The 288358-nt window shown below is 36.6% G+C and overlaps 2 protein-coding genes across 2 annotated transcripts; both read left to right on the forward strand.

Annotated features, from left to right (window-relative positions):
- Positions 1-18987: 18987 nt before the first annotated feature.
- SNTG2 (syntrophin gamma 2) lies at positions 18988-213144 on the forward strand. The gene is made up of 18 exons (XM_085056753.1): positions 18988-19229; positions 51840-52026; positions 80516-80653; positions 96645-96701; positions 96789-96846; positions 109573-109616; positions 109727-109768; positions 127092-127179; positions 134138-134229; positions 148484-148611; positions 158877-159006; positions 166787-166825; positions 175367-175483; positions 182776-182847; positions 186131-186340; positions 201293-201385; positions 205139-205249; positions 212962-213144. Exons 1-18 carry the CDS (start codon positions 18988-18990, stop codon positions 213091-213093), a joined length of 1980 nt encoding a protein of 659 aa, XP_084912879.1. The 3' UTR covers positions 213094-213144.
- A 10753-nt stretch (positions 213145-223897) lies between these two features.
- TPO (thyroid peroxidase) lies at positions 223898-280113 on the forward strand. Its single transcript, XM_085056755.1, has 13 exons — positions 223898-223970; positions 245507-245591; positions 247252-247421; positions 249979-250111; positions 254802-254931; positions 257632-257838; positions 263385-263900; positions 269369-269627; positions 270152-270322; positions 271120-271357; positions 275345-275553; positions 276363-276533; positions 279826-280113. The coding sequence occupies exons 1-13, from the start codon at positions 223898-223900 to the stop codon at positions 279984-279986; spliced, it is 2523 nt and encodes an 840-aa protein (XP_084912881.1). The 3' UTR covers positions 279987-280113.
- Positions 280114-288358: the final 8245 nt, after the last annotated feature.

Below are 288358 nucleotides of genomic sequence, written 5' to 3' on the forward strand. Positions count from 1 at the left end.
TGAACTTTTTAAAAAGCAGATGGCTAGTATAAGTGCCTCATCTTGTTCTCCTTTAGTTGAGAGTGAATGCATAACACCAGGAGAATTTGGCAGATTATTGCCTTGCTTTTTGGTGTGCTGCTATTGCTGACATTTTTTTGATTTTTTCGCCACTAAAAGCAAGAAAAAGCTCATGCTGACTTTCATATGAAGTTAAGATTCATTTACTATAAAAACTGCATGTTAAAGTAGTTGGAACAATTTAGTGGACTTACTGATCCTTCATATTACAGATGAAGTTGACAGTTAAAGCCAGCTGAGGCCCAAGGTTGTGTTTCCCTCCACACACTCTTTGTCAGTAACACTGTTACTGCAAATATGATATAAATTTTATTGGTCTGTTTTCTTTAAGAAAGGGAAACTGATTCTGCTGTTTTGTGCTCCTCTGTACCTGCTTGTCTGAACTTTCTGTCTGAAGAACAGCGTGACTCCAGTGGGAGCTGTCATGCTGGAACCCTTCTGCCAATTTTTATTTGTGTATATCAACAGGCAGATTTCTGAAATGAGATTTACAAACTCTCTAAAGGATATAACCTTGAAGAACTGGAACTCTTTAGCACAATCTAATCAATATTATCTCATTTATCATCTCCTTGTGAAGTTCAGATTGTTATGGGGACAAAATGCATTTGTAGTATTTAGAGAAATTCTGGGCAGGAAAATCAATGCAACATCAGGGCTTTTTATACTGTGTTTAAAGAGGCATTGTATATGTTCATGCTGTATGATACTCTAAGACCATTAACCTTGTAATGCTTTCCTCCACCTTACCAAACTTGCATGACTGTTTCGTGTGTGTTGTTTTGGGATTTTTACCTTTGGAGAGTTTATCTGAGAATTTGAAGTCACTGAATGATTAAAAACAGGAGAAACTTTTTCCCTAAAAAGGCAAGTTCTGTGTAATGCCATCTGCTGTGCAAAGTGCATCTGGAGTAGCTTCTTTCCATGTGTGTTTAATATCCACACTGTAAACTCACTTCCCAGAGTCTGAGTGGCTGAATTCCATAGCACTTCCTTGATTGAAATCAGTACCGAATTCTGCACTTACAGCAAGGTGCAGCAGAGAGGCTTAATAGATCTGTTGAGGACCATAGAAGCAGTCTTATCCAAAGCTGGAATCAAAACCTTTTGGTGTCAAATCTTTGTTGTCAGCTCTTGGTGATTTTTCCTTGCCACAAAATGGTACTTTGTTGGCTTTACCTTCTGATGGGAATTTTCTTTTATGCCCAGGTTTTGCAGGAGGCCTGCCTACAATGGAATGAGTTCAAATGGGCTCAGAGTAGCTCAGCCTCTATTTTTTGATGGTTTGTTCTCACATAGCCAGTGAAAAAAACAGTGTGTTGGCTGTACTGTGCATGCTGGTGGACAGCATTTCCGCAGTGATACACTGGTTCCTACTAACCGATGTTAACATCTATCCGTACACAGAGAAACTGTAAATAGTAACATGACATGTTTCAGAATACACTGTGAGGTGGGTGAACGTTATTGTTCCAGCTTTTACTGGTGGAAAAACTGAACGAAAGAGATTTCAGTTAACGTTTTGGTTTTGGGGTTTTCTTAGTATTTCCTCAATTTGGATTGAGTAAATTGTCTTTCAGTACTTTGCATTTTGTGAATACCTGACGAAACTTCTCCGTATATTATGTAGATCATGTTTTTCAAAGATTTCGTTCATATCTCAATTAGATTTATTTTTTCCCCCACTATTTCATGCACTATCCTGTCCCATGCAGTAATGGATATGGATTTTGGAAAAATCTCATCATTTAACTTACTGGCTTCTGCTGTTTTTCTAAGGACTATTATGTTTAGCATTATCATGAATGTGAATATGTTATGTAGCTTATTTAGTGCTAATATGTAACATGAAAAATACAGAAGAACAAGGATACACTTTCAAAACAGTGCTAAATGATATGGGAAATAGTAATGAATGTTATTTTGTTTCCTCTATAGAAGCTGTGTTCTTCGTCTAGGTGTATGTAAAAATACTAAGTTTATTGGAGGAAAGTGTCAGAAGAATTGATCTCATGTGGGATAGCACAGCAACATATGCATATTTGAAAGCTGTTTTTCACAACTGCATTGCCATCTCCTTCTCCAGCAAACCTGTTAAATCAACAGGCAAAGAGATAGATTTTTCATTTGTTTCACTGGCTGCAGCTAAGACATAGATACTGCAATAAAATTCATGGGCACATCTTTCCATACTAATCCGATCTTAACAGTATTAAGTCACATTTTTAGAAGGGCTTTAGGAATTACTCATAGATGTTGTGTTAATAAAATGCTAGTGTCTTCTATACTAGTAAAATACTCTTTTCAAGCAGGCATTGCAATCTAATTTTGTCATGTGTCTTTTCCTCTCTTTCTCAACCTATCCTGCTATCTTAGGCATTCTTGTAAATGCAGCATTTAGACGTTCTTTTTCCACCCTTCACGAGCCCTGATGAACAGCTATATAAGGATATGCAGTAATCTGTGCTGTATGCTCATTTCCAAAGAAGAGTTGAACCGTAATTAAGCATATGTTGCCAGTTCAGTCTGACAGTATTGTTTTGTGATATAGCTATTGCTCTTTATAAAATCTCCTCTTTTTCTAGTTTTGAAAGGGTAGTTATCAGTTGCATCGTCACACAGTTTTATGCAACTATTTATTGTACTTTTCATTAAGAGATGAATTATTTACTAAGGCATCTGGTGCATCATATGGTGCATATGCAGGGTGTGCTAAACAGAATGCTTCTTTTTGAATAATAAGAGAAAAATTACACTACATAAAAGGATTAGACTTCCTAGTGTGCTTTAAAAAGTAACTTTACTGTTCTAAAATCTCCAAGCCTGTTATTCAGGATTTTGTGATCATTAAAGGAATCTTTGATTCTAGTGGAACATGTGTGCATACCTGTATGTGTCTGTATTCGTAATATCTGAAAAGTAGAGGGGTGAAAAAGATATTATTCTCTGGCAAAAACTGTAATATACATGAGCTAGCTGTATGATACTACTTCCACTTCTGTGACTGATAATCACAGAATAAATTATGGTAGCACCATTTATAATTCATAAGGCAAGAAATTTTTATTCCTACTGTCTATAGAAATTATATATCCTCCAAGGTTATCAAACATTAAACAAAGACCTTAGTCTCTAGATAACCTGTAGGGAATAGATATACTTCAGCCCAGTATATCTAACTCTACACAAACCTACAATTTCCTTCATACATTTAAGACAAACTTCGCACTCATTATACATTAGAAAATTACTGAAATGTACTGTAGATTAAATCATTGACTGACATTAGTTTAAGGTTGATTTACCACTTCATTCAATAGTGTCATTTCCATCGTGGCAAGGGGAGGATGGCAGAAATTGTATTTGGGCTAATTTATTCACTGCTTAGAGTAACACATCTTTGCTCCCAATCGAATGAAATTTGATATGTATCAAACTTTCTACTAATAAAATTTCAGAAGATGAGACTAAAATCTATTCAGTGTAACCTCCATAAAAAAAATAATTTCTTCATTGAAATTAGACATTCAGAAATTTTAACAACTATAGGTATTTTGTTGTACAGGATGTTAAGAAAAGCATGTCGTTGTCACAACTCTGTTTAAACAATCAAAGTTGGGGATGTAGCAGGATGTGTTGGTCTCAAAGGACTTTGAAAAGCAACATGGTCTTTTCAGATAATATGCTTAATCCAATAAGAAAGCTGTCTGCTTTAAGCAGATTTAGCTTTGAAATGTGTGGGTACTCCTAAAGGTAGATGGTCTGGGAAGATGGTCCAGGAAGCAAGTATGAAGTCTGAGTTGTCAAAATCACAAAATGACAGAATTAACTGGGTTGGAAAAGCCTTTGAGATAATGGAGTCCAACCTATGAAGTAACACCACCTTGTAAACTAGACCATGGCACTGAGTACCACATCTAGTCTTAAACATCTCCAGGGACTATGACTCCACTGCCTCTCTAGGCTGCCCATTCCAGTGCCCAGTCACCCTTTCTGTGAAGAACTTCTTAATATCTATCATAAAACGCCCCTGATGCAGCTTAAGACTGTGTCTTCTTGTCTTTAAAATGCTACCACAGCAATCTACTGGAGAGAGCTAATACTCTGAAACAGTTTAAATCTGATTTGCATGCACAATCCCAAAGAGCTCTCTATTATATATGACAGTCAGATAATATAAACTGTAGATTGGAAGAATGCTTCATTCCTCTTACTTTTACTACCTGTAATTGAATCTTTTGAGTAAGAAAGCAAAAATTATATTTGTAATTCTTACTGAGGGCAACCTTGCAGCAGTCAGAACCATCTGTGACTAAATCTTCAAGAATATTCCTTTCAAATGTCAGGAAAGAGTTAAAATGGGTAATATTTTATTGACAGTGAGTAAAAAACCCACAGCTGACAAGCTGACTTGATTTAGGGATTTTTTGTCATCTCCTCAATGTTTAGTGTATTGTGACTAATCACGCTTATGTGCTATTGTGCTTAATTATTCCTCTATTTATGTACTTCACTAGCTTCTGCTCTTTCTTCATAATCTTTGCTTTAGATCTATTAAAAATAAATCAGTCTTTCTCATTAGCTGAACATGTATTCTTGTAGGTGCTCCATTTCAGTTAGCAAAAAAATGAAGAGAGGATTTTTTTTCCTACAACCAGAAACATTATAGGGTAGTTATAAAAAGAGAATGAATATGAAAGGAGTGAGTAGGCAGACAGGTGTTACCTAGACCTCAGGGAGTACTGGGTTGTTTTTAATGGATTACTTGTGTCTTCATGTAGTCGGGAAAGTCCATATTAAGTCTCTGCTCTCTGTTTCTTCTTTCCATCTTTTAGCAGTTTGACAGTCTTTTATGAATGTCACTAACCTTAACTTAGTGTCAACTGGCTGTAGTTTTCAAGGCAAAAAAAAATCTAAACCTGCTTGAGTTGACTCTCTAATTCTCATACCAGTGTTATTTTACTCTGACCAGGGATATCTAGCTCTGTTTCATAAAAACCTCTTGCGTCATCAATTTATGGAATAAAATGAAGACTTCATCTTCTAAAATTTATAAAATTTCCCCTCTATTAGTCCAATATGTGATTCATTGCCAAGTACCACAAAACAAGTACAAAGAATGCTTCATGTGTAATTTTAAGCAATTAGTGTTAGGGTTGTGTGCTCTGGGAGAGCTATAAGGACTTTTTTTTTGTATGGCAGACTATTTTATCTTAAAAAAAATATGACTTAGCCCAGCATATTTAGCAGAACTAAGAAAAAACTAAAACAAATCCACCAACCTGTTGCCATAATTTATGGCACTGAGGTATGAGAGTAACATAATGATGTTCTATGAATTCCTTTTGAATGGAATTTATAAGTGGTAATAAGTAGCTTGTTTTGCAGATCATCATTATTTTTCAAGTATTTCTGTGCAACTTTGGCAAATAGAGGCCAAGAGGGTGTTATCAATATAAATTGAAATACTCTTGTCCTAGGGAGAAAAGATCTTTTCCATTTAAATTAAGTAATCAAAACATTCCCCAAAATGAAAGATGAAGAAACATTATTTAGGTCTAAGAATAACATTTCTCTGTAACTGGCTAGTATGACTGTAATCTCTGCTGTTATTTGTGGTGTTGATATTTCTTTAGGAGAGCTTCTGCTCACTGAGAATTAATTCTCTATCTTACATTTAATTGGATGTGACTTAAAAGAAAAATCAAAGCAGTATTCTATGTACTCTATATATAATCGGCAAGAAATACTGAAAAGTATTTTCTTGTTTAAGTATAATGGAAAATTGTAATCTTGAACATTATTGCACAGAATAAAAAATTAGATACACTAGTTATAAATTGCAGACTGTTTAGTCTTTCATCAGCTTGCTTGATATTTACAGATCAGATGTCTTGTGGAACTAATTCATGTTCTTATGTGAAATTGAGGTGCTTTCACTAATGAGTTCTACAGATACTTTTTATGACTGTTTCAATTAACTGGAACATAACACCTTGCCTTAGTTTTTCAAGACTTAATAGTTTCCAACTTTTCCACTGGTGTTACAGGGTAACATATGATTTAAAGATATTGCCCTTCTTTGGGATCTGGGATTTTTGTTGAATGTTGAATAACTGCTGTATAATAGCAGTTATTATTAATAGAATAATACGCTATTCCTACTGTACCCTTCTGAAGATAATTTTTGGTATACTCTCCCTTCTATGGGTGGGAATTACTACTGCCTGCACTACAGAGATGCAGCCAGTAAGAGTACACTGAGGTGGCCATGGCAGACACTCTAAAATGCATTTGATCTTAACTGCTGAAATGTTAGCATTTTCCTTTTCACAATTTTGTCCTATGGTAATTAGCAGTCTTCCAGATCATATCCAAAATGTGACTTGGTACCAACCAATTCTGCGGGCAGCATGATTGTGGTCCATGTCTTCATCAAGGGCTAAAGCATTTATATTCACTCATACAAGTTGTGCCAGCTGACCTTCAGGTCCTCAGCTGCTTGCTGTAGCTGCCTGTTTGTCATTGTACCAACGTGATGTGCTCAGAAGTGTTTGAGACTTCCTGACTCTTTTACTCAGGGGAATTTATCACTAGTGAGCTGAGTAAAGAACTTTTTTTTTTTTTCCAAACAAGTATTTAAACCATCTGTGATTTGGAGAACAAAGCATAAAATGGTGATGGAAAATAATTCATTCCAAAATGTCTATTTCATCCTAAGACATGTGCATTAATGTTTTACTTTGGATCAGGGCATGGCTTTGGTGAGCATTAGCATTATATCCTATGTTGGCAAATAGCGCATCTGAATACAGGTAGATTTGTGGAATAAGGCAGAAGGACTGAACATTCCCAATCCAGTTTGATTCAGATTAGCTCTAGCCCGATCCTGTGGACTGTTAGTGGTTGGTCTGTCAAGGTTTGCCCCTGGAGCACCTCCAGCTCGTGTTTTCTGAGACCGTGCTATGATAGAGACCACAGCATGAGAAGTAGGAATGACTGAGGGAGACTTGCTTCAAAAATCTTCTAGTGCAAACTGAAATGCTGATACAGAAGCATCCAGGCTTTCAGATGGAACTAAATTGAAAGGTGTTTCCTAGATACACCTGATTAATTGCAGACTCTAATGAGGGTTCAGTCTGTAGGACCATGCTGTAACAAGTTCAAATTTAAATCTCTGCAAAATGCCCATAGTAGGAGTTTTGCATCTCTGACAGAAGCAGTTCTACTCTGCAGATCAACTTCTTTTATACCACATTACTAGTTTGTGTAGATACAGCTCAGTAAATTTGATCCTGTTTTTATATTCCTAGTGTGATTAAAAGATGCAGTCCCCTTACTATTCACTTTCTCTCTCTTCTCCCTCTCCTAAGAAATGAGACACAGCAGATTAGTGAATATTTCAGATGGTAGATTTGGGTAATCTTTGATCAATGATCACATCCATGATTCTCCTCCGGACTCATTCCAGCAGGTCCATGTCCTTCTTATGTTGGGTGCCTCAGAAGCGAATGCAGCTCTCCAGGTGGGATCTCACCAGGGCAGAGCAGGGGCAGAATCCCCTCCCTTGACCTGCTTTGGGTGCAGCCCAGGATTGGTTGGATTTCTGGATTTTTTGGGCTGTAAGCACACATGGATGGATCATGTTGAGCTTCTCCAACACCTTCAAGTATTTCTCCTTGGGGCTGCTCTCAATCCATTCTCTGCCCAGTCTGTATTTGTGCTTGGAATTGGCCCAACCCAGGTGCAGGACCTTGCACTTAGCCCTGTTGAACTTGGTGAGGTCTGCACTGGCCCACCCCTCAAGTCTGTCAGGGTCCCTCTGGATGACATCCCTCCTCTCAAGCTTATTGACTGCACCACACAGCTTGGTGTTGCTGGCAAATGATGGCAAATTACCAATTTAAAGTAGGGAAATCTTACTGAAGATGTATTACTGGGTCAGACACAACTGCATTTCAAATTAAAATTTAGCTTTGCAGTTACAGATTTTAATTACGTAATATCAGATCTTTCAAAATAGTAGCTGAGACTAAATGAATAGTAGCTGATAAAAATGTGTTGTGCTGTTCAGGATTTTCATTATAATAGAAGTACTCAGATCATGAACCAGCTGTACAGAAATTGGAATTTCAGCCAGGACAGAGAATCAGCAAACCTAGTTTGTAACCATGGAGAAAAATTATATGTATTTAAAAAGATTAAATACTAACTAACTAAAACATGCAGAGATATAAAAAGAAAGAAGTGTAATGAGAAATATGTGAGGTGAAATATCAGAAAAAACCCAGAAAGTGAAACATGCTACTTATTTTCAGTAAAACCTTTTTTGTCTTCTGGAGCTGTGGTTGTCACCATTTTCTAGATGTAACTGAAATACTTGATTTATCCCAAACACTAAAACAGTAAGCAGATAGCTTTTCTATATGAAATTCTGCATCGAAATTCAAATAAATTACATCTGCACTTATTTCACTACTTATATTAGCACTGTAGTTTAATTTTTTTTTTTATCCCTATAAACACTCCACCTTAGTTGTTACACTTTTGTGGCAGTAAATTTAGATCCCCTGTATCTCAATAATACAAATGCCATTTTTATGGGCTGTGTTAACTTGAGTGAGGGTGCACAGTTTATAAATCAGTATGAATTTCCATGATTAATTTGTCAGAGTTGGGTTTGAATCTTATTTTACCTTGTGCTTGACTGTGTATATTCATATTTCGTTTTTTTTCCTGCCTGCATTACTCCTCAGTAGTTCTGGAAATTTACAGAGCCAGACTGTGCTTTGCACTTACAAAGAATATCAGAGAACAGGCTTTCATCTTCCATGAAACAGCGATTTCATTTGTGATGCACATGAAGGCTAAATACCTTAAAGAATTGTACAGGAACAGTTGCTCTGGCTGTTTAGTTCAGAGAATAGAAGAAAACAAGATCCAACAACTTCTGAAAAGTTACTTTTTAAAAAAACATTGTATAATTCAGATTTTTGCCTGATATTTTTCATAATTTCAAAAAGAAAAAGACATTTTTCTTTTTACTGCTGTAGATGATAATTAATGCTTAGTTTCTTTGGATGTTTTCTTTTATTGGATATGGATTTTACAAAACTCATTAGTAACATACAGTGAAATATGTAGTGAAAAGTTTTTTGTGTGATCATTATGTTCCAGTTATCTGGAAAATAATACCCCCATGCTTTCTGTTTCACAGGACTGTTTAAAATGTTCTGTAAAATGTTTCTCTACTGTAAATCCAAACCAAGAAGGAAACTGGGAATGGTCTTAACTTTTTTAGGATAATTACAATACTTTTTTCTGTATCATGAAGAAAGATAGTGCTGTGTAGCTTTGGGTGGGGACACTGGGTTGTATTGACTGCAGCTGTAGATGTGAGCCATCAGACCACAGACCCCAGCTGGCTGTGGGCAGCAGTGACTCTAGGTTTCCATCAGGCTTGGTGACCTCCTCATTTGAATGTTGCATCCTCGTAACCTGGAGTGCAAAACTCAGGATAAATACAAATGTTATTTCTTACCATTTAGCATTTCTCTAACTTTACGTAACAGCTGATGATTTTTCTAAACTCGCTGTTTGTGAGGTGGGCTCGTACTCCAAAGCAGCATATTCACTAGCTAGTTTTGTGGGGTTCTTGATATAATTTACATTTAACATTTTGATTGGAAATGGTTGGAAAATAAAGCAGTTTTGATTTACTCTCCATTCACCCTTTCAGTCAAACATTTTGCAACCTTGTACTCTTCAGAGTGTATCATCTTTTCTGCCTTAACATGTGTGTTTTGGCTTTGATTCCTGAGGTGACACTGAAATGCTAGATTTTTATCAGACATTTGGGCAGGACTCTAGCCAAAATAAATTATTCCTTGAGTTTATAAACTTAAGATAAATATTTGTTAGTGTTAAAAAGCTCTGAACTGAAAACAAATTCTGAACCAGTGGAAGTAGATGATGAATACCAGGATTTATTAAATATCCCTTCTTCTGGGAACTTTTTCCTTGCATGCAAATCTTGACTTTCAGTGGCTCCATACTTGTGAGGATTAGATGAAGTCCTTCTGTGTTGGGCAACATTAAATGGAGCTTTACACAGATGAGTATGTTGTTCCTGTATTTAGGGTGTTTGTTTGGTCAGCATCCAAGAGTGGTTATTTACTGATGTCAAACAGCACCTTCCAAACTACATTAAAAGCCAATTTTAACATTAAATTCTAGATTTAATGAACAGTTTGACTCTTGCATTTGAAAATGTATATATGTTCCTAGAGTGTTCTGCAGCAAGACTTTCAGACATATATTGTGGGAAGTTAGAGCAAATTTTGTTTTTTTCAGTTTACTTTACCTAATAAGTTTCTTTAGATCAATTAATGTTGTGCTGCAGACAATGTCAGAAGTCTTTTCTATTTTGGCTATTGCATAGACTTACTTCTGCAATGTAATTTATAGTAATTGGATTATTGAATGACTATAATAGTTATCAAGAATTGAAGTAATAGATATAGGCAGACCAATTTCATGCTTTTCAGATGAGATTATATTACATTTAGGATAAGTCACAAATGACTTGATGACTTCACCAATTTTAATTAACTTTAATATCTAAGAGGAAAAAAGAAGCTTGCTAAATTGTCAATCATTGTAACTTTGGTTGCTATTTTACAGCTAGCATTTTTCTATGCTCAAGATTCTATCTTTTAGTTTTTTTGACGTATTTCCTTTTCACGATCTTTACAAAATGTTATTCTGGGCTGTTCTTGAAGTGATGTGTGTGATATTCTGGACCAAGATCAATTCTTTGTCAGCATGCCAATGACTTTTCTGTTTGGGAGAGGACTTGTGTTGAAGCTTCAGTGAATGTTTTGTCTGTGAAAGCCATTTAATGTGTGGTTTGAAATGTCTGTAAGAAAATTTGAGTGTTAGGGTTAAATATCGAGCCTCATAATCCCTCTCCTAATCCATGGAAATCTCCTCAAAGACAGTGCTTGCCAAGCAGGCAGTGTGGTGTTTGTCACTGCTCTAGTGCTTTTTTACTGTCCTTGCTAATTTCATTCCATCTGAGTTAATGAATGCGTGCTACTGAACTTAATTTTGTTACATTTCTAACTTTTAGACTTCTGTGTCATTTACTTAAGTCAATAAAGGCAGGAAGCCTCCTCCCAGTGTGGCAGATGTCTGTGGAGATGCTCGTTTCAAGCACGGCCCATTTCTGTACAGTAATAGCTGTACAATGCAGTCGTACTTATCTGTACTGAAATGGTTTTTCACACTTAGCTGTTTGTTGTAAATAAAACTTGCTACAAAGCTGAGAAAAAAACCAGAATGTAGAATCTAAACTACAGTGTGGCATTTCACAAAACCCTCGTGGCCTTCAAAACCCCAAGCAATGTGTTTTGATGGTGGGGGTAGATTGTGTGAACCCCGAGAGCACCACTGGGCTGCAGCGTCCCTACTCAAGGCCCAGGAGCCCCTTTTTAGCCCAGCCTGACACCCTTTCCCCCCCACCTGAGGGAAAACAACAACTTCTTGTTTGGGTTTCCTAGCTTGGCTTTGTCTTGCAGCTTTTCCTGGCGCTCAGTGTGTGTTGCCCGAACCACCCTTGCTGGCAGCTGAGCTCCTCCTCCGGAGCACCCGTTGCTCCTGCTGCCCCTGGACACTGAGTGCCCTTTCTGCAGACCTGCCAGTGGCAGCTGCATCCCTGCCACTGCCCAGTGGCTGCCAAGGCTCTGTTTAGTCCCAGACATGATGGTTTTCCTCACATAATATATGGAGGAATGGGGTATGTATGGGAATATATGGTGTGAATGACAACCAGGTGGTATTGGTTTTGTGTGTATAGAAAACATATGCGAAAAACCACGACTAAAGGAATTTTATTTTTTGCTCTAAACTGCATTATGTTCTCCAAAATTATGAATTTTGAAACAGTAAGAAAAGACGTGAAGGTTTATAACAAAAAGCTAATTAAATACACTGCCAGTCAAGTAATGTTTCAGGAGGCTGTTTGCTATAGCACTTTTCGTGTTCTTTCTTACTGACTAAACAAAATAATGCAGACTGTAATAACATGTAATTTTTGTAATGTAATCAAGCCATTTTAGATTTGAAATGTGTTTCTTCTGGAATTTATGGACAACCTATTACCATTTTGGCAAGGCAAATTTATTATTTCAGGCTTCTGTGATAGGTGTCATGTTTCAAGTGATAATGAGTCTGTAACTTCACTTAGCAGTTTGTTTAATGATCTGGTGAGTGTAATTTTTTCCTCTGGTAGGGTGGCTAATGTACCCTACTGCAGCTTGAAGTTTTACCTCTTGTTCTGTCATTAAGAACAAATAAAATTAATTGATTCTGATTTTCTTTCAAATCTGAAATGGTACATTACAAAAATATTTGTCATCTCTACCACCAGAATTTTCTTTCTAATGTGTCTGTGCTGTCCAGTAAAGGGTCTGATAAAATGACAACAGTAGTTGGAGATAAAGAGTCAAATGAGGAGTATTTAATCTATGTGTTTCAATGAAGAAGTGATTTTTGATTGCCAATTTTCTGTGTTCTGGAGGAAGCTGGACAAAAATCCAACAGAAAGCAACACGTATGGGGGTTTAATAGCAGAAACTGGTATTCATTGAAATTTGCAAATAATACAGCATATCTCTTTTGATAATTTCAAGTTTTTTCCATACACAGTAACACTTTAAAGCGAAAATTCATAGGTTAATTATGAAATGGGTTCTGAGGGGGAAAATGCAGATGAGAAAGTTTTGGGCAAATATAGGGCAGTATTTGGTTCTCATTGGTGCCCAGAGTTAACTGAAGACAACACTAGAATGTGTAATCCCACTATTTTTAGCAGAAAATAAATTCTGAAATGTAGTAATGTCTGTGGCCATATCGTCTTACCAATTCCTCTCCCACCAAGATGAACAGTGATTACAGTACATGCTTCTATGTTATTTTCAAACTTCTTTTTTAAGACAATCTGTGACCCGGGGAACATCCATATTTGTGCTGGACTGACAGATGTTCCTTACTACAGTGAGATGTAGCACAGACATCTTGAATATGAGGCCACAATTGATTGCATTGCTTGTCTAGAGGTCACAAAAAAGTATCACTGGATAATAAATTAATTAGTTATTGTATTCTGTGGGGAGAAGCTATATAGTTTTCACTTTTAAGTTAATTAGTATTTTGAAATCAGTTATGTGTAAGTATGAATAATGTTTCCTGTAACTCATAATACAGCTTTATTTTATGCTGTCCATGCAAATGTTTTTCATAACCTCCTGTGGTCAGTGGAATTTGGTTGAATACTTAGATATTGGAATTGGAGTATTTATTGTATTTTCTTCTATCGGACTCATAAGCCTTTATTAATAAAATAAAGGGAAGAAAGTAGGAAACTAGCTAAACCAGGAAAACTTGAAGCAACTCCTCAAGTCTTTTGCAATAAATGACAAATGAAGGGATTATATCTCATTTTGAAGGCTACACTTTCTATTAGCATGGCTCTCCAGTCATGGTATGATTAAAAGCTGAAGACTATAGCCAGTGCTGAGCATGTAAGGCATCTGTAGAGCACATGTCAGCTGCTGGCTCTGTGCTGACAGTAAGTTGAGGATTTCAGGATTACTGTCCCATGTTGCATGTAAAAATAAGCAGCATTCTCACAGCAAGCAATATGGTTAAGTAGGTGGAGCTTTCTTAAATGCATCTGAGAGAAGTCCTCTGACATTTCTCCAAGTGAAGATGAAAGACTCAGAAAGCATTCCCAGCTGGATGTTTACATAGACCCCTACTCCCCCTTCTCCCAAACTATTTAATTGTTCTTACAGCATCATAGTATCCTAGTATCTATATTAAGATGAATGTTTTTGTAATGTTGCTGTTGTTCAGTGTAAGGCAGTAGACATGATCTTCTCATTTGGTGGAGTAGAGAGAATTTGCTTGAGTTCTGAGCTCTGGGAGAGAGCCAGCAGCTCTGCAGTTTCAGCTGGGTGGATATGGGGGCTGTGTTTCTGTACTCGGTTTGCAGCTGCCTGGCAAAGTCTAACATACTTTCCTCCTTATACTGTAAGAGACTGTGGGACCCCTAACATTCAAGTGTTGAGTCATAGCAGGACATTTTTAGGCTCACCTTTCTTGTGCTTCATTTTTTTTCAGACTTAACCACAGTCTCTTTGTAAATCCAGGTGTCTCTGTATCCTTTTTTGAGACTACCAAGCATAATTTTAACTAGACTAGGACATCTGTTCTAAGTGTGTTGTCCTTTTGAAGCAACAGTGTTATGTGATGTTACTGAAACATTAGGAATTATTGTACTAGTGTTCATCTTTTTTCAAACCTAGATGTGTCTGATTTAATAATTTGAAAAAGGTGTGTGTGTCTGCATGTTTGTGCTGGAAGTGCTGCTGGGACATAATTAGGGAAGTGGAAGGGGGAAGATGTGAACAAAACCCTCTCCTTTTGGAAACAATGTAGAAAAAATCAAACCACCATTATGCTAAGGAAAAAATCACTTAGTACTACATTTCACTCTTCAGTTATTGTGGAATTTTCTACACTGATGTAAAATGCAGTGGTGAAATAGTGCCTTCTTTTAGTTGTGTTCTGAGAGCAAAACTGGAATTTTTAAAATTTTCTGTCATGTGAACAGTACAGTGTCTATTGGCTCCAAGAAGAATTGAAATTGCTTCTCTTTAAGTGTGTTACACACTGAGGTCTTCATGTCAGAATGTTACCAAAAAAAAAAAAAATTACAAGGTAAATGTTTCTTAGGATTTATTTCTGTATAAGAATGACATATTTCGAGCACTAATCAGTTAGCCACTGTCATCTTAAGATGCCTGATTAATTTGAAATGTGAATCAGTCCCTCATTTTGGGTCTTAATTCAGATTAACTGCAAGTTTGGGGATATACACTTGAGTGTCTCACTTAAGATTTTAAAGATCAAAGAGTTGCTGTCTAGCTTCAAAGTGTGTTACTAAAACTCTACATAAACAATTAAAACTGACTCAGTGTCTTTGGAGAGACATTTCTTACCATATGTACTACATAATATTAACACAAAATCAGAACTATAAGGCATGTTTGTGTGCTTATGTTTTGTAGTTATTTGGAGAATACTTGCAAGTAGTACTAACACAATTAGGTGACAACTACGGAAAGAGACAAAAGTTGATACGTAAAAATAATTTCTTAGGAAAAAAGTATTTCTTAGGGAACTGAAGTACGAACTTTGTGAACATTTTTCTATTTTTTTTCTGTCTCCAGTGAGTTGCTGGGTAATTTCATGTGCTGAAGGCTATCTGAAAGAAGCAGGGCATGTTTTTAAGCTCTGTTTCCTGGGAGCCATTTTCTTTCCATAATACACATCTTTGCAGAATTCAACTAGTTTTAACTGAGTAAATTTACATCCATAGATTAATTTTATTATTCATGTAGTGAAATAAGAAATGGTTGATACTCGTATAGTCATTTGGGAACTGTATTTTTGTGGGGGACAGGGCCAGTAAGGCAGTTAAAAGAGAGTAATTTTGATGAAAATGATAACATCTGATAAAGTAATATTACACAAGCCCTACATATACTTCCAATTTAAATGTCTTGAGGCACAATTATGACATTTCATTATTTTCTGTCTTAGTCATATAATCCCAATAACAGTACAATTATAGCTGATTTAAGGTGATATACAAGGAGCTTCTTTTATTTCACTGTCATCTACTCCTCTTTTAACAGTGCTTGTTGAAAATATCCCTGGCCAGTTATGTCTTCATATCTTTGCAAGACTCCTCACATGCAATCAAAACTTTCGTCAAGGATACCTCCCACCTTGACCACGTACAGCTGCAGATTTTTCACCTGTTGTTCAAGAAATGACCTTTAGACTGTGGTGGCAATAAGTGTCTGAGGGTGCTTCTGTGAGATACAGAAGTTCATTGCCACCATCACAGGGAGCGATGTTCATGTTCATTCATGGCTGTATGAGCAGCCTGCATTCTCATTGTCTTCCTGTTGTGCATAGACGTTCATGGGCAACTACATCCCTAGGCACTGTTGACATCTTTTAGGATTAGTGTCTCAGCAGTGCTATTGTGATAAATTACAATCAGTTTAGTTCACGAACTATTTGAAAAGGGTGATAGGCCTTAGGTTGCCTTTCCATTTATTTTTCTTTTTGCTGTTATGAAAACGATTCTTGCTTTAAACCAATGTACTCGGGCAGGCTGATGGCAACCCCCACAGGATGTTTGCAAGCGGCATTTGCCCAACCCCCACGGGTCAGATACAAAAGGAATTTGACTCAGGGGCCATAAAACCTCCCCCCTACCAAGAGTCCTGTGCGACCCCCACGGTGAGACCATCCCAGGAGGCCCAGTAACAACCACTCAACGCAGAGCACGACAGCCTAGACGACTCAGCAGCCAATCAAGGATTCATGAAGGGACGCCAATCAAGGCATACGGAGAGAGTGAGTTACAAAGGATTATAAAAGTTCGCTCTCTGCAAACCGCGGCGCGGTGCATAGAGATATGCTTGAACCTCTGCCCGTCCAGCGCTGACTTGACTGATATCCGCTTGCTTTTAATTAATAAATTTTTTTAATTGGATCTACGTCTCTGATTGGGTAATGAGGCTCAATTTATAACACTATTACCATAAAAGACTTCAAATGAATTTTTGTTTTGAAGAAAATTAAAGACAAAATAAACCTAAAGTCATCTCTTTTACTTAAGAAATCTCTGCTGGTAAAATTGGATTTATAGCCCACTGGAACTTGCAATCAGAATTAATGTGGAAAATAAATTTTTTGCTGCCATTGCAGACATTAAAAAAAAAATTGTGTGGTTAACTATTGGTGCCTTCCTCAAGCATTTTGTATGTCTTACCAGAACATGTGACTGAGATACAGTAGCCATGAACATCTGATTGGCAGAGATGAACAGTGGGAAAAATGTTTGCGCAGTTTTAATTAAAGAGCAATTGAGTGAACTGATTTTGTAAAAGAAGCATCAAAACCTGCAAGTATTGTCTTCCATACAGCTGAAAACTCCAGTATTCCTTGCATATTATTTCTGTCAAATTATTTGGGGTAACACACATTCAGTTTTTCACACTGAACAGTTATATCAGTCTTGCCAGTCTTATGTGTCTGAAAATCACTGAAAACAGCTTTACAAATCAAATCTGGTAATAGCTGTGCAGGAGTCATGAGTCTTCCCACTTAAAAGGAAGTGAGAGTGTTGCCCCCTTGGTGAAGGTATAGTCTGGGTACTTCATAGACTCTAATCTAAACCTACCATCTTTCAGCTTAAAGCCATTCCCCCCTGTCCTATCACTGCATACCTGAGTGAAAGTCCCTCTCTGGCTTTTCATCCCCTCAGGATGCAGTTAGGTTTTCCTGGAGCCTTTGCTTCTGCAGGCTGAACAATCACAGCTTGCTCAATGTGTCTTCAGAGAACTGTGAGTTAACTGCTTTATTCATCACAGGTTTTTTCCTTAACAAAAATTTTTATGTAGAGCCGTGTTAGTGCTTGTACTAAAACCATGGTTATTTTGAATTTTGGGAATGGCTCCAAAGTTAATCATATCTGTACCATCTTGTGCTTGGGACTTGCTTGCGGTAGGTCCTTGTGGAGCTTGTGAAAGCTCCTTGTGAAAGCTCCTGTCTGACCACTTGGTAGCTTGCAGTCGTGGCCCTTCCTTGCTTTCCTTGTCTAGGTAAAAGCTAGCAAACAGTGCTCTGCCTCATGAGCAGCATGAGTATATAATGCTGTCAAGACTCTAAAACAATTAGATGTTGTGTGAAAGGGGATTATAAAGGACTTTACATGAGGGTTTGCTGACATGTATGGCGTTTGGACTTTTTTCACCTACTTGGACAGTATCTTTCTTACCGACTTTTCTGTCTTCTTTGTCCTTTTAATTAGAATTTTTTTTGATTAGTGAACTGTCCTTCTGATATTGCATAGACAGAAAAATAACTGACTGTTCCAGGTGTGAGTCTTAATCAGCTTAAAATAGAATAAATTAATTTTTGATGGGTCAGTTTTACTTTTCCAAGAAGATGAAAAATATGAATGTATCAGGTTCTGTAATGCTGTTCTATTGTGGCTGTCACTCAGGCTTTCCCTGCTAATCCAATGAAAGACTAATTTGTTATGATTAAGTACAATACTTCTGGCAATCCTTTAAGGCCATATTATGACCAAAAGTAAATGAGTTATGAAAATATTCTTTTTTTGTATTAATAAAAAGCATTCTGTTTCATTTAGAAACAAATACCAAATCTCTCTAGTGAAGAATGCTTTAAAGATACTTTGTTTTATATTTAAGCTACTTTTCAAAAGAGAACATAATAATATTTTTGGGGAGAACAGAGGAATAAAGTCATGGTGAAATGTGTTAATATGCATCTCCAGGCTCATAAGTTATACTTCAGACGCTTGTAAATAAGCAGCATTTTTGTATTGTTTAATAGTGATAAGGTAGTTAAATGTACATGTTATACAAGAAAATATGTATTCATGCTATTAATATTTTTCATAAAGAAATACTTTGGAAAATTTTACTAACAGTTTGCTTTTCACAAAATAATCCAATAAAAAGATGCATAGCCTAATTCATTACTTTTCTCATCTTCACTTCAACACAGTTATTGCAGGATGGAAGAAGAGTACAGTGTATGAAATAATTTGCCATTCCTAATTGGCAGAGGTTGTTGCACAGTTTTAATTCCAGCCAGAGAAGAGTGGAGTGAGAACATGGGAGGAGAACAACTCTGCAGACACCAAGGTCAGTGCAGAAGGAGAAGCAGGAGGTGCTCCAGGTGCCAGAGCTGAGGTTCCCCTGCAGCCCATGGTGCAGCCCATGGTGAGGCAGCTGTGCCCCATGGAGGGCCATGGGGAGGCAGAGATCCACCTACAGCTCGTGGAGAATACCCATGCTGGAGCAGGTGGATAGCTGGGGGGAAGCTTTGATCCTGTGGGAAACCTTTGGAGGGAGGGGTCCTGCTCCCAGGCTGGAGCAGCCTGGCCTTGAAGGACTGCACCTCGTGGAAGAGTGGTATGTGCTACAGCAGTTTGAGGGCAACTGTCGCCCATGGGATAAACTCACATTGCAGCAGTTCACAGAGAGCTGCTCGTGAGATGGACTCACGCTGGAGAAGTTCATGGAGAGCTGTTTTCACTCAAAGCTGGGCTGGATGCTCTTGGAGGTTTTTTCCAGCCTTAGTGATTTCATAGTTCTATGATTAATACATAATTAATACTGCCATATAACATATTCTGAATGTCAGGAATAACTTCTCATGGTATTTTTGGTGTAGAAACCAGTACTTTTACATTTATTTCACACTCTGTTTCTAAACCTACTTTAGTTTGTGGCAGCAAGAAGGTTTTAAAGTTTTTTAGAAGCTTTCAAAAACTAAGCTTTTTCTTTAAAAATGACTTGTTTTTCTGTCATGGGGAATGACATGACAAACAACAGCATTCTGTCACTTCTTGTCAGTTTTGTTTCTTTTCTTCCTGGAAAGGAAAGCTTTTGTCAGTTCAGGCAGGGTTGTTGTCAATTTTTCTTTCTTTAATGGTGAATTAAAATTAGCCAATGTAGCTCCTGTGTTAAGCTGGATGAAAATATTAAACTGTAAGCTAAAAAGAGAAGACATGGAGGGATTTTTGTTTGTTCTGTTCTGTATGATGAGTCTCTAACTTTGAGAACTCAGTATCTCTAATGAAAAGAAATTTCAGAAGTATGTTTTCTTCACACAAGGCAGGTTTTTGGATTGGTTTTCTTTCAGGTTGGACAACTCCAAAAGCACTTATGTTAAATTGTATCTAAATATTAGAGTTCTGGTTTTTTTGTATAGTTTCTATTAAACTTTCATTTTTGTAGAAAAAAGAGAAAGCATGATTAGCAACATTTTGCAACTTATATAGTTGCTTAAGACTACAGTCTTACAAGAAAACCAATTTTAATTAAGGTGCTCACAAACACCGCTGAATGTGATTTCAGAATGGAAGTTTGGATGTTCTGAGTTGTATTTAAAACAACTTAAACATGCAAAATGATATTGCTTGATGAACGTGGGACAAACATTTTATTATTCAGCCTGTTTTAAAATAAAATGCTCCTTTTATAAGAATTTTAAGTCAATTAAAACAGCATTGGTGCACATTCTAGACTATTTTATATTGCATTGCAAAGTTTAAACGTGAGGTACTGAGATATATACACATTACACAAATTGTTCTAAAAATGAAAGTAGGTCAGATTTCTGGAAACTCCATGCTTGAGTTAGAGTGACTTCTGATTAAAAGGCTTTCTGCATCCAGATACATAATAAATGTTTATTCCTGGCTGTTTATTTGCTTGTATTACTTGAGTTATACAGCAACATTTTCATGTTGCTTGTTCAGCACTATTTTTGTTTACATTTTATGGTGTTACTTTTTTAATTTTTTACATGTTGTTTCTTTATATGTAAAACACATAAACATCTGATCTTCACTACCAAGGGATACATTCACAGATTTTAAATTCTGGTATGGAAAGGAAAATTGCTCATAATACAGTCTTGGAAGTAGTTATTTTTTTATTGTTAGTGGCCTGTAAACAAACTTTTTAAGAAGACAAAGGAGAAGAGGATGGTATAAAGATTCAGGATGTAGAAGTGTTGTAGAAAAAAAAGAGCTATTTCAGGAGCTCATTGTAGACATTTGATGAAGACCATTGGAAGCCACTGGGGAGACATTCCAGTGACGTCTTTGAGGCAGGCTGTGCCAATTCTTGGAGTCACAGAATGACTGGGCTGGGAAGGTACTTATGGAGATTCTCCAGTCCAACCCCTTCTTCAGAGTGGACTCACCAGGAGGAAGTTGTTCAGGGTCATGTCCAGTCTGGTCTCAAATATCTGCAAGGCTGGACACTCCACAGCTTGTTAACCTTTCCTAGTGCTTGAGCCACCCTCACAGTAAATCTCTTGATGGTACATCTCAGTATGACCAAAGTAGAGTCAAAGCAATTTGTGGCTGTACTTACCACTCCCCTTGATTAAGGATAAGCCTTTCCCTTAGTATATTCAGTTGTAGATTAAGTGGAGGGCTAAGGTGTGGCTTGTCGTACTCTCCATACTTTTTGTCTTTTTCTCCTTCGTAAAATTATGATTTCTCATCCATGTGTTCTTTGAATCATTTGGTCTGAGTGCAGTGCTTTTTAAATCCACATGGGGGTTACATTGTTTTTTAGATTAGCTTAGGGTCTCATGCTTAATTTAATGTCCACAGAGTGAATTCAGTAATGTGAAACTATCCACAGAGAAGAACAGCTTTGCTCAGAAAACCTTGTTGTGAATAAGATAGGAAAATACATGATACTGCTTTATGCTCATAGATGCAGACAGTGTCTTGTTGCTACTGTTCTGCCAGAGCAGACCAAGGGGAGGCTGAACAGAAGTCCAAGTGTCTGGGTTTGTGGAGGAAAAAGAATAGGACTGTAAAGAATAAGGACAAAATGTTTATTCCTCTCCAAGGAAAAAGGAGTTTGGAAAGCTTTAATGTTACTTGGAAGTCAGAATGAAAAGAAAGCAAAAAGCTTTAAATAAAATGTTTCCAACATGCTTGGGGGAAGAAATTGGGGTGCCAAGAACCTCGAAAAGAAAGAGGGCTGCAACAATCAAAATATATAATTACAGTGGTGCATATGGAAGAGGAAAAGACAGAAACTTGCATGCTATTTTTGTATGTTTTCAACTATTCTTCATATCTATGGGGCTTTCTATAGAACCTTACCCTTCTCTTTAAAAAGAGGAAAGATAGTGGAAAGTGTCTGACAGGATGGTGTTTCTTTATATTTTGTTTCACAACTTTCACACTGTAAGAAACGTTCCAAAAATATCAGTGTTCAAAGTTCCATTATTTTTAAAGAGCAGCTAATCGCAAAGGCAAGTTGTGTCAGAAAAAGCATACCTGTAGTGTACCTACTTGTAAACCTGCAGCCTGAACAATCAGGAGGCTGAAATACAGCTTAGAGTGAAACTCAACTAATCTTGCTCATACAGCTATTCTGTCTGTGTTCAGAGTTTCAGGTATACAGGGTTTTTTTGAAAACCAGAATAAGCAAACCACTTTTACGGGTTTGGTTTTTTTTTTCCATTTCAGCATGAGACAATATTTGTGTTAAAAGGGTTGCAGTGGAGGTGGGCAAACCTGGATGTTGCCTTTTCACTGTCAGTATCATGGGGGAGAGTTGTGAGTGAATGCAGTATTGAAGCATCTCAAAGAGCAGCCTCAAAGTGATACTGAGCATGACCACAGGACAAGTACATTTTTGATCTGTTCTTGAGATTTCAATATGAATCTCCGAGTATTGTCTGTCAGTGTTAAAAATGTAATTTCAGCATGACTTGAAAAGAACGAGATCACTGAAATTTAGACATTTTTGGGTTGGTTGTTGAATGATATTGCCCAAAATAATTACAGTGTAATGTAAAATATGTTTTCACCAAGAAAGTCTGGTATTTTCTCTCATTACTTTTATCCCAGATGAAAATTCCATTGTATGTTTATGCTTAGGATTCTTGAGTCTGTGTCCGGTCTTTTCAAACAATCCTAATGAAAAATGCCTTATTCAATGTATAAATTTTATTTTTATCTGCATTTCTCTTCTGAAAACAGTCAAACTTGCCAAGGGAAAAGAAAATTAGTCTATTAATTGCCTAGGCTTTCTAAATGTAATAATGAGATAGAGCAGTGTGTTATTCCTTCAACTGTTCTTGGCTGCAAAATAAGGCTGGGAGTACTTAATAGGGTAGGTTTAACTCTGTATTATATTACCTAAAAGAAAGCTAGGGCTAATAAAAGAGAGAGTATACAGAGAGCAATAGTACCAATAAATACATAGAACAAGAAGAATGTTATCAAAAGAGAAAAAACAATTAAGCTGTTATGCTGTACTTTTCATTTCTAAACAACGTATTCTTAATCTCTTTCACTGCACAGAACCCCTTTAAAGATGCTGAAGAAGATACTTAAGAAGAGTAATACACATCTGAAAATCAATTCTAAATGAGAACTTAAATATGTGAAAGTATCAAATTATCTACCACACTAAAACAACAGAATATTTAATACTGCTGATTCCCTAGAATTCTCAAAATTATCTCAATCATACACAAAACTGAAAACAAAAAGGATGACTGTGCCAGATGCATCATTTTGTAATGACTGAGTAAAGTCTTTATTGAGTATGGCAGTTCTAAACAAGTACAAAATATGCCTGCTGGTGTATGACATGGTTTGGAGTAGATACAGTAAAAAAATTGGTGGCTTCAGGTAATGTTTCTTTCCATTTGGAATATATTATGATAGATTAGTCCTAATTAAGTAGCTGGATTTTTTTCGGGTACACCTGATTTCAGCCAACTGGGTTAAGTGAAAAGATTTTCTCTAGTTTGAATTGATTTGTTTGAACAAATGATTAAAAGTCACTGCACTGCAAAGTGATTGTTAACACACACTACACACAGAAGGAGAATAGAAAAAATCTTGTCAGTAAGCAAAAAAACACTAATTCAGTGAATAAGATGTTATCACTGATTTTGCAAAAAGTAGTTATTTCTGATAAAAATTTGAAGATAAGCATGGTGGAAAGAAAGCAAAATGGTAGGGAAAAGTGATAAGAGGAGTGACTGGGTTGAGATAGAACTATCAGTTATTAAGTAAAAAGATGTGTACAAAAATTGTTTAGGCTAAATAAGTTTTAGTGTGATGATACTTTCCACATCTGTGTATTTGAGGTTCAGACTCTTATTTCCAACCAATTTAGAAATGTGTGTTCAATATACTATAGACAAAAGGCTTTCTACTGTTTCTTTTGGAAACAAAATAGTTAGTGTACCTGAAGGTAGAAAAAGGAATTTTGAAGGTTGAAAACTATCAGGCTTTAGGGGTAATTATTTGTAAATGTTGAAACACCAATAGTTTCCAGCATCTTGGTATAGCTCAGAAAAGCCAGTCTGGATTCCACTTCTGAAGAACTTTTGATGAAAGGGAAGGCAATTTGCTGAAGAGATAGTTGGCGTAGCTGAATTTGGTATTTTAGTCCCCAGAGCAACAGAGATATATTAGTGTCCTTTAACCAATCACCCACTGAGAAATGAAGTAGTCTCCAGCAATTTTGGAGACACTCTAATATTATGCTGCTTCTCAGAGCCAACATACTTCATGTAGCTCTCTCCTGTTTCACTGAGAACACAAGCATTGGCTTCTGCTCATTCCAAGGCAGCATTTTTTTACTAGAATACCAAATACCTGTTTTGAAGGGGCTTATATGCAAAATTGTGCCCTGAATGCTGAAAATATATATTTTGGAAATATTTTCTCTGTTAAGCACTTACGTTATTCTCTGTAATTATGAAATTAAAATTATTCCCTGGGATATATTCCACCAGAACAGTTGTTAAAATCAAACAAATCCAACTGGACTGGCATGTATGGTTTTGACTGTTTTCTGATCTTGATAAAGATGCTCAGCAGAGTTTGATTTTTGAGCAAGTTTGTAGTAATACCTTATCCTGCAGAGCTTTAAGTGGGCTTTGCTGTCACTGCAGCTCAGTGATTTCTATATATAGCAGGATTAGATACAAAGTATTTTTCTCAGTTGATTTCAAAGCCGAAAAAATAAGAAATACAAAATGTCAAGAAAAACACATTTATTGAATTATTTGATTTATCACCTGCTCCTTACATTGCAACACTAGTGTGAGCTGTTTCTTTGTTTTCATGTAGACCTCCAAATCCCTTGTCTGTGTCAGATGGACACATTTTTTGTTGAGTTCACACTTTGGTGGGATTTACTGATGGCTTTAAAAGGGATGAAGAATGCATGTCTGTTTGGGTGCTGATGAAAGTATGGCCATATTTGTTTTCATGGTATGTTTTAATTTGTAGAATGTGTCACTATGTAAGTCTGTCAATGGGTGTATATTTTCTTTTATGCTGGAGTTTGCACTTTTTAACATGACTAGTCACTATGATTTTGGCTTTTAAAAAATGCTCTATACAACTTTCTTATTATTTGTAGCTGAAATATGACCAAATTATTCCATATAATATTTTGGAGTTGTTCCCCAGTTTTGCTTATTCCAAAGCAGTGGAGATATTCAAGGTCATTACACCATTTCTGTGTCTGCATTTGTGACATTATCCCTGCCTGGAGAGCCAGGCTGGTGAACTCCCTTGGGAATGGCCCCATCAATGTGTTCACCCACCTGCTCCAGGGCTGGCCATTGCCAAGACCAATTCTGTTGTTTGTTAGATCTTGGCTGTTAACACCCATTCCAAGTTAACCAGGGAGTGTAGCAGTATTCACCTGAATGGTGGATGACAGTAAGCACAGTTAAAACAAATTCAAATCCTTAGACAAACAGAAACTAAGCACCATCAGTTAGTGCAGACCCTGTGACCTTTTAAAGGAAAGACAAAAGCCTGTTTACTGGGCTGTCTCAGAAAACTGCAGCATTTTGAAAATTTTCTAGATCCAAAAGACTGAAGGCTGGTTGATGGGTCTCAGTGAGTGTCTCTCATTTTGTCTTTTTACACCGTACGAGCTCTCAGTGCAGAGGGTTGGGGCCAAAGTTGTTCAGCTGGTGATGCCACTATACCTGGGTGTAGAGTATTCTCCTTTTGAAAGCCCCGTGACTTTCAAGCCTTACATATGGCCTTGAAAAGTGCTGCCTTTTTACGTATTTGCTTTTATTTTTAACACTGGCTCAGTAATAAAAGTGTCCTAAAAAAAGCACCAAACAGAATGATAGTCAAGGTGAAAGCTGTAAGTTAGCAACATTTTCAGGCAAGGTCCATTTAGTTTTTTGCTTTGTTTAGTATAATAGTGAGTGCAGAGGCAATGTCTTGATATCTTGCCAAGTCATACACATCTTTCTCCTTGCTTGGGTGCAAGGTACAGCATCTTGCTACAGTGATAATTATTCCAGGGCATTGCACCCTGATAGTCCACACTGGGATGTTGTCACCATGAAGCCTAGCATTGTCTGACCCAAAAGAACTAGGACTGACTCAAAACCTCCTCTGGCAGAACCACAGGTTAGCAAGAGCCAGGGGAGTTGAGTGAGGCCTCTGTGACTAGGATGGAGAGGGATAGGTTAACAGTAAGGACTCAGGCTGTCAGGAGGGCTTCAGGCCAGAGAAAGTTCTGGCACATTTAATTCATGAGTCTAGACATAGTTTTTGGACTGAAGCTGTACTCAGCACAGCAACCAGAAAAGTGGATATCTTATGCACAGACCACAGACTTCTGTAGTGTCACTCCAGCTTTGAATGAGAGCTGACTGCACTCTTCACCTTGCAAAGTACTTGGCTGGGAAACGGGAGCAAGTGAGCTCCTACTTGCTGAACAGAATCTGTTTGCTGGGCAGTGGTGTGCCACAGTCAGAAAGCTGGGAAGCCAAACATCATCTTTTTTGGCACAGCAAATTTCTCTGTAATGTGTCCTGAGGGTGTGCTCATCACTGATTAAAATCTCCTGCTTCCTCCCAGGAGGGGGGTACAGGTGCCCAGGCACTGCCCACCTCACCTCTGTTTGATGGCAACCCTGTGAAGAAACAGGGCTGCTGACAGTGTGAGCTGCTAATTTAATGTCAGCCGTTGCTTATTCCAGCTAAAGAATGAAAAGCATTGGGAAAGATAAATAGATATGGTATGAATATGGAAGGGCTAAGTTTTTAATCTCTAGGTGGTGGATTTTATTTTTTTTTTTGCAGGTTGGGGCTGCAGGCCTTGTGAGAAAATATTGCTGGTGATATAGTGAAGTAAGGAAGGATGATGGAGCAAAACTTAAGCTGGGACCAGGATGGACTGGGAGGAGAGCCTAGAAGAGATGGCTCCAAGATGATCAGCTCTGACTGTGCTGGATCATTCTTCAGGTCCCTTGGCCCAGCCACCCTTGATAGATGTCATGCTAACAGGGAGTGCTCTGTCTTGAGATATTCATATTTCTCTTGTACTTTAGTCACTTTTATCCACTCACAATAAAACTACACTCTATCTAGCTTGCTTCTTGACTAATTAGTTATTTGGGTAACACATTCTTTTCTTTAAGATCATGTAGACCAAAGGTATTTGTAGGACACTCTGAAAAGTCCTTATGAATGTGCTTGCAAACTATTTTCTGAGCCTTGTACTAGCAATAAAAAGACCATATTTCTGGATTTCATAATCTCTGCAGCAATATGATAAGACTTTTTCTATCTTCTGGACTTACAGTAAGGCTTAAGAAATTCAAAGGGCTATTTGAAGTGCCTTTCTGTTCACAGTGCTCATAATTAAAGCAGATGATAATAGGAAAGGGAGAAGTCCTATAGAATTAGAGAACAGTCTATAGTTAGGTGGTATAACATTGTGATGGGAGAATCACATGTTAGGATGTCACTTGCAATAGAGGTAAACGTGGTGCTAATTAGGAGTGGCATTATATTAAATTAAAAAGATTGAATATATATTGTTGTAGTGGATATTTCATTGTATTCATTGGTTTTCAGTGGGCATCATCTGTTCCTTTAATCTTGAAATGATAATGCTCATGCCATATGTTGTTCTGTTTTGGTCAGCTAGTAAGTAGACAAAGAAGGCTTCTATACTGTGCTTCAGAATGCAAGTTTCACTATTGGTTTGGGTTTTTGGGGGGTTTTTGATTTGTTTGTTTTTTTTAAATTATTTGAAGGGGCAGGTTTGGAAACCTAAGATTGATCGGGGAATTTGTATTGTACTTTGTGTTATTCAGTGTATAGGAGTGGAATTTTTAATTTCTTTGAATTAAACAACTTTAAAAGAAATGTATGGGCTTAATTAAGAGATATTAATAAATATTTTGTAAGGACTGCCTGAAAATGTCCACACTGAGACAAAAAGATGAGAGTATCTTGGCCTTAATTGGCAAAGGGACATTGCAGATGAACTTCTGCACAGCTGTTTGGCAAACTGAATTCCCTTCTTGTCAAAAAATGCACACCTTGTTTTATTTGAGAACTAAAAAGTAATCCTTTCTTGCAAACTCCTCTTAACATGAAGAGGAACATAGAGGTTGGAGTCTTCCTCCATAAAACATTAATTGCAAATGAAGCCGATATAAGCCATTGCATTCTTCGTGCCTGATTCTTAGTTGCAGTTTTGAGGAATGCTAAATTTGCTAAATGGGTATGTAAAATCTGTCCAGATCTCTAGTGACTTTGGAACATTTGGCATGCATTCATTAATAGGGACTGGGCTTTTGAAGAAAACTCTGTGAGATGTTAAAAATGCAAGTGGATGTTAAAAATGCAAGTGGATTCTGTTTTGACTAACATTATGTGTTTGTTGTATTCGGGGTTTTTTTTACCTTTGGGTCCTGCTATATTTATTCAGAGTAAATTGTCATAGTGACACTTGGAAATTGGTAAAAGCATTATGTTCATTTTTGTAATCTTTAAGTATGATATACTTTCTTAATATGTTGAAATTACATTTTATATTCTGTGATGTGATTTTTTTCTAACAAGACCTTTTTATAAATAAGGAGCATAATGTTGGTTAACATTTCATGTAAATGATAACATGCAAACATTAATTGAAATATACACCATATTAGAGATTATAATTTTAAGTTGTTACCATTATTGCTTCACAGAAGGCCAGTGTTACTAACATTTCATAGATGGTTGTTTTCTGGTGGGTTTTGGTTTTGCTTTTGTCTTGTTTTTTTTTTAAATAGCAGTTACTTAATAAAAATTTGGTAAAAGTGGTAATTAACTGCAGTTTATTAAATGGTTAGTGCACACTTTTGATTCAACATTTCTACTAAAAATGACAGATACCACATTCAGTATTTCCTGTCTTATGCTTGGGGCTGATGGAACTGTGTGTGTGGTGGAACTTTCTGTGGTTATGAGGTGAAAGTATTGAGCAGGGCAGAAGAGATGCAAAGGGAATTTTGTGAGGATGCTACCCAAACACAAGTGACAGCTCAGTTAAAAGCAACTTGTCAGTTTTCTGCTCCATCTGTACCTCCTGTCAGACACAGTCTTTGGTCACTGCTGTCTCCTGACCTGTTCTGCTGCATTTGCTGTGAATGCTGTAAGTACAAGCCAAACTGTGCCAAGGAATAAACTAACATTTAATCAGTATGGATGACTTCTGTCAATGTCCCAGCCCAGCTTGTTTGTTAGAATGAATATGCTTTGGGAAAAGTCACAGGCTTTCCTTAGAATTTGTCATCGCTTTTAGCATGTACCTGACTCGGATCATTTCAGCCTGTCATTACTGTTCATGCTAGACCTTTGTTCTTTAAGATAATAGGCCTTCTGTAACTTTCTGCATTCTTGTCATTTTAAATATGCTTGTTTTTATTTGATTGCATGCTGAGAACATACATGCTCTCGAATGGCAACCAAATCTGTAGTAATTGTTCGGGGAGGGGTTTTCTTTGGTCTTGTTCTCTGAAGCTCAGATTATGTTTCTCTAATGGTGAACAAAATAAATACTCTTCAACATGAGAAAAATCTGAAAGCTATAAACAGTAAGGAAATAACTAGAGTAATAGGGGCTGTTCATTATAAAATGGATATTTATTCACTACATTGGTTTATAGGTCTATGTCCTTATATTTTTGCCAGTGGATTTATATTTAAAAATGCTGGTATGCAAAAGAGCAAACGTTCCCTGCAGATTTAACACTCCAACATCGTTTAAGGTCAATATAACAGAGGATTTCAAAAGCAGTAACTGTAGAGTTCTTTTCAGGCATTATGATTTTTTCACAAAGGCTTAGATTGAAAATCCCAGCAAAAAAAACTTTTAAATGAATAATTTATATAAAAGATACATTAAATATTCGTAGATAGTATAGAAAGAATGTGTTCAACTTCAAAATACCATAGGTACTATAGTAAAAATGCTTCCAGATTCAAAGAAACTACTGTTCTAGCCTAAGCATAATTAAGTGGTAACAGACAGAATAAACACCTACATAATGGAAAGGATCACAGAACTTTTCAGTTTGGAAGGGCACCTCTGAAGATCATGTAGTCAAACCCCTCTACTCCAAAAAGGATCAACTGCAGCAAGTTGTTCAGGGCTGTGTCTGGTTGAGTTTTGAGGATCTCCCAGAGTGGAGAATCCACAGTCTTCCAGGGCAATCTGTTCTAGTGTTCAACTATGCTGTCAATAAAATAATTTCTTTGATGTTTTAATGCAGTTTTCTGTGTTCAGTTTGACTCTTGCCTGTTCTGGATCTCTGTGGAGCATTGTTCTTTACTGTGTCCTTCAGGTACTTACATACATCGAGCAGATGTCCCCAGAGCTTTACCTTCTCTGGGCTGAACAGTCCCAGCTGTCTTTGTCTCCTTCTGCAGTTCTCTGCACTTGCTCCAATATTTCCATGTCACACCCATGCTGTGGGGAGGGAAAGCATCACCTCCCTTGACCTGCAGGGAACAATCTCTCTCATGCAGCCCAGGCTACTGCCAGCCTTCTTTACTACTATGGTGTATTGCTGGCTCACAGTCCTTGATCAGCTCAACATGATGTCCACCCAGATCTTTTTCTGCAAAGTTGTTTTCCAGTAGCAGTTGCCCAAGCCTGCATTGATGTATGAGATTATTCCTTCCCAGGACTGAGCACTTTTGTTTGGACTTCATTACATTATTATTGACCTGTTTCTCCAGCCTCTCAAGGTTCATCTGAATGAAACACAAACATCTTGTGTATCACCCTTCCTGCCTGCTTTATGTAGTTCGAAAACTTAAAGATGTTGTCTGTCCCATTACCAGGTCATAAAGTGCAATGTTAAACAGTACTAGTCCCAGTATATACTTCCTGGTTATTCCACTAGTGACTGGCCTCCATCTGGAAATCTTTCTGCTTGCTCATCACTACCTTTTGAGCTCAGCCTCTGCTTTCCAGTCCACCTCACAGTCCACTGATCTAATCAGTGTTCTTATCAAATCTTTTTGCTGGTGGTATTTCAATATTTCAGCTTGTGCTTTTTGCCTCTTGCCTGTTCTGGATCTGTCTGAGTCAGTCTTCCTTGCTATTTCCATCTTACAAAGGTTTGTCTGAATTTAGCTTATGGCTCTGTACAACTGGTGATCCTCAGATAAAGCATCAGTAACTAAATAAGATGTTCCTACATTAGAAAATTTGAGATCAGTTAAGATGTCTTATCTAGCATCTCTGACGCTACATTTTGAAACTTGGCATCATCTAATTTGTGTCTTTATAACTGTGAGGAGCTTGGGGCAACAACTGAACTCATTCCAAAGTGAGTTCAGTGTATATAAGCATCTTCATAAAATCTTCTCTTGCTTCAAACATCCTTTTGAAACATATGCTTCAATGAAGTCAGATGTAAGATCTGCTTTAGAAAACCCTAGATCATTTCCAAGGAGAGACTTTTTCAAAATATCACAATTCAGTGTTTATCTCCAATGTTTTAGCATTCAAATGTACTTATGAAAGTCAGAAAACAGTTGGAAGTATCCTGGAAATACAGATTAAGTTCTTGTACCACCTGGCATATTTTCTAAACAGCTTTCCTCTCAACAGATTAAAACATTGGGCAATTTCCACCCAAAATGTAATAGATAGGATTCATCCAAGAATACTCAAAGATCTGCCTGACGTCATTGTGAGGCCTCTCTCAATAATTTTTGAATGGTCTTGGGAATCTGGAGAGGCCCCAGCTGGAAGCTGGCCAACATTGTCCTAGTTTTTAGGAAAGGCAAGAAATATGGCCCTGGAAACTACAGGCCTGGTCAGTCTCACTTCAGCAGCTGGTGAAATTATGAAGATTATTCTGGGAGATACTGAAACATTGGCAGGCAATGTAGTCAGTGGTCACAGCCAGCATGGCTTCATGAGTGGAAAGTGTTGCTTGTCAAAGCTGTTGTTACATGAAAGGTAACCCACGCGGTTGATCAAGGGAAGCCAGCTGATGTAATATCAATGCCTGATGATTTTTGCCTTTTCTTTTAATATACCCTTTTATATATTCCCTGTATCCTTAGCCTACATGTAATTTTTTTAGTCTGATATTCTAGCTTAGTTCCAGGGTTCTGCTAGACAGGGAGTCCAAACATCCTCTGTAGGACGCCAGTGAGCCCTGTGCTATCTTAAGGAAACAAGGTTTCAACCTTGATTGAAACCTTTTCCCTGGAACATATTTTGTGAACTGGGCTTAAGCCTCATCTGGGGAGAAATTCTTTAGAGTAGGGGCCTATCACACCATTTTATTAAGCTTTTTATTGGGGCACCTTTGTCAGATATGCTAATTTGCAAGGTCTATAAAAATTATATGCATATTATACGGTGTGTGCATCTCAGCATGTTCCACCTTGAAGAGCTGTGCACCTAGGATCTTATTAAAATACTGAGGTATAAAAGCCTTTTATCCCTTTACTGTGTCTGGCTCATAATTCTAGGACCAGGGAAAAGGCAACATATAGATTGAAAATTCCCATCCTCAGGAGTTGCATGTGGGTTATATAAAATGGTAGGAAAAACATGGATTGACAAATTGAAAAGGAGCTATTACTGTGTTAAAGGAAAAAGATATAGATTATGGCAGTTGTTTGTAACAACTGCCAAACAAAATGCTTGGATGCCATGTGGTTTCTGCCAGCCTGTGACCTCTCTGTGCTGTTGACAATATAGGCTGCAGGAAGGTGAGATGGCCCAGGGAATGTTTCCGGTCAGATGGGTCACCCCTCTGCTCTCCAGGGTTTCTGTAGGGTTCTTGGGCTTGGTTTTGGTGTGGCATATGCAACTTTCTCCATCCATCATCCTGTGGAAGTTCACTGGGACAGAGGCCATTCCCAATACATAACAGGTGTATTTGCCTCCTCTTCTGAGGAGTAAAATATATTATCAGGACCTGAGCTGTTCCTGCGTTGGCCTCAGAGATGGAGGATGGTTATGGCTCCATTGAATTCATTTAGGTTTTATCTTGTGTCTGTTAGCTTGTTGTGGGAATATTGGAGAGGTCTCTGACAGCTTTTGCTCTTTATGCTCTCATGTAGCATTGTAGTATTTATATTTAACCTGATTTAGGGTTTGTATGATACCACTAATGAGTATAACAAATCTTATTAGTATAGGAGAAATAGAATTTTCCCATCGTTACATTGTTTGTGTTCCTGAACAGAAGAGGTGTGTGATATTAAAGGGTATGTGAGAGTAATACAAATGCACATTATTGGCTTCTGACAACCTTTGTATTCAACTGAAAAATTTGATTACACTGTTAAAATAATATTTATTTTCCCAGTAGGTTCTGAATTGATCTTTAGTAATACTGTTTATCGAAAATATTTGCAGAATGTTAAAGGCCTATTTCTGTGCTAAGCTGATTTTGTTGGTACACAAGGGTGATGTGTTTCTGATCATATTAAAATTTTCAATTTAATAGCCAGAAACCTAGGAAGTTAATTTGAAGTTTGGATGCATTTGTTTTCAGAAGAAAACAATTAGTAAAAATATTGTATCCCACCCTCAGAGTGCTGCTGGCTATTTGACATTAGCCTTTCTCTCTGGGATAGTTTAGTTGTTCAAAGTGTTTAGATGATTATATTAACTGGTAGAAGACTATTGGGTTCAAATAGAAAATACTCAGATGCCTTAATTTCCTCCAGTCTTATTGCCACAGCATCCCACAGCACAGCAGCAGGGGAAAAAAGTGGGTCTCTTTTGTCTTTAGAGGCACACACTTGGTGCTTGCAGGTGGTTCTGCATTTATGCCTTGTCCTGGAGCTGCCTCATAGTTCTGGAGAAGGAGTAACATCTCTTGGACTTGAGTTATTTTTCTGTTTCCACAAAACATACCGTGGAATAGAAATCACAGAATTACACTATTCAGGAAGTAGTAGTATTGGAATCTTGTATATTCTTAACTCAATATAAACATCTCATATTCTGAATTTCATAAGTGACTGAATGCATTTAAAAATCTAAAGAAGCTAAATTCAGGTACACAGAACATGCTTGTTACGTGGTTTTTTCAATCTTAAGGAAGAGTGATGTTTGGTTCGAGAGGTTTTGACTGAATAACTGCATCAGTTAATTACTGTGATTAATGCAGTAATTGGTGTTGTTGATCTTTGTAAGCTTTATGTAAAACTTTGTAGTAAAGTAGACAATGCTAAAAACCCCCTTGAAATAGTTCTTCCTAGAGGGGAAGGGTAGTACCTCTCCTCTACAACAATTGTTTTGCCTACCCAGTGTCCCTTATGATGCTCTAAAATCTCATGACATGAATGTTGTTCTGTTTGGCAAGAAGAATCAGGCAGTGAATTAAAATGAGTAATCTGTTTGAGGATTTATCCAATTTATTTTTTCTGATAAATGTAATTTCATGTCTCTTTACTTTTTCTCAGAGACACCACATCTTACAATATTAGTGACCCCAAATTTTATTTCTGCATTTCAGTGGAGTCAGTAAAAATACACTAATACCAAAGAACAAAAATTATCTTTACTATATTTCTAATTATATACTAAAAGTAATGTATTGTGATTATGTCAACTGTTAATCTATATTGTTCTTTTCAAATGAATTGGGATTAGTTTCAGTAGAATATCTGAATCTTACTACTTATGAATTTCAGCTAAGTTGCTATAATTTTAAAATGTCTGGTCAGCAAGAAGGATGCAAAAGAATACTAATTTAATAAATCTGTTTTAATTCTGTGTAGGGAAATTGACTGGTGCAGATGCAAAAGATAAGAACAAGTAGAACTAATTTCCAGCTAACCTTTATTCCTCACTCCTCCAGAAAGTTTCTTACCATAGAAGAAATGGTTGTAGGATTACCTCCCTCCAACTAGGAGCGACAAAATGTCCTAGAATAACAAATATTGGAGTCCGTGCTGTACAGATTCCACTTTTATCTCATGTTTCTAGATTTAGCTACAAACTATTCTTTGCCATGTAAACAGCCTTCACATGAAAAAGAGAACATCAAATAAAACTTGAAAATACTATTCTCAGACTTGTTTGTACATGCTACATTGTTAATCCTATATAAATTTGAATTACATACAGTCAGCTCAGATTTGGAATTTTTATCTCTAATTAAATAGTGTTTTCAGCAGAAATCACAATTTGGTCCTGAGTTTATAGGGTGATAATTATATTACAGTAATTAATTTTACCTCACTTTATGGCAAAGACCCTGAAGTATGTGCCGGCATTACAACACATGTGCTGAGTCTTTTGTTTATGCCTTGGCAGAAGTGTCCTCTCCCTCCCAAAAAGAGAAATTACAGCTGTGCTTTAGACATCTGCTACAGCTACCAGCTAAACATTGTGCTTTTATGCTCTTTGGTAAACTTTTCTATGAAGTTTATAGTTAGATTTTTTTAATGTAAAGTTTGTTTATTTCAAACAATGATTTTATTTTTTTATTTACTCATTTTTTTACTTCAGAAAGTCTACCAGTGGCTCCAGTGGAAAAGACAGCTTGAAGGCTTTGGATTTTCTGTTAGGTACAACCTTACTCTAGCTGCAGTGCAGAGCTGCATCTCTGCAGGGGATCTCAGGGGAGACTTTGCGAGGTATCAGAAATTGGCAAAAGCTTCTGCAGTGTGGAGAAGGGTGATCACCAAGGAGACACAGCCTATGTGTGTGGAGAAAATTGTTGTGGGAATTTGTTCAACTGTCCAGTAATTAAAACCATCTGCTATCATGGTTCACATAAAGCCTCCAGTTACTCTGCTATTTGCCCTCATGTTTTCACATTGCTCTGCTGTGAATGTCTTCCAAGACTGCAGCCTTACTGTGAGAGATACACACCTTCCTTTTTTTGGTAACTCAGGCTACTTGACTTGGTGTAGAAGTTTCCAAACCTATTTAAATAACTTGCATGTTCCTAGGTTCTGTAGCAGGCTGATATACACTTAAGGTTCTGAAGGGCCTAAATTCAGGTTCCTGAAAAACATTGGCTGTTGCTGTCATACTTCTAAACACTGGTGAAGGTGAAACAGAAAGGTTAACTAGCAACTGCATTCAAGTATTTGAGGGGCAATTACAAAACCGATAGAGAGAAAATCACCTTAGTACTACCAGATATTATAACAAAGCTCCAAAATGCAGCTTGGGTTGTTTGGCTTAGGGGTAAGGAAGAAAATTTCCTCTGGAGGATGGGGTACTGCAGCATGAGAGCATGTTGTTTAAAGACTGTAAAACCCCTTTCCAGGGACAATTTTCAAGACTTAGCTAGACAAGGCAACACCTGAATTGGTGACTTGATGCTCAGTTTCTCTCACTTAAAGCTCAACATCTTACAGGGCACACCAGCGGTTTTAGGTGACGCAGTCCTGTGTCTTAACTCTGGAGTGGATCAGCCAGGCTCCAACCATGTGGTCACTCACTTCAGCCTATTGCTCAAGGGCCTCCCATGGGCAGGAGTGGGCCCAACATGGTCATTCTCCTTCTGACCCATGTATTCCCAGGTGCTCCCATATCAGGCCTGACTTACAGAGATTTACAATGTTTCCAGTGGAAAATAAGTTCATTTCACTATTTTTCACAATTTGCTAGTGACCTGATCTAACTTTCCCTTAGTTGCTACTGCCTGAGCAGTAACAGGAATTTATGGGTAAGGCAATATTGGGCTTTTAGTTTCAGAACTGCCACCTGTGGAGACATGATGCAATTAGATGTGAGGAGGGGTGAATAAATACCATTCTTAAATATAATTTGCTTTGTCTCTTGGTTGCTGGTAATTTATATTTTGAGCAAAATATCTTCTACTGGCATAGAAAACTGCAAATACTGAAGAATCCGTTTACCAAACCAGTTTCATGTAGACATAAAGAGCAGACAGATAAAGAGAAGGCATCAGGGAGAGGCTCAAGTTTATTTTATGGTTGAGTGTGTATGGACAGGGCAGTCAAGTTATGGCTCCTGTTTACATCAGCAAAATCCCTGAATTAGAAGAGAAAATGATGAAAAAGTGAATCTAATTGGGTGGGGGGAAAAAGTCTTTTAATAGGAAATTCGTTTTGGGGCACAGCAAGTTTTAAATCATCTTGAAAGCTCAAAGAACTATCTATATGTGCTTGTGTGGAATCCATTCGGTGGTGTGCAGTACTTCATTCTAATGTCGGTCAGGGGAACTGAGAGCAAGAAGAGCACCTGTGCTACTGCAGAGGGTTATGAGGTCATTTGATCATCTGGTGGAATGAATTTCTAACAGTGAAAACATTTGCTTCTCAAAAGAATGTAACTTTTTTCAGACATTAATCCATTTCTTATCCAAATTCATGGACTGTACACCATCTCTGAGCCCACTTTTGACTTACATACGGTGTATACCACTGACTACTGAGCAATAACTCCTCTGAATAACAGATAAATATAGAAAGGCTTCAGGCGTTCAGTAAAATACATTTCATTTTATGCTGAAGGAAAAACTTAATCCTTGGCAACTTGCATGGTTCTAATAGATAAAATTAAATTACTGAAACATGAAAACCTGCTGTATTAAGAGCAGCCTTTAATATTATTTTCTTGAACAGTATTTTCATGTGGAAATATGATTCATTTAGCAGCTGCTTATTCAGTGTGTGATTGCTGACCTAGTAATTGATTGCTTGAATTATAAGTTTATAAATATATATATAGTTTTAGTTTCACAAGTATATTAACTGGCTCTTTTGAGAATTAAAAAAATTATTCAGGTATATGGAACTAGATATTTTTGTTACTTTGATTTTCTTTGAAGACAAAACATAACTGCTTTAAAAGTTAAATATTAATATTTAGATGATTGAGAACAATAATCTCTTTTAAAAAGATGATTTTCCTTTCCTTGCAGACCTACCTCTCAGTGAATTAATGAGATTTTGGCAGATTTCCTATGTGTAGTACTAAGTTTCTGATGAATCCCTTATTCCTAATTCAAATGAGTACCTATTTTTTTTTTAATAGGAAGGTACATTGCTCCTTTAACTGAATGATTGAAAAAAAATTAGAGGGCCAAAATCCATAGAGGAAACACTTATTTATGTTCACCAGAGACAGTGTAGAGAAAATAAATTCTGAATACTTCTGAATTTAGAGGAATACATAGGTGTCCATCTTCACTTGAAATTTGCCATTCTACTTCTCAACTTTTGGTTACAAAAGACGTGTTTAATAATTTTTCCCACATAAGTGGTTGAAGGCAAAAAAGAGTATTTTATATGACTTTCTTCCAAAAAAATAGTAGAGATGTTCATCTTGCATTACTGATATTTTTTCCCAGGAGTCTTTCCTGTTGTCAGACTTTTCCAATAGGATTTTGGAATGAATTAGTGCTATTAGTAAGGAAATGGGATGTCCTGTCTCTTTGGCAAGAAATATTTTATCACACTTGATGTGGCTGATTTGCTCACAAACAGATACCTGGCTAAAAGGTGAATGAGTTCAGAAGATACAGGTGGTAAAGAGGGTGTAGGAAAAGAACCTTGAGTAGCAACGTATTCCCACTTTAGGCAATAAAACCGAAAAGTGAACCTGATGTATAAATGTGGTTGTTACTGGAGATTCAAGTTGGAAGTAATTGCTGAAGTGCTCTGGGGTTTATGTTGTAGGCAGAGTAGCTGCCAAGCTTTGAACATCGGCTGAAAAAATAGATCTGCACCCAATGGCCAGGGGTTGGTGTGCATCCAGCTAAGTACAGCTATGGGACATCTGACAGGACTCTGGTGTTAAAAGTGGATAGGACTGATTTTGGCCCAGTAGGACTGCTGAAAGTCTGTGATGTCATTTTTTGTGCTTACACTGCTACAGACTGCTGGTCTGTAGACCAGCTATTTGCAGTACCACAGCTGCTGGTTCCAAACTTGGAGTCCAGGTAGCAGACTCACATCTATATCACGAGAAATATTTTCACTGTCTGTCACTGAATACAGGCCTGGCTTACCTTACTTGGCTTCCTGACAGGTCCCGTCAGGCATACTTTGCACTTTTCTTAGGCTTGCCTGGAAAAGCTTCTGTTCTGCTGTTACAGCTTCTTCAACTGTAATAGCAATTGCTATTACAGCAATTGCTAATAGTGACCAGGAAATTGTTTCCTTATCTGTTTTGATTTTAGTTCAGTACTGTAGGATTGTGTACTGAAAAGCCATTTTTTCCCCAGAATCTCATGCACTTCTATGACTAATAGTGTAATAAGTTGCAAACTCCATGCAGGATGAGCTATGACCATAGAAGAAAGGTATAACTCAGAGGACCAGAGGCGCGGAGTTACAGCAAAGGAATTAAGTTGCAAGCACAGAAGATGACACACATATCCCAGAGCTATAAACAGCTCAAAACTGTTTGGTTACTGATTGTGGAGGGATTGAATTCTTTGGCATGAAGTAAAATTGGTTTTAGGAATTCAAAAAAGAAAAACATCCAAGATATAAAATATAATAAAGCATACCATTATATTAAAGTGAAATGGTATGTGGAATTGCAGACCAAGGAAGAAAAAAGGACTTTTTTCCCCCTGTCACTAAGTGCTTCATGATCTCAGTTTTCTTCTGTTTGGGTTGGTTGTAGTTAATTTCTTTGCCTGTGGGAAAAGACAGCAGGAAAGTTGGCTGTGCAATGAGATGCTTGTAAAAATTCCAAGGCAGCAGCTCAGTCTTGGCTTAAATTCAGCAAAAGTGTGGAGGAATGTGCCTAGACATAAAAATTAAGGAGAATATGAGCATGAGAGTGGAATTTCTCATTGTTTTATTTGGAAGTAAGATGAAATTAACTTTTGATGACCAGTTCCTTTAATTAAGCTAATTTACAGCCTGGCTCCATGGAGAGTTGCATTGAAATAACTGAAGAGGATGCAAATTGAGGAACTAGCGAGCTGGTTTGGATTCTTACATTGCCTTTGCCACCAAACAAGGTGTAATTAAACCTTCAAGTCTTGTTTACCTAAGTGTCCCCTTGTAGTGCTTGAAAAGAGTGGTTTTAAAATGGGTTTATATTCATGTTACTTTTTCACCATCTTGCATTTGCATAGGGCACAACACTACCATGTTTTTTCTAAGTCTTTTTCATTAATATATCAGTTTTAATTTTGTCTGCCTTGTGTGGTAACATTAAAATACTTGTAAAAGTCAGTGTGCTGCAGAAGTCCAAATATTTGTGCAGCAGTTATTTAGACTTACCTTTAATATTTGCATGGCAAATCATTTTTAAGCATCATGTGCTTTCTGCCATAGAGCAACTGACTTAAAAGTAGTGTTGGTTTTGTGTCCTATTATATGGTCTAAACAGATTTCAAGTTGGATATAGTCATAGTCTATTTTTTCTAAAAAATCAAATGTTGGAGTACTAGAAAATATTCTGATAAACAGTTGAGTTTGATGTTGTGAAGTCACATTTGTCTTCACTAAATTCACTAAATTACAGGTATGTATTTATATATGGCCATGGGTTTATGCAATTCTGAATGGCTGGCAAGACTAGCCAGCATGGTCTTAATTTACCAGCATCTTCTCTCTTGCTAAAAAAATATATTAAGAACAAGGCACACGTTTGTGATAATTCCTCCATAAGGCAGCTGAACCTGGACTCAGATAGAAGGACTGTGCAGTGAGACAATATGTAACAAGTAGTCAAAGACATTGAAAAGGTATGCAGAGGAGACAGTGAGAGCTTGTCAGGGCATGGGGGAGAAATTGAAAACACAGTAAGTAGGGAGAGAATTTGTGAAAAACAGACAAAATGGTAATCAGATATTTGAAAAAGTGGGATTTCAACTAAATCTGCTAGTTTAGAACAGGGGTTATATGTACAGACTTGTATGCCTTAGATCCTGGATACTTGTTTTGCATGCAGGGAGAGCTGTGTACTAAAAAATAAGAAGCAGTTTGTGTGAGATTATGTAGGTTTTGTTTTGTAGCATTCTGTAGTTGAAGGATAGCTTATCTGTACTCACACCTATGATCCACGTATCTTCTAACAGCTACATGGTGTATTGTTGGGATGTTAGTTACTGCAGGATGGTTTGTACCATGAACGGCATGTAGGGGTTTTTTAACTTTTTTGCAGTTTTGATCATGTCTGAGTATTTTTGGTTGATATTGTGTAAGGACTGGAAGAGGTACAGTCACGTAAGTTTCAAGTGAAGATGGATCAAGTAGCAATGGTTTGCTTACCAATAGCTAAGTAGCAAAAGGGATGGAAATCCTTGCAGGCAATTTCTACATGGTATAATTAGTATTTTTTACGATGTCAAATGTTGTGGAAAATGTTTGCTATGGAGTATTATACAAGGATCTTTCTTATGGGCATGCTAGTATCATCTGGTATATTTATTATGAAATTGCAGTATTGAGCCAGAATAGGTATCTGCAGAAACATCTCTGGAACATTGTTGAGTTTTGCATTAAGTTATGAGGGGAGCTTGGCAATCAGTTTTCTGCCCAAATTATTTGCTTCATCTTGAGGTTTAATCTCTTTAATCTCTGCTTCACTGTTAGTGGCCTTTATCATAGCTGTTAGTTCAGTGAGGGAATATAGTATCGCTTCTTGGTAACACAGATTGAATGCTAGTGTGAGTAAAACTTCTTGTACTGAAAGTATTTTATAGCTACATTTATTATACATGTTGCACACAGTGTGCTTTATAGTAATCAGAAAAGAGTAATGGATTTGTTGTGTTATTCAGAGTTAATGATACCATAAATATGCTTTCAGGAGGATAATACACGTAATACATGGGGCACATAGTATGCAACTTGTCAACGCAAGCTTTGGGGAGAATAAAATAACTGTGTAAAATGTTTATTGTTTCAATGAAACAAGTGGAAATGCGAACAGTATCCTCCAGGGCTGGAATATTTGCTTAGGAAGGAATGTAATCTGTGCTCTGAATATTCTCAGAATTCCTATTTTCTGAGAAAAAGAAGAAATAATCAATCTTCACAATGACTATTGGATTTACTGTGAAGACTTTGTGAATTTTACTGCAAATGGGAACAAAAATTATATAATCATCTTACCTCTAGCTGAAAAACATTACATGGTATGCCATAAGCACAAACTGAAATAATAAAAATTAATTTTAGAGAAGGGATGGACAATTGAAAGGTAGTGAATTCTTATTCATTGGCTCTGTCACACAGCAGTCCTAAATCAGTAATACACTAGCAAAACTACCTTTAATAAACGTCTTTGTTATTGATTCTGTTCTGTTTCTGATGTTGTCATGCAGAAGTTCAGAATCCTTTCATGTAGAAAGTCATCTTCGATCTGCAGAGATCTTTCTTCCACAAAGGGACTATTGTAGAAAATTGAATACCTCACAAATTTTATATAGCACACTAATAATGGCTTGAAAAATTATGTTCTTCACTGTGGAGGACACTTTTGAATGTTTTTATTTCTCTATTTCTCTTGCATAATGTGTTGGGGTTGGTTTTTGTTTTTTTTCTTTTTTTTTTTTGGTTGGGTTTTTCTGTTTCCCCTCAAAAGAGTCATTGAAACTTTTTTAGTTTAGTTAGTTTTCATGGAGATGTATTTGGCATTTCCAGAATAATAATCATCAATATGGAGTCAAATGTTTTTAATGGAAATATTTTCCATACTGAATAATTGGGAGCACAGGGAGTAATTTTTATAATTTCTTTCAAATATTTTACTTTCTTGCTTTATCTTTGTTGTGTTGATCCCATCAACATTTAATTCTGTCCATCCCACAGCAATTAAACTGGCACTTTTTGCACTTTCCCACTGTCAGAAGGATTTTGGATGTCATAAGCTTATATTTTGTTTGAAGGAATTAGGAGTGTAATGACTACAGGAGCTTTCTCAAGCCTTCATCTTTGCAGAGTTTTCAATGAGAAGCAGACTTCCTGTTTTCTTTTGCAGTAATGCCCTAAGATAAAACCCTAGATGGAACATTTTCCTGAGACTAAAAACTAATCTGATGAAACAGCCCGGAGAACAGATTGAGGATCAAGATTTGATACACAGGTCTCCGTGTGAGGTAACATAAGCAGTAGATGATATGAACGTGTGCACAAGGAGATCTGTTTCTTACAGGCTTTAACCTCTGCTACACAGAGTTGCCACACGGTTGAATGAATCCTGTGAAAATTGTTTGTAGGACTTGACATAACAATACTAACAATTGAAGTTAGCTGCACCTAAATTCAAGTTAGAAAATCATTTGTCTGGATGTCTTCAGTGCTGGGGTGATGTTTCTAGGCTCAGCCAAGGTTGATGCAGATAAGCTGCCAGCTTCTTTGTTGTGAGCTGCATGATTGAATGAAGCCCTTCATATAGTGCTGCTCAATTCTTAGTATTGTAATATTGTAATTTCTTAAATCTGTCAGGATTTTCTAGCAGTCTTCCTGCAAAGAAGGCCAGAAGTCAAGGATGAAAAAACTGATCTTTGTGTGGTCATGACTTGCAATACCTCTAAGTACACTTCAAATGCAAGATAAGAAAACAGAAGCAGGTTCTTACTGAGGTCAGAGCTGCAGTCTGACCCCACCAGTCTGTTTCTGGTAGTGACAGTGCAAGATGCTAAACCATATTCTAACTTTGAAAATTGTTTTCCTTTATTGTATCTAATTTCTCTTTTCCATGATAATACTGATAATTTAGATAATGCTGTCAGCCTGGAGAACCTTGTGATAACAGATTTCCCAAGTTCACTACCTGCTGTCTAAACGAGGTATTTTTGTTTGGTTTAAAACTTGTTAAGTTGATGCTGTGTTTTGTTGTTGCATAGAGCATGGGGAAAAGCACTTTGGTATTCACCTTACCCACGGCTGTTACAATCTTCTAAAACTTGTTCATATTCTCTGCAGACTTTTACTTTTGAGAGTTCCAAATTCCTTTGTTTCCGTAAAGGGCAGCTGCTCCACTCCTTGGCTGTACACTTTTAACTCTGCTGTGTCTTCCCTGAGATACAGAGACAGGAAATACATGTAGAAATTGGATGTTCTGAATGGATGCTCTGAATTTTATCATTAGAAGATGGAGAGAGATTCCAGAATAAGACTGGTGTAGATGGTTGTGTGTGCTGTTTGGTATGGATGATCTTAACTTTGGTATTCGGACATATTGTTTCTGTAATTGAGTAATACTACTCTTCAGCTTAAGGAGTAGAGACTATTCTCACATGCATTAATTTCATAACAAGCCCAGAATTGGAGAAGATGGTGCATCAGTTCATGACCACCTCAATAGCCATGACCTCATGAAGGAGTAATTGCAGAACTTAATACATTTTTTGGCAAAACCAACTTCATTAATTTCTGTTCAGAACTGATCCAGGAACTTCTTATAAGTCAGTCATACAAGTATGGGAGTTCTGTATCTGTTACTTTCAATATTTTTTGTAGAGAAAAATCAATGTAAATACTAATACATTTTTCATTGTTACAGTGTGGAATTATAACACTATAAATTAAAAGTTTGTTTCAATGACAGTTTATGTGTTAAAGGTTTTGAGGCAGTATACATGTAAGGATTCGTTAAATTATTTTGGAGTGATGTGTAGTTGAAAACACTTCTTCAGAAAACTGATATATTCAAGAAAGATATCAATGCTAAATATATTAAGTAAGCATATGGGTTGTCTGTATTCATTACATTTACCAGACTAAATGTGTTTTGAAACTGTCAGGTAAACTGTTTCTATTTTTAATTACAATTGCAGCCTAATATATATTGAACGTTATTTGTCATAGAATAATAGAATGGTTTGGATTGGAAAGGACTTTAAAGATCATTTAGTTACAACCCCCTCTACCATGGCCAGGGGCTCCTTCCAGTACATGAGGTTATTCATCCAGTCTGGCCTTGAGCACTTCCAGGGATGGGGCAACCACAGCTTCTCTGGGTAACCTCCTCCAGTGCCTCCTCACCCTCACAGTAAAGCATTTCTTCCCAGTATCTAATATAAGCTTGACCCCTTTCAGTTTAAAGCCATTCCCCCCTCTCCAGTCACTTCATGCCCTTGTAAAATGTCCCTTTCCAACTCTCCTGTATGCCCCATTTGGGTAATGGAAGGCTGCTATAAGGTCTTCCTGGAGCCTTTTCTTCTCCAGGCTGAACAACTCCCTTTCTCAGCTTGTCTTCATAGGAGAGGTGCTCCAGCACTCTGATCTTATTTTGGATTTATTATGGAACTTCTTTGTTTGGCTTTTTTTTGTCTTTTTAGAGACTCTGATACCTTATATTAAATTAATCTGACTTCATATGAAGCTACAGTTTGGATTTTGGGGAATTTCCCTTTTTGTCTTCAAAATATAACAGCAAGAGAAACGTACTGTGTATTGGGGAATTTCCCCTTTTCTCTCAAAGTATCCTAACAAGGGAAACTTGTAATGGCTGTTTTCATATCCATTTATTAACTTGAAGAGCTGAGGCTTTGTCTTGTACAGAGAAGTGATGTAGGCTCAACAGACAGCAGCTCCCAATGAAAGCATAGCAATTTCAGTGTATTTATACCTCTGCATACTATCTCCTTTCGTATCTTTGAGAAGCTATTTCATTTGCACATCTCTCTGCCAGCATCCCTGTAATTTCATTATGCATATTCATATGTCATAAACAGATGTGCTGTGAATACTTAAAATGCGTGTATATCTATATGTATGAATGCCTACAGATATTTCTGCTTATGGCTGAGCAGAAGAGGAAAATATATACTAAATTGTGTCTTTTATGTACCTGTTGCAATCATTTAAGTAACCAGATTTTTGATAATTAGTCCTTAAAGTACTTAGAAATGTTCCTCCTTATTCTATCTTGTTAAAAAATAGTCTGAATTTATATCTTGCCTTCCAAGTTAGCAAAGATTTTTACACTTAGTGTCTTGTAGTATTATATCCTATGCAGACAGAAATAGAGATTTTATGTTCAAGTTGTACAACATGTCACACACCACAGAATCGCAGAATGATTGGAAGGGCCACAGTGGGGTCATCTGGCAATCTGTTCCAGTGCTCAGTCACCTGCACAGTGAAGATGTTCTTCCTCATGTACAGGTGGAACTTCCTGTGTGTCAGTTTCTGCCCATTGCTTCTTGTCCTACTGCTTGGCACCACCAAGAAGAGCCTGGAAACATCATCTGACACTCTCCCTTCATTGGGAGGTTTCTATGAGGTCCCCTCTCAGTCGTGTTTTCTCAAGTCTTAACAGGTCCAACTCAGCCTTTCCTTGTTAAAGATGTCCTTTTAATTCAGTTTTTTTGTCATCGGTTTTTGGTGAGAATGATTTAATCTGTAAATAAACTTTTGTCAATAATCAGTTTCAGTGAATGAATTTTAATTTTCCCAGAAAAAATGGGAGTTGAAATTTGAAGAGTTTGAATTACTATGATGCAAAATTTCCAAACAGAAGTTCTGAGTCTGTAAGCTCTCTTTGTCATTAAACAAAGTGAGACTTTGATGCTACAGGGAAATTTGCCATTTTGCAAAATTTTCTTAATGTTTTTTTATTATCTTTGACTTCTCTGGACAATGCTTTGACACAAGTTTTTACAAGAAAAGTCTTCTACCCTTGTTTTTATCTCCACTCGATAAGCCACTTTCTGTCACTTCTTTCTGTTCTGCTTAAGGGGGTTCTGGAATCAGTGCCTAGATTAAATCTGGATGAGATCTGGAACATAATAAAATTTTCACTGGGTTAGTGAAGGAGGGAGAATAAAGTTAATCATCTCTTGCTGGGAATGTAGGAATACTTTACAACTTTTTGTCATACAGCTTCAGAGAAGCTGACAGTAATTACGTATTTTTTTCAAACTATCTCTTCTCTTGAGTAGACTGATAGATGGTGAAATCAAGGTGAGAAGTGGTAAGGTAAAGAAGAAGAATCTGAGTTTATGGGAAGGAAGTAATAAAGTGAGGCATTGAAGAAGGATCTGGTCTACTTTTGTGAAGATCAAATCCTTTTTCATGTTTGGGAACCTGTTGCTTAGGTCAGGGATCAACATGAACTGATTCATCCCATGGGATACAGTTCCTGGAGGGAAGAGGGATCTAGGACAGCTGTTGTCTTTTCAGAGATCACCAACAGCACGTATAGAATTAGCAGATGGTATTTCAGGTGTTATATCTACAAATGAGAAGACTTCTTGTTACCAGCACATCAGAAGTGCGTGTGGTGTGACATACGATCTGTACAAAAACTGCATCAAGGTTCTGGAAGAACACTGGAGAAATGTTTGTGAGCCAGTTTGGACAGAGTGGTGTTATCAAAGACTTTTGTCAAAAAGTGACTGACAAATGCACTACAGATGAGTGAATATCATCCCTTCTGTTTGCCAGCCTCTCAACATTGCAACCAAAAGAGAAGACTGTACTGCATTCATGGTTCAGAGGAAATCTGTGCAACATTTCTTCTCTTTCAGTTGTGGAGATGCTAATATTTCTAGTCTTGACATTTATAATCTTTAACATAGTACCAAAACTTAATTATTTTATTGAGCAAGTACAGTTCTTGCTCTTTATATTTTAAGCTTTTATTTTTGTACTGATGCTGTCTCCTATCCCGGTGCCACTATCAATTTTCTTTGAAAATAACCTTATAATAAATTATAAATGCAGTCTTAGGTACATTTGGAGAGAAGAGTATCCTTTGGGGAATTCCCTGTAGTTCCGTACCTTTTCCCTTGGGTAAACTGTGTCATTGTTTATAATATTTGTCTCCTGCTTTCTATTTTCTTGTTTTACTGGCATCTAGGAACGTTAGTTCTATCAAATACTTCCCATCTATAATGACAGAGCAGATACCAAACTAAGTAGTATAAGGCAATTGTTGTTGTAACAATAATGGCTTTTATCATATTTTGTTTTTACACTGTCCTTTAATTACTGCTTTTATAAATTGTGGTCTCTCCTTGCATGATCAGTAAAGTCAGAGTAGGAGATCATCCTTGCCAATTGCCTTCCTCTGGAAGGTAATACAGGTGCTTTACATACACAATAGTGTCTCCAAATCTTTATAAAGAAAATAATTAATTGTGTGCAACAACTATGATGTGTTTGTACAAGAAGAAAGGAGTACAAAAGATTATATGTGGGGTAGCATAATTTTTCTTGCTTGTAATTATTTTTTTAGTTTTGATAACTGAAACTTCCCATAGCAATGAAAGCATGTCAAAAGAGCTGTTATCAGTTATACAGCTTTGCAAATGTGCAGGTGGAGTACAGTTTAATAGACTTAGATACTCATTTCAAATTTCTTAACATGGCACTCATCACAGTAAACTGACTGAGTAAATATACTAGAAAAATCTTAGCTCTTCTGTCTTATTAGCTTGCTATATACATATATACATATATATATATATGTATATAGGCACTCACACACACACGTGCATGTGTAAATACAGGTATAGACATGTATAGAAACATGAGTACAATTATCTGAATGCAACTGCCTTATTTTATTTTTTTTATTTACCTTACTCTGTCTTAAAGTTACTAGGAAACAAAAAATAGGCCTTATACTGATCTGGAGAAAAATACTCTCTAGAATCATGTCTTTAGTATGTTAAAGAGATGTGTAAAGATGAACTGCAAGACTCTGAAAGCCACATTCTGTTACACTGAATAGAAACAAAAATCTTGTTGGTCAGCATTGCCCAACTGTTTGATCCACTGCCAGTTCATCATCCTTAAGGGTCAGACTCTCACTGGAGTATTGAATAGGAAGATGAAGCTCATGTTGGCAGAGAATTGAGTAAACTTGATAGGAAACAAGCTTTTATCTATGAGTACAAGGCAAGAAGCATTAACATAAAAGCAGTCAGATTTGTGTCTAAAGTGGTTTTATTCTTACTGTTTCTGCCTTGATGATGAATAGGTACTGTGAAAGTTAAAGTATTGGAAAAAGAATTATTAATGCCTTTTTAAATCAACTCTTTGTGTAGCTACTTCAGCAGGTTATGATATTGAACTAAGTTGTGAGTTTTGTTTACTATCTGCTCAATATCTGATTGTTCTTCCTTGTTCAGAACATTGGTATCAAAGATGGAGCTAGGAAGGAGTTTGCCTATTAGGATCAATTAGAGTGCAGGAAAAATACAAAAACAAAATTGAAAAGCGACACCAGTTAAAATTGAGGTCTCCAAATCACTTTGTGAAGGCAGGTCAATGATTTTTTGAAGTTACATTTAGCAAACAGGTATAAATATGTTAAATATCTATAGTCTGTGCCAGCAAGAGAGTCCAGCTTCATTGTGCAAGCAGTATAATTTTGTTAGCAAAGAACAGTTTGCTGAAAGGTTTTGAGTACAATACTTTAGTAAAAGCAGCCAAATGCCCCCTTCAGTCAAGGTGGGTTGCTGTCTGGCAGTCTTGGCAAATAAGCAGAAAAATAACCCTTTGTGCATTTAGATCCTAATTGTGTTGAGCATAATTAGAGAGAACATTAAGTTTGGAAGAATAAGTGCTTCATCAATTATGAGGATGTTCCTGTAACGAAGGCCATTTCTTTCATCATTTCTGTAGCAATAGGATAGTAATTTACATTGATTCAGGAGCACAGGTAATGAGTCCTTAATGTGAAATACTAGATTCCTCTAAAAGAAGTTTGATTTTCATTCAGTGGCAGGAGATAGCCAAGACTTTGCTGAACGGCCAGCCATTAAAGTTCCTGTGCCCAAGCCAAGTAATTCAGAGGTATATCATGTATTGATTTACTGAGTGACTCTTGCCTAAGAACATGATATGGCTGATGTATAATCAGGATTATTAGTGATCAAATAGTAGGTGGATATCCTTACAATAATATTTAAGAACTATGTTGTAAATTATTATGACAATATGAGTGAAAGGTGAATTTGGTAATTCACATAAGAAAATCTGTAAAATGGAGTAGGAGTATTATAGAAAAAATAAGAAATACATAAGAACACTTAGAAACAACATGATATTTATATTAAATAAACTGCAAATAAAAGTAAAGGTCAATGCAGATAGAAGATGTGAATTGACTATGGTCATCTGCTTCAATTTTATTAGTAATCTGTAACTGAACTAAGTTTTGAGCAGAATTTGAGTCTTGAAATACCTAAGGTGTTTTAGGTGAAGGAATAAGTGATATTTCTGTTCAGGTCTAACTGCATATGGTGTTAATAAGAACCTAATTTATAAAACATGTTTAGTATGACTCATGGTTAGGACTTTCGTCACTTGACTGGCGCTTCTTTGTTGCACTGTGGCTCTTGTGTCTGCCTCAGAAGCATTTGAAAATTTGGAGACTTTAGCATAAGTGGAAATTACACAAAAACATACTTTGTATCAAGTTAAATAGTTCTTTATTCGTCATATATTTTAAAGCAAAATTATAAGCTGTATGCAATTTGAATATTTATAGTTCATGGTCTTGCCTCTTTTGCCATAGTTGAGCAGTTGCCATGGTTCCCATTATACTGTCTGCTTTAGAGGCAAACTTCATAACCATGCTAAATGGAGCTGGTTTTCTGAAGTGTACTACACTTGTAGTGCCCTCAGCTGCATCTTGAATTGATCTGTATTTTCCACTGTCTTCCCTTAATAGCATGGAACCAGAGATCGGGGCTCACAAGAAATACAAATAATAATACACAGAATTAATTCTCTTTGTCTGTCTTACCAATAAAGAACAACAAATTAAGAGTATTAAGAGTATAAAGAAGTAACAATTTTTTTAAAAATGAGACTCAGTTAAATGTGGGTGACAACATGCTCTGTAGGCATAATAGTTCAGCTTTGCTTTGTGCAGGGCCTACTCTTTCTGAAGGGATGTAAATTGGGGATAGAGAATTAATATAATTATGTTTTGCAAGGATGAAAAGACTGGCAATTTGTAAGATACCAACTTCAGGGAGAGATGTTGAAAACTTTTTTTTGATGCTTTTAGCATCACAACTTCCAGAAGATTTAGCTTGCTTAAACCTAGGGTTTCTGTTTCACTATTCTGGTGTATTTTTATTGGGGTTCAACATGGTCCGGACCTCAAAAGAAAAAGAGGTTTCCTGCACCTAAGAATTTTAAAAAAATTTAAAGCATTTAAAATTAAAATTCAAGTATTTAAAGTGCTTTCTGGTCTAAAATTTTTGTCTAATCCACTTTGGTTTCTTCAGGAAATATATTCTGTTGGAGTTATGCATCCATATACCCATAAATATATGTAATTATATATATGTAATTATATATATATATGTTATTATATATAAAAATCACTAGGTGATCTTGTAAAAATTCAAGTACTTTCTAGTTCATTCAGAAATACCTTAGCAGACGTCTGCCATCCAGAATCAGCTTTTTTTTTTTTTTTTAATTGAATATAGCCTGTGACTTTACAAGTGCTTACATATTCACATTTGCAAAACCTTCAGTTTTTATTTTCATGTGATAGGAGTTTGCAATTTACTTAAAATCAGAGCCTAACTGAGCAGGGGCATATGACACACACAACTCAAGACGGAATTTTTAGATGTCACCTGTAAAATGAGCATCAAAACAAACTGATCTGTTTACAGCAAATAAACCTAAAACCAAACAGCTCCCCCCCTCCCCCATGCAACGGCAAAATCTTGAGTCCAGCAAAGTTCCTACTAAAAGCAAGATGGTGATTCAGTAAGTATATTGCTTTTTACAGTAGTGGCAACAATATTACACAGCAAAAATGAAATAAAAATTCAAAATCTAACATTTCTATTAATTTAACCAGATAAACTACTTTTCACATGCAGGATCCTTACCCCTCAGTGTGCACTCAACTTTTGTAGAAGAGACACAGGCGGGGGGGCAGGGAGGCGCGGCGGCAAAAGGACACACAGCCAGCAGTCTGCGGTTCTCCAGAGGTTTATTATGAGGCGCATCGGGGAAGGTCCAGGGAAGGAGAGACGGGGCGGAGAAGCGGGGACGGGCATGGGGTCTGGAGCTCTGGAGGCGGCAAGCCGTCAGCAGCAGTTGGTCTCAAAAAGGCCCTGAGCACCCAGTGGCATTGGGTTTTAAGGGGAGGGAAAGAGGGAGTGGTTTGGCATGCAGGCCAACCGGGAAAGCCATAGGGAAGAGGGACAGGGGTATCAACCAATGATTACAAACAAGGGGAGGATACATAATTCAAACCAACCAATGCTGTACAACTTAAGAGGGGAACAAAGAGGAACAGTCTAGAAACAACCTATATATGGGAAAGGGGTGGGGGAGGTGTCTGGGCCAATGATCTTCTTAGCTGGTGCATACATTGCCTCAGGGGCTCGTGGGCTGATCTTCCTGTCACCATGAGCGCAACAGCACAGGCTGTCCCTGCCCCCACGGCCAGCCCTCTGGCTGGCAACTTGGAGGCATAAACCTCCAGACTCAACAAAATATCTACATGTTATATCTTTCAAAGATTGTGAAGATGTATTGACTGGCTGGTGAAGTGAAAGGCTTTTTGAGATTGTTCTTTGAAGTGGAACTTCACATTTGTATTATGGGCTTGTTTTTTAGGTTTTTTTTTTAGGAGGCTCTGCAATACTCAGTTACCAGAAATAAAATTAAAGCTGCTTCTTAATTCATTTAAGCATGCAAAGGAAGAGTTATTGAGAAAAACCTCTGCCTGTTGTATACTGCTATTGTGAAACCAAAAATAATTTTTAAAGCTTTTCAGTTAGGCATGCTTTTTATAAATTACTTGTGCAGAACCTCTTCACAATATCATTGTGTGTAGGAGATGCTCCCATACAAGCTTGAGCTGCTCTCTTGACCTTGAAACCATGCTCATTTCCCCCGTCCATCAGGCTGGTCTGCTTCTGCTTTCATTTTCTTCTGTCAATCAGCTTCTCACTGATGCTAATCATGGTGTTAGAGCCTCACATTATTAGGTCTAAATTAGATAACTTGTTGGTGAATCCAGCAAATGCTGAATAATGCATTTCTGTCTGGGTTATGTAGGTTTTTGGAGGATGTATGAACATATATTGTGGGAGAGGCACTTCATGGAGCATATACACCTGCATTCACACCTATGTCAAAAATAGGGCTGTTAAATGTGGTTTGTGGAGATGCCAAATATAAACAAAGAGCTGTTTTGTAAAGAAATTATTTTTAAACATTGCCTAGTAGGGCATTGTGTCTTTTCCAAGGGGCAGCACCATCTGGAATGATAAAAGTATGAAATAATATTTGAGAAGAACAGCATTGGTTGTTTCTGATGTGTAACAGTAAATATCTGAATATTGCTTACACTATTATTTGCTAGTGGTAGTATTAACTGTTATTATTCAACCAGCTGTTAACTGCTGAATACAATTTATTTTTTTATCTCAAAGGTGCAAAGAGCATGTGTATTTAAAATGGGTCATTTATTCCAGGGTAACTCTGTCTCATCATCAGTCTGCAGTGAGATGAATGTCTGTTACCTTATCTCTTTCCATAATATAACTCTGTTTACTTGAGGATAATAGTAGACCACAGTGAGCAAACTGCTGTGGAGGAAGTGTTAAACTGCACACTCCTATCTAGACTTATGTTTTCACATGCTGGGAACAGCAGCATTCAAGTTGTGACTGGGAAGGGACAATTTTAAAGTAATTTTTTACTACTGTAATAAAGTCAGTAAAGATTAAGGCGGTATCTAATGCAGTAGTACAGTGGGAGACATTACAGTGATTTTTAATGTTAATCCTTTGTTCCTGTGGAACATGACATTTAAAGAATATGGCTGAACTTTCTCTGTTGCTTCCCAGGCTCTCTGTGGCCATTTTCACCACTATTGTTTTGGTAGGAGTGTAGTGTGTTTAAATCGTACTTTCTGATTCATTGAGTTTTAATTTGGTGATATGAATTAATAAATTAAAGGCTTTCCATGTCCTCATTCCAGTAATGACAAAGTTGATGTGGGAGAGGTAGTATAATTTAGGAGATGTTCTTGATAATAATTTATTCATTATTTTTTGATATTTTTCTTTCTTCCAGCTTTAATGGTGTTGCAGTAGTATGTTTTCCAGAACAGAAACTGTTATGTTTGCATTTTTATGAACTGTAATGCAGTAGAATCCTGAAATTTCTTCAGGCATTACTGTAAAACACAAACACAGAATGATCTTACTTTTTGGCAGGGCGTACAGTGAGTACACTATACTGGTTTTTCTGTATGTGCAGCATTATATTACTGTGTTTATGTATTACTAGTGCTAGTGCTAAATTTTTAACCTCGGATGGTAAAACACTTTAAAAATGCAAAGTTTGTGTTACAATTTAATATAATTAGTGTTTCTCGCCTTAACTGGAAGAATGCAGCATTAATTACACATTAGACCATTGAAAATACTGGTACTTACAGTTAGCAAGAAAAAAAATGTGGTGTAGAGGGTCTGCTGATATGACATTCAGTCTGTCTACTGTTTTGTGACATAGCACATAACTCTGTATTTCAGATTTAAGGGTTTTTTTTCATTATAGACTTATATCAAATACTGAATATGATCTCTTAGATCCTTAGTGATGTCTTTTTGTAGAAGAGTGATTTGGTTGGATTTAATACACTTTAAAAAGAACTACACTATGCTCATTTCAGTGTATATGTAACTTTTTCAGCGTTAAACACATGATCTCGATGATGGTATGGCGAAGATCATTTATTGCAAAAATCCAGGGTTCTTAAACTGTTAGTTCCTAATGATTTTGTGTACTTGTGAGGCACAGCAAATGTGCTTAACCAACCACCATAGACCACGGTAGGAACAGGCAGCAGGTGTAACCAGCCACGAGCCCCACAGTGTGAGCACTTACTGGTTCTAATAATTGTTTTACAATTACATAACTTGTTTTTCACCTCTAATTTAGCTTAGTCATTCCCAGAATACTTTTTTAGTTAGTCAAAGTAACAAAAGTGAACAAGGATTTTACAAGTGTAGCAAGGCCCTCACTTTGCAAGGCCTTTCTGCTCCGCAACAACTTTTTCTTATAATTCCTTTCTATATTGATAATAAAATTACTTCTATGAAAATACGTTTCTTTGTCTTTGAATCTGTTTGTTTATTTACTAATGGAGGCTCAATCGGTTTGTTTATTTACTAATGAGGCTATACTATCAAGCTCAGTATATTTGACCAATATAGTGAGTTTTTCCATATGTATGACAAAATAATTCCATTTCAATATAGAATGTAATTTTAAAACATAGATAATACCATCTAGTTGGGCTATCGCTGTAGTGTAATTTGTGCAGAGTGGTGTCCTGCTGCAGAACGGCACTGAAAGGGAAGCCCAGACTGTGGTGCTTGCACCAGTAGTTTCCAGACTTTGATCTCTGATCAGATGGGGGATCGTGAAAGGGTATTGCCCTTTAAAGTGCTTTCAATTGAAAGTTGGATTATGCAAATGCCATGAAGCCAATTAATGTTGATCCAAATAAAATCTTAACGGGTAAGAGCTTCCTTTGGTGTCAGTCTGTTCTCTTCCTGGGAACATTCCTAGAATCTCAACCGGGGATTTACAGTATGAAAAGTCAGTAAAATAAGCACAGAAGGATGAGATGACAATGCCATGTGTCCAAATTATGTGACTACGAGTTTATAATAATATTTTATTGAATAAGTCCATTACAAATCTCTAATACAGCTTTTTAAACAAAATGCAAATGGCTGTGCACATACAAGTGCTTTACAGAGCTGTCACCATGCATGGATGTAAAATAGGGGAATCCAAGTGTTTTGTTGTAGAAGGAGGAAGATTAATGAAGAGTGAGAGTGCTGATAATGATACTGCTGCAACAGTGTCAGTAAAATACTGACAGTTCTCTTTTTTCTTGCTCTAATATCTTCGTTATATTTTGTGGATGGCTTTTTGATTCAGTTGGATCTTTTACAAATTGATCAAGTGACAGAAATATGAAATCCAATTATGTTCCACTGCATTATATACCAACAGTTCTTCCTGGACCATGTTGTTATTAATCTCTAATTATTCTCATACTTAGATATTATACTATGTCTTATGTGCATAAAGGCAGAGCACAGCTGAAAACTGCCACAATGTTCATTGGATTAGTGTCCTTTTTTTTTAAATGGTTCATTATAAATTTGGGAAACTACTTCTTGAAAACGCAGTTTTAAATGAAGCCATAATGCAAGTTCTTCCAAACTAAATGCATTCTATGCAATAAACCACTCACTATTTTTTTAGTAACAGCTATATTTATCTAATCTTTCTCTTCTGAATGTGTTTATCATACTTACTAGGCTAACCCAGCATATATCATGTAAATTTAAAAAACAAAAACAAAAGGTGAATGTAGAAAGACAAATTATAAGAAAGTAGTCCAAAGCACTTGGCTCCTTTTTCCTTTTTTTTTTTTTCCCCTACATTTTACTGACCAGTGATGGATTTCAGATTATGCTTGACTATGATGTTTGTTGAAGAAACTTTTTCACTAAAGCTATTCAGGGGCTGAAGCCTCCTGAAGGTAATGGATTTGATCTGGAAACATCTGCACATAAACCCAGGTTGCTGTGCCTTCTCTCCTTGTGCAGACTCTAAAAGCTGTAAATGGAGTGGTGATACATTTCCTTGGCATAGCTGCTGTTGCTGCTTCTGCAATTTGAGGATTCCTATGCCCATGAGAAAAGCCAGGCTTTTTTAAGGCTAATGACTGCAGTAGCAGTCAGAAGCCAATTGAAGCACAGACAAGTTAGAACTTCCCTTGGTATTGCAGACAAATGAGAGTTTCATATGAGTTTTCAGGGGATTTGAGGAATGATTAAAGGGGCTCATTCCTTGCTTTTGTTCTTTCATAGCAAATTGGTGCTTTTGGCTTCAGGTAAATGGACTCTTGCAAACTCCTCGAGGACATTCTGGAGATCTTGAGTGGTGAATTTCAATGTTTTATAAGCAGAATAGAAAATTATTAGTTAAAGGAGTTTTCTTTTTCCTGCAGTCATAGAATAATAGTGTTCATATAATTGAAATTATGAAGAAGAGTGACATTAGCCATTCTTCCACTGGGACATATTTTGTCTGCCCTGGTAAGAGAGGCAGTAAGGCAATGGTCACAGCTCACACAAATGCCTAACTTTTTTCATTTGACTGCCCTGCTCAGTTCCAGGTTTTTTTAATCTGTGTACACCACACTGCAGCTTTCAGGACAAACAACTGTATAAAATGTACAGGATTGCCTATTCAGTGTGATATTTGAGGAACATTTTTTCCTGTTTGCATCTTCTACTTTGTGCAGCTCTGCAAATTTTTCTCTTTTTCTAGCTATCCAAAACTGAATCAAGAAATTAAATGTTTTTTTAATAAAGGCTTTATGTCAGCACTTTTTAGATGACTGGACGTGTAATGATACAATTCTGGGAAACCATACTGATTAGCATTAAATGAAAAGGATGCCAAAGTCTAAAAAAACTCAGACAACAAACCCAAACATTCAAGATCTCAGGAATATCCATTAATAGAAAATTTGAAAACATAGACTATCAATATTTTGGCAATAATTTAATAAAGATCCCAATCAAATAATTTATCATCATTGATCAATACATTGAAATCTTTTAAAATCACATTTTTCTTATAATTGAGTTCTAGAAGGCAATTTTTATAGGTTTTAATTCAGTTTTCTAATTTTAATTTTTTAAACACATAACACCATAAATTAATGGAGTGTTTTAGGCTTTACCTGTGCTGTGCAGAGACACTATGTAGTTATCAGCTATCACTCATATTAAAGGTTTCTTGTAAGTATGTTGCATTGGATTGCAATGTTGGGCTGTACAACCATTTTAAGTTGCTTCTTCATAAAGTATCTTCTGAATTCTGCTATACATGCTCTTTGAAATATATCAAATCTCTTTATATCCTTTATTAAAAATCACACTATTGAATTATATCCCCCCCAATGAAGGTTTTTTCTTCATTAATCATTCAATAAATTATTTTTCTTTCTTACAAGCCCTCTTGGTAACCTTTATTTTTAACCTAAATATTAACTGTGTGTGCCAATTTTGAGTCCATTGATCTAATTGTCCCTTAGTGTGCCTTCCTCTTTCCTTTGGTTTGCTTTCATGACTGTTTAATTGTTAATGTGAAACAAGTGAAGCCTGTGTGAAAATTTAGCCTGTTAGAGAAAGCTGACTTTACTAGGGGCTTTTCTTGTAAAGTGCCTTTACAAGAGTCCTGTGGCTGATGGTGTGGCTGGTAGCACTTCCTCTCATGTAAACCCTCATGCATGTACTTGTTCCAGCTGCTTGCCCAATCCCATGGAAGGAGTAGAACCCAAGAAATACTGGGAGACACTTAGACAGGGATAACAGGGTGAACTGGGGACATAAAAAAGGCTGTTTATGAGGATATTGGATGGAAATCTTCGTAAAATCAAGTAAGATCAGTTTTGCTGGTCATGGAACCACTTGATTCACCAGGTCACTGGAGATTTTTCAAATTTATCAACATTTATTGAGTAAAGAAATTCCATTATGCACTCACTTTATCGAACTGACTTCTGAATTTCTCCAGGAAAGGAAGGCCATTTTGAGAAGTTGGTTTTCCTTTAACTTCGGTGACTTTGTTTCTAATGTGTTAATATCAGAGGATGATGATTATTTTACTTGTATATAATATCTACTCATCTGTATGTAGTTACCTAGGATGTCCTATTTTCTAATCTAAGGACAACAATGTGCTTTTAATAGTCATTTGGAATTTTCTTGCTATTTCATGATTTGTTAATAATTGACATCAATGGCCTGAGCGGCTTTGATAGCACTCTGTTGCTGTCTGATGGTGACTGTCAAAATTTTAAAAGCCTATCTTCAATCTGGTTTTATTTTACTTTCTCAGATTTTTGCAGTTTATAAAGTCAGATTTTTGTTGATTTCTAATGCCTTTCCTATTTTTTAGGATTTTTTTTCTATCTTTGATAGCTACTTTGCCAAGACATGCTTTAATCTCACTTTCTTCTTATGCTCTTATTTTTGAGTGCTTTTGGTCTCTTGACCTCTCACATCTGTGCTTGTTAGGCCAGTGATCAGCCATTTATTTGCATTTTGTCATTGCTGTTCCTTTTAGCATCCTTTCCCATTTCTATTCATCTGTTCTTGTCTCTTCTGGACTTCAGCTTTATGAACAATCCATCAAGTCGGGTGCCAAATTAAAAAAAAAACCAGGAGCTCTGAACACCCTGATGTAGTTTACTGCCAGCTAATTTGCTCATGTATGTTTAGAGGGTATATTTGCTAGAATAAAGCTTGTTCTTTCATAAGTGTGGTTTGCTTCTGTCATGGGTTTCAGACATGACATTGCCAGGAGGACGCACAGAAAAAGGGCAACCAGGCTCCAAGCTTAGAGTTGCGAAAAGCGTTTTAATTACCTAACAGAGTTGGAGGATAAATGCAGGCAAAAATAAACTTTTCACACAGTTTTTGTTCACTCCCCCCTCCCTCTTACGACCCCATAGTATTCACCCCCTTTCCTCCTTTACAATCAACAAGCCGGGTGGGGGGGGCAGGGTGTGGGGTCTCTTTTCAGTTCACAGAGCAGATTCTCAAATTTACTCATCACCACAATTCTTCTACTACAAATACTCTTTATCTCTACTTGTTTCTCTCTCTCTCCAGACAGTTTTCTGCTCTCAACCCCACCCTCTTAGGAAGCAGTCTCTGCACTCACCCCCCCTTCCCTCTTTCCAAACCAGCAACACAGACAGGGGGCAGGTTGAGAGGGGTTCTCTGGTCAGTCCAGTCAGGAAAAGAGGTTCTCTACTTAGCCAGGGGTCCTTCCCACAAGAGACAGTCCTCTGAGAACTTCTTTGGCGTGGGTCCAATCTCACAAGCAACATCCCGCCCGAATTCTGCTGCAACGTGAGTCTTTTTGTCCATAAGGTTCTGTGCAGATTCTCCTGACTCGAGGCCAGGCTGCTTCCATTCCAGGAGCAAGGCCTTTCTCTCCCAGTCAAGGCCTTTTGCAGTTTTAACTCTTAGATGAAACTCCCACTGGTTCACAGTCTTTTCCAGGCATCTACCTGCTCCTCTGGAGTGGGCTGTGGGTGAATTTCTGCATCCTTATGGACTCCATGGGCTGCAGGAGAAACCTCTTGCTCCCCCCTTAGCATTCACTGTGGCTAGCAGAGAGTTTTCAGCTCCGGCGCCTGGAGCACTGGAGCACCCCTTCCTCCCCCTTCTTCACTGACCTTGGCAATCTCCATGCTGTTCTCCCTAACATATTTTCACCTCCACCTCCTCCTCCTCCAACTACAAAGAAGTGAAAGAAGTGCATACCTGCTTTGTTTTCAATTTTTCTTAAATATGTTTTCACAGAGGCATAACCAGCACCTTCAATTGGCCCAAACTTGGCCGGCAGCATGTCCATCACCTTTAGAGTTATCAGAGATGGGGTCTGCTGGACTTGATGTAAAAACTTCCAGAACTTGCACTCAGGACACACAGGAGCCATCTTTGTGCCACACCCCACCCCTCAGACAGCTCCCCAGGCCTACCACAACAGCTTCTGAGGGGTCCAAATTTCTCCTAGATGTTAAAAATACTTTCCTGATGTTTGGGCCAATCAAAACCACCACAGCTTCTGAGGTTTGCTCATTTTTGTCTGTCCTTTTCCTTTCAGTATTGGTATGACTTACAACCTTCTAAACAATCTCTATTGACACACAGCACTTTTCCATCCCTGGCTGGAGATGTGGTTTCTCAGATCTGCATGTGCCCCTGCCACTCCCCACAGTCTGCTGGGGCTTGTCATGGTCCAAAAGCCCACTGAGGTCCTGCAGGCAGAGTGAGGTGGAGGTCCCCATGCGTGGCACACCTGGCTGGGTGCTGATGGCCTGTGCTAAGATGTTGATTTCAGGAGTAGGACTGTATTTCAGTAGTGCTCTTGTTAAATCCTAGGTATGTACTAAAGTGGTTTGCTGAGTTCAGTCATGAGTGAGTTTTGAGTCACTGAGAGGTCAACTATTTTGTTAGATCACCTATTTTTTATGGGTGGCCTTATTTTCACATTTGATGTAAATACACTTACATTGTTGTATTTTTTTAGGACAGTGACAGCTTTTCATTTTAGCCGTTATGTGTATCCCCATATGAGCTGAAGTAATTATGGTGATTTTACAAATTTGCCTATGTGTGAGTATGGAAAGATTTCTACTTGACTATAAAACCTGACCTTACTAAGGTTAGTGTTATTTAAAATTTATGATGCTCACTTTTAATATTCTAAAACAGTGTAAAATACATTTGTCAACACATACTCAATCTGACCTCCAGTCTGACTCACCCCAGTAAGCTACTGTTATGTTATAATTAAGCTACTGCAATAAATCCGTAAGACTGCTTTGCAAAATTCAGATATTCATGCAACATTTATGCCATGTCTGTCTATTTTTTTGTGGGATGATGACCAAGGACTTGTGCAAGGATTAAGGCTTTCTGTCTGCACCATACACTGCATTTTACATTATCTTTGTGGATGGAGATGTGCATAGTTGATGTTAAGAAAGGCTGACTTGGCTGGAGGATGAGGTCCTTTGGAGACAGGATGGACCTTGAGATAGGGTGAAAAGGACATGGGTCAACAGTGTGCACTTGCAGCCCAGAAAGCTAACTGCAGCCTGGGCTGCATCCAAAGCAGCATGGCCAGGAGGGTGAGGGAGGGGATTCTGGCCCTCTGCTCCACTCTGGTGAGTCCCCACCTGGAGTGATGCATCAAACTCTGGGCTCCCCAGCACAAGAAAGATGTGGACCTATTAGATAGAGGACGTCCAGAGTAGTGCCACAGAAATGATCAGAGGGCTGCAGTACCTCTCCTGTGAAGACACGCTGAGAGAGCTTGGGTTGTTCAGCAGGGAGAACGCTCTAGGCTCTGGGGAAAGTTTCATTTTGCCTTCCACTACCTAAAGGAGGCTTACAAAAAAGAGGGAGAATCATTTTTATATGGACATGTAGTTACAAGACAAGGGTCGATCGTTTTAGACAGGTTTCCTAGAGATGCTGTGGATGCTCCATCACTGGAAGTGTTTAAGGGCCAGGCTGATGGGGCTTGGACCAGCTTGATCTAGTATGGTGGCATCCTTGCCTGTGGCAGGGATGTTGGAACCTTTAATGTCTCTCTACAAAGCAAAATTTCAGGAGGGTACAAGAATGACTCAAAACTTACTTCTTTATTCACCAGTGAATAATTTGGCCCTACTACCGTATTTTGGCATAGGATACTGATGTTTTAAGAGCTCAGGAATGTGCAATGCATTTTAGTAATAAAATAATTTCTTAATAATTTTTAGAATAATTTAAAATACAGTAAATTCTCCATTGGTGATTGAGAGCATTTTGTAATGGAAAGCAATGTTAGCCTAGAAAATAACAGAAATGTAGAGGGCCACATCCAATTCCTGGTCTTCCATGATCTTATTTCATTTGAGAGCAGGTTGCAGAGCACTGAATATTTTCAGTATTCTCAATCTGTATTTTTTCCAGATGTAAGAATTGTTTTGGCACTATTTAAATTCACTATGGAAATCATGTAGTGTAGGAGAACACAATTAATGTCTGTGGATATATTGTTTACTGCAATCTTATTTTCTGACTCACAAAACCTTCTTTAAAATAATCATCTTAAACTCACCAATTCCATTTAGATATGATTTGTACTACCCTTTGGATATGTTACAAGGGTGGATTTGCCAGCTTAAAGAAGGTTACTATTCCTTAAGTGGGAATTCCCATTGCAGTGTCCGTCAGTCTCTTCCAGAAAGAATTCTGTCAGTTTCTTCTCTGTGAAGAAGTGAGTCTCCCCTGGTTGTAGGCTATGTTGTTGTTTCAATAGGGATGATGTTCTTTCCTTTGTCTTGTTTTGCTCATTTTTTTCTCTACAAACTACTCCTATCTCAAGATGTATGAAAACAAGCCAATAGAAAGATATCAAACAGGCACACAGAAACATTGTTTTCTCAGCAAGAAACAAACAAAACCTGTGTGAAGATATCCATTTGAGGCCATCTGAGTAGTGCAGAGTAAAAGCTCAGCATTATAGTGGGGGGAAAAATAATTAGAAGTATGTCTGTTTGTATTGTGAATTGGCACTCCTTTTTTGGAATTCTGTACCAATTATATGAATAAAAATACTATAATAGGAATGCTTATTTCTGTATTCATGTGGGACAAATTTAAATATTCAGAAGAATGCTCACACTTTTATTTCTGCCTACATAATAATTTGGGATGCTTTTCACATGTAAACCTGACACAATTCCCCAAAATAATGTTCCAATTAAAAAAAAAAAACAAACAAACAAAAAAAAAAAACCCTGCACCTTTTGTACATGAAATATTAATTATCTCTAATTTAACATGGAGAGGACTGAGTCAGAAGTACCAGCATATTGAAAGGCCTTTCTTAAGGGTATGCCAATAAAAGAAAATCTACCTTTTGCAATACAGACAGTGACATTTTGTGATAATTAAAAAGAAAAATAAGCAAGCAAACAAGACCAGAGTCAACTTACGTTGGAGTAGGTGTAGGTAACTATGCAGACACCTGCAGAAATGCTTTGGTAGAGAAAAGTTAGGAAAAACAGAAGAGAAGATATTATTGGTGATTGTTAAGGTGGAAACTTTCTGCATTTCTGAGCCTTAAACAGACAGTTTCATTTAAGAGATAATTTATCTTTTGAAGAATGCTCATTTTTCTTTAGGACATCTGACTCCATCATTTTTACATCTTTAGATATCATTAAGTTGGGAAGTTTTACATGTAAATTCAGGATTAAAATTTGAATTATACAATACTATAATTTGCAGTTCTTGAAAGTCTCTGCAAACAGGCATTGTAAATGTACCTTTACAGCTAAAAATGTAAGCTACACTTATGGTAGCCACTGGCTTTTTATATGTATGGGTAACAGTTACATACACATTAGGTATGTAACTTGCTAATATTGATCGTTTTTAAAATTAGATATTTGTGCATGCTAGTATTGTATGTTTATGATGCTGGTGATGGCATGGATGACACAGCTGCAACAGCACTGAGTCTGCAAGTTTTCACTTGCATTTCGCTGCCTCCAGCTGAAATTTTTCAGGGATATTTTTCTGAATGATGAGAGGGTTATCACTGAATCCATATGCTTGGTGAAAAAGCACTGCTTGTGGAATAAGTGTAGTTCTAGTGGTTTAACTGGGATTAATGACAGGGTTCACAGCTCATCTTCTACCCTGGGAAGATGTCTTTACAAAGTAAATGTGCCTTGAACATGTCTGAAGGAAGTGAAAACTGTTGGCCTCTTTACCTGATCTTCTCAATTAGGAATGTTCTCCTATGACAAACCAAAGTTGGATACTAGGTGGAGAGAACATAAAGTAATTGATCTAAGGAGGCTTGTGATTTATGAACAGGCTGTGAGACGTTGTTCTCTTCCATTCATCACTCTTTCTGCCCTTTTGTACTGTTTCAAACACACACTACTTTCCCCTTTGTTCAGTGCCTCTGTCTTACTCATTTCCTCTTTTATAGTAGTGAGGCTGGCCTTTGCCTATCATCAGATCATCATGCCAACTTCTGATTTCCTCAAAACTTATATATTTTCAAATTATGTTTTCTGAAGTTTTATTTTTGAACGGGTTAATTTAAAAAAAGTTTCCCTATAGTTCAGCTCTAATATATAGGAAGTGTTTACCCAAAATTGCCATTGCAGCATTTCTCTTTCTCTTTTGTGTTAGTGCTTTAGGGCATATCTTGCATGAGAGACACTTTCAAAGGGTGGTTAATCTCTGAGTTCTTTGGGGGTCACTATCTTTGTTCACTGAAACCTCAGGAAGTTCATATAAACATGTTCGTATCTTAGCGATTTCAGTAAAATACCTAGAACTTGCTGTGATGAATTTGGGCTGTTATTCTCTAATGTATACACTGTCTTCCTGTAATACCATAGAAAGTGAAATCTAATGCCTAAAAAACTCCATAGGAGTCCACAGGACTGACTTCAAATGTGGAGTTCCAATCTTCACATGCACTTAGAGGTCCTTACACAAAGAGCTGAATTGGCTGACGTGGTGTAATCATAGCAGTATGATGCTCTCACTGGACAAAATTTTCAGTGTGAGAAACTGGTCTTTGCAACTCACTAATCTTTTTTCACTATTGTAACAAGATTATATAGGGCTTAGCTACTTTACCTTATTTATGTTCCATATATGTGTATTTTTCTGGGGGAAAAAAGTAGATATACACCTCTCTCTCTCTCTCTCTGTGTGTGTGTGTGTGTGTATTGGAAATGTTACAATCTTTTACTGAAATGGTGGAACTAGTCATTCAATATGTTCATTTCCTATTTTCTGGAATGGCAGGAATTGGTGCTTACTTTGACTGTGTAGATACTGATATTTCAAAATTATATTGTAACCTAACCAAACTAGTTAGGAGCTACTTCGAGGCTTTAGTGGTGAAAGGAATTCTATGAGTGATATAAATAACTTTAAGTCAAAATTGGAACTTTAAAATGTTTAAAAAATCATATTTCTTCCAAATTCAGGAGCTTCCTTCAGTTCTTCATCAAATTCCTATTTTCAGATAAGAACATGTATTTACCTATAAGTTTTAAGATACGTTTGTAGTTTCTCCAGATCTAATGACAATTTTCTTTCCCTTACTTAATCACGTGATAATGGGTGTTCAAGCCCCTTGGAGGAGAGAAGGTAAAAAGCAGGATCCCGACTTCAGGGTCCTGGCATGCAGACTTTGGGCTGTTCAGAGATCAGCTTGAAAGAATCCCGTAGGATACATATAGTCCTGGAGAGAAAAGGCAGCTAGAGGAAAAGGCTGAGGTGCTCAGTGCCTTCTTCACGTGTAAAGGTCTAATGCATCTGCAGACCCAGATGCCCTATAGCAGTGGGAAAACCTGGAGCAAGCAAGACTTTGACTTGGTGGAGGAAGATCAGGTTATGGAACACTTAAACAGACCAGACATACACAAGTGAGCAGGAGCTCATAGATGTATTCACAAGTGATGAGGGAGCTATGATGTTATTGCAAGGCCTTTCCTGATAATTTTGGAAACACCATGGCAGTTGGGACTGGAGGAAACCTGTATTTGAGAAGGGCAATCAAGTTGGATCCTTGGCGAGATCATTGGAGAGGTATAGAGCAGATTCACCTGGAATCCACTTCCAAACATGTGATAGACAAGAAGGTGTTTGGAAGTACTCTGCATGTAGGGGAAATTTCACCTGACCAACATCATAGTCATCCATAATGAAGTCATTGGGTTGGTGGATGTGGGGCTAAGAGTGGATGTTTATTGTGCATGTAGCAAACTTTTTTACACTGGCTCCCATCCTATTCTCATAGACAAGTAGATGGAATATGGACTAGATGAAAGTGGAATTTAAAAATGGCCAGAATCAGAAGAGTTGTGATCTGTGGCATGAAATCCAAGTTGAGGATGGTCACTAGTGCTATAGTGCAGAAATTATGAATGGATGCAGTGCTGTTTACCCTCTGATGATGTGGGTGATGGGACAGAGAAAACCCTCAGCAAGTTTTCAGATGATACAAAACTGGGAGGACTGGCTGATAATATCAGATGGCTATGCTGCCTTTCAGAGGGACTGGCACTGGCTGGAGAATGGGCTGATGTGAAGTTCAAGAAAGGGTAGTGCAAAGTCCTGCAGCTGGGTAGGAATAACACCAGGCACCAGTAGAGGCTGGAGGTTGACAGGGTGGAAAGCAGCTTCACAGCAAAGTACCTACAGATCCTGGTGGACACCAAACTGAACTGAGCCAGCCATGCAGCCTTGTGGCTACTCTCTTAGCTGCATTAGCCAGGGCCTTGCCAGCAGGTGGAGGGAGGGGATCCTGCCCCTCTGCTCGTCACTGCATAGTGAGGCAGTGTCTGGAGTCCTGTGTTCAGTCCTGTGCTCCCCATCACAGGTGAGATATGGGCATGCTGGAGTAAGTCCAGCAAAGGGCCAAAGAGATCAAGGAGTTGGATTATCTGGCTTATGAGAAGAAGCTGAGAGAGCTGTGACTGTAGGGCTAAAGAAGAGAAGGCTCAGAGCAGTCTTATCAATGTGGAAAAATTCCCAGCTGGCAAGTGACAATGAAGACTGAGCCAGACTCTTCTCAGAAGTGCCCAGTGAGAAAGGCAATGAACACAAATTGGAACACAGGAAATTCTGTTGACCAATGGTTATTTTTTATTTGTCAGTGAGAGTGGTGAAACACTGGAAGAGGCCCCATATTGGTTCATGCAAGTTTTTTGTCACTGGCAGTACTCAAAACCTGATTGCACATGATCTTGAGGAGAGCAATGTGGTGTAGTGGGAGGTGTTCCTGCCCATGGAGGAAAGAATTGGGGTTAGATGATCTTTAAGGTCCATTCCAACCCCTTAACATTCTATGATTTGCATGGGGATTTGAATTAGATGATCTCCAGAAGCCCCTTCCATCTTTAGCCCTTCAGTGGTTCTGTGCTAGTGTTTTCCTGTAAGTTTGAGAATTTTTTATTAAGTGTGCAGGCTCAAACAAACAAAAAACCCTTACTTTGTGAGAGCAGAAAAATAATATGATTAACATTTCCATGCTTATAATAATAATCAGATTTCAGAAAAAAGATCTGCATTGCTTTTGTTTTATTAATTGATAATTCTGAAAAAAAACAAACGAAAAAAACAAACAAAAAAACCAACCAACCAAAAAAAAACCAAACATAAAACCTAGCACAATCAGGAAAACAAACAATAAAGAGGGCTACTAATATGGATTCTCTGCATATCTTTAAGTAGATTATTCAGTATAATTGTGATTGGGTTTTTTGTTGGGTTTTTTTTCCTTGTTTCTCTTTCATAATTTTGTTTGAAACATCGCCATAGGAAACTATTCTGTAGTTCAACTATAATTTTTTCAAAGGTAGGTTCCTGTACTGTCTGATTAGATTTTTCTTTTTATGTTCAGTTGTCACAGTCTTTTTTTTTTTTTACACAATTACAACAGCTTCATTTGTGTGTCATTGTTTCTTCATTCTTTATTAGCAAATATATTCATTTTATTAACCTGAAGTATTTAGTAAACAATTTGGTCCTTGGTATTCTGAGATTATCTTGGAAAAAGTCAAATTTAAAATTATACCACTTAGATATTTTTTTAATGTCATTTTAATTTTCTAAATTATGAGGTTGCATATGTTTATAATTTGATAATGTACCCTTTGCTTGTTCAGAAACTTGAAGGAATTTTAAAAAGAGGTATGAAAACAAGCATAGTTTGGGGGGTCTTGATAGCAGTTGACAAAATGGTTCAGGTGGATTTTATCTAAGAAAACTAAGCAGAATCCTGAAATATGTCCTTCTGCATGAATTTTTATAGTTATGGTAATAACTATGCTATGAATGTTACAACTTGAAAAACTGTCAACATTTGTGACAAAATTTAAACTAATTATTTTCACAATGAAAGACTGACTTGACTGAGAATTTTCAATTGACTTCAGCTTCACTGGGACTAAAATTAAATCCCTAGGATTTTTTGAGTATTTGTGCTAGAATACTGTTTCTCTTTTATAAGAAAAAAGTAATTGCTGAGTTTCAGGTTCAAGCAATGGAGAGAGATTATCTAAGATTACTCCTAGGATTTTTAATGGCCCATTAACACCAGCGAGAACCATCTGAATACAGAAAATATGTATCCCTGTAGTACAGAAATCAAAGGAGGGTAACAAAGCCTTAAGTAAGCCTTTGACACTCATGTAATGAAGAGAACCTAAGCAGGAGCAGGGGAAGTGTCCTGTACTGCACCTTCTAATAAAAAAATCCTTATGTGCAAAACAGAATATCTTGACTTGTAATGCATTATGTGCTATGACATTGAAAAAAAAAAAAAAGCACAGTAAATTTTCAGCTGGAGGAATAGTTAAGCCTTGAACCAGTATGTCAAAGAGACTGAAACAGTAATATTCTCACTGTTTCTTCTCTTAACACTTCCATGGAAAAGCACATTGTTTTCTACTGTGCAGAATAAGGGTAATAGAAAGTATGGCAGCATGTAAAAGGGATATAAAACACACATAAGTATAGGTGTGGCAGGGAAAATGGGATTAGGTAAGCAATGATCAGTGATCCTTATGTTGGCTCATCCATCTATGTGCTGGCGCAGGTTGAGAAGGAAGCTGTAGACTGCAAAAGCACATTTTCTGTTGGGTCATCCCAGAGAGCCATGCGACATTGGGAAAAGCAGTGGTAAACCTCAGGCAGGATGCTGTTTACCACCACCTATGTTTTATGGCTTGTTGTTTGGCTGCACTTTCAGATGTTGGATAGCACTTTTCCTGCATGCAGATTCTGTAAATTCTATTTCAATTTTTCACACAGATTTTTAATACTCTGAGTAGAGTTAATATGTCAGATTCTTTTACGGATTAGTATCCTAAGATGATCATTCCTACAAAAGATAGATGTGTTTGTCAGTGGGCAGCTACTCTTTCTCTTAAGCATACATTTTCTAAAAATTACTTTTTTTCTTTTTTTCAATATTCATTTTGTTTCATTTTTATCTTTTTCCCTGTTATTACCATTAATTCCTCTTACTGTTTTCTGTTCTTATTTTAAGTCTTCTCTTCCTCTTCTCTAGTTAAGTTGTGTTATACCAAGAGCTATTCTCCTGTCTTCTCACATCCACACCTCTTCTCCTGCTTTCCTTCACAAAGTACAATCATGTATCTTACCTTGCAAATTTGACTTTTATGCTTGCATAAAACTGTGAAACTGTTGGTAGTGTGTTTAAGATCATGTACCTTTTCTGAACACAAGACTTCCATAAATATGCTTCAAATATACATAACAAAGGACTTTGTATTCTCAATGTCTCATCACCAAAACACTTGTGCACTCATGGATGTCGCTCCCTTTGGCCTTTCCGCTGTGAAATACCACTAGGATAACCTGACAGTAGTTCTGCCATAGTACTCGTATGACTTCATGATACGGTTGAAGTTGTCTGAAAAAGAACAATATCTGCTTTCTTTTTCTTTAACTGTTGGGTTTTTTTTTCCATTTCTGAATCTGTTTTAGTTCTTTGGTTCCATGTTCTGAACTTCAAATAAATTCCCTCAGTCCCATCCTTTTCTCCTGCCGTTTCTTAGTGATAGGAGTTTGCTTGTATTGTTCTGATGAATACCTTTCTAAGACAGGAAGGTTATCGTAAGATTTCCTGAAGTACTTGAGTTAAAAATTCTGGTGTCACTTCGCTGGCTGACTTCTGTTTAATGCTCTTCCCTGCTAAGCACTGATTCCTGCTTAACTTTATGCAGGAACTATCTTTTCCTTTTTTTTCTTAGTAGTGATCTTCTTGTTTGTCTTGATGCTTGTCTTGATACAGCCTAGACTGTATGTGCTTTAAAAATAGGAGTTTCTTTGAATTCTGGAAAAACATTCATTCATCCTAGACCATGTATTTTCTTTTAAATGAGAATTGAATCTGAATCTCCCCTTGCTATTTCTGATTACATTTTTTCTTGCCTTTGAATAGTTTAGAATATATATTCTTTATCTTAAGACAACTTTGTCTGAAGTCTGAATTCAAATAAATCACTGAATTGTCAATAGTTAAATTACCTGCAGTTTTCTTCAATTACTGGATATTGTAAAAAACCTTCAGTTGTTCCTAGATTTCCTGTTTCTTCTATGCTATTTTCTTTATATACTCTAGTGTGTGAAGGATAACTGCTTAAGATCTTGAAACTGGTTATTTATTATTCTTTTTTTCTTGGGGGTTTTTTTTGTTTGGTTTGTTTTTGTCTTCTGCTTGTTTTTTGAAGTTGGGCTTGTTTACTTTTCCACCTTGCTCAGAAATTAAGCAGTTAGATGTGGCTTTCCTCTTGGTTTTAGAACAACAACACAACAGTTTAATAGGATGGAATAAAAGCCCAACAATTCTATGCAAAAGCTTGAAAAAGAATTAATGTGGTAGACATGTATCTGTCTAAAGGGGAAGGATAGCAAGAGCAGGAAGAGTCAAAATCCACTATTCCATTACAAATAAAAGTGCTGCTTTTATATTTGTCTTGCTTGATTATTCTGTGTTAAGAAAATTGCTTAGGTTTTTTTAGTTATACTCTTAATTTTTTTTTTCTTTTGATATACCAACTTGAATATTTATTAATCAGCTGAAGCCCTACCAAGGTAAGCTGCATCATATCAGCACTAGAAATAATCATATTAATTTTCTGATAATTTGTTTCTTAAATAACTTCCAAAGAGAACATTGTGGGTTTTTCTGACTATTGCTAAGTGGTTTTAGTTTGAAGTGTGAAATTTATGCTTTCTTGTTTGACTGGTAGAAAACTGATGTAAGTATAAGAGCAGCTTTATATTCTGAGCTTTTATATTCTTAAGCCATTTACTTAAGGATATTGTCTAAATCAAAATAAAACTTGGCAATTCTTCTATTAGTTTGAGCCTTGGCAGTTTTCTGGGATAGAAGTTGTATCTGAACATATTTAGCCATGTGTCTCTAGTAGTATTCATTAGAGTTTTTAAGAAGGCAATTTTTATTCTGATGTGACATTCGGAAAGTTTATTCTTCACATGTGCAATACAGAATTCAAATATTTGTGTCTGATGTTTTGAGAGGGGCATGAGAATGACAACAATCAATCATATCTAATTAGCTCATGACATACTGAGCTTGCAGTAATTAAACAAGGCATTAGTGCTTACTGATTAAGATCACAGATATTGTGAGCCAGCTGTTAATCACTTTTCTTGCAAGGCTAATGTCATTAACAGATATCTATCCCTAAGGCTATTTTTGACTGCTGGATAGGCTGTGATGAAAGCAACAAAATAGACTTTTAAATTTTGTATGTTGAGAGCATCTTTTCAAACTTCTGTTCATTTGAGTATGCCACTTGAAAATTTAGGAAAAACTCTGTTTTGAGTTGTTAGAAAGTGGTATTGTCATGCTGCAGTTAAAATCTTCTAAAAACTTGTTATGCTAATACATCTTTTACATCTGTGTGTATTGAAATCTCAATCCATACTATTGTTATTCATAAATGCAGATATAAAAAAAAGAACAGTCTTTATGATACTAATAATATTGAAGGTGCATATTTCAGATGTGGTCAGTGCTTTTGGGAAAAATTCACTCAAACATTTCTTAAATACCTGGTTTTGACCATCTTTATTTCTGATGCTGATTCTGATCAAAGAGTGAATTTAAATTTACAGTACTGTAATAAAATATTGTAATGCAGTATCTTTAGTCTTAATTGTCTTACACTAGACTCAGTGGTGTCCATCAGATAATATTCCACTGGCTTTGTTGTTAATGTGAATCACCTTTTTGAAAGGAGTTATCAGAAATTTGTGATTTTCTTCACTAAGAACTATTGTGAACATTGTGAAACTTGAAATGGAGTTACAGCTCTAATAAAAATGCATAATCTAATATCAGTCTTGAAAAATGGCATGACAACCGTAAGTACTCTTACTAGCTTCTTATTGAGGCTATAAAGCAGCTGTGGGTTTTTTCTGTAATTTTCTGTACCTTTGACTTGGGGGTGTGGTTTTTTTGAATAGGAGCTAAAAGAAGCTGTGTATGTTCCAAGTACATAAAAAAAAGATAGGTAGGTTTTAAGTCAGTTTGATTGTACATTGTTCCAGCTTAAAAGGATTTTTTTGTTGTTGTTGTTGATTTTGTGATACTGGAAATAATTCAGTGTTAAAAATGAACATTGGCAGTTTCTTTCTAAGCGGAATGAAATTCAGACTTGTTTTTATCTTAATTTGAAATATTTCCCTTCAAACTACTTTAAAAGATTTCCCTTCAGACATAAGCAGTTGTGTAAGGGCTGCACCACTGGGGCAGCCACGTTTTGTCATCTGCAGCGGTGCTGGTGTTGGTGCTGTGTCCCCTGGTGAGACACTGGTGAGAGTGGGCAGTAGTCCTTTAGAGCACAAAGGTGCCTGATCCAAACCACTGCTCTCATCTAGCTATTTTCTATATCATCTTCTGACATTTGTACCTATAGTGGCATTAAGCATGATGATTTTTTCTCCTGATTTTTTAAAAATTAACACATTCTTTATGCACTTATGTCTTAAAACAAATGAAGATGTCAGTTTTGTTATTAACATTGTTATTAGTTTTATTAGGATTTCAGTGTAAGGAAACAAATATGTTTATTTGCTACTTGGGTGCCATAGCCTGGATCTAGATGGACGGATGGACAATTGCTTGATGCTCAGACTGGGGGTAGTGGTTAATGGGGTGTCCTCTGTCTGAATTCCTATGTCAAGTGGTGTTCTTCACATGTCTGTCCTGTGACCCATCTTCTTTAACATCTTTGTCAGTGACCTGGAAGAGAGCACAGAGAGTTTATTTTTCAGGTTTGCTGATGACACCAAACTGGAGGGTGGAGTCAGTATACCATTGACAGACATCTAGGCAGACTAACAGACTGCCAGGAAATTCACAAAATTAATGAACTAAACGCATAAAATCCAACAAGTGCCACATCCTGCACCTGGGAAGGAAGAGCCCCTCACAGTGATACGGACTGGGGCCTGCCTGCCTGGGGAGCAGCTCTTATGAAGAGTCTCAGGGGGGTCCTGATGGGTAGAGAGTTGTCCCTGGGTATGTGATGGGTACTGAGTTGTTCCTGAGCCAGCAGTGACCCCGACAGCAGAGGAGTGAACATTATCCTGAGCTGTATTAGGAGCATAACCAGGAGGTCAAGGGAAGGGATTATCCCTCTCTACCCAGAGGTCATTTGACTGTATCTAGAATACTGTATGCAGTTTGGATTCCTCCAGTGCAAAGAAGACATTGATAACCTAGAGAAAGTTCAATGAGGAGCCACCAAGCTGACTAGGGCTGGAAGCCCTTTCCCTCTGGGGGAGCAGGGCTTGTTCAACCTGGAGACAGCTCCATCAGGACCTAAACACAGCCTTTCCATGTCAGCATGGAGGAGATCAAGAAGATGGAACCACAGGCTCTTTGTAATGGTGTCTGGGTGGACAGGAGAAAATGAGCAGGACTTGAAATGGGACAGAGTGAAGAGCCTTTCCTCATGAGGGCAGTCAAGCAGTGGAGTTGGTTACCCAGCAATGTGGAGCAGCCTCCATCATTAGAGGCTTTCAGCCAGGCTGGTCAAAGAACTGCCTTGCTTTGAGGTAGGGCTTCAAACCTTTCTGGATCCCTTCTTACATGTGATGGTAAAATGGTGTTTTCTCTCCTAATACAGGAGTCTTGAGCTACTCTGAGATATGGGACAAATCCATACCGTCTTATTTCCCACATAATTTTTTGTAGATGCTTCTTCTGACTTGTTCACAGAAACCCTCACCCTCATAGCACCAGAGAACCATAACCTATCCTCCAAATAGTCTGTTTAAGGGCTTCATTATTGTTATAGTTAGAATTTCTTGAAGGAAGGAGTATTGAGGTTAAATATTTTTGTCTCTGTATTTGTAAAACATTATCATTAGATGTCAAAGTTGTAGTATGTTAAAGCTGAGAATAAGGACAACTCCATGTGTAATTACAGGAAAAAACATACTCTGTAAGGGAGCTCTGTATAACTGATTTCAGCAAGTTGTAATTGATTTCTGTCTTCTATATGCTTTTAGTTTTACTGAATGGTTCTTTGAGTGTTTGTGTTGCTAATGGAATCATTGATTTTCTGTGTTCTACAGATGTGTTTCCACTCTCACTATCTACTGCCTTTGTCCCTTTGTTCCATGTTGGTCCATTGAAAAGTATTTGTGTTCTTACTCAAGGCCCCTCAAGCCTGGAATTATATTTTCATCATGAAAGACATGGGCACATTTGTTCTTGGGCAGGGTCATCTTTCATATTAAGTGACGTAAAAATTATGATAATCTACAAAGGTTTTTGTAAATGTCACTCACCCATTATCAAGACCCCTAAGTTCTTCAGGCTTTAATAGTTATTTTTCACCCATCCTTTGGCAGTTGCAAGTTGTTCAGTCCAGGTGTCCTTGTAAAGCCACTCAGGCTTTTTCCTGGATGCAGAAGTTCAGTAATATGCAAGAAGTCACATAATTTTGAACATTAGTATGAAATAGATCTAAAGGAAATTTTCTTTCCTGGGATTTTGCCCTGTGAGAGGATTAATATCTATACCATTTGGGCAGATGTTTTTTCAGTTTTCTCTCAGAATCCCTTAGCAACAGATGTCCATAATGTATCCAAGCAATCTGTTCAAGGGCTTCTGTTTCCTTGTAACCAGAATATGTTCAGAGGAGATTTCTAAATTATTTTCTTACCTGATTGCTCTATTTGTATTTGTAATAGATTTTGAAGTACTTAAAACTGTCACCATGTTCTCATATATGTTGTCCTTAGACTAAACAAGATGAATTTGTCTTGAATTACTTATACATCCTATTTTACAGATCTCTGACCACTTCTAATTTTTTTTGTATTTCTCATGACCCTTTTCAGCTCATTACCTCTTTGATGTAGTGTAGCCGTGAAACAACACTGACAGAATAGTGTATAAATTAAAACAGTATACTAAGATGTATTAAATGCAACACTGGTGATGCATTATTTCATGGGCATGAAATTATTGCTCCCTCACACTCAGCAGTGTTTACTACCCAGCTAAAGAACTGTACTTTTGTTTATACTTTTAGGTACTGTCTTGTAAGATTGAGAAAAAAACAAATCAGTGGGAAAGAATGTGAACAAAGGCACAGTGTTTGCCTTAATTGCAACAGCAAAATATTGATGCCCATATTTTTCTACCAATCCTCACTGCTACATACCTATTTCCATTCTTTAGGAAATGGTGAAGAAAAGCTTTTCTTCTTCTGTAAAGATGTCTCTTCTGCCTATAGCATAACACCTTGGATTTGTTTTTTCCTTTATATTTCATCCCATTTTTAATCTTTTTATGTTAGTCAAGAATATTTTAAATTTTAATTCTGTCATTCTCTGAGAAAGCATCTTTTGATCCTGATTGGAAATGTGGTGTAGAAAACATCAAACCAGTTGTGAGGGAGTAGATTTGAGTCTGCTGTAACTTAGTGCTCAGGGCACTACGTGGGACTGCCTGAAGTTCTCTTTCTTCTTCATATTAAGTGATGAAGGATAACAATCAGTGACCCCAGTTCTCATGTGTCCTCAGCAAGTGTTCCAACCATGAGTATACCACGGATATGTAATTCCAAAAGAGTTAATTTCATTTTAAAAAATGAAATCGGATCAGAGAATTTTATCACTAGACCTGTGAGATGTAAATGTTGCTGATAAAATGCTAGTCTGGAAATATAATGCGGCATTTCAGTGGGGAAAATTGTTCAAATAGAGTACTTGAATAATTTTATTTACAAATAATGAAAGGTCATTTATGAATGAATTTTAGCAGACAAAAATTGAACTGCAGTGCCTTTGAACCTATGGATATATTTATTAAAGTCAAAGATCAGCAAATGGTTTTCTGCTGGAGAACCGATGTAACTCAATGTAGAAAAAAATTTTTGCAAGCTATTTCAAAACAAAATTTACAGCAGTGATAACAAGTATTTTATGTCAGTAAGACTAAAATTTGTTGTAGAGGTGCCTACTTTGAAACAGAATTTGAAGCTGTGAGCTTTAGACTGCAGACACAGCACATTGACAGAGTCATGGTACTTTGAGTAGGGTCCCAAAATATTATGCTGAACAGGGAGTGCTTTAAAGCAAGTACACTGGCTAGGGACCTTCTTAAGTAGTCAACAATAAAAATGATAAAAGGATTAATCTGCCATTCAAGCTCCCTCTAGGGAGGAATGTTTTCTTTTTTGTGGTATTGACAGGTTTTGAGCTAGTTTGGGAAAGTAGGTTTCAGTGTTTTGTTTTTTTTCAAAAACAGAGCAGTGTCTATGCTTTCAAATCTCAGCTGCAGTGATGCTTGTACTACTGATCACCTTTTCTCTTCCTCCCACCGTGTAGTGAACATGCACATGCACACCCACACACTCCTCTTTCTGAAGCCAGCGTCTAGAAAACTGTCAGAGATATGAAAATCAACATTTAATTCCCTCTTCTGCCCAAGTGAATTTAAATTTGTATTCCCCTACCTTTCAATGTAAGCACTGAAATCCTATTGAGATGCAACTCCCTATGCACTTTCTGCATGATTTGTATTGCAAAACTTATGATCTCTAATAGTACTATGTCATCTTGGGGAGTTATTTTCTCTTTTCAGTCCTCAGTTTTTGATACCAGTTACCTAGAATGGCTACTGTATAGACAGTTTTTAAATGAGAAAAGATGAACATAGCATAGTTAAAATGTGGGATATACAAAAACATGCAAAGACAAAGTTCTCATTTAAAGATACTTGTTTGAAGAAACCCTTTGTCTGGACTGGGATTTGCCTGCTAGAGTTATGTATGCCATCTCTTTAGCACAAAGAGAGAACAAGGGAATGTGCTGAACTTTGATTCAAAGCCATTTATAATGGTCTAAAAAAAAAGCTGACTTGAAAGGCTGAGAGAAATCCAGATTAATCTTATTGATTCTGAAAGCAAATAAGGTATTGCTGTGCGTCATCTTGGATCATGTCAGGAGTTAGATGAAGTGTAAGGTCAGTATTGGATTTTAATACTAATAGATGAGCTTCAGTGGGACTTTCAGTTGAAATAGCGTGATGGAAAACGCTAAACTATTTAATAGATCACTCTGCATATTTCATTTGTTACCTGATCATCTGTTAAAAATGAAACTTCAGAGTTTTTTCATTGTGTTTCTTCTAAACATATGTAACAATTACTAGCCAGAGAAGTGTTTTGGGTGTAGGCTGTATAGAGAGAGTTCCAGAGCACTGTTCTTCCAGTGTTTGTGCAAAGGATGCTCTGGTACACAGCAAAAGTAACAGTGGTCACTAGTCCAGGTGGAACACAGATGCACAACATCTGAACAGCAGAAAAATTCAGGGACAGTGATTTTTCAAGGCTGTAGGTCTACTGTTTGAAAATACTTCCTGCTGGCAGCATGGCTTTTAGGCAGATGGTACTGGCATGGCTCTCATATGTTGACATTCACAGAAATGTATTTATAAGACATTCACACATGCTGAAAATTTGAAAAGATTCAAATCTTGGAAAAACAAAGAAATGTTTGATTCCAAACAAGTGAGAACGATTAAGGCTGTAACTGTCACTAAACTTTCCCTTAGACATATGCAGCAAACACTGAATAGACTTGTCTGCTCACAATTAGACACTTGTATTTGAGTTGTTATTTATAATCACCTTATAACTCAAAGTAGAGAGCTATGACTCACTTGTTCCCTTTTATACATCTATGTGATGTATAAAAGAGATCAGACGGAATCATGCTTTTGGAGGTGTCTTGCTCACCACTGCCTTGGCAGAATCTGAACAGCTGTCTTAGATATGGGTTTCTCTTACAAATGAATGCTGAGAGAATTGAGGTTTTCCAGTCTGGGAAAGAGAAGACTTCAGGAAGACCATAGAGCAGCCTGCCAGTATCTATATGGAGCCTTCAAGAAACCTGTAGAGGGACTTTTTTCAAGGGTGTGTAGTGATGGGACAGGTCAGAATAGCTTTAAACTGAAAGAATGTAGGTTTAAGTTACATATTAGAAAGAAATTCCTCACTATGAGGGTAGTGAGGCACAATCAAAGGTTGCTCAGAGAAGTTGTGGATGTCCTATTCCTGGAAGTGCTCAAGGCCAGGTTGGATGGGGCTTTGACCAGCCTAGTGTAGTGGAAGGTGCCCCTGCCCATGGCAGAGGTGTTGCAAGTAAATGATTTTTAAGGTCCCTTCCAACCCAAGCTGTTCAATAATTTCTGCACTGTAAACCTTTTGCGGGATCCATTACAAGCTGAAGATACCTACATGTGGATGTCTGCTGACATGACCAATGTTTGTATCTCATTATAAACATGGAAATCTGGCCTTGCCTCCAGCTAGAAAAGGACCTGGATATCCTAAAAGCTTGTGTCAGCTTCATGGGCTCAGAGGTCTTAGGAAATCTCATTGCCTTAAATGGCAGCCATGACCTACATGGGGACAATTTCTTTGAGCCCAGGGATAGCCAAACTACATGAACAATTCACCTGAGCGACTGCTGTGTATACAGCTCAGAATAAGTTTAATTGCTGTCCAGGCTGCATTTTCTATTTCTGCTATAAGGGAGGTTTTGACACTCGGTTGCTACATAGAGCTGCAACAAATTTAAATGCCTTAAGCTTAAGCTGATCCTGCTTTTAAACACCAAAAAGTTTTATTGACAATCTCCACAGACGTTGCTCCCTAATTTTATAGAAATGGGAATATTATGAGGCTAATGTTTCATGTTTAATTTTATTTTAAAATCCTTCAAGCTTTCATTCAGTACACAGGACATGTTTCATCTTTAATTCCATTACTCTGTTCGTTATACAGTCGACTATTTCAGAAAACATAGATGAGCAACTTGATTTTAAATCTTTAAATAACAAATATTTCAGCTAAAAAATCATGCTTGATTTTTCTTCACTTGCATGAAGTGCAATGTTATGATGATGCTGTTATATACATCATAAATTAATAAACAAACACTACTTTTAAATATGATCACTCATTTCAGAATAGGTGTTTTTGTCTTCTGTGCAGTGAATGTAAAGTTCTGAAATTTTATTAGTCTGCATATTTTAACAAATAGCTGTAAGCAGTCCTAATACCAATTTTTGTCTAAGGAAATATCTGACTGAATATTAGTGGGAAATTTAAGTACATAAACCAGAAATTAAAATAAATTTTCTTCTCTACTACTCATGGAGAAAATATTGTGGATACCGAATACTTGATGATCCTTGACTATCCTATGGAGTTTAATAGTTATTAGTCCAGTGGTGATGTAACTTAAGAAATGTATGTCCATCTTGACCTAAACAAAATAAATTCTGTAACAAGGGTGTTTAATTATGTGTTTTACAATGTGAAAACATAGTTTTCTGCTGTAACAGAACTCTGTGTCTTAATGGCAATTTTTCTGAAGGGTACTGTTCTTTTTCTGACAGAGGAGAAGGAGTATCTTTAAGACAGGAATATTTCCCTTCCCCACTTCAAGCCAAAAGTTGAAAATATTTTCACATACATTTATACATACCTATCTATTTCTGATATAGTTTCATAAATCTTTGTATCATTAAAATCAAGTAGGACATCATTAATTGGCAGCACTCCTTTGTGAAAGAGTACAATAGAGAATTTTTTGTAATTTTTTTTACTCTTTGCATATTAATATCTACTTCAAAGACCACTTAGCCTGTATTTTCCAGTACAAAAGAGGCTTTTTATGTTCTAATCCATTTGAAGACTGAAAAGCAGACCGGTTTTCTGCTTTCTGTAAATAATGCTCATTTGTATGCTTTTCATGTATTGAATGGGATAGAGCTTGTTATTCACCATTAAGAAATGTTCATATTCTTACATTTTTGTCTATGTCTTGCTTTTTTGCAGACTAAAACTGGTATTGCATTGTTGTATGATGAAGTATCTGAAAATGCTTATGACATCCGACTGAAGCTTACAAAAGAGGTATTAACAATTCAAAAACAAGATGTCATCTGTGTTAGTGGAAGTGATCACAGTGCAAATGTAAGTGCTTCTATATCTCTGTGCTTTTGACTGCACACTTTAATGTCTTCTGCAGAGGTCACCATATTGTATTGGAGTGCAAGAGACTTTATTGGGTAGTAGAAATACATGTAATTATCAGTTGTTGGGTCTTCTGTGCATACCTACATTCCTGAGTGTAAAAACTGCATTTTTCCTATACATTGTTTATTATGACATTTATAATCTTAACAAGAGCACAAATGTCTATAAATGCCAAAATTAAAGCATTCTTCCACCAAATATTGCTGGGCCATTAAATTAAGAGAGAAAAAGTATTTCCCAGTGAGGAAGAGTAAACTAATACACCAAAGTTTTCTTCATTTGTGTATCAGACTGGATGTCTGTTCAAGGGCATTGAGCTGACTGAGAGAACACTTGACAGGCACTTATTTCACTGTAATTCTCTTTCAGGAACAGATGGAGCTTAATCAGCACCAGCATATATGTGGTGCTTTTTTTCCCCAAAATTCAGTTATGCTGCTTTTTCAAAGTCTTCTCTAAGCTATGGAGGAATCATCTGTGTGACCATTTGGTAATGTCACTACAAAACTGGTGGCATCTTGCACAAGCAGTACAGCAAAGGTGTCTAGGTTATCAGCATCCCTAAGTACTGTATTTCATTTCCTCATATAAATGGTGTTCTTGAATTTGGAATACCTATACTTAATTGTACTGAGTAAAATCAATTTCATGAACTTAGTTAGTATTTCTTAGAGTGCACAAGTTATGGCAGCCTCCTCAGAGGGGGCCAAGGGAGAGTGTTTCTGTCTCCTTGCTGTATTGCATGTGTCATATAAACTTAAAATCTGACACTTGAGGACATCAAGTGAGTTTGTGATACTCTGGTAAGAATTAGAAGCCAAAAAGTATATAGTGGGTATCTGTATATGTGAGTATGTTAGAGAGAGTCTGCCTACATTACATGAACATTTCATTCCTGCCACAGTAAATATTTATATAAATCATTTAATGTGACACATAAAATAATTTGAAATAGCTTTTAGCAGTTAGAAACATTATGTACTTTTTCCATGGAATTCTGTGGCACATGACTTGCTCTTTAAAATGTTCAGAAAGGTTGATTGGTGGAAGGCATGTCCATTTCTGGTTGGTTTGCTGAGATAAGTATAAGCCTATTCATCAGCTTTGCATATACTTTCTGTTTCACTGAGAAGCATGAAAAAACACAGCTTTTTTTTTTTACCAAGCATTGCTGGTAATGCTGATAAGTTGTATGCAAACTAGTTACAAGAGTCCATACTAAAATATCAGGGGAGTTCAGTATATAGTGTCTGTGCATATAATTCTACATGATTGCTATGGGCCCAGTGGTGTTTAAGTGCCCTGTGTATGAACCTCATAGCAAAAGAATCCAAATTCTATCCTGCATAGTCCTAGGTTACTTCTTGATTGAATCAACACAAGCTAGTTGCATACATCCGTGTATGTATTGATCAACACCCAAAATATAGAAAAAAATCACCAAACTCCAAACTAAAGCAGTACAAAAAAACACCCCAAATAAACCAAGTCTGCCTCATCCTTTTAGTGTCATGATTTGGGTTGATTTTGATGCATTTTACTCCTACATTTTATGGGTACCCTAAATAGTATTTCCTGGTGGAAGACAGAGCAGGAAGACGAGATTTGATAATACTTAAGGAACTGGATTTTGAAATAAATTCTGGAAAGTAATAGACCCTGCAGAGGAGGCATAGCTGGGATATGCAGCCACTGCATATAAATTGAGTCCAAGCTCCTTGGTTGTATTTCATCACCAGTAATGATCACAGTAATGGGTAGAGCCTGGAAAGAAGTGATTCCCAGGACTATGGCAAAGAGAGACAGTTTTTCTTGGTTGTAGGTGTGGTGTTAATGTGTAAATTAAGTGAATTTCAAGTATCATTCAGATGTTTTTTTAGGTTGGAGTTGCAAAGTATTATGTGTCTCTAGGTATGACAGACATTCAGAAGGGGTTTCTCCCACCTCGTACTATTGAGAAATAAGAGTGGGCAGTCCTGCCAAGCTGCCTTTTACTGGAGAACATTGTTTATGTTATCTCCTTATTTTCCCAAAATGTTGTCACTGAAGACTCTGAAAACTAATTTTAAGGGTCTGATCTGTTGTTTTTCTGTGTCCCTTACAAGATCTCCACAAGGTCATGTTCTGAAAGTGCTATCTGCAATCCTCACAGGATTCTGTTGTCAAATTCTAATGGGAAAAATGGATTAGACTGCCTTCATGGCCATAATCACTTTTTCTGTATTATACTTTGAACCAAATAAAAACCTCTGGACAACTAGCATTTAATATGAAGGCAAATTGAGTGTAACATGAGGATGAACACTGTCTTTTTACCATTTATGAATTTCTAGTAGATAGGAGCTCAAAAGCAGAATTTGAAATCAGGCTGAAATAGCTGGTAGTTCTCTAGCATTGATCTTGCTAAGTTTTACAGTTACATTTACATGACATAAATTCCAGAGATAAATGCTTTATATTTCAAGTGGTTCAAGAAAATAGTTTTCATCCCTGTTCTGTATGATTCAAAATATTAATAGAAAATTGTAACGTGACAGTCAATGCTACAGCAGTCATAAAGGATCATATTGTCTTACTGATTTATTCTCCTTTCTCTGTACTTTTTCATTCTCAGGTACTCATAGTTAATCTTTATTTTACACATGGCCATTCATCAAACTAGTTCATTTGCAACAAAAATAGAAATTACTTTTGCCTTCTTTTTGTACTCACCTCAAATGCATGGGAGGGGAAAAAACACTAAGTTTAGAGTAACTTTTCCTTTTAGGCAGGATATGTGAATGGAAAATTATTGAAAAAGAAAGTTCTGTTTCTACTTGTGGTAATACTTTTTTCTCCAGTCACTTACCTGGGACAGCATTTGTGGGATGCATTTGCTTCCAGCCTCCCTTTTACTGACAGGCTTATTAATCCTGAGGAATACTGAGGACAGGATTTGCAGCTGTGCATATTTAGCTCTGCTAGTTTGGTGTAGTTCTGAATGCTACACTGAGGATTGGGAAAAACATCAGTGATCGCTAGAACTGTGGTGAGTTGGATTTTCAGCAAAAGAGGTTATTCCCAAGGATAAAAGATTCTAACCATAAAATACCTTTTACTACCATCATCTAGGTCTATTCCTGTTTCATATTTTGTCATCTGCCATTCATTTAAGTGCTACTTTTAAGCATTGAGAAAGCTTCACCTTTGATGTGAAATTTTATATCTATCTTTCTGTAATTTAATGCCAGTTCAGCCCATTTCACTACTTCTTGCAAACTTGGACTTGGATGTACAACAATGAAAGAAAAACATAGTCTTTGAAATTCAATGTATATATAGTAAAAATAATGTAGAAACAGCTGCTTCTGCTTTTTAGTATTCAATTTTTTTCACAGTAAACAAGCTGCTTTTACATATCTGCAAAAATCCTTCTGGATGTGACGCCAATGAAGGAAGTATTTCACAGTGCTTTTTATACAGTATTAAAATTATAAAAATATTTTTCTATATAACTATTTATAAATATTTATATAATTTACATTTATGGGATTAAACATGCAATCTTTCCATCAAGGCACATTTCAGATCTTCAGACTTGGCAAATTCTAGTGTTCTGAGCAAGTCAACATGACTTGGTGTTATGTTTGGGGTGTTCAGATTTTTAGGATAAAGGAGAATGTATGGGTGAATCAGAATCACAGTGGTGGAGTTGCCCTCTATGTAAGAAAGCACTTGGAGTGTATCAGGCTCTCTCCTGAGGTGGATGACGAGCAAATTGAGAGTTTATGAGTTAAGATAAAAGGGCAGAGCAGCAAGGGTGTTGTGTGTGTTTGCTACAGGCTCCTGGCTGGGAGGAGGGAGCAGATGAGGCTCTGCACAGGCAGCTTGGAGCAGCCTCACAGCCTCTGGGGGACTCCAACCACCTGACATCACTGGAGAAGCAACACAGTGAAGCACAAACATCCCAGGAGGATCCTGGAAAGCAGTCATGGCAACTACCTGACACAGACAATGGAGGTTCCCATGAGGAATGGTGTGCTCCTCAACCTTGCACTGAAAAACAGGAAAGGCTTTGTTGGAGGTATGAAAGTTGGGGGCAACTTTGGCTGCAGTGACCATGAGATTGTGAAGTTCAGTATAGAACAGGAGAAGCAGGGCAGGAAGCAAAATTGTAACCTTCAGCCTCTTCAGGGCTAATGAGCTACCTTTAGCCTCTCCAGGGGACATTCTTGGAAGAATCCCATGGGAGCAGGTCTTTCAAGGAAGAGGAGTCCAAGAGAGTTGGTTAATATTGAAGGATCACTTTCTCCAAACTCAAGAACAAACCATCCAAGTGAGCACAAAATTGGGGAAAAGGGGCAAGAGATCTGCATGTATAAAAAAGAACTCCTGTTATTACTCAAGTGTAAGCAGGAAATGTAAAGGAGATGGAAGCAGAATCAGCCCACTTGGAATTAATATAGTAAGGTTATCAGCATAGGTAGAAATGAAATAAAGGCCAAGGTCCACCTGGAATTAAATGTGCCAAGGATGTCAAGGACAACAAGAAGAGCTTTTTCAAATAGATCAGTAGCAAAAGGAAAACTGAGGATAGTGTGGGCTTGTTACTAAGTGGATAGGGGACACTCATAACAGAGGATGCAGAATTGAGAAGGCAGAATTGCTGAATGCCACCTTTGCACTGGTCTTCACTGGTAAGACCAGACTTCTGGAATCTCTGACCCAGGAGACTGGGATAAAGGACTGTTAGAAGGCAGACTTCTCTCGGTCAAGGAAACTTGGGATAGAGAACACCTAGGCAAACCTGATACCCACAAGTCCAGGGGCCCTGATGGGATGCACCCATGAGTGCTGAGAAGGCTGCTGGACACCACAGTGAGGCTGGTCATGATCATCCCTGAAAGGTTGTGGCAGTCAGGAGGAGTGCCTGAGGACTGGAAAAAAACAAATGTCACCCCAATCTTCAAAAAGAGAAAGAAGGAGGATCCAGGGAACTACCAGCCAGTCAGCCTCACCTCAATCCCTGGAGAGGTGATGAAGTGCCTCATTCTGGAGGCCATCTCTATCCATGTGGGTGACAATCAGGCAACCAAGAACAGTCAGCATGGATTCACTAAAACTAAATCATGAGTGACCAAACTGATTGCCCTCTATGAAGAAACAGCTACCTGGATGGATAACAGCTGAGCCTCAGATTTGGCAAGGCTTTTGACACTGTCTCTCACAGCATCCTCAGGTAAGGTGGGCAGGTAACCGAGCACTGGAACAGATAGCCCAGAGAAAATGTGGAGTCTCCTTCATTGGAGATATTAAAGAACTGCCTGGACACAATCCTGTGCCATGTGCTCTAAGATGGCCCTGCTTGAGCAGAGGTTGGACCTGATGACCCACTGTGGTCCCTTCCATCCTGACCCACTCTGTGATTCTCTGAATTGGTGCATGCTCATAGAAGCCAAGCGCAAAAGTATTGACAGAAATGGTGTATTGAAAATAGACAGTTTTCACTAACTGCCAAGTATTTTTAATGGGAGATATTCTTACCCCCTCATTTAAAGTTTAACAATGCTTACAGAAATAAACTTTTATGACAGACAGGGAGACATCAATTTTAGTTAAAGGAGAAACAGGAAGGCATTAATTTTTAAATTTTACACTTCATTAAGGTGCTATTTTACTTTAACTCTTCATCACTTTGCATGCTAAAATTAATTTCTTGCATACCGTACCTCATCCTTAATATTCTTTGGTTTTCATCCATGTGTATTGCTTCATTCTTCTCCTGTTATCCGTCCATGGTTTTATGCCTCTCCTCTCTTCATAAGCATTTTCTTTCTTTTATTTTGTATTTTATTTTTGTAGGAAAAAGACGAGAAATGCATCTGGCTTTTTATCAAAAACGGTCCTTCTCACAGAGCTGTATTGTCTCTGAATTGGTCAGGGGTCAGGCAAAGAAGTTTCTAATGCAGGCTGATGGCATCTTGATTGGAAGAGGACTCCTCAGAGGCTTATTGGAGTCTAATAGAATTAGTATAACAAAAACCTTTGAATGCTGGATACTCAATTGCCCAGCTTCAGAAGCTGTGTCTTGGAGTGAAGCAAGGTAGTTGAATAAGAAAGAAAAATAGCAAGATCAGTTGTTTTGTTGATTAAAAAAATAGAAATGGTGCCTGAAAATACTGTTAAAGTCCCTGATGAGATTGCTCTGGCTTTTTCTTTTTAACTCAGACTCTAATAAGGACACAGAAGAATGTTATTTTAGCAAAACTCTTGGGAACCGATCTGCAATAAAATCTAATTTTTTTTTTAACCAAAGGAAATTTCTGTCTCAAGAACTGCTAATATTGCAGTTTTCCCAGTGCCTGTTCAGTCATTGCTGGTATAGTATCTTAGTCAATTTTTTTTTTTTTTCAAAAAGCTAATAATTAACAATTTCTATCCTTTTTTCTATATTTTTTGAAGCATCAAGTGAATGACTAAGAGTCTTCCTTTTGAAACTAAGATCACTTGTATGTAGAAAATACATTATTTAACCATTTGTTATTTGTTTTCCATGCTCTGGAAAGCTGACCTAGATATTTAGAAGATAACTTTCAAGTAATTCCTTAGGATCTTTATTATGACAGATCATATGCTTGTGTTGCTGTCACTCTGAGAACAGTTAGGAGTTTGCATTGCAAAACAAATATGAGTATTTCCCAGCATGACAAAAAGACTTTATTATTAAAGATAAAAAGAGTAAGTAGCTTAAATAAAAAGGCTGATATATAGAACAGAATAATGCAAAGGACACCATAGATATCCCTGAAAAAATATCTCTTCCTGAAAAGTGGAAAGAGTTCAGCTGAGGGTAAGCACTCATACCAAAATAAAAGAAAGGCAGCACAACTTCGATAAGCCACACATATGCATAAATATATGTGTCCTTTAATTGAAATTTCAATAAATCTATTACACTTGAAGCTATGACAGAGTGTTAGGACTGGTAAATTGTAACTCATACATTGTGAAAGGTCTTTTATTTATGTAGTATCTGTAGTTAATTTGAGATCTTACTTTCAACAAGTAAGGAGAACTTCTGGGATTACTCCTTCCAGTAAAAATTACCAATTAAGACAAAAATCACTGGTCTTGACTCAAGGAGTTGGTCACCTTTACTTAACCCAGAAAAAGAATGCGTATAAATTACTATGTATAAATTAATGTGTTACTAAATAGTCATGACCAAACACACCTTGGTACCTGAGCCTATCTAGTACCCATGCTCAAATCACAACAGACTCCTGAAATCCCCATAGTATGCTATTCACTTAGATGGATAGATAAATAGATATAATATTTTTTCCTAATGAGACATCCTTTACCATAAGTGCCAGTCCTGGGTGTTCACATCCTGGTAACAATGACATATTGGGTAGGCATTAGCAGGTGCATATAAAAGCTTCCTGGAACACAAAAACAGAAATTAGCACTGTGATTGCCTTCTCATGTTGCTCATTAAGCTCCAGTCATGTCACTTCATATGAAAAAATACCAAGACATAAAATACCATTCCAGAGATAAACTCTTCTATTGAGTCATTGTTTTTTAACAGAATCTAGTAAGTTTTTTGTCAAGAGTTATACCTAAAAGATGGATATTTGACCATATAATTCTCCCAATTATGTTTGAAAGTATCATTCAATTTGTAATTAATAAAAATATAGATTTTTTTTCAGCTATATTATTCTTTGTAGCTGTTATAAGTAGCACTGTACCTGTTACCAAGTAGTCTCTTCTCTTTACAGTTGTTGTTGTGTTCTTTTGAATGGTGTTTGCATCTTATATGGTTAAAATTTTATGTTGTATCTGTTTTTGAATATATTCCCTGTCTGGCAACATCCTTGGAGTTCCTGAAATTTTCTGCCTCACCAGTTGACAGCTTGAAACAATAAAAGGTCTCAGAAAGATAGGAATATTTCATATTGGTATCCTGCCAATTACAGTTTTATTAGTTACATTCTGTCTGTTCAAATGCATCCTGAAGTTTTACGCAGGGTACTACTTTGTCCTCTAACCTCCTAGAAACAGGAAACAAAACAGGCCATGTGTGGCATGGGGGGTACAGAATTGCTTCTGCTTGGTAGCGCATCTGTTATGAGTGATTGTTGTAGTATACTCATCGAGAACCCATGAGAATAAAGAGTTTTAAGAAACTGCAGATCCTATTAAACAAAAAAACAAAAAAACCCACCAGAAAAACATAAAAAGCCCAAATGCTAGGTAAAAAGCAAAAAAGGTTAATTTTAAAAAAATTAATTTCAACGTTGCTGTTCAGATTGATAATTAGTAAGACTGCCTAAGGAGGTTTCCTTGCCCATAATGAAATAAAATTACACAGTCAACTATAGCACTGTATTTTTATTTTTTTAAGACTCCTCTGGGATCTATAGCACACCCAGCAATGAGCTGGAATTCCAGGTTCCAGCAAGGAAAAGATGATCCTGCCCTTCAAGGCAAAGCTCTGAAGGGGCCAAAAGCCAAGGGGAGCACCCAAGATCTTACAATGACATTTCACTGCCAGCCCCCATAACTTCATCCAGGGTTGTTTTAGCTCATGGGTAGGGAAAAAAGTCATGGGAGGGTCTTTGGCTGGGAGCTGGGAGCCCTGGGTAAAGAGAGACACTGTGAGAGAAACACAGAAGGCAAAAGAAGGCAGGAGAGAAGGCAGGACCAGATGGCAATCAGCTGAGAAGGTGACACTCTGAACACCAAACCAGAACTTATGGAAAAGGAATGGGACATAAATAAAGAATTCTGAAACTTCATTTACTGTGTCCTTCTCTGGGCAACCTGCACCAGGACCTCACCACCCTCACAAGGAACAATTATTTTCTATATCAAACCTGAATTTCCTCTCTTTTGGTTTGAACCCAGCTAAATGCAATGAACTCATTTGTGATCATTCTCATAAACTGCTCAGCTCTTTGTTCCAGTGCATCCAGCAAGCAGCAGGAAGGACAGTTTCACCAGGATGGGAACCCAACTCACAGCTGAGGGATTCAGAAAATCTAAAAACCAGCAAAACACCAACAGGGCACAGTGATCATTTTTGCTACAAAAGGCAAAGAGAGTGATGCTTTTCTTAACACTTTTCCAGCTCCAAATTGTACAGTGTATCCCTAATCAAAATACAATTTTGTACTAGCTCTTAACAGATTTATTTTTGCTCTAGTTGTCCAGTATCCCCTTGAAACCACATAGACTTATGGACGTGGAATTTTTCACTGCAGTCTGCTATACATTGCTCAAAGAATTATCTATTTTTGTTTGTTCCTATCCTAGTTCATAATAGGAACTAGATATCCTAATAGTGTCATTTGATGCATCATAATTTTTGTATTTGACAAGGCTCTAAAAACTGACTCCCATTCACTGTCCTCTGTGCTACTTACTGTAGCCTCCTGATCCCCATTCTGTCTTCTCTCCTAAATGAAGAGTTACAGCCTATTCTATTATTCCTTGTACAGGAGGAATTTTTTTGCTTCCATTATCCTGATTGTCCTTTTTTGAAACATTTTTAGCAGTTTCAGGTATCAAGGGACCAAAATGGTATATAATTTTCAAGGTGAGCTGAACTTCGGATTTCTACAAGATACAATTATGTTCTTTGGTTGGTCGCTGTTCTTTTATAATCATAAAGTCATTTATGTTGGAAAAGACCTCCAAGATCACTGAATTCAACCTTTGACCAAACACCATCATCAAGTAAAGCATAGCACCGAGTGCCATGTCCAGGCATTTCTTGAACACTTCCAGAGATGGTAACCCCGGCAGCCCATTCCAATGCTTAACCACACTTTCAGTGAAGAAATTCTTCCTGATGTCCAACCTGAACTTCCCCTGGCACAACTTGAGGCCAGTTGTTCTTGTCCTGTCACTAGTTGCTTGGGAGAAGAGGCTGACCCCCACCTGGCTACAGCCTCCTTTCTGGCAGTAGTAGAGATAAGGACGCCCCTGCGCCTTCTTTTCTCCAGGCTAAGAACCCCCAGCTCCCTCAATTGCTCCTCATATGATTTTACTGTCCTGACCCTTCGCCAGCTCTTTTTCCCTTCTCTGGACACTCTCCAGCTCCTCTATGTCTTTCTTGTAATGAGTGACACAGAAATGGACACAGCACTCAAGGTGTGGCCTCACCAATGCTGAGTACAGAGGGACAATAATTGTCCTGGTCTGGCTGGCCACACTATTGCTGATACAGGCCAGGATGTCATTGGCTTGCTTGGCCACCTGGGCACACTGCTGACTCATGTTCAGCTGCTGTCAACCAGCACCCACTTCTCCACTGGGCAGCTTTCCAGGCACTCTCTCCCCAGACTGTAGTGCTTTGTGGGGATCCAGCCAATGGATCCAGCCGATCCAGATCCCTCCCCAAGGTCATACGACCCTCCAGCAGATCAACACTCCCATCTTTTGCAAAGACTCACAAAAATTGTATTTGTGGTTTTGACCACTACTGAACAGTGCACTGATGATGTTATGGAACCATCTACTTCAACTGGAAGATCTTACTCTGTAATAGAAGTGACTTATTTAAAATTAATCCTAATTCCTTATGTAAATAATGCTCATGGGAAAAATAATCTTTCGCTAGCTTTGATCTGCTGTTGTATTTTGTTTGGTATTTTGTTGCCCAGTTAGTATTAAGATGTTCTGCAAATAGTTTAATTATGTTTCCTGTTGCAATAAACAGCAAAGCTGATATCATTGCTCATCCTTTTTATTTAATTATCTGTGAGTATTTTAAATAATGCAGGTTGCAATGTAGGCAACAGTGGAACGTCACTAGTGATCTTCCTATACTGACAGAATTGCAGATTTTGTCCATCACCTTGTTTTCTATGTAATTTCTAACTAAGTTTAATTAGCAATATATCTGTGAAATGCTGTTCCCTCATGGCTCTTATGTTTTCCTAACTCACCTTTAAAAAAATATATTGTCTTTTCCAAGAGAGATCATCAACATGTCTGCCAATTCTGTTCTTTGTTATAATTTCTCTCACTGTCGATAGATTTAGGTTTTTTCCTATAGTTCTAGCTTGTTTAGCACAGGCCTTACATTTCCTAAGCATTCATTTGAACCTCTTATAACAAAATCAAATTTTATTTTCAATGTTTTAGTCTTCATGTATCAAAGGTTTATGGAGGAGTATACAACTCCAGAGTTCCTGGTTTGTTTCATCCATCTGCTCAAGACTAGGGTAAATGCCACCTGACCTTGGTGATTTGCTACTCTTATGAAGTCAATTTGCTTCTAAAGTAGTTTCAGATTCAGACAGACCCATATATCGTTTGTGCTCCAGAGACAGTTGGAGGAACATGTCTAGTTTTTTTCACACTAATGAAAAGGGTTCATTTATCTTACCTTCAACAGCATTGTTTACTCTGAGTATGCCTTTTATACCTTGATCATAAATCGACCCTCTGGTTTATTTGGAAACCTCTTGCTCCTAATTGATTTGAAGACTTATTATTATTTTTTATTCATTTTGACTAGTTTTGGAACTCTTTTTTTTTCCTCTTGTTGCCTAATTTTGTTTTTCAATTTTATTTGCTTACGGTCCATGGTCTTGTCTTTGTATGTATACGTATCTGTTACTCTTTGTGTGTATAACCTCTCTTAACCTCATTTTTAGCAATTAGATGTTCCTTTTTCTCCTGATTAAGTCCCTCTAAAAAGTGTATTCATTGTCTCTGTCCTTCCAGTGTGGTACCCTTAAGTACTCTTATAAAGTTTTAATTTTCTTAGCTGTCCCTTTTATTTTTCCTTTCAACATGATTCCTCACTTTTGCATAGTTCCCTCCCTGGTGTTATAGTTCCATAAGTGTTGAATTTAAAGTGCACATTAGTTACAATTACACAGGAGCTTTTCAGTTGTAAAAAAATTCAACTAGATTCTGCATAGGGCAAGTACTGAGACTAATCTTGTGAGCTCCAAGAAATAGTAACTGATAGGTATCTAGTTTTTATTGGCTGCATTCTATCCTGTATGTATCAGTCTGATCTCCTGAAGGTTAAGTCAAGTCTGTTATCACAAATACTTTTCTCATTCCTGGTGATTCTCTGTCCATTTCAGTCACTGTTTAGATCCATGTTGAATGGTGACTAGTAAAGACTCCATGCCTGTATTTGGCCTGTATTTGCCCTGTAATTTGTCGGTTTACTGTTGGGGTAGTTGTCTTATTAGTTTTATTTGTTCAACTGTTCTGTAGTTATAACTATCTGCTGTCATGGTTCGCTTAAAAGCCTCCAGTTACTCTGCTGTTTGCCCTCATGTTTTCAAATGTCTCTGGCATGAATCTCTTCCAAGACTCTGCAGCCTTATTTGAGAGATACATACCTTCCTTTCTTTGGTAACTCTGGCTATTTATCTAGCCTATTTTACATTTATTATATCATTTATATCCTGTTACTAATTTTCACTACCTCTTCAGAGTGTTTACATCTCTGTTTAGTTCAGATTTAGTGTGATTTTGGTTTTGTTCTTGGCACTCTGTTTGACATTTCTGGTTTGTATTATTCTCTTCCTAACTTGTCCTTCACTTCCAAATACAGAATATCCCTGTTTATATTCGTAATAGGCTCATCATCCATGAATATACTGTCTTCTGTACTTGTCAGCTTTTGAATGTTTTGGTTGTGCGTGACTACCAATGGTACTGGTACTTGTAGGGATAATTGGAAATACTCTAATTTAAATCATAGCATGTAGTTAATGTATATTGGTGTCCTTTTCATTCATTTACGGTGAGATCCATCGTACACAGGTCTACGTGATTTTATCTCTACAAGAAAATAAAACACAGCCATAGCATACACTCAGCATTGGCCCACAGCTGTCTATACTGTGAGTGTGCTTCCTGCTAATGTCTTGACTTGTGCCAAAATGTCTATACTGGGTATATACTTGGTGTATTCTCTGCCTCAGTTTTGGCCAATTTCTGTACAACTCTCTTAAATAATACCTCAGGCCAAATCAGGAGATGACATGTGTCATGTGTCCCAGTGAGGCAGTTTGGATGGTAGTCATAATGGTTTCAAGGAAATAAAATTTAGTTGTGTGAACAGTTTTACTGTCTGTTTTGATGGAGAAAATCCTCCAGCCTGCTTTATTTTACCATAGGAGTGGCTTTAAAGACTGGAGTTGCAAGACAAATTATCTGTTCTTTGACTCAAACAAGAGGTGAAAAGTTTATTTCTTAATTGCAAAATGGAAAGAAAGAAAGAAATAAAAGAAAGGTCCTGAAAAGAGAATGTGGGACTATATCAGGGTAAGTTAGAGGGAACAGAGAGAAGAGATCAAATAAAAGATAATAATTATTGTTTAGAATATTTCACTATAAAACCTGAAGTTGAATTCAGCAATGTGCTGCATTCAGCAGGTATCTGATGTTGAGTCCCCTCTAAATTACCCACAGATTTGCTCCTCTAAATCACCAAAGATATTTTTTTCCCTTTAGTAGTGAGCATCTATATTTTGAATTGAAGTCCAAATGAAGGATTAAGTGCACCTCATCTTCTGTTGTGAAGCTATGGTGTGTTAAAATGCTGAACATTTACAGCTCATGCTGAAGCTGGTCAAGAAGAGATTTTAAGCAGATAAATTTCATACAGTTTTTTTTAAAAAAGCATATTTTAGCATTTCAAATCAGTGAAACATTATTAATCATACCCAAATTTTTGTGTACCTCCATTTTTGCTCTGTAGAATGAAGATACTTTTGTCAGGCTTTGAATCTGATTTCATTTGTGTGGATGTTCCTACATACTGTACTCCTTAGTTCCACTAAAAAACCCCTAAGCATTTTAAAAACACAGTATTTAGAATTAAACTAAGTTTGTGTTCAAGACATAAGATGATGCTTTAAATAAAGATCAAAGAAAGAAGTATCTATGCTAAGAGGTCTCAAGGCCTTACAGTGTACAGATACTATTACATTAAAGTAGACATTACAGATGCATTGTTATTAAGAAAAAGTTTTTTAAAAAATCCTGTTACCATGTGTCATAGTGCAATTATAGTGCGTAGCAAATTATATATGACCATAGAATTGAAATGAGTTTGTGTTAATGATCTCAATCATGATACTTAATCATGCTCGGCTTTTAGCATTTTACTTTGCAATTTGAACATCTTGAAAAGAAAAAAGTTTTTTGCATTTTTTAAATGAAACTGTTACTAAGCTGTAGTGTAGGAAACATTTAAGATCATGTTCAATATCTTCTTTTAATAGGAATATTTGAAGCTCTGTAATAAGCAATGCTATGAACTATTAAAATAGAAATACTAAGATTATTACAATGTTATGCAAATGAATTGCTTCATAAGGCTACCTGTCAATCGTACAAAAATGAATGTTATAGTTGAACGTATAAGATGCCAATAAGTAGTAGCCTTCTTGTCTTTCTTATAAAATGCCTAAAGCTATCCATGTAGCAATTTTCTATTTGTTGTCTGATCATGCTAAAGCAAACTAAACTGTAAAAACATTTATTCCATCATCACCTCGTGATGGAATATATTAGGATCATATATTTTCAAGATGTAAGAATAGGTGGAGTAAAACAGGAGTTAAGTAAGCAGACAGCAGTTAGGTCCTGGAAAACATTTCTTGGGAATGACTCACTGAATTTAAAGTTACGGATATATTGTAATTTAGATCGGATCTGAACTTTGTCAGTTAATTCTGATCAAAAGTTTTGATGCAGTTCCAAATGAAGAAAAATACTATGAAACAATTAGAATTAGTACAAAATCCAAAGAAACTGAATTATATCAGCAGAAATTGAATCATCTAAACCTCTTGATATGTCAGGTACCATGTTTGTAATGAAATAGTTTTCCATTTATAGCATAGGTTAGTGTACTACAGTGTTCATAGGAAGAGAAGCAATTTTGAAAATGTATTAAACTATCCTTAATTTTTTATACCATATGTATTACTTTTATCCACCTAAAATGAAACTAAAATTCAGGGTTTATTATGTTTCACTTTTCCCTCAGTCAATATGAACATACATCTAGCATGAGGAATGTTTAAAAAAAAGAGCTACTTATATTAAAATAACTTGTTAATGTAACATTACGGTTTTGACTAGTGAAATAAAAATTCATATTTATCTGAATCTATGAAACTGTAAAACACCCAAACAGGAAGTACACATGTAGGAATTTCTAATGTACAGGAAAAAAAATTCTTAAATGTTCAGGAATTACTGTAAAAATGGCATTCTAGCCAGTTCTGTTCAGCATGTTCCAAAAAACATTCCCATCAACTGTATAATTATTCTCAACAGATGAAGTGCTACTATTATGTTGTCAGGCACCATGAGTTACACATTATTGAAATGTCAAATTCAGCATACTTTTAAACATATGATAGATTTCGCTAGAAAAATATTGATAAATGTTTATCTTCCTTATGCACATAAATCTGAAATGAAAAAATTAAACATTTGAAGCAGGTTATCTCTAAAAGTCTTTCAGCATATGCTGCAAAAAATAGATATAGATCTGAAGACATTGATTAGAAAACATTGGTATTTTTGACTGAAAAATTAGAACAAATATCATGCATATGTGGTAGCTATGAAAATGCACATCTCTGAGCTCTTCATATAATTTTCCCTTGTCAAAGGGAAAGTATGAAAAATTTCTGTTCAGAAAGGATAGCACTTCAGAGATAGAAAAGCATACTAAAAGTCTGAATACACAACTCACAGATTCTGCTCTCTGTAATAAGAAATTAAGTAATTGCCTGTAAATCAATGCAGAATGATACAACTGAACTTGATCTAGGCTACCTTTGAGAATTATTTTTTAAAGTAAACAAGAACCTAGGAACATCTTCTGTGCTCTTTCAGATGTTGTATTTTCACCTAAATTTATTTTTTCTACAATTTTTTAAAGCACAGAACTGTTACACTTCGTAGACAACCAGTTGGTGGCTTGGGCTTAAGCATAAAGGTATGGGTAACTTCTCTTCTTTTCTTTCAAATTTCAGTATGACCACTTCAGTCTTGAGATCTCATGGTTAATATGTCTCTCCTGCAGGGTGGTGCCGAGCACAAAGTGCCTGTCGTCATATCAAAAATATTTAAAGACCAAGCAGGTAAATTATGCTATTTTCTAATATACTACTGTAGTTTTCAATAGTTTCAGGAATCTTTTTTTACTTCAGTAAGACAGTTATTTTATAAACAGAATAGGTAAAGTTATTTGCAAAAACAAAAGTATGACACAGGAAATCTATTGATGTACTTAACTTCAATAATGCAGAGGATAGAAAAAATACAGACCAAATATTTTTTTTTTCCCCACGGAGTAATTCACTGCTCTATGGTATGACTAACTGTGCCTAGGTGCCAGCAATGGGTGATTTGTAATGCTTATTGTGATGAAGATAACACATCTAAATCAGTACAGTCTATTCCAGTTAAGTATTACACTGACATTTATCTAGCAGAAGGAATCTTTGGGAGATTTTTTCAGACTTGAGACTCAACTTGGCAAGTAGGAAAACTGGTCTGGAAAACAAAGGGGGCTCTTGTGTGAGGAAAAGTAGAGCTGCTGCATGTGGCTGCATGTTGCTGAATTGCAATATGTACTAAGGGTCTTAGATGACCAAAAGCAAAGTCATATTCTCTTCTCTGGTGGATATGGACCTGAGGATTACTTTGTTCTTCTGTTTTCTGAGGCATTCCCTTACATATTTTAAGATGTGTTATCCTTCTGTTATAAGGTTCTATGTGTTTTCTCTCTTCCCTAGTATAAATCTATCCATTTCACATAACTTTTCCTTCAACAAAAGACAGGCACTGTGATCTTCAGTGCATGTCCTGCTCCTTAAGTGTCTCAAAGCTGCTGACAGGATCTTTTGAACTCATCTGGCTCTTTTCTTGCTTTGCTCCAATGGACATTAAGCACATTTGCTTGACACCATGCTTAGACTCATGCTTTACTAGGTTGCAGAGTGTGGTCATTTTTCTCCTCTGCATTTTCTTCAGGGGTCCTTTTTTTTACTTGAAATGAATATCCATTTTCATCTGATACCTGGTGAATATTGAATGGATTGTCTAGGCCTGTACACTGTTGGAAGCACTGCTTCAAGTTTCCTGTGTACAGTACCTACATATTTCATTATAATGATTCTTTCTATAATATTGTTTCTGCAGTGAGGAAAAGAAGTTGTTTTTATGTCAATTGTGTTACTGTATATGGAACAGTAATATGCTGCTTAAATATACAGTATAATAAACCATACCAAGAAAAAAATGCATTAAAATAATAATAGCAAAATTAATATAAACATGCAGTTCTAAGGGAAGTAATTCAGCAAATTAATCACCAACAAGGAAAGCTACCTCCAGCCCTCTTAGGGTATAGTACCTTTAATCATGCTTAGCAGTGAGTTTTTATATAGAATACATACATTTGGAGTTTTGTACATTGCGAGTAGTTTTTCTTGATGTGTATTTATTTGTAAAATAACAAGTGCAACAACAATTTTATGGGGTCAGATTTCTACATCAAATTTTAAAATCTCTCCTCAGAAGGTACTTGTTTTAGGATCTGTAGTCTTTTGTCTGAGTAGACTCCAAAATCAATAGTGGTTATTAGCCAGAGGTAGTGGTATATCACAGCAAGCCCATATGAAATGTTCCTGGCTGGATCAGTGAATGGAATGAAGACTTCAACACTCCTGGCAAGGTATGAAGGAAGTTGTCTATGTAGTGTCAGCTGCCCCTCTGGTGTGGAGAAGAGGCTCTCAGCATTTCTTTCTGCATGTATTCAGGCTCGTTTCAGTGTGCTCCTGAGGCCACTTCCAGCCTGAATGAGTCTGCAATTCATGTAGTGCTGCAGGTGCTAAAGATCAGAGATCTGTGATAAAAATTATTTTTGTGGCATGTGGCTTACAGCACTCCCATTCTGGCTACTGAATTTCTGTGCAACAGAAAACAGAGTGGAGTTTTTTGTTTTCTTGCTTCTTCCAGAAAATAAGTATTTCTAAAAAGCATCAAAAGATTTCCAGAAAAATTTTAGAAGTACTAAACCTTGTTACACTGCAAATCCTTTTTTTTGGGTATATGATCTCACAAATCTTAAACTCCTGCTGTTATTCAGTATAGGAGGAAGATAATATCAAAGGCTATTCACAGTGTTACTTTTCTAGTATCATATATAACTGGAAATTAATAGTAAGAGACTATGTCTACATTTATCTCACAGGTGACATTGAGGCAGTATTTCTGGTTTAAGTTTCTAGTGTTTTAATGAAAGAGAAAACAATCTGGTAACATTATTTATGAGAGAATAAGAAGTGTTCTACAAATATGTGCGTTCTTTCTCCATTTATTTAATATATATATATATAAATGCACAGACATGCATACCAAAATACAGATGTATTTACATATAACAGAATATCTGGGAAAATATTCATTTTGAATATAATAAGGGGAAGTGTTAAGCATGATGGAGAGATGAGACCCATACAGATTTATCTCAAGCTAAGTTTTGGACTGAACCATCTGTATATTCATAATGTGGACAAATCAGCAATGGACTTCCATTACACAAGGTACTAATAACAGTGAAACTGATTGGCTGGCTTTAAGAGTAGTTTTTAGTTAAGCAGTGAGATTCATTGCTGCTTCATGCAAATATACAGAATTTTAAAACACAAAAAAAGTTTCATTGTGCAGTAACATTTGAAAATAAATAATTTGCCTCATAAAAATCCAATATCTTATCAGGGATTTTACTGTTTTGTGTACTTGAGTAAAATACCTGAACTTACATGATTAAAATTCTCCTTATTGACTAAAGAACTGATTTTCTAAAATGACTGACAATTTGAGATGCTTTTCATGAAATTTAATGCTTTTTATATGACAACACTGTAAAATCATGTTTACAACCCCACTTTGTTTGGATATTGTACTATCTTTTAGTTCCAAAAGTAGAAGCATAATAGAATAAAGCAGTTGCTCCTTTTTAAGATCTCTATAACATTTGTGCTATCTAAATAAAATAATCAGTTGTCTATCTTTGTACAATTTAATTTTTTCAAACATTGGATAAGTGATTCAGTATTGACCGAAGCATCAGCTGACAGCATTAGTGCTTCAGTTTTTGAAATTGAATGAAGTTTTCAATAGGATTTCATTATTCCGCAGAAGCACTTCTGTAGCAGCAGTGTTTATCAATATTACACCTAGAGTTCTGACTTCTCAGCTGTGATCATTGTGTTTATAAATTTCAAATTAAGTTATTCTAGATCACTCTCTAGTAAGACTTTCCTGAACAAGTTCACTGAAATATACACAAAAACTCTCAATTCAAGAACATAACTTTACATTGCTGAAATACAAGATTCAGTTGTCACTCAGTGCTGAACACTAATGTCCAGTGTATTGCAAATCACAGTAAAGAATATCCTGAGTTTTCCTTGAGCATGTCCTCCTCATCAGTATCAGAGGAAATTTTGCTAATGCCAATGACTTATCAACAAGTTTGGCCTTTTAAATTTTTCTATGGATTCTGTATTCCATTCTAACAAAGGTTACATTTTTTTCCTACCTCCAGAGCTTTTGCTAAAGTTGGTTGCAGAGGGAAGAAAGTTCCATGTGAGACAGAATGAGAAAAAGTAAATGCAAACAGTTACAAATTCAAAAGTAAAGAGATATAATTAGCTACAGAGTAATTTTTATCCCGTCGGAAATTATTTCACTTCCAAAGCCAGGATTTTTTTCCTACCCATATATCGAATCATCCAATTGACTCAGTGTATTAGCAACATTGCTGATAATCTCCCAGATTATGAAAAGAATTAGTGTTGTTGAAGCTTCTCAGTAATATTCTATAAGCCTGATTCAAGTTGGTTTGTTGGTTTTTTTAATGTAATTTAATACAGTATTATTTTTCTTGTGTTTTCCTTTTGAAACTGATTTAAGATGTAGTACATTATACTCTCTCGTACAATGGTTGGTGATTTGCTATTCGTTTCTAGGTGTGTAATATTTTTATGTATGTGCTATAATTCATATTAGCAGTTTATTTAGGGTAAAGAGTGCTGTGGACTTAGTCAAATAAATGTAGAGTCCTGTCCTTAGAGATATGTAATGAAATGTCCTGAAGCTGAAAAAGAATCCTATCAGTCAGGTTTACTTGTTTAACAGTGAATTCACCGGATCGATTGAAAGTGCTTTGGAGAACCTTCAGACACTATATGTGGATAAAGAGTACAAGCTTTCATGTGTTAACATCTTTTTCTATGTTATTCCTATTTTTGATTGCTATTCTTTATGAGTTTGTGGAATCTAGGTGGTGGAGATTTTGAAATGTATTTCAATTTTGAAATGTATACCAAATGAATTTTGAAATCTAACCTCATCCTATGTACAAGTAATTTACCGCATATAATATTGGAAGTTCTGGTTGTTTAAATATCAGACAATAAAGTACTGTTTCATGTTGCATAATTATCCAGTTAGCAATCACGTTTTCATCTTGATTCAACTTTTCATTTTGTGAGACCTTCTGCAATAATCTGACTACTGCTGTGAGTTCTGCCTCATGTATAATATGTGAATAATATGTCAGACAAGCAGCAATAATGAAACATAACAGTGGTTTCAGCTCATTAGGCATGATGAAAATAGGTAAATAAAATTAAGTAAAACCCGATGGAATAGGTTTAGTTTGCATTGTGCCAGTTTAAAAAAAAACTCCCTTAAGAGCCAAAATTCATTAAAATCTTAATTTGAATGCATTTTCCCACTTCTGTCAAAAAAGTTGGCTTATAACTTACATTCTGCTGTGTTGAAAAATCTGGTTTGGGTCCATTTCTGACTGCATACCCTGGCAGGATGGGAATGAACTCCAGATATTCAGCAACTGAAACTTTCTTGGCTTGAAACCATGTGGTCTGCAAACATAGACTGTGTCCAAATATCACATCCTGGCTGCTTGCATTCAGGACTGTCTGTAGGACATGGCATCAACTTGATGAGGGCTTTTAACAGTTTCCCTTACATGCCAAACCAAGTTGGTTTGATGTAAAATTGTGTGAAATGGATACCTCCTCCATAGGTATACTTCTGGTTTTTTGTGTGGACTCCAGTCATCCCCCAGGGTACTGAGCCTAGTCTGAACAAGCTGATGGACCTGATGTGAGATTGCACCAAGCTGCACAGTATGGTTGTATTCACAGCTGAGGTCCTTCATTCCTACAACTGTACTCACCTTAGTTTCATCAGCCTTGGCGATCTGTTCCACTGAGCCAGCAAGCTCAGTATTAAGGATGAGTTAAGTGCAAACAGAGGTATTTGTGTTTATAAGAAAGGCAGAATGGATGAAAAATTTGTATTGTACCTTATGCTAATGAAGGTGAAGACTGAATTCAAGGCCATCATGGAAAAGAAAGCCTCATTACAACATAAGGCTTCATTAGAATATAAGACATTTGAAGCTGCGTGTTGTTTAATTTTTGGATATTATTTCCTAATATCACTTAAAAATTTCTTCAATTTTTAGAGCTTCTAACACTGCTAGCCATATTTATGGAAATAATAAATTTTTGCAATTTTAAATAGCTTTTCACTGACTCTTAACTGAGTCTTAGCTATGCTTGACTAATAAAACTTACTATATAAACAAAATATAACTTATTCATAGTGATAACCTATTCATAATTATAACAATTGCTTTTCTTAGTTATTGCTACTTACTTCTGAATTCTGTTCATGGGAAATGTGTGAGTGTTTTTACTTTTGTTTTCAAACTCAAGGACCATGTTTAGGTAGGAGTCCCAAGTAATAAATGGCAATAGTAATGTATCACTTTCAAATTTTCTGAAAATACATTTTAAAAAACTCTGCCTTGCTTTTATTATAGTCACATCTTAGTGGTCATGACTTATCTTAAAAAGGTAGGATTTTAAAGTAATTACTTTAATAAACTATTTTAAAGTAATTATTTAAAATTAAAGTAAATAATGTTCCAATTTTGTTTCCTTAATTTGATAATTGATGATTTTTTTTATAAGCAAAATCAAATGATCAAGAACTGAATGTAAAATGGAAAGTATTTTTCTCTAATAAGAATTAATTGTGATAACCATTCCTGTGTTCTCTCTCTGCTGCAACATCAATAAGTTTGGAAACATCTACTTGTTTGGATACACCTACAAGAATTATGTTGCCATTTGGTTTGGCTTTAGAATCTTTGAATCGAGACACAGAAATATGTGGAATTCTAGGAAACTCAGACCATTTGATTTTTTTCTCCTTTTGTTTCCTAAAGTAGGTATAAAATCAGTTTAATTACAGTGTATGCTGGTACTTTTTACAGATCATGTTATAGACTGGAAACATAACCTATGTCACAAACCTGTTTGCAATTAGAAAACCACTGAAAAGCCTTTAAATAATATTTGCTTCAGTTACTGCTAAGAATTGGGTGGATAGAAATAAAAACCCAAACTATAATACTTTTTTCATACTGCCTTTTAAAGCACATTTAATTAAAGACAGTGTCATGCCAAGGACTATTCCAGATTCTAGTCTTCTCAGTTTTATTATATAAGCAGCTATTGTCCCACCTCAGTTAAAAATTGGCAAATTTTGGCTGTAACATAGCCTCACTGATTTATTAGGCAAAGGTAATGACGTATTATTTTGAAATTAGCTGTAGAAAACAGTTATAATACCATCTGTCTTTTAAAAATCATGGCACAGAATAAACAGATTATGGTTTTAAGGTTAAGGTTCCTTAATGCCCATTGGTATGCTCTTTGGATTCCTTATTGCCTTTATACAACTTACTCATTTTACTTTTTGGCATACACAAAATATAAGGCAATTTTTATTTGTTTGTAATAAAGCTAAGTTTATCCCCTTAATAGGACTGGAAATTTGCTGGTACAGTAATTTTCTTTTCAGGTTGTATTCAGTTCTAGCCTTTGAGATAAAAATGGTTTTATCAGTAGAAGCTTCTAGGGAGCATTATGTTTTGAAAATCTTTTTTTTTTCTTTTTGTTGAGGTCATCTAAAAGGAGAAGGTGAAAGAGCAAAGCCAATATCTAACACCTATCCTCACAGAACATTCAGCTGTGTAATATTTTTCCTGTTGAAAAGCATTCCCTGCTCTGCCCAGCCTTTGCCTACCCCTGTGTCCAGTACCTTTCTCACCTCACTCATTCTGTGTCTCAGATTGCATTGATTCTTAAAACATGTTGAGCTTCTGTGCTTCAGGCTTGCATATGCTTAGCTCTAGAAGTGACTCCTTCATGGGTAGATACAGGAGTTTTAGGATCATTTCTAGATGAGTTCCCTTACTGCTTGCTCCACAGGCACCGAGGAAAAGTGTAGAGGAAGAGGAGTCTCAGTTCCACATCTGTCACTTGGTTCATTGTGGGAAACATGAGAATAATTGAATGGGTGTTTGAGTAAACACATTGCATCATTGAGCGATTTACAGCTTTTCCTTACATGATAAATGGGACACAAATAAAGAGGAGAAAGAAAACTAAGCTAAGGAAACTTCATGGTCAAAAATAGAAATTTTGAAAGGTGGGTTTTTTCTCTTAAACCAAGAAATTAAATTTATACAAGTCCTGTTAAGACTATGTTTAGGGCTAAAAGCTTCCCTAACAAGGTAGTTTTCAATAATTGAGTTAATATAGTTGTATTTTAAATCACGGACTAAAGCTCTTGCTTGCAGCAGGTGTATCTTTATAGTCATGAGTGTAGTTACTTCCAGTTCATGGGAGAGGAGGGAAAGATACATCCGGATATGTTGGAATAGTCTTTTGCATCCTTAATACTAATTTTTTCCAGTCTTGTCTTTTCATCTAGTTTCTTAACTATTCCTTTAGATTTTATTTATGTAGTTAAATACTTACGCATATATTTAATGCTAACCTTATGGATTGATAAGTCCATGAAGTCAGTGCAGTTCATTGTGTGTTCTTTAAGCAGCATTTTTTGTCATAGGATATAGTACCTTGTATGTTTCTCATGTGATTCAGGAATTCAACAAAAATTGAGTGAAAATATGTACTTTGACCAATCTTGAAAAATATAAGGATACCAGATTATCTAGGGACTCAAATCTTCTAGAGATATGCATCAAGTAACTAGTTGTAAGAAGAATGTTCTAAGACTCTGTTCACTAAATTTTCTATTTCAATACCTTTCAAATTTTGGAAAATTTAATAGAGCCCTTCTTCAGTCCTAATGGATAGGAAAAGTAAACAAATGAAAACTAGAAAGAATTACTGGTTCTTTTCCTTTCTCACTGAGTGCAAAAGAAATTTTAATAGTTCATGGCTCTGTTTGAGGTGTATTTTTTTAAAGATTAGAATGATGGATCATTTATCTTTGGGAAAGTGTTTCAAATCTAGTATTCTTAAAAATAGGATTTTAATTTTTTTAAAGGTTATTTTCATACCCTTATTTCAACATAAGCCCTTTTAGGTTTCCCTCATGCTTTCCTTCCATTCAGTTATTCTTTTGAATTTAACCAATATACAGCATTTAATCAGCATTAAACCTTTTTGAAGATAATTAAGAGGAAGAGTAAAGGTGATGTAGCACTAGTTATTGTAACACATGCTTCATTTAATTTTACAACCTGGTACATCTCTGCTTATCACTACTTTGTGCTTATTTTCTTTTTAGTCTTTTTTCTGTATGTGTTAATTCACTGCTACTAAAATACTATTTCAAGTAAAACTTCAAGAGGCGAACTGGATTCTGAAAAAGTTATATTTATTGTTTCAGTAAATAAGGACTCCCTGGTAGTCCAAAGCTCTTTTGCAAGTATTTTGTTTTTAGTATTGCTTGATTTTACACATAGCAACTGATAATTTTAGAACAGCCTTTCATGAGCACCTTTGTGGATGAGGATGTTGCCAGTGGGAGAAAGAGTTTCACATACCTGGAAGATTTTACTTAATATTTTTGTCGTGTAGAGAGAATGTGACTTCATGAAAGCATGAATAGATGTCTTCTCTTGTTTATAGTATGCCTTAGAGAAACAAAACTGACTTTTTTCTCCAAAGAGTTTTCTAAGTCACTTTATTTCTAATATGCTTTTAAACTATATTGTAAATTCTACATTGTGGTGACACAGCCACTACAGTTTGAGTTGTGGAAAACATATTTTTTTGTAATCATCATTGATTTTACATTATAGACCATTAGCTAAACCCAGTGTGTTTCATCAGACACGAAGGCATAGCCATGATGGCAGCAGCAAGTGTCCAGATTATTGGTTTAGTATGCAGCATAATGCACTTCTAGAGAAAATTCTCTGATTGTCCCAAATTTTGTGCTTGTTTCAGTTCAGAGTGTTTGGTATTGACCACATAATTCTCCTTCTCTCATTTACTTATGTGGACAGTCTTGATTGTTTTTCGAGACTGCAAACAGGATATAATTGCTTTGTGCTCTTAAACTGTAAAATGTATTGGCTAACACAAATGAAGTATCTGGGGACATTGCAGTATTCATCTCTGCTGTGGAATGGGCAATGGGTTTTGTTGACCTGGCAGTCAACAGTCCCATGGGAAAGGTTTAGCCTCTGCTGCTCCCTGGAAGGGAATTTTCTGTGCTGCCAAGTTACAATCCTCCATTTACCCAGTTTTATTCCTTGAGGTTTTATGCCTTTTCATTTCACTTTTCATTTTTAAGCCTTGAGCTGTTAACTAGCACTGTTTCAAGAATTTTACCTTGTATCTAGAATTTAGTCTTTCCTTTTTTGCCTGAATACTAGTCTATGTATTTTATTGTAACTTTTGTTACAACTGAGCAGTCTTCTCAGAAGACTTAGACAAAGTTACACAACTGTGCTGTTGTGTCATGCAGTAGATCACAGATAGATGAGTATCCAGGAGAATGATAATACCTACCTACCTGCCTGCAAACCTTCCTCATGCACTCTTCCATCAGGATCTCAGCTTTTGCACAAACATTTTCTGGTTCAGTAGGCTTTGCTTTTTTTGCCCTGCATTTTTCTGGTTTCACCTCTACAGAAATTCTTTCCAAATTCATCTCTCACATTCCCACATCTCTTTCTTTACTGTACTTTTTGCTATATTGCCACTTCCAGCTGATCTTCCCAAAAGCAACAGCTACTTTGACCACCAACAGAGCCAACAACACGGGGCCTCAGGAAAGCAGCACTGCCTGCTGTCCACATGAGCCACCCTCATCACATCTGTGGCCCGCAGATCATCTGGCTGGAATGTGTTGAAGCATAAAAAAATGCAGCTGCCTTGCTGCAGGGAGTTGGAGCATGAATCCTACTGCAACCCCTACACAGGCAGAGTAATATCCAAGGATTAGCACTGAGGGTTGTCCTCCTGCAGGAGGTTGAGGACCCAATCTCCCTGTGTTACACCTTGTTTGGTTGCTGCTGGGGTTCTACATTGATTCCAGTTTCGGGGACCATTGCAGTAGCTGTAAATAAGGTCTGCCTCTGCATACTGGGGCCTCTTGCAGCTATTACTGGCAGCAGGAGCACATCACAGTGCAGCACTAGTGTGCCCTAGGATAGGCTGCTTAGGGACCCACAAAACAGAAAGCTTTTTATACTAATTTTCCTTGGGCAGTTTCTCTTCCCTTGAAAGCATTTGGTTTGGAAGACCAGTCTGATCTTATTTAAAATCCCTGAGGCTTACAATATGGGTGTAAGGAGCCTCAGCATCAACTGCTTTGATTCATGATCTCTTTCTGTTCTGCCTGATCACACATGCCTTTTTTGTCCTGTATTCAGCTGGGATAGAATAAATTTTATTTTTAGTAGCTGGTACAATGCTGAGTTTTGGATTGAGTATGGAAATGATGTTGATAACACACTGATATTTTAGTTATAAATAAGTAGTGATTTCCCTAAATCAAGGACTTTTCACTGTCTCATGTTCTGCCAGCAAACAGATGCACAAGAGGCTGGGAGCAAGCATGGCCAGGAGAGGTGACCCAAACTGGCCAAAGAAATATTCCATGGCAAAGAAATATTCCATACCATAGAATTTCATGCTTGGAATATAAATTGTGTGGAAGTGGCTGGGAGATGCCAATTGCTGCTCAGGGATGGGCTGGGCATCAGTCAGCAGGGGTTGAGGAATTGTATTGTGCATCACTTGTTACTCTTGGGTTTTATTGCACGCTGTCTCCTTTCCATTACTATTATTATATAAGAGTTCAATTCTTAAACGGTTCTTATCTCAACCTCGAGTTTTATTTTTTTTTTTTTTCAAATCTCTTCCCCATCCCTAGGGGCTGGCATGGGGTGGAAGAATGGGGTTGGGAAGGATGGTTGGGCAAATGGCTGCATGGTAAATAGTTGCCAGCTGAGGTTAAGCCATGTCAGCTTGCTAATACAAACATGCTCAAAATTTCTCCACTTGCTTCTGAGTCAATCAGACACAGTGGACAAGGCATGCATCCTTTGAATTTGTCCTCTTCTGCTCTGCTGCGACTGGAATTTCAAACTCACCCTCTTCCTTCTATCTCCAATTGAAGTATGCTACCAATTTTCTAAAACAGCCCAATGGCCCTAACACAAGCATTGAACTAAAAATTGTTCACATTTTTCACTGTTGGTGTATGTATTACTAACATCTTAAATAGAAGTTTAGTATTGAGATGCCCAAGCTAATGTTCAGCACCTCTAGACATGTATGTGCCAAGGATAGGCTACTTTGGATTGCTTTGTGATGGTTTTGAACTGCTTTAATTCAGTTAAATTACAAATTTAACAGCTATTACAAATTATATGCATATTTTTTAATACAAAATAGGATGAGAAGTGGGGTAAAGACATTCAAAGCAACTTGTAGCATGATTTTTAAAATAAATAGTGAAATATTTCCTAAGTACTGACTAGTGAACTATTATCTTTTATCTTCCAAAAGAGATGAAAAATTTATTTTTAAAAAAGCTCTTTTTTGTAACAAAGGTACATTTGCAGTAGCAAGAGCTATATTGCAGAAATCAAGTATATTGTATGCAGTTTTTCTTTCTTTTTTATCTTTATTTCCACTTCTCATAATACTGTTTTTGTTAACATTGATTGCATTCTTCCAAGCCTCAAGCTGTGGGCTTAAAGATCATATATAAGACTAATACGCCTTGTTTAATACTATCAGTCTTGGAGGATCAGAGCCTTACTTTTAATTAAGTAATACATTTCATGACATAAACGTGCTCAAATTCCACCCAAAAAAAAAAGTAAAAAATTTAAAAGTTAGAGAATAGACCTCAAAAATGTCATTGTTTGTATCTATGCAGAATTGTTTGAAGTTTCATGACATTATTTGCATTAACTCTCTAAAGCGGGAAACATGCAAATTGCAGATTGGAATAATGTTATTCCTAGGGACAAAACTAACTCAAACTTCATTTTAAGGAATTGTATTAAATTCTAGGCACAACTTCTTTAATTACAGCAGTCCCTGTAAATTTGTTCATGGGGAAAGGAATTGCTAAGTAGTTTCAGAAAGCCCTATTTCTCTTTTGTGGAAGAATAATGAAAAGTGTGAATCACATTTTCCACATAATTTAATGAAATCCTTCATTAGTGAGAATTGACATTTGCATTCCATACTAAACAAGTTTTCTATGCATGGAAAGTAGCTCTCTTCATTTGTTTAAAATTGCTAGGAATCTATTACCTTTGTCGGATGAATAGTGATTGGTATTTTCACAACCAAATCATTTTCAAATGAAGATTACAAACAGTATGTTAAACCAATTGCTGGAAGAGAATATAGCTTTTTTTTTTTAAGTACTACTATCAATTATAATCTACTCCTTCTGTAATCCCACAGCTGAACAGACAGGAATGTTATTTATAGGAGATGCAATAATACAGGTCAGTAAATGTTCACTTTTTTTCTGCAGACATTTGTTTCATACTTGCTTTTATTTCAGTAATTAACTTCACATTAAAAATCATTTTCTCCCTATCGTATCTGTTTTTAGGTTAATGGTATAAATGTAGAAAGTGCTACCCATGAAGAAGTGGTAAGTCATTCCACTTTGATTTTTTATTGGTGTACAGAATATCTTATGTCCAAACTGTTCTGTCTCTAGCCTTGTTTCAAATGAATTTACTCTTTTTTACTATAAAGATGGTGCTATAGTCAGGTTTATAATATATTTAATTATTAAAACTTTTCCAGATATTTAATTCTATTTTGAAATACAATTCACCACAATGTTTGGTCTAACCTGAAACAAAATAATTTATTGCATAGTGGTCAGGTTTTACTGATTTTTTTCATTTATCAGATTGACTGTATGAGAACAAAGCCAGTTCACATTCACTTGATGTGCTATGCTTTTCCAGTCTGCAGTGCAAGGCGATATAGATAAAAATTGTTACCCCCTGTTGCCTGTTTATGGCAGGCATCAGTTGGTTCACTGACAGCTGTGTCTCAGAGTAGCATCTGTAGCAAACCATAAATGACATGGGCTTTGACAGTCTTATCAGCAAGACAGAAGCTACACGGGCAAAGGAATTAACTTCCTTTTATTACTTGGAGGTGATGTCTCTAGGTCAAGATAAAATGTAGCTGCATGATCTTGCAGTCCTTTTCTTGGTGTTGATTAATACCATCAAGCTGAATCTCTTACAGACAATCTTAGTAAAGCACAATCAGGTCTATTGTGTATTGGTGAACTGCCCTCCTGCTGTTTGTATTGTTATTGCACAGAAAAAAAATTAAACTTCCTGAAAGTTATTCCTCACACAATGGTAAGTTACTTCCCTTAAGGATTGCTTGTAAAAACCAAGTGCTCCCAAACTCTCAATGTAACACCACAGAGGTGAGGAATGAGAGACAAATGCATAGTGCTGCTCCTTTCCCTGTACATAAGAATTCAGTAAAAGCATTAAGCAAAGTTTCCTGGAACAACTGTAAGTCATATGGCTGAGGGAAACCCCAGAAGGAGTAGAGATCACAATGGGCTTGGAGATAGAACTGCAAAGAGACTTTGCTACTACCACAGCTTGTTACTGTAATCACAATGGGGTTAAAAAATGTGTTGGTAGTAGAGGAAGGAGCTGGTTCTATGAAATGAGGTGGGCTGTTGCCAAAGCTGCTGAGAGAATGAAAGATTTATTATTTCCTATTTTATCAAAATTATGTCTTAGCATTTATATGAAATAATGGTTGGGATAAAGTCCTCTTTATTTGAGTATGGTGGGTTTGCAATTTCAAAGAAATATTTTAAAAAGAAGGTTTGGGCACCAGAAACACCACTGATGAAGGTATATAACATATTAAGCTTGTTACAACATATTAGGCTATTAATATAGTAATATGGTTATTATTTGTAGTTGTCCAGAAAGCAGGAGGTTAAGGATGGAGGACTCATCCAACTTTTAGAAAATCATACCTACATCTTCTCTCTCTGTAGAGGATGCCCTGTTTTCTAAATGTCACTTAAATGAGAGGTGCTCCAGCACATCTGTTCAAATGACACTCATCAATGAGGCATTGTATGTAAGGCATTCTTCGTTCACTCTGGGCTCAAGTTTACAAAACCTTGTTAACATCATACAAAATACTTAATGGGAGCCTGTCAAAGGTTATTGATTCATTCTTTTGGCTTGCTCTATATGCATCTGGCACCATGGTCTCTTAAAAATTCAGTCTTCTACTTCAAAGTGGGACTTCTGAAACATCATCCTCCAATACAGTTTGAAGACACTTCTTGCTGCTTCCATTCTGGGTGCAGGAGACCTCTTTTTCAAACACCTAACTCAAGGTTATGAATTGTACTGTGTGATCCAAGGGACTGTGTGCTGGGTCCAGGCTGAGACCACATTAATTTTCTTCGTGGCAGACAGTATGGTGTTGTGTTTTAGTTTGTGGCTAAAACAACATTAGTAACATGCCAGTGTGTCTGTTATTGCTGATCATTGCTTGCAGGCCATCAAGGCTTTCTCTTTTCCTCACTTTTCCCCCTCTCAGTGAGTAGGCTGGGTGGACAAGAAGCTGGAAGGGAACACAGCCAGGAAATCTGACCTGAACTGACCAGAGGGATGTTCCATACCATATAACATCATGCTCAGGAGTAAAAATTGTAGGGAGTGTTTCCTGGAGGAAAGAGCCATTGCTCAGAGACTGGATGGGCATCAGGAGGTCATGACTGATTGTCTTTTCATCACTTGTTTTGTTTTTTACCTTTGTCTTTACTTAAGTTATTAAATTGTCTTTATAATGAAATTGTCATAATTGTGAAAGATTTCTTGCTTTGTTCTTCCCATCTCTCCCATCCTGCCAGTGGCGGGGGGGAATGGGAGTCAACCCACCACAGACTGGTAAAAGGGACACTGCTGGCAAAGGTAGAGATTCTGAATTACTCCACTAGTCCAACCATAGTGATAAGCCATTCGTAGAGAGAAGAAAATATGTTTCTTGCTTTTTCTGATGTTGAACTGATGGGTTTTTTTCTGTTTTCTGGTTTGATTATTTTATTTTTTAAATTCTAGCTCTAACAAATATTTTCAAAAATTTTCTTTCAGCTTTTTATTTTGTTTGTTTCACAATGGCATTCCTTGCTCTTTAGACTTCTTCCTCTGTTATTAATTTCTGCCATTTTAGAATGTCTGCTGGTTCACCCTTGTAGGATGTGAGGAGGTGCACTCAATAGGCACAAACTCAGAAAACCTAAATTTCACAAAACTGAAGCTTAAGTGTAATAGTATGTCAGTATGGCTCACAGGTATTGAAGACTTACAACCCATTGGGGTTAATTCATGGTACAGAATGCTACAAAATCTGGGAACTTCAGGAAAGGAGGCCAGTTTGTTCTGTCTGTTACTTACTATCTTCATTCCTGAGATGTTTATGTAGTTAACTGCTCTTGATTGTACCAAATACGTAGTTTTGTTTCTTGACCCTTGAACTTCAGCAGTGTTAAAAGGTGATTACTTCTCTGCAAGCCAAACAATTAGGTACTCTGTCAGCAGCAATTTAACAACAAACTGGCTCTCCTGTCCTTCACTTCTAATACTAGAATTTGCTTTTCTCCACAATTATTCAAGCTTCTACTATCACACATTAGTTCTGGCTAAGCATATGGATAGAGTAAATAATTCTGAATCAATGCCAAGAAAAGTTCTGCTTTTGCAGTAGGTAATAAAATAGTGTGGAAAATTGAAAATAATTTATTTTCCTTGAACATTAATTTTATTTTTATAAATATTCTACTGGTGTGGAAAGACTGTGAATGCATAAAATTTTAATTCAGAGATTAATAGGGTTTCTGTATTGTGTATCAAATGGAGGAAATATAATTTTCTTTCCCTGATGGCTACTTGGATTGTCACCATGCATAACACGAAAGGAGCAGTCAGTTCTCCTGAGCAGAGAGAAAGAGAGAAGCAAGGATTAAGGGTATTTTGGTTGAAGTTCACAAAGGTGCACCACTTGGAATTCTTTTAGTTGGACTTCAATTTGCAAGGTATTCACAATAATCAGTGAAAGGAAATGAAGCACAAGGTGGCAGTTTTCTAATATAATAGAATTTTTCAGATTCATAGAATCACAGAATCATAAAATGCCTTGGTTGGAAGGGACCTTGAAGATCATCTGCTTCCAACACCCCTGCCATGGGCAGGGACACATTTCACTAGACCAAGTTGCTCTAAGCCCTCCTGGGAGCAGCCTCCTTTAGGGTCTGGAAGGTGCTCTGTCAGGTGCTCCCCCAAGTCTTCTCTTCTCCAGGCTGAACAACCCCAACTCACACAGCCTGTCATTATAGGAGAGGTACTCCAGCCCTCTAAGCATCTTTGGGGCCACCTGATAATCAGAGAGCTGAAAACACTTCCTGGCATTTCATGGTGTGGGGCTGGGTACTCTTCTCTCCCTGTACTTAGTGAAAGAGGAAAATACAATTCAGAAAGATTCTTGAGTCCCTGAGGTGAGCACTGCCCTATGCTGAAATGCACTAGAAGTACCTGTTTGTTTTGACCACAAGTAAACTGTAGCTGATATGATGGAAAAGCATCATTGGTGCCTTTCAAGGTGCAATTGGACAGGGTGCTACATAATCTCATGTAGGTTCATTTTCTCACGGGATGTTGGGCTATATGATTGTTTGAGGTCCTGCAAAACCTGGGCTGTTTTTTATGACTTTTAGGATTAGTTCAAGTGTAAGTTTGTATGGCATTATTCCTGTTTCAAGACAGTAAATTGATTATTTCTATTAACTAGAAAATGCAGGAGAGAGAGTTTAGTTATTCAAAATGGAAAACTAGGTGCTGCACATTATTTTTTTCTTACTGTTTCTTATTCATGTATTTTATAGCAAATTAGGATGTTTCACACATTTTTAGTATTTCGCACAAATGTTAATATATTTGGAATTTTGCTCATTGATCCAGGAAAGTACTTGAAAACATTTATTTATTTTTTATTTATGAATATTCTCACAGAAGGACATTGCTAAATAAACAATATCCATTAAAACAGAGAACCCATTCAATGGGAATAATTTTATATTATCAGAATTTGAAGAGCTTTTAGCCAGTAGTTTTTTGTTTGTTTGTTTTTTTAATCTTTAATACTTCAGGTGTTTATTGTAATGCTATTTAATGTTTCATTGGTATGTCTGGCAGGCAGTGATGAAATTGTGCTTCTGTCGGGTTTCCCGGCCCGAAATCCAGTTCAGGATCGGGGCAACAGGTTCTCGGCCTTCTCAGGCAGCAGCGGCTCGCCCTTTGGGGTGGCGGGTAAAAGGGGCTGGGGAAAGCTGCGCTCCTGCAGGAGCTGTGGAGGTCTGGAGATCAGAGGCGGTCAGAAGAAATGTAGGCAATTCCGAGCGGGGTTAAAGGAGGGTTTATTGAAGGACGGGCAGGGAGGTCTGGAGCGGGTCGGGAGGAGCTCGGAAAAGCACTGCTCTGCGCTGTGCAGAGGTTTTAAGGCAACGGAAAAGGGGAGGGGAGAGCACGAAGTGACCAATGGGGTACATGGAACAGTTGATTGACAACAGCTTGGTTCAATAGGGATACAGAAGGGGAAGGTTCAAAGTTCGAAGCAACCAATGATATAAAACTTGCCGGAGGAGCAAAGGAGAAACTTCTAGAATAAGACCTTATAGGGAACGGGGGAGGGGAGAGAAGCAGGGCCAATAGCTGAACATACTGGTGCATATTAACTACTCTTACAGCAAAGGTTCCTGGGAGTGCTCTTTCAAGTCGCCGTGACCAAAGAGCTAATTCAATTCCATGGCTCATCTGGGCCTTCACCGTGGCACCCTGAACTGGGGGCGCTCAACTGCGCCAAGGCAACCGCAACATGCTTCATTAGGCTGATTAATTGAGATACAAGGAATGAACCTGAAAATTCTTTATCTTCATTGAGATACCTTTTATTATCATTTTTCCTTGAATCCGTCATCCAGTCTGCATTAGCTATTTTGGAATTGAAGTTCTCTGCATGATTTCCTGAAATTCAGTTCCTAATGGTGGAACATAGATTATGAATTTCTGCAGTTTTTCCTGTGGGAATTTTTTTTCAGTTTGAACACGTTTTTTCACCCAAGAGGAAAAATGTCAAGAAGTCAAAATGAACAGTGTAATTCAAGTACAACAAGTATAAAATGAGAACTTGATCACTTAAATGAAAGGAAAATGAATATTTTTCTGCACAGACAAAGTGTTAATGTTTTCATTTCTTGGAGATCTGTCTTAATGCTGCCAAGATGAAACTTTACAGTACTTTTAGCAGTGCTCTGCATGGTTTACTTGAATAGGTCCTCCTTTGTACTGCAAATTTTTATTTTCTCAGCATAGAAGAAATATTCTCTTAATATTGGAAAGGTAATTCTACCAGATCCAGAAGAACCAGTAACTGAGTTTTTTCTCACATCATGTGGAGGTTGTGTGATTCCTCTGCATGTCATGAAATTTTGTTGATTTCTTTCTTCAGCTGCATGGCTCTCCCATTTTCTCGGTAATTTCCAGAGTATGCTTTTAGTTTGTTTAGATAGCTTTTTGTTTGTTTCAATTACAGTAAACTATTTCTGTTGGGAGTTTAAAAGTGATATTATAAATAATTTTAGTCTAAATGAAGTTGAGCATCTTTATTCTGTATCCCTTGCTTCCACACTCACAAACTGAAGCAAAAGTAGTGTGTTTCTCCCATTCAATTTTTTAGACACACTTGAAGAAAAGGTGCATGCTTCTAAAAAGCATTGTAAAAATGACCAGTTGCCAAAAACTAAATAAAATTTTAGACACTTTCTGAAATAGCCTACATACATCACTGCAAAGTTTAGCTGCAGTTAATCTTACTATATAAGTTAAAAAGAGTTTGTAGTGCTCCAAAGAAATGTATTAGTAGTGTCTTACATCACCTCAATGTACTGTTTCCAGGAATTGTCCTGTTTTCAAGCAATGCAGATGTCGTGGAATGGAAATAAGAAATCAGACCCTAAAAGTTATATTGCACACATAGAGATGTGTGTGTGAATTTTTGTTAGAGTGAATGTTTTGTCACAGGAAACCTAAAGAAATATGAAATAGAATAATCAAACAAAATAGTCATTATGCTTCCAGAGGGATGACAAGCAAATCCCAGGGAAATGTCAGTGAGGAAAAAAAAAAGGAAGAGCAGTAGGAATGCTCAGAATGTCAGTTCCAGTGACTGAAAGAGCTTTTCCTGATTCTTTCCCTGATCTTCTGCTAACAACTATTAAACAAAAATATATATTTTTAAAAGAAAAAAAAAACACCAAAAAACAACTGGAGTTCACTAATCTAGAGGCAAAGTTGTTTCTTCTCATAAATATGGTTTTAGAGGGCTGCATTAATCAAAACTTGTAAAGCAAGTAAAACCAAGGTACATACTTTCCCTACTTGGACATTACCACTTCCCTCTTCCAAATCCTCTCTGTTTGTTGTGGCTGAAGAGAGAGGAAGAAGAAAATGGTGGAGATCTCTCTAGAGTAACTTGGCAGTACTATGTTGTGACATAATTTAAGTGGATCCCTCCTTATGGCTATCCAGTGAATGTTCCTTTATTTTTTCCAAACTCTTCTTATGTGAAAGGCTTTTAGTCTTTTGAAGACAAAAGATGTTTGTAAAGAACAAAGGCAAAATCTTTAGCATCTTGTACTTTTGTCACTCTAGTTAATTTCCAGTACTGACCTACATTGTCACTGGCTATTCAAAAAGAAATTTACAGGGTTTTAAATATCAATTTTTCCATGACAAGTTTCTGTGTATGAAATTTCACTAGTTTGTGATTACATGTCTTCCCAATACGTTGCTGTTACAGTTTTCTTTAAAGAGTAATGGTATCTTCAGTGGCATAAGGTTTTGATGTGCTCCAGACTAAGAGACTGTCTCCAGTTACACAAACACGTGTGAACAGAAACAACACAGGTAGAATCTATCAACCATAAGTATTATTGACAGGGAGCTTGCTGAAACGATCTCAGACTGACCCCTTGCCTTCTTTATTTTTAGGACATTTACATTTGGGATCAGACAAAGTAAGCATATAGATTTGGAACCATTTTTAAGTTACTTTCAAGCGCAATGCAATTTTGGCACACAGCTGTTCAAGATACTGCATTATTTCTATAAATAAGTTTTCATTGAGAAGCTCTTTACTCATGAAAAATTCATGTAGTTTATGTTTGGTTAATGCATTTTAATACATTTATAGAACTACAGACACACCAAAGAAAAGATATCAAGCTTTTGAAGATTTTATTTTCTTAACTCTATCTTGGTAGTTGTTCTCAGAGTGTTCCTTTGTCATTGTCTCAGTCAATTCTGAAAGAATACTTTAATCATCTATTATGTGGACAGCAAATACCTGTTAATGCTGAATATCTGCAGTACAGCTGAATGCGTCAAACCTGAAGCAGGAACTGAAAGAAGTGCGCAAACTCTTTTACTGAGCAGCATTTATTAAAGAGTTTAGTCACTTTCATTAAGACTTACTGTGTACTTTAGAATATTTGCTGCTGCTACATAGGTGGGCAGAAAGAAACATCAATAGCAAGAATGCTAATATGTGACATTAGAGTGCAGAAAGAAGTTCAGCTGCACATAGTTTTCCCTGTTCTTTCAGTTATCCTATGGAATTTTCCTGAGCTATTTTCATGGCGATTTAGTCACAGCAGAACAGGAGTTATTGTGACAGTGAGACAAACAATTTAAAAAATGATTTTCACCTTGCTTGGATGAAAATTATATCTAAGTTTAAGGTAATTTCTCCAGGTGCTAATTTGCCTTAAGTGTTCTGTATCCCAGCACTGCATAAAAATTAAGCTACATAAAATCGTCAAATTATGGTATAACTTTAAAACTTTGTGGAATGTACAATTTGTTCTCATTGTTTCCAGATGCTCTAAGAAGTGTGATTATTTCCTCACTGAATGCATCTGGCAGCATTCCTCGCTAAGAAACAAGTTATAGGATACTTTTGGTCTCCGATGTCTTTCACATGCAAATGATAAAACTCACATGCTTTAAAACATGATTTTGCCATTTCAGTTTGCATCCATTTGCACCTTTACTGTACTTTTGTAGGGGACAGAAAAATTTCAGAGAAAGATATTTTTAAAAAATGGAGCAACGTTAAGTACCCATGTGAAATGTACACCTCAAAATATTACACAACATTTCTAATGTAATTGTGGAAATCAACTTTATTTCAAGCTCTAAATATGTTAAGAAAGCATCCACAGTTAAGTAATTCCTGTTGCAGTGCTACTATTTTACCTCCATCATTTCACAAGCACTTAATTCCCTGTGTTAGAGAAGCAGCAGGTATTCTGGCATTATGAGCATTTAAAATGTGCATAATCTTTGAGCACAAAAGCAGAATTACTATAATTAAAATTGATGGAAGAATTCAGCCACCTGGCAGAAAGGAGCTCTAGGAAGAATTGAAGTCTTTGTTAAGCTGTGGACACAAAAGGTAGCACTTAGGTAAAGCAGAACAGTGTGGCTGGACAACCAAAATTTTAAGCAGTTATTACTAAGGGTAAAAAGAGTTAAGATATTTTTTTAAAAAGTGTCTTTTTTTAACCCTTTTAAATTTCTAATTATTTCAATAATGTTGAAAGACATACAAAGGATTCATAAGAAATTATACTAGCCACTTTAGTCATAAATAGAGGGGGACTTTCTTCCATCTCCTCCTCCTCCCACCTGTACAAAACTCAGTAGCTAGATTAAATATGTAAACCAAAGGAGAAACTTGGAATGAGACAAAAGGATGCAAGCTATCTGTGGGTAAGTCAGCAGCAGGGGGTATCTTTGAAAGGGTTGGTAGGAAAAGAAAAAGCTACTTTATAGCTTCAGGAAAAATATTGTATTGTGTCCCTTATTATCCTTGATAATCAGGATGAAGACCTATCCACTCCTGCTCCCTTTGATCCTTATATGCTGTGCCCAAACTAGTCTAACTCTTCATTTTTAGTCACTCTGCTTGATTTCCACTCTAGCTTGGCTAACTTCTCTGAAGCAGTATCTCCTCCATCTCATTTCTTTCTTACACCTTCCTTTTGTTTTCTAAACAATGTTTTGTGCTTTTCACTAATTTACTGCCTTATATTAGGTGACCCTCAGTATTTCATTAGGGTATAAAGAACTCTGAAGTGCTACACACTCTAGCTCAATGTTATTTATACAACATAGCTGCAAGCTAATAGTGTACACCCTGCTGATTCTGAATAGATTACCTAAAGAAATGTTTCTGAAAGATTAGACTTACGCTGTTTACATAAGTGAAATTTGGTTATTTTGTAACTTTTTTGAAATGGAAAGAGAAATAGAAGTTAAATAGAGGCCTTAAAACTACATAAAATTAACCCACCAATAAAATTGTTGCATTTCTGTTCACAAGAGAGATTAAGTTCTTTGAGATCACTGTATAAACTTTACATATGTATTGTTTCTCTTCAAAAAGTTATTGACTTAATGGGAGTGTGATCTAAATAAGTGAGTGGTGTCTTGCATGGGAGAGAGGAGTTTTATGTGTTTGTGCAGTTTGACAGACTTTAAGATAGCTAGTTCCCCAAGACTTAGTCCCGTTCGCAAGATTCTTTGATATCTGGCCGATTTCTCTAAAAATACCATTTATTTGACACAGAACATAACAAACATACAAACATAGAACAGATTGACACACATAAACACACAATGAATACATAATTGCAACACTACAATAGTTAAAAATGCAATTATGGGGTAAAACCTTGCTTGAACTATAATGCAAGTTGAGAGATGCTTGCTTGAGCTAGCTGAAATGCAAGTTAAGAAAGGTACCTGTAAGTTAGCCAGAATAATACAATTTAGGAAACTCAATGATCTCACCAAATCCAGTTTTTGGAGCTGGAGATGCATCAGCGTCCTCACTCAGTTCCAGGGAAGTAACCACAGAGCTTGCGTCCAAGCTCAGGGGAGAAAGCTTTACTTTAGGCTCCGATGTCCATGTAGAAAGCTTCTACTTTTGCTGAGTTTTTCGTGGTGTTTTAGAGGGAAAAAGAGTGTGTATTTGTGGTCACTTGAAAATTCTTCACATTCTCTCAGTGTCTCACTCTGAGTTCCAGACGGCAGCATTGATAGTCTGGATTAAGCCATTGACTTAATCTGAGCCATCGATCTCAGCCAGCAATCAGGGAGAGAGAGAAGGGGGGGAGGGGTGTTTGCCCTGCCACAAGTGGGTCTTAAAGATGTCACTAATATTTCAGATTCTTTTGTTTACCTGATGAATTGAGGATGATAGCACCTGCTCTTGTTCTTTATTGTAGAGAACAGACAAAACACTCACAGAGCAGGAGTGTATTAATACACTTCAGATGGCAAGTAAGATAGCACATTGCATCAAAAACTATTAACTACCAGGTCTGGAAATCAAAAGGGTTTTTGGTGTTGCTGCTTTTTGTCTGATGCAATATTAGGCAGCAAAAAGTCTAATACAAAAAAAGTGTAGTAGAAAAAGTATAGCCCTGTATTAAAAGTTATGGCTCTAGCTGTGATCAGAACTCTGAGAAAAGAGAAAGTAAGTCAGAAGACTGTAACGTGACAATGAGATTTGAATGATACTTCCCTTATCAAATAGCATGGTTTTATCCAGTACAGGAAATTTTTTGTGTTGAATAAAGGAATATACTTTATGGTGATCTGCTCTGAATAAATATTAGCCTACACAGTAGCAAAACTGCAAGGAATCATGGGCTGTGGTCCTGAGACAGTATGCAGAAGTTTCAGGTGTAGGACTTTGCCAAAACCAGATTTCTCTCTGATGTGTGCTGAATATTGCAGATGATCTGCTGGTTTATGGTGATAGTAGCACTTTCTTGCTCAGGGAATCAGGGAAACAAAAGTGTTAAGAACTAGGATAGAGGGGTAATACTACTGTGGAATAGTGCTGAACTTTATCCATAGGTATTGCTATTATCCTTTTATGTTCATCTACATGCTGTTTAATGTAAAAGAGGATTTTTTTCTTGCTTTCTAGGTCTCCCAGTTCTTTAGGTCTGAAAGCATTAACATATGAGTGATTGTAAATAAATGCTATGGCTGATCCAAGCTGCAGGGCAATCCATTGAACTGATCAGCCCATGGGTCTAGGTGCTCTAGCTTGTACTTCAGCAGTGAATGTGTAGACAACAAAAGCAGTTCTTGGTGCTTCCTACATTTAATCCTGCCTTAACTCTAGATTAGGCTAGAAGACCTAGAACAAAGGGATCATTGTGGAAAAGTTTGTTGGGAGAAAAGGAGGTGTCCAAACTGTTAACAATTTCTAAATCAGAGTATGCAGCATATGACCTGCTGGGTTTGATAACTTCAAAACTTCTCATTTAGTTTTTATACTCAGACAAGTACAGCCTTCTGTAGTTTTTACACAAGACAGCCTTCATTAAATATTGCTCATCCTTCAGCTGGTTACCTTCATCATCATTTTATATCATTGCCATTAGATGATGGCAGAGATTTTCTGACTGATACCTCTCTCATCAGAAACACTTCAGGTCACATAAAATCTGTAGGACTCTGCGGGTATGTTATAAAAGCAAGCAAACAACAAAGAAAATTGGAGCAGTAATGGCTACAGGAAAACTTGCATTTATTCTTTTTAGCTCACTCTGTGCTCATTCAAGTTTGTATAAACTCAACCACTTAACCATCATCTAGAAAGATTTTAAAATATATTTGAAGAACATGAACCTGGAGGGTTCAAATTGGCCACTCCAATTTGTTTGCTTGAAAAGGACTGCATCTGGGACAGAAATGTTTGCAATTCTACAGATTCTGATTGCATTTTACCATATTTGTTTCCAATCACACCTAGTCAGATATGTGTATTTGAACACCTGCATGTATCTGGAAGTGGTACTTTGATACTAGAGTATATGTTGCTGACATACCAGATATGCCAGGAATGATTTAATAAAGTTTCAGGCTAAGAACTGTATGTTTGTTGTCTGGTAAGATAGCCATTTCTGTCTGTTGTGAGTTTTTGATATTTGAGACAATTTTATGTTTTTAAAAGTAGTGTGTACAATAGATGAGCAATAAAACATACTGCTTGTTCTTGACTTTTCAGTTCTGTCGCTTTGAACTTTTTTCATTTATAACACATTGATCACAGTTGAGACTAACCAGCATTTCCATGGAGAAGTCCCCATAATGTTGTGATATTTTAGGGATTTTTTTTTCAAAATGGCAAAGTTACTTTCTCAGGAATGGGTCTTCATGCTTCAGATAATAGTTATCCTTAAGCAAATTTATTTAAACTTTAATTGCTTCAGGAAACAGCTGAGTTGACTCAAAATTTATTTTCCTATGCACAGTATGTATCAGCATCTTTCCTATTGCAGGTATTTTTGCAAGTATTATTTACACAATGCTAATAACACACTAGATTGCATCATTAGAGAAAATAATGTACACAATAATGAAAAAAGCCCATTTAAATAATTTGTCATTTTTGTCTATAATTCCTGGTAATTAAATCATACAGAAGCAGCATTATTTGTTTGAATTGATATTGAAGCTATCTAGTTAAAAATGTCTTTTACTGTATTTACAGGCAGAAATAAGAGAAAAGTGAGAATTGAGTAAACGAAGAGAAGTTGCAGTTTAGTTTAAATCTGTGAAAATTTCCATAAAATGCATTGAGTGTCATTATTCCTAACATATTTGTATAAATTTTTCAGACACAAATGCTTGCTTTGGATTAGCCAGCTAAGCATTTAGAAAGAGATTATTGCTTATTGAATAGTGCAAAGTTATGGAAGAGAAGAATCAAAAGTATTTATTTGAAAGCACTCCATATTTGGCCAGTGGAAAACAGACAAGAATCAAGAAGTGATTGTGTCTTGAACTCACTTAATTCTGCTTCATGCTTTTCCAGTTTTAATTTTGTAAACTTTTTTAAAGCCATTTTGCTTCTACTGTCATTTTAGAGACTGCTTGTACTGTGAGGTGTCTTCTTCACACATCTTCCTTTCATACTCATAGACATATAAGCACACTTCTAGATTTTTCAGCCCTTTTCATATGGGTTGAGCTGAAACTGCCAATTTTCCTAAAGTGGCCTCCAAAAATACTTTTGCCTACGAGGCCTTTTATTTGTTGAATACAATTGCTCTTTCTGAGGATTTAAGAATTTTTAAAAACTTGTAGTTCTCTAGATTTCATTTGGGGTTTTCTTTTGCTATTATGTGTTTGGATCTAATTCTTTTCATATATTTTACTACATCTTGGTTGCTTGCCTGCTCTGTTGCAGGCTTGTCCACAACCTTCCACCCAGGTACTTGCCAAGTTCAAGACTTGTACTGTGTGTGAATTTCAAGTGTTTTATTTTTGAAATGCTTTTACCTCAAGCTCAGGCATTCATCAGGTGATTCACATCCTTTTACTTCAGAATTTTTGCTTTAGTCATTTAGTCTGAGTTAGGTGCTTAATCGTAAATATTCTTCAATAGATACAAGATAAGATTCATTTCATCTAACTTCATATCTTGAAAATCTAAGGTTATCATCCAAACTCTCCTTATTTAGAGATACATATCTGTGGGTGAGGATTTCTTTTTATCCTAAGATCTTTACCGATTTCTAGAAAAGATGTTAGCAAATACTTCTAGAGTTGAAGCTCTTTAATGGCTGAAGTTAAATGATGTGACTTCTGCACTCAGATATCAGCTAAAGGGCCATATGGGTGAATTCATTCATCAAAAACATTCTCTTTTTAATTTTAGTTGCTAGTGCAGTCCTTAATAAGACAGAACCTGTTTCAAACAGCCAAACCCTTGTCTGAATCTTTGAGCAGTATGAATATTGATCAGGTATGTTTGAAAATTTAGAGCAAGTCACAGTAAACACAAGGCACAAGAATCTAAAAAGAATGCACAGCGACTGTGAATTGTGCCATTGGCTTGTCTACCTAGAGGTATACATCATTTCCCTAAATTAGGCATTGACAGTAAAAATGAAACAAAGGTCAGTAGGTTTTCCTAAAATATGAGCCATATTCTCTGCAGGCTCTCTACTGGGGTTAGCTAAGTGAGATATAGGACCTCCTCTTTATATTTGTAACATTGTCTCTGTTCTGTTCCTGAGAAATGTGTGTGAGAAAAATAAACATAATAAACCCTGGATTGATAAATGCACTTCAAGATATGCAAAACCTGCAGACTGGAGCCAGCATGAAAAGCAAGATTGATGCCCTTTTTTCAGTTGATTGCCCTTTTTACCTTCATAAATATGAAGCTAGGAGTAAGTGTATACACACACACACAGTTAGCTGAGTAAATGCATTTAATCAACCTTTTAAAAACCCACCAAGACCCACTCACTTCTGCAGTCCTCCTTTTATGCTATTACTACGGTGAGGCAGCAGCGTAACTGTGAATGTTACTCCAAAGATACTGGATTTGGTTTTTTTTGGACTTTCTGGACTTTTGCAAAAGCTTCAGTGTCACAGAGCAGTGTGTTATTTAGTGACCTTCTGACTGTTAAGACCTTCTTGTGATCACTGACATTAATTTAGTTTTGTCAGTATGTGTGTGATTCAACACTCTGACCTCTTCAGGCATTACAGGAAGAATACTAAACAACTCCAGGAGAGTATGATACAGTGTGAATATCTTTTAAGGTACTGCTGCTTCAAAATGTTAAATCAAAGCATTAATATTAGAGATCTTTCCTTTTCAAAATATAATTTGAAATAAAAAATGAAATCTCATACTCTGCAACAGTTTCTAGTCTACTGTTTTGCTTTTTTCCAACAGTTTTTTGATTTAATTTACATTGGTAATATTTGACTAACGTCTTCCAAAATTACATTAGGCAATATGCTGTCTCCTCTCATCTCCTGAAAAATATAAATGTTTGTGTGCAAAAATTGTTTGCTTAAGAAGCTTTCTTCAAAATTTTTATATCTATTAAGAAATTAAAAATCTTCCTTTTTATTCTGAAGTTAAAATTGAAATACTTCACTTTTTTGGCTTATCTAAAAAGGGAATTGTGAATGTGAAATTGAGTTCTCAGTATTAATTTTATTTGGTTTGTATTTCTTCCCATTACGTATATCAGGACACTATCATGACTACATTTTAAATTTGTTGGTTTTAAAATTTTCTATTTAATTTCACAGAACACTGTTGTTGCTATAATGATTATAAACTAAAGTCAGCATTTCTAATAGATTTACCATGCACTGAGAAGTAAAGTGGTGTTACAAGTGCAGCAGCATTTGGTAACAGTATTTTCTGCCAACTGTGACTTCTCCCTGCCCTGATATTTTCTGATGTTTTTAATTTGGAAGGGAATATATTGGGTTTCCTATCTTTGTAACAGTAGAGTGAGACTAGCAGAGCTACCAGTCATCTTCAGTATCTATTCAGTAATGAATAATGTCTAAAAAACTGCAGAAAATAAGGGGCAGAGGATTTCAGGAGACAGTTTTCTTGCAGCTTAGAATTTAGGACACATTGGTTTGTTTTGCAGCCCTGATATATATTTTCTTACTTTAAAGAAGCATTCAAATTTTGCTACACTTTTATTCTTGTTTACTCCTGTTGTGATCATCTTGAAATGGTTTATTCAGAAATCAGTGATCATGATATTTTTCTTCATAGTGTTTTTTCCCACCTCAGGTTTTCTCATAGTCAATTGTCCATAAAAGCACAACACTCAGATTTCTGGGGTTGAGTAGGTAGTGTGAGCAGTGGGGGAAGGGGGAGGAGGAAGAAATAAAAGAAAAAGGGTTCTTAGTTTCCATCAGACATAAGCTTGATATTTTCATCTAAGTGAATACATCATTCTCTGGTGTAAGCATTATTTTAGGGACACAAGCAGAAAACTTAACGTGTTTGAGATAATCCTGCATCTCATGATGTTGGCCAATGTGACATTGTGCTAAAACAGTGGTCTGAAACAACACAACTACCAGCTTTCTCCAAGTACATTAAACCATTAAATGCATCTATTTAAGTTAGTCTGCTGGAGTTACTTACTTTTCTGCTTGCTACATGAATGCTCTGGTTGTGCTCAGATTAGAGGCCACAAGCTGTAGCATCCATTTCTGACAAACTGGATTGGGGATGCAGACCCTGTATGCACAGGCCATGTGCAAACCAAATGCAATACCTGTTTCCTGAGAGTGATGGATATGAAGCTGGGGAATACCTCAGCCCTGTAGTAGGAACTGAGTTCCATCAGAGATGTTATTTGTAGTTCTGCATTTAAAAAAATACTTTACATAGTAGTGTGCAATGCCCCAAAGTGCATTCTGATGGTTTAAAATATGTCTATACTTGTGTGTGTGTGTCTATGTGTGTGTCTGTGTGTGTGTGTGTCCATTCCCTTTTGGTTAACAAATGCTTACAGACAATGAAGACACAAAACCCAAGACTATATTTGAAACACAAAAGTGTCCTTAATTTGTTACCCAGATCAATCAAACCAAATAATTAACAGCAAGATATGTATGACATATTAATATATTTCTATGTGTCTTTCTGTTTGTAGACACACAAAATTTATGTATTATATCTACATAAACACATATTTCTCTGCTACCCTATGTCAGTTTTATAAAATCAGTTAGTGGAAGTTGTGTTCAGCTGATATATAGTTTCAGGTTGCCCAGCAAATTATTTATTCACATTGTTCCACTGGTCTTGCCTACTCTTTTCCATTGTTAATGTGGCTTGGTCCTCAAGCTATTCTACATTCTCAGTCAGAAATGTTTACACTGAGTTTATTATAGATCAACGGAAATGTTGATTTCATTGCAACTAATGTGCTTTCCATGACTGATGGTTCTTTGGTTTAAAGTAGCTGTTATTTGTCACACTGACAGGTACACCTACTGCGAAATGCTGGCGATGAAGTTACCATCACAGTTCAATACCTCAGGGAAGCTCCATCATTTTTAAAGCTCCCATTAGGTAAGAGGAAATTAGTGAACAGGAGTAATTTGTTTTCCTCTTTGCAGTATTCGCATAATAAGCTGACAGTGACAGAAATAAGAATTCAATCCTTGAGTGCTTTAAAGGAAGAAACAGAAAATTGTCTGTCTGCTTTACTGTTTAACATATAAGAATCTAATGCATACTGCCTTGCTGCTTATGTGTAATTTATTCAAAATAAAACTGAAAAAAATCATTAAAATACAGAATAGTCATGGGTGATATCTGAAGGTTTTTCAGTAGAAGCTTTGCATGAATACAATAAAATAGTGTGTGCAAATATTTGAGTCATACATTTACACTGAAAGGTACTTTGAAGGGCACTTACCAAACAAATTGATAACATTAATTATGTGTATTTCATACATTACTTCGCTATTTTGATTAGTTTTGTTAGACATCAGAATTATGTTGAGACAACTGAGTAGTTTAACAGTAGAAATACTAAAATGCATATAAACAATACAGATGAGGGAAGTTTGGAGTTCTTTCGCTTAGCAGATATAATATTCAAGCTGCACAGTTGTGATCAATGTTGCAAGTAGGAGAAGTGTTCATAATATATCAGTTTATCTAATCAGCTTAAATAATTTTGCAACAGTTTATTTTAACAGATTATTTTATTTCCAAAAGAAGCAAAAAGTTTTGAAACCTGTCTTTCTTTGGATTGGTTAGATTTTATTTATGTAACTTGGGCTCAACTATGTACTTGTTTTTCCTGATTTCAATAGAATCATAGGTGTCGTAGTCCAGGTCTTGCCATTAGAAGAGCATCTATTGTTTAATCTAGATTGTTACACCTGTCAAAAGCCAATTTGACAGGCCTCTACTAAGCTAAACTTCAGCATTTTGTGCTAAAACCTTTCTTTCAATTCTTATTTCTTGTCATTTGCATTTGAAAATGCATGGTCAGTGTTTCTTATAATGAATCTTCAGGTTTGGTCCTCTGGCTTTTCCTACTAGATCATTAGACAACTGTAGGTTGATGTCTGTAATGCCTTGGAATACTGTGTCCAAGCTTAAGCATGATTCTGGCAAGCTAGCAGCATCTTACCAGTGGCACTTGTTTCTCATCTTGTAGATTGACATCACATACTTGAAGTGTATTGCTTGTCATTGGTTAACCCTAGCTAAGAGCCAAACTCCCACTCAGACACTCACTTACTCCCTGATCTCAAACAGAACATGGCGGAAAAATAGAACAAAAAAGCTCTTCATTGAAGAGAGATCACATATTAATTACCATCATGGCCAAAGTAGAGGCAACATGGGGAAATTTAGATAAATAGATCTAATAGATAGCCTGTTAAAATAGATTCAGGCAATGAGAAACAAAGACAAATAAATTGTCCATCACCTTCTTCACTACCCTTGAGGTTAATTTGAATTTTGTCTCACGCTTTTCCTTACCATTGTCTCTGCTCTTCTGTATTTTACCCTTTCTTAAAAAGTTTCCTAGAGATGCTACCAGCTGAGCTGCAGAGCTCAGTGGAAATGTGGGAGCAGGCTGGAACTGTCTGTGTCTGGCACAGTGCAGCCCCCAGCCATCTCCCACTTCTGGAGACATCCCACCCCCCCAAAACCTTGCCACTAAGACCTTGTACACACTCTACATGAGCTGGCTGCACCTTCACAAGTAGTTCACTTAGGTCCAGAAGTATTGATGCTCTCTTTGTACATCATGGGGAACTTGGTTTTCTCACCAGAAGATGCTGCAGCGTTCCTATCTGGGAGGTTGGGATCATGGCACTGCTTCCATAAAGTGCTATTTCTAGAAAGAATAAACAGTGATCATCAGGGAGGCTGTCTTCCATCTCGATGTGACCAGCTAGCAATATTTGGGGTCTGTCCCTGATTACCTTTTTGGAAAAGGGGAGACCATACCATTTTAGACAAGGCACCACAGGCTATCAGAGAGCACAGCAGAGAAGCAGTGCTTCTGAAATGAGATCTCTTGTGTACAAACTGCTGATTTTGGGCAGCTTACTAGACTGGCTTCCTTTATGCATAGCATGAGGAATTTTTTGGCAAGCATTATAATAGCCTGCCCAGTTCCATGCATGATCCCAACCTTATACCACATGCTGAAAAAAAAATTATGTGTATGATCAGACACATAAGAAACTTAAGAAATTACCCTTCTCCTGAACTGAACCTGCACATCAGCAAGAGCTTACATGCTCCTCTCCAGAATGTTCTGTGTAGCCATCCAGTAGAGGATGAAAGCAAGGTCAGGGAGTCAAGGGACCTTTGGTAAGTGACTTGCTATGAATACTCATTCTTGTGTCCAGAAACTAAGCAAACAAGATGTATGAAGTTATGGAAAATAGTTCCTATTTAAGACAATAAATAAACTGGAGTTACAGAGAATAGCACCCCATTTCAAGTGGAGCTTTTCACAAGTCCATGCACAAAAGGGAATTCCAGTCATGAAGCATCAATGACACTTCTAAAAAGCTAAGTAGCAACTCCATAATGCAATAAAGAACTTTCCAAGTCACACTGCAGGCAGGATTTAAGTGCATGCGTGCATAATTCTGAAGTAGCTTGGCCTCTTCTGGCATCCCAGAAGACTCAGGCACTTGGTCCTCTACCTTCCAGCATTCAGTCAGACCAGCTGCTGTGCTGGCTGTTTTAGTGCTCACTGCAACTGCAATCATATTGTCTCATCCCATTAACCCATCTCATCACTATGAGCACATCATCAGGAGTAGCATCTGCCTCCCCTGCTTCCTTCTCAAACATCCCCCTTCCCTACACCATCTCATGCCATGGCAAAAGCACAAGAGATCATAACATGGAAATATCTACCTACAGTTTGTTATGTATCTACGACATTTTTCTGTCTGTTTCACTGCTCCATTTCACTCCTCCATACAAAAAAATACAGAACTCGGCATGGGTTTTGTTGTGGATACTGATTAAGTTTCACTTAAGGATGAGACAAGGACTGCTTGTTTCTGTGTTTGGAGGAGGCCCTAATCAAGGGTGATATGCCAGTATTGATCTTTGTCTCTTTCACAGCTGTCTGGGACACTTAGCACTTACTAGACTATTAGGAGACTGTCCATAATGGTAAATAACTTTATTCCAACAAATATTCTCTGCCACAGTTATTTGATCAGCAATTTTATGAAATATTGCAGAATGCTTGGCAGAATTTTGCATAAGGCAAATAGTTACTTCTCAAAAAACTGTCAGGCCTGGATCAGAAGCTGTTATGGGCCAATAAGGTCTTTAATTGTCTGCTTCCTTGGGTTGTTTGGCTCCATGACAAGGATGATTCCTCATCACATGGTTGTGGTTTTCTCTAAGGTCTCTGTCAGCTAGAGAGAGGATAGATTTTTCTTTCTTGAAACCAAGAGGCATTTTGGATTTTTGAGCTGAATCATAAAATTGAATATGAGCCTATTGGTTAGCCTGTTACAGAATAATTATGGCATCAGTTCTTGGGTATTGTCGTTAAGGATTCTCTGGATCTAAGTTCATTACCATCCCAGAGTTAAACCGTGCTTGCAGGACCCTTTTAAGTAAGATTCCCTGCTGGCAGAAAAATTCCTCAGGACAATTTATGGTAAAAGAGACTCTTTTAAAATTTTTTTCTATTTGATAGTTATACCAAATAATCAGAATATTCTGAATTTTCAAACCTTGCAGTGTAATTAAAAATCATCTAGAGTGTTTCCTTTGATTTTAATTTTGTGGTTGTTCTGTAATGGGCTTTTTGTCTTTTGGAGGTTGCTTATGCCATAATTAGCTAGTTCAATGAGTTTTTATTTATGTACAAGAGGTCTCCAGTATCATTCAGGAATGTTAATAAGATAAATTGTTATAAATGATAAAGTCTTGCTGACTGATAGCTGTACATTGTTCTGCCGTTGTGCATTTTGAGGGTTGTTCATTATTTGGAGATTTAGTGTAGTTCACTGTCTGAAATAAATAGTGTCCTGTTGATGGAACTGTTGTCCAGAGTTGTCCAGAAGTTTAATAGAGACTTTTCTAGAAATTATAAGGCTTTTAAAGTTAAAAATAAAATATAAGCTTTATTAAAATAAGTAGTAAATACCTAATGTTGTAAATGGAAAAAATCACATTTATTCTGTCAAAAGTATTATAAAAGGATTCATAAACAACTCCACCTGTACCACTGCAAATGAGTTCTTGCTTTAGGTTTAATGTCAGCTATCTTAGTGATTTTCTGATTTACTGCTGGCTCTCCAAAATCCTCTGTGATTCTTACAAAGTTTATTTCCCACACCATGGAGTCCTGCCTTTTTTTTTTTTTCCTGTTACTCCCAGGGGCATTGCAGCCTCCTGTGTGAACTTCAGACTCATATCCCTGTAATCTCTATGTCTCTCTGACCCCTTCTCACTTCACAGGGTATGTTGTGTGGTTTCTTTTTCTCTCTCCACATGCTCGGCTATTGCTCAAGTAACGATCAGGCAGAGATCTTTCCTCTCCCGCAGGATTCCTCCTAACCCGACCTTCCCAAAAGAACAAGAATGCCAAAGGCTGAGAATAAGCAAATTAAATAGATTATGCCTGTCATAGGGTAGGTTTGCATTTCTCTTAGGGTGAATGTCTATTATATGGGTAGGATCAGACAAATAGGCAGTCATGGTTGCTGGAAACCTCACAAAGTACCAAATGCCTTTTTCCATGGCATCAGTAGCCAGCAGGATGCTCTAGGTCAGAGCATGGTGCTAATAACACCAAGGTTGTGGGTTTGATCCCTGTATGGGCTATTCACTTGATGGTTGGACTCAAAGATCCTTGTGGGTCCCTTCTAACTCAGAATATTCCATGATTTCTGTGATTACAGCCATGGAGTGTGGAGTCACCTGTAGCAGATGATTTATTTAACATAAACGCTTTGATAGTCTTTCTCAAAATAATGTTCCAGAGTTTGGACTGGTACCTTCCACTTGATTTGTAATCTCATTTCAGGCAAGGGCTGCAGTAGCAGACAGTGTATTACAATATTGCGTTTTGTTCTAAAAACAGGGAGGAAAGACTACCTGGTTGCTCTAGGGCTGCCATGTGGGAAGGCAGAGTTCCTTGGAGAGATGAGAGCACTGGACCTTCTATGCAAGTACCTGAGCATTTGCAGTGAGAATTTCTAAGATGCTGAGCGAGGTTATGAAGGAGTAGTCCATGAATGGGGCAGAAATGGCAAGGAACAAAAAAAGGCTTGTGAAACTGTTTGCAGTCGATGGATGTATGTTTGCAGTGATGGAGGTGGCATGGCCTGAGACAGGCTGTGTAGCTAGGAATACACAGAAAATGAAAGAAAGCTGCTGAAAAGTAAATCTGCTGGTACACTGTGGCAGGAGGGAAATTTCTTTCTTAGCCTTTTATTCCTAGCTTTCCCATGAGATGAATTTAAGATTTCTTTATGTAAAAATAATCAATTATTCTAGTGTAGTACTTTTTGTTTTGGTAAAACCTGGATTTAAAGATTTGTAAAAACCTGAATTCATGCTTTTTGATATGCTCAAACTGCTGAATAGGTGGGGCAATTCCACTTTTAGAATCTGATTGATTCGTGAACCTGTGACAGTTATCTGCTGCTGGAGATAGTCAGATTTCCCAGCAAGCAGACTCTTCAGTGGAGAATTTATTGCCAGTTTTTTTTCATTTTTTGACAACAAGTCACTATAGTTATTTATGACTGTGAACATGAACTTTTGTGGCTACTGCACATATATAGGAGCCACAAAACATTTTAACTACTAGAGTCTGTGCTTGGTTTAGACCCATAGGAGCATGACTCCTTCTGCTGACGTGACCTAGAACTATACTGAAAGGACTCCAGATGAAAACAGGCTGAAACTCAGAATTTAGTTCTGAGACCTCAGCACTGAAGGGACAGAGATTTTTAATGGAGAAAATGTGCTTTTCTTGAATTAAGTTCCATTTTGCTAAATCTTCCAGATACATGGAATTGATACATACAAAAATATATGAATAAGAATGGCTTTTTGACTTCTGTGATGTTAGACTTGACAGAGCTATTAATGTTAGATGAGTTACACGCAATTTCAGGTGAGTTCTTCAGGTGGAAAAATGGGTTTTCAGTGATGATGAATATAGTGCTGTGCAACTGATTTTATGTGCATTATTGATAAGACCAAGTGCTGTCTGACAGTAATTGTATATTATTGGTTCTATTTGTTAACATTTTATATTTAAGCAGAAATTACACAATGATGTGAATTTGTGCTGTTTCCGTTATTATATGTTACAAAAGTATTAAGATTTCCTGGAGTCACTTTGAACTACTAGAGTAGGATCATGATGCATAACTGCTAAAAGAAGAGATATTTTGAAGAATATAACTCTATAGTCTTAGGATATTGACATAATATCAATGGTTCAGGGAGATTGTTTCTTTCAATTTCTGAGTTTAAGAAGGAGCATCTTTTTTAAAAATAATTGGCATTTTAAGGAAAAGATACATCCATTAATAAAGTGTATGTATGTGTCCAATTAGTACTTGCCTGAGAGTTTCCTGTTATCTTTGTTTATAACTACAGTCCATGGTTATACTCCAAGATGAAACTTTTATGATTTGATGGGAAATTTGTTCTTTGAATTATTAAATGTGTTTTGTGTAACTGAACTGCTTACTTGGTTTTGAATAGCTCATTCTCAGTGAAAAAGAGTCTTAATCCTGCAAAAAGTTAAGCACACAAATAGTTCCCATGAGAAAAGACCCTCTCAGATGACATCTAGCTATCTTTTTACTTTCTAGACATTAAGTATAGTATATGGATATTTTATTGGCTGTCTTTCTAAAATACCAGTAGTACTTCTGTCTTGGTTTGGTGAAACATATTAAAAATCCTTCCTCTGTTTTACAGCTGGAATAAATATTACCTGATATATGCACATATTTTTAACATCAGCAGTTATTTTTCTTGATCTGATTTCCAGGTTCTCCTGGACCATCCAGTGATCATAGCAGCGGAACTTCATCACCTCTCTTTGACAGTGGCTTACATTTAAATGGAAACTCAACTAACACGGTACGCAAATGAATAATAAAAAACGTTGTAAGCTCTGTAAGTTCTTTTCCCATTCGAAGCTTCAAAATGCTAGAGTAAGACTGTCCTAGTTTTGGTTTTGTTGTTTGCTTCTTTGATTGATTTTTAAGAGTGCTTATACTGTGAAATTCTGTACTTACAAAGTTCTCAACACATGACCCTGAACTGCTAAGCTTTTACTCTGAGGCAGCTGAAAAGCTTGGAGGAGTGAAAACAGTAAGATTTAAACATTGTTTAAACAATACTTAAACATTGTTTAGATATGAATTTATATGAACTTTTGTAATACTTTTTCAAATTGTAGCATTGTACTGTTGAATTTGATCCAGCTTGAGATGCCGAAATGTACACAGAATTAAGAAAATAATGTACAGTTGAATTCTTGAAGCAAACTTTTTAAACAGGAAAGATAGGGACAAAAAGAGAAAGAAATAAGTGAGGAAAAAAATGTCTCTTTCTTTAACCCAGAGGATATTCAGTTCTTTTTCTGAAGTGAACAACTGCAGAAAATTAATTACAGCGTTGTGGGGGAGAGAAAAGAAGTTCCTTTCTCCAGGCAAAATGGTAGTCACTAAAGCCAAAGATAGGATGTCTTAGTAGGCAACGGTGCTGTCCTTTTAGTAATGAAGATTGAACATGTAAATAGTAGCTGTACAAGGATGTGGACCTTCATGCTTAACACCTAATAAATCACAGCTCTAGTCTTTCAGTTGGATATTAAATTATACAGAAAGAATATCCAGTGCATGGACAGAAAGCTCCTTCTCTGTCTTTTCTTCTCCAACAGTGATATCAGTGTCTGATACTTACTATACTTCCCTCAAGCTTTTCACTTTTTTGAGCACTGTCTCTCTATACTACTCCTTAAAGATCATTTTCATCTGCTAAAAATATATTCATATATGATAATATAAATATGTATATACAGTACATAAATAAATAGAAATATGCTCTTCTGTGCTGATACCTGTACCTTAGTGTCTGGTGTCCAAAGTGGTCATAGATACAAAAGGTTTCATGTTTATTTCTTTGCAGTTATCCAGATGATTATTACCAGGTGCTCTGCAGACAAAGAAAGTCTTTTCTTCCACAAGCTTACATTATAAGAGGGCTACAGCCAGTGATTGCAGTAGCACATTTTACTGAAGTAATGCCTACTCAATGCTAGAATAAGTGTGTCAGGATAATTTTTAATAATCAATATGACTACTGTGGGAATCACACACTTTGAACTTTTTGCATTATAAAAATGTAAATGAGTGGCTGGAGTTTTGTAGACTCATAACAGAGCATTTTAGAATTAGTTCCCAGGATAGCACACATGAGACTGGGTATAAGCTTGAAATACAAGTGAAAAAACGTAAAGTAAAAAAAGGTGTAATAGTAAGGTAAAAGGTGGCTTTTATACAGCACTTAACATTTGTGAAACTTGACATAAAGTCATTTGAAGAGCTAATGTACTCAACACTGTGACCTAGAAGTGGAATAATGCAGAACAATCTACATCATAGCTTGTAAAAGTAATGCTCTCCCCTCACAGAAAATAAATAAAAAATTGCTAGACTCTTATTATGAAATTTAAAAGCAAGGCTCTAAGAATTTTGAGCAGGAATGACTGGATTTTGAGAGGATCCACTGGAGATGTGTGGTCAAACTTTTCTTGAACTAAACTGTGATTGTAACTGAGCTGCAATCACATCTTGAGAAGGGGTTATGAATGTGTTTCAACTACCATCTAGTGAGGGCTTCTCTCTTATTCAATTAGATATTTTCATTTCTATGGTAAAGTAAAAGCAGAACTGACATTTCCTGTTGTATTAGTTTGAAAACAACCCAGTGGAGATCACAAATCGGGATTATAATTTAATAGGGAAATTAAAAATAAGTGCAATAATACAAGAAAGAGCACTGACAGAGTCAGATACAACCTGACACCCTGTTAGTGAGGGTGGTGGTAGCAGTCCAAGTGAAGTAGTTAGGTTGAAGCAGTGATCCTGTGGAAGGTCTGATCTCCTCCTGAAGGTCCACTGGTAGCTCTTATCCTCTGGGAATCCAGTAGACAAGTCTGCTCGTGCCATTCAAGAGCCCAGATTATATCCAGGTGGGAATGCTTGGCTCCTCCCTCCTGGGTGGAGCATCTCACAATAGGATGAGATAAATCCATGAGTCATGCAGTTGGTTCTTGATGCCCATTGTCTGTTATCAGGGGTGGGTCATAGCAGGAGATAACAACCAATGCCCCCCACATGTTGTAGTAATAGAATAATAAATAAATACATCTATATTGCAACCTAGGACACCTGTAATGATATTGCCTAGTAAGGCTAGTGATATTTAAATCCCTTTTTTATATCACCCTGGTATGGGAGATCTGATTCTCTTTGAATATTTCATCTTGCAAATTTGTGTTGCAGTTTTATGTACCTTCCTAACCATACTCAGATCTATGCCATAATAGACAATTCACCCATCTTTATAAGTGGAAATTCTGCTCCAAAAAGCACACCATGTAAAGCAAAGGACAGGAATGGGAGGTAAGGAATTACTGTTATGCTAGTTTTGCTAAGCTGTCATTTTACATATGTCCTGAAAAACAATAATACAGAGGCACTACAGTGGACTTGTACCATAGAGGCAGTAGTTGAACCATCTTAGCAGTAAGACCTTTCTGCCTAAAATTATTATACCATTTTCAGTTCTGGTGCTAGCTTGCCTCTCTTAGACATCTTTATCACATCTGCAGTGAAGCATTTGTTCTACCTGATGTGATACCATCTTCAGGATTTATGTACATGCTTTATCATTTCAGAGCACTTTGCAGTGCATCCCTTTAACGGGCTTTTCTGAAACCCAGAGAAATGAGCAGAAGTGCTCTCTTCACACCTAATTATTTTACATTTGGGCACTGTGACGAATGCTACAGGGATTGACAGTGGCAGTTACATTCATCTGTACCTTGAAAGTAGTTTATTTGAACACTAGATGTCCAAATATCCTAAACATACAGGCCAGCTCCCTGGAAAAATTGTTGGTGGAAAAAAAATACTGTAAATAAAATGATTTGCTGTTTTAGACACCACAGATTAATATGACAGTTACAATGCAAAGGTGGAATATACTTTTTGATTTTTGATTCATGGTTTGAGAGTCCAGCTTCCTGGAATTTTCTAAAAGTGATGTTCTAATAAGTAAAGTGAGATCAGAGTAAATTGTTATTTTCTGTGTATTCATATAATTTAAGAACTCTTAATTTAATTTTTATAGTGTATGTTAGGTTTAGTTGGTTAGCTGAAGATAAAAAGACACTTAAATTTTTCTAAATTGTAAAATATTTTTTCCTTGATGCCTTTATTTCATCTGCTAAATTAAACAGTTTTGCTTTAAAAAAGATGTTGCCTACTTCATCATCAGGTTTTTTAAAAAAGAAAAAAATACAAATGCTCAGCTCTTGAAAGGACCAGTAGAATGCTGTATCTTTAATATCTGTGGTAGTCCTGGTTCCAGAGTGACAGAATGATACGACTCAATCCCAAGGGCTGGAAGGCAAAAAGGGAAGAGGATTCAAGACAGGGAGGTGTGCACCCTTGTTCTGAGAGTAAAAGCCATTCTGATAAATACTTTAGGGGAATGTATGACCAGAACATTGAATTGAGATTGAATGGATGCCCTACATACGAAAGCTCCAACACTTTTATTTTTTTTAACACTCCTGTAGTGTCTTCCATTTCAGTATATTGACCATTCTTAAGGTTTTCTATTCTTTAGTTTTTATCATCCTGTAGCTCACCTTTAAAAAGAGAAGCTTCAGGATTCCAGTTCAACATCTTTTCTATTAGAATGATTTCACATGTGATACGAATTGCCTCTGCCAACTCTTGATCTGAAAATCTGTTATTTTCTCACACAGTATGAAAGCAAAGTAACTTTGATTTGACTTTCAGTTCACAGTGTATAATTTGGTAATGCAAATTCATAAAAGTATTAGTGTAATAAACACAAAAATATCTCACTTAGAGGTACACAGTGGTTATGTCACCATGTCTTCCATTTTTTGCTGAAGAGAAAGGTAAAATAGATGAACACAGCCGGGTGCACTTAAATAGTTTGGACTGCTGCTGGGCTGAGGACCTTTATGAATTGAGATGAAAACACTGCAATTAAGTTTTCATCAGTTACTAAAATATGAAGGGAGTATCCCTTTTCCACCTCAGTGAAAAATAATCCAGATTTTCTGTTTCTGGTTATACTTCTCAGAAATCATAGCAATAGAAGCTGGAAAAAAACTTTTAAATAACACCTTCCTACTTCACTACTATAGAATTGTAAGGAAAAGATTTTGGATTGAAATGTTTGGTTAAATTTAGCTATATGGAAGTGCTGTGTTTTTCTAATTCTAATTAGAGTTGATTGGGACTTTTACTATGACATTAATGAAGCAAATAAAAGGTATATTTAAAAGTTTTATCTTTTAGTTTTATTAATCTCCACTGTCACTGTTAATACTTTCAGCAGAGTTATTTCTTGTAGTATTTAACACTTGATTGATCAGGTTAGTAATTTCTTCTGCACAGAAATTTCCCAGTGAAGTTTAAGTCACGTATGGGTTGAGGTTTGATTTGGTTTTGTTGTTTGTTTTTTGTTTTTTTTTAGCTTAGTGTCTTAACAAAAGCTGATGAAAGGAAATACGACATTGGAAATACAAAGAAAGTCTTATTAGTTCATTCATAGATGAATACTGAGCAATATTTGCCCCTTTATGAAATCTAGAACTAGTTTGAAAAGTGTTCACTTAAACCACTGAAAACTAATCTGATATTCACACACCTTCAAAGAAGATGACTTCAATTTTTTAAGTGAGGCTTGACTAAATTCAAGTCTATTTTCACTTGAAAAGAAGTGAAAGACCAATAAAGGTCAGAAAAAGCTGTTTGTCTTTCAGGAAAAAAATGCAGCAGGATGACAGTGGAAGTAATATGCCAAGTACAAAACAGTAACTTGCATTTTTGAGGTATCTGGTTTCAGTTCTTAATTATACATATTTCCCCCATACAGAACCCTTGCATGTGAATACCTTTTTTTTTACAATTCTTATGAACTTACTCATTTTGGGTATGCAGCAGCAGCAAAAATAAACAGGCTTCAGAGATAAAGCCACATTTATAATTACTTTTTATTATTATTTCTCATAGAAATTGGTCATTTCCTTTATCCTAATCCTATCCTTTATTTCTTTTTTTTTTTTTTTCAATTACACTTAAGGTATTTTGAGTTCCTTGGCTACTTGATGGATGATGGGGAGTATTTCATGCAACCTGTCACCAGGAATCTGCTTTAGGGAGAGTTGTATTGCTCTATAGATTGCACTGAGTGTTGAGTACCTTTTGTTTGCACAGATAGAAAAATGAGTTTTGAAGAGTGGTGTAATTTATTAGTAAATGATCCTCTTCTGTTTGGCCTATGATTCAGGAGTACAGTATGAGAACTGCAGTGTAATAAAATTTGCATTTCATTCTTAGATAAAATAATCTCTATTTTTTTCTCATATTAGCTGTTCCTCTGTCTTTACAAATGTGCAAAAATGGACCACTTCAGGTCAGAACTAGATTATAAAGAGAAGTTAGAAATTTGAAACTGTCTCATATGAAAACAAAAAATTCTGGCCATTTCTCACCTGTTGCCAACACGGTGAAGAGAAAGAGTTGCCATCTCTTGTGTTCAGCAGAGAGTATCAGAAGTCCTTGGTTAGAGGGAAACATGCATGGTAACAATCTTGAGATTGAAGACTAGATGAAGAAGATGAAGTGTTAGAGTAAATGAAAGGAAGCTTTTTTTTTTTTTTAACTAGGAGGATCCGTCTCCTGTTTTGCCAAGTTCTTGTTTTATTACTGTTCCAAATACCGCAGCCCTGGTAATGATCAGTGTAGCAGCAGAGAAGCGTGTAATGGTGATGTTTCTAGATTTAGCAGAGAGGAACTCTGACAGTTCAGATACATGTGTGAGTGGCCTACAGAGAAAAATGATAGTAAAATTGACAAGTTCTCCCACTTTCATCCAGTGTCTTTCCACAAACTCTGGCTACAAACTGACACCGAGCTCATAGTTAGAGACAGAAGCGGGAGTCAAGGCTCAGATTTATCCTGAGGGATGTGCAAACTGTGTGAAGTTCAAAGAGTTTCCCTAACCTTGAGCTAATTTTTCTAAGCAAGGACAGCATGCCCCATTTAGGGATATAAAAGGCTGCCAAAAGCTGTCTCTAACAGCTGAAATTTGGGTACACTTGCATTTACAATGTAAAACTATAATGATCTCAACATTATATTCTTTTTTTCCTTATATGCATTTAATGTTGGGTTTTGATTTCTGACTGCTAATATTTTAGTTTTTGAGGAGTCATAATTACTTTCTGCTTTTCGCGCTGAGATTTAATGTAAACTACTCTGGCCCTGTCCCCTACCCTCAAAGGAAGAATATATCTGGAAGGATGTTCCCGGCAAGGTTGTTGAGGTTACTCGGAAACTAATTATATACTAGCTCAAGGGAAACAAATTAAAGAAAAAGGTGCAAGATTCTGTCAATTAGTCCATATGTATTCTCTAAAAATATTTTAGTCAGGCCTGTACCCCATTGGTTCATTAAAAAAATAATAATATATTAGCACCTAGCAGCACAGCTGTAATGAAATATTCATTAATATTTCCATTGTAAATCACCTCTAGAGAAACTAACATAATTGAAAGGCTTTTAATTTCTTCCCCACCAGTAGAATAGTAATCCAATTGATTTAAGTGCATAGCTATTGCGGTGAATAAGGCAGTGTAAGTCCCTAACACGTACTGCTATACAGGCTCTCTATGTAAACATCACATGAGGGGCTCAGTGTCTGCAAACTCATGCATTATTTAGGAAGAATTAAATGTCTTACAGAGCAGTCATTACGTTTCAAAAGCATGTATCTGATGCAGTATTAGATTTAAAACAGTGTTTCTTTTCTATGATTGGAAGGAGGGGTTGTTTCACATGCTGTTTCACCTTCTTCCGTTATAATTAACTGTCTGTCAATTAAAATAATGTGGAATACAGCTGTAATTAACAGGTTCTACTTCCATGGAATTTTTAAGACATCATATTACAAGTCCAAATTGTAACTTCACCTGCAAGAGCTTGTTTCCTCTATAGAAGCCTTTATCTATTAAATGATTCGGTGATGCATACTTTACCAGATAATTACTGTCTTCTTAGAGCTGTCACAGAATTGTGCAGCTGCATCTAAGAATTCCATTAAAAATAAATAAATACAGACCCTCTCCTGAATCCATGCTGCATCAAAGGAATGCACAGGTATTTTGATATCATAGTTAAATCCCTCTGAATTCTGAGACAAGTTGAAAGCTCTGACTCCTACTTATGGTAGCTATCACCATAATTTGTTTTGTTGGCTGGGCATCACAAGAGTTTCACTCATATCTCTATTCCTGGCTAAACATTTGGTATTTTTATTGCTCAACGATTAAAGTATGCTAATGTGAAACTCATTAAATGCTAAATGGAGCAGTCTTGTTTTCTTCTCCAGGCAACACAAAGACCCTGCTTCCTGTCTGGCCCTATAATAAGTGTTAGCAAATGCTCAGCCATACATAGGTCAGATCAGTTCATTGATATACTGAAGATTAACCTACCTCTATATGTATATATACATATATTATAATCACAGACCTGACTAAATACTATAGAGAGAGCACATCCAGTTCACTCTCACTTAAATGTTGTTGATGTTGTTGCAAGAAATTATCTAACTCAAATTCTCTTCCTCCAGAATAAGTGTAAGACAGATCTGTCTGTTTGAAAAACATATTATATTAATGGCTTTTTTTTGAGTATGCTGAAACATTTTTAGTAATGGAGCTTTGAAAAAACACACTCCAGTTTGCATCAAAAAGATGCATGAAAGCTAGTATTTTCTAATCTAAAAAAATTTAATGAAATCCACTGAAACTTAATGGCCAGTGTTTTCAGTTACAGCTTAAGGCAATGAAGCTATGCCAAGCTCTTTTAGTACTTGAGAGTTTAAGGCATGTCTGGAAGACACTCTTAGTGATGATTTAATTTTAGGTAGTTGTCGTGGGTTTGAGATAGGACCCTTGCCAGGAGGACGCACGAAAAAGGGCAAACAGGCTTCAAGCTTAAAGTTGCAAAAGGTGATTTAATTACCTAACAGAATTGGAGGATAAATGAAGTCAAAAATAAACTTTTCATACATCATTTTGTTCACTCCCCCCTCCCTCTTACGAACCTATAGTATTCACCCCCTTTCCTCCTTTACAATCCACAAGCCAGGTGGGGGGGAGGGCAGGGTGTGGGGTCTCTTTTCAGTCCACAGAGCAGATTCTCAAATTTATTCATCACTAGAATTCTTCTACTACAAATACTCTTTATCTCTACTTGTTTCTCTCTCTCTCTCTCCAGACAGTTTTCTGCTCTCACCCCCACCCTCTTAAGAAGCAGTCTCTGCACTCACCCCCCCCCCTTCCCTCTTTCCAAACCAGCAACACAGACAGGGGGCAGGTTGAGGGGTTTTCTGGTCAGTCCAGTCAGGAAAAGAGGTTCTCTACTTAGCCAGGGGTCCTTCCCACGAGAGACAGTCCTCTGGGAACTTCTTTGGCGTGGGTTCAATCTCACGAGCAACATCCCGCCTGAAATTCTGCTGCAACATGAGTCTTTTTGTCCATAGGGTGCTGTGCAGACTCTCCCAAGCTGAGGCCAGGCTGCTTCCATCCCAGGAGCAAGGCCTTTCTCTCTCTTGCAAGGCCTTTGCAGTTTTAACTCTTAGATGAGACTCCCACTGGTTCACAGTCTTTTCCAGGCATCCACCTGCACTTCTGGCGTGGGCTGTGGGCAGAATTTCTGCACTCCTGTGGACTCCATGGGCTGCAGGGGGACCTCCTGCCCCCCCATGGCCTTCACTGTGGCTCGCAGAGGGTTTTCAGCTCCAGCGCTGGAGCACCCCTTCCTCCACCTTCTTCACTGACCTTGGCACTCTCCAATGCTGTTCTTCCTCTACATATTTTCACCTCCACCTCCTCCTTCTCCAACTACAAAGAAGTGAAAGAAGTGCGCGCCTGCTTTGTTTTGAATTTTTCTTAAATATGTTTTCACAGAGGCGTAACCAGCACCTCCAATTGGCTCAAACTTGGCCGGCAGCATGTCCATCACTTTCAGAGCCATCAGAGACTGGCTCTGCTGGACTTGATGTAAAAACTTCCAGAACTTGCACTCAGGACACACAGGAGCCATCTTTGTGCCACACCCCACCCCTCAGACACCTCCCTAGGCCTACTAGAACAGCTTCTGAGGGGTCCAAATTTCTCCTAGATGTTAAAAACACTTCACTGATGTTTTGGGCCAATCAAAACCACCACAGTAGTCCTGTGAGGAGCAGGGATTTGGACTCAGTGATCCTTATGTGTGCCTTTCAACTTGAGATACTCTATGGTTTTATGTTTCTATAATTTAAACCTCAGAGTTGTTTTTACTAGGAAAATATATCAATATATAAATATCAAATATATTGATGTTGCTACCATTTTCATATGCATATTTTACAGAGAGATATTTTATATTCTTTTCAGAAATTCTCAGCAATGCTCACTAAAATGGAAACAGCAAATACTATCTTGAGAAATAAATAACAGCATCATCATTAATCATCTCTTTTTGAACTAAGGTCAACAAAGACAGTAATCAAGATTAGTCATACCTCTTACATTTGCTTGGTAGAAATATATGTTTATGGAAAGGGATCAAGATTTTAATGATGCATTTTGAAATATTAAATCCTCTAAACCAGAAAATTGATAAGTTCCAAATTACCAAAAAGGGTTGTATTTTTTCCTAATTGATATCACACTTGATTCTTACTTCACAAAATGGTACAATCATAGTCTCATTTAGATTAGAAAAGACCTCTAAGATCATCAAAGGCAACCTGAGCTTAACCTGGAATGGCCAAGTCCAGCACCAAACCATGTCTCTAAGTATCCTGTTTACATACCTTTTAAGTGTCTCCAGGGATAGTGACTTAACCATTTCCCTGAGAATCCTGTTCCAATGCTTGACAATCCTTTCTGTGAAGAAATTTTCCCTAATATCCAACCTAAACCTCCCCTTGTGCAACTGAGGCCATTTCCTCTTGTTCTATCACGCGTTATTTGAAAGAAGAGACCAAATCCTACCTGGCAACAGCTTCCTTTCAGGCAGTTGTAGAGAGTTGTAAGGACCCCAGAGCTGCCTTTTCTCCAGCCATTGGCCTTCTTGGCCACTTGGGCACACTCTGCCTTGTGTTCAGCTGCTGTCAACCAGCACCCCCAGGTCCTTTTCCACCTGGCTGCTTTGCAGCCACTCTGTCCCCAGCCTGTATCACTGCAGGGGTTGTTGTGACCCATGTGGAGGACCCGGCACTTGGCCTTGTTGAACCTCATGCAATGGATGGAGTCTGTACAGATCCCTCTGCAGATCCTTCTACACTACAGCAGATCAATACTCCCACCCAGCAGGTGTCTTCTGCAAACTGATTGAGGGTACACTCAATCCCCTGCTCCAGATCATCAATAAAGATGTTAAACAGGACTGGCCCAAATACTGAGCTCTGGGGATCACAGCTTATGACCAGCTCCCAGCTGGATGTAACTCCATTCACCAGCACTCTCTGGCCCGGCCATTCAGCCATATTTTATCCAGTAGTGTGTGTACCTGTCCAAGCTGTAGGCTGTGAGCTTCTCCGAGATAATGCTGTCGGAGGCAGTGCCAAAATCTTTACTGATGTCCAGGAACTCAACAAGCACAGTCTTTCCCTCATCCACTAGGCCTTCTCAGAGAAGATCAGGCTGGTCAAGCAGGACCTGCCTTTCCTAAACCCATGCTGGCTGTGCTTGATCAGCTGTTTGTCCTGCATGTGCCATATGATGGCATTCATGATGGTTGCTGGTCAAAGCCCCATCCATCCTGGCCCTGGATACTTCCAAGGATCAGGCTTTATTGGCCTTTTTGCAAAGCAAACAGTGTTTGTAATATGAGATGAAAAATATGTTTAAAACCAAGCTTAATCATGCTGAGTAATGTGACCCTGAGTATTTCTGATTCCAAGTGAATTAACCCAGCTTCAACCTTCCTGAAGCCCATGTTTATTGAAGAAACTCATATCAACCTAAAATAACACTGCAGCTGCTTTCAAGGTATGGCCCTAGCAGAAATTATATTACTAGAGAAGGTTCAGAAAGACTTTCATCTGAGGACATGATTTTTTTTCTTGCAGAGATTTAGAATCAATGACAGTTTAAAAGTAAGTAAGGTAAAATAACTGAGTTTCCCAAACTCTGCAAATTGTATGTCACAAAAAAGATAAAAAATTGACAGTCACAGCCAGCTGGGATCTTTTGCCCTCCTTCCTATGTTCTTAGTGGAAACTTAATTATACAGGCATGTCTGATTACATCTCCCCATTAGTGGAGGACTTTCTGGACTTATTCTACCTCTTGGAAGACTTTTTGGTTGCACATTAATGAGTTGTTATATAGCTGTTTAAGAAAGCAACAGAGCACTTGCCCACAGTGTCATTCATAGGTCAGTGATTGCTAAGGGGGTACAAAGTCAGACCCTCCTCCAGGTCTACAGTACACAGCTGTTCCAGGCAGGTAGTGATTATGTGTCATTACAACCCGATTCTTGTTCACTGCTCTGTCAAAAACGAGATTTTTGTGCTCAATCCATTTCTTAATGGACAGGTGTTACAAGCAAATTGGCATTAATTGGCAACATTTTTGGTGATCTCAGCGGAAAACTAAAGGTATAAAATGAATGAGACAATAAAAGCTGTGATTACAGAGATGAACTCTATTTTTGTGCTTTGGAGGAATGATGTGGAGAGTTTTCAAGATGAGCAGCACCAGCTGTTTATTAGAGAAATGGCTTGAAGGTCAGCCAGCTCAGTACACTGGGTCAGACCAAAGAACCATCTAGCAAAAAAGCTTGTTCCCAGCAGATGCCCTCCAGAGAATGCAAACACAGAGGAAATATGTACAATTATTTATAGGGTGTATTTTCTGCACCTCTGGTGACTTCTGACAGTGGTGCTTCCTGAAACAGTTTGTTATATAGACTAACATATTCATTTTCTGTTTTTGTCTTACTGTCTTTCACTTCTAATCAATATCCCTACTTCTTATTCTAGACTTCAAAGACACCTTAGCCTTTTGTGTCTAATTTTATAAAACAAAATTAGCCTTTGGACTTGATTATGAAATATTCATACTGCAAAAACACTAGATCTCAATCAAATGAAAGCTGGATTGTTCTAGGGATTTCAAATGCTCTATATTAAATTCCTGTCCCCAAAAAGATTGCTGTCTAAAAGATTCTTTAGCATTACCAGCAATCTCATTCCAAATTTTTCATTTACTAGGAAAGTGTACTTCATTAAATCTCAGTCACTAAGTCTCAGTCATACTGTTAGAATGTGAAACTAACTGTTTTGATTTATTTAAAGAAGTAAATAGAAAGATCTTGTTTACTATAAGAAGGATCTTTAGGAGGAAAAATGATCCTAAATCCTTATGAGCAAGAAAAAGAAATAGACAATTCCCAGAATGCTTTTTATTTTGAGTAATTTTTATGGCTTCTGAACACCTGGGCATAACAGAGCTGAAGTTGGGTCATTCTGTGATTTCTTTGCTTTCGTAAATATTACTCAGTGCAAATTTAAAACTCATATAAAAATAACCAACTTTCAGCTCCATTCTCAACTGGTACGTTCTCTGTACAACGAGGGAAGAAAAATTTTGGCTCAGAGACGGCACAAATACCTAACTTTGACCTAAATATATATATGTCTGTGAACCTTTCTTGGCTGCCTCTGCATAAATTTTATTGCTATCCTTATAAAAGAGTGAAATGCTCAACTGTCATGGAAATACAGAGCTATAAATGCCAATGAAAAGATTTCATTATATTATTTGAATGCATTTGCTAAGAGACTCCTAGGTTGTTCTATTGCATATTTAATAAGCATTTTTTAAGCTTATAATTATGCTCATAAATCTCAGTTGATACACTGAGCAGTGCTTTCCAACATTTTCTAGTCCATTTCTACTCTAATTGATTTTTGCCTATAAATATTATTTTGAAATCATTTGCAAACAAGCCCAGTTGCCATAATTTTTGGGCATACTTCTGTACTTTCAGCATTGATGCAGTGATGTAACCTCTGGATATTATTACACAAGCTAAAAAACTACACATTCTGCAAGTGTATATCAACTAAGAAGTATGTGTCTCTGCTGTTTCCTGAATATTTTAGTGGTAGTGGTTCTGTGCCAACTTTTAAAATTTCATAAATACTTTCTTTTAATCATGTTTCATTCCTGGTGCTGTCGTGCACTATTTAATTGCAGTACATGAGATGTTACATGAAAGGGCAAGCTGAACAGTCTGCATGTAAGCTAGGTTAGGTTTGAGCAGACCCTTTTACCTATAGCTATATATCCAGGCTAATTACCCTAACCTAATTTGCATCTGAACAAATTTGATTTAAGGTTATTTTCTTTCGTTACATGAAATTAGTTGATTTTAAAATATTTATATTTTTGCTAGACACCCTTTACTGCTTAGGTAGTTTCAACAATCTTGCCTTTCTAGTAGAAGCATTTGAAAAAAGACTTCAAAGATAAAATTTCAAAATTCATCTATTTATAGGATGATAACACAGGAATCAGAATTTTAAATCCACTGTTAAATGATATAATTGATGAAAGTCACAATGCACAAATAAATTTTCCAATGTAGTATTTCATTAGGATATTATTTGTGTCCTATTCTCTGATGATTGGAGCATGTAGAAGAGTGGTACAGAACAAATTAATTTAAACTACAAATGTATATTATGTTGCATTTAGAAAAAATTAATGGCATTTATGACTGAAAACTGTTTCCTTTTTACTATGAGTTACTAATGTTAACAAAAAATTATATATGTTTAATGTTAAAGTAATACTAAAATTTCCTCAAGAGCAAAATATCAATATGGGTAGCATCTGGGTTTTCATTTCTCTACCAAATCCTGAGTTTCTTGAATATTTTTATCATGATGATTATTAACTTCTGAGACAGAGACAGAGATGCATATTCATGGGTTTTGCACTATATTGTCTTATAAACTCTCCTACTGTTTCTCATTTATTCTGCACAGGCACCATCATCACCTTCTTCACCCATAGCTAATGAACCAAAATATGAGAAGCGCTGGCTGGACACCTTATCAGTTCCTCTGTCAATGGCTCGAATCTCGAGGTACAAAACTGGAACAGATAAATTAAGGTTTGTAATCTAAAAGGGAAGGCACTGAGTTAGTTAGCTGTACATAGTGTTTTGATGTGGATTGTTGGCTTTATAAGAATTGAGTGGAGATATGAAATCCTTCTTATTAAAAACTGTGCTGTTCATCTTCTACTAAGATTAATGGCATGCATGGTGATTACCAAAGATAAGGTAAAGCTCCTACAAATATGTTTCTATAATCTGTTGTATCTTGGGAATTCAGTTAGCATCAGCAGCTAGTACAAAGGTTAATCCTGCCATTACTTGAATTAATTTTGTAGCTAATACATTTCCTTCTGTATTGCTAATAGGATACTTCTATATTCCCCAATTCTAATATTGCCAATTAACTCCCATTTTTCATTATAAATGATAACGCAGTGCACAATCATCATGCTTGTGCTATCATGTCATATAGATATATTTGTATCACTGTCATGTAAAATCTCATTGACAAGATTTTGGTGAAGCACATGGTACAAAATATTGTATTTTTGATCATAGAATTTTTTTGCATCTCAGAGATATAAGTAATGATTCATAAAGTAGCCATAGAATAGGATGTCAGAGGTGATTTTACTGGGCTTCAGGAAAGATGAAAGCAAAAGTGAAGTTTAATAGATCTTCAATAAATAATATGCTTGAGAAAAGTTCAACACATCACAGCATATATAAGCTTTTTCTGCAAACCATTTTGTGGTACAACTGCCTCAAATCTACCAGTAGCTGTAGGCCAAGCAGTCCACAGTTCTCCATATGTATCAAAACAAGAGTTCATTCACTATCTTTATTTTCCATGGACTTTATGGGTTGCCCTATATTTATTTGTCTTTAATACATATTAATGAGATGATTGGAATCTCTATTGAAGCACCAATATACAGGTCACCTGCTACCAGGAGGTACCAGAAATTCATGTGAATACCTTTCTTGATCTATACCAGATTTTTTACCTCTTTCCTAAAAATTACCTGAAAAGCAATATTCTTCTAGCAGGATGGATATGCTATTTTAACTTATAGCAGATCATCTTCTAAGGCAGTTGGCAGCTCCTCTCCCAGACTTTGAGTTAAAGCATTGCAGATGAATAATAATAACAAATTGTTCAGAAAAGTTTTAGATTCTTCCACAGACTGTCTGAACTCTTAATTCTCATTTACTTAGTGTCTCATCACTTCCTTCACCACTTTCTTCCTCCCTGCTTCAACTGACAAGTTCATGTTTTCCAGCCTTGCCCAATCTATCACAGACCCCCAACCATTCGAGGCTTAGAAGTTCTGTGAATTAAGTAAACAAATCTCAATGTTCTCATTTAGTCATCAGCTTACCATCTGTGTTCTAGAATCTAAAGGATAAGTGGAATGTCACTGTTGAGCAGCTAGCAGAGTAATGAAAGCACCAGTTCTCAGTGGCAAGAAGGAATGACCTTTATTGTTTTGATTTCATCACATATATAGAGTTCTCAAAAGTCACCCAGATTGGTCAGTCAGAAGCCTTCCCCCAGGCCTGATTGGCCAGGCCTGCACTGTCCAAGCTCTGGGACACTGCTCCAACAACACCCAAACTTTATCTTTATTTACAAAACACAAGAAGAGTTCCCATGGGAAAAACCTGTGCTAGCCACAGCGGAAGAGGACAGAACATTTAAACCTCTGACTTCAGTTACTACCCTGATAGTTTGAAGCACTTTCACTCTTGACCCATGCACTTTACACATTAGATGAAGCAATCCCAAGGGATTGCAGTTCCCAGAACAGTAGAATGTGCATTTTGAGAATTTTCTGAAGAAAAACACCTTCAGATATTGTGCTGAGTCTGGCTGAGATAGAGCTAATTTTCTTTGTAGTATTCCATATGGTGCTGTGTTTTGATTTGTGACTAAAGCAATGTTAATAGCACACCAGTATTTTGGTTGTTGCTAACATAGGCTTGCACACCATCAAGACCTTCTCTTTTTTTTGCTCTGCTGCTGCACAGTGAGTAGGACCAGGGGTAGGCAAGAAGTTGAGAGGAGGCACCAGCCGAGCCAGTGACCCAAACTGATGAAAGGCGTATTCCATGTCATGTAACATCTTTGCTCAGCAATAAAAACTGAGCAGAGCAAGCCACTGCTTGGAGACTGAGAGGACATCATTCTACCTGTGAGAGATAGTGAATGGTTGCCCTTTGCATCACTTGTTTAGTTGTGATTTAGTTTCTTGGGTTTTTTTCCTCTTCTGTTTGCTCATTAAACTACCTTTATTTCAGTTCGTGAGGTTCTTTGCTCTTCATATTCTCTATGCTGTGCCTCTGGAGAGGGCTGGGGGAGTGAATGGCAGTGTGGATACTTGGCTGCTGGCCCAAGATCAACCCATCACAGATATATTTTTCTTATAAGAATTGAGGAGCTTATTGCTTTAAGTTTTTGTCTTGGAGAGATATATTCTCTTTTGGTGCATCTCACTCCCATATATTTTTAATATATATACACCACTCCTTAATTACTAGTGGGTTTTTTTCATTATTGTTGTATACCCTCTGAAGGAAGATGAAATAATTTCATAAAGTCTACCGCCATCCCATAATACTTTACTTCTAAAGTAAGTACTCCTTGCTTATTTTGGTGAACCACAAAAAACACATATATGAGCATTAAAGGAATGCTGCCTTGAGATTAACTGTGGATGAGGTGTTTCCCATATTCTTACAAAAGGTGTTTATTTTTGCCTAAGGGATACCAGACTGCTCTTAACTGCTCTTACCATTCACTGTTCTCTGAAATGCATGTACATATTTTTACTATTATCCCACTTGTATACTTTCTTTTACATTTTCCCATGTTCTTGTATGCATAACTTGCAACATTTTTCTTCAGTAATTGCTCTCTAACATCAAATGTCTGCTTCACATGAAATAAAACCTATGGTCAGTCTAGATAAAAATCTTCTTTCAACCATGTCTACACATCTCTGCTCCCTTTCACATTTCAGCCATCAGTCTGCAGCCATTGGAGTGAGTCCGTGACAATTCATTCCCCTGAATGGACCACAGATCCTTTTGACCAATTTTGTAATTTTGCCATACCCGGAATATTTACTTGGAGCCTATTCATATACACGGGTTGACAGCATGCCTGTTTTTCCTGTACTACATGAGTCTGCCATGCTTGTAACTTTTTGTCTCTCTTGTTTTCTTTGTCATAACTGTGTTTTGTTGCAATGGTTCATTTTATCCACTAAGTTACCTCAATTGGGCTTGCAAAGGTGCTCTGGCATCAGAAAAGCCAGATTTCTTTTTAAGTCAGTGTTGTTGAAGTATCGGAACTATCATCTCTAGTGTCACATACACAGCTGTGTGCCTCCTCCTCAGCTAGATGGACTGCATGAAAGGTCTCTTCCCCTTCTTCCTACCTGAATTAATTCTATAATTCTTTCCATCAAAAATTACTTATTGTCCATTGGCTTTTGACGTACCTTTTTAACATTATGACTTTTGAAAGGTTATGAAAGATTGTCTATCCACTCACAGGAAACGCATACTCTGTTTTTTTCAATCCTTTTCCCTGATAAAAACCCATCTTTTTCACCTGTGGAATTTTTGCAATTGGCTACAACAGAATTTACCATACTTTTGTTAGTATACTCTGATTTTTAAAAATATATAGTATTGTTTAGCCTATGTATAGTATCTGTAAATCCAACTACTCTTGCTATTCTGATGTGGTAAACTGCCATCTGCCTGTCTGGATAGTTCCTCTGACCTCATTCACTTTACTTCTCCCTGATATTCAAGATTGTTTCATATTTTCAGCATTCTTTTTTTGGTGGTGTAAGTAACTTTCATATAAACTTTGGAACAAGAAAAACTTGTCTGTGTTAAGGTTGGGCAAAGTCAAAGAAGACTAAAGGTCTTCTTTTTGTTGCCTTTATTTAAAAAAAAAACATGTCAGCATCTTGCTCAATATTAATTTTTCAATTAGAAATACCTTACATAGCTAGAGTTGTCTGTTAGACTCTAGTATATACTTTCAATGTGCCTTAGACCAAATCTAGTCTAATCTGATCAGATTAGGTTGAATTATTTCCTTTGTAGTTAAACTGTGTGATTTAAATTTTTCTGTACTTCAGCTGAATTTTCCAGTAACTTTGCCCAAAAAAGGGCATACTTTCAGCATACTCTTGTGTCATGAGATGGCCAAGTTCACGTGTATGTGGTTGATTCTTATTCTTTTTTCATTTGAAGTGAAGGTAGTTACCTTTGGCTTTGCATTTTACTTGACTTTTTGTTGTATTTTTCCCAGGATGTCTTTAGACCATGACTTAATGACACAAGAATAATTTTAAAATATATTTTAAATTCTGTTAACACCATAAGTATTAACAGAAACAAGAGAGAATGGGATAGATATTTTCCTTCCTCATAAAGGAATGATGGAAAATACTGCACAACGGGACTGTGAAATGTGTTTATCAATACCACAAAACAAAAGAAAAAGAATTCCCTCTAAATATTTTAAAGGAGAGATAACAAACATAGTAGATGTCATTCCTCTTCCCAATGGAATATTAAACATTATATTAACTACTGAAATCACCTTGGTGTATATCACATTGCTGTATGATTGGAGTCTATCTGAATGTATTCATATATGCAGCATGCTAATTATCTTTTTGATTACTTAGCAATTCAGTAAGTTTTTTATTCTATTACCTTTATGATATAGCACTACTGCTTCTATTATTCTACACTTCTCACCAACAGATGAATGTAATTTTTCTCTGCAAGAAGTAAGGTAATATAAATTAGTGAGAGTGCTATTGCTGTGAGTACTCTTAATTGCTAGTTGGCATCGGAAACATTTTTTGAGGATAGAATTGGTTAATAAATGTAATGTAAGTTTAACAGAGAAATAATGAGATCAGTAAGTTTTTCTCATCCAAAGGAATTTGTAGTTCATAGTATAGTTTGGTGTGGGGTTATTTTTAAGATAGAAAAGTAAAGACAAGTAGTCTTTTAAAAGGTGGAGAACATAGTTCATTCACAGTAGTCTTTCATTTTTGTTGTGGAATTATTTGGGAAAAGGCAGATAACTATTTTTAGCCCTTACAGCAGATAATGGTTGTACTGTATAATAATTTTTATACAGTGTATAGACTGGAGCTTTGAGTGAAGATACAATAACTATAACATTTTGAGAATTATGAGTTTAGGGACTGAAGAAAAAATGCTTGTTTAGAATATGGAGGATTGAAGTCGTGATTGGAATAGAAGTAAATGAGGTCCAATAGCTATGAGCCCATGCATCTATGATCCCAATTACAAAACAATTTAATTAGATATAGGTGTTATTTTCTATTTCTTGGTATTCTTATCATTGCAATTACTACAGAGCGTTGTGTATTTTTTTTTTAATGCGTTCAACTGGTTTCTTAACAGATTCTTTTTGAAGGATTGTATTTTCCATTAAAATTTCAGTAAGTTAATAATGCCTTTAAATAGATAAAGAAATCAAAAACTAAGAAATTGAATAAACCATTTTGAAAAAGATCTAGGAATTAAGCCCAATCTTGCTGAGTTACAAAACCTGAACGAGCACTTCCTCACAGTTTTCTGACACATCTGTTAGAAAATATCTGTAGAAGCATAAATGTCTGTGTTACTTCAGTTGCCTTATTTGGTTGCTATAAGTGTAATGAAAATAAACCAAAGTTACAATACTGAAAGCAAAATGTTTCCCCCAAAAAACACAAACATAAAATGCAATCCAAGTTTATGTTAATGCTTAATGCTTTGGTATCTTCTGAGCTGCGTAGTTTCTGTTAATAGTCCAATTATATGTGCACATTTGAACATTTTGTAAGATAGGGGTTCTATGACACTTACAATACAAAATCCTATTACTTTTAACATGGCATTTCAAAGAGATTAGGTAATTCAGATAGTTCTTTTTTGCAGAATTTCCACTCAGATCTACCTATAGTCCATAAAACTTCAGTTTAACTAGGAATACTATCAAGACAGCCATATAGTACTATAAACAAGCCACAAGAAAATATTTTAACAAAAGCAATAAAAACTAAGTCAAACATCAAAAAATCGTAAAAACAAGAAGGAATACTGATTCAGGACCTGGGAAGATGTAAAACTGATCAGTTCTGTCTGTATATATCAGCATGGTAGAAACTTCAGATAAAAAAGATGCTGTCAAATATACATCTAGGTTTTTATAGAAAAATCTATATAATGAAATACCTAAATAAGTCTAAGGGTGGTGTTTTTACATGCCACAGATATTAAAAAATCTAAAAATGTGTTTTGCTGAAATTCTTAGCTTCTGGTAAAATAAAAATTCAGCATTTCCCATTTCAGTTGGCACTGAAATTACTTTTTATTTTAGAAAAGTCTTTGGATTTAACACCTCGATACAAGTAGCAAACTGCTTCTGTGGAAAAATTTTCTTACTAATATTAATTAACAGTATTTGTTTAAATGTCAGGGTCAAGAAGAGAACTTAAAGTCTACCAATGCTCATCTGTTATTCTGACTGACATTCTCAAAAGGTAGTGTTTGTTTATTAAAAGAAATTAATGCCATAAACAAACTCCAGAAGAGACCAGGAATGCAGGTGTATTCATCATTTCACCATGAAAGTGAGATAGAAAGACACTGAGTATGCAGAAGAGTGTCTCATGCTCCTTAGCAGAAATGCTCAAAGGAAACAAAGTTACAGATGGTGAAATAAATTTGAAAATAAGACATGTGAGGGCAATGAAACACAAATTTCTAGTATTTTGGAAATGCAAATATTTATTTCTGGTTCTTCTTGCAGTAGTCAGTAGCATAACTGCAGTACCAGAACAGGTAGCAATTTTCTCTGTCTATGTTTTAAAATGGGTTTGGGGCCTCAGGAAAAAAGAAAATTCAAACCAACAAATAGAATAAAAACCCTGCAGCAACTTTATAGCATCTTGAGACCTTTCAAACTTACTGTTTATAAAATGGAAAGCTCCTCCTTGTCAGCTAACAGGAATAGATGCTTTGTTGTGTCTCTATTTTTTTTCTTTTCTCTGTTTTGAGGAAATGGCAGAGAGAAAGGCGTCATTTAAGCCTGTAGGATTTATTTTCTTGTGAATTCCTGTGTCATCTGAGTGCCTGCTTTGACTGTTTCACTTAAAACAAAAGCCTCAGCATTCATTTTGTTAAGCTTTTATTTTTAGTTTGGATATTTCTTTTTACTTGTAGTCTTCTATACCCTATGCTTTTCAGAAAAAGTGTGATACATGGAACAATAGCAATATATTAAGGGATTCTGAGAGAGAAACTGTTGTAACTGTAAGCAAGAAATAATCATAGTAAAGTTGACTAAGATTCAGGGCAAAAACACTGTGTTACTACCATAGACATCATGGCTGACATCTGTAAACTTTGAAAAGCCCTGGCTCCTGCTTATCTTGTGTAATTTACACTGAACTGCTTTCTGGTAAAACTTCCTGCCCAAGTCAGCACAGTGGGGACAGCATACCACAAAGGTCTCAGTTCCATGCGCCAGGTGATGTGACCACCACGGGCACATCAGAAGCCTTAAGCCAGGCTGAGTTCCTGGGAAAAGATGTCCTGGTGTCAGTCTGCTGGAGCAAGGGAAAAACTGCAGGAAGGGCATGGGGATCTTGGCAGATACCCCAGTGAGCATGATGTTCAGTGAACATGAGCTGAGCGCATGTTCAGTGATGAAGTCCCATACAAGAGATTGCCTTAGCAATAACACAGCCAACAAATCAAGGGAACAGTTATTCTCATCTGCTTGCATTCCTGAGGCCACATCTGAGGTAACTCCCTCTGTGTCCAGTTTTGGTCTTTCTGTGGAAAAATTTGTATTTTAAGCAAGTTAGTGAGGAGGCTGGACTAGAGGACCCGCAGGATCCCTCACATCCTATTTGATTCTGTGCAAATATCCTGTTAGTGAAGTGTTAGATCTCTAGATGAATATTGAATATTATTAACTGTAATATAATTTATCACCATATTTTAATAAGATAAAGAACAACAGGAGTTTTAGTGTCATCCACACTATCACCAGCGTCATGCTTCAAACGATAAAATATTGGTTAATTTTTATAATAAAAGTTGTTTTTTCATTTTGATTGCCTGTTTTGGTTGCATTAATTGTTAACTGAGCAGCTCCCTTCTGTGATCTTTCATCAACCACTTGTGTAACTTGGTGCCTCTGGGAGAAGGCATTCATGTCTTTGTGCATGTGCTGAAGCTGTTAGTATCTAGGCAACCTGTGGTTCCATGGAGAGCACATACTATTTCTTGGCTCTCTTAAATGCTCTCGACTGTCCTCTTGCTGGGTAAGGATTCTAGTATCTTAGTTTTGATATTTGAATTGTATATCGAAACTGGGCATTGTGAATGGCTTCTCTTCACAGCACTGAATTAAGTCTGTTTCCAGGCTCTGCTGTCTATCAATGCATAAGGGCTGACAGATCCTCTGTCTCAGTGGGATGTTGAAGAAATCGTGCCATAAGTCATTTCATTACAGCACTGTTGAGATCTTTGTCAGAGCCTTAGGTAAAAAGAACAATATGCTTGGGAGGTGATTATTTGACTCAGTTTACTTGAAGACAGGAAAAGGATTTTTTTAAATATTTTCTTTCTGAAGAAGAAGTGAAATAGATTTATTGAAATGAAAGTGACACAGAATTGTGCCGTTGCCATCAGGTTTTAGTAGTTACTGTGATTATTCACTCATGAAGAAAAAACAGGCGATCAGCTGATACGTATTTAAGTCTTCAGGTCAAGCATGTTAATTTTTGCAAACAGCAAATACAATGCTTTATAACTCTTTTAAAAGCAAAGCATCTCATATATATCCAGATACTTTGTCTCATTTATATTGTGTATTGTGGGTAGTTTATATTACTTTTTCTGGCAAGTATATAGAGTTCAGTATTCATGTTCATCATCAAACTCCCTCCAAGTGACAAAGGTTAGGTTAATAACTTTTCTGGTAAGTCAGGAACAAATAACTGCCAGTTAACCTCTATGTGTCATTTTGACTGTTAAAATATATCATAGATTAAGCAGTAGAGGACTTCACCTTAGAGCAGAAAACCCCAGGAAGACTCAGCAACTTCACAGAGCAGTATTCTTGATTCAGTAGTTGGCTTTCTTCTAGGTTGGTACCAGAAAGGAAGCAATATAGCATATATTGTATAGTATAGTATATATATAGTATAAATATCAAATTTACATATGTAGAAGGTAGTGGTGATATTCTCCATATTATATTAAAAATATGCATAATCACTGAGATAATTATAATTGTCTTTCACAATAGAATATAAATTAAATCTAATCCTCCTGGCAATCATAGGCATTTAAATAATCTGTGTATCTTTCTGAAATTTAGTTACTGCAACTATTGCAGGTCACTTTTTTAAAATTTAGATGAGTGTACTTCTGTGCCACTACTTAATGAGCTTCTGTTGTTCCTATTGGAAACTCTTAAGCATTAAGAAAACAGTTTAAGAGTTTATAAAAAAGCATATCCCGCAGCATCCAGATGCAGGGTATTTCAGAGATACATGCATACACAGTGCCTAACTTACCGCAGATACTAAGGAAAGGAAAGCACTGGCATTTGCAGAATAAAGTTGCTATAAACACATAAAGTTGCATTAAACGTTATTAAAATGCAATTGTACGTTAGCCTGTGTGAGTGCTGTTTTGAGAAAACTATTTAAAGAAAACTTCTTTAAAAGAAACTTCTAAGAACATTTTCCAAATTCCTATGTCATAAAAGAGCTTAAAGTAGTCATTGCTTTGAGTGATAAATAGAAAAGTATAGGAATCCAAGAAATGAAAGCTAGGGAAGATGGTGTTTTGAATCTTCATGCATTCCTAGTAAATGAAGGCAAAATGCAATAAAGAAAATTAGCATTTTGGTATTAAAAAAAACAAACATGTTTTTTTCAAAAAGAGCTAATGCATATTTCCTGAATACACTACCTTAAGTTCAATAATTATGAACATAATATGTATACCATAGGGAAGTAAATGATCATCAGCACATGTATATATTTGTACAGAGAAAGTACTTATTGTATCTGTTGCTCTTGGTACTGCCCTATTATCCTTGGTTTTGTTACCTTTCTATTGATTGGCAAATTAAACACTCAAAAACTTGTCCAAAGGCATGAAAATCTCTTGAATGCTGATAAATATTTGGCAGTTTCAGAAAACTGACTTATCTTCCTTTATGGATATATTTCTTCTTACTGCAGATCTAATGCATTTGAAGTGCTGGCACTCGATGGAGTTAGTACTGGGATACTTCAGTTTTATACAGCCCAGGAGAGTGCTGACTGGCTGAGAGCAATGTCAACTAACATCAGTGATTTGACACTTCAAAATGTATGTTACTTTCTGCATATTTTCTTGTTCATGCTATTGTAAAATTATTTCTAGCTTTCAAAGGGTAAAAAATTTCTCATGTAAGTTACAATATATAAAATGCTTGTGTTTGGGGAGGAGAAGGAGAAAGGAAAAAGCAGGGAGAGGTTGCCTGATCAAAAGTAACATGAAGTTTTCAAGATTTGCAGTGTTAGCATAGAACAGAGAGCAGTAGAAAATCAGATTAGAAGATCAGAATTATCATTTTAAAGACTTTTAGGGCAAAATATTTATCCATATTGATATAATTTCAGAGAGCTTTAGATGTTACCAAATATTTCATTTTTACATTTTTGTAATTAAACTGTGCTTGAAATTAGCATTTGTTGATTTTGAAAGAAGTATGTGAAAATTCTGTAGCTAGTAAAGCATGATTTACAGAGGCTTAGTGGGAGACAGTGTTTTTACCTCTCTAAGTTGCCTAAGAGTTGATTTATTTAAGGTCACATTATTCCATCTCACTTCTTAGAAGTATAAAGATGCTTATGATATTTTAAGTTATTCCTGTAAATTAATAAATAACAATTGCCTTTGCAAGCAGAAGTATTAACTAATCCCCAGAGAAACAGAAAATTACTATTTGGACAGCACATTTATTATTCCAACAAAGAGCAGCTAAAAATATTGATAATTACAGAGTTAACCACAAATTTAAATAGGGAGCTCAATAATGTACAGTTTTGAAAATATATTTGTCTTAAATAAATTATAAAATTCAGTGATGAAAATACAATAGCACAGCTGTCCCTGAAATAATTGCCTGTCCAGGTTTTAATCTTTTTTTCTCTAGATGTGTTGAGTCTGTAACTTCTTTCATAAATTATGATTTAGTAGCATGACTTAAATTTATGCTTTGTACTCTAAATGAACTGTTGCTTAGGTCTCCAGATTATATTGTGTAGAATTTGTATTAGATTTCAACATAAATCTTTAGCTAAAACAGACTTAGAATTTAATTTATTTTCCTAGTCTTCAAAAGTTACATGAATCACATTTGATCATAATAGTCCATTTATTCCATTAATTCTTTTAAAATATTCAATTGCTTAAGAAATCTCTTTGATAAAATCAAATATTTTTGCTTATAGTGCATTCTTTATAAATACTCTCTATTTAGTGACTGACATCATGTACAGGGCATTATTATTTGATAATTCCAAGGAAGTATATGGTAATATTTCTAGAGCCATTCCAGATCACAGCTACTAAGCCAATTTTTTTTTCTTTCTAGAGAAATTCACTTAATAAAAGCCACTCCAAAGATACAAGTGAGTAAGAACAAAAAGTGGCTATAAATGCAGGCCACTTTAATTAGTCATAGGGTGCTAGTCTGTTTTTTTCCAAAGGACTACATGCAGTAATTAATTATGTTTCCTGACATAGCATCTTCACTGTGCTGCGACCTGTCAGCCATAATATTTTATTAAAAACTGAGTACTTTTATTGTTCTCCACTATCTATTAATAGCGAATTCTGTCAACAAAGTAATCCATCTGGTGTTCATATTGCTGGCTGTTCCCAGGAAGGGCCTGAGAAAGAACAGTCATGATGACTGTCCATGTTTTGTGTTCTTGGTGAGTTACACAATAAAATCTATGCAGCTCATATGAGAAGCACATAGACTTTTTGCTTGTACAGCAATTGTACAGGTTTTGTCAGGTGTGCAGCCTGTAGCACAACTGGAAAGGTTTGGCCAGAGCATTTTTTTTAATTATTGATCATCAGAAGGGGAGAGGCAGTAGTCAGTGAGAGCCCCTTTTGTTGCAAACTGTTACTAAGATGAGGATTTTGAGGCTGGAGTACAGCAGAAGGCTGAAGAGCACTCACTGCCACTCACTGGGCAGCCAGAAAACACAGACCATTGTCCACAGTGCTTAGGGCAGGGCCTTTAAATTAGGCTTCTTGAAAGTCTATTTGGAATGGCTTTTTATTACCTTAGCCCTATCACTCAAAAAAAATTTTTCTTTTCTTATCATACCTGTGACATTCACATTAGGGAATGGATCTGTAATTCCTTCAGAGCTTCTTCCTGCTTATGCAGGACTTCTCCACTTCTGGAGGATGTCTCCCCATCCTTCAGGAGTGAAGATAATCTCTACTCACTCAGAAATTGTTTCAGGGAGTACCTTATGTGATTATGGGTTATTTTCATGAGTACTTGCTGACTTTAAGTTCAATTGCTTCTCCAAATATTTAAACGATTGGTTTCCTATTCTGTCTCATGGCATCATCTCTGTACAGAAATTAATTACTAGATATGTGGTCACAATGGACTTTCTTTTTAGTATGTTGGCATAATGCTAGCATTCTTACCTGAGCTATTACTATATTAAGCAACACTTACCATTATTCATGTTTTACTTCCATGCATTTTTACATTTTCTTTTGCTGGTACTTGTTTCATGACTTTAGCAATTTTTCTTGCACCTTAGTCATTCGTACTTAAGCTGTGCCTATTTGTACTACTCTTATATACTTCCTTTGTCTTACACAGTTGCACAACATTTTGAATAATTTCTTTTGGAATTTTAGTTCTTAAAGAGCTCCTAATGAGATTGTTTTCATACAGTGCATCCAATCTTTCCTGTATCACTTTTCCCTAATATACTTAATTTTTTATATTTTACCCTAATACAGTCATGTTCAGCAGCTCTTTGTCAGATCTCCTGCTGATGCCAGAGACAGTTCTAATGCAGGTAGTGTAAAAATAGCTCTGCCACAATGTGACACTTCTGCTAATGTCAGACTACTCTTTTGAAGTACTGAAACATCTAACTCCTGTACAAAGGCAAGCTCTCTGGGGATCAAGTGTATAGGAGGAGTCATCTTTCAACAGTGAAGATGTGAGAAGTTGTCACTGCATAGGAATGCTGCCCCTGTATATTAGTATATTTAGAGTGTGATACTTGGTAGATGAGAAATAATGATTCTGGTACCAGCCTGGAATTAGCTCTTAGATGACAGAGGAGCACAGGGAATGCTGCAACATGGAGAAAAATGTAAGGGTGTCCTTTCGGCCCCCATTGCTGACACATGCATTGTACGCTTAGCTCAGAAAATCTCCTAGTAACAGTCAGCTGTGCAAGCAACATACATTTGCTTTTTTTTCTGAGGACCCTTGCCCCAAATTATTCATCTCTCTGTTCATATTCTGGTTTTTTCACTTAATTTTCTACCAGCATGAAACTACCCTGTCATCTTCCTTTGTGATTCAATCCCCATTTTCAATGTTCTCAAAGCTCTTTACATTTAACTTTGGCAGAAATAAATAGAGGTGACTCAGTACCTCACATTTATTTCTTCATACACCTGTTTTCTCACAGAAGGAGTTGCAGTTGAAGTAACTGAGGGAAGAGGGGTAACAAACTGGCAGTGAATCTTCCATGATGAAAGAAGAAGCAGAGGAAACAAGTTAATCTGCATGTGTTTCTCACTGCTCCTGTTCTTAATTTCTTCAGCTGAAGGGTTCTTTATAGGCTGAAATGACCGTGTCGTGATGGCGAAGATTTTTTAGGAGAAAGGTCTTTTAGGAGAAAGGATAATTTATATTTCTCTCTCTATTTTTCACCATTCAGATTGACAGCTATTAGATATGTGCAGCTTTTCTCATGGATCTTAATTATTTTCTTTGAAATACAGCACTGAACATAAATTTAGTCATAATCAGTACAAGCACCTAAAGGTAATGCTGTCAGTTCATTTACATTATAGAGATTTGTTTCTTATATTTATAACTTTCTCAAGGTTTTGTGGTTTTTTCCAGTGTACTCTAACGGTGTTACTTTTTGCAAAAATATTCATAAATAAATGAGTAGGTCATAAGCAGGTAAGAGAACAAGTTATGATGCACTTGTTCCACTTTAAAAATTATTTATGATTTTTATAAATCATTCCAGCAGTTTCATTGGAGGATGGTAGAAACTTAAAATATTTTATGAAAGTAGGGTTATTAATCCAGATCACATTTATACCCATGACAGCTTTTTTAATTGTATATGTCATAGTCTGTAAACTTTCTATTTATTTCTTCATGTAAACACATATCTAGGTAATATACTGTATTGCAGTCATGTAAAATTTCTGTTGTAATAGGGAGAGATTTATGAAATATGAGCTTTGAACATACATAAAACAAAAGAAGAAAAATAACATTGAGAAGGTCTTGCTTTCTTTACCCAGAAGAATGTGGGGTACATGTAGATGGAAACAAAATCCTTATGTGTAGGAAGCACTATACAAATCTGACTGCCCCAATGATTATACAAACAACTACTCCCAGGGTGAGAACACATAATACTTCTTCACTGCTGCTTTTTTGTTGTTGTTTTAAACGCAAAAATTTCCAGCTGAAAGTACCACAGTTCAAACTGTAGTAAGGGTAGGAACCACGTCCCCTAACCTTAGCCAAGCAATAAGCAGTCACATAGGATACTAATACAGCCAGGAAAAAAGATAGGTGCCTGTCAAGATCCTTCACTCTCACTGTTTTCTGGAAAGAGAGTGTAGGCATATCATATGTGAGATCAGTCCCAGCCTGGGAGGTATTTGGATTTAGGTAAACAATTCTGAATAATTTCTGTTCCTGCCCCGTATGTATCCATTTAGAACAGAGTATAGGAATTACAATTTGCTTAATAGCTCCTTTTTCAAGTTACCTGCAGTCTTTGTAGACCCAGGTTTTCTGTTTTAGTTCCCCTGCTGTCTCCAGCTCTCATTTCTACACTGCAGTGCTGAGAGCTCCTGCGCTGCCAGCAAGGTAAATGTATCCCATTTGTATTCCTGTCTGCCTGCACCAGCTGTGGAGGCATGTCAAGGGCACCCGTGGTGCCGGGTGACGTGAAGAGTTCGAACTTCTCTCCTCAGCCCTGTGACATTGGGATGTAATATATGATATAGAAGCAGATCTTTCCTCTCCCCACAGCTACATCAGGGCTGCAGCTGTACTGCTTTGGATAGGGAATGAGCTGTCTGTGCAGTGATTATCTGTGGAGTCCAAAGCATTCTTCCCTATTACCCTTACCAACGGGAAGCTGAACTGGTTATGAGGATGCTGTTCACAATACCCTACCCTCTTGGTGCAGAGAACCTGCATGGCCAGTCTGACACACACATTTTTCCAGACACACCTGAACCCATTTATTTGCACCAATTTGTGCTATAGTAATCTTATTATTGAGAGTTGTTTTAGACACCTGAAAGGCAATTATATTTTCTATGTGTATAACATGGCTTTTATATAGTTACTTTGTGTATGTATTTGTGTCTGACGCACAGGAGAAAGGTTGGACCTGAATATGGGCAGGGTGTATCAGCATTTCTACTGACATTGAAGTATTCCAGGTGTCTTTTCATTATGTCCTGCACAACTGCTCTAGCAGGGTTAAGCCCACCACCAAATCAGACTGGTGAGGTCTAGGTCTGCTTCCTTCTGCAACACTGGGTATGTCACCAATTTGTTTTAACCAAGTTACAGAATGAGGTTCTTGAGTTCTGGCTGGTTTGTTACTGATGGAGATGCAAGGGTGCCAAGAAGCTCAGCTATCTCTTCTCCCAGCCGGTGCTCCAGGCCAGCTCCAGTGCAGTGCGGTCCTGCAGCCAGGAGCCAGGCTGAGGAAAGCACACACATGTGCATGACCTGCAAGAAGCCTTGCTGGGGCCCCTCTCTCTGCTCAGCAGCTTAATTTCAGTTCCATTCTCATCACTCTGTGCACATGCTGAGCTGCAGGTGCCAGCACCTGCAGGCTGTGACCCACCTCTGTTGTGGTAGTCCCTGCTCCTTCTTTATGGTGGCAGAGAGCTGGTAGAGCCCCTCCAAGAGCCTGTCAGGATCTCCCAGCACACAGCCCAAGGTGACAGCCAGGCCTGGCAGATGCCCCAGACTCCCAGCAGCTTGGCCAGCTCAACCTCAGACCCTCAGTCATTCCCAGCCATCTGACCCACCAGCATGTCTGCACTGTTTGACTGCACTGTTCAGTTCCAAAGGGCTGCAAAAGTGAGCGTGTGAGGGAGAAGAAACCCTGACAGCCCATGCTGGGTTAGGACTGACTAGAGAGCTCCTACAGCCCTGAGCATTGCTATCACCCTGTGTCCACACAGTCAAGACTCTGTTGTCATCCTACCCCTCCACACTGCCTTCTGTCTTAGGGTCATTTTGCTTATGACCATAGATACTTCACTCTATGCAGGACAATGACTTGTTATTGTCATGTATTAGGTGCAAGTGTGTGTGTATAAATCCTGACACATCCTGAGGCCTGTGTCATAACCACAAAGCCTGTTGGTCCATACAGGTGTACTGGCTCTGGCTGGGATGGGGGTACCTTTCTTCATAGCAGCCACAGGGTGCTGTGTTTTGTATTTGTAACTAGAATAGCTTTAATGACACACCAGTGTTTTGATTTGTGCTGAACAGTGCTTGCACATGATTAAGTCTTTGACTTTTTCGCACTCTGACACACCCCACCCACCTCAGCAAAGGATGGACAAGGGATTAGGAAGGAACACAGATGGGACAACTGACCAAAAGCGGGCAAAAAGATATTCCATACCACTGCACTCAGCAATAGGAGTGGCACAGTGAACAAAAGAGGTGTGAGCTTGTCTTTCAAGATGGCTGTTGCTTGGAACCTGCTTGTGGGAGACAGAGTGTGATTGCATTATATCACTTGTTTTTTTCTTGTTTCTTTCACTTAAGCTCTCTTTATCTTGACCTGTAAGTTTTCTTGCTTTTGCTTTTCCTATTCTCTCACCCTTTCTGCTGGTAGGGGGAAGGGAGCAAGCAGCTCTGTGGGTGCTCAACTATTGGCCAGAATCAACACACCACAACAGTCAATGGCATCACCATATATACTGAGTTACATCCACAGGTTTGATCTTACAAATCTGGTATGCTCAGGATACAAGCAATAGTCCTGGATTTCTTCTGCTTTTTCCTATGGAGATTGTAGTTTTCCCTGTGCATAGGTGGAGGATTTTGGCCTTCCATCACAAGCCTTTCATTTCTAATAAAACAGGCTTTTTGACAAGGTTCTTTGGAAGTACTCATCAACTCTAGGAGAGTTTTCAGCTTACACCTAGCACATAGGGAAGTCTGGTTTTCCACTCTAATCTATTTCTTTCTAGATTTTTACCTACACTTAATAATATTGCACTTTAAAGAAGTGTTGTACTTTAAAGAAGGGAATCTACGTCAGTGTTGGTCCACCACTAATCTATGCAAAGTACGACTGCCAGAGAAAAGTCAAAATGAATAGAACTCTTCATTATCTAAAAAAAAAGAGGAGAAACTTTGTCTTGAAGAGTGAACTAAGAAGAAAGCCCATACAATTTTCCTTTCATCTTTAAATACATGTTCCACTCTGTGGTCATCATTTCACAAGGACTTCATTACAGACCTCATTTAAGAATCTGCTTAAGCAATTGTTATTTGAGACCTAAGTGAGATGTCTACAGTACAGTATAATATTTTCACTCAGACTAGTGACATTAAATTCATAAATACAAATCTGTATGAGGTATTTAAGGAAAACTCTGACAAAAGGCTTTTGTCTTTCAAATCCTTGGTTTTGTAAATTCAGTATAATGGTAAAAATAAAGTATTTAAGCACTGCTTTGTGGAATTTCTTACAAATACAATTTGGAAGTATTCATATAGTATTCAATAACTAAGACAATCAATGCTAATTGCATCACATAAACTCTTCAGCATATTAATAACTGTGTTCTTACATCTCTTTCATAGATGAAAATGGCAAATAAATGCTGTTCTCCCTCTGATCAGGTAAGATTTCCATTATATTATCCAACTTTTTTAATTCTTGTGATTACATTGTTGGAAAATTTGTAGAGCTTGGATTTACACACTAGTCAGTTTTAAAATGCTAAAGCTTTCTATAGTTTAAGATTCTGAAATTACCTATTCAATACAGCAGATTCTGAATATGTTTAATAATCCACAGTAATGAGTGGAATCCTCCACTGTAAACCTAAAAAGTGGATTAGATGGAGCCATGAAATACATGGGAGGGGAGTGATGGAACTCCCAACCAGGCCTTGGAAATGTTTGCATGCAACACTGCAGCAGTGAGTCTGTTAACCCTCAATTTACATCACGTACGGTGCGCAGATAGCCAAGGAGAGTATTCCAAATCCAATCTCTTCTGCATGTACTACGTTATGCAGACTGCATTTGCCATGACTGTGACTTTCAGAGCTTAGGACTCTGATGATATATTTCTTCTACTCTAGCTAGACCAATGTCCTGAAAACCCAGATAAATTTACTGGATTAGGATGTATTCTTGCTTCTTGCAACATTGCAAAGAGTTTTTTCACTTAATTTGTAAAATATAACAGTCGCATTTTCCAGGCAAATTAGTTAAATCTGGAAAGTACTTTGAAGTTTGTATTATAAAACTAATGGGTTTCACTTACATCTGCTTTCATTGCATCAGGCTAGAATTGAATCATTACTGAAGAACAGAGACCCCAATCCCGTCTGTCTTCAAAACTTCTAGGCTTGTAGGTTATAAAAGTGAAAAATAGATGTCTTTTATAGTGTTTTCCTGCAGAAAGTGGGGGTTTTTTGCAGAAGTCAAAGACCAAGTAAAAAAAATCTTCGTATCAGGATCAAATAAATGTTTATTAGTTTGACATATTATATACTCATTCATTTGCCACCAGGTTGCCATCTTATTTGTAAAAAAATGTACTTGGATATGTATAGACTTTTCTAGAAGTTACTAAAAATATTCAAGCATCAACATTTTCTTACACAAGAAACTGTTTTCTTATATTTGGGTTAATCCTTTGAAAAAAATATACCCCAAAACCCACTACAGATTTTAATTCTGTGTGTAGAAAATAATCAAAATATCCCTAAAACCAAAATGAATGCCTATTCTTTATAAAAAGTGAGCATTTAGTCTGCACTGGCAGTCTCTCTTCCAACACCTGGCTAGTCACCTGACTTCTGTGACTTTCTGAATATCACGGTGAGTGGCTTGGCAACTACTTCAGCCAATTCTCTCAGGACTTTGGGATAAATCTGATCCAGTCCCATAGATTTACGTATGTTCAACTTCCTAAAGTGGTCACAAGTCTGATCTCCACTTACAGTGAGAGGGACTTTGCTCTCCTATCACCCATCTTGCAGTCCATCCACTAGCAAATGTTCAAATGTGAAACTTGATATCAGTGCTTTAAATCACCCTTTACAGAAGCCACTTTTGCTGTCTTGACTTGCCTCTTAGCCTACCATTTGAAGTAGGTACCTAAAGTTAGGCAGCACAAATCAATCCTACTTTTTCCATTCCAAATACGAAAAGAAGGGACAATACAGTTACAACCTTAATTTCAGAAGTGGAAAATTTAAGGTAGAACTCACAGCAACAAACATTGGCTTGTTCTCTACCAAAAAGTGAGGAAAAAAGAAAGTTTTTAATTAATTTGGGCAGATCAAGTAAATAAAACTAGGAAACATAAAAAAAGTATTATAGGATCACAAGTGAACAACTCAGACTTTATATGTCCTGAGAAAATTTGCTTTAAAAGCAACCAAAATGTGAATCTCTTGGATATATATATCACAAAACATCATTTAAAACTTGGCAACGATAACTGAAAGCAGAAGAGGACTTGTTCTGTCCTAGATTAATGGAGCCTATTAGTGTCAGTTACATAATATTTGCACAGACCTGAATTGCTTTTATTAATGCAATTGATTTAAAATTTAGAGAAAGGATAACCTTAAGGGATCAAAGGTCACTTGAAGAACTGCCTGGAAGTAAAATTGCTAGCTGCAATTGATAGCTGCAAATTTATCTTTCCTTTTGTCTATGGGCATTCCTAAAGAATTAAATAGGTCCTTAGAGTTTCATTACTATGTTGCCTGCAGTGCGTTTTCTTCATTGTTTTTAGAGTCCAACTTATTCGTTCATAAAGGGAGACGGTTGGATGTGGATAGTTTTCATCTGGATTCTGGTTTTCAGAGGGCACTAACAAACTAGGATTCAGAGTCATCAAGAACATAAAAAATTACTTTGTTAAACCTGGTTTTCTTCTTTTTCTATCACATGCCTCTGACTGGTTTTACTGCAAACTGAATCTCCAGAACATAATGAATTCTGTAGGCATTTAAATAAAAAAAATGGGAAAGGACTAGGATATTTGCTCTTGGGTCTAAACTGTATGTATTTATGGGTCTCTTTGACCAAAAGATACCAAACAAATATGATTCTTGGCCTGTGCAGGGCTGTAACTTGGACTTTGATGATCCTTGTAGATCCCTTCCAACTCAGAGTATTCTGTGATTCTCTGATTCTATGACATTGCCCTATGTCTATGATCCAAAATTAGAGGTAGTAGGTAAGCTAGTAGTAGTTTTATTTATTACTGATATGTTTATATTTTAAAATAAACAGTGCCAGGTCATGAAGTTAATTGCCATGGTCAGGCTACTTCCACAATTTTAAATTATTTTTGCCCACCAAAGTAGGGTGTCTGCATTTAAACTGCCTATTGGAAATTATTTCCACCAAAGCTAAAATCCCAGGCTGTCTGTGGGAATTGTTTGGAGAGTTCTAGTTATACCAGGACATGTCATGAGTTACTCCATGTCAAGGACTACAAGATTTTAAGAAATATTCAGGGATTACATATATTTGAAAGATACTAAATAAGTAGCACTGCTGAAGCTCTGGTTCTAAGTGTCTGTGTAACTAGTGTCAATGATGAAACACAGCATCTAAGCATCATAACTTCTGGTTTTGCTTGATGTAATTATAAGACTGTAGACATTTGAAAGCACTTGATTCTTTGCTAGATTTGGGACTCAGTTTTCCAAAAATAGACACCGCTGGATTGCTCTTTTTTTTTTTTTTTTGTGCAAGTAAATTATCCAATTCTCTGTCCACATAAGTAAAAATACTTCCAATGTGTTTGGTGTTTTTTTCTTTGCTGGATATTTTTTTGTGTTTTTAAGATTTAAACTTTTATCACTATTATTTCAGGGGATTTGTGCTTGCCCAGTGACATATGAAATGATTAGGAAAGGGCAAACATCATGGCTGTTAATGAATAAAGGAGAAATTGGAGAATTAGAGACTAGTGAATTTGACTTCAGTGTCTATAAAGAAATACGAAGTAAATAAACAAAATACTGGTATGGAGAAGAACGATGATGAATGACTGCCTTGAAGGATTTATCAATAATAAATAGTGACAACCACTCTAATTTTCTTCTGTGATCATGTAACATATCTTTTGGATGTGTGACAGGAGGTTGCTGCAACATATCTTGATTCCAGCAAGGTTTTTGACAATTTTTGACATTACAATATTTTAAACAAGTATTATATGGATTTGGTTGTATGGATTTTGTTGGATAATCCAATATTAGGTATAGATAGTTCACTTTCAAAACTGAAATTTTGACTAGAAGTGCTGAAGAGGTCTGACCTAGATCCAGTTCCCTTTAATAATGCCTTTATGGTGCATTAAGAAAAGTAAGCCTACTAATTTTGCAGACATTAAGCTTTAAAGTACCATGTTAGACATATGAATGATCTTCCCATATTGAAGAATGAGTCTGAAAACCAGAGTTAAAACCAATTAGGATGCTGCATATATGCAAGAATAATTAAGTATATGTTAAAAACTGTGAAAAACTGAAGAGATTGTTACTGGAAAATGCTTGATGCTTATCTGGGCATGTAAATTCTTTGAGGAAATTTTGGTTCATCTACCATTGTCTTACTAGAACTCAGAGATGCCCCTATCTGCAGAAGCCAGTCAGACAGAGAGAATATGAAAACGACAGGTTCATTTTGATGAATTATTTCTATGGTTTATTATTAAGGTTTATAATTATGGTTTATGACTACAGCAGGCGGTTGTAATCAGGTACAGATTTGACTACCAGAGACTCCAAAAATTTGCATTCCTTTGGTTTACCTTATATTCCTTTTTTCCCCCCCTTCCCCCTCCCAAATAAAGAATTCACTACACTTTACTGCTTCCCCACTGGCCCTTCTCTTTTCTGAATTTTTCATGCTTATCTGGTTACTTCAGCCTTAATCTGTGATACCACCACAGCTGTTTGTAAATCAGTCCCTTTTTCTGTTATCTTTTGACATTCTTCACCCATTACTCACTTACTTTTAGTGTATTTTACCTTCTGGTTTACCCCCATATTGCTGTTTACCCCCTTGTTGGCTTCAGCTACCAGCCAGCCCCTCCCCTGACATCATGAGTGACATCCAGCACTGTTACCTTGTCAGTTTCACATCAGGCCAGGCTGGCTGCTTGCCTGCATGCTGGAACAGCCATGTCTCCTTGGTGGCTTTTGGGAAAGGCAGGCATTGTGGGCTGTACCTAAGAGAGCTACTGCAGGACATGCTAAGCATTCCTGTTGCTGTAAGGCCTTGGCAGGAATACTGCCTCTGATTTTGTGCATTGTATTTCTGAAAAGATATTGACCAGAGGTTTTCTGTGGCCTCTGTGGGCAGGTTGAAAAAAATATGGAGGCAGAGGTATGAAAGAAATAATTAGAAATTATAGCTTTGTGCTCAGAGAATAATATGTGAAAAGCAGCAAAGAATGATGCCACACAAGCTACATATTCTTGTTTGTGCATTTTGGAGAGGGTAGACTACTAAACTCCTAAGACGCCTCTTTTCTAGTCTGTGTTTGATAATTATAGGATCATAATTTTAAATAAGAAACTCTTCAAATATGAAGGGTTTTCTTATTGTTCCTCATAGCACAACTGTTGCTGCAGGCATTACATGAACATGTTTGCCTGGCTTCGTCCTACAGCATAAAAGAAACCCTGCAAAGACTCTTGAAAGATCAGTTTATCTTCTTTTCTTCTTTTTTTTTTTGTTTTGAAAACAGAGAAAAATGTTTTTAAAAATATAACATATAGCAATAAAATTACCTTATCCTAATAAAAAAGTTAGTTTCTTGAAGACTAAAATTTTATGACTTACACTTGCAGAAAGAGAGCAGGACTAAATTCCTTTAAGCATAAAGAGACCACATAGAGACAGAATTGAGATCATCCTTCATATTTTTTTTAACTTTATTTATATAGGATCACAGTTTTTCAATTCCTAATGAAATTGTCTTGATTTGCTTCAGAGACTTTTTCTGGGACCTTAGATCCTCAATTGAAAAAATACATACTTGAACAGGAGTAGTACCACTTAAAAACATTTAAAACTTTTTAACCTCTAGACAGCTAATATGCTGTGCTGTGAGATAAATATGCTCTGTGAGCTAAACAGCTATAGCTTGAAATGGTTTCTTCTTTATTTTCTGCTTATTAGGTATGTATTATTGCTGTAATATTGCTGAAATAGAAAGCAGACATATAAGACAAAAAAAGAAAGTTATGAAGGATGTGAGTTTTTATTTTATTTAACTTTTTTACTTCCTGCTGCAAAAATAGTGCTACTGATCTACGATAATATAAGATTAGATAACCAGTAAGACAACTTACTGGTGGTAGCTGTCTTCAAGAGAGAGTTTTGTGCTTTGGATCCTGACTTGAACAAGAAGGCTATAATGGGTAAAGGTGAGAGACATCAGGTCCAATTTACCAACCTCCTTGTTAAAACAAGCAAACAAAGAGTAGAAACCATTATCCCTACCCAAAAGAATTCATAATCTAAATTTTGCAAGGTGGACAATGCCTAGGAAGACACATGAATTCAGATACATACCCACCTTCATAGTTTCCTGCAGCTTAGTATGGATATGTTGCTATTTGTGGTATTCAAACTGCGCCCAGCTAGGAGTTATAAATTTGATTCTTGAACTAAAGCATACAAAACGCTTGAGTGGCATAATTTCTAAGTTCCTCTATAGTTTGCTCTCTAGTATATTTTATTTTGAATAGTAGCCATTCAGACATAACTGAATGCAACTGATGTACAAGGGAAACCAGTAATGTAATGTATCAAAACTTACAGCATTCCAATTTTATTTTTATTTTTACTTTTATTTTTAGTTAAAATTTATGTATGTGTAAGGACTGCTTGCCCCATCCCCCACTCCTGCCCCAATAGTTGCATTCTTCAAAATATGCTATCTACCACTTGTTTTGGAAAAGACCCAAAAAAATGACTTAAGGTATCTCAAGATGTACATCTCTTCGCTTTCTTAGTTTGGTATAGTTTCATTGTGCTTCGTGGCATGACACTGGTTCTTAATTTGCAGGTCAAGCTGGCATCTCTTGTAGATTCTTATCCCATTTGAATTACATAATGTATCTGTTGATTTTCTTTCTTCAGTTCCTGTGTTTTGCATCATTTACTTTTCATAACTATTTAACTAAAAATACTATATATACAAAATTTACTGACTGGTTTATTAAATTTAACACATGTTAAATTTCCAGTCATTGCAACATCTAGGTGCTTTTTTGCTGTAGGAAAACAGTAAGTGCAAATAAGAACTTTCATTTATCTGCTATGATTAGATTACACTTTGTTAGTGACTTGTTTTATCTCCATGTAATGAGTTTCATTGCTCATTTTCTTCTTATAGGAACGTCTGGAAAGTGTATTAGAAGATGTTAGAAACTTAATAAATCACTGATATATGGGTAGTTTTCAAACAGCAGTGAAAGCAATGCTGAGTTTGTAGTATTGTGCCTTATGAGCACTCCTGAAAACTTCAAATGGCAGGTTTCAATAAAAAAACCAGAATAGTTTTTATCCCAGGACTAACATTCTCAGCCATGTACTGAGATCCCAATAAAATCTCAGTAACCTGGTAAACCACGGACAGCTTGTTATTGAGGACCAACATTTGTTTGCTTTTGTTCCCTACAGATTTTTGTTGAACTGAATAAATATTCTTTCTCCATTTCTGAGGTCGAAATGACCATTAAATAAACCAGTCAATAAGATATGTAGAAATAAAGTTTAAAACCCTAAAATTATATTGGACATCATTCTTTTTGTCTGTATTATTTGATATTATGACCCTGATAAACTGAATATATAATATCATTTGTAATAGAGTATCAACAACAATATAGTATATTTTGTTAAAGTAATACAGTGTATGAACATCTTGTTTCTACACTTTTGCTGACTACTGTAGAAACAATGTTTTGGTAGGAATTATTAAATTTACAGGATAGCAAATCAAGAACTGGAAGGGCTGCTGTATTTATTGTGCTGTTTCTTAGATGTCCTTAAAATGTTAATGCTGGAGCTTCGTAGAACAGTATGGATAAGGATTGCCTGGCTGAACATACTGATTTACTATTCTCTTATTGATAAATTGATTGACAAAAGATGTAATTGATAGATTAAATGCCAAGATTAGAAAACAGTGTGTGAGGTTTTCATAAGTATGAGCATTCATCTGTACAATTAGCTAGTGCTTTGGCATTTCTTCCCTGTGTAACTCACTAATGTCAGTTAGAGTAGCCTTAGTTGAAAATGAGCAAGCTGCTCAGCAATACTTGTGCATTCAGATTGGTGACTCACTCTAGATTCAAGTACCTGTTTCAAGAGCAATATATTCCTCTTTGTGTATGTAAAATGGAGCCTAGAATGTTTTTTGCCTTGTTATCTTTCACTAACTACATTCCTGATATTATGCTACCACACTATGGCATTATTATTTATGGCATTCCTTCATAAATTTGCATTTACCTCAAAAATGCAGCATGCAGTTTTATTTCTGTTTTTCATTTTTTCTTAGCATTAATTTATCTGGAAAATAAAGGCATGCATTGTAAGACTGCTAAAATTGTGTAACCACTGAATTTGGTATCTAATTCTTTGAAAATGAGATAAAGCATATATTAAAAATCTATATAAACTCTGAAAGACAAGGATGGCAAAGACTTTGTTAACAGTTGCAAACATGAGCTTGGAGAAAGCTATTCGCTTTCAGATAAATCTAGTGATCCATTTAGAGTTATTTCTTTAGAGTTCCATGTAATAGAAATGTCAGTATGTCCAAGTTTTGACACTGCTCTAGATAACATATTATGGTTTTTAGAAACTGCTGAACTACTTTGGTACATGCAGGTTTTCTGCTGGCTCAAGTGAGAGTCTACTTTGACCTGCATAGGTGGCTCTTAAAACAGGGTTTACTTCAGATAAGATTCAGTCTGCCTGCACTATCAGTTTAAGTCTCTTCAAGGATTTCTGACACACTGGCATGATACTGTATGCTTCAAGAATATGGCAGTGGTTGGAAGACAGATGTGAAGTAGACAATGCAACCCATTCTACTAAAACCACTCTTTTGATCCACTGAAAAACAGTGCTTTAATTTTCAATTATTTTCTTTTATAGGTCATACATATGGGATGGGTAAATGAGAGACTTGAAGGAACTGATTCATCTCAGCTCTACAAATTCAAGTTTCTGGCCCTGAAGGGTTCATCCTTCTATATTTTCAGCACTCCACCGGTAAAAAAATTAATATTTTTCTGGCAGTTTCATTGTAAATGGAAACCTGCTTGTTATGTCTGGGTTTGTTTTCTTTTATCAAGTGAAGTTTTCAGCTGAGATTTCAATGAAAGTTTAAGCCACAGATGCCACTGAATTTCAATAAGCTTTAGATACTTAGGTCCTCTGGAAAGCTTACTGTATCTGGATGGTTTAAAGAATTCCTAATGGGAAGTCAGTGTTTTGCTTTTTGAAGTTGTCAAGGTCAGGTTTGATTTTGGTTGATTAGGCCTACTATTTCACACCTTATTTTTTCTAAGGTATTTTGTAGATGTAATGAGTTGACAGTTACTCTGTTTTCTGAAAGACAAGAAGTGTCATTAAATAAACCATCCGTACTATTGGGTGATACTTGTGGATTTTTCACACAAGCAAGGGATCGAAGTGTTAAAGAGAATCTACTGCTAAGTGTAAATCTTGCTTTGATAATTTATATACCTCATAACAAGAATTCTATTTCACAACAGGTAACTTATTAAATACTTCTCTAAAAATTGATTTAAAAGGATTAAATGGAAATGAGCTGTAGAATTTTAAACTGTTAGACCCATTTTAAACTGTTCAAATTACCACTTACCACATGGTAATATTTAACTACCCCACAGTAATATTTAATTATCGCATGGCTGCCCTGCTCCTGGCTGGGGCATGTACTGGGCCCAGCTGGGATAGAGGTCACTTCTTCATAGCAGCCTGTGTGGCAGGGGGCTCTTACTTGGGGCTAAAGCAGTGCTAACACCCCTGTGTTTGGGCTGATGCTGAGCAGGGCTGGGGCAGCCTTTCTGTTCTCACTGCTCAGACATAAAACAGCCTGGGGCTGGGACAGGCTGCAGAGGACACGCCAGGACACCTGATTTAAACAGACCAAAAGGGCTTTCACGTACTATGAAACATCATGCTCAGCAATAAAAAATGGGGATTTGGTCTTCAAAAGTAGCCATTGCTTGTAGGCTGTCTGGGCATTGGTCTGCTTGGGGTGAGCAGTGTGTGATTGCGTTTGCATTAATTGATTTCTTCCACTTTCCATCACTTACTGAACTGTCCTCGTCTTGCCCCATGCATTTTCTTAATTTTGCTTTCCCTATTGTCTCTCCCATCCGACGGCAGGGGTATGGGGAGTTAGTGAGAGGCTCTGTGAGTGTTTGGCTGTGTGACAGGGTCAGCTCACTACAGGGTCAGGAGTTGGGACTTGGCTGGCAAGGACACTACCCTGCCAGACCCTGGGGAGCTCCCATGGCTCTGGTTCTGTATCATGTGTCCCAGCTCTGTAGCTGCAAACACAGGTCTCCACACAAAACCATGCATAGAGCTCTTTCACTGTTTTTAGAGATAGTTGATGGTACTGCTCTTACCATTGCTCCTACTGAGGTTTGGGATTTTTACTATCTTAAGTGGGATAAGAAAAAAAAAAAGGATTGTTCAGTCGAAACAATTCAGATGTTTCAACTTGCTTGATCTTTAGAAGATACAAGTTTAACGTTTTATTTCAGAGATGTTGTTACTGCTGATTGTATTCTGAATCAATGCAGCAATATCAATGAAATATCAGTGTGCCAATATAGTGTACACAGAGCAGATGACCTAGAAGTTCTATATTTACCTTTGTCCATAACTTTACAACTGCTTGTGAAAGGATCTAGTACAATTTCCACTCTTTTTCTATTTCATTGTGTGTAAAAGATGACATGAACGTAAATACAACTGTAAACTTTTATAAGAACAGAAAACAGTTATCTATGAGAAATAAAGGAAATTGTGCAAAAATATTAAGAATGGTGTGATTAACAGAGAATGGTCTTTCTGCATCCCTGAAGTGGCTTATCTGACTGTATTTAGGAAATATACAGATTTCATTTACAGATTGCTACATTAGAAGTGTGACCCATTTCTGAAAACCGCATAACTGGAAAACACCATTGAACAAAAAGAAATTATTCTTGTCAATTTTAATATACAGGGAATATTTTATTACATGCTAAAAGCATCTCTAAAATTCCTGTCAGTTTTCAGATATTGGAAAAGTTCTTAATTCATATCCAAGAAGAAACTGAGGAAAAAGTATTGAAAATTTTCATTCAAAATCAAACTATCTTTTATGTCTTTGAAAATTTCCAGAAGAAAAATGAATGTTTTGTTTCTGTGGAATGTGGGCTAAATGTAGGGACACTTGTGCTGTTTGATTTTTTATGTCTTCCTTGTAGTTCATTATGGTTTTTACATTGAAGTCTTCAAGTAGCCATGTCCTTAGATCTACTGTGTAAACCTTAATTGCAAAAATATCTTTTTCAATGTCATTGAATAAATAACACTGAAGTGATTTAACATGAAGGCTGCTAGACAATCACTGCATATGCTGCTTATAATTTTAAGAAAAAAATAAATACAAGAATAATGTGAAAGTAACACAAGAATTCAACCTTTGGCAGACAGTATAGAGAAGCTTGCATGAAGTAATTAACACAATCAGTGTTTTTGATGCTGCCATGTGAGTCCTAAATACTTCTACTGATGATTTACAGGATGTCCATGTAACATATTAGGAGGGAGGTGTCAATAAGTTGTAGGGCGTAGACTTGACCATGAACACTTTTGGTGAACTTTCCAATTCTACACACAAGTCTGTATTTATGTTGTTACAGGATTTGCTAGGATCTGACTGTCTTTTAGTGTATGTTTTGTACCATCCAGTTTGAGTTGTTTGGGGCATCTTTAGGCTTCTTATAATGCCGTATCAGAGTCATCTCTGGAACAGATCTTGATTTCTTGTTTTTAATATCTTACAATATTTTTTGTAATTATTCTTTATTTTTTTCCATTGAGGAGTGAAGAGACCAATGAAATTAATTGCTCTTTAACTAAAATATTTCATCTTCTCCTTAGACATTTCTAGTACTTCTAGGCAGATTGAATGCTTCTGCATAAATCTCAGATAATGCAACATTTGCTGTATTCCAGTAGTATTATGGACACTTTGATCTTTTTTCCCTTAAGTTTCACTCTTTAAATTTATTCAAATGTTTTTAATATTTTGGGGGGCTGTGGAGACTTCTAGAATCAGATTCAGTATTCAGAGAAAGTCAAAGAGAATGCTATGTTAATTTGATTTTAGTGAGTTTTAAAGTATAATTCTCTTTTACATTCACTCCATATTTATTTAGTGGTGATCTCTGTTTTATGCCTATTTTAATATTGCAGAATTCTAGCTAGTTTCTAGCAAGTAACTTTGTGAGTTAATTGTTTACTGCATGTGTGTGTCAAAATGAATGTAACTTTACTGTTTTCTCTCTATTTTAAATCATAACATCTTAAAATAAAGTCAATGATTAACACACACACTTAAAGGTAAATATATTTGGAATATGAGTGTGAACTGGTGCTGAGATCAGGTGGTCTAACTATGTAAAGCTAGATTTTACTAGTTTGTTTATTTTCAGAACTCCACTGTAACACCTGTTTTTAAACCATGAGGAAATTGCAGAAACACATGCTGAAGTAAAAAGTACTTCTGCAACACTTGGGACTTTTGTAACTCTACACACCTATTTCAGTCTCTCATTGTAGACTTAAAATTGTAGCTGCAGATTCCTACTTTTTTGTAACTCAGTTTTTTTTGTTTTGTTTTGTTATCTTTTCGATCAGCTCAGTGTTATCTGTGAGTTTACATATGTCTTATTGCTGCAATCTTCCTAAAAGGATTAATACAGCTAAATGTCTACAGAACCAAGTAATCAATACATACTGCATTGGGTTAGCTAAGGAGTTGGTCTGCAATAATGAAAATAACAACATTCAGCTCCTGTTGGTTGTAAATTCATATGAGACAAACACAAATTAAATTAGAAGCTTACTGATGATAATTGAAACTCTCATGTATTTTGACACTATTTTTGACGCTTTCAGAACTAAATTCATATGAATGCAAGTTAATTTCTCATTAAGTCATCTGTCCTGAAGATATCTATTTGAAACATTATGTCAAATGCTTTGTAAAAAATAATAAAACTGTCATGCTAAAATAATCCCAAGAAATTGCAATGTATGGAATACCTGCAGAAACAATTCCAAAGGGAAATAATGAGAAAAACTATTTTATTGCCTAAGAAATATACTTCAGTATCTCATTTATCTTAGTTACTTATTACCCAGTTATTAAATGTGTGATGATGGATAACCTGCAATAAACTGGAACATTCTTTAAATCACATGAAGGATATTGCAATTTTCATTAACTTTTCTGATTATTTCCAGCTTTTCTCCTTGACCAGGAGTATATGATTATTTTTGGGGTTTTTATTAAAGAAAAGCAGTCTATAACAATACAATTTTACACTTAGACATACTATGGCAGTTCTGATAAAACTATAAATAATGTCTGTTATCTCTTCAGATTCTAGTAGCCCTTTGTAATATGTTTCTTTTGCCTCCTTAAAATTCCTCTCAACATGTCATTTGTGTTCTGAGCACCTTGCACACAGTGGTATTCAGACTGTTTCACTCTGTAAGTGGGGTAGCCTTTTTCTGACATGCACAGTAAAATAAAACCTTGGCTTACACAGGTGCCAGCAGTTGTCTCCATCACTACCTGTCTGCTGAAAAAGTTGTATGAGATTGGAAAGCATCAAAGGATGAAAGATATGCACAGGATAATAGGAAGAAGTCTGAAGTATTCAGAATGACTTTAATGGCACTGCAGTGTCACCATTGTCCATCATTAATACTTCAAAGAACCCCAACAGTTAACATTAATCTTCAGGAATCAAAACAAATTATATGAGCAAATGGAACTCCATTCATATCCCAACAGCTTTCATGTCATAGCCCATGTCACTAAAGTCAGTTTCATAAACAGCAGATGAATTGTTGCTTATGCTTTTATGTCTAGCCACTTAGAGCAATAAATGATTCTCCTGCTGTTAACTGAGATGGAAAAGAATCTTTCCCTTTGAGAAATTCAAGACCAAACAATGAACTAACCCCCATTCCACTTGAAACTTTATTTTGCAAGAAGCAAGAATATCCCTTTGGAGGATCAACAGTAATGGGGCAAAACATGTATTACTAATTATTTTATTTTCAAAACAGCCATCAAAGTACAAAATATTTCTCTGGAAATGAGATGAGCAAAGACTTGCAGTACTTACTCTGTGCATATTTAAATGTATGTTTCTTTTTGAATCAGCTTTATTATTCCTCTGTTTCCATTGTTTCAAAACTTATATTATTTCTTATTTGTACAATAGTTAAAAGCAAAACTCAAGTAAAATATTGAATGGAGCTTAGAAGAAGGAAAATAGAAATGGAAGACTAAAAAATAGAAATGTATGGGTTTAAAAATTGCTATCTTTTATGAAGTGATGGGGAGGCGAGTTAATACCTAAAATTTCTTTAAATTTATTTTCTAAACCAGCTAACATTAGATTTACATTTGGAAAAGTTTCTTTTAAGTAATACTATGTACTTTTATTGTGTAATTTTAAAATTAGCTGCATGTAACATTTTGAGCTTTAATTTATGAGGCATTGCTCATAATAAAAGAAAGTATGGCACATGTTTTTACATATTCTAGTGGATGTGTTGTATTCAAGTTTGCCATTTAATTGTTAAGATATAAAACTGTGAAATGGAGAATCCTAGAATGTGAGTCCCTCTATATCCTGAAAAGATGTGGTGCTAGAACTTCCTCTTTTAGAGTTCTTCAGTCCCATTTCAGTAGGTCATTCACAATACATAGATTTAATCATCTCAACAAAACTAATCTAAACCTAAGAGGAATGGGGAGAAGACTAGATTATTTAGAATTAATTCAGATTGTTAAGATTAGAAAGAAACTAACACCAATTTCCCATAACTCCTGTAAGGACTCTGAAGTAACATTTAATAACCAATAAAAGTCCCATCAGATGCCTGTAAGTGTTGTAGTGGTTTGGATTCTCATAATGTTATTACAATTCTGTTTAACAGCTTAGAATTTAAAAAGACTTGAAAATTAAACATTAAGATAAATTTTAAAAGAACCAAAACATGTTGATCTCCATGCAAATTATTAGGAGAAATACTGTTTTTTTTAAAGGCAAACTATGTGCTATTGTGAACACAGAGAAAAATAATTTGTTATTGAATTTGATAGTCTTTTTTCTAGTTAAGTTTCATCCACATAAGCGAGATTTTGGAAAAACAAGTTTTTCTTTACGTAAATAGTTTTAATTTATTTTTTTCTGCTTTCTTCCTTTTGGGTGAGGGGTGGGAATAGAACAAAGCTGTGTCAGCCCTAGAATTTTAGAGTATTGAAGTTCTATTAGAGTTACCAAAACACTTATTTCCGTATGACAAAAGCCTCAGAGCTACAACTTAGTCAAATCCTTTGTGTATCTATGCAGCCATTCCTGTGCATTCCCCAAAAGCTAGGATTTTGCTATAAAATATATAAGCAAAAATAATATGTATTCCCCTTGAATTTTTCCTGTGTATAAGGAAATTTCTTGTTTCTTTCCTGAACTACATAGGCTAGGTACTGTTTTTAAAAGAAAACAGATTATCACATTATATCACAAAGTAGAATTTTGGTAAAAACTGCAATTGAAATCAAAACAATAAAGGTCATTCCTTCTTGCCACTGAGAACCGATGCATTCATTACTCTGCTAGCTGCTCAACAGCGACATGCAATCATTCTTGCTGTCAAATTTTAACAGCCTGTCATGTCAATGGATTCAGTAATGAAATCAAAAGAAAACAAAAAAAGGTGTATTCATATTATTAAGCATACAGTTGATATTATTCTTAATTTCAAATATTGCAGTCACATAGTCCTTTTCAGCTTTCCTGAGTTATTGACACCCTAGTGCCTGTAAACTCAAAACTGAATTTAGGAATACATCTTGATCTGTTGATTATAATTTTTCACAATTGATACATGAAGCTGAATGACTCTGTGTTTGAGACTGAGTTCTCTCTGTTAGCATCTTGAGAAATAAATATGCTTCTGTAACTAACCACAGAGATTACAAAGAGGTTTCCATCATACTGGGGAAAAAAACAATGAAATTATTTAACACCTTTTAATTCATGTTTACGTAAAAATTTAATGCTATTTGACAGTCTTTTCTAAATGCTGCATATTAAATGTAGTGATGTGCCTGTATTTAAAGCATCCAGTACAATAATGATGGATAAAACCTTTTTAGATTTTTCATCTGAACATGATTTTTGAATAAAGAATATGTTGATAATATTATTTTTTTTCTAATATTATAGGTAAGCACACTAGACTGGGTACGAGCTGAAAAAATCTATAACCTCTGTGAGGTTCTATTTAAAATTCACAAGGTAGGTTTTCCAACAGTTCCAATGATATAATTTAGTAAAGAAAGTTTACCTCTTGATGATAAGCTCAAGTTAATATTAACTAGGAGTAGCTAACATTCAAATAGCTCATCTCTTTTCAGTATTACAGCTGGTTGTATGAAGTGTCAGTGGGAAACACTGCTAAGCGTGATGATACTGGGTTTTTCTTAGGGGGTCAGATTTTCAAGCAAACGTTCAAAATGCTCTTGCTGTAAGTCTTGATCCATAGAAAGAGACTTCTATTTCATTTCAGTAATTAAAAATATAGAATTATGTACTTGATTTATCATATGGATTGATGTATCAAGTATTATAGTGGGTTTTGCTTTACAAAGGGCAACATGCTGGATTTGTGTCCTATAGAATCAATTTCCTTCTCCCAGCTACACAGAGCTGTGTTTTCTGTCTAGCTTTCTCTGAATCATAAATTCAGAGAAAAATCTTAGCACTGTGTTCAAATAATTGACTTATAGAATATATTTTCTAATAAATTGCCAGACAGATTAATTTTGTTCTCCAACAGGTAAACAAAAACTCCTTTGCAGGTGAGATAAGGCAGCTAGATGAGACCCTATTTGTATAGGAGAGTAAAAACATTTTCAGAAAAAAAAAATCTGTCCGTTCAGAAAAATAGTGTTTCACTGAAAAATTAAAGCTCATTTTTAGTCTCACGAGCTGCTGTCCTGCTCTGCTGTTTCTCCTTTGACAATGCACTGATGCTGTGGAAAAGGCAGGTTGTTGCTCTCTTACCTGTAACAGATCCTGGACTGAACTAGAAGTGCTTAAGATTTTTGGTATGGCATTGGTGGAGTATTTTTTTGTTTGGTTGGTTTGGTTTTGTTTGGGGTTTCTGGGGGTTTTTATGTTGTTCGGGTTTTTTTATTTGTTGGGTTTTTTTCTGATGCAACAGTTATTCAGGGAAGGAAGTCTTTTGGCACTGCCATGCCAGGAAATCAGCAGTCCAGGAGATCAGGACTAGAGCTCAGCTCCAGAATGCAAGGCACAGGAGCAGAGCCATATGGCATTATTTTAGTATGACCATCTCTCCAGCTGGGAACACGTGGGCAAATTCAGGTCCTGCCCATCACTGAGACATCAAAAAAAAAAAAAAAAGCATATGTTCTGTCACATCATTTATTTGGTCTCCTTAATATTTTTTATAATTTTACTTTTGCTTCATAAATAAATCAGGTACCAATGAAATATATACATATTAAGCCTTTTGAGAAGATTTTGCTGTGGCTTGGGCTTTGGTTTTGGTTTTTTCTCCTTTAAATGTTACTGCTGAAACTCAGCACTTCCTTCAATATTATGGTAATTTAAAGGATATTCTCTTCTTAAAGCAACTTCTGCGGTACTTTTTCATTAGGAAAAAGAAGTGGGGAAATAAACTACCCAAGATTCAATTCCTTAATGTTCTTGACATTTTAATAAATGAATGCTTAATTGCCAGTCTTCATGAATACATTAGCTAAAGTGCAAAAGCTCAAACTGAGCTCTTTAACCTCTTTTCTGTTGATTCTTTGGTATAAAGGACAGTGAGGCAAAGTGAGAAAATCCAAAAAGATAGGGAGACATTGTAAGAGATTGAGGTTTCTGCATTACATATGATAGAGTTATGCTGTAAAAGCTGCTGTTTGGGGAGGGTGTTCTTAAGGATGTTCCGAAGCTGGTTAGTACTAGTGCACTGTACTGTGGTAGAGTGTGTTATTGTACCTTCTCCTGAAACATGGATTTTAAGGAGAGGGGCTCTTGTTACATACCTAACTGTAAGCATCTCATCTATATTTATTATGACCCAAGAGTTAAACATGGAAAATAAGAATCCAATATGAAAGTTAAATTTTAAAACAGAATGTTTAATATATTTCAGATTTGTGTGTATGCATATATACATATAAACACACATTTGCATAGAAAAGCAAGTATATACAAATATGTGAATTAAAAGTTACATATATAACGTGCATTTGCATGTTTGTGGACATTTGCTGGTAACAACCAGATGATTTGAAATGTAATGTCTTTTATCGCACATGTTCATTCCTATAGTTTGCCTCATAATTCAAACTTACTGTAATCCTGTACATTTTTAAAAGTCACTTGTCTTAAAGAGATTTTATTTTTTTTATTGCCTGGTATTTTCACATACAAATTAAAAAAATGCTAATATATTATTCTGCAAGCCACGACATGCAGCACTGAGTCTTGAAGCAAATGTAATGCCTACAACTCCATAGCTGCTGAACAGCAGAATATATGCAGGAATTTTGTTCAACTTCCTTTTAACAGTACAAAGAAGTGTTGTAAAATAACTTCAAGCTTCATCAAGTCTCAGGTAGCTGCAGGGCCAATTTTGACAACATGATGCTGTGTACTCTGGTGGCAATATGTGCTGCTCCCAACACACACCATGGATCATTGCTAATTATTTTCTTCTTTCAGTCTTTTCTGCTCCATGATAACATAGAGAAATGGAGATAGGGAAAGGCTCTATCTGATAAATAGAAATTTAAAAACATGTTTAATTTGGAAATTCAGACTGTGAAAGTACTTAGATATGTAAGTATTAGCTATTTAATTTAGTTTTCTTTTCCTCTATATTTATGTTAATCAATGAAGTCTTGAAATATTAGGGAAGTTTCTTGTATTAATTTGTTACATTTACAAAACATTCTATTACAGGGATATTTTTTATTATGAAAGTTTAATGTGAAGTTTCTCTATCTCGAAGGTGACAGCAGGAGCTTGCTTGAGTCTCTTTGTAGTTACAGAACAGCATTGACAGCTATCAGAGGACATGCTTATGTTGTCATTTCCAGAATTAGCTCTGGGGTGCTTGATAAATTACTGCATTCCTTGGGGTTTAGCATGTTGGAACCCAATTAGAATGGAGTAATTATAGTCTACTACACAGCTGGTACACAGCTCCTGGAATGTATTTAAACAATTAGGGGATTTCCTTATTTTTCGCTATAAACAATGTATTGGTGCAAACTTATTTTAAGTTATATGTGTATTACTTAGGTAATTTTGACTATTTTGGAACTGCAGTAGTAGCTTGGATCACATGATAGAGGATAAAGCAAATAAGAAACAAATAGAGAAGTTGTCTTTGACATAATTATTTAACTCCTAGAACATTTCTTTAAGGTAATTTTTGACATAATGCCATAGTATATCAAAGTACCATCACTTACAGAAGACAGTGTTGCTTCAACTCTTTTGCCAGATGAAGAGTCACATACTGAAATGTGTCTTTCAGCTCTGGCTTGCTGATGATTGCTGGCTACAAGCAAACTTGTATTTAGGTATTCACCAGGACTTCGATCTTGAAGACCAGAGGCCGTATTGTTTCAGTGTTTTGGTTGGACATGGCAAGAGTCATTATTTCAATGTAGAGCTGGGCAGTGAACTCGCAGTGTGGGAGAAATCATTTCAAAGAGCAATTTTCTTGGAAGTTCAAAGAACAGGGGTAAGTAGTGTATAATTTAAATAGTTTAATCTGTAAGTTAAACTATGTTAAACTAAGTATAACAAGAGTTTAGGTTGTTTGTATGTTTAATAATTGCATAAGATTGATTTCCTCTGTGACTAAGGGTCTGAGTACATTTAATACACTGAAGACTTCTGAAAGCTTCGTCATCACATCAATATTTTTTTGTCAATGACTATGTAATAACAGTCAGTGTCACCTTGATTATAAAAAACTGGAAATTAATACATTTTACCTGGGAAATATACACTGGGATACATAATACACTGGGAAATTCTCTGGAGTTTATTTAGTCCAACATGAACATTTTCCTCCAGAAAGCTGATTTTCCTCTCACAGAAGGTAAATATGTTGTGTTTTACATAATTGTTCTGTTTTCAAAGAAGAACTATATTGCTCTTTTATTGTTAATTGTGAATTGAGATTGTCTTTGTTAACAAGGAAAAGTTTGAAGACAGCATACAAGTGAAAAGCAGTTTGCAATAGTCTTAAATTGTCAAAATTAAACAGTAGCTTATCACTTTCCGCTAGCTAGTAAATCTAGATCCATACTCTCAAGTGAACTAGACGAGTGGTATGGATTGAGAATATAGCTCTTCTCTATTTAAAAAAAGTATTTACACAGGTTAGCACAAATGCAAACTTGATTTGGTATGCTCAGCTTCGCAGTGACCTGTGGACTTCGTAAAGATGTTTGGAATAGTGAGAACACTGGATCTCAGCATTGTACTAACACAACTTGCAAGGAGCAGGAGTCCTATCACAGGTGTTGAATCACCTCATCTAAATTTTCAAATCCCAGGGATTCTAACCAGGTTTCTAGGTTCTAACAAGGTACTTGCTTAGAACCCTTCCATTTGTCTCTTCAGACTGAAGAATGAATAAAAAAAGATTTTGCAACAATATTGTTCTTACTCCTGCACTTCTGAGAAGGAATGCAGTTCTTCAGGAAAAGATTGATTCTTCCTGAGAAATTGTTGGACATCAGGGAGGGATTAATAATGCATATTGAGTATACATAAAGTATTTTCTCACATAAACTCTTCAAGGAATTGTAATACAATTGTTTGAACAATCGTATTTATTATCTGTATCAAAAGCAGATAACACATAATTAAAATTAAGTATAACAAGGGTGGAGATTAGCTGGCTTTTTATCTGATTAGATTTCTGAATGGTTTTTGTTAAATCTCAAAACTTGATTTTCTTTCCTAACATCCTAACAGTCTTAAAATTAAGGAATGATTCCTTGCTTGTGGGTTGAACTTTTGTCATTTGAATCAGTCATCTAGGCTCATTTAACACAAAAGACATTAAATTTCTTGCAGCTGTGGTTTATCCTATCTGAAACCTTCAAGAGACACATTCAAATAAAATCCTGATTGTAGTGCTTAAGTCTCTATACATGTTTCTTATATCTTAATTTTCTCTCACACAGTTGGATGCATTCATATTCACTGTAAACCACTATGTTAGTAGAGTGCAGAATGCTGTGGTCACTCTCCAGCAGTGAAAAGACTTTTGACTGTACTGTTTTCTTTCTTCCTTCCATAAATGCCTTCCTTTTCAGAATGGTGTCAAGAGCAGCATGAATGAGGTGCAACTTAATATTGCATAAATTATTTCAAGTCATAGAAAAAGAACTTGCATTTCAGTATCCAGAAAATTCAAGGTTGTCACTGGTATGTCAATCCGTAAAAGTTCTTTCTTTTGGTGAATTTTGGAAATTATTTTTTATTCATAAATGAGTGGGTAAGATTCATAGCAGGTGTTGGATTGCATTGTACCATTTCAGCCATTCTTATTTAAACATGGCTTGCTCCTGTTTACTGTTGAGTGTAGTTAGGATCTTGCCTGTGAGTTTTTGTTAACCTTATCCTGTACGTAGCCTTTGTATTTGGTGTTTCTACAACAATAGCTATATTTCTGAGAAGATTCTCTCCTTACACAGTTTATGAAAAGAATTGTTAAGGTGCACTGGTCCTTTTGAATTTTATCTGCCCATGTTGTGTTATTTTCTTTTTATACTTTTCTTCTGAAAATGGTAGCAGCAGTAAATTACAGAAGAAATGCGATAAAGCAGGAAGAAACTCCCCTCACAACATTGTTCTCCTTTCAGCTATCTTAAAGCCCTATTTCAAGCTGCAGATGCTTACTAAAAGAAGTTTACCAAGAAATTGTGAAATTCAGTGGCCCCAGTGAAATTAATCTTACAGACAATGATCGCAAGCAAACACATGTTAAATACATGTGCTAGAAATATATGTATTTTTTTCCTAGATAAACTATTGTAGATGACCATGGCATAACTTGGATAGATGGGAGCAATAAAAATGCAATAGGAGTTATTTCCATGAAGCTGGTAATAAAAGTCAGCATTGCAATGGTGGAAGATAGGCAGTGAAATCCCCTCAATCACATATTGAAGTTAAATTATCTCCCACTAATCCCAGCAAGAATGTTTGTCTCACCTGGAACATTCTAAACAATGCAAGATGAATAAATGATGAACAGATTAATTAATTTATCTTCTGGGGTTTTTTTTTCCCAAGTTTTTTACAGTGTAGAAAATCTTTAAAAATAAGAGGCTAGCATGTTTTACAGAGCTCTTACTAATTCTTTGACCCTTCAGGTTGGTCTTGTCAGTATTACAGGATTTTATTTCATATTTTTTCAATGTTGTCTTTTTCAAATTTCCTAATCAGAATTCTTCCCTTACCTCAGACTATTTTTTCCATCGGAAATTATGTTGACTCATCTGAGTCTTGGATATGATTATTAAATTAATGCAGAAACATCTCAAAGGGATGATTTGGATTGGTTCTGCTCAACAGGAGGATGGAGGAGAATACTGGAATACTATCTGATAGTGGACAGAGGAATGAGTGACAGTAATGCATTTCACTGTCAGCTCTAGAAAAATTGGACCAACGGTTTTGTCATCTTGAAATCTTGCACATGTAAGCTTTGTTCCATGGCTGGCAGAGGACAGAGGAGAGAAATCTGCTTTACAAATGAAAGAACTCTCAGGAGACTGAAAAAAAAAACCCATGCAGGGGAAAATCATCTACCACAGTGTCTCTAAAGTAGCTGCAGTGCGTATGTAGTGATGAGACACAGTCATGTATTCTCCTCACTAGCAATTCTAACACAAAAGAAAATTTTCCCTTCATATTTCCAGCTTTGATGAAGATGCTGCAAGCTCTTCCAATTCTCATACAGTTGAATAACCTATTTTATTGAAATCATTTCCATTGCTTGGACAAAAAAAATTTGTTTAATTACTCCAAAAATTATAATAGGCCCATTCACTTCTAACAGAATAATCAAGAAGTTTTGTTGCCTGGTTATTTTCTGTGCTTAAAGGTAAGTACTTCTAGTTAACTTATTTCCATTTTGTTCTGTGATTCAATGACTGACACTGACAGACAAATAAACCCTTAAAATTATAATATATATTTGTTTGAGTCAGGGATATGAATGTATAGAGAAATGTTAGCAGTAAAATTCATGTTTTTCATGTTCCTGAAATGACACAGGGTCCTCATGTGAAGCATATACATTACAAATGAAATAAAATAAAAGTAAACAAAGCAAAACAAAATGAAGATTAATGAATGTTGCAAATTATTTCACTTAACACTATTGGAAATCCAAAAGCATTTTATAATGAACATAAATGTACAATGCAATTATCCTGTGTTTTCCTTCTTTATAAATCAATTAACATGAATTCCATATTCTGGGGGTGTTTTATATTTTTGTATGCATTTTTAACATTTCTTTATTTTCCTAAGAGTTAACACCAAACTATTCTCTATTGTAAGAGTCTTGATGCTGAATATATGACTCAGAATCATTGTGACTCAGAATTGCTTTCAGACAGATTATGTCTGCTCCTGGATAAATGTAAAAGCAATTATTGGGAATAATTGTGCATGCAGACTGGGAGCTTTGTTTCTGTAGGATTCCCACCTGAAACTTACAATTTTCTTTCTACAAATATTGTGCTACTAAAAATTAAACAATAGGTAAGTTCAGTTAATAATTTTGTTTTGTTTTGTAAGCAACAATTCCTTTTACATATTATTTATTCTGGGCTGTCACTGTTTTTATCTGTGAGCTTGTCTTCCACGCTTAAAAATGATGACAGACATGAGAGTGACATAGCTTAGAGTATGATTAATTCATCATTTTCCTGTTCCACTTTTACATTTCCCCCTAAACACTGTGTGTTCTTCAGGCTGATATGTATGAAATACGTAAGGAATCTGCAATCATGTTACTGATGATTAAAACCAACCAACCAAACAAACAAAAAATCATGTAACTTTTTTGAAGTGGTTTACTCAATAACCTTTCCTCAGCTTTATATGTCTTTTGCTTTTTGTTTGATGGAGTATCTCTGATTAAGTGTCTGGTCCTGTCTGCTTTTTGATATCCTCTGTTCTATCCATCTTCTTAATTTCCTTGTAATATCTTGTCACAGATTTTGCAAGTTCATCAGCTTTAATTAATTTCTAACCTATTCATAATATTTTCATCTGAGAAAGATGAAGTTGCTTTCCATGAAACATGCATTGTTTATTGTACAAATCCTTTCATAATACTGTTGACAGGTGTTGATTTTCACCTCTTGTTTTTCTAGTAAAGATTTAGAAGTTTAAAATTTTCTTTATAAAACTTGTCCATGTAATGCTTTTCCTCCCATCCTTCCCGTGCAGCTCAGGAAACAATCTGTGCAACCTCCTCATTACAACACCTGCTTGCTGTTTATTCTTGACTGTTACTTAATTTTAGATGCATATCTCAATTAAAAATCATCTGAAAGCATTTACTGCAACTAATTCAAAATAAACAAGTGAATAAGTTCTTTCCAACTGACCTCAATAACCTTTCAAGGAAACCAGTATTTTTTTCTCGTAATTTCCCTTTAACAGCATTCAGTTGACTGTATTGTATAAAATATGTGTAATAGTGACTGTATGCATATGTGCTACTTATTAACCAGTCACAAGCAATAATTGGTTTATAACATGAAAAGTGGTGTATATATTTTAAATCACATACTTGCTTCTATGGCATGCAAAAATCACATAATCATTAAAGATCAAAAAGAAAGAACTGCACAAAATTCCACTGACATTTTAACAATTCATGTTTTCACCAAATTAAGTGGATAAATAGCTCCCATATCTTGAGCATCTCCAGAAAGACCTAAAATTTGTTTATTTATTTGGGCATTTATTCTTTGTCCTTTAGAGATAAATACAAATTTGTCATGATTTCCAAGTTAGGAGCCAGATGGAGCATTCAAATGGCTTCTAAACAATTTTTTTTTTAAACTGAACTTTAATGCATATTTTAACAAAATGCCTTTATATTTGCTTAAAGTTGAGTGTTCAACAAGCCACTAAGAATGTAAATAGTTGTGTGTTCTGGTCAGGGATATGTATTCCTTGCCAGGGATATGTATTCCATACATCCCACTGTATGGGTGTATTGGTTTGAAAACAAACCAGTGGGAGATCACAAGTCAAGACTGAAATTAAAAATAAGTGAAATAATACAAGGAAAAGCACTGACAAAGTCAGATACAACCTAACACCCTGTTAGGGTGGTGGTAGCAGTCCAACTGAAGTAGTTCGGTTCAAGCAGTGATGCTGTGAAGATCTAGTCTCCAGCTGAAGGTCCAGTGGTAGCTCTTGTCCTCTGGGAACCCAGTAGACAGGGCTAGCTCAGGCAGTTCCAAGGCCAGGTTATATCCAGGTGGGAACACCTGGCTCCTCCCTCCTGGGCAGAGCATCCCACAATGGGATAAGTCCATGAGTCACACGGTGGGTCCCTGATGGCCCATTGTCTGTCATCTGGGGTGGGTCATTAGCAGGTGATAGCAGCTAACGGCCCACAGCTGGTGGTAATAGAATACTTAAATACATCTATATTGCAGCCTAGGACAATGGGGGCCAAGCTGTATGGAAGTGTGCACTTAGCCCCATCTGAAACTATTTCTTTAGCATGACAGGTACAAGTTCAGTTGATGATTTTGGATTTAGAGAAAGCTGAAGGGTTTGTGATATTCAGATCCAGGCAACCTACAAGAAGTTAAGTTCCTGTGTCTCCTTCCTGCAACATTACACAAAATGTGTGTTCTAGTCATTGTTTAGTGGCATGAATTGAGATGCTCAGAACTTTGGCTGTCTCAGTAACTCTGCTGCCAAAACAAACACACTTGATTTTTCTCAGCATCTTTTGGAATTAAATGGTGCTGTAGAAATAGTAGTCTAAATCACCCTTGGACACTGAGGAAAAGAAGTCCACTTAAATAAACAAAACCTAGCAGAAATTAGGCAATCTGAATAGGAAGTAATTGTCATTTCTGGTTTATGATTCTGTTAATTCTTCACGGTGAACTGAGAGATTGCGTAAAACATGATTGGTTGATCACAGTGTAAGCATTGTGAGCTACAAATGGTATATGGAAATTGCAAAAATATTAAATGCAGTTGGCGGTGCTATCTTATTTTTTTATTCTGTGATGATTGCAAAGCATATATGAAACAGAGGTATACATAGGAGTCCCTTCAAGAGTGGAAATGGCACTATATGCTAATTTCAGAACTAATTTCTCAGACAAACATTTAAGCAAAGGGAATATTCTGCTTACATTCAGGTGAGATATTAAATAGCATTTAGATTAGGTTAGATTTACAGCATCATTAAAAGATACTCACCAGTTTGTTACAAGAAGAACTCAGTTTAATTACACAATTAAGTTTTAGATTGTTTTCATTATGCACAGAAAGCTTATTACAATTCCAATTTAACTGGTCACCTTTAGAAATGGTGTTAGATTCTAATTCATTTCCACATTGCTGTAAAAACTACACCATTCTCACTTTTCAACACAAAGAAAAGTTTTGAGAGCCATAGAGATTAATTGTAAATATATTTCAATAATTATTGTTAATTCAACAATTTACATAACAGATGAAAACCAAGCAATGCATCTATTGGAATTTTTTAAAAAACAAGAGAATGAACCAATTTACAAGGCTACTGAACTCAAAATTGTTTCTATATTCTGTATTTTAAACATGATTAAAATAAAATTTTAACTGTTGTTTCTAAAAATAGAAGATATATTTAAAATTGCATTTATTTATGTTGGAAGGGTAAATCTAAAAAATTTTCTATAATTCATATTACGTACATTTATTTATAAATCCAAAGATTTATATAAAAATTGTGTCATGAGAATCTAGTTTTGTTATTATTTTCCAGAGGAACTCATAGATTTGAATACAGAAGAAACTACAAGAGAGTTGAGGGACTTTTTAAAGAACAAATAATTATATATAAGTGGGAATGGATTTAAATTTATATAGTGCAGGTTTAGATTACATGTTAGAAATAAATTCTGTACTGGGAGGGTGGTGAGGCAGTGGAACAGGTTGCCCAGAGAAGCAGTGAATGCCCCATTCCTGGAGGTGTTCAAGGCCAGGTTGGATGAGGCTCTGAGCAGCCTGGTCTAGTGGAAGTTGTCCCTGCCCATGGTGGGTGGGCCCATTTTGCAGCCCTTCCAACCCAAACCATTCTGTGATTCTTTTAAATCTGTCATGAATTTACTGTCAAGAATTTCCTGTCAATAAATTTCAGATTTAGAGAGTAATATTACCTTAGAATTTTTATGTTGCATTTTATGTTTTTAAAGGTTGGTGTTCCCTATTATTCTCCACCCATGATTTATAAGAATCAGGCAGGAAAACAAAATCTCAGTGAAAACATCATTGATTCAGAACTGAATTTTGTACTCAGGAATGTCTCTTGATGATATTTCTGATTAAATTCCCTTTTCAGCTGTGAAATTCCAGAATTTATAGATTGCCAGAGGAAAAAAAAAAGTTTATTATTATGTAATAACAAACTGTATCAAAATGAAGTCATTGTCTTTGCTGAAGTAAGCTAGTAGAGTTCTACTGGCTCGACTAAAACAAGCAGTGTCAGCTTGATTACTGTGATTGCCACTGATAATCTGCCTCAGGTATGTGAAAATATGCTTGGGACAATCTATAGGTAGGAAACTCTCACCATTCAAGTCACTGTTGATTCTTGCTTTTCTTTGTGGGAAAATGAGTTGCTGCAAAGCCGTGAAGCCATTGCTCAGACACAGAGATGAGGAAGCGCAATCTCTTCTGGCATAAGCCAAGGCTAAAGAACACAATTTGAATTTTCCCTGCTAGAAGATTACCATTTCTAAGCTGCTGCCCTTAGATTTTGTCCTGCCTCCATTTTTCTCCTTGCCTTTTGCTACAACCAATTTAAGCCATAGTCTGCCTTTTCAGCAGAGGGGATAGCAAGTAATTTTACTTCTGTCAGATTTACTTTAGCTATAGGTTTATATTACAGAGAGAATGCCATGGCCAAGAGGAGGCATCTCCCACTACATTATCTGTCTTGCCAAGGAACAGCTGAACCTACAAGTTCACCTCAGTCTTCCTACAGGAACACAATTCCCTGCAGAGTAAAATTCACTTCATTCCACATGTCCATGCAATCCTAGTATCGGAATCGTAGTTTAATGCCCAATCTCAGTGATGTTGAAAGTTTCTGAAAAGACAGTCTGTCCAATGAAAGCCCTACTAAGCAAACCATTTTTGCAGTTAGCTGCTACAATGTCACGAACATTATAAATTAAAAATTATAAATAAATCAGATAGTTATTTCAGTACATGACCTAAAGGCAAAAGTTTCAAGCCTAACAGGATCCTGAGAAAGTTAGCATTTAAAATGTGGATGTACTAAACCTAGGTATTATTTTCTAAAGCACTGAGCTAGTCCAACTTCTACTGAAATAAATAATTTTTTTTGAAATTCACTGAAAATATAATGAGCCATTATTTGAGTTCTTTGAAAAATCTTACTTTCAGTGCCAGAGTGTCTCCTACATACATATATGCTGAACCACAAATGTGCATCAATGTTTAAAAAAAACAACTATAACGTCTTCTTAAATCATCAGATTACAGTACCATCTTTTATAAGAGAATGCACTTTTTATACTTATACCAGCAAAGTATGTAAAAAAAGAGTAATTTTGGGACATTAAGATGTAATTCCTTTGTCTGCAGCAACTGCAGATCTTGAAGGAATGTACAAGATTTTTAATTGGGTCTGGTTTGTTTCAATGAAGTGATTTTATTTGTATCTCTCCAGAATTATCAAAGTTCTGTAACCTTTCAATTGTGACAGTACAAATTCCTTAATGGTATGGGAAAATGAGGGGATTTGCCATATTTTTCTAAGTGAAGGTGGTAGTCACTTGATTGTTCTCACTGAAATTATTTTACTGATCCTTTTTTTACCAATATCTGGAACAGGAATACACCTGAGCTTTGGGAGTCTGTTCTAGATTAAATTTCTGAAAACTCTTGTGCTTTTGATGGATGAGAGATTTCATTGTTGTTTCATTTTCTCACATATAATGTGGGTTCAGAGTGACAATGCTTTCAGTGTACTTTATAAACATGTTCTGAAAGTTTTCCTTTAAAAAAAAATGATATGTAAAATAGTTTACACTTAAATAACACCTTTTTTAATATGAGAAAGCCAAATCATGTGCATTTTTAATTCAACAATTTTGCAATTTCTAAGAGTTTCTATTTAGCACAAGTAATTCTATGTGAAAACACTCTTGAAGGTTTTGCAGGCTGTGTTCAGAATTAAGGGGTTTAATTTTGCTTCCTAGTACTCTCTCTATATGTGGGCTGATAGATATTTCTCAGAACAACCATAATAACTCTGGTTGCTCTTATCTTCATTTTCACATCCTACTTGGATTTTTTTAATGCTAGAAGTGGAATTTTCAGGAAGACTTTTTTTTTAACATATCTTGTCCCATATTAAGCCTTTTACCAAATTCTGTGTTTCGTAAATGCATTGGATGCATTAAGACACCTTACCCATGTCACTTCTGTATGATTTACTAGCTTGTTAAAAGCTTCTGTATAAAGTCTTAAGGCACAAATCTGTGCTCCAAACCATCTGCTGTTGGTATATTTTTTCACTCCCTGTCACTATATCTCAAATGCTGGTGTGCATTGTTTTATTTCTAATGCAGAAGAAGACATCATTTAGGTCCTTCCCTCTTTCAGGCTTTTGAGTTCCTCTGACAAGCCCTACAAAATTCCTCACAGGTTTTACTGACACAGAAAAAAATTGAAGAAAAAATTAAATGTAACATGGAGAGGAATTTGGTCTCAGAAATAAAAATAAACTAGTAGAAGTGATATTTGGAGGAAGCTAAAATTTTATCAGTTCAAATTGTCGATGCTGGATTCTTCTACTCCAAAAATATATTTTCTGAAATAATAACATAATTTAATTTTAATGTGAATACTTTTTCTAAGAAAATTCAAATATTCAATAAAATTTTATTTTGATGGCATATTATTCACACACAGAGGCTTAGCACATATTTTGACTTACAGTGATAAATGAACATAGTATGCAATATGTGTACTGTACGGATATGGATATGGATATGGATATGGATATGGATATGGATATGGCTCGTTCCTAAATGCTTTGCTGTCTGGTTATAATTTATTTTTAGAAAGTGTGTGTTAAATCCTATATCATGCGTATAGTGAGAAATAATGTCTGTGTTCCCATTTACATGTAAAAAACCTTTACAGCCCATCTTAGAGCAAATGTATGGCTATATCTGTAAAGTAGTTAACGGCATAGCAGGGAAAATGTGTAGTTCAAGCAGGAAAGTGTAATGATATTGCCAACTTTCCAATTGCTTTTTGGAAAATAAACATGCAAAATCATGTGCATGCCCAATTTGTATTCACTTAGACTAGAGGATAGGTATTATTTCTGTATTTTGGCTGATTAAAACCACTGAAATTCCTGTTCAACAGAACATAGCTGAGTCCAAAATTAATGAATATATTGCAAATCAGTGCCGCAGTTAAAGGAAAATGAGGGTTTTCTTCATGCAAGACAATAATTGTCTGCAATGTAGCCAATCATCAGCTGAATTTTTGAAACTGTGAATCTGACAAGACAGTAGGAACAACACTGCTAGACTTGTAAAAGCAATATCTTTTAAAACAAGTATACATCACATCATTTTTCTGTGTTACACTTAGATGAGCAACATCACTGAATCTCACTCAATCCTTAAAAAACTTATTTGCTATGAAAATGTAGGAAAAGGAATACTGACTTAAAAGGTTGGTGCCCTGATTCTTAAAAAATTATGCTTAACTGTATATTTCATCAAGAATCTTTGCTGATGATCTCAGAATGTGCTATCTCAACTGGCCATTATTGTTATTAATTGTGATTTTATAGAATTTTGCTGAGAAACATAAGTAGGTTGTACCCCTATTTCTTGGACAGAATACAATCGCACATCAGAGTAACATTAAGGACTCTATGTCTTAGAAAAAGAATCCAGAGATATTACATTGGATTCCTGTGGCAGAGCTTTGGCAAATTTAAGCCCTCCAGCTAAAGCATTGCAATAAACTCATATTGCAGTTACCACAAAAGTCTATTGCAAAAGTGTGTTGCATGTCATGATTTATTTAGAAGCATTTGGACTGCCCAGTCCCAGTAGAAACCAAACGTGCTTATGGCTTTAGCCTATGTGGGAGATCCTTGTGTGTGTGGAGAAACCAGAAGGCCTCTCTCTGATCTGGGGAACCTGCTCACTTCCTTCTGCCATCACACTGCAGCTTAATGTGGACAAGGGCCCTACACAGAGGGAAACTGAAGAGGAGGGTTCCTCTTTATCCTTGCCTTTCCTTCCCAAGACATTTGTGTCGGGGCTTGAGTGGTGTTGCTGCCCATCCAGTCCTTGTTCTTCAGCCTCCTCACAGGCTGGTGACTACACATGAAGTCATCTTTCTTTCTGTTTGTCCCTCGGGCTTTGTCCCCCACAGGTATCTGAGGTATATTCGTGCTCTCCTCTCTGAGTGGAAATAAGAAAGTCTCTTTTGTTGTCGTTTCCCATGTATTCTTTTCCAGTTTTACCATTTTGGGTACCTAACACCCATAAACCAAGTTCAAAGGCTTTCTTCTTGTGTTAGCTGATCTGTTTACAAAGACATTCCCTCCCCTGAGGGAGAGTCGTGGTGACTCATAATTATAATAGCAGGTAATGGAATTAATTGGCCCGTCATTGATCATATTTGTAACCTCTCTTAGTGTTAGACACAATCCTACATCAGTCTTTGTTTTAGAGTAGTGGAGCAAGCTGTACCTTGTCCTTGCTCTTTTGTAAAAACTGATGAAAAACCTCTGAGATCATCAAGTCCAACCAGAATGAACACCACCTTGTTAACCAGACCATGGCACAAAGTGCTACACCAAGTTTTTTCTTGACTGCCAAACAGTTCAAAACTGAATTATTTCTGGGAAATCTCTGTTTGTGGGAAAGAGAGTGAGTGTATATGTGTAGGCATTGTAACTATTAAGCCCTCTCAGGGTCTTGGAGGACAGATGCCAGTGCCAGAGATAGACAAACATTATGCTTCTGATCAGTGACAGGAGGTCTGTCTGAGGAATTCTTTCATAAATAAGTCAGAAACACTGTTCTTATGCTATTTGAACAGTGATATTATCAACTTAATGATCTTTTCATGACTTAAAGTATATGCATTAAGATACTGATACCTGAACAGTTACACTGGTAACAGTTTTATGATTGTCTTTTATTGCAAGTACAATATTCTGTGGATCATTACATTGCTCAGAAAACATTAAATGATTGATCTGCATTGTATACTATAATTTTCTTACCTGTTGCAATATGAGGCCTATTCTCTCTGTTGTTTAAACTGTGACTTTTTTTCTTTGCAAAATTCACTCAAAGACAGCTGAACCTAGACTTCTGATGTTAAATTTCCATGTAAACAATTGTTGTAGATAGCCAAGACTGATCACAATTGCAAGTTTATGGGGAGCTTATTCCAAAGGCAAAAATGGAAAGGAATGAAGCTCTGTCCTAGTGTTAATGATAGAGATGGGGCTCCTTACCACAGAGCTTTCTGAGAATGTGTTCAAAGTCACCAAGGAGATGCCATAAGCAGGCATTTAAATTTATATGTCAAAATGCAAACTAATTCTGTTATAAAGAAAATACTGCAAGTGTGTTTTCTAAGTATAAAACACATATCTATGTGTAATGTTTATAACAGTGGAAATGGAGCATATTCTGTTTGTCTCTAGTATTTGTGAATCATTTCCAAACGGGTTCCATTATTTCCTAATATTGTAAAGTACTCCAAGATAGTTATTTGTGCATGTTTCATATTAGTATTCACTATTTGTGGCTGAGCAATTAGATGCTTACCCATTAGGGGAATCTAACTTTATACATTTTAAAAATTGGTTTGCTGAGTCAGAATTCAGCTAGTATAACCTTTTTAATTGGAAAATAATGGAGAATAAGTTATGACTGGTGCTTAATGCCACCTTATAATTACTGATTAAAATGTAAGGATATGTAAATGTCATTCTAATTGAAAATCAATCACTGAAATATTTTTAAATGCCAAATAATATGATCTTTGAACACCAATGAGCAAATTAATTTATTGAGAAATATTATACATCTCCATAATTTTGGAGATGATTATAATACTAATCTGCACTTATGAATTGATATCACTCCTAGCCCTTTCAAAATCCTTTATAAAATATCATATCTGTAACTCAGAAATGCTTATTTTAGTATAGCTAACTATTTTTATTAATACTGGAATAAGGAAACCTTTATGATCATGAAGAAGTTTTAGAATATACTAAAAATCTTTTAAAAACAATTAAAATGTCAGTTTCAAGCTTAAGGAAGTTTATTAATGCTTTCAGTCTCCTCTAGGGCAATCTTGTGTTTAAAAGTTTTTAATTAAAAGAAACTATCCTGATACAAAACTTTTGTGTAAACAAATATGAGGCAACATTGAGGTTTATGATATAAGGATGAGAGTGAAGTAATGCTTCCTTGGAAGAAACAGAAAAATCAAAATTCCATAAAGCACAAGAGTACAGTCTTATAAATATCTGGTAAGGTGCGGCAAGGAAAGCCTGGAGACAGGATCTGATCTCTAGACATGCTGAAGGCAGTGGGCTTTTTTCTATTAACTGTCTGTCAATGGTGAATGTCATCGGACTGTTTTATATTACAGAAAATCTTGTTCATATCTTTTCAGAATCTGTCATATACCTAAATTAGTGAGCCTTAAAAATGCCTGGAAAGAGTTAATTGATTTTTTATTGTAAAGCTGATTCAGAAGTTTAAATAGAACTTCTGAGTTTTGTTAATAGAACAGATTTTTTTCCTTTCTAATCTGAAAGGTTATCATGGAATTGGTGTATATATAGCACTGTCTAGCAAGGATCAGTGCTAACTAAGACATGAGAGCTATTAGGTCTTAACTATTAAATTACATTTGATAACATTAACATAGTGCTGTGTTGTCATGTCACCAGACCCAAATTAAAAAATGTTGCAAAATAGAGACTCCCTACAAAGTTTAAATCAGACGGAGAGGTCAAGCAGACAAAATGCTTTTTCATAATTAGATTGCAATGACTGAACATTTAGGCACTGTTGCCTGCACATTTGCTGGAAGTGATATCAGAAGTCACCAAGCGTTGGTTTTCAAGAATATATTTATTTTGTAGAAAAGTGACTTGAAATATAAAAGATGTCCATTTAATGTCTAGCTGACAGATGTGATACTGATTCACAGCCAGAGGTTTTTGACAATTTCAAACATAGTAACATATAGCAGTACCAGTGCTGTCAGTCGAGTGTCTTCCCACCCAAAACCACCTGCATAAAATATTATTTTAATACGATAAATTACAGTGATGGTTGTCCTCTCAAAAATCACACCTTTTTTTTTTCAGTCTAAAACATATATGTGCAGTTGGCAAGGGGATGCCCTGTGTTTCACAGTCGACTTTGCTCTAGGATTTACCTGTTTTGACAGTAAAACAAAGGTAAGAGTCAAAGAAAAGGAAAACATAACTCAGTATTGTTTTACACTTACAGAAGTTATAATTTCTTGCATTTTCTTCATGTTTGTGTCCAGTATTTATTCCTCAAATATACTGTACTAATTGTTTCTTTAGCCCTACTGAAATGTAGTCAGTTTGAGACTTGAAAGAGGCAATTATAGTTGTATAGCATGTAAAGGTACATTTTGGAGAAAGATATAAGAAAAGTAGCTTCCTTTTCAAGTAATAAAAGTAAAGGAAGGTTATATTTAGCAGAGAACTTTGTTATAATGAAGAAACTTCAAGATTTGTAAAAGATTACAAGTCATGAAAAAAATGAAATGTCACCTGATTCTATTTGTTTTGAAGTTACAGATATAAAATAGGATTAATTATTCTTCCGTCATAAGACACTCAGGTCATGTCTAAAATAAACAGAATAAGGGCAAAAGTTTTTCAAAGTCAGAATCTAAAAGATTTCATTCACTTCTCTCGCAAAACTGTGGCTATATAGGAAGTGCCTACAGGGAATGGTTAATGATACATGTCAACTTCCAAGCCCTGTCTATAATGGTATTATTTTCTATGTAATTGAATTTTACTTTAATGTAAATTATTCTAAGTGGATTTTAACATTTGTTTGACAGTAGAAGCAAACATATATACATATTTCTGCATTAATAGAACTCTGCAGTAGAAAATCTGTCTTCGCAAATATATTTTAAAAATTCACTCAGTCACTCTGAGTAAAGAAGGAACACAATGCATTTTGAAATGCTGATGCAGGATCTAACTTTTGCAAGTTGGCATTTTGTGAATTTGGGGCCAAAATGCACAAATATATTGAAATCTGTGTGCAGAGAAATAATGACCAAGATTGCATGAAAGTTTAAACTAATTGAATTAAGTGTGCTATTCCACAAAGCAGTATAAAATTTCAGGAAACTCTTCAGGGAACAGAATGAAGATACTGCATTTTGGAGTCCTGTTTCTTGCACAATTGTACATATTCTGCATGTACCTACAAATTAACTGTAGTAAGTAATCTCTCAATGCCTGTAGAAAGGGTTTCTTTTAAATGTGAAGACTGATCGCATGTACTCCCACCTTTAAAATTGTAAACTGACTCTATTAATAGGACTCTGTGTCACAGTGCCCACCTTCTGTATTGATGAGGAGGAAGATTTAGATGGATCTTTTCTGCTTACATAAAGAGAAACACAGAAAACCATCAGATAGCCTGATTCCATTGATAAATAGTAAAAATTGTGGAGAGCCCAAGTACATTTATTTTTCATCTGTGTAAGAGATGGAGATGTTCTCTGCATCCTCAAGCCTGAGTTAGGCAGTAATGGGTGACTTCTGCAGTTCATATTTCTTCCCATAATTGTCACCTGAAGTTTACTGTGTGTTCCCATATGCATAGCTATTTCAGAATATTTCTTAGCAACACAAAAAAGATTCTTAAAGTGGTCAAGCAACTAACAAATCATTAGGGACATAGCAATTTTACTGAAAAATCTATTTTTATTTCATGTTAATGAAAAAAATTAAAGTCTTCTATTGATGCAAAGAATGCTCTTACACCACAGCAGGTGTTCAAAGAGGATTATTAAAATAAAAGCCAGTTCCCTGTCTGCTCTGTGACTCTAAATCTGGATCTCAGATTTTAGGCAACCAGCTCATGTACTCATTGAAAACCATTATTTTTTACACTTTGAAAAACAATCTTAAAAGGGCCTTCTAATTACAAATTCTGAAATAAAAAGCATGAGAACTTTTGCTTTGGGATGTGGTGGGTTGACCTTGGCTTCCTCCTGAGCTGGGTAAATGAGAGGAAGTACAACCAAAAGCTCATGGGTCAAGATATAGGCAAGGAGAGATCACTCACCAGTGACCATCATGGGCAAAACAGACTCCACTTGGGCAAATTAGTGTAATTCATTGCTAATCAAATGCATGGGCTGCAGCTCCACAGGAACTGCTGCAGTGTGGGTCCTTCCCACCATGTGCAGTTCTTCAGGAACAGCACCTCTCCCCCTTCTTCACTGACCACGGTGTCTGCTGGGTTGTATCTCTCTCATATTCTCACTCTCCAGCAGAAAAAACACATCTTTTAGAGAACTTTTCTAGAACAGTTTCTTTTCCTGCATATTCTGTTCCAGGCTCATGATGGGCTTAACTCATTCAGCTTTTATCATTTTGGGCCCATCACTGAGATAATCCTGTAGCCTGCATCTGCTTTATATCTCTTTGTAGAGATTCTTTTGGCTTGGTTGGCTTGGTTGGTTCATCTTCCCCATCCTGTGCCCCCAGCCACTCTTTCAATATGAAGGAATCCCAAAGTGTGCGTTTTCTTCCACCTTCCAGCACTACACACTTCTCTTTCTCATTCGGAGTCAACTGTTGAGAGAGATGACGACTCTAGCAATGCCTGTTATTACTGAATTGTTACTAAGTTCTTTTTTCATCTCCACCTTAACAGCTATATTACATAGCAAACATTCATCTATCCTGTTTAGAGCCAAACTCATTTAAGCTTTGAACACTTTTCAGGTGGTCTAATTAGGCCCTCTGGACCCAGTTAAAATCTGTTCATGAATGTAAGGTTTAAGCACCATCCCAGTGCTGTAGCATGGTTCAGTTTTTCTTCGTCTCTTATATCTCTCTAAGAAGTCAGTGACATTTATGTCTCCAGGGAACAAGGAGATAGTTTTCTATTTATAGGCCATTCCGTTTTAAACTGTGAGTAGGGTTCAGAAGACCACTGGTAGAACTGGAATATTTAGAAAAAATATTTTGAGAAGAGTCATTCTAGAAAATGAAACACAGCAAACTTTTTTCCATGTGTGCTTTTGAAATAACCTTCCAAGTATTGAAATTGTGTTTCCTCAGCAGTGTCAAGGGACTGAACCACATTTCAACATGTGCAGAGAATTTTTATTAAGATTATAGTCACTAAAGGAAACATCAGCAGGAATTCAGCGAGTGCAAGTTGTTGCCTTGTTTTTTTTTTTATTACACATTTTCAGGTAATCAATAGAAAACATTCAGATAAATACAGAAAATTATCTTGATTTCAAAAATAATTTCCCAATTTTTGTTTTCACAAAGTGTCTCCATAAATATTAAAGCATATCTGTCAATCTAGAATTTGCCAGCAATAGTAATATGCCATGCATAAACCTGTGGGAGACCAAGAAGCCTAGAATTCTTATCTATTTTACAGACCATTATGTAATGTAATACACATTTCTGTGGTTTCTGAGACTACATTCAATAATAATATTTTTGCATTTCTATATCTTCAGAATTTCAAACCACATTTCACATCTCAGTAAGCTCAGCATTGCAATATCTGTGTAAGTCACAATTATCTGTGCTATGCAAATGATCCAGTTGAAATATGAAAGATGAAGATATGGCATGGAATTGTGTTCATACTGAAACTGATACAAATATCCTCATGGATCTTTATGGAATTAAGCTATGGCCTTCTTTATATTATGTAGGCAACTGAAACATTTATATTTCAGAGAATTTCTGAATAGCTTAATCAGGGAATATTAATTTTACATCTTTTGCTTTCACAAAGGGTACATAAATGTTAATTTTAATTGCTCTGCCAAGAGCCTGTTATCATGCACTGCATTACTTCCATAGTGCTTTATTTTGGTACACAAACATTGATCATTATTCTATAGTTCTAGGTAAAAACATGTAACAGAGTCCTTAATCAAATTTCTTTTTCTTTAGAATGTGCTGTGGAGGTTTAAATTCTCTCAGCTCAAAGGCTCTTCAGATGATGGGAAAACAAGAGTAAAGCTGCTTTTTCAAAATCTAGACACCAAACAAATTGAGACAAAGGTAAGCAACATCGTCTTTTTCAATTTAGTTAAACATGAAATAAAATTACTGTCAAGGCATCAGAAGTCCCATTTACTATTGGATATACATGTGGTGAACACGTCACAGTTTATCCTTTCTTGGACACTCTTTAGAAACTACAATAAGCCAAAGGGATGTAATACATTTCGATTTCTTGCAGTATTTCTACAAGCCTGTTACTAAGTTGTGTTATGATGGTATTTCACTCTTTCAGAAAGATAGTTTTTGTGAAGTTATGTTGTCAACCTATAGTAAACATAATGTCTAAAAACTGCATTTTAAAAAGATACAGCTAAAATAAAATTATATAAATGCTAAATACATTTTTAAGCTGCTGTATAAGTAGACCTAAAATTTTAAACACGTGTATGTTTACGGTTCACTAAAAAAATAAAAATTGTATAATATTTATTAGCTTTAAAAAGGGAATATTCTTGCAAAAGGCCAAGCAATTGCTGAAACTTATTGCTTCTACTGTGAATTAAAAGTACTCGATGCTTTGCAGGATCTGGAATTTTGGAGCTATCCAGTCACTACTATAGATGAGATATCAGTGGTGTCTCATTTTTCTGTTTTTCTCTAATAATTATCAAATAAAGTTTGAACCTTAGAGTTCAGATTCCCAAATGAACTTCAGCAGTTTCTTGTTCAGGGTTGTAGTCTTCTGGAGGTCTGGCTGTAATGCTGTAATCTGCACTGATTCTGCCTTTTGATCCAAAGCTTGCTGTTAAATACAAAAAATAGATAATTTTTCAGTTATGTGGTTTTAAAAAGAATGAGGAGAACATTGGTGTGATGTGACATAGAAGAGGAATATAATAGTTCAACCAGGTTTTGGTGGACAAAAGACAGTGAAAACAACAGAAAAGTATCTGAAGACCTATAGAAGATTTCAGATACTCTTACCTGGAGTTGAACGGGTTAAAGTCACATATAAGGGATATTTTTCTACGGTGGCCATACACAAAAGATATATATTACCTATCCTTCTAGTGTTTAAAAGTTGTAAGGAGGAACTCCATAACCTTCCTTATTTATCATAAAGTTACAGCAAATGCAATATATCTTTCTTTAGACATCTGTATTTGTAAATTATTCAGGATTTCATCAGCAAGCTTAACCTGAGTTGTCTCTTGGCTCTACTGTAAAAGATATTATCATATCTGTTACAAAGGTACAATGCTAAAGTAATTTGTCTAGTAGCAGGCCATTTCCTCTTCATTTCTCACAGTAGTCTTTGAAGACAGAAAAGAACTACTGTTCTCATTTTATATGTGCTCATCTGTTGCAGAGAACTTGCATAACTTGTTTCAGGTCAGACAGGAAGATTGTACTTGTGCTAAAACTATATTGTGTATCTCTGTGCATTAAGTCATTAGATAATCTCTCTGTGTGATTAGCCAAGGGCTGCACTTGCATTGCTTATAATGGAATTCTATTACTTTAATACCATATCATTCCTCCTTCTGTTGTGGTAAGCAATCTGATTTTTAAATTTTATTTTAATTTCATTTTTGTGCAAATTAAATTATTTTCAATTGGTTTTTCCTGAATTTTACTCCTTAGATAGAAAAATTATAAATTTTAGCATTTTTATGAAAATTTGATTATCTGTAAAATTATTATAAAAGTGAGTCCTTATGATAATTGGGCAACAAATTTTGTTTAGGAGACAGATTTGTTAAAACATGAAAAAATATTATTTTACATAGCTCTAATGAAAAACTCCTGTAATTGGCAAAATTTACATGAATATTTGTGAGCAACTTTGAAAGTATCAGATGGAATTTGATATGTGATTGGTTCATACAGAATTCCTAATATCAATGTACCTAAATGTACATATGCGTTGTAAATATTGGAAGATCCCAGAGAAAGCTCATTAAAGGCCAGAGGAAAGGGTGATACTAAGTAGCTGAGGTTTTATCTGCATTTCAGTGCTTACACCTTTTACAAGTGCTTCTGCAAAGTGCAATGTACCCCCTAGGATTTCACATTTAATGAGACTGGGATACAGCTGTGCAGCCTCTCCAGATAACTGGTATATAAAATCAAGTGTATGCCCACCACCTAAATGGTATGATTTCTTAGACTTTAGAGAAACTTAGAGAGTTACAGGCCAGCTGGAAACTGCCCAACACTAATACCCATGGTACAGTCCAGTGTTTGGCTTTGCTTATTGCACTGAAAGATTTCATAGGGCCACATGGTGCTGCACAGTGAAATGCAGCCAATACCGAGAAACAAAAATGTTATCAAATAATAGAAGTTTCATTTTTCCTGAGTAAATGAGCCGCCATGCATGAAAGAAAGCTTGATGCAAATTACTTAGGTTCCCTTGGAAGAAAACAGATAGTTAACGTTGCAAAAGAATTTTCCAGACTATGTCTAACTTTATATTATTATGAATTCTTGGGGGTAAAAAAAAAAATCACATTTGGGAATTCTATTTTTGTGTCTTCTTTACTAGCTAGATGTGATGTTTCTTCTATTTTGGCTTCTACATTTTAAGCCTAGTACTTCTTCCTTTGCACTTTGCATTTAGGTGAACAATGCTTTCCTCCATTTAAAAAGTTTTCTGTTGAGAGGAGATAATAGTGCCGAGATTCCTGACAGCTGTTTCTCCTTCAGGTCCTTCATATTCCATACAACTTCTTACAGTTTCTCACTTCAGTACTTCTCTGAACTTACCCTGCCTTTAGTATTGAGAAATTTACTTGTAATCTTAATAACAGTAGATATTCTTTACCCAAATTTTCAAGGTTGATCTGAAAAAAAAAATAATAATACTTTAAGGTTTGTATTGATGCTTTATCTCCCTTAGCTAAACTATAGCTATCTGGAAGATAAGACTTTTTTCCCCAGCATATTTTAATTGAGTATTTCCCTTTTGTTTTCATCTTACTTGGTCTCAAATATTTATTGAAGAAAGATAAGAAACCATTGCGGTTATTACAGTATTGTGAGCCAAACTGAAACTTCAACTAGCTGTTGCAGGTCTCATAAACTTCTTGTCTGTTATAATAAGCTAACTTAAGAGCCCTGCATATCCTCATCCACAATATGGCAACCAAGCCCTGGTATACTGAGCAACCAAGCAAGTATACTGAGATATATAACCAAATTTAGAACCTGGATATCTTTATTTGGGTTTAAACCACTCCCCTCCCATATCTCCCTCCCCCCCCCAAAAAAATCAGTTTGATTGGAAAAAATATGTTGAACAAGACAGTGGTAATAGTTGTGTTCTTGTCAACAAATAATAAACACTGGGACTTGCCAGTGTCCTTAAAGAAGTCATGAAATGCACAGGGCACAATAACACTGTCAGCATCTCCATTATTTGCCTTTTATGTGATACAGGCTCATGTCTTGTTCAAATGGTGATTCAACAGCTCTCGGAAGTAATCAATAAAATTGTGCACATGGTAATAATGCAACAAGCCTGTCAAGCTCTTTAAGATATGCAATAAATCCGACTCTCCTAGGTGGGTGGATGAAACAAGAACATATATTTTTCTTCCTTGGCTGTGCACATACCGTGATGGAGGTCAGTGCAGCGTGCTCATTTTTTATATTTTCAGTACCAGCAGGAAGTTTTGCAGTCTTATTCTCCCACTGCTTTAATCCAATATTTTGTGTTCTTCCCTCAGTATCTTCCTTCCAGTGCCTTTGTTGCATTTAATCTACTTATTACTGTACATACAGTAAACTGAAATAGCTTTGGTTATTGAAATATTTGACATGCACAGATTCTTCTAAAAAAATGAAAATCTCAATTAAAGAAAAAAGCAGTAATCACAGATAAGGAAAGCTTACATATAGGTGCTGTTATGTTTATTTGCTGTATGGTGCAAATAAAATGATCGGTTACTCATCTGCCTGGCTGAGTACAGGGACAAATGTTAGTGAAAAAAAATAAACTATCAGAGCAATGTATTTTTTTGAAAAAAGTGTCATTGCTGTTATTTTCTAGGAAGAATTCCCATTACACTCCAAAGCTGAAGAGGCTAAATTTCCAACTATAAAACTGTTTTCAAGATAGCAAAGATCTTGCTAAGAGACATATTGTGTCCCAGTCTTCAAACTATGCAACATCTTCATTTTCCTGAGTCAGAAAGCCATCCCTATCTTTTACTAAATCCATATTTCCAAACTAACCCCCAGTCCTCTTCCCCTTTCCCTGTTGTAATCTACATGTAAGCAACCTGCAAAAATCCGTACCCCAGCTTCTCCTTAGCTATGTGTGACTATTCCCCATCATCTACAGCTGTCTGCAGGATCGCAAAGGCAGCCAGCACAGGCATCAAACATCCTTCAAACACAAAGCCTTACCCCACCACAGCCTTACCCCATCACTGGTCTTCTGGATCAAATATTACTGTGATAAAGTGCATTTCAGGTGCACAAGGCCTCAGGAGAGCCCCACCTCTCTGATACCACCATAGCTGACCACATCTAACTGAGCCCTGCAAGACATCTCCAGAGTTCTGCTCCTGTTTTATGATCCCAGATAATTGCTTACCCCTGCCCAAACCTATCATAAGATGGCGAAGATGTGAGAAACAGCAAGAGGAGTGGACCAGCTGGTAAACTATGTGAGGGGTGCTTATATGCCACACATTTTGCTTTTCAGCTCTGTAACAGCTTTCAAAATTAGCACCACTCTTGAAAATAATCCCAAAATGGGGAACCTGCAGTATTAACTGCAGAAAATACAGTGTTGTCATCACATAAAACACAGTTTTAGTGATATTTCTAGTCTTCCAACTCCATATCTGAGAGAAACAAGAGCATATGAGTATTCGGAAGATTATTCACAACAGATTAGACAACTTCTGTCAGATACAGAGGAGGAACTACTGCATTTTAACGCATGCGCTGAACTGTGATGGAAACACAGAGGACTCTGAGTTGGGACATTGGGAAGGACTGACACAGTGATGAGATGTTCCTGTCTTTGCCCTTTTCTAACCCCAAAGCTCTCCAAATAATGTTGTTAGAGCAGTGTGAAATTCTGTCTGTAGTCTGTGTTAGGTTATCTCTGTTTGCTTATCTCCATAAACATTTATAGATTGGAAGTGCATTAAGCTGGAGTAGAGAAATGAAAACTCTGTGAAAGGCTCTCGTCTCAGTTTGTTTGGCTGTGTTTGGCTAGTGTGTTGAATGTTAGAACCTAAGGTGAAATTCTTGAGTGATTTCAGTTGATTTTGGAGCAAATCTAAGATTAATGTGAATGGTCATGTATTTGAATTTTGTGGTTCTGAAGATGAAATTCCAGTAGAGGTAAACCTTTTGCTTGAGCCAAGAACTGATGTATTGAGGCCTGTATTATTTCATATTTCATTAATAATTGTGACTGTGTACATAATTTTAGTTTTATAAAAGTTAGATAAGGAGAGTTAAATAGTGGTATTGTGGCTTTTTTTTTCTTAAAAGTGTTTATATTAATTTATATTAATATTTAAAATTAACATCTACTGTCAACAAAATGTATTTTAAGAAACCTCCTCCCATACTTGCTCCTCAAATGTCAATTAAAATGGGAAAACCAGGAGCTTTTGCCACCAGAATTTAGGACAAAGATTTCATGGCCTTAAATACCTTAAAGGATTTTAATCAACCCTCATGGTTTCCTCTGCTTCACTATGGCTTTTCCATCAGTTTCTGTCCCTTTGGGGGTGTTACCTGCTCTGCCATGGAGCACATTCTACTAAACTGGCCTTGTTACCTTTTTGGGGAGTTTCCTGCCCTTTCTTACGTACATTCACCCTCATGCACCCCTGCCTCACTGTGGGGTCAGATGTGCCCTGCAGTGCATTAGTTGGACCTGGCTGGACCCTGCTGTGTCTGGCACAGGGCAGCCCTGGCCTCTCCTTGCAGAGGCTGTGCCTGCAGGTCTCTCCACTACCAGAGATTTCCCAGTTGTGCCCCAAATATGGTCACAAAACCATCCCCTGCAAATACTAGTGAGCAATTCATTAGTAGTAGGACAACTTGTGCTTAGTAAATACATGGCCTAGGATAGCAAAATGGTGTGATGGTGAGTTTTTCTGGAACAGTAGTCTTGAATTCCAAATATTCTGTTTGGCCCAATTTTGTTTAGAAAATACTATAAAGTTCTCTTGCAGAAAACGCAGAAGTTCAGTGCTTTACTTTTTGCTTAAAAACAAGCATACGGAGTGTGCCTTGATAAACAGCTAGTTAGCCAACAGACTGCTGAAGACAGTCTTCAGTCTTCTCCTCAACCCAAAAACTGTCTCAAGTGTACCCACAATATATTTGTCAGCTGCAGACTTTACACATGGTAGTATCCTGTAAATTGAACATGTTTTTTTAATTAAATTTTTTGTCATTGTGTTAGACTATCACTCTATTACTGTATGGGATCATAGGGAAAAAGAAATTTAACTTGTGGACAGAAGATGAAATATGTTGTAAAAAGTCAAGTGAATCTGAGAACTGTTTAGGAGTAATTCTGCCTTTCTTTATGAATTAGGGCACATGAATTTCATACCCAGCCGTGTTTGTTTCTATCATTAGAGTGTGGGGTGACTTCACCTTATCTTTCACCTTGCTTCTGGCTTCCCACCTCTCCGTCAGAGGCCGACAAAGATGTGATCTCCTCACCCTATCCTCCACTGACTTGATACCTCATCATCCTCAAAAAGCCTTAACTTGTCAAATACTTAATAATTTTCATCAAGGCCAAGTGCCAAGTCCTGCCCTTGGGTCACAACAACCCCTGCAGGGCCACAGGCTGGGGGCAGAGTGGCTGGAAAGCCCTGTGGGAAAGGGCCTGGGGGTGCTGGTTCACAGCAGCTGAACATGAGCCAGGGTGTGCCCAGGTGGCCAAGAAGGCCAATGGCATCCTGGCCTGGATCAGCAATAGTGTGGCCAGCAGGACCAGGGCAGTGATTGTCCCCCTGTACTCAGCACTGGTGAGGCCACACCGTGAGTGCTGTGTCCAGTTCTGGGCCCTTCACTTCAAGAAGGGCAACAGAGCTGGGGAAGGATCAGACGGGCATGTCGTTTGAAGAGTGGCTGAGGGAGCTGGGGTTTTTAGCCTGGAAAAAAGGAGTCGCAGGGAAGGTCTTACTGCTCTACAACTGCCTGAAACAAGATACAAGTGATAAGAACAAAGGAAATAGCTTCAGCTTGTGCCAGGGGATGTTTAGATTGGATAGCAGGAAAAATTTCTTCACCGAAAGGGTTTTTAAGCACTGGAACAGGCTGCCCAGGGAAATGGTTAAGTCACTATCCCTGGAGGTATTTCAAGTGTAGATGTGGCACTTAGTGGCATGGTTTAGCGGTAGACTTGGAAGTGCTGAGTTAATGGTTGAATTCAATGATCTTCAAGATCTTTTCCAACCTTAATTATTCTATGTTGAAACATTTGAATGTTCTTGCAAGTTGTCGGCTTTCACTGTCTAAGCTGAGTACAATGTAAACAACAAAGTAGCACAGAGTGAAAACTAAACTGACATGCAACATTGCCAGTGAACCAGGTATGGGTATACAGTTTTTATTCTTAACAATTTTAACTTTACAGTTTCCTATAAAGATTCAATTTTCACGTTAAGGCCATTATTGTTTTCTAACTAGTCTGCTCTGTATTCATGTAAAATGTTTATAAACCTGAATTGAATTCACATTTTCTCTTCTTTGTTTTTTTCTCTTACTTTTTTCAGGAACTTGAATTTCAGGATCTGACGGCAGTTTTACACTGTATTCACTCCTTTATAGCAGCAAAAGTGGCATCTGTGGATCCAGTATTCATAGACAGTCAGAGTATTGCAAGAAAATATATGTACAGTAACTGATACTAGATTATATGTCGTGACTATGGAAAATAAATTATTTTCTTAAAGAAAGTAGTTATTTCATTCACAATATTGCAAATTTGTGATTTTATAAGAAGCCTATAGTTGTGTTATCTGTAATGTTAAGAGTTTTCACAATCTGATAAATATTTTGGATCTATAAGTTAAAAAATACTAAGTCAAAGAGAATCATTTTGTTATCTTCAGCATTAATCTAAAATTCTAAGTTAATATTCATTCAGTAATATTTGTAGAGTCATTTTAATTTCTGCTCTTGTGATGATACATTCTCCCCCTTATTAGATAGTAAAGTGGAGTAACATTTGAAAAGTGTATGTCCAAAATTTGGCCTGTAAGTCTGTTTTGAAAAATGTTGGGCATACAAGCAATTTCTACAATCTTCACCATAGAGAAGAAGTAAATATTGAAGACAACTGCTGTAGGAATTGAACTTTTCTCTTTCTTCTGTATGTTTGAAAAATTGCAGTTCCATGGTTGGATTCTTTCAAGACCTGAGAGTTTAAGCTCTGGCAAAATACTAAATAATTTTTTTCATAGCTGGGAACATATTTAAGCACACACTTGACTCTAAGCATACTGAGTAGCCCCAGTACATGCACAAGGTGTGTATTTAAGTATCATGGTAGATGAACTGTGAAGAGCTTTAGACTCAGCTAAGAAGCCTGACTATAGGCACTCAGTTTTAGAAAACTTGCCATAGGGTTCTCTTATCTTTTAATAAAGCTTCCATGACTCCTTCATTTACATTCATTGATTGCTTGACACTATCCTTTGATGTGAAGCTCTATATGCTTGGTAACAGCTTTTGTTCGGAGGAACATGCTTCCAATATAAGATGAACATAACAAAACATAAGGATTTTCCTGGGCCATCTACCTTTTTTTCCCCTATAGCCTTAACCTTGACTTATATTCTAGAAAAGTGGATTTTGTCCTTGCTGAGGAAATAGTATCGTTTTACTTTCAACATATCCCTAACCTTTCTTCTGAAATCATATTCTTAAATGCACAGATAATTCTTCCTGCTATTGAAAAAATCATATAAAAAGAAGAAATTTTAGTCTTAGGGCATATTCCTTGTAAGTAATACCAAATATTGCAGGTTTCTGTGATAGAAGTCTCAGTTGTTCTCACTTGCAGTTTTGAGGCTGTATCAAGAAAATAAACCAATCAAAATCAAACAAGTACAATATCTTCAGTAGATGCCATGAATAAGGAATGATCAAAGTCCTCCCTAAATTTTAGGAGTCTTGTCAAGTGTCCTGCTAAAGTAAAAGCCTAAAGTTATTGTATTCTAATGAAAAGAGGTTGGTGCCTTTAAAAGGTCTCAAGGGAGAGTGTTTTTACATAAACTCAGTGCTTAATTTGACTAGATTCAGTGACTAGAATTTAGTCAGCTAAATTCTCTCCTTCGGGTCTTAAGCTGTCTTGGCAGACTGCAGTGGGGCCATGGGCACTAACTTCGGAGGGATGCTTATCTGTCCACCTAAAGCTTAGGCACAAATAAAGTGCCTCTTACAAGTGATTTGATCCTGCCAGGAGGATTACTCGTTTCTAAGTGTTATCCATAGAGAAATTAATCTGGACAGTACAGACTCTGCTTGCGATTCCAATGCTTTTAGGGTTCTGATGTTGCTTGCGATGAGGTATAGTAGGAATGCTAACGCCTGGTACAACAATATTTAGCACATGGGATAAATATTTTTATTAATTTAAAAAAATGTTTATAGCCATTATGGAATTTTTAACATATATAATCTCAATTTTATATCAATTTATTTTTTAAAAATTTATTTTCTTTCTTGATCATGCATTTATTGAAAATGTTTCATTTAATTCTCAGATTTCTATTTTATTTTCAGCTCATTGCATTTGCTGAGGTTTTAACATTCACAAATTATAGCATTAACATTAGAATATCTTTCTTGCAGATATTTTATTACTCTTGTAATAAAACCTGAAAATAAATTAAGCCTAGTTTATTAAATAATCTTCCATTTCTACCAAAAAGGTTCTGTAATTCGAGTATTATTGATTTTTTTTTCCAAAGCAGCCGGATATTGCACTTTTTCATTAGCACATTCAAATTTCTTATACTGATTTGAAGTAATTTTATTATTTGTTTAATGGAATTTCCAAATTCTTTTAGTCTTTTGATGAGCTACTGTTTCTGCATAAGGTAATTTTCTTCTGTATGTCCAAATCAATCTCAAGCAATACTAGACAGAAAAATTCTTATAAATTTACCCTCTGAATTTTAGCATTGTATTTTAGAAATAATTCTCCAAACATATTTTTAATAAGGAACTTGCAGATCCTTATTAGCTCACTTGCTTTTTCCTTTCATTCACGTTCTGCAACAGTCTCAAGGCAGGGGCTAAAGGCCAATTTTTTGAGGAAGTTGCCAGAGCCTGGGAAAAGCTAATGGATTGCTAGTTACTCAACTGTTATATAGGCTGTGTAGGACTTCCATAGCACCTTGCATTTCTCAGTCATATACCTCATATTTGAAAATGTTGCACTCCCAATTTGTTTGGTTGCTTATGTTTCTTTGTCAAATTTTTAATCGTCAGTAAAGCATAAAGATTTCAGAATGTGGATCATATATCATACATGTATTTTTCTCTGTCAAAGCTTTGAGTATATGCACTACTTTTCAGCTCACTAAACACCTCAAAATAGGAAAATAGTAGGATTCACAAATAGATCTGCTGGCAGATACCTTCCACAGTCACCCCTCAGGAATCGCAGGCTGAGGCAGAGGACACTTGCTTTAGGCAGCTGGAATGTCAAATATTTAATTTCTAATGAGATCATAAAACAAATTTTAATATTCTTTGTTGCATGCTTGTGATATATTAAGCTTTAGTCTTACTACCTCATTATGTATTTGTGTATAGTGTTCCTTTATTTTTTTTCTAGGGAGACAAAGGTGTACCAGAATTGAATAAGGAATAGGAAGAGAGAAGCATTTGCTACAGCAGCACCATAAACAGCAGGCTGGGGAAGGAAGTAAACAAACACGGAGTTATAAAATTGGGCACCATCACAAAATCAAGACAGCCACTTGTGATTAGAAATGAGTAAAAAGAGTAAAAATTTGTATATCCAAATTATTTTTATGCCTTTATTTAAACTGAAAACTTGGTTAAAAGGCTGAAAAATAATCCCATTACAAACGTGATTTGGAGCAGATGGGTAGTACTGTTGATTTAAATCAGAGCAAGGTTCATCAGTGACTTATAAATTAAGGAGTGGCACAGCATGGACTCAGGCACTGGACTTGAATAATACTGATGATTTGTTAATGTGATGTCTGGCCTTTTTTGTTCTACCGTGATTAAAATCTGCAGAAAAAATCCTATGCACAATGAAGTTAAAGTCAGCTCAGCTCTGTTCTCAGTGCATGGCTTGGTTGTGCTACCCTGTTGAAAACACCAGAACATTTAATAGAGAGAATGTGGCCAGGCTGTGCCAATGGCCTCAGGGATAAAAAACAGGCCCTGACAATTTTAGTTATAAATTGAGATGGTATCAGAGCATTTCACTGACTTAATCTGACCTATACTATTTAATTTTATTTTTGCCTGTAATCATAAAGCCCAGAATTATAATATTGAGGCTGTGCTGATCCAAAGTTCAGTTATGGAAATCTGACTGAATTCTTCTAAGGTTAGGATCTTAGAAAAAGTATTTCAAAATGATCCTCAACCTTGAGCCAGTAGGCCTGAAGCTTAAAGAATAATTTTCTGGGGGAGGAAGGCTAAACTCTGACAAAGTTTGCAGACATGCCTTTTCCACAAAACTTTTAATGTGTAGCCTGATCTTTGTGGTGGGGCAAGCAGTATTTAAAACTGCCTGAATTTCTTTTAAGTACAACTCCGTAAATCCTTCTGCCAAAATACTGTCTTATTTTATAACACTTTCCCATCCACCTGAGTATCTCCTCTACCACAGTGCTCAGAGTGAGGTGTTTATAATGGCAATGCAATTTTTCTGCTTTTTGTTTACTTCTGTGGTTGATTCTCTTTTAATATAGTTTGCCTTTGTCCTCCAGCAAGCTTTTGAGGGCAGAGAAGGTGAATGTTAGGAAGGAAGCACTTTTCTCCATGCTCTCATGAGAGGCAAAGTGGTGATTTCTGTCCCTCTTTCCAGTGCATTGGAAATGGGACAAAGCACTGCAAAAATGGAAGCAGGGAAGGGATGGACAGACAGACAGACTCTGAAATCTTAAAAAAACTCCTTCACTCTTGAACTCATTGGACTCACTTTTGGAACTTCTTCAGGAATTTAATCTTTCAGTGTAGTTCTCTTACATTGAATTGCTATTCATTGAGTTATGGATGCTGAATAGTTAAAGACTGCAAAGTAAAAATGTAAAATATATCATGTAATCATATTTTTTTTTTCTTAACCTATGCTTCAAAAATATTTAGGCACTTTTGTGTTAAAGATTGTAGAGAAGCAATTATCTTATATGAACTAAAAGGCATTGCAGTATATTTATTAATTAAATAATGGATTTGTGTATGCATGCAAGATGAAATCAAAGATGTATTTTAATATGGTTCAAGCAGAAAAATTCTCAAAATTCTCAATATTTTCATGAAATTTGAAGCTATCAAATTCCATGGACATGAGCCAAAATCTACTGCTGTTTTAACTCACAATGACTTCTACAGGACTTTGCCTGAAAAAAAGATACACAATTTTAAATAATACACAAAGGAAGAAAAATGCTTTTCTAATATTCCCTTGGCGCACAGCTGCCTACATGGTCACTTAAAGGATTCATTCCTACTAAAAAACTGCTGATTTGTCAGTAGGGAATCAGACTCAAAGCTATTTGGGCTGAAAGCTGTAATCCTTTTTTTTTTTTTTTTTTAATGGCTGCAGTGGTGCGCTGCACAAGTTGCAGATATTCTGACCTCTAGTTTAAATGGATCACTGACTCTTTTTTTACTGCAAAAACATAATCTATTGTACAAGTCTGTACATCAGGAGCTGTGAGTGGCTGAAGCATCTCAGCTGCATAGATCTCTTAAGATTGTAAGACAACCAAGCAGGAAAAGGAAGTTAAATGTAAGAAGAACTTTCCTTTTCTTTCCTAGCTACCAATTGTTCTTGGAACATGATTTCTGTTATATTTCTAGGCTAAGTAGCTGACAGGTTTTTACAAGTCTCTAAGTCAACAACTATGATGGAAATGTTATAATCTATGCTTATTAATGAATTAATGTAGAAATTAGGTATCCGGTCTTGTTAATCATCTGGTGTCAACCCCAGAATCAGTGGATAGAAACCAAAAAATCCAAGGAATGCTTTATTCCATCTTGCAAAATTGCCGAAAGTTGGTGGATTGAATCATATTCCGAGAAGGCAACCCTCTCCATCAAGAAGCTATATGACCACACAGATTTTTGACAGCTCAGTTTTCTATAGATAAGATTAATATCAGATTTATGTACCAATACAATAAAAAGTAGCAATCATGAGCAATGTTACAGGATTATGAGAATAAAATAAAACAATCCTGAAGTGAATGAAGTCTAAATCAGAACTGCATCATCCCCTTTAACTGGCAGAGGGGAGGGAAGAAAAGGTTTTAGCCTATTTTTTCCAGCTAACAGTTACTACCTAGTGTTTAGTAGAAAATATTTCTAAAATGAGGCAGTAGAAATTGTATTAATTCATAGATGAGTTCTGTGTCCCAGGGGATGCACTGGCCCTTGGGACATGAGAGCAACTCATAAAAAATATTAGAGACATTCTACTGTGTCTTTAAGTACTTTGTTCAATTAACATTCAGAACTGAGCTGAATTACTACCTTACAACATCCTTAAGCAGAGTATATAATCAGCTCACTGTTTTCTTTTTGCACGGAAGATGAACAAGTATTCCCTGGCTGAAAGAATATGAATATTTAATTGCTTTTAGGGATAAAAATTTCCCTGTGCTTTAAAGTTGAAGTCCTTTACTGAACCAGTGTGTTTAGTCAGATTGTTTCATTGCTGGACAGAACTGAAGAAAAGCTGTTTCTTAAATTTTTCACACTAAGACTTGGAGAAGTGCTATGATTTGCATCTGTCTTATACTCTAACTATATTCAATACAATGAAGAATCTTTGGAGCAAAGGCAGGAGTTTTCCTCATTTGCCTATAAGCACAGTGGCTTCCACAAAAGCCCCATCAGTTACTAGCACACATCACGTCATGGTGTTTGAGATATACTGATGCTTTCACAGAACTCAGAATGAGAAATGTATGCAACCAGAGAGAAGTAGGAAACAGCAGCATACAAACAACTCCAGAGTTGAATGACAAAGACATTTCTGGGCTTCAGTTCTTCATTCCAGTCAATTATGTTTTTATCAGCATTTTTAGTATTATTAGAGATTTATTTCTCCCCATCTCTGGGATATTCATAGCAGGATGAAAGGAAAAGTAATCAGATTCATAATCAAACATATTTAATTTGCCCTTCATCTTCCTTTGGGCCAAGGCACTGAGGAATTTCAGTTAACTCACTCCATGTAGTAGGTAACAGTGCTCTTATGACAGCATCAGATTCTGGGTTCCTGGTCATTTACACAGAGTTAATTTCTTCCCAGTCCTGCAAATAATCTCCCTGAGATTATTTGCTTGTTGTTTTGTTTTGCACTTTAGAGTTTTACTAATATCTCAAAATACTCTTAACACTTTTGTTTCATTACAATATTTGTCACCCTAATTCTATAAAGCCAAGTGCTTCTAATGCCTTTTGCTGCCACATTGACCATTTCTATTCCTTCAATATTTTTCATTTCTTTTTAATTTTGTAGTAAGTTTCTCACTTACTGTTTTATATCCTCTTGAAAAAACTTGCACCATATTTCAGTTTTGTCTGGTATGTCATAGTAGGCACAGCAATGTAGTAGATCTTTGCTATGCTAATTATTATACAGCCCTCAACAATATATGCCTTTTCATCAGTAGTAAAACCATTTATGTGCCATGCTTTCTTATGGTTTTACTTAATCTATCTTAGAGACATATAGGTTTTCTGGGTTTTTTTTCTTAATTTAAGTAGCATAGCCAGTCACCAAGTGGTTCTTTGCACTCAGAATTGCTTAGCTTCTCTGCCTTCAAAGAGAATGTTCTCCATGTTTGATATGACTGATATTTTATTTTGTAACAATACAGGCAGGTAGGTAAGGTACGAGTGTTATTTTTTAAATTATTTTCAAGAAGCACAGTATGTTCTCTACCATCCATTGCTGCACTACTTTTCCAGCAGGCTGAAAATGCCTCTATGTTAAACTGTGTCTAAGAGAGGGTCCCATTTTTGCCTAATGTTTGCTAATCAATTGTTTCATTTTAGTTGGTGCATCTTAATCTGCAATAGACACTACCCTTAGATTTATCATACCACTTCCATTTTATCAAGGTCATTTTCCTGAAAGATTATATATTGTGTTCATTTGTCACAGCTCTTTAAAAAAAAAAAAATCTGGCAAACAGTGTTCTTTTACAGTTACATTCTCATCTCTTGGTCTGAAAAAATTCAATTGTCTGAAAAAAAATCTCTGTAGTTGTTCTCTGACAATTTGCTTCATTGATGTTATTTTTTTCCTCTTCTTTTTCTTTTTTTTTGAACGAAAAATGAGAAGTTATATTTGGAATTTTTAGTTGCCTACTCCATCCTATTTTTCTTTTTCCCCCATTTCTTTTTAATTCTGGTATTCAAAGCATGCCCAGAATTATGTCTCTGTGGCAGAAAAAACATCTTGTCCAAAATCAAAAATGAGGAATTCAAAGTGTATGAAATAACCTCACAAGTACATACACAGGGCAGATTACTGTGCCCTATTCTTTGACACCAGAATTTGGCTATTGCCAGAACTGTGTGCAGATCTACTTTAATTATCTGAACTCCAAATAAAATTACAACTGAGGGAATGGGTGTTTCATTAAACATTGCAAAAACTAAGAACATTTCTATAGCATAAAGAAGAGGGGATATCTTGGCATCAGGCATGGAGAGGGGCAGAGGGTGTTTATATTAAGATGTTTTCAAAACCATGTGGACATAAGAACAACCAATTTGTGTCTGATTAAGGTTTTTATCACTTAGAAAAGCCAGGGACCAGTAAAAAATAACATAGGAAGGAATTTCCCAGACTAAATCAACTCTTCAGAAAATTTCTTGTGTAGACACACTTCTTGTGTCTCCATCATTTTAAAGCATCATATACCAGACTTGACTGTGTCATATACATCATTCATATACATCATATACATACATATACATCATATACATCATATACAGCATTCACTGTGCACAGCAATCTGCAGACTGTCTGTAGGATTTTGTATCAGAGAACAACTTCCATCTAACAAAGAACAAGATGATGTACTTTAAACACCCACAAAAACGTTACAGAGCTATTAACCAGGGTAAGGTAGAATCACAGAGTCATCAGGGTTTGAAGAGATCCCCAAGATCATCAAGTCCAACCATCCAGCATGACCATTGTAACCACTAAACCATATCACCCAGCCCCGGATCCAGATGGCTCTTAAACACCTGCAGGGATGGTGACTCCACCACCTCCCTGGGCAACCTATTCCAATGCCCAGCCACTCTAACAGTGACAAAACATTTTCTAATACCTAATCTGAATCTCTGTTTCATATTAAGGTAATTTCCTCCTGTCCTCTCACTGCAGGCACGGCAGGAGACTGACCTCCACCTCTCTACATCCTCCTTTCAGGGAGTTGTAGGGAGTGATGGGGTCATCCCTGAGCCTTCCCTTCTCAAGACTAAACAAACCCAGCTCCCTCAGCTGTTCCTCACAGGACATGTTCTCCAGTCCTTCCACAAGCCTTGCTGCCCTTCTCTGGACATGCTCCAGTACCTCAATGTCCTTTCTGAAGCGAGTGGCCCAAAACTGAATGAAGGACTCAAGGTGTGGCCTCACCCATGCCAAGTACAGGGGGACAATCATTGCCCTGGTCCTGCTGGCCACACTGTTGCTGATACAGGCCAGGATGCCATTGGCCTTCTTGGCCACCTGGGCACAACAGGCTCATGTTCAGCTGCTGTCAACCAGCACTGCCAGGTCCTTTCTGCTGAAGAGCTCTCAAGCCACTCCTCCCCCAGCCTGTGGCCCTGCAGGGGTTGTTGTGAGCCAAGGGCAGGACCTTTCACCTTATTGAACCTCCTTCAGTTGTCCTCAGCGCACTGATGGAGTCTGTCTAGGTCTCTCTGTAAAGCCTTCCTTCCCTCAATCAGATCAATGCTCTCTCCCACCCAGCTTGGTATCATCTGCAAATTTACTGATGTTGCACTCAAGCCACATGTCCAGGTCTTCAATAAAAATATTAAACAGGACCAGACTCAACACTGAGCCCTGGGGAACACCGCTAGTGACTGGCTGCCAACTGGATTTATCTCCATTCACCACAGCTCTCTGGGCCTGCCAGCCAGACAGTTTTTACCTACTGAAGAGCCCACCCATCCAAGCTGCCAGCAGCCAGTTTTTCTAAGAGGATGCTGTGGGTGATGGTGTCAAACACTTCACTAAAGTCCAGGCAGACTACACCCACAGCCTTTCCCTCATCAATCAAGCAGGTCATTTTGCCATAGGAGGACATCAAGTTGGTCAAGCCACACCTTCCTTAGGTATTGATAAAACCTTAGTTCCTCTGCAAACTCTAGATAGTGAGAATAGTGAGAATCCAATCTGCTAAATGTCCTTGGGGGATTCTTCACAGGCAGCTCAAGAAACAGAGTTCCATAATCAGCTTCCCCTTTGCTGACCAGACCTTGCAGTGGGAAATAGATCTAGCTGTTCTAGTATAACATGTAAGTGATTATTTAGATCACCTCAAACTAAAATTGCTAAGCGTACAACCATCTACTCAGTCTAGGCATTCACTTTTAATTCCTAGACCTTCACAGTTGTTTACTGAGCATATTTCAGTTAATAACTGTGCCCACCTGGGAGTGTGTGTATAAATGATTGCTATGTCTCAGCTGATGAGTGGAAGTTGTCATTAAGTTGTAATAGCTTGATTACCTATGGTTGCTTATCTGTGAATTTATCCTTGGACCTCTCAGGTCAAATAGATTAGCCCCAGTAGAAGTGTGCTTCAGCGGTGGGTTTGAAATGAAATTAAAAATATGAGAAATTTTCTGCAAAATATTCTTAGTGTGGTGAGAGCAAGAAATTAGTTACAGTAAGAGTAGAAGAAAATAAGCACACTTGATGGACTTGAAAAGTCTATTGAAAGCCATCTTTATGTTTTTAAACTCTAATGATTTCTAATCATATCAAACTGAACCATTTATTTTGTACTTATGGCAACGTAGTTGTGCAGTGTAGGAAAGTCATACTTTAAACTATACTACTGTCACATTTTCAAATGTGAGAGGTCATTCAGAGCATCTGCCTATGCAGCTGCATCATTGCTTAAAGCTTCTCTCTTTAAATGCATGCCTGACTCATTTGTGTCCTTATCCAGAGCCACCATCCCTTACTCCTGGAGGCCCTTAATCCTGCACATTCCCTATGATTCTATGTCAAAAAGCAAAGAGCCACCATTTCTTAAACACATTTTGTCTCAGATTTTTGAGAGTGAGGAAGCTTTATATTTTGACCTAGAAGAAAAATGCTTTCCTTCCTTGAGTCAAAACTGAAACAAAAAAATTGCTCAAATTCTGTTTTCTGATACAAATAGTTTCTGTGCTTCTAAAAAAAGCTGTCTTAAAGGGGGGAAAAAACCCCTTTCATTTATCACGATGCTCCTAAATATTTTCTACAGTCCCCCAACCCTCCATGAGTTATTCAAATGGGATTACAAGCGCTTTAAAGGTACTAGCAAACGTGGCCTCAGCCCATCTTCTACACATACAGGGTGAAACAAAGGTGTGATTCTCAACTATTACAAGGAGAAGGAAGAGCATATTGATAGAGAAACATATACTAATTTGATTTTTTTTCTTGCACTTTTGTTGTTGGCTTTTTTTTTTCTAGTAGAACTGTTCTGCCTCCACAAACAATAGTTTCTCTGATACTCTAACATGAATTATAAGCTGAATTTGAAAGGGTACTTACTGGGATGCATTAAGAAAGTAGATTTCTGTGCATCCCAGCACAACTGTTTTGCATCTGGCAATACCTCCCAACCAGCAATCAATCTGCCCAAGTCCAGACAGCAGAGACTTGCGGTTCTGGGATCCAACACTTGGGGAATTCTCAGCCTGTCAGTTTTCCTGCCACCACGCTTCATTTCAGAAAACAGGCCCTGGATTAAAAAGATGTTTCCAAGTTCTTCTATTTTAATGACAGCAGAGCTTTGGGGGAGTCAGGAGCAGAGAAACACCCTTTTTTTCATTAAAAATTCCCACAGTGCAGATCAGGGCAGAAGTAAATTACCTGTTAGGAAGCAGTGAAAATGAAAGGTGCCTGAAACTCCTCTTTCTCTTTGTTCACTGATTGTTTTGGTTCCATATGATTCCATGGTTTCAGCTGAGCTTCCTCAGCTTGTTTCATCTCCATGATGATCACAGCACCCACCACTGTTGAAAATGCTGCCTGCTCATGCTGAAGACTTAGAGCTGGGCTAATTCACTGCCTAGAATTTGTGCAGGTGCCTCTTGTTCACCTTGTACAGGCAACAATGGGCTAATTTAAGCATATAATTAGAGACCAGTTTACTTGAGAGACTGGTCATTTAGTTTCATTTAATATTTACACAATCAATTTTTTACACTATCAATTTAGACAATATTTACACAATCAATTTTTTGTGAGAAAACAATCATTGTGACACAATATGTGATTACAGTCAGGCAAAATATATGTAAAAAACATCTTGTAATTGAGATAGCTGCATTCACAAAGCTCCTATCTGTTTAACACAAAGCTCTACAAAAGCACATAGAAGTACTTCTAACCACCTTTTATACACAGATGACTTACTGCTGGTAAGTCATTTTCTTTATGCCATAGCTGTGGCATTGTTTGAAATAAAGAGCAGGACAACATGCTCTGCTCTATAAACAGTGAGTTAGGCCACTGATACTTAAAAGTAGTTTTAAATATTTATTTAAATGGTGAGGAAAAAATGTTTAAACTGTAAAAGCACTCTCTCAAATGAAAAACTTTGGATGTGAACAGAGAACAAATAAACAAAAAAAGCAAACTAATGAGCTCCACTGGAACAGCGTGGAGCCAGATGCTTGGGAATGCACTGAGTCCTGAGATGCTGTTATGCAGACTAGAGTAGGCAGCATACACAGTTACAAATGTGGAGAGCAGGAAAACGGAATTATTCAACCATTCCTTGCACAGCGTGAGCATATATACTGCTTAATTGTTATGGAACAGTGGTCCTATCAGAGAAAGTGAAATCTTTGGGTTTTGGTTTCATTTTTGTGCTAGTCGGTGATTTTGTGAGTGCAAGTACTCTCTGTATCCCTTCTTGAAGCATGTAAATGTGTAACTCACTGCCATGTCCCTCAAATTATATTATTAATTATCCCTTTTGGAGAACATTATAAACATTCTCTCAGAGGATGCAATTCCATTCTCCAAGAGGTCAAATCACTGCTTGTCAATGAAAATTTTCTCATCTCATTCCTCTGCATTCACTGTTCCCACAGCAGGTGTCTGTTCACTAGACATATATCTGCCAATTACTGTATTTTTTCATGTATACTACTATATTCAGTGGTTGGGTTTTTTCATATCTGGTCTAGCACCTCTGGAAATCAAATTTTGTATTCACTCTATCAATTTAATCAAAATTACTTATTTGCAAACAATATTTTAGCGTTCTTAAATCTCTCAAAGACCGATGGAGATGGGAGTTTGAAACTTTCCAATAGCTTACTATATTGACGATACAACATGTCAGTTATTTCAAAATTTTACACTGACATGATACCATCAGGTGTACATAAACAATTAATTATTCATGCCTTTTGCATTCTCTTTATTCTATTGCATGAAAAAAAATATTTGTTCTATAAGCCACAATTATTTTTAAAAAGGGAATAATAATTTATGATGTTAGATGCTCAGATCTGTATTTCCCTTTGTATCCACAGGAAAATAAAAAAACTAAAAAAAAAGAAGAGGAAAAAGAAACTTTATGCAGTAAGGTTGGGGGGGCTTAATTTTAATTTCAGTACTTTGGCATATTTTGTAATATATTAGTCAAGTATTAGTCCCATTTCAACAGAATTGTGACTAACAGGTTATGTTGATAAAGAAAACAATCTATTAATCACTTATGATTTAAAGTAAGGGTTTTAAAGTATTTGAATGTTCTCAGGTTATACTGAGCTGCAAAAAATGGAGAAGACATTATTCTTTCTGAAAGTGCTAAGTGAGAAGAAGGGAAAGCTACCTGACTTTTTGTTTGAGAAAACTAGTTGTTATGTGTCCTTGAAATTTATATTAAGAGCATTCCCACATGTACCTTTTTATCAATATTTCCAGGATATATTACTATCTTAAATACCGCAGTTTGTCCAGTGTGGGTGCCAAGCACCATCAGTAGCTGAGCCACACAGTACATCTGTGGGAATTTCCATCCCAAAATAATCAGTTTGAAATACGCAGCCATTGCTTCTCCTCCCCTCCATCATGCAGTCTTGTTCGCAAAGTGAAAGGCAATCGCCACTTCTTCATGAAAACTTGCAAGAATATATGATGGAGGAGAAGTGTGGAGATTTTTAATTAAATCAGTGCTTTCTCCAGTGTATGAACATCATTGAAAATTATGTCCAGAGCTGGTTCATAGTCTGATAAGTTACTGATAAGTAACCCTCAATGTGGCATAAGTCTGATTCCTGCCTACTGTTAGTCATGGAAAAAAGGTGTATATTTCAGATATTCTTTTTAATGGATCTTTTTTTCACCCAAAGGAAAAAAAGTTATGTGGACACTTTATAGGAAATGTTTCAAATTGCTTCCAGACATGCCTTTGAAAATCAGTGGGCATTGGCAGAATTCCCTAAGAACTCAGGGCTCTAGGATTAAAAAATCAGTGGTGATATTAGTACTCAGGTATTCCCCTCTAATTGCCACTTTATTTATACCCTGTAAATCTTTACTGAAAGGGAAAGATCATCTTTCTTTTAGTAATCAATATAAGTTTTGAACAATCAATATTTCGCAGTCTGTGGAACAGGAAAAAAGTGATAAAATACAGCACAATATTTCCAGTTTTAAAACTTTACACAACATTAACTCAGAAGTTCTTTTTTAAGAACATTTGAATTAGTGTACTCTGTTGCAGCCAGTAACTATTCCTCATTAAATGTTTCCTGGCAGTTCACTACCTCTGTCCTAAAAATGCATTAATTCACCAAACATAAATAGGTGTCAAAATTCTATACAGACACATAGAGACTGTCTGAATATTGTTCATCTTTGCCATGTGGTAATGAAATGTTTGTTGAAGTTCTTTGGGGTTTTGCATATCGCAGCTTTCTTTCCTTTTTGGAGGAAGGTTGTACTGAGGGCTAAAATGCAACAAAATGAGGCCATTTATGTGACCATCTTAGTATAGAGGACTACTTGCTGGTAATCCTGTAACGATCAAAATAAAATGAACAACAATTTTTCATACTCATAATCTTTCACATCTAAATGGTATTCATTATATATTTTACTACACATTTTATGTATTTCAGTTGTGAAATTAAAAGGCATCTGAAATGTAGCATTTCTTTTGTGTGCAGCTTTGCTTTTGTTCTTTTTTTTATTGGAAATGAAGCCTTGCAACATGTGCATGATTGTAGATTTGCATAGTGTAAACTTATTGTAATTTTATCTGTTCAGGAAGTCAGAAAGGGATTTAATAAGTAGTAAAAATTAAACAAGGAAGTAATATAAAGTCAGAGTGTATATATTTTGCACTTTTACATAACCTTTTATAACAAGAATCTATTATCGTACAGTATACTGTAATTCCACTTTCTAGTGATACTCTTGCTATTGTCACAGTATTGTCTTTAAATCTGGATATGAATACTTTGTATATGTACACACTTCAAAAGTGATTTCTACCATGGAATATGTGCTCCCTGTAACTGTTATTAACATCCAACTGGAAAAATATTCACCAATTATTTTTTTTATAAATTATGAATGTACAGTGTAAATTAGCAAATCAAATATTGTAGCAATGAAGAGATGCACTTTAAAAATGTAAAAGTGTATATCTCCAAGAGTGTTATTTTGTATAGATGTTTTTGAATAAATAATTTATTGCTCATTAGTGGGTTTTTTTTGTCATTTATGAAATAAATATAAGGTATCTGATAGCAGCAGTTTGAGTTTTACATTTTATCATCAGTTATTGTGGTGGGTTTCTTTTTAAAATTAAAGTTTTGTAATTAGAACAGTAAAGGACTTAATCACATTTTCCCTTTCGTTCAATAAATAATTGTTGGCTTGATAGAGTTGCTGTGAGAAAGCCAAGGTGTGATCCATGATCAGCCCACAGTCCTTTTCATGATCAGCCAGTGAAAGGACATTGCCACAGCATTTTCCTTCAGTCATCAAGACTAATTTTGGCCATGGAAATCAAGGTATGGAGAGAGGGATACATAGCAAGGAATTGGAAGCACTTCCATTTGCCATGGTTTAAATGCAGCCAGTTGATATTTACTGAAAGACAGAATGACCACAGTATACATTTGCTTCAGTGAGAGATCAGTGCTGAAATCCTGAACCAAAAAGTACTAAACAGCAAAATGTCTGCAGCCTGCAAAGCTGGGCACAATTCAGATTTGTAATCTGAGATTTCTTCTAGATTTGTTCCTTGCTTTGCTAACAGAGTAAAAAATGTGGTGCATTAGAATCAAGTCACCTCTACCAGGGAGATGTCTCAAAAAAGAGACTTCAGCAAAGTTTTATAAACAGGGATTTTATTCTTTTTTAAAGTCTTCTAGTATATCTAGCTTGTAAGAAGAAAACACATTTATATTCTGAAGGAAAATATGAATCCTGAGTTTAAACCGAAAAGAAAAAGAGTATGTGCTTGTAATGGAGCTTGCCTTGCTATCTTAGATGACAATAGCAGTGTCATCAAAGACAACCTATAAGTAGTCAACACATTTCAGTCACCCCTACTCGTAGTCTTTGAATCCAGAGGTACCCTAGCATCAGAAAAGTGAATCTGAAATGAGACTTAGACAACTAAATTTAAAGCATAGAATAAAAAAGAAATCACAGAAAAAGCTTTTTGTCTATAGAGGCTATAAATCTTTGCACATCATTAATACCCCAAATTTCCCATGTATTCTGTCTGATGTGTGCTCCTTGTGGGCAGAGGTCAGTTGGGAGGAAGGCTGCTTGGCCCACAGAAAGGCTTGATGTATTTTTAGAGTGCTGTCAGTCTCCTCACAAGCTGACATGGCACTGCAATTTCTATTAAAATATATACTTGCAGGTGGGGAAAGGGAGAGTCACACCATCATTTAACTGCCCACTGATTACAGCACTGGGCCTGAGGGGAAAATGTTCTTTTAGCAAGTGAGCTCCTAGAGCAGACAAATTTTTAGATGCCTGCCTGTCCCACTTGTCTGTACAGGGCTACCCCAGAGAAGAGGCAGCAGAGGAGAAGGTGTGCCTGCATTGTGGGTGCAGAGGTCAAGTTCAGTGTCCAGCCTGGGGCACCAACAGGGCAGGCAGGACAGGGGCTGTGTACTCCGTAAGCATCGACTTCCCTTTGCATGTGCCAGAGCCCTTGGGAGCAACATCGTAGCTGCCTTTATCATCTCAGGAAGCTGCTGGGAATGGCAGCGCCTTCTGGCCTCCTGCTGAGGTTGTCCTATGGAGGGGAGGAGGCAGATCTGCTGGAGAGGGAAAGAAAGTGCAGATGAAGGTGCAAGCTTTGGTAACCCAGCAGGCAGGGCAGGCATCTGGGGAGGTGTAATCCTGGGCTCTGGTCCCTGTTCCAAAGAGAAATATATAGAGACATGAGGAAGGTCTCATTTGTGCGCAGCTTAAAGTGCATTTTGCTGTGACATATTGGACTTTTTCACTTCCCTGTGGTAGTAAATTGTGCTTCTCATGGCAATAGATGTAATTGCTTTGCACTAAATTATATTAACTATTTCAGATGGCTTGTTCTACTTCATGCGTGGAATGACAGAGCTGAATTATTTTCTGCAGCATGTAGCTCAAAAGAGAAGAAAATTCCTAGTTAATGGGGGGAAAAAGGTGGGGGGTTTTAACTACAGAAAAAAAATATTTAGTGGCAAATTTTAAACTAGTAGCATTACTTCTTAGGATTTTTTAATTTGGTTTGGGTTAGTTGTATACTTACTGATTTTTGCAAATAAAGGGAGCTGCTCTTCACAGTTCATCTTTATTAACATAAGTTGTACTCAGTCTGCACTGCAGCCCATGAACTGGGACTAGTAGCATTGCACCTGGCAGAGAAATGGGTGGGTTGATTTTTAAGTACCTGAAGAGAAGAAATTGTTTTCCTGTTCTCTCTTCTGAGGGCTGGACTTTGTTGTTCATATGCAGCCTTGTTTAATGATTCAGGTGCAGCTTTTGTGTGTCCAAAGGGGGAACTTGATGGTGTCACAAGTAGAGCAAAAAGAACTTAAGAGTACTTGTTCAGTATCTCTGCCATCTGTGAAACTCCCATTGCATGACATACTTATTGTCCACACGGCACAGATGTTTTTAAAGCATGTAAAACCCTCCTTGCTCTATACAAAATTGTGATGGAATTCAAGGGAATGGTTAAGTTACAATTAAAACAGACCCACAACAGAAAAACTAGGGTAAGGACAAATAATATTAAACAAAATAGGGAGGGAGGAAGAATGGGAAGGAAAGATGGAGGCAGAAAGGCTGAGCAAATGGAGGGTGGGGGCATGAGAAAGGTCTGGAAGTAGAATGTGAGATCAGAAAGAGGGGCATACATGATGACAGTGAGAGATGTAAAAGTTGGAGAGCTAAGGGAGGTAGGGAGGGTGTCCTGGGCTGGAAAACTAACCAATACCTGTACCTTTGATTGAGAATTAGAGGAGTGCTTCCTTTCAGACATTAATTCTGAGCATATGCAGGTGTGTTACTGGGGTGAGGAGCAGGAATTAGGATGGAAAAAACTCTGAATGGAGCTGGGTCAAAGAGGATTGTCAGGTAAGATATTTCCAGGTGATGCGGATAAATTGATACAGTTTGTTACAAGCATAAAATTACTTGAAATTAATAGAAACATATCAAAGCTGGAAGAAAGGACCCCAAAAGGAAATGGTCTCATATTTTAATATCTTGCCCAGGATATTTACATTTATCAATTTGTAATTTGTGCTTTTATCCAACTCACTTAGGCGTTAGGGGTACTCACTTTAAGGAGAGTGTGAGACAGCTATATACAAAGCTTTGGCCAATGTGGGGAGCACAGAAAGATTAAACTTCAGAAGATAAATGAGATCAAGGTAAAATACAGCTGGAAAGAAAGGAGGGGAAAGTAACTGAATGTTTCAACAGAAACTGGTGAGGAAAAGCAAAGTCAGGGCAGTCTGTTAAGGTTACAGACAGCTGAGCTGCCTAAACCTGTTGGCTTATACACATGGGTCTGGTTAACACTGACACATAAAGGGGATATAAAGGACAGACCATAACTTTATTTTTGCACAAGAATGGTGTCCAAAGCTTCTTGAATAACTGCTCTTTGCCAGTTCATTCTTACCTATTTAATTCTCTGAGCTTTTTTTTCTGGAGAACTACTGTAGTTGATCACTACAAAATATGCTGAAATTTAAAAAGATAACATTAGACATAGAATGTTACTAATAATACTTTTCATTAAGGACTTTTCAGATTTCTGTAAGAGGGCCCATGTAACTACAGCACCTTGTTCCCATGCCTCTTCCACCTTCCAGCATTTTCTAAAACAGCATCTGGCCTCCAGCTCTCAGATCCTAAGTCTTCAGTACCCAAAACTGAGCAAACCAGTCACATTACTGTACAGGATTAGCCACGAAGTATTGTGTTCTTATGGGAAGAGATTATTTCATTGTCTTCTGCAGCTTCTCCTTCTTGAATACCCGCATTGAATCCATATATCCCTGGCATTCTCAGGACTAGAGGAGGCTATGTACACCTGTACAAGGTTGTACATACTGGAACATCTATAACTTCAAGCACATCTCCTTCCTGTCTCTCCAAGAAACATTCCTGCATGTGCTGTCCTGAAACCAAGATGAAGCATCTGTTAAACCCATTACCCAAACCTGGCATATCTACTAGTTTCAAAAAAAAGTTATGGCACAAGCAGTGGAATGCAAAAGTCTGCACAAGTTAAGGTCCCTGTGGGGCTTATAGCCATCTGCTTCCCAATTATGTATACCACAGCCTGGCTGTTGCACAGAAAACAAACATTGCTGCTGGCAGGTTCATTCTGCCATATAATTACTGCGACTGGCACAGGCAGAATTCCAGGAAAGTTATGTCTTTTTCTGCCCATTGCTGTTGCCATTTTTGCATGTTCCTCCTTTAAAGGATCCACCTGTTCTTTCTGCCACCTTCTACCTTGTTCTAACCTGCTTGCATCTGCCTTTCCCAGCCTGTGCTAATCTCTCTCTCTGACCGTTAAAGTACATCACATTACCTGAGACATGCTTGCAATGGGGCAAAAACTTAGTTTATGTTAAGCTAGTGTTGATATAGCAGTGGAGTATTTAGCATCTTTGTGCATATTGAGCAAATGTTGATATATCAGTGTGTTATATATATGTGTATTTAGCATATATTTAGCATATATATATGTGTATTATATATATATATATGCTAAATATATATATATAAAAATACACATATATATATGTGTATTTAGGATATATGTTGATATATCAGTGTGTTAGATATATGTGTATTTAGCAACTTTTATGAAACCTTTCATAAAAGTCATCTTCGTAATAAGGCAGATATGTTCACTGCCTGGGCAAATGAAGCTGTTCTTTCTGTCAGATTAGATCTCAGGAGGTGAAAGTTAAATCAGAGCAGTCAATTCTCCTTTGTGGTCAAACCCCCATGAAATACAGGATCTGCCCTCATCAGCACCTTTCTTTCCTGTGCACTGCTTTTCCCTTTCTGTGAATAGCTCTCCCCTCTGCCCAAATAGCTGATAACAGGGGCAGTCCTATGTGTTCATCTGTTACAGACAGGCTTGAGAGGGAACAACCTATGGGAATGGGCACTGAGGCAATTCTCATTCCCACAGGTCTCAGTCTGTTTGGGCTGGTGTTGTATCACAGGTTAGTTATGCTTTTGCACAGACACATAAATGTGATGACTTTTAATTAACGCAAATTCAGGTACTTGGGTGCTATCACAGGCAGCAACCAAAAAAAAAAGGTGAGGACCTAAACCTTGCTGTGCCTCAGGGGGAAGAGAATGTAGATTTATGTATATTAAAAGAAGCTACCTGGTGTCATAATATTATTTGGTTTTAAATGATGTATGAAGATTACAAACACTTCTGTATGAGTTACACACTCAACTTCAGACACTGCTTAATAATTTCTGCAGGGAGAGGAGTCATTTCTTATTCATAGTCCTTCAAAAGTATACATTATATTTGTCACATCCCAAAGCTTCTACTGGTGCTGTTGTCAGTGTGTTCTTATTTATGAATGAATACCCACAACCAACTGATTAATCATGTCCTCCTGTTAGAGCTCTGGGAAGTTCATTTTGTCCTTCAGAGTGGTCATCAGGAGAGCCAGGGACTATTCCATCACACAGTGAAGAGTCTGATATGCTTCTGTCTTCCACAGTGGCCACATTCAATCACCTTGAAAAAATTATTAGAGAAGACCCTTTATAAGCCAAGCTGTTTCTCTAGTGAAGATTTTTCATTGCTCTGATACTAATAAATTAAACTATATTAGGAAATGTTGGGGATTTGTGTTACAGCTATGCCTAAGGTAAATTTGTAAAAAATTGTCTCTGATATGTTTTTGCCCCAGGCCAGTCAACAGTGTGCTGAACAGCCCCTGGGCACAGCTGAAGAATTAGCACAAACCAGATGCTGTTTGTTGCAGGCAGTATAACTATGCTCATCTGGATTTGGAGATCTCCAACAGTATGGATGAAATCTGTAGCATTTCACACACCCTTAATTTACTCTGCAGAAGCAGCTTTCCCTGCCAGGGACTCCAGTATTTGCATACAAGCTTCACCATATGGCATTGGTGCCTCATACCAGAGAAAGGCACCCATGCCATGCATGCCTTTTGAATAAGTTCTTTGATCCGTGAGGACTTTGTTGAAAACCAAGAGCAAGAAGAGCTGGGAATTAAAATCCTTCAAAATCGTACAGTATAATCATGGTATGGACTTACAGCCCTTATATTACAGTAACATTGATATGTGCTTTGAGTCCAATGAAATAAGGTTAGAACTCTTTTTGGGAACATATGTTGCCAAGGTGCTACAGCTACAAAAGCCACTTCCCATGACAGGATATTTCACTCAAATGTTTATTGCTCATTAGTGCAAATTTTATTATTTCTCATGGGAACTATCATCCTCTCAGAAGGGAAAACATTCTGCTGTCAAACATCATTGATCTGAGTAGTGCATAGATTTGATTTCTTCTGTTGTTCAAGCAAGGGCTACCTTGTGCATCAGGGGTCAGCTGAACACCTGAAGGAAGGAGGGGTACATTGTTAGGCAAAACTGACATACATTGTTTTCTAACTGTGGTACCTACAATTATACGCAAAAACTGCTGGTTCATAGCAATGAGCTGATCAGACAGACAAGACCTCATCCCATAATTAAATGTGTTACATACCCTGCAATAAGCTGGTGTGTAAAAAATTAACCAGACAGTGGTCAACAGTGGGGGATGCCCAGGCAGAGCTCATGGCTTCCTGCTGCAGAGCAGGGCTGGGAAGCTGAGCAGGAGAACAGGAAGGGCAGCAGGTAAATGTTGCATACCAGTCTGAAGGAGAAGTAATGAGAAGATGGGGAGGGGCAAAAATTTGGGGTTCTTTCTGTCAATTCTTGGTTTTGTGCTCCTTCTCACACAGAGCTGGTGTGACAGCACTGGCACCCAAGGGAATTGAACCCTGAACTAAGGCAGGCCCAGGGATCAGGACCCCGTGGAGAAGGCTTTCCTTCTTCTCTTTCTTCTTCACTGCACACCCTTGTAACCTCTTTCAATTTTTAATTGCATTTTTTGCTATTTGCAAGCTGTGTTTTATTTTGTTGCCAGGGTTGTTTAATTCTTGTACCTTTTTCTGCAGAAAAGAAAACTTGCTCCCTATAGTTGTTTGGTTTTTGTTTTTTTTTAACAAGTGTAAATGCTCAAATGCTACTAATGCCAATCTTCAGCATTTTCTCAGCAAACCGAGTACCTTCATTGCTTTAAGACTCACATTGTTAAAGCTTACTCACAGTCTCCTGGTCTCAGAAGTGGATGTGATGAACTTGTAGTAGAGTTACCAGTTCCATGTATTGACACCAGGTCTTTTTTTTTTTTAATTCTCCTTTTATATCTCAGAGACACATTATTTTCTCTTGCCAGAGCATTAACCTGAAAGATTTGTTGAGAATCAGTGATAAATGATTACTTTATATTTTTTCTTTCTCCTGAGTCACCACTTCTCCAGATTCTCTTATCACACATTTATTATCTGTACAATTTATTTCCGGAGACACCACTTTATATTTGGCTGTATTAAAATATTTTTGTTGGATTTGTCAGTCTGCCATGTTATCTATTATTAATTTTGCCTCAGTTCAGGTATGAAGACTTCAGTGAAAAAATGCCTTCTATTGTTGTGTCTATGTAATAAATCTGTGTGTGTGTGTGTGTGTGTGTGTGTGTGTGTGTGAGAGAGAGAGAGAGAGAGTGTGTATATAGATATATTTTTTTATGTGTATGTACATGGTAATACACACACATACTCTTCCCTGTTCCTTCACCTATTTGGTAACCTCAGTTTATTTTTCATGATTTATAGATTCTTATTAATAAACATTTAAATATTACAGGTTTCATTCATGTTATTAGCTACTATTTAATGCTTCATGCTTGTAAATTCTTATGTGCCTTTTTCATGTGGATGTTTCAACATAGAAATAAGAATGCTGTAGCATCTCTTGTTTGTTCACTCTGAGATTTTTCTAAAACATACTGTAGCTACAGAATGCTTCAAACTCATCTGGGCATTAAAAACAACAGTTCAAGATTTTTGGAACCTTCACATGACGTCAAATAGCCAAGATGTTTTTATTACTCAGTCATAAGGCTCACTTGAACACTAAATGTCCCAGAGAGTAGTGCTTTGTGACCTCTTAATATCAGCACTCATGAAGAATGTTTCATTTAACTTCTTCAGATCATTTACTTTCCTGATTTGTGATAGACTAATGGAAATTTGGAGATTAATGTGGAAGCATACTCATTTGCCTCGGTGAATATGAACTTGGATTAAACAATTCAAGAGTAACTGATCAAATTTAAAATGTGGTTTTCAATTAACAAAATGTGTTTATAATGTAGGATGTGTCTAGTGATCAGTCCATTTAATGAACTGGTGGCCATTTTGAGATCATCAAAGATCACTGGCTGTTTGTTTCCCTTCACTACCTGTTTTCCAAACACTCAACTCTATCTCCGAAATTATGTCTTACTGTGTTAATATCTACCATTGCCTTATCTTTGAATTGATAAAAAAAAAATTAAAAATTAAATAATAAATTTGGAAAGTCAGTGCCACGCCTGGAAAAAGGTAACCTACCAGGCAGGTCACTAAAGCAGAGCAGCAGAAAGCATTTAAGTGTGAGGAGGAATTCAAGCATTTAAATGTGAGGAGGAATTCAAGCACTGCTCTCCAAGTTATTGGAACATTTGTGTCTACAGAAGGGCTTCCACATCACAACCTTGACATTTTTAATGCCTCATTTTGGGGGTGGCATACAGCCTAAAAAAAATCCCAGGCTTTTTGGTTTTGGACAGTGCAGAGAGAGAATAGCACTTTTCAGAATGGGCTGTACCAATGCTGTCCTACTGAAACACCTGACCCAGATCATGAGAACAGCTGAGAGCACATGACTGCCATAAAACATTCCTCATGATATAGCATTCACACTGATCTGCAGGGCAGACTCTCCATTATGATTCCGTGTTCCTCTTCCTTTATAGGTGTCCCTCCCTTTCCTGGAGCACTTTGACTATGCCGCCTTTTTTTCTTTCAAATGATGGGTGCAAAATTCAAACCTTGTCACTGCCTGGATTTTCCCATTAAGTAGGTCGTGGGCGGCAGGAGGTCAAAGACATTGGTCCTGTTCCTAGTGCTGTCAAAAGACACCTAAAGTGAGATATCCCTGTGTCATGATTCCTACTGTGAAAATATTCACAGAATATTTCACTACAAAAGCAGGACAGAAACATCTGCCATCCTTTGAGTATGGCAATTCATCACTGTCACTACTTGCACTTCCCAGTTTTTCCTCAGAAATCTTAAATTCTTTTGTGGATTTGTCACTAACCATGCTGAGACCCTCCTTCACAGCAGGCAGAATACTAAAATTGGCCTGTCAGAATTGTATTATGTGGTCATTGTTTTTATTTTATTAAATCCATTTCTGTTTTCTCCTGAGTTACGAAAGATCACGATTGTTATCTGGTAAGTATTTGATCAGTTTTATGACTACAAGACATATGGTGTATCTACTGACTGTCCTTAAATCCAAAACATAAACTACAACATGTGAAACTGCAGTAGTGGCTGCAAGAAGGCCATGCATTGGAAGAAGGCAGAAAGTTCACCATTGAGCTTGCAATTAAAATGGTCTGAAAGAGTCTAAGTTTAGTCTAAAATCAGTGCTCTGTAAAGATGAAAGATTAATTTTCTGTCTCATTTTAAAAAGAAAACATTTGGTGATTCAAGCCACTGAATTTCAGACCTTTCATAGACCTTAAAAATTGTTCATCTGTTCTACATCCTTTCACATAAATCATAATTTGTTCATTAGTTAAGGCAGAGTTTTCAAACAGTGCTATACAGGATTAACATCAATTCAGACACAAGACATGCAGTGGATTAGTCTCTGGAATTAAATTTATTTTTACATAGGTTTGTTCTGCAAGTTGGGTTACTCCAAAACAATAGAACATTTGAGGGATTCTTCCTAAAACTAGCGTTTTAAATGCTTGCTTGCATGTGATAAAACATCTATTTGGGTTTAAATCAACATTTTAACAAGAAAATCTCATGTTCTATAGATGTAACAGTCTATCTCCTTCTGAGAAAAATAATTTATCTGATAACATGATTTCAGCACCATAAATTCACATGTAATGACCAAATCCTATTGATCCAACTCTGATCCAGCATGTCCAGATCCCTCTGCAGAGCCTTTCTACTCTCCAGCAGATCAACACTCCCACCCAACTTGGTTTTGTCAGCAAACTGGCTGAAGGTACCTTCAATCCCCTTGTCCAAATAACTGATAAAGAACTGGCCCCAGTACTGAACCTTGGGAGCCCCACCAGTGACCAGCCACCACTCTCTGGGCCTGGCCATCCAGCCAGTCCTAAGAGCCATTTAGCACTGTATTTTTTATTTCACAAAAAAACCCCAAACAATAGTTAATGCTGGGAGAAGCCTATAAAAAAAAGGACAAGAAAAATTCCAGCCATAGTTAATTTGGGATTCAGGGGTCCCTGTTGTAAATCTTGGGCCTCGTAGGCATTAATATATTTTATTCCATAAAATTGTGAAAACATTTCTATGAACTTATATGAATGTTTTTACCATACTTTATTGACACAAGCTGTTTCATGGTATAACTTTGTGCTGTCAAAATAACTGTCCATTTTTGTTTTCAGCCTACATGACCCTTAGTTTCCTACTTAATTAGACAGTGAGTGATGGTTGCCTATTCACCCTCTTTCTGGATTCAGAGACCTCTACAAGGTCTTAATCTAAAAAGAGTAATATAAAAAAAAAAAACCAAACCCTTTCTAATAAAATTAAGTTAATTCCAGAAAAAACTAAGTACTTAAAGTAACTAGAAGTAATGGCATAATTGAAACCCAGCTAAACTGATCTTTCCCTCTAAACTACTTTTCTCTCACCCTTTTCTTGCCTTTTTGACTTGTGACATTTTTCTCAACTTACTAAAATGAGGTTTATTGCTGTTGCTTCTATATTGTTAAGCTGGAACTTAAGAATTGCTTCTGTTGAAGCATTGTATTGTGCAGTTATATGCACTTTTTCCTCTTCTCTTGCAAGAGTGTTCTTAGAACTTTAAAAGCCAGAAGAGATTAGAAACTAATTCTTCTCTTATAGATTAGACATCCATATTAGCAGAATGTCCTTCACGCTTTGCTAGACCCCAGGATTGCCACTAAATGCTACAAAACAGTGTAATCTGCTATCAAAAATAGCTCCTGCAGCTGCACAGATTTGTGTTGGAGGTCTCTCCTTCGAATCCAATGCTTGTAAGAACTGATGATGCCTCAGAGAGCCTGGCAGGGCTGCAGGCTGTTACAGTGCAAATGTAAGTTGTTTTGAGATTATAGAATTGTGTCTGCTTCCTGTATCAATCAGTTGCAATTGCATAATATTTTAAGTGTGGGCTAGTTTTTCTGCATACAAAAGTAAGTCTGCAGAAATTCATATGTGGGAGTAATCTGAAATTCTATTGCTTTGGGGTATTTTCTTGAATAGAATTTATCTTTTTATCATCAACTCAAAGATTTATTTTATAGGTCTTTAACTTTTAAGAACACAGATACAGTATTGGTCTTCGCATGCAGATTTAAATCTTGGGAATATAGCAAATTGAATGAGTCACTTGATTTAAAGCTTAATAATATTAATATGGTTTGCTGTTATATTTCACTGCTGCTTTTCCCAAGGGTGCTGTTTAGCATAAAGACTGTTTTATACTGGTCTTGTACTCCAAGTTTAGACAATCACTGATCTGTGCAGCTTCACTGCTGGGCAGAAAGGTCTGACGCCCTTTCTGCAGGAAGAATGGCTTAAGACAGAGAGCTAGCAGAAAATCTGGAACAAAGGGAGCACATCCAGCACAAAATTAATCAAAATTGTCTGCACTTACAATGGCAATATGTGACTCTTGGATTAAAAAAATTAAGGCTGTTCTTGAGCAAATTTTACCCTCTTAATTCTCTTTCATCAGATTTCAATAACAGGATTCTGAATGATCTCCAGTAAGAACAGGAATTCAGCTGTGTCTGTCTCTGTGAGTCCAGTGTAATTAAGACTTCGCACATGTTTTAACTAAAACTGTATTTGTGGCTCAGTGGGCAATTAAATATTCATACTCAGAAAAACACAAAATAAATGTTGCCATTAATTTTTTTTCATCACAGACCAGTTTACTGCATGTAACCATTTAAAGCCCACTGTTGGCAAATGCTTCAACTGCAACCAGTGAGCAAAGGCTGAAATCCCTGCTTAAACAAACCTTGATGTAGGTATGCTCTTTTTGAGCTAAATGGGGAAGCTTTGATTTTTGACTGTGGAACTGCGAAGAAAATCAAACCTGTTTTTCACTTTAAGAAAGTCTCTCATCTCTCAGAAATTGAACCTGTAGTACTTGTGAAGTATATGAAAGGATATAGTGAGAGCTTCTTATTCTATTAGGTGTTTGGAATAGATCTGCTTTTCTCAATGCTTTGCTGTGCCTTAGAGGAAGTCAATCTTCTTTATGCTTCCATATGTAAGGAAACATAATCTTAAAAGATTTACAAATTGGAACAGGCTTAAAGAGGTATTGCAAGTTTGAATTCTTGTCTGCAATTTTAAATCCTCCAGCCAAGGAGCATAAACCTACTTTTCCAATAGAGGTCTGTCCTCCTGTCAGTTCACATGCTCATAGGTTTTCTTTCACCACCACACAGCACAACCTCAAGCTCCAGGATGCTCCCCGTTTCCTACCCCTCCTTACCTTGTCCCGTACGGCAGAGATCAAAACACTGATCTTTGGCTCCACCTTGTGCTCTCCCTGTCGCCACCAGCAAAGATTAAATGAGAGACTCCTCAATACTGATTCCAAGTGTGATTTTGATCTCTCTGCCTCTATAGAAAATGGGAAACAAACCCAGCCAATTAGATTCTTTAGGTCAAACTACTGAATTTAGAAGAAGCAATAGGGCTAAAAAGTGTAACTAAAGAAAATAGCTAGGCTCAGAAGTGTGAAATAAATTGCCCAAGAGAAAAAACCTAAATAAAAAGGGCTGGAAGTAAGTTGGTGGGCAACTTGGGAATTATCATCTGAATTCAAAATGGCCATTTTGGTAAAGCACAACTTACAGAATGCATAAAATAGGACACAAAAATGTTGGGTTTGTTTGTTTGTTTTTTGTTGGTTTTTTTTGTCAAATACATTTACAAAAAGAACTAGTGAAAAATAGTTGATTTTACTGCCTAACATGGCAATTATATGTATGTATATTAATTTTTTAAATTATTTTTTCTTCTCATTTTTGGGAAAATAATTCTGACATGAGAAATGACTACACAGGTAACTTTTGGTTCCTAGCAGGAAAAGAAAACAAGTCAAGTATTAACGTCAGTTTCTGCTTTGTGGGAACATACTGTGGCCAAAAAGATTTTGAAATAATTTTCACTCTTAAAGCTTGAGTGAGTACCAGTGCATAAAGCTGACAGCATAAGCTGGGCCCCTGGAAAGTACTTGGCTTTCATAATTCAGAACAGTTACTGCCATCGATAAAGTGCAGAACTGTGGAAGATAATCTCCTCAGCAGACAAAAGGTCAGACAATAAAACTTCTGCTTGCCATTTTCCAGCAGAAATTCATCATATTAACTCATGAAATGCAAAAGGAAGGGGGCTTTTCACATTGAATTTCTATGGGCAATATAGTTTCTCTGAATTTTCAGACTTGATTTATTACTTTTTTTTTTTTAATGTTGATAGAATATGGAGCTAAAAATATTTAAAATCTTTTCATTTCTGATCAACATAGTGCATGTGAAAAATTATGCCTCTTGGAGCGTTTATGTATTTGCACTGCTGTGAGAACTGCCAGAGTACAAATACTGAAATGTAGAATGCAGCTCATCTCAGCCATGTGAGCATATCCACTGTACTGTTTTGATACCACAGCTATCTATGGAAAAGAGCACAGATTAGGGTCTGATTAATGTTATTAGTTTGGCCATTTCATTATCTTATGTGCAATCACTAATTTACAATCAAATTGGGCTAATTCACAGAGAAGTTAAAAATGAATGGTGTTAAAATATTGATGAATTTCTAATATGTAGGCTAAGTGCTACTGATATTGTGAGACCATAATATATTATAAAATAAAGTTATGTGTCTCCTTGTGCTAAAAGCTTCTCAAAATGTAAAAGAAAAGTAATAAGGAAGGGAAAAAGAAAAAGTGAATTACTTTGAACTTCAAAAACATAGTCAAACATGGTTGGAAATCTAATTTTAAAGTAAAATTTGCTGTATACAGGAAATTATTTATAGTATGGTTTATAATTAGAAGATGAAGGTATATATATTTTCACCAATTATTCATCTTTCTTGTAGATGAAAGTTTTCATCATTTTGGGATTTTCAGCAGCTATAGCCTTCACAGCTGTTTTCTTTTCTTTCCTCCAAATAGGGAAAGACACCATCTTTGGTAAGTAACAGTAAAAATATATGTTGTTTATTATGTTGACTGGTAAGCTGAAAATACACTGCCACTGCAGATAGTTCAGCAATAGCAATATAGCTCAATCTCTTTTGTGTGCAAAATACACTATCTGGCTTCTGTGAAAATTTTACCATGGATGTTTTCTTTTAAAATGCAGTTTCTTAAACTCAATAAGTAAAACTTTGAATGTGTAATGCATCTCAATCACTTCTTTGGCTAGGAGTGATTTTACTCTCTTAGTGACATTCGTATGTCAGATGACACCTTTATAAGCGTGATTACTGGATTTCTTTCCCCATCTGCTAATCATTACTTTTAGTCCTCCTGGGCTAGAGGCAGTTCCATAGGATGTCCCACCTGGCACCCACCTGCTTTTCCCACAAAGGCATTTGTCTCCTGTGGGTCCTTTGGCTGCTGGCACCCTGTGGATTTTAGAGCTTCTCAGATCACAGTGGTCCCTATGTTCAAAAAATGTATCTTGTCATTTTTACCATCATTTGCATCAGCTCAATCTAAATCACTTAATTCTAATAAACTAGAAGTGTAGCAGATACTGACTTGAATTTTAAAAGAAATCTACAGAAACTGATTTTACATGAAATTAGGGCGGAGGTAGTAAAGAAACAGGATTTTAAACTACATTCTCTTAAATGACATAGCTGTATACATGATTCACAAGGGATGGTGATATGATTCCTTAGGAAATTTTTCACCTGAAGGTAGTATAGAATCACAAATAAAATTATATGCAAAACAAATTAAATTAAAAACAAATTCCCAAGCTGTTACTTCTTATGAGAAATCTGATTTGCACCATCACTACAAAACAGGAGATCAGGTTTACTTTCCAAAGTGGATTCTTTACTTTGAGCTTCCATATGAATTGTTTGGAAAGATGCGATCTAAAATGATGACATTTTGTTGTATGGCAGTTAATTCAAAATTAATCCAAGAATAATAAAATGGTTTGGGTTGGAAAGGACCTTAAAAATCATCTAGCTCCACATCCTCTCCCATGTGTAGAGATGCTGTTCACTAGACCATGTTGTTCAGGGCCTCATCCAACCTGCCCTTCAACACTTCCAGGAATGAGGCATCCACAACTTCTCTGGGCAACCTGTTCCAGTGCCTCACCACCCTCACAGAAAAGGATTTCTTCCTAACATCTAATCTAAACCTGCCCTCTGTCAGTTTAAAACCATTGCCTCTCATCCTCTCACTACCTGCCCAGAAAAGAAGTCCCTCTCCCTCCTTTTTCCATGCTTCCCTGAGGCACTGGAAGGCACCAATATCATAAGTATACATGGGCTATAAATAAATAGAATAGATTAAATGTGATTCTTTTAATAGTACATGTTCTTTGGTCTGATGAGACAGTAAAAGATAATGTTTATTACTCAAGAACCTCATTTTTGAAGACACTGTAGTGGTACCAAATTCATACTTCCCTGTAGAAAAGGAAGAAAGACAATGGAATTTAAGTATAGCAAGCGGATATTCTCCTTTTACATCACGGTCTGAATCAATATCACATGATGAGTAATACTTCAGACATATTATAGTTCTCACCTCTAACCCACCTAAAAGCAATTAAAAAAACATGCTATATTAAATTCTAAAATAATTACTTATTGTATGGCCTATAAAAATCAAACTTGTTTTTAAACATAGACTCAAAAAGATTTTCAGAAGTAGTGGAAATCTGAATGATAACAGCAAATGAATCATCTGAATATTTTATTATGCAGGTGAAAAAGAGAAATAACTACTACTATACTTAGATACTGAAAACTTTAATAGAGTATAATTTAGCCTAGGAAAGATTACTCCTCATCACACATTACTCTTCCTTGAGCTGAGTACCCTATTCAAAAAATAGATCATAGAAATAGCACAGTATAGACTACAAATAAAATATGTTTCCCTAAAATTACACTGTACATAAATGATGAACATTTGTACATAAATCATTGTTATTTTTTATTATTTGTTTTCTAAGAAAAAAGTGGGGCATCCCACAAAATTCAGATAGAAATTAAACAGCTGGACTTTAAACCCGCCTGATTCTTTTATTATAAAGCAACATGTACACAAAAAAGGAATAAGCTAAGTTTCATGACAGCACTACACAAAATAGCACAGCTGAAGTATTATTACATTCACATATATCTTTCCATCAAACATAGGTGAAGAAATGAGAATAGGGATTTCATGCAAGGGCCCAATCCCAGATCTTAATTTTGCCTGAATATGGACTTGAATTTTTCATGTGGCTCAGATATTACCTGTGAGAGGGGCTCAGATTTGTCCTGTCAATCCAGGGACAGTTTGGGGAAAAATACATATGAAGCCTAAAAAACACAGTTGCATACAGAGAACACAGAATGTTTCAGCTGGACCTATTATGTTTGGTTCCATATAACATGTCCATAACTGGATGTATACTTCAAGCAACAGGAAGGAAATCTCACTCTTCAAGTCTTATAAATTATGGAAGAATTGATTTACTGCCCCTACCTTACCTTTCAGAAAGTTCAGAACCCACAACAATCCTTTGAGGAATAAAATATGGGGATGATTTAAATGGGCAAAAATTGCACCTTAATATTAGAAACTTGTGTAATTTCTAATTGTAAATATTTTAATAAATATGCAATTGCTTAAGATATTAATCTTTCTTTTCATTTTTTTTCATTTTTGTTGAGAACAAATTGAAAAGAACTGCATTACTAAGGCTATCCAGAAGGGTTCTAGTCTGGTGGATTATGCTGCACGTTATGAAACGAAAAGGTAAAAAAAAAGGTGAAGAATCTATTCAGGAAAAAAGCTTTCATAACAGAAAAGTTTTATGTCAATCTTTATGTTTCATTGAGAATGCATATAATCACAGATTCACTGCTCCCATTACCTTTGAGGTATCTGATTTAGTGGAAGGAGTCCCTGCCCATGGCAGGGGGGTTGGAACTAGGGCGTCTCTAAGGTTACTTCCAACCCAAACCATTCTATGATTATGTCACTGAGCATCTGATCCAAAATGAGCTTGTGCATTATCACCATAGAAGTTGTTCTCTTAAAACATTTCCTCTTAAAACAAGGAAAAAATAAGAAATACAAAAAATAAATATAAATGTTTTTCTGAATGAAATAGCACAACAAATTCCATTAAGTGGCACAAAAATTATAATTTTATGGACATATTTTTGAACATTAACTATGTTTTTTTCCAGTGCAGAGTGAGATGGGAACAACTTCTATAGCATCAGGAGCCAAATTCTATTGCCTTAAATGGGACTGTAAAAGTGAATTTCATATTTCCCCTTCCATCTACAACAGGTGTAAAAAAAGATAAGGGAAAGGAAATAAAATATTTATCTTGGACTGTATATAGGTAACAAACGAGGGAAAGATCCTTTGTGCTTGAATTATAGTAGGAGAGTGAGCTCTTTTAATCATTTTCTGTGTAGCTCTGACTATGTTTCTGTGCTACACAAAATTAATTTATCTCCAAAATTTGGAACACATCAGCTAAGTTTTACAGGGTGCAATCACCACAATTTTGCTTAGCCTTTCCTAAAGACTTATCCCTGTGATTTGAAAATGAGTCATGATTCATGGAGCTCTGTGAAAGCTGAGTGTTTTTACAGACAGAACTTGTCAAGAACTGTCACCCCTCTGTATGTAGAGACTGAGGTCACTTTCAGTTTTTTGTGTTAATAATTCAGTGACATTTAAGGCATTTAAAATTTAAAAACATAAGTCTCAAGATTTCAGTGGCTCAGCTGCCTCATGTACTAGATGGAGATCTGATGTTTATCTGTCTCACGGGATATTGTGGCAATTATTTGGTCAATATCTTAATGATGATAAATGCTAAGAGATGTTAAAGATAAATGCTTAACAATGATCATTTCAATTAGGAATTGAAACTTTATTGGGAAAAAACTGAGACCACTTACTCACCCCAGACAAATAATTAGACTATTAAGCTTTCTTCAAAATACTGTGTATGTGGATATATAGACTCTAAAGAGAATTGGTGCTCAGAAGTCCTATTGATGATTGAGGATAATCTTTGGTATTAAATATTACATGAAAGCAAAGCCTACCCACAGCACTGAGTTGGGAGCACACTTTTGTGACTATCCTGCACAGTCTTCCGCTTACTGCTGCAGGCTCTGCTTACCCCAGTTGTTTCTGCCTCATCCTAAAAGGCTTCCCACAAACCTAACATTTGCTAAGTTGTGTGTCCAGCAAAGGGGGAGTTTCTCTTTCAGAATTTTCCTTGCAGAACAAGGCCATAAAATAGTCTTCCTCTTTGCTTTCCCAGTGTGCTCTTCAATCAAAATACATCTTAAACTTGCAACATATCCAGCACAGGCTGCTTTAGTGTTATGAGAAAGTTCTAAAAATGTATACATTGCAAAACCTTCTGTATTTATCTTAATTACAGAAAGATCCAAAGAAGTGGAATAGCACCCCCTACCTTACTGCTGGCTTTTTCAAAATTTCCTGAACGAGAGAGTCAAGATATTTCCCAAGCAGCTGAACGAATGGAAATGTCAATTCAGGTGCTGAAACAAAAAGTTTGCCAGAAGCACAAACGTTCATTGCTTCCAACTGGTAAATATAGTATATTGACATTGGCAACCCACCCTATTGATTTGTTGAGTGCTGTCTTTTAGATTAAAGTTGAGTTAAGTTCACTTTTATTTTACTTTTGCACTTTGTTTTGTTCTCGAAAGCACCTCAGATAGGTTTACACTTTTCTTTGCTGGAGTGCAGGTCGTGTTCCTACAGTTGAGGAGAGCAGCCTTACACTATTGGCATTCTGTGAACTCATGACTGTGTATTTGAATTGCCTCAAATCAGCTTGCATAGCCTCAGTGTTGCAAGTTTCTTGTTTACAGTGAAATATCTGTCTTCCCCAGCAGTTTGGGTTTAGTGCTTGATCTTCTATCACACTATGGCACTGGCATTTTCAAACACACTTCCTCTCAGCATATGCATATCCTTCTTTTAAGAAAATATGTTCTCATTTCCAATACTAATTTTTTAATGTACTGCTGTTGCACATTTATTTACACTTTAACTGGCTTTTTTATGTTACGTGGAAAAAGAGAGATAGTCCACATAGTTCAATGTTATCCAAGTAAAATAAAATTCTTGCTGTTAATTAGAGGTGAATTTCGAGATGTCTGTTTGGTATTTGGAAGGCTTAAAACATCAGAAACATTGACATTTTCCCCCCCATAATTTAATTCTGTCGCTTACATGAAGCGTTCTGTCTTAACATTATAACTTTTTTTTTTTTCCCCAAGATATGGAAGCATTAGAGTGCTATAACAAAAATAAAATTCCACAGTTATTCTATTATTTTATTTCCTTGCAGAAATATCTGGCTTACTAAACTAATGGGATATTTGTAGAACTAAGAATATACACCTACATATATGAGTATGTCTGTGCATATATTTACATATACACACACATTTACACGCTGTTACGAATATTATTGTTCTGTGTGGTTTTAGAAATTGGATTTCTAAACTGCAGAAGAAGTGCACAAAGCTCTGTTAATTTTCAGAGCTGGAACAATGTTAATGAAATGTGAATAGACACTGTACAGTCTATTGGCCACAACAGAATCATTTTACATGAATTAAAGAGCTAAACTAACTTTAAAGAAAATGTGTGAGTCACTGCCTAGGCAGCCCAGATAACTGGGGAGATGGGCTCTGAGTATAATTTTGAACCTGACCTAATGTGGAAGTACAGCTCTATCCACAAATTTGGCTTGAGTAACTAGTACATTAAGACAAGATTATGTAGCCAGTCTAACAACCTATTCTCTCTCTGTTCTCACTACTAACTTGTAAAGATTCTAACTGCTCAGCAGAACATTTTTTGAGCCGATTTGACTCTTGAACATTTGTTGTTTGTTTTTCTGGCTTAATTTTTTGGTTTGAACAATGAACTAAAGCAACTTAGTTCAGAGTTGAATGGGCAGAACAAATAGGTATTGGGACTGGATGACTGGCATTAGCCAATGGGGAGACAAGGGCAAGAGTTATATGTTACTTTAACCCTCATCTTTCATCATGTGATGGTTGCAGTCACTTTGAATGTCAAGGGTTCTCTGAGTTCAGGGAGGATATTCATAGAATCATGGAATGGTTTGGGTTGAAGGGACCTTAGAGACCCCGTGGTTCCAATCCCCCTTCCATGGGCAGGGTCACCTTCCTCTAGACCAGGTTTCTCCTATTCCATGTCTTCATGCACCCAAAACTGGCCATACATACTTCAATACCTGCAGGGGTGAGAACAGGTGCCAGCTCTCTGGAGCTCACACAGTAGTGTGGCTTTGTCCCTCATCATCAGATGTCGCTGTTGAGCAGCTAGCAGAGTAATGAAAACACCAGTTCTCAGTGGCAAGAAGGAATGACCTTTATTGTTTTGATTTGATCACATATATAGAGTTCTCAAAAGTCACCCAGATTGGTCAGTCAGAAGCCTTCCCCCAGGCCCGATTGGCCAGGCCTGCACTGTCCAAGTTCTGGGACACTGTTCCAACAACATCCAAACTTTATTTACAAAACACAAGAAGAATTCTCGTGGGAAAAACCTGTGCTAGCCACAATCAGATGCTCAGATGGGAGACCCATCTGGGATTGTATTAGAAATGTATTTATAACATGTTGTCTACTGGTATAAAAGGACTTGATTTTACCTAGCTTCCAAATTCCAGCTAATAATTCTGATCCCCTTCCTTTCAACACTGAATTCTACAGTCAACTGCAGGGTCTTTCAATTTCTGCATCTTTCCAGTCCCACATTTTTCCTCCTTGATATATACTTTTGTTCTTGAATGACATTTATGACACCTTTGTTGTAAGCACAGGGACCAGCCAAGCAAAAGATTACAATGCAGGGAAAGAAGGAAGCAGAGAGCAGGTCAACCTCAGTTCTCAGCTACTGCTGGACCATTTATTCTCTCCACATCAGATAATAAAACCAGCTCTTCCTCTAAGTCCCTGAGACAGCCTCTTGCAGCACTTCTCACTAAGTGCTCTTCCTAGGAAGAGGGAGAATTCTGTAGATGCAGCTGACAATAATGCCTTTTCTACTGTAGCAGCTAAATCTGATAGAGCAAATTTTTTGTCTTGGTTTTTCATTTCAGATCATTTATCAGCTGATCTTCTCACTAAGATTGCTAATATTTCTGGATGTCTGCCTTATATGTTGCCACCAAAATGTCCAAATAATTGCTTAGCTAATAAATATCGACTCATCACTGGTGCCTGCAATAACAGGTATGTGTGATAAGAATTGTGTCCTGAAAAATCCTTCTTTCTTGTTCTTTAAACTCAAGAAGCTGTGTTTACCTTTTCCTAGGAAATTGGTGGAGAGGGACTGACCTTAATCAGTTAACTTTGGCATCAATGTATCTGTAAATGAGGTGCCTGTGAGAGTTCCCAGAGGAAGAACTTATCATTTAAACTTTGATACACTAATTTTTGTAGACAGGCTCTCCCTCGGAAAGCTTCTAAGATTATGCGAGGAATTTTACTCTTAGGGAGAATTGATTCAGGAGATGCCTTTTTCTATATAAAAAGTAAACAATTAAAGTTCAGCATTTATTTTTGATTGAACTGGATAAAATTATATAAAGCAGGAAAACATAATTACTTCACAAAGAGCAATAGGAAAATCAAATAGATTCTCATTTTTGTATTTTCCCAGAACCCTAACACTTAGCAAACAGGCATCTAAAAATTCTAGGTGATATATTTAATTTTACATATCTATTTTGATATGTTTAGTGGCTGTATTTCACTACTATTATCTACTTGTTGTCTTATCTATGAGGCAACTGTTTCCTGCAAAACCCAACATAATAGATGTACCTGTCTTTTCAGAATCCTCCAATGCAATGAGTGTGTAAAACTGAGAATGAGAGTTTTTTTAAGTACAAGGGTAAACAATATTTTTATTCAGCAGCCTCTAGATACATAGACATAAGGTCACAAACTGAAAGGTGGACTGCAATGCTACAAGTGAAGCACTACAGAGATGAAAATGGAAGGCCCATATCATTGTACAGGTTAAGGTGCTCTGCAGTGTGGTGAATGGAGAGCAGTAAAATTCTGCAGTTTTATAATTCAGCCAGTCTGGTTTTATGAGATGAATCTGTTTTGCTACATCACAAGTCATTTGCAAGGAACATGCCTGATAGACTCTTTGCTGAAAGGACACAACCCGATATGCATCAGTGTTATAAAACTATGTGGATATCCATAATTTCCCCCAGGCATGTGCAGGGTTGCTTGGAATCTGAACTAGCAGTTAGTACAATATTTGCTCTGACAACTCCATCAGGGCTTGAATACATTGGCCAAGATTCATGCAGCTGAACATAGACACATGGCTGAAGCTCTTAATTTACAAGCAGGGCTGTGTAGTCTTTCTCCTTAGAGATGGAGAGAAGCACTCTGCTGTAGGTAAGGTAAAAGACCTTTCTCTCTCCAGTGACTGATACTAGGATGTGTATGGGTATTTCAGTCTGCTATCTAAAGCTGGGTAAGGTAAATATGATCATTGAGTCTGGTCCGTAGTCATTCTGTTCTACTTAGTATATTTTTATGATTGTACCACATCAGAATTTAAACCCACCATTCATATTTAGTGGCATTTTAGAATCTTTGCTCTAAATATCTGTAAAAGGTGTTTTGAAGCCAAAGACTTTGAAACCAGTGAGTCAGATCTTAACTGGGTCTAAAACTGTGAGCCCCTTGAAATATCTCTAGCTCTACTGAAATACATCAGCTTAAAAAGCCCATTATACTGTAATGTAAATAACATATTCTGTGATGTAAGCCAACTTCAAAGACTTCAGACATTAAATGAAGTACCAGTCTATGCTTTTCCTTGCTTTACAGCTTCCACTTTCAGGCAGAAAATATATCAGGACCTTGATGCGATTGCACTTTTGCTCACTCAGTTTGAATGTGTAGCTGTAAATTCTGCATTTCATAAGTGAAATCCAAAAACAAAATTTATAGTGAAATTAATTGTGTGCCTACAAGAAAAATCTATTTAAATCTATTTCGAAGCAAACAAGGAAATACTTTACAGATGTTTTACTAAATCAGTTTGCACGTTTGGGACAAATCAGATCAATTACAAAGGATTTATTCCACAACACTGAGGTTGCTTTGTTTTAGTGTGCACTTCCTAGAACAAAGGTGTAGCAGAATAGCAGAAACATGACATTCTAAGCAGAATATCAACATGACATCAGACATTCCCAGCAGAGTTATTATCCACTTTTACTAGTAACAGATATCAACAGATTTTAGTTTTCTTTCTGCTTAACCAGGCAAAATAAAATTGCATTATTTTAAACTGAAGAATAAGGAACAGAAGGAAAATCCAAAGAGCTATTTTTTTCCATTTTTAATCCCAACTAGCTAGCATTGATCTGTGCATTTTTTTAGTGTTTAGTACAATGAGAGGAATTCAGGGGTGGAGGAATTAGAGGTACTAAAGGAATGGACTCTGACAGTGCAATTAGCTTCACCTAATCTTAGCTTTCAGCGGTAGTTATGTATCTACTGGATCTTTGGCTGTTCCTGATTGTGAGAAATAGAATGGAATGACAGGATGGCACCCAGGAGTTGTCTGTCTTTCTGGCTTGATGGATCGGTTGTTAGATGACTAGCTTACTTTTTGTATACCTAATATATGAGGCACCTAGGAGGAATTTTATCTTCAGCAATTCTCTTTCATTGTTGTTTCATTAACAATTCTCTCAGGTAAGGACCTGATGCTCAGTCTGAAGGTCCAATTCCAGCAGAGTTAGGAGTATGAGTATGGCTCACCTAGTGGGAAGAATGAGCAGTGCTGACTGAATCCATTGACTTCCATAAGAAGGAATTAAGATGTTTCCTTTAGGATAGCTACTTCACTTCAATGCAACCTAAGTGTTCAATTTGTGGCAGGTTTATTTTCCAGAACTGTTCCGTCTTTGCAGAAGTTACATGCATGGTAGCTCAGCACAACATAAAACACCACAAACTCCAATTATTAAGTTGCCATGTGGCATTCTTTCCATCTGCCTGAATCTAGGCAGAACATTGAAATAAGATTAAAAAAAATCTGGATAGTGAACTGCAGCTTAAAACTACAGGTTGATTCTCAGGCAGCCAAAATAAAATCCAAATGGTGCAATGCCAGTATTTCATAAGTAAATGAAAACTCCCACTTCCCATAAACAGAATATATACTAATCAAATTTGACTACTCTGTAAAGCTGTATGATAGAGAAATCTCATTATTTCAGCTGCCTTTTTAACTCAAGCATGATTCCAAGACATTAACGTGTTTAATACAATAATAAAGAGCCATGTGAGAAGGGTTTTACTAAAGTAGCATTCCAGTGATCTGCTAAAATACAAAAGCAATCAGGAGAAAAATCACTGGTTAAGCAGCTACATTAACACTTCATTATTTTTAATTGAGTGAAATAGCACTACACTGTGTGGAGTATTTTATGCAATTTCAATAAAGGCAAATCAACTGTAACTAATTTGAATGCTTTATTAAAGCATACTTCAACCTTCAAGTGTGAATTATTGTGGATAATTAAGTGTATTACTGTACCATATAGCTTGGGAAACTGATCCTCTTCAATGTGCTGGAGCTCAATGAAATATTAATATAATAATTGTTTAGCGTCCTGAGAGACATAAAAATGTATGTTTTAACACTGTATTTCTACCAACATTCCAGAAATATTTCTGGCTCTTTGTGGCTTATTTTACAATTTTAGTCAACTGAATGCTTTTCAAAAAAAAAAAAAATCATCCTTGGGTTCAATGTTGATATATATTTAACAATTATGAAATATATTGAACAGAACATGTTAAAAACAAAACCAAACAAAAACAAACCCTAAAATTTCATCTTAGAAAAAACATATTTAAAATATTAATTATAGAGGTAAAATTAATTGGGTCAAGCCCAAGACTCACTGACTATATTAATAAATAGAAATCACCAAGAATCTTTGGCTGACCTCAAATTAAGTATGACCTGATTCTTTTGTCTACACTTTTATACTCCTCCTCTCCCTTCCAAGCAGGCTGGCTGTGGGATGACAAACTGGTAGGCAGTGATGCCAAAGTATGCCCAGACAGGTGACATTCAGAGAAATGCAAGTTGTTGTGAGAAAAAAATACACTGCAGTTAGTGCTAGCAACTTAGCAGCAAAGTTCAACATATACCAGGGCTTGGGCTTGGGCACAGACCCTCCCAGAGCTGGACAGCTTCAGCCAGAGGGAGCATTGCCACTGTATCCAGCCGTCAGTCCCATCTCCTCAGTCCTTGCTCCTTTGGTCTTGCTAAACAATTTCTTCTCCATAACTAGTGTCCATTTTCCTTTTAAGCATTATTCACCTGTACTCTAGGGCTTCTTCGTATTTTCCTAAGTCTTGATTTCCTAGCTATTGCTCTAAACAAACATCTTTTTAAAGATGCTAGCAAAAGCACTTGAGACTACATCTGACTTTGCAGGGAATGAATATGCTATCAGGAAATCACCTTCACAGCAAGTACTTAAAAGATGTCAAAAGGTAACCAACTGAGGTTGTAAACATGAGTAAAATAGTAATAATTCATTAGTAATTTAATTTTTCATTATTTTCCTTTTGAGTAAAAGCAATATTGGCATACATGAAGGGAAGTATTTAATGCTCTTTCAAAGATTGCTACATGAACATCTTATTGCAATGGCATATTGCTCTGTGGCTGATGATTATTTCATATTCTTTTATTATTATGTTTCTTATGCTCAGGTTTTATATTTAGAATATAAATACAATATCGATAGATATATATTAGTTTCAGAATATACTCAGAGGTTCAGGATTTATTTTTTTTTGTTTGTTTTGCTGCTCTAGTTTTTGGGGGATTTTTTCAATTTTGTTTTTTTTTTTTTTGTAGGGAGCATCCTAGATGGGGAGCATCCAACACAGCTTTGGCTAGGTGGCTTCCAGCAGCCTATGAAGATGGCCTCAGCCAGCCCCGAGGATGGGATCCCAGCATCCAATACAATGGATTCCAGCTACCCTTGGTTAGGATATATACCACAAGATCACTTAAACACTTACACTGGGCTATTACCATACTTGACACCATAGCTCTCCATTTGCATGAGTAAATGAAGTATGTGTGTAAAATACTTCAAAAGGATCGGTGGAACTCAGTTAAGAAGCCACTGGGTTTGATAAAGCATAAGTTCAACCCGATGGTGAGAGGTCCTCTGCCCCTGGCTGGGGTAAGCCCATGGGGCAGTGCAGGGGACACTGACTGCCTTGAGAGGCAGCCCAGTACCCCACAAAATCCTGTGAGGGAGAGCAGGCAGGGCAGGAACCAGCCAAATTCCTGGCCTGGCATGCACCAGGTACCAGGCAGTCAGCAGATACAGGGTGATGATTGCTCAGGCAGAGAAAAGCTGCAAACTGGACCCAATTTTGACCCTCCTGTGATGAAATTGCAAAGACAGAAGTCCACAAGGATGCACACTGCCATGGCAAGGGCTAATGGTCACAAGCTGCTCCAGAGAAAATTTTGTCTTGAAACAAGAAATTAAATTTGTTGTGAGCACAATTAAATGCTGGAATAGGTTTTTGTTGGAATATGGATTCCAACCTAGAGAACTTCTAGCATATCCCTCAAGGGAAATACCCAAGATCTGTCTTGAAAGGGCTCTCAATAACCTAGTCCTTTCTTTCAATTTAAAGTTGCACATTGCGGTCTCTAGAGTTTACTTCCAGTCTAGACTTTCCAGTGGTTTTATGATTCTTTGTTTTAAGAATGGTGCCTTTATTCAGGAAAGGAGGAGGGGAAAACAAGGTTGGGTGTTAACTAAATAAATATAACACACAAAGACATGCTAGCATGTGTTTAGGTATGTGCATTTATGCCATTTCTCATAGGCTAACAAGCCTTAACTGAACTAGTATTGCTGTCAAGTCATAACTTCATTTTTTAGATAGCCCAACTTACTGAGCTTAGAAGTATTGCAATATTTATGGATTTTAGCATCTCATATACATAAAAACCACCAGACCTGCTGAAGAGGGAAGTTTGAAAAAAAATATTTGCCTAAAGGGCTGGGTGGAAAATTCCCCAGTGTCATGTGCAATGATTTGGGCTGGATTTACAATTCTTGATTTGTCATCACTGCTTTGAAACCTGACTTTTAATGGACTCAAAGTCTTGTTATTTTAACCATTGTATGTTTGATAAGGATAAGCAAGAGAATTTAGTGTTAATGTCATCTGCAACTCATGCTATTAATTAAATAACATTGTCTCTAAGCTGCACAATTTAGCTCCCAGAGATGAAAACCTGACATTTACACAGGCAAATTTCCAGTAGATAGTAAAAACTGCCTTTTTCTAGATTCATTAGGGTATATGCTTGTAAAGTAAAACACTAAAAAAAGATTATATAACTACACCAAATCTGATCACCAATATCTGACCATCCTCAGGTTCTCTACTTTCTTTTGGAGTAAGATAGGATAAAACTAATGTCATAAATGTTATTCCTCATTTACATAATTTTCTTTTTTTTTACTTTTCCCTGTCTAACCATATCCTTTTAAAAGTAATGTGAAAATAATATGAAGGTGATAGATAAGTGTGAGGATTGCTATAAAGCAATACTAGATCACAGTGTAATTGAGCAAGTTGCCAGTGATAAGAAAACTTCACCAACTTCAAGAAAATTTTTTTTGCTTTGTGTCCGCCAAAGCTATTAAAATACTGATCTAAAAACTTGAATTCCTGATAAGCAGCATGTAGCTTGCTCTTGACTATTTCAGCATAAGTCCTGATGTTCCTAACAAGTCCCATGTTGCATGTTGTCCTTACCAATTCTATTTAACTGAACCTGCCTTATACATTCATTATATACCCCTTATATTTATTACAGGCTTTGTGACTCTATTTTATGTGCTGCCCTTTCAGTTGCTTGACTTCCATGGCAGCTGTTGTATGCCAGGGAATATTTTGCAGCATGAGGGAGGAATCTGTGAATAATGATACCCTTAACATCTCCTCAAACTGAATGCTGATTTTGCTCTGATGTTTTTGCTTGGTTAATAATATAGGCTGGACATGTAGCATAGATGTCACCATGTGCTCCTTCTCAGAGCATCTGTATCTCTGTGCAGCTTGCACAGAAGTGCCTCAGAAATATATTCTGGCTTCTCTCTGCCTGGGAAAAGGAAGCAAAGCTTTCAGCTACCATGTGTTGCCAACCTAGCTCATGTCCTGGGCTGCATAATCTCCTCCATTTGTGTACGGAGCAGCTCAGAGCCTCTGGGTTTCAAGAGTGGTTTGAGATTTCCCAGAAAATCCTTTTGTTTAAGGAGGAGAAAGCAGAATAAACAGAAAGAAAAGTTTTAGACTGTCTAAAAGAAATGCGTGGTTTTCAAGATTATCTGGAAAGTAACAGATCAAAGATACATTGTTCACTGGCAAACATATAGAAAAATTCAGCTGAAATGTCTTTGAATCTGCTTGTGGCAACTGGGTCTTGGCTTCTGAACGGAAACTAAAGCCTGACAGAGGTTGGATTTTATGTTGATGGTGGATTTTTAGTTTGGTTTGGTTTTAGGCAAACCTTTAGAAACCCTCTGTAACATAAATTTGGGGAGGGGGAAGATAGCTTTTATCACTATTGCCCCTACTTTTTATCCCCCTATCATTTAGTGAGAAGTACAAACAGCTTGGCACTCAAGATAAATTAGTTCTCTTCTCAGGTTCGTGAAGTGACAAGAAAAATTATTCACGCACCTAATGAAGCTATAACTGAAGACAAGCTCTATTCTGATATCATTATGGTGTGGGGACAGTACATAGACCATGACATTTCATTCACACCCCAGAGCACAAGTAGAACCACCTTCCTAAGTGGGATAGAGTGCCAGATGACATGCGAAAAACAAAATCCATGTTTTCCAATGAAGGTAAGATTCTAACGTAAATTCTTCAAGAGAAATTCCAGGCTCTAAACAGGTGAGTAAAATCAAGAAACATTAGAGCAGACAGTGATAGAAAAATCAAAAACAGTGCAAATGTAAAATGAAACTGGTAGACATTTAATTATTTTTTTTTAGAGATAATAAACTATAGTTAATGTACTTAATACAAACATCAATTTTGTACCTAAGGTTTATGTTACTGGTTCCTCCCGATGTTATTGTTCTCATGCTTCAAGGTTTTGAGTTACACTGGGGAAAACAGCAAAATAGTCATTTACGTTTGCAGCCAGACAAAGTGAAAGGAGTTTAACGATACTCATTGAAAGCAAAAATCCTTCTTCCTGCTAATGCAAACCTTTGAAGAGAGCTGTCTTTTCAATGTATGTAAAAAATTATCTTCAGGGAGCTGCTGAAACTTACATACATCACATCTTTGCTTTGAGCAGATGGAAAACATGAGTTCAAATCCTTTTAGAGGGCTAGAAGAAACATAAATTTGTATAAATATAGGATACAGTATTTTTCATCACTTAATTTAGAAGCATAGTCATTCTTTCACTCAAAAAAAATTAGTAGCAAAGTAAAGCCATGCTTTTGTTTCTCAAAGCACAGCCTGTACAGCTCAGGCTACAGGGTAGCCCCATGCCCATCACAGCCCTTGGACTGGTGCCCTCATTCAAACCTGAGCAACATAAATTTCCTTCTTTAGTGTTGGAGCTTGGTTACTGACCAGCTTCTCCATGTACTGAAGCCATGAAGGGCTTCTATCAGAATAGAAAACCTTTTTTGCCTCAGCAAACTGTAGTTGATAAATATTCCACAGTCTTGTCTTTCTTTAAGGGCATCATTCCTCTTTCATTAAGCATAGAGGAAAATATTTGTCTAATTGCAAAGAGAACCAAATCAGGTTGTGTTAAAAGGTGGTTCATCTTACAATTGGTGAGATAATTTAAAATACAGGGAAGGTTAAGTGAAATTAATGACTGCCTGCAATTTCACCACAGGCAGGTAAATTTAGTCTCTCTCACCTTGGGGATACAGACTTTTGAGAGCTTGCAAACATATCTTGAGAGCATTTGGTAAGAACACAGGCTTCTTAAAGAATCACATTCTTTCAGACATTGAGTGACTGAAAGTACTGAGTAACCTGAATCAGCCAATTACTAAGAGTTTACTAAGAGTATGCCATAGTTCTGACAGAAATCTCTAGTTTGCTGTGTTTCAAATTTCCATCTGGGGCAAGAAATTATTTTTTTCTGTTTATGTTTTTAAGTAATAGCCTTAGAAACTTTCCCATTCTCGAAGTCTTACCAGGAGAGGCAAGGGCAGACATCCAGTCCCTGATCAGCAGTGCTTTGCATGATGTGAAGAAGCATCCATCTGAAACATATGACACAATATATTGACTGCCATTTTTAAAAAGTCTGTTTGAGGTAGCTATAAAACAGCAAAAGTCTTCAAAAGTCGTTTGTGTTTACGATATATTCTTTGAAATAACATGATTAGTATTGATTTTTAAGTGCAAAACTCCCACATTTTTTTATTACTACATGGGTTTTTTAGATTGAGAAGAGACTCGTACTGTTTCCCATAACTTGAATGTAATGTGGATCACAGGGAACATAGCAGTCTAATCACTGAACCCTGAAAAATTCAAGCCTCAAAATCCCATCTACTTAAAAAAGAGACAACTTAAGGGATCTTTAGAAAAAGACTCCAAGGCTAATATTATTCATGTGGTAGAGGCATCCAGTGCAGAGGGAAAATAAGGTGCACAGGTTGTCATAGCATAGATTTGCAAGGGCATCTTTCAGTCCTCTGGACAAGGCACAGATTTTGGATTTCTGTCTTGGAGCTGTGATGAGATTCAGAGTGTGTTTCAAGGATGTTCTTGATGTGGATTGTTCTTCTATGTGGATGTGTACCAAATCTATCACTGAATATTTAATGTGTGGCTAAATCCAGCACTAGATGCTGCTCCTGCTCAGCAGTAGAGCCTAGCAGGTGGATGCCCTTGGCTCCTTTTGGTGTAGCCATTATTGGCCATGGTGGGGATGTAGAAAGAAATTCAGTCACAACCCTGTAAGTATTAAATAAGTTTCCCAACTAGTGGACCCGTTATATGGTTACAGTCTCATGAATTTTTCAGTTCCATTTTATTATTAATCTGTTATTCACAGCTTTGAGCGACAGATACAATGATGGTTGTTCTTTTGCTTTTATTATATGTTCAGTATTTTGTGACTGTTTTTCTCAAAGACAGAGAATAGAGTCTGTATTAAAAAAAAAAAGAAAAAAATAAAAAAGAAAGGGCTGTTGCAGTAAATAGTGATCAGAGGAACCAATTTTGAACACCAAAACAAAGTGCTATTACTCTCTAAAACTAATGTTCTTCCAGAATTATTAATTAAATTAATCTCCACATATTAAATATTTGGAAAACCACCAGTTCATTTTATACATTCATTTTGTATATGAGGAAACTGTGGCTGGTTTCCAAAGACAGTGAAATCAACAGCATATTTTACAATGTAGACATAGAGACTGCAGCTTGCACTCTTTCTGTGTTCCCACAAAAGTAGCACCCAAGGGAGAATCCACCCACAGAAAAGGACAACAGTGCCTGCACCTGCATGTCCTCTCTGGGGGTTCCAGCAGGGACAGGAGGCTCCTGACTGCACAGGTTAGAGAATCTGTCTGGAAAATATTCACTCAGTGCAATTCAATGAAGGATTGAAAGCTGCAGTAGTTCATTCATATTAATAACACATTTAGGTGACTGATTCATAGATTACCAGGAACCATTGTGATTTTCTATTCTAGTCATTTTTATAATAAAGGCTATACAATTTCTGTCAGAGATACTCACATAGATCCTGTAGCTTCTGCTAAAATGTGAACATTCTTTTTCTGTATCTCTTCAGGGTCACATAATAGGGGAAAAAGTCCTAAACCCACTAGCTTGAGTTTACACTTCCCTCACAGTGGTCTGAAATGCAAGAAAGTGCTGGGGGGGATAACCTGTCATTCCTCAGATTATTATTTCAGGTTAGGGCTGAGACATAAAGAAGTATTAGAAAGATTTTCATAGGATAGCTGCTGACTTTATTCAGTATTAATTACATTGCTGCCAATGGGTTAGACATGCAGCATACATTTAGCGTGATACAATCCAGAAAAGCTCTCAGTTACCTGAGATACAAAAAAGTGGAAAAGAAAGAGTCACAGGAAAGTGAGGTGACTTGAAAAAGGTGACATGTAACATGACAGGTTACTGTCTTAGCTACAAAGATCAGTCGGTGTGCACTCAACAACCAGCAAAGTCAGTCCCTGACTTTTTCTTCTGTTGCAGAAACAGCAGCTCACTGTCAGATGGGGTCATGGACTCTTCTCCAAGTTGCATGTCCATGAATAAGCACTCATATTTTCCTTTTTTTCAAACTTTCACAGACCATAAGATAGGTTTTCTTTTAAATCTACAGCAAAAAGCCTTTTACAAGGTCACTTCCCACAGAATAAATTCACAATAAGAAAGATTTTTCTTTAACAGAAATAAGAGTTTAGAGACTGCAATGCACTTAAACAATTAGTGCCTTTCTTTTTTACACATAGAAAAATTTCACCATAACCAGGTTTGACCATGCATATATAATAACCATTCAAATCAACATGCAGCTATACAGGAAAACTATTGTGGGCAATCAGGGTTTTGTTGCATGTTTTTTCCCTCTAGAGCTATGTGACATAAAGGAAAAGAATCATATGAATTTTATTCCTTAGTTCTGAAAAAAACTGTGATTCGTACCCATTTCAGCAGAAAAGGGTCTCTTTTTCTCACTCAGATTATTTTTAATGTCTTTTGAATAACAATATAAGGAGCCTCTAATTTACACATTCAGCTTCTGGCTGCAAACTACTTATCCTATGAAAGGGGAAAGGATGGCATTATGCAGCTCTGCCAGTCCCTTAATGTTCATTACTGCTGTTTTTCTCCACTGGGGACCAGAATGGATTGAAATGAAATTGCAGAGGCAGTTAACTAAAGATTATTCAGTATGAACTTCATTCAGTGTTGATATGTTTTGTTGTGAGCCTTGCTGTTTAACAGCTTAAAGGCGTCTCCTACATTCTTTTCCCAGTGATACCTGAATTCTTCCAGGTTCTCCTGAAAACTAGAAGCAGAAGACACTCAAACATATACAGGGCTGTGGCTGTCAAGTTCAGATATTTGTAGTATCAGATGAGTTGCCGGCTTACATTACCAGCTGAAGGGAAAAAGAAGCCACACTAATAGCAAGAGACTTAAAAAAATACTACATAGAAAACACAAGACAGAGGAATTATTAATTTTAGAAATCGGTGAAAGAAAGTTACTTATTTCCTTCAAACATAGCCTACTTTGATTTGCTAAAATCTAGGCAATGAAGAAATGATGGTAGAATTCCTTTACCAAACAAAGTTGAAAAACAAATTAAACCATTTCTTAATGTAAATGCTTTGTTGGTATCAATTCTTACTGACATGAGTTCTCAGTAGTAGGAAAATTCTACTTGGTATAATAAAGGCGGAAAGGATGTTATTATATATAGCTAATTAATTTCATTCCAAAGTTGCTTTGTTACTGTTAACCCCAATTTAATGGCTGCTGTATCTTTGCAGACTGATCTCTGTACTATCAGAAAAACGAAGAAGAAATTGCATCACTTTATATAACATTCAGCATTCACTGTCTTCTGCCAAAGTATTCTGAAAAATGAAAAGCAAGCAGATAGAATACAAATAAGAAGGGCTAGCTCAGGTGTCTGTACAAAACATTTATTTTCTCTTAGTCAAATTTTTTAATCTCGTCATTTGACCTTGGTGTCTCAATTATTTGAGGATGAAACTGATAAAGGACTGGCAGTCCTTCATTTAGCCAAGTCTATGTGCAGCCTTTGCTTTTTATAAAGGAAGTCCGAATTTAGTACTTGTAAGACACCTGTTGCTGCAAAATAATGTGGTAAAAGAATTGTGGGGGACTGGCAGAAAGCAGAATGAATATTTACATCTGTCCTTTTTAGTTAGGAAACTGGATTAGAATTCAGTATTGAACCAAAGCTTTTACAGTGTGCTGCTGCAGACACCAAAACTCTCATTACGTTTTCATGCATCCAGGTAAACCTGCTGTTTCACTTGCTGTTTCACTCGCTGTTCAGTAGAACAGCATTTGACCAGATGTTCACATCTTCACTCTGATACATTTTATTATTAATTTTGATTGTGAAGCCAGACTGATTTAGGTGTATATGTATTGAATCAGTAGTTTATGATAAAGTAAAAGTTTTGGGGTTTATTTCTGTCTTTGCTAAAAAAGGTTCAACTCTTTCCTTAAATCTGAAGAAAAACAATCTCTATTTCAAATATGTCACTCCAGCAGATAAGGTCTGAACAATGAAGAACTGAGACAGTGAACGTAAATATTTAGACAAGATTCAATTCAGCATCCACAGCTGCTCTTCTCACCTCAGAAAATACCTTTATTTTGTATGCAGGTGACCACCAACGATACTTTATCTGCAGGGATGGATTGCCTGCCCTTCTACCGCTCATCTCCTGCGTGCGGCACTGGTGATCATGATATTCTCTCTGGAAATATATCAGTGCTAAATACAAGACAACAGATCAATGGCTTAACTTCTTTCCTTGATGCTTCTACAGTCTATGGCAGTACCCCTGCTGCTGAAAACAAACTGAGGAATTTAACAAGCAAAGAAGGCCTTCTAAGGGTAAACCTTAGATATCACGATAACCACAGGGAATACCTGCCTTTTACAGAGCAGATCCCATCCCCCTGTGCACAAGACCCAAGGGCCAGTGGAGGTGAGAGGGTGGAATGCTTTCTGGCTGGGGACGGCCGCTCCAGTGAGGTGACATCCCTGGCTGCCATGCACACGCTGTGGCTGAGGGAGCACAACCGCCTGGCGCGAGCCCTCAAACGCATCAACAGCCACTGGAGCGCCGAGACTGTCTACCAGGAGACACGGAAAATTGTCGGTGCTCTGCATCAGGTTGGCTACTTCTTTGCTTATTACATCCACATTGCAGGGGATATCTTAGAACAGAATTCACACAGCTTCAAATATGCTTCTCTGAGTGGCTTTTGAGATCATGTTACCTTTTCTTCCCCACCAATTTCCGTGCTTTGCATTTGGTGTGTTTAACGTTTGTTTTGTTTTCCACTTTCCGAAATGCAATGTCCTGGTGCTTAGCTTTTCCAGGCATCTCAGTGCTGTGATTTTCATGGCAGTTTCTACTCAGTTACATATTTATGCAGGCTTCTCTAATGTCTGTTTTGTCTATTGAAGAGGCCTTTTCAGATGTTTTTTTGTTGGTTTTTTATGTTTCTTTTTTTGTTTTGTTATTTTTTTGTAAAGAAAATTATTTGAAAGTAATGTCTCTGGATTTACATTACATTTACATGGCCAAAATGTTTACTTTCTCTCAGTTATTATATGAATAATAAATTCCCTGTAAAAAAATGCCTGTGAAGTTCTCAGTGATGTAGTAATGCACAAACTTCTGGGGCTACTGTTGACAGGAGATAGCAGAAGAAGTAAATGTGGGAAAATACAGACAAAAAGAGTACATAAGGATGTTTATATTAGACATGTTTTCTGATTGGTACAAATTTTTTTTCAATACCAAAGGAGACTTTTTAGAAGATGAACTGGGGAAGGAGACAATAAAACTTTACTTTTCTAAAAAAATACTTTTCCTTTCTTCTGCCACAATTTTTAGATAGTGGAATAGAATTCAAAGCATGTTTCCCTTAAGAAACCAGCTGCATTGTCTAATGTATTGTTACCTATACTTAAAGCCATGTAGCTTCAAAGAAGTAAAATACTTCATTTAATTGTATTTAGTCAGTCCTTTTGAAATGTTTGGCTTTTTGTTTGCCTTAACCAAGTCAGCTCCTTTGCCATAAATATGGCTTTTGCATTAAAAGAATGGCATTGACAAGTCAGAATAGTTGTTAATACTTGTTAGAAGAAAAGTGCAAGTCCAAAAGCAGGCTTCTGTGCATTCACATACTTCTGATTTACATCCACAAACATTATGGCCTGAAAGAAACCACATTGTGCAAGGCACTTCACTGCATGGATCAGGGCTGCTCATTATCTCTGCTGGTATCACAGACTAATGAGATTTGCCTACGGCTCATTAGAAATGGGTTTGAGCTATATCTAGCTAGTTTAGAGACTTTCATTCAAGACAGATAATTGGAGTATTGCTATTAATGTGGTGTGCTAACTGGCACAATAATGACAGCTCTGGTTTCATTTACCTTGAGATTTCCACTATTAAGTTTTGTTTCAGTTGCTAGACATTTCTAAAATTCTCTTTTTTTGGAAGAAATACTTTCAAGCATACTTCCTGCCTATGGGTGTGTAATTATAGAGAATTGAACAAAAACCCTTTTCTTCTTTCTAGAATAAAGATGAAAAAAATCTCTCTTTAGACCATACTTTTCCTCCTGGATGTTTTTTGGCACCATAAATATCTCTAGTGACAAGTATTTAATTATAGAAACTTGACAAAGTTACCAAACATAACAATTGGCTGTTGATATCCTGGACAAAACAGATTTTTTTTGCTTCAGTGTACAGTTTCACTGATAAGGAGTAGTAACTATCCCTTCTATTTTATGGCAATGACACAGGCTTAACTTTATAGTATTAACACTGCAGTATACAGTGGTACAAATACATATTCAGATTTACCTCATGTTTTGTGCAAAAATATAATTCTTCATTGCTATTTAATATCTGAAGAAAAAATGTTCCGTTATGCAACTGCTAGTCTTAACATTACTATTTCGTACATATGTAGTTTGCACACACCTATGCTGTTCTTTCTGGAGACAGTTTCCCCTGATGTGCCATTTGGATGGTAAAAGATGGATGATTTGGCACTAGTCAGATGGAGCAAGAGTTTTGCAGATCAATCTGAATCCAATTCTCTTTGATTTATTACAGTACCAGAGAACTGTATCTGAATTAATGCAGTTACTCCCACTTGATCCCAATCATAGGTGACAATCGCCTTTAGTTTTCAGTGTATATATAGATGTTTATTTCACTTCCTTCTACATCTGCTTCTGTTCTCTGAGCCTCATGCATGATCCAAGGTGTGGGTTGAAAGCAGGTGACTTCTGAAACTGACATGCATTAACTTAACTATTTGGATGAAACATGTGTGTGAAATTAGGTGGTTAGATAGCTCCTCTCAGACATATGAAATTATAAAGAATAAATTGATAAATCATATATATTATAAAATAGTATGAATGAAACATCATTGCTATGTTTAATGGTTCTCTGTTATTTTCTGCAATCTTTTCCAAGTCCAGAAGCTTCATTTAATTGGCACTTCACTGTCCCAGTGAGATACTATTCCTTTGCAGTTATGGCTGAACAGTAGCAATGACAAGATGTACTTTTGGCCTTGCTTATCCTTATGCTGGTTTACATATTTTTATATTCTCTCTTCCAGCCTTTTTTTAAAATTTTCCTTTTCCAACCATTGTGCCCCATTCACACCAGCTTTGGGAAATACTGTAGAGGTTTTTGAAAGAAAAGGCTCCTTTTGAAAGGAAAGTTCAATGAAAAGTGTTAAGAATTTCTGTATCTTTTGCATCAAAATTGTGTTAACATTTAACATGAACAACAAGTCCTCAAAAATAAAATGAAACCATGTAACCTATTTCCAAACATTTAATGTGCGGCTGACTACTGCTGAAGGTGGCTCAGCCTGGGGACAACTGCAGCCAGGGTACCCAGTGAATTCAGAAGAATGCTTGGGAGCCCCTGTAGTGACTCTGCCTTTTGAATGAGAAGGGTGTTGCCTTTAACAGTAACAGCCTATTTGACTTGCAGTATTATAGTGTTTACAGGTCAGGATTCAGTTACTTTTTCTGCAAACAGTGCACCTGGGATTCATGATATGATGCAAAAGCTATAAAGCACCTTTTCTGACACTCAGATTCTGTTTCTATCTGCATACTTATCAAATGATTGGCTGAATTACTAAGAAATTAGTGTTTCATTTTCTCTGACATGACTACATGAATAACATTTAAATGATCTTTATCTCTCTGTTACCATCTGGTTATATACATTACAAACGTCATATAAAACCACTGAGCATATGGGCCTCTGTTTAAAACACAGTGCCCATTTGTCATAATTTTTCACTGAATTGTAGTGTTGGAATAATGACCACCGTGAGATAGTAGAAATATTGACCGTATTGATTAAAATTCTCTTCTTCATGAGGCTTCTGTAGAGCTTGGATTTGATGCTATGAGGTGATGAATGTATCCCAACAGGAGCTTGGATTACCTCTGATCTCGTACATGTCCCAAGGAGTGGATACCACCCAGTACCTTGCAGGTTCAGACTCATTATATTCACATGTGTTCCTTATGCTCCTGCAAACACCTGAAAGTTAACTTACTGTTAATCAATAGACTCAAAGTAAGCCATAAATGATGGAGCAGTTCATTATACTGCTTTGTGATTTCAATATAGTCATTTTCTGTCTGATTTTACTGACATTTTGAGACAAGCACGTTCCTTTTTTCCACAGGAAAATCTCATTTACTGAAGTAGCACTCTAATGAAAGAGAGTACTGTGCTTATTTATGACAAATATGAAAGGAAATAAACCTTTTATATAATTCTCTGAGAGAAGGGACTGCATGCAAAAGAATTTTAACAAAAATAATTTGGATACTTGTCAGCTGTTAACACCTTCTTTAAAACTTATATATGTCTCAGTTATGAGAACTTGTAGTGAGCCTCTCTTTGACTTCATATTGGCAAATTTGCACACATCCAGAGACCACACACAAACACCAGATACTATTTCAGATGTGGTTCTTTGGCAGACTCCAGCAGTAGTATTGTATTCTTCTGTATTAGTAACAACTTAGCCTGTATTATCTAAAATCATGATTTGATGGATGCTCATTTAGCCTTTGTAAGTTTCCAACAGATGCCTCTCCTGGTGCAGGGTAGGCATAAGACCCCTTTTTACCCTTAGCCTTTTCATTTCATCTTTTGAAATGGCAACCCTTCTTTCCCTATCAAGGAAACTAGAAATGAAGATGTTGCCCCTGGAGCAAATGAAAAATCTGAGTTGCCCTTTCCTTCAGGGAGTCTGGCCTTCATAAGCAGCTTAGCTTGGGATTTCATTTACAATGAGCCAAAAAATTAGTCATACCAGGATTTTTGTGTCCATGATTAACCTACTCCTATTTAAAGTCTTTGACTGTAAAAACTATACATCTAAAATCAGAAACACTGTCTTGCAAAACCTTTGTGAATATAGGAGAAGAATAGCTTTTCAAATGACAGTGTCAGTATTAATTTCTTGCAATAATTTTGTTTCATATGCTGCATTAAAGGAGGTGTAAAAGGAGTTCTATCATATTGTCTTATAAATATTTTGTTCACTGCATGACCTAACTTGAAAACCTAAACCTCTGCCTTCTGAGAAAAGTGAGCAAATTGTGGAAAGGTTTGCTTGTCCCTGCTCTGTGCCTAAAATAAAGATACAAGTCTTTTACAGGGCTCTTTTATGCCAGCTAGTTTTTCAATATGCACTATATCAAGTTCAAAGTACATTTGTCTGTATATTTATTGCATATTATATTGAATCTATAAGGTATTTTATTGAGTTCATTATGCTTCATATTTATCACATATTGCTTTACTGCGTTCAGCATAATCTTTAATCTATAGTACACTTTCATTTTATTTGGTACATTAGAACGTTTTCCCCTCTTTCCTTCTGTCATGATTACTCATACGCTTTTCCATGCCACTGTAATACTATTACATTATAAAAGCATTTGACAGAAGGTGTTTATCAGTCTTCTCATTTTTTAAGCATATTTTTCAGAGGTCTATAAATTGGCCTAAGTTTAGTATAAAATGTCTACAAGGGGATTTTGGGCACCAGCATTTTAAAGCCTTGTCATTTCAAATAATAATAAAAGAGGATTTGTGTCACAAATATGTGTCTGAAAACAGCATCTGTTCATATTAGCAAGCATTCTTGAAAGATCTTGTAGTGCTTCATGCTTTTGTTGCCATTTTTAAGGGCATTTATTTAATTTAAGGGCATAATTTACATTTTTAATCTCAGCACACCTCCTGTGAGCTGGATTCCCACCACGATTTGTAAATGAGCAGCGCTGGCAATCTCTGCTCAGGAGGCTTTGGTCTGGCATCTATGGTGAGACCTAACAGGGCCTGACTGTTGCACTGTTGTGAGCTGTGCCATGGATTCTCTCTGATTGTTATCCCCTTACTGCACAAATAAGACTGATATTGTTTTCTGGGTAATGCTGCTCTTAGTTCTGCCAAATGCTTGGGCATAGATGAATGAAGAAAAAAACACTTAGCACCTGGGATTCATTACTATTCATCTCCAGAAAAGCTGAAATGTGTTTCTTTTTCTTTTCTTTCAGATTATTACTTTAAGAGATTACATTCCCAAAATCATTGGTCCAGATGCTTTTAATCTGTATATTGGCCTTTATACAGGTTATGATCCCACAATGAATCCTACAGTTTCTAATGTATTTTCAACAGCTGCTTTTCGTTTTGGTCATGCAACAATCCAACCACTAGTAAGGCGATTGAATGCACAGTACTCAGATGATCCCAAACTCCCAAATCTTCATTTGCATGAAGTTTTCTTTAGTCCTTGGAGGCTCATTAAAGAAGGTATGGTCTTATTTAAACTGGTTCTGGTTTTTTTTGGGTTTTTTCTCCCCAGAATATTGTGACTTCTTTCAAAGTTACTAATGCTGAATTAGGAATGGGAGTATTTATTTAATTATATCATTTATTTAAGTTGTTAAAAGTATTCCAGAGTACTAAAATGAACTTGAATGATTATTCTCAGTTAAATAGATGACTGAATCAGAAAAACATTACTCTCCAGATTAAACCAATCTAGTAGATTGACAATAGAAAAATGAGTGTTGATGAAGATGTTTTTGGGGGGTTTTTTTGTTTGGTTGGTTTTTTTGATGAATTTATTAACAGGTTACAAAGTTCTTTTACACCGGGAGAAGATGGAGGTTTTTCATAGCACTATTACTTCTACATTAAATTAAAGGATATTTTTGCATGTGTTTGAAAGTAAAAGCTTGTGTGGACATAGAAACATATATGTATTCACATTTGTTATGAACATTGTAATGGCTTACATGTATGCCATAATACTATTATTTTTGTATTTGAAGGAGGCTTGGATCCTTTACTAAGAGGTCTTCTAGCACATCCAGCAAAACTGCAGGTACAAGATCAACTACTGAATGAGGAGTTAACAGAAAAACTGTTTGTATTGTCCAATAATGGTTCACTTGATTTATCATCACTGAATTTACAACGTGGTCGTGATCATGGACTACCAGGTCTATTGATTTTCATGAATTTTCATTCCAACTGGTAACTGAAGTATAACTGCTTATATTTGGGATGTAATCATAAACTTTTAAATAATAGCTTCAGTAAACAGAAAAGCAACTTAAGCCCTTTTCAAATGTAAGTTGCTAATATTTTTAACTTTGATGGAAAGAAAGCATTTCACAGCTTTTGAGATTAAAATAATCTGGCAAATCTGGAATCTAGAAGAGCAGTACTAGTGAGTCAATCTGGGTGGGCTCAGTGGAGGTACCTAAGGCTTGTTCTTGCTGGAGCCAGCTCCAGAGGAGTGGGTGTTTCTGCCTGAAGCAGTACTTGCCATCAGCAGGCTGTGCCCACCCTGTGGGATAGGTCAATTTAGGCACAGCCTCATTGGTTCCAGGTGGTGTAGATGGCAGAAGATATTGACAGATGTCTCCAGGAGTGGTGTGGATGGCTTAGTTAGGTACACACCTCATTTTAAGAAATATTACATGTTTTTGCCTGGTTTTTTGTGCTGGATGTTTTACTCCAGTCAGCCCAGGGTAAGATTGAACTAACAGTCCAGGAGCAATAGCCCACCAGGCCATGGATATACTGGCTTAGAGGAAGACTTCTAGAGCTTAGTTCAGATCCTGCCGTAATTTCCCTGATCAATTTAACCAATAATAGTAGGTCTTTCTTTATTTATGCATAACTGTGTATGACTATGGTTAAGGTTGTCAAAATCCAGTGCTTATAAATTTATTCATTTCATATATCATGCCTAACAGTCAAATCTAATCTTCCTTTAACATCATATTTGCAGGTTATAATGAATGGCGAGAATTCTGTGGTTTACCAAAGCTGGAAACTCACACTGACCTGAATACAGTAATAACCAATCACAACATGACTGAAAAAATCATGGAATTGTACCACGATCCTAACAATATTGATGTCTGGCTTGGCGGCCTGGTGGAAGACTTTCTTCCAGGAGCTAGGACGGGTCCCCTGTTTGCATGTATAATTGGAAAGCAAATGAAAGCACTAAGGGATGGTGACCGGTGAGTTTATTATGCAGTCAAATCATGTGTAGAAACCCAGCAGCATTGGAGATTTTACAGCCACTTAAATACACTTCAAACAAACCATTCTCTGCCCCTTGCACATTTTTGTATTAGCTCCTTCAGTTTTGTTGGGTGAGCTTTTGATTTTTCTTCTTTGGTTCATTCTTAGTCTCAATTCCAGGTGACATGGAGTTGTTTCTAAGGTACTGAGATGTCCAGTTGTGTACTCCTGCTGAAAATGCAAGGTGCCACCAGAAGTCAAATATGTCAGGGGCCCATAACTTCTGTGTGGATGGATATAACACTGTGCAGGCTTTATTCCCCCTGAGGACTGCACCTGGGCTCAGGAGCAGGAAGAACCTCAATATTTTTCTTTGGCAACTGCAGCAAAGTCAGATGGGATAGGCAAAAAGCTGTAATTCAGGCTTCATAGCGGGTGTAATAAAAACACCACGTACCTGGCCTTATGTGAATTGGGATTGCAGAGTGTTCCCAGAGTGTCCTCATTGGACACAGCATAGAATGTCACTTCACCCAACCCTGCACAAGTGCCACTAGGATCTTGCACCAGTACAACACTTCACACCAGAAAGGCAGGAAAAGTTAAGCTTTAGATCACAACAGGGTGCAAAAAGTTGTTTATATCCTGCTTCTGCTCATGAAGCAATTATAAAACCACGCTTTTTTTCATTTTTGTCATGTTCTTGTGGCAGTAATTTTGGATCTCATGAGAAGACTAATTTTAAACTGCTCACACCATGCTAGCAGTGGTGTTTTAACTACATCTGGTCCTTACGCTGACCTTTAAGCCTCTCTTGTAAGTCACTGCTATGGAAAGAAACCATTATGGAAATAATCATCCAAGGCGGAATTTAAATCTGAACTTTAAAAAATGTTAATTAATTAGCTCACAGGAAAAAGCAATGTTAATCATAAAGGTGGTATCTTATTTGCATAAACTCTATAGACAACAAACTTCCACTGAGCTGTGTTAAAAACATGGTTGAAAGTCTTCTAAATTGTACAGACATACTTGTTCCTATCTGGGGAAGGAGTATCTGTGGAGGTCCTTTCAGCCTCCTTGACGATCAGCGAGAGGAAGAAAGCAGCAGTCTCAATGTGAGATATAAAGCAAGCTCCATTTTATTTCACCAAACGAGAAACTTATATACCGTTACAGATGTTACTAATTATAGTTACACACGTATCTGCAGTTTGTTCTCACATCTAAAGGGTTTTCTCCCTCATTCTTTGTTAATCACAAGTTCACTCCCAGCATACTTCTCACGGTACTCTCAAAGCACACAGGCACAGCTGCACCCCCCTGGCACCTTCCCACAAAGCGTTCTCAGGGAAGCGAAGTGCGGTGGCCTGTATATGGCCTGCTTAACTAACACAAGTTTTGCTGGAAAACTGCGTTTTCCAACACCTCCTTTCTATTATTCAGTGCCTTACATGTTACTAATATTCAGTGTCTTATAATACTACTAGTATTAAATAAACAAAAGCATAATTTAATATGTTAAATCCAAATTGAGAAAAAGAGAGTTCCAATAATGAAAGAATTCCTCAAGTTCCTGCCACAAAGTTTGTGACAGCTAGCTTAAACATGAAATGGTATTCTGTCATTAATAACAAAGGAACCACCTAAGAGAAGTGAGAAGTATGTAACAACTTGTTATAGTTGTCACTTAATAAGCATGGAAGAGTTCAACACTCAATGCAACATCTGGTCAGGTAGAGTGTTGGGTGTTATCTCTAACTGCACCAGTGACACTATATACACTAGATACTCTACTTGACAGATCTGTAAGTAGAGGTTTAAAAATAACTCTTCTAATGTACCCTTTAATTTAAGAAATCAAGCCTATGTGGAATTTTCATCTGACTGAACTGAAAATTCTGATAGTCCTAAAATCTTTTGTAAGTAATTTGACAAAACAGAAAAGATTTTCTTCTTCCTATATGCTAAATTCAGGAACTGTCTTAACCTTAACCACATAATCTGAAACAATTTTTTTCTGATCCATCAGCCTCCCTCCATCTCTTCCTCCTCTGAATATTTTTGCAATCTCAGGATTTGAAACATTTGGGCAAAAATTCTGTGGTTTTGTCATTCTTTGCATGGGGATTTGGTCACCTGATACAAATTGGATGGAGCAAACCAAAATGTTTGTTAGAGTAAACACCTATGTGTTGGGTAGATTAAAAATTCTTTTTTCATCCAAGCCTGTAGATAAAACTGAATTTTGCAATGAAAGTAAAATAGTTTTTACTGTATGTGAAAGGGGAAATGATATGTGCAGGAGAGCTGAGTGGAGAAAAGTGTTTGATAGCTTTGGTTATGGGAAGGGGCCTGGGAATCATCAGTGAGGTTTCAGGATGCTCTGAGAAGATTAGGAACAGTGCTCAGGTGAGGTGCAGGAGGAAGGCTTCTTCTTTTTTTCTCCTTCCAGCCCCTCCATCTCTCCTGCAATTCTTGTCACAGTGCTGCCGAGTTGTGGGACGTTTGCTTCACCCCTGCTGCTGTACACTGCCTCCTCCTTCAATACAGGCAAAGTGGTACAGGTTTTTTATCAAATCAGGCTGCTGAAGGTAACTGTTGGCCTACAAATAGAGTCAGTTTTCCAACATTTCACATGTACTTACTTTATTAAACAGGCATGCTCCTGTTGGCAGCAGGATCTAATTTGCCCTGAAATCCACCCTAGCGCACACTGGCAGTCCTCATCCTCCCTAGAACACAAACAACTACCAGACTTCCCATTTGTATGGCACCTTTAGACACAGCTCATAAAAAACTTAAAAATGCTGCACATGTTCCAGGTTTGAAGAGTCCACAGTGAATATTGCTTTTCCCTTCTAATCAGGCAGTTGTAAATACAAACTCACAGACTTTTCTAGAAACCTCAGCCATGTGCCCCCTGTATTATGGATCATAAGTCCTGTGTTAAACCTGAGGTCAGTATGTACAGTGTGATCACTCCCATGCTCTACTGCTGACTGTCCTCTGTCATGTTACCACAAATCCTGCCTAGCATTTGGGAAAATCCTAACTGGCCTGAGCCTGGGTTCCATAAGGAACTAAGCAGTTTAGCAGTCCTTATCACTGTTTAATTTACTAATAGAGATGTTCTATCAAACCCTCCAATTTTTTTTTTTCCATTAACGACATATTTATATACAAAATGTTTGTCTTTCCTTTCCCCGCAGTTTTTTCTTTCCTTTTACCTTTAAATGTATATGTATGTGTGTATGCATACATGTATATTTTATATAATGTCACCATTTAATAGACACACCTTTTCACCACCAACTGGTTCCTCTGTTCTGACGCTATACTCCTGATCTGACAAAAATTAGCAGCTCTTGTCTGTTTCAGGCAGCCCTCTTAGCTTACTTTTTGTATGATCAAAAGCATAATTACTGTCTTCTGTTTTTCTACTATAATTAATCTGCATATCTACAGGTTTCTTAGCAAATTGAGGGCTCTTTATTAACCAGAGAAGCATTCAGGAATACCTGTTTTCTCAGCAACCATTCAGTAAGGACAAGCAGAATTCAAAAGCTTTGGAATGGGGAAACCTATTATGGTTACTTCTCCAATTCTTCTGTAATTTATGCTTTAAACAATTTATACGTTAAACAATTTATAAGTGAACAGCACATGTTAGTGTGTGTAGGAGTAAGGATCCAGTTCAATCAAATTTGTTTCAAGCTTTTCTCTCAGGTGGCCCTGTTTAATCAAGGAAAAGCAATTCAGCTGCCTTTAACATATTACCTGTGTTAACCAGTAAAACAAACTCACACTAGCCTTTTTATGACTGGTTCTGTTTGATCATGGTGTTTACTTTTATTAATGTTATATTCACCTATTTTTACTGTAATTCTAATTTTTGGTATTTTCTATAAAGTACTGTGAAAGCATGAATAAGCTCTTTAAATTAGATCTTTTGCAAAAGTAGTTTCTATCAATCTTTCCAGATTTTGGTGGGAAAATGATAATGTTTTCACTGAAGCTCAAAAGAATGAACTCGAAAAACATTCATTGTCCCGTGTGATTTGTGACAACACAGGAATTTCTGAAGTGCCGGCAGATGCCTTTCAGCTTGGAAAGTTTCCACAGGATTTTAAACATTGTAACAATGTACCTGGGATGAATTTAGAAGCCTGGCAAGAATTTTATCAGGAAGGTAATCCAGTAGTTACCGATCTTTTCTGATGGGAAGGGTGTGTAAGGGCAGTGAAAGTACTGATCTTGGTTGTGGCAGGTCTTGAATTACCAGTCTGAATCAGATCTTTAGTATTTCTATCATTTAGAAGTGGGATCACAGAATCATAGAACATTTTAGCTTGTAAGGGATCTTTACAAGACACCTAGTCCAGCCCAGCTGCAATGGCCAGGGACATATTCAAGTAGATCAGATTGCTCAGACCCCTGCGCAATCAGAACTCAAAGGTTTCCAGGGATGGGACTTCCACCACCTTCCTGGGCAACTTGTGCCAGTGTTTCAGCACTCTCATTGTAAAAAACTAATTTAAATCAACCTTCTTTCAGTTTAAAAACATTACCCCTTGTCCTATTGCAACAGGTCCTCTTAAAATGTTTGTTCAAATTATTCTTAGAAGACTTTTAAATAATGACAGGCTGAAATAAGGTCTCCCTGGAGCCTTCTCCTCTCCAGGCTGAACAACCCCAACTCTCTCAGCCTCTCTCTTCACATGAGAAGTGCTCCAGCCCTCTGATCATCTATGTTGCCCTATTCTGGACTTGCTCCAACAGGTCCGCATCGTTCTTATGTTGTAATGCTAGTTTTATGAGGATTAGAAATCAAACTTGTGGTATTCCATGTAAATTCTTTTCCAGAAATGAAAAATTAGTCTTGATTGCCTTAAAACATGTGAGAAATTTCATTGATGTTAATATTTATAGCAGCAATGGACAATAACATCCATTTGCAAGTGTGTAGTGGCAATTTTTAAAAAGTCTTTCTATTTGTAGATGAACTATGTGGAACACCAAAGAATGTGGAAAATGGTGATTTTGTATACTGTTCAGAATTTGGAAAATCTGCAGTGACTTATACATGTCACTATGGATTTCAGTTACAAGGAGAAGAGCAATTAACCTGCACAAGTGAAGGATGGAACTTTGAGCCTCCAGTTTGTATAGGTATCTGTTATTACTATTATTGTTATTATTATTTCTGGATTTTCTAGCAGCTGAAGTCCAGCACAGCTCATCAGATGTGAATTCACTCCTTTCTTTTCTTGTAGTTAGCCTTCTGGAGTTATAGGTGTAATAACACAATAATGTGAAACTCTCTCCAGAATGCTATCTCAATCTCGACCCATCCTGATTCAGCAATCAAGTTGACAATAGGAAAATGGCACTAAAAATTGCCTACTTAAGCAAAAATCAAGTATATTAACAGCTGGGGTGGGGTGAGGGGTTGGGGGAGAAAAAAGCAGCAAATCAGAATTATACATTGCTTCCTCCTACATTCAACAGAACAGCATGACAAACAGTTGTCATTTTCCTGGCATTGTTTCAATGGATGCTTTACATAAAAATTGAGCTCTGCACCACTAGGTCATGTGCCATCCTAAAATTTTAGTTAAAGAGAAAGGAAAAGATTCTGTGAAGTGAATAAGTCAAATTAAGCAAACTAATAATCACTTTAGGTCCAACCTCCCTCTCCCAAATAGCTGTGAAAAGATTTGCCAGAAGTCAATTACTTCTGCAGGTATAAAAGTAGAGCAGGTGAAAAATCAGTAAAAAGATATTTTGTTTCATGCACATTTTCACAGGAACCTTTTTCTGTTATTTTAATCATTCTTTCATCTTCAGTTTTCCCTTTGCCTTTTACTATTCAATAGAATAGGTTAGAAAGAGATTGTGGCAGATATTTCAAGACTTTCACTCTGCATGCTATGAAGGATGAATTTTCTCTGTTCACATTTCAAATGTGTGTGCTTATAATGGCAGTGTGTGTACATATACTCATATATGTATATGTATGTGTGTGTGTATATATATATATATATATATATATATATATATATATATTTTCACACTGCTCTGCTTTATAAGAACATGAGAGAAAACTAAACCCAAAAAGGCCATATTTCAGAATACATTATGGATGGTGGTAAATTAATTTGACTGCAAGTGCTGCAGCTCATCCACAATAAAGTCTTCTTGTTGGTATTTCTGTTATAGCAGAATAGAAAGCTCTTCATTCTAATTGTATACCTGGTATGGAAAAGTCAAATGAAATATGCAGCTCTTTCCTTTATTCAAATCCTATTTATCCACTGAATTCCACCCACATAAATACCATATAAAGAAATAAAGCTGTTAAATGAATTATAATAAAACCTTTTCAATAGATTAATGTTCTGGCAGCGAAAGGAATAAATAAGTTAAATGAGTGAATCATTCCTTGTCCTAGTTTCTTTTAATATGTTCAGTAATGTAAACAAAAGACTGTATATCTGCTATAGGAAAATAAGCTGCTGCATTTACTAAATAAGCAATGCCTTTATTAAAGGAAAACCATCAAAACCCACTTATGCAGATGCCACTTGAGTTTTACAGTATAAAGCACTTTGTTCCACGCATGTCTGTGCAATATGTTCCCATTCTTTTAAATGTGCAGCAAATTAGGAATAAATCAAGCAATATAATGAGGAGGATAGAGCTTAGCATTTTTGCAGATGGTTTCAAAATTACATGCTGCTCTGGAAAAGACAGAGTGGCTTGCTGGCTAAAGTATAGGATTCTGAGGGCTGTTAATTCCTGCTTACTAACTTGGGCTTTGACTGATATAATTTCTATTGATTCAGGAAGTCGTTTAGTGCTAGAATATGCTACCTTCTTTTATATTAAGTGCTGTCATACTCCTGACAGATAACTCTGTTTACTTTGCTTTAGTAAAACTACTGCTCACTGAGTAGCAGGGTAGGCTGGTCAGATCTGACAAGCACTATTTGGTGATGAAGAGGAATTATCTAGTTAGCAGATAGTATGACTGTGTATCTACAGAAGCTGAAGCAGCACATTTTGAAGTACAGTGCTGAATTACCTGCCCAGGCAAAGGCTGGGCAGGTTTCTTCCCCCAGACAATTATGGAGCCAGTGAGCATTAACTCAAAATGCAGTTTTGAAGGGAGTAACACTTACTCAGAAATCTTCATCCCAAACAGATTCCTTTCCTGCTTCAAAGAAGTGTTACAAAAGTTATTGTTTCTTAGGGGTTCTGAAGTTTAAGATTTTTTCTTGTGTGATTAGTCTTTTGACTGTCTTACTTCATAACTATCTTTGGGCGCAGCTATTGTTTTGTATTAAAACTTGACAGAACTAGGCTTGATCCTATTTCAAATGATAGAATTCCCTAAGTGGTCTGAGTGTCAATGCTAAACTAAGTCAATAAATACAGGTCAGTTTCTAATACTGATTGAAAATAACTACTTATATTGAAGAGGCAGATCAAACATTGTGATAGAGAAGGAAAGTAATAAAACCAAAAAGACAAGACTCTGAAGACTCAGCTAGTTTCCATATATCGACCTACAGTGCTTGCCAGGACCATTGGTCAGAGACATTAAACAAGCTGTCAGATATACAGAACCAATGGGAAACAACTAACTAAAATAGCACTGGACACCCAATTTTAGTCAACTGAATTCAGTCATGCAAGTAAATGTTACACAGAAAGAAGAAAAGTGAAGAAATATGAAAAGACCTTTTTCTTTCCCTCACTGACTACTTTCTCTCCTGCACTGCTGTTTCCCATTTCATCACGTAATCAGAAAGTGACAGTGAAAGATCTTGAAAGGCCTCAAGAACAATATTTTTATGTACATTTTTCAGTGGAAAATTGTTCATCTGCTCAACATTCTGCTAGGATACTGTCATTTCACAGAATTTATATAGCATCTAGAAACAACCATCCTTGCAGTGATATCACAAATTTTGGTCATAAATTTTGTAACCAAAGCTAACCTGAAAACTTGTCTTCTCAAAATCATGCCCAAAAGTGTACAGAATTATGTCAGCATTATTATTTTCGTTATGTCTATAGAGCACAGGATGAAAAAGTTTATAGAGTGAGTCAAAGTCTTATGACATGAACACATGGAAGAAGACCTCTCAAGTTTATGGTCTGCGTTTTTGAAAATTCAGCCCACAGCCATTTGTAGTTTTTGGTGGATTACAAAAACAACGTGTTATTTTTTTCATCATTTCCAGTTTTAAAACAAATAAATGGAAACAACAAAAAACAACAAACCCACCCACTTTGTGCTTTAAACAGTAACAATACAGATTTTCATCATTGCCTATCTCTCATTGAAAGTGTACAATGCCTTTCATTTATGAATCCTTGTAAAAAGTTTTATGAGAAATTAGTAATCCCCTTTTAATTTCTAATTATTATTGATCCGTGTGTATTCATTTTGCAGACATTGATGAATGTGGAAATGAAATTAATCCACCATGCCCTCCTTCTGCTACATGCATTAACACTAAAGGCAGCTACAAATGTCTCCACACTGATCCTTACAAGCTGGCAGAAGATGGAAGAACATGCATTGGTAATGGTTGTGAACCTACTGTCCATTAAAACTTCCTCTGTTCCATTCTACAGTGCTGTAAAAATTCATCAAATTGAGTTTTATTGAATATCTGTCAACATATATGAAAAAACTCTACACAACCATGGGCGTAAAGACACAGACAGATTCTGTAAATGAAGGTATTGAATAAATAATACTGATACAGAAATAAGCTTCTCATTTCATTCCTATTGTATAGTAATTACTAAGTATTTCCTTGGCAGTGTGTATGATGGGTGAATCAAATCTGTCTCAGTTTCTTCTAGTTAGTATCTAAATTCAACATCCAAATATTAACTAAGTTCCACTGGACACATTCCAAAACTGTTAACCCTTTCAGAGCTAGCAGAAATTATGCATTTTCTTGTGGTAGAAAAGGAAAGTAATAAAACCAAAAAAAGAAGACACTGAAGGCTCAGCTAGTTGTCCACATATGGGCTTTTCAGTATGTTTGGAAGCTGTATGGTATAGGTTTAGGGAGATTATGAGTGCAGTTGTCCACTGAGGCTGAGCAATAGCAGTTCTGAGGAAAGCGCCATGAAAACCTACAATCCAAACTCAAGTGAATGGGTGTTTGCTTTATCTAGATGCCCAAGGGAAGCACATAATGTTTAAACCACTCAGATCTTGCATATAGAATGCTGGACGCCACACAATCGTAAGCACACAGACTCTTACTGATGGCACATTTCTTGTTTCCTGCTTCAGCAAATAACTTGGTTATGTCATGTGGAATTACATTGTCTTTTATTATTTGTTGGTCTAGAAAACACAGGATGATAATGTCCCAGCAAAAAAACACCTAGCTGCAAACAGATATCTTCAATCATATGAGGTACATCCAGTCAGTCTTCCAGCTGTGGTCAGGGTCACATGAGTGTATTCCACAAGTGAGACCCCATCCCTCAAATGACACATTAAGCGAGGCCATGTGACTTCATCAAAGGCCCAGGAGTGATGTACAATGAGAGACTGCACTAATACAGCAGGAAAACCGTAGAAAAACCTTCCCAACAGGAGGTTGCTAGAATGGACCTAACTCTCTCTTAATGTAGCAAAAGCAAATGCAAATACTCAGGGCCTACTTTTTATGGGATTAGACCACAAATTTATGGTGGTAGCTATTCAGAGTTTCATCTGAATCAGAAAACATTTCTTTTAGGTGTTTCTTAACTTTTATTTACAGTTTATTCCTTTATCTGTTCAACCATTGTTACCTCTGAATCCAGAGACACAAACCTGCTTTCAAAATAATTTAAGGAGGTTAACTCACTGGTGTTGAGTGCAACAAAGATTACATGAGGACACTGCACTGGCATGTGGCTGCTGTCAGAGTGTTTATGTGCTATGGACTTCCTGATCAGGAAGAAGTAGATGGGACTGTCTTCAAACTGGAAGAAACCTTATGTTCACAGACCCTGGCCCTCATGGGGATATTTACCCATACTTGGAAGAACAATACAGCAGGGCACATGCAATCTAGAAGATTTCTGAACAGCATGGACAGCTTACTGGCAAAAGTTGATCAAGGAAACAACAATGAAAGGTGTTCTGTAAGACCTGGTGCTTAAAAATGGAATCACAGAAAGGTTGAGGTTGGAAGGTACCTCTGGAGTTCATCTTGCCCGATTTTTCTGTTCAAGCAAAATCATCTGAACCCTGTTGTCCAGGACCATGTCCAGATGGCTTTTGAATATCTCCAAGTGTGGAGACTCCACAACCTCTCTGGGCAAACACTACCAGTGCTCAGTTACTCTCCCAGTAATAAAGTGTTTCCTGATGACACCCATTGTATAGCAGTTTGTGCCCATTGCCTCTTGTCCTGTCACTGGGCGCCACTGGAAAGAGCCCAGCTCCATCGTCTTTACAGCTTTCCTTCAAATATTTATACAAATTTATAAGCTCCCAAGAATCTTCTCTTCTCAAGGCTAAGCAGCCCCAGATCTCTCAGCCTCTCCTCAAAGGAGAGATAATCCAGATTCTGACTCTGCCCCTTCTCAGGACTCTCTCCAGTATGTCCATGTTTCTGTTGCACCAAGGAGCTGAGATTTCCCTCATGACTCCAGATGATGCCTCACCCAGAGTAGAGGGGAAGGACCACCTCTCTGGACCTTCTGGCAATACTTTGCTTAATGCATCCTAGGATACCATCATCCACCTTTGCAGAAAGGTGCATTGATGGCTCACGTTCAGCTTGGTGTCTACCATGAACCACAGATCCTTTTCCGCCAAGCCCCTTTCCAGCAAGTCATTCGCTGGTGTGGACTGATGCCCGGGCTAGCTCCTCCCCAGATGCAGGAGTCTGAATTTCCCCTGTTGAACTGTGAGGTTCCTGTCAGATAATTTATCTCATCTGTCGAGGCCCCTGGGCAACCTGCCGCAGCTGATCCTGCTTAAACAGGGAAACTGGACCTCAAAAGGTCCCTTCCAACCTCAGTGATTCTTTGATTCTATGTTTAGGTAAAGAGGAAAGGAACAGGTTTAGCAGTGTTTTATATGGTTTCTCTGTAAACTCTGATTATTGACGTGCTAGTGCATATCTTTCACTGTCATTTCTCATACTTTTTGAATTGAGAAAAAAGTCAATTAGCTACTTGATAGTAGATTACTCCCAAAAATATTTGTATTAATAAGGGAAAGGAGAACATTAGAGCTAATTAAAAAAAGGAAACAAGAAAATTTTACATAAAATAAACTTTTTGTGGTTTTACTTCAGATAATAAGTTTTTATCAAGGTCATTGAGTGGCTTCATTTGTTGGTCTATTATTTTTGCATTTTTAAGGACATCATTCAGAAGGCCTAGCTAATTTCACCATACAGTTAGAATGCAATTTTGAGACTTGGTGGAAAAAGGTAGTGCAACACTTTTCTAAACCGACATATTGATAATAACAGATGAGCAGCTGAAATTTAGCAGTAATAAGAATTTGGGAATTTGCAATATAGAGTGATTGGAAATTATGAGAGCACTTCAATCTTCAAAACTAAAATGCTCTTAAAAATTTTGAAGAGCTCTAGTAATATTAAGTATTCAATACTGCAAATCTATATAACCTCCTTTATTGATGGAATTCATCTGTAGTCTCAAGGTTTTCTTTTCTAAGTTTGGATAATGTCTTTGACTCAGATGGAAACTTGTATAATATAACTTTATTCAGGAAGGGAATTTGTTGAATTGCTTCAAATGAAAATTGTTCATTCCTAACCACTCTTGTCCATGGTTTGTGACATTTTTAGAAGTACAAAAAAAAACCCCAAAAACCCAAACCCCAAAGAAAAACAAACAAAAACCCCCAACAAAATGCCATAAAATTCCCAATTTTCCATCTATGCATACTCTAACTGCATTGAAAAGACCATCACAATTTAGATATCTTCACTGTTGACCCACAGTCATTTTAACTCTGCACAAAAGAATTTACTCTCAAGATTCCTCCTAGTCATTCAACCCAAAATATTGTCATTTGCCTCTAATTTAAATTAGCTTTAGTTCTTGTTTTGAATTATATGACAGTGACAGATTGTAACCTTTGGATAAATGTTCTTACCTTTTTGCATTTTTTTACTGCCGTGTCAAAGGAACAGAAATCCTGAAAATGACACTTCCTAAAACTTTGATAGAATTACAACATTGGACCAACCTTGTTTGCTATGCTGCAGAATGCAGAATGCTGTAAGTGACTCATCACAGCAGGTGGTTTAGTCTGCAAAGTCAGTTGGTACTCTCAGCACTGCACACTGCAGGGCTAAGAAAACCAGCTGCTTTGAGATGGCAAAAAACAAGACTTTTCACACTTTTATAGAAACTATGGGAAAAATATGGCTCATTTTGAGAAAAAATTACAACAGGAGCTTTTTATTTTGTGCTACTCAGGTGCTTACAAAATTCATCTTTTGATATGCTTGATTTTTTATTTTCCAGTGGATGGATTCACATCCTTGTAAAGACTTCACTAAGAAACTGAGATAAATAGTGAGCTATATTCAGGGTAAAGAGAGTAGACTGAACTGAGAAGAGTTCAACACTACAAATTAAATATGTGCTAAACTCAAAACACAGTTTTATTCCATTAATGACTGGGATGTGTAAAAGCAAAACTAAGTACTTGCATTAAAACAGATAGGAGATAGTTTTTAGCAGCATTATTTAGCAGCTATGATATTCTTTTCTGATATATCCCCTTTAATTAGATTGTTTCAACAAAAAATATTAAAACTGTATTCTGATTTCTGTGAGTATCCACGGCAATTGCTTCAAGAATTTCAGCATACATAAGAAAAGATTTTTATGTTTGTAGTTAGTTAAAAGCATTGACAATAACAAAGCTGTTACCAGTGTAAACAATTTCTAAATGTCTATGACTTTTGGTGGAAAAATAGGAAGGAATCAACATTCTCATTTTGCTATTATTCTTCCCATCCTATCTCACAGCCTGCAAATTAATTTGGTGTACCTCTCTTCAGAAATATATCAGTCACATGATTGCACCCTTTGGATACTGGTATTCAAGAAAAAATGACAATCAGACCTCCCAGCCTGGAAGGTCATTTTATTTTGGATGGTGTTACATGGCACTGGAAGCACACATATCTGCTGAGCTGATGGACGCCTGCCCACTCCCAAAACAGCAAACCAATTTTGCTAGGATACAGATGGCAGCTGAAGATGTACTGCATACCCATCACTGCAGAGGCAAATTCCACCTTCCGGGAAAGTTTTGTTGCTCTATCACTGTGTGCCAGTTTGTACTTGATCATGTTCCCTCAGAAAGACAGAATAGCAGAGTAAAAAAAGGCAAAAGACACTGCGGTGCTTGGTGCAGCAGAATAGGTTTGTTGTGATGGGCCACATGCTGGAGCACCAGTCCCTGCACAGAGAAAAGATAACTAACCTCCAGGCAGACCCTGTTAGCCCAGGATTAATTCAGAGGCAAATACTTCAAGAGAAACTAAACCACAGGGCTGAACTCATGCTGAAAAGCCAGTGAAAAGGCAAAGGTCTGACCATTCCCACAGCTGGTGTTTTCTCTCTGTTGCATAGTGCATTTGAGACTCTGTCACGGTAGAGCAAGGTCAAGGTGCCTGCTCAGTGCTTGGAAAGGGGTAGGCAGCCCATCCTCCATCAGCATTATCATGCTCTTCCCATTCTCCTTTTGGGTGTTTCATGAACCTGGTTGCTTATATACATGGCCTGCATGCTCTTTCTCTGACTTTTTAATCATAAAACTGTAGAGTGCTTATCCTTTATTTCCACTCATGGTTTCTTGGGGTTTCTATATGAATTGTAATTAATTATTATTTTGCTGAATGAGATTTGACCACAAGGGGAAGTATGAACATTATCTTTTGAAGAACATAGGAAATGTTAATACTGGATAAGTCCCATAAAGGTGCCAAGACAGACTTTAGCCAATGCTCAAAATGAAATGTGGTTTTCCCAGTAATTTTTTCCCAGTACTTATCTGTCATTCAGCCTGACTGAGCACTACACATTACAAGTGCTCAGTTTCACATCTTTGATAATTGTTGACGTGACTGAAATAAGAGTTCTGTATTCCCTTTTCTTTCTGAGCTCCTAAAATGAAGAATAATCGTTGCTACCACTCTCTGTATAGCCAAATAGCAGTACAGGTAAACAAACCCAGGCTGAGGTTAGTGCCCCACTAGATGAGCTATAAATCAAAGGTACTGAGCCATTTGGGTCATTGAAATCCCATGATCCTTTGTGTGAATGGAGAGACTTAGAGCTATGGATCAAAGTTTATTCCACAACGCTTCAGGGATTTTTTGACATTTTTCACTATTATGGCAAGTAACCAAGATGTCAGCTGGAAAACATTTAAAGAACACTGACTTCTTTGACAAAGAAAAATACATCAGCATTTGTACTTTTTTTTTTTTTTTAACATTTTCCATTCTGTGAGAAAAATTGCAGGATTTTTCTGTCTTCCATTATTAATTTTAGGAAAAATACAAAGCTCTCAACTGCTTTAGCTCATTTTGCAGCTGGAATAGCTCTAGCAATACCCTTAGTTTTTTAACTCAAAAATATCAGAATTTCTACTAGGGGCTCTGATCTGCCACAAATGGTCTCTTGTCGGGGTTTGACCCTGACTAAACACCAGGCACCTCAACTCTCTCTTGCTGCAATGAAAAAAACCTGCAAAAATACACACCAATCTCGTGAGTTAAATGAGATAGGACACTGGTAGGAGGATGCACAGAAGAAAAAAGGAGGGCAAACAGGCTCCAAACTTAAAGTTGCAAAAAGTGATTTAATTACCTAACAGAGTTGGAGGATAAAATGCAAGGCAAAAATAAACTTTTCATGTACTATTTTGTTCACTCACCCCCCTCCCTCTTATGAACCCATTTTATTCACCCCCTTTCCTCTTTTTAACCAACAAGCTCAGGTAGGGAGGCAGGGTGTGGGGTATTTTCTCAGTCCACAGAGCAAGTCCATAAATCTATTCATCACCACAATTCTTCTACTACCAATACTCTTTATCTCTACTTATCTCTCTCTCTCTCTCCAGACAGTTTTTCTGCTCTCACCCCCCACCCTCTTAAAAAGCAATCTCTCCGCTCACCCTCCTTCCTTCTTTCTAAACCAGGAACACAGAGAGGGGGCAGGGCAGGGGTTTTCTGGTCAGTCCAATCAGGGAAAGGGGCTCTCTACTTAGCCACGGGGTCCCTCCCACGAGAGACAGTCCTCTGGGAACGTCTTTGGTGTGGGTCTAATCTCATGAGCAACATCCCGCCCGAATTCTGCTGCAACATGAGTCCTCTTGTCCAAAAGGTGCTGTGCAGACTCTCCTGACCGAAGGCCAGGCTGCTTCCATCCCAGGAGCAAGGCCTTTCTCTCCCTTGCAAGGCCTTTGTAGTTTTAACTCGTTCGATGAGTCTCCAAACTGGTTCACAGTTTTCTCCAGGCATCCACCTGCTCCTCTGGCATGGGCTGTGGGTGGATTTCTGTATCCTTGTGGACTCCATGGGCTGCAGGGGGAACCTCCTGCTCCCCCCATGGTCTTCACCACAGCTAGCAGAGGGTTTTCAGCTCCGGCGCCTGGAGCACCTCCTCCCCCACCTTCTTCACTGACCTTGGCATCTCCATGCTGTTCTCCCTCACATATTTGTACCTCCACCTCCTTCTCCTCCAACTACAAAGAAGTGCACGCCTGCCTTGTTTTGAATTTTTCTTAAATATGTTTTCACAGAGGTGTAACTAGCACCTCTAATTGGCCCAAACTTGGCCGGCAGCCTGTCCATCACTTTCAGAGCCATCAGAGATTGGCTTTGCTGGACTTGATGTAAAAACTTCCAGAACTTTCACTCAAGACACACAGGAGCATCTTTGTGCCACTCCCCACCCCTCAGACACCTCCCCAGGCCTACCACAACAGCCTCTGAGGGGTCCAAATTTCTCCCAGATCTCAAAAAATACTTTATTGAAGTTTGGGCCAATCAAAACCACCATATCTCTGAATACCAAGGGGGTAGACTGTTGACCACCCCAAACATTTGTGAGCTTTGAAGGTACAGTTGGTGGCAAGATAGTCAAGTTGTCGCTGGCTACGAAGAGCATCCTGACTATATCTCTGAAAAGTTGCTGATGTTTACTTCTACCCTACAAAACCAAATGTGAATCTTAATTTTAACTAAGATATAAGGAATATGTGACAATGACAGATTTTACCAAAAGGACTTTGCGTAATTGTTATTTTTTAGAATTATGCTATTCATAATCAGCTCTGACCCATTTTGACTGTTTCTGAATTAATTTTCCTCTGACATATTATTCAAATAAATTCATTAAATGATATTTCACATGGAACAAGAACAAGTCTTCACGTTGTAGAGTTCTGCCATTTTCTTCCATGAGACAGAAATTCTGCCTTTGGGCTGTTCCCAAGTAAAGCAGTACTATTTTCTTTGACCTGTTTCTCAACTGGTGATATCTGGCTTCTATCTGGTGTGTATTGTTCTTTCAAAATAAAGGGAACCTGTCTGTTTAGTTGAGGTAAGTACCTCGGGAGTATTTAAGTGAGCTTGACATAGAGTGATCTTCTTGTGTTTTATGGTACTTTTTCACTTTTTCCTGGATTATGGCCAACTCTGGTGTCAATTCTCTTCATGTTGAACCCAAATAAATATATATACCTTCAGTAGAAGAAATCTGGCAACAATAGGAAGAAGAAATTTAAGCAACTCATAGAAGGTATGTCTCTTTCTTCACAGAAATTTTAGAAATCTCCCTGCAACAGACATTTAACAGCTGAGCCAACCCCTGTGAAAGCTGTTTGCAGCTGAGCCACCTCCTGTGAAAGCTGTTTGCTGCTGAAACTAATTCGTGATGCATCTTAAACGTAGAAATTTTTG

The sequence above is a fragment of the Lichenostomus cassidix genome, chromosome 3 (assembly GCF_008360975.1).
Source record: "Lichenostomus cassidix isolate B80296 chromosome 3, HeHo_3.0, whole genome shotgun sequence".
Lineage (NCBI taxonomy): Eukaryota > Metazoa > Chordata > Aves > Passeriformes > Meliphagidae > Lichenostomus > Lichenostomus cassidix.

Coding starts and splice junctions, on each gene's coding strand:
- SNTG2 (XM_085056753.1), top strand. CDS start 18,988: ATGGGGAGGCAGAGATCCACCTACAGCTCGTGGAGAATACCCATGCTG. Junction 186,341..201,292: donor TGGAAGTTCAAAGAACAGGG/GTAAGTAGTGTA, acceptor TTTTTTTTTCAG/TCTAAAACATATATGTGCAG. Junction 201,386..205,138: donor GTTTTGACAGTAAAACAAAG/GTAAGAGTCAAA, acceptor CTTTTTCTTTAG/AATGTGCTGTGGAGGTTTAA.
- TPO (XM_085056755.1), top strand. CDS start 223,898: ATGCTCCTAAATATTTTCTACAGTCCCCCAACCCTCCATGAGTTATTC. Junction 223,971..245,506: donor GGATTACAAGCGCTTTAAAG/GTACTAGCAAAC, acceptor ATTTTTGTTGAG/AACAAATTGAAAAGAACTGC. Junction 270,323..271,119: donor TCGTGATCATGGACTACCAG/GTCTATTGATTT, acceptor TCATATTTGCAG/GTTATAATGAATGGCGAGAA.